Here is a 288,358-nt window from a genome sequence, read left to right on the forward strand (position 1 = left end):
TATTCTTTTACATGTTCAAAGACTGCTATGGGGGCTCACTGATAAATGTATATAACAATTTCTCTCTCATTTCCTGTCAACCCCAAACCTTCTCAATTGGAAACATAGCAGGTTGCCAGGAATTTCTTTATTACTTTATGGCTCAACTTGAATTTAGAGCATCATAACCAAATAGTCTTCTAGTACTATAAAGAGCAATAGTTCAGTAGCCGCTGCATCCTGAATTTCTCTTGTTGGAATGCCCTCTCTCTTCCTGTTCCTTCCCCCCAATAAATTGATTTCTACAGAACCGAAACCTACCCATCTGTCAAGGCCCAACTCAAATGCCATTTCATTCACAAAACCATATCTGATACAAGTTCTCTGATCTCTTATGTCACTAAGTACTTTCTGAATTATGGGAGCTCTGGGAGGTGGTAAGCTTTCTAATTTACTGAAGAATACAGTTGGCCATCCATATCCATGTGTTCCTCATCTGTGAATTCAACCAACTGTGGATTGAAAAATTAGAAAAAAATGTTATGTTATTGTTGATGTACTATATAGATAGACCTATGAGGGCTGCATCTGTACTAAACATGTACAGACATTTTTCTTGTCATTATTTCCTAAACAATACAGTACAACAACTATTTACATAGCATTTCCATTGTATTATGTATTATAAGTAATCTAGAGATAATTTAAAGTCTATGGGAGGATGTGTGTAGGTTATATGCAAATACTATGGCATTTTATGTAAGGTACTTGAGCATCTGTGGATTTTGATACCCATGGAGGGTGGGCACCCTGAAACCAATCCCCCAGGGATACCTAGGGACAACTGCATACATTTCTAAAGGACTACGACAATATTTGAAATATTTATTTCCCCACAATGTGGAGTATCTTGCATTGCACACAGCAGATGATTCATTAGAGTTTAAATCCAAAGAACAAATGGCAGAGATTTACACTGTTATCACTGGAAATATTTCATTCTTTCTTCCCAATTTTGATTTTGTTTCCAACTTAAGGAAGCTGATGCCTTAGCTGATGCAGAAGAAAGGTGTGAGCAACTGATCAAAACCAAAATCCAGCTCGAAGCCAAGATCAAAGAGGTGACTGAGAGAGCTGAGGATGAGGAAGAGATCAATGCTGAGCTGACGGCCAAGAAGAGGAAACTGGAGGATGAATGTTCAGAACTGAAGAAAGACATTGATGACCTTGAGCTGACACTGGCCAAGGTTGAAAAGGAGAAACATGCCACAGAGAACAAGGTATGAAACACATACAAAGAAAGTTTATGTTTTTATTATTATTATTGAGTGCAAGCATAAAATTGACTCCACCAAAATATAACATGTAATGCAAAATATTTTTACTACCTAAGGTGAAAAACCTCACAGAAGAGATGGCAGGCCTGGATGAGACCATAGCTAAGCTGACCAAGGAGAAGAAGGCCCTCCAAGAGGCCCACCAGCAGACCCTGGATGACCTGCAGGCAGAAGAGGACAAAGTCAACACCCTGACCAAAGCTAAAACCAAGCTGGAGCAGCAAGTGGATGATGTAAGTCTACGATTATTAAAAAAAAAATTTTTTTTGAAAGGACGCTAAGCAATCCTTTTGACCCAACGTTATTTATGTTTAGCTTGAAGGGTCATTAGAGCAAGAAAAGAAACTTCGCATGGACCTAGAAAGGGCTAAGAGGAAACTTGAAGGTGACCTCAAGTTGGCCCAAGAGTCCATAATGGACATTGAAAATGAAAAACAACAATTTGATGAAAAGCTCAAAAAGTAAGTATGAAAGAATTACTTATTAACTTGCTTCCAGTGGAGGATATGGACTCAATTGTTATTCTTTGCTACTTTTCAAAAAGGAAAGAGTTTGAAATGAGCAATCTGCAAAGCAAGATTGAAGATGAACAGGCCCTCGGGATGCAGCTGCAGAAGAAGATCAAGGAGTTACAGGTAAGTACATGATTTCCATCTGTCTAATTCAACCTGACAAAATTACTAGCACAGAGAAGCTCAGCAGTGCTTTTCACCACTCCTAGGCCCGCATTGAGGAGCTGGAGGAGGAAATCGAGGCCGAGCGGGCCTCTCGGGCCAAAGCAGAGAAGCAGCGCTCTGACCTCTCCCGGGAACTGGAGGAGATCAGCGAGCGGCTGGAAGAAGCTGGTGGGGCAACTTCAGCCCAGATTGAGATGAACAAGAAGAGGGAGGCTGAGTTCCAGAAAATGCGCAGGGACCTGGAGGAGGCCACCCTGCAGCACGAAGCCACCGCGGCCACCCTGAGGAAGAAGCACGCGGACAGCGTCGCTGAGCTCGGGGAGCAGATAGACAACCTGCAGAGGGTCAAGCAGAAGCTGGAGAAGGAGAAGAGCGAGATGAAGATGGAGATCGATGACCTCGCTAGCAATGTAGAAGTAGTCTCTAAAGCCAAGGTACTATAGAGTCTGGGAAATTGTTCTTAGCAATAGCCCTGTATGTACACATCACAGTTTACACAGAGCACTTTACACACATAATGTCATTTGTTCTATGCAGTAATCCAGGAGGTTAGTAAGAAAGATATTAGTATTTGCATTATTTCCACTTAACATATGAAGAAACGGAAATCAAAAAAGTTAAGTACATCGGCCTCATCATACCATTAATAAATAAAAGCTTTTGAACATAGGTTATTTGTGTTTTCTTGGTCTTCAATTGAAGAACACAGGTCTCCAACATTCTCAATTGTCCAATAAGCAAAGTGTCACTCTATATAAAGGCAAGGAAGTATTTATGAATATGCTTCTAGAAAATATACCATACAAGTCTTACAAAATTTCAAATTTAGAACACAATCTTTATATTTTTTTATATTAATATTAAACAGAGCTTCATGATTAGCTTTTTAAAAATCCCAATGTATATTTTCAACTTAGGACAGCAATCATAAAATATAAAGAAAAAATTTCTGGTATATCGTATTACATATAAAAGAATTCATTTTATATGTCAAAATAAATATTTTTCTGTTTCAAAAGATATTGTAGCTAGAGCAAAATTATATTAAAATATCTTCATTTACTCCTTTTACTTTTTCTCACACAGGGAAACCTAGAGAAAATGTGCCGCACTCTAGAGGACCAATTGAGTGAACTGAAATCCAAGGAAGAAGAGCAACAGCGGCTGATCAACGACCTGACTACCCAGAGGGGCCGCTTGCAGACAGAATCTGGTAACTCTCCTCTTCTATAGGGCCTAAGAGTAAAGATGATGAGATTAAAACAACTGATTTAGTGAAGAGAAAGTCTAATAAAACAACTGAGAACACGGATGATTCACTGAACAGCTCAGACGCTCGACCTACTTGCGAGGTCACTTTGGGGACGATGCTGGAGATACAGACTTCAGTAGGACTGGATCAAACTCTACTCCAGAAAGGTCTTGAGTGTCTGGCTACACTGAGGGCGTGCGTGGGGTTAGGAATCACTCCAACATAGGTCCAGGGCTTCTGTTTGAGACCAAGCTTCTTTTTATCTATGTCCCAGTGAACCAAATTTCTGAGTAGGGCGATGGGTAACCCAGTCTCTCAGAAATCTTATGAAACCGGGACTAGGTAGAATTACACATTTTAGCTCCCTTCTTTGACAGTTATCACCCGGTTTTCACAGTATCATATACCCTGAAGGATTAGTTACAGAGAGAACAATAAGAATCTAAGCTGTATTTATTCATTCAGATTAATATGTAAGTTTCACCACAAAAATCAGAAATTTGACATTAAGCATGAAGATTTCAATAGATAATTCTATCATCTGAGCACTCAATTGAAGGGGATGTTAAAAGTTAAAGTTTATTTCTAATATGGGCTTGCAAGTTTTTTCTTCGCTTAAAAAAACATGGTGCCATTTCTTTTGCCTGTCAGGTGAATTTTCACGTCAGCTAGATGAGAAAGAAGCTCTGGTGTCTCAGTTATCAAGGGGAAAACAAGCATTTACTCAACAGATTGAGGAATTAAAGAGGCAACTTGAAGAGGAGACAAAAGTAACTATTATTATAAGACTCATTTTACCCCCATGACTTGAGCCTAACTGGAGTCCATTGCATCAGCTTTTAAAGGGTTTTGAAACTTAATAATTAAACATTAAATATCCAGTAAAATGAAAGTGTACCTATTTCCGCAGGCCAAGAATGCCCTGGCCCACGCCCTGCAGTCCGCCCGCCACGACTGTGACCTGCTGCGGGAACAGTATGAGGAGGAGCAGGAAGCCAAAGGCGAGATGCAGAGGGCGCTGTCCAAGGCCAACAGCGAGGTTGCCCAGTGGAGGACCAAATACGAGACAGACGCCATCCAGCGCACAGAGGAGCTGGAGGAGGCCAAGTATGTGTACAGATATGACAAAATCTGCAGAAAACTTTGCACATTGAATCAGAAAGATACAACCTTTGAAGATTCCGTGAATTAGCCCACAAACATTCATTAATTAGCTCCTATTTGCCAGGCACTGTCAAGCCCTAAGAAGACGTAAATAAAGCAAACACGATCTCTAACCTTCTCACCTAAAATCTAGTTAAGGAAACAAAGACTAACAAACAATTATACAGATAATTAGGCCTTATTGCTGTTGGTCAAGCACACCAAGCTCAGTGCTACTCCCGGCATTGTACTTGCTGCTCCCTCTGTCTGAAATGCTTTCCCCCACATCTCCCTCTAGTTCATTCTCTGATTTCTTTTAGATAACTCAAATGTGACCTCCTGGGAGTACCTGTTCCCGAATATCTAGAATAGTTGCCCACCTCTTACTCGATTTTATTTTTCCTCATTGCACTTATATCAGCAATATGTTATTATGCATTTTCTCACTTGCTTATTGTTTATCACCCTCACTTGTGTGGAAGGTTCACGAGGCAGGGACCTTTCCTGTCCTCTTCACTGCTGTGTACCCAGTGTTTGGTTCATAAAGAGTTCATCAATATTTGTTGAGTGAATGTATAGATATTTTTAATATAAATATTTTTATATGAAGTTTCCAATACTTTTCAGTGTGATGATAGTTCATAATTCTTGTTTTGGCTCATGTCTCTCTACAAATATATATAATCTTCAAGGAAGAAGCTGGCCCAGCGGTTGCAGGATGCAGAGGAACACGTAGAAGCCGTGAATGCCAAGTGTGCCTCCCTGGAGAAGACCAAGCAGCGGTTACAGAATGAGGTCGAGGACCTCATGCTTGATGTGGAGAGAACAAACGCTGCCTGTGCGGCCCTAGACAAAAAGCAGAGGAACTTCGATAAGGTAATTTCTGCAGCAGCCTCTGCTCTCCATTATTTTCTTCCATCCTTTACAGCAGGTAACCACTCTTGGTTTTTCAGATCCTGTCAGAATGGAAACAGAAGTATGAGGAAACCCATGCTGAGCTCGAGGCCTCCCAGAAGGAGTCCCGCTCTCTTGGCACTGAGCTGTTCAAGATGAAGAATGCCTACGAGGAATCCTTGGATCAGCTAGAAACTTTAAAACGGGAGAACAAAAACTTGCAGCGTGCGTCCCTTTCACTTTCAATAGTATTCATGTTTGAAGGAATTTTTCTCTTCTGTCCTCTGTCTGACCAAATCTCTACCTGTCTTTTACCCAAACAACAGAGGAGATTTCTGACCTCACGGAGCAGATAGCTGAAGGAGGCAAACGTATCCATGAACTGGAGAAAATAAAGAAACAAGTGGAACAAGAAAAGTGTGAACTTCAGGCTGCTTTAGAGGAAGCAGAGGTACAGGTCAAATTGTGCATTATAAATAAATTCAGAAAAGAATTAGGCCCATCCACATGGACTGAATAAAAAGATAAATAGCACAACATTTGTGGAAGGAAAGGTGTGCAGAAAAACTTCCAGATGTTCCCATTCCCTGCTAATGTCACCTCTTGCTGTCATTAAGGCATCTCTTGAACACGAAGAGGGAAAGATCCTGCGCATCCAGCTGGAGCTGAACCAGGTCAAGTCTGAAATTGACAGGAAAATTGCTGAAAAGGATGAGGAAATTGACCAGCTAAAGAGAAACCACATCAGAGTCGTGGAGTCGATGCAGAGCATGCTGGATGCTGAGATCAGGAGCAGGAATGATGCCATCAGGATCAAGAAGAAGATGGAGGGAGACCTGAACGAAATGGAAATCCAGCTGAACCACGCCAACCGCATGGCTGCTGAGGCCCTGAGAAACTACAGAAACACCCAAGGCATTCTCAAGGTCAATGGGTTGCAGAGATGGTCCCAGGGCAGTTGGGGTGACTGCAGCCCTGAGAACAAGACATCTCAATGATCGTTCATTCCACAGGATACCCAGATCCATCTGGATGACGCCCTCCGGGGCCAGGAGGACCTGAAGGAACAACTGGCCATGGTGGAGCGCAGAGCCAACCTGCTTCAGGCTGAGATCGAGGAGCTGAGGGCCACTCTGGAGCAGACGGAGAGGAGCAGGAAGATTGCAGAGCAGGAGCTCCTGGATGCCAGTGAGCGCGTCCAGCTCCTGCACACCCAGGTGGGATTCAGCACAAAGAACTCACCTTTAATAAATGCCTATATGTCCCAGAAAATATAAGCTTAAATTTTTATTTGACAGACAGGTTTTATACTTCTGTCATTTTTTCAGTATATTACTGAGAAATGTTTTGCTCTTTTATTTTGCATAAATTAATTTATTCATTGCCTATGCTATTCTAAGGTTACCCATATTATTTTGTGTTAATATCTTTATTGATGCTAGTTATCAATATTGAAATTTTTATTGTGGAGAAATGGAATGTTTAAACATCTGTTATAATTTTATCCCTGTGAATGGTCTGATTGGTAAATGGCAGTTATAAAATTATAGAGTTATTTGGTCTAATTATGAACCATATTCTTGAAGATGCTGAATATTCTATAACATTTCCATTTTATTTAATTATACTACATAACAAAATAATATTGAAGAGCATTTGACTTGCAAGTTTTCAACTGAATTTTTTTTCCTAAAATGGCTGCCACTAAGTTCTCAGGTAACATGATAAAAAATACTTATAACTTATTTTTAATCAGAACACCAGCCTGATCAACACCAAGAAGAAGCTGGAGACAGACATCTCCCAAATCCAGGGAGAGATGGAGGACATTGTCCAGGAAGCTCGCAATGCAGAAGAGAAAGCCAAGAAGGCCATCACTGACGTGAGCACGCTGAGCACTTGTTTTCCTGCTACGGGTATGCGACCCACCATGACCACGTTTCCTTATTATCTTGATTGATTTGCTAATTAGGCGGCCATGATGGCTGAGGAGCTGAAGAAGGAGCAGGACACCAGCGCCCACCTGGAGCGGATGAAGAAGAACCTGGAGCAGACGGTGAAGGACCTGCAGCACCGTCTGGATGAGGCTGAGCAGCTGGCCCTGAAGGGCGGGAAGAAGCAGATCCAGAAACTGGAGGCCAGGGTGGGTGTCTCAATATCTATCTATTTCCATTTGCTCCCAATGCCTTATTGGATCAAAATTCTTAAGAGCCTATTTATTCGCAGGTACGTGAGCTTGAAGGAGAGGTTGAGAATGAACAAAAGCGTAACGTTGAAGCTGTCAAAGGTCTGCGCAAACATGAGAGGCGAGTGAAGGAACTCACTTACCAGGTACTGCAAAATTTTTTATCAGCTAAGCACTCCTCCATATATATGTGAAATACTCATGTGCAATGACACAACGGTCATGTGCTTTAGAAGTAAAACCCTATGGTTTCTATAATCTTTCAGACAGAAGAAGATCGGAAAAATATTCTCAGACTTCAGGATTTGGTAGATAAACTTCAGGCAAAAGTGAAGTCTTACAAGAGACAAGCTGAGGAGGCTGTAAGTATCCTTAAGATAGAAGGGAAGAGAGAAGACTTCTGTTAAAAAAAGCTAGTAAATAATTAGATTTACTACTCCTGTAGTAAATAAGCCATTTGCTTTATAGAAGACTGTGTACTTCTTACAAACTTTTGTGCATTTTATACTTATTGCTTATTATTTGTAATATTAATAGCTTGATTTTAAAGTAAATTTTCAATTCACAAAGAAACCTCAAAAAATTTCAAAGCAGAAATGATACAGGCCACATTCTCTAGCAAGAGTGTGATAAAATTGTAAAGTGATGAGAACTATAAACAAAAATCCCCAAATACTTAATCATTAAAAAAAACAAAAAAACTTTCCTAAATATTTTTGGATTAAATTAGAAACAAACAGATAATTGCTGAATATTTATCAATTAAAATAAAGTTTCAAGTAAGATGCTTCTTTTATAAAGTACAGTCAATGCTGTCATTGGAGGACAATTAATTGCTTCATATGCTTTCATTATGAATCAAAAATAAATGAATAAACTGACATTTCAATAAAGAAATTATAAATAATAATGAAATAATGGAAGTAAGTACTGTTGAAGACAAAGGTAGAAATTGATGAATTAGAGTATACTATTTTCTAATTTGCTGATTTCAATAATATCTGATAATTTCTGGTGAATTAATAAAACAATAGTAATAAAATAAATACCCTTACATCTAGCTCAATCAAGGAAAAAGAAAATACAAATGCTCATTAGGAATTAGAATATGGGTAAACCCTACAAGCAGGTTTATATTTTTTAAAAGTAAAATATAAATCTGTCAACAAAGTTGAAATCTTAAAGAAACTGGGGATTTTTCTAGGAGAATATTAATTACTAAGTTAGCTGAAAAAGTTATTTCAGAATTACTTCTGAAAATGGACGCAGGTTCAGATAGATCTTTCAGAACTTCAAGGAACAGATAATCCCCATGCTATGTAAGCCATTCCAGAGCATGGGAAAAGATGAAAAGCTTTCCAACTCATTTTAAGAATCTCACATGACCCTCATACCAAAACCCATCCAAGAGAGAATGGGGGGAAAAAACTAAAGACAGTTTTACTCATGAGTGTAATTATAGTAAAGATAAATTACTAAGTCACTGAAACCTTTACTTTATTTGGGGGATTGTGCATCAGTAAGAGTTAAATAGGATTAATTCCTACATTGGAAGGACTCCTGAATATTAGGGAATCTGTTAATAGAATCATTACATACAAAGCAGGAGAAAAAAGTAATTGTTTTGAAATGTGATGAAATGATGTATGATAAAATTCAACATTTTTTTCAATTTAAAGAGATTATTAAGAAATTCATCCTTAATATGAATTAAAGAATATCTAACTCGAGAGAATAATCATCTTATAGCAAACCTTAACAAGCATCATTTTAATATTCTTGCCTTCTTCTCTGCTCTTATGTTTTTTCTTGTTCTACTTGTGGTATATATCTTTTAATATGTTTTGGTTGCAAAAATACAGATATAATTATTTATGAGACACCAAGCCCCAAATAAATCATAAAATTAAGTTCAGTGATAAGCAAGACGGTAAGACAATCATGATTCCTGTCGAGTAGTTTAACTTGTCGGTAGATGCCAAGTCCTTTCTTCCCTTAGGCCTAGAGAGTCTAGAAAGATGCACAGTATGGATTCCTTACAATTTCATTTTTATTCTCAGGAGGAACAATCCAATACAAATCTATCTAAATTCCGCAAGCTCCAGCACGAGCTGGAAGAGGCTGAGGAGCGGGCTGACATCGCTGAGTCCCAGGTCAACAAGCTGCGGGTGAAGAGCAGGGAGGTTCACACAAAAATCATAAGTGAAGAGTGATCATGCCCCGATGCTGTGGAATGACTGAAGAGAGGCACAAAATGTGAAGTCTTTGGTCATGTCTATCTGTAATTACTGTCTATTCCACCCTATTGCAAAGGAAATAAAGAGCATAGGGTACTTTGCAAACAATATCCTTAGACTGGTCTTTTCTCTCACTCCTAAAGCAATGTCAAAGCTTAAATAATCTCAAGGCTATCAAACAATCACATTCACCCTGCCACTAATCACATTCACCTTGCCAATCACATTCACCCTGACATTTTATTTTAGGTCTATAGTAATACTTTAAGACTATAAAGTTGTCTCTTGGTAGGGAAGTTCTGATGAACAGAAATCTGGAAGTCATTTGTATTTCTTTCTAAACTTTCCCTGATACTGGGGTATAGTAAGATCTTAGAAAACTCCTGCTTTCCCTAATATGAATCTCATTTTCCAGGTCTATGCAAAGGATGGCACTAGCTATATTGTTACATGGGGATTCAGACTGAGATATATCATTAATTCTCCTTGCTTTTAATAGCTGTTATCAAGAATACAAATCCAAAGTAGTATTATTAGCACATGAACGCTTTCATCATCAATACCAATATACTGTATATTCACAGTATGTGTATTGGGCAATGGCTATGGCATGAAAGAGTGAGATGTGACCCTTCTCTCTGTGAAAGCTGTAAAGTCTGGAGACAAAAAGAATATTATTCTACATATTATAATGTAATATCAACAAGCTGTTTATTAGCCTATATTTCCAGAGTTTATGGCCTCCTGTATATATAATCATGTAAAGAGCCAGAATAAAAGATTAAAAGCATTGATAAAATATGAATCGCAAAATAGATTATTGAAATGTATATTCAACACACATAATGATGAGTTATGAGTCTGATGCAAAAACCAGATATGGTAACAATCTGAATTACTCAGAGAAGTTTTCCTGGAGGATCAAGAATTTTTAAACTGGATCCAGTTGAGATGCATAGCCAAAAATATAACCTTCCTGGACAGCATAAAGGAAAAGCTAACAGGTAACTACCCATCTGAATAGAAAACAAAGGTATATTGGCTTAAATAGCACTGGGAGACAATAATTTAAATTAGATGTGTGAAAGCAGTTTAACAGGTGATTGGATTTCACACTGTCACACTGGCCTTAGGAAGGGTGTGGAATTGCCCTCCTCGCTGCACTGGCCCCTCTTTCACTTTGTTCCCACATCACCTATAAATTATTACGTGCCTCATAACTTGGCAATAGTGATAAAAATAATTATCTTACTTTCTACTTCTTGGAAAACTATCCAGAGCAAAGGCTGTCTTAATATTCCCATCAAATCTTATTGAGAGCATTATTTCATCGTTTTCTCTTCTTGAGAATCATTGCCCACATTTTCCACATGCCTGATAAAGAAAACAAATGTGCAAAAAATAAAATGATGTACCTATGGTAACAAATCATGTTGAGAGTTGGTTAGGGAAGCCCCTCTCAGAAGCACGTCTCCTGTAAGACCCTTCCTGCTGGCTTTCATCTGTTCCAGGTAGAAGAATGTTACCAGCAAACATGCTGGACTGTAAATCAGGTAACCAGGATCTAGATTACTGTGTGATTAGTGAAGATTCTCTTCTAGTCTTTGGATCTCAGTTGCTTTATTAGTAAAACAAGGAATATGGATTAGATGATAATAAAATCGTGTGACCATTACAATCAGTATCTCCAGACATCAGCTTTCATAAGGCAACCTACTTCCATTAAATTGATTGAAATATAAGTACAATAATACAGGAATGGTTGCAAAAAAGGGCATGTTAAGCAAATTTGATGTCAGTTCCTGACAGTCAGTGCTGACATAGAGAGATGCAAAGCCACAGAAACAATAAAACAAATATTTTTAAAATTAAAAATGGGAATAGAAAACAATGATGAGGTATCATTGTGAAATATATACCATGGGTAGCTGATGGGAGAGAAGTCAGAGCTGCTGCATTTTTAGGCAGAAACATTCCCTGTTTTCTAATATTTTCCTATGCTGAATTTCATAGAAGAAATAGGATTTCTCAAGAGACTTGCATTTAAAATAAGGAGAGAAGCTGGACATTGTTCAACTCCGCAAGGCAATGCAGATTTGGAGCAAATTGAAAGTGGGAGTGGTATGATGGGGCAGTGAATAAGAGGAGACTGACTAGAGAAAACAAAAAAGCTATCTTTGGCTGCTCTTCACGAAGCAAATTTTTAAATTAAATTTCCAGGCATTCTTGAAAAATCACAATAATTTCCAAAAAAAAATTTTTTTTTAATTAAAAAAAAATCACATCTTCTTGGGAGGAACCAACAATCTTTTTATACCTCTCTGGTAAAGAGCAGAAACTTCCTTTCCTAGTATAATATCTGCAATTGTGTGGGCAGTTGACAAGACTTCACACAGGCGACTCTGAAACAGAAGAGCAGCAGGCAACAAAGTCCAGGGATTCCAGAACAGAGTTGCCTTTGAAACAACACCTTACATTATTCCAAAGGCAGATCGCTTACAGATTGCCAACAACTCAAATTATTTATAGGAGATTGATTCATATACTTAACCTAATGTGAGAGGGAATATTTCTAATTATATCCAAACATCTTTAATACGAGGAGAATTATGCTTGGAGACCTTCATTGCCAAAAACATGCTTGGCCAAATGGTTTTTTAAGAAAGAGGAGGAGGCTACGTGTTTTCCATATTTGAGCCTATAAAAGTACCCTTGGAATGAGTATGACTTGTCTTTCCTCATAAAGCTTCAAGGTAAGTGTGTGTGAGGACAGGCTCTGAAGGACGGTAAGGGATGTCTGGCTGCCCGCACGCATGCCACACATCCTGGCTCCCATTGCTCCTGGCTGCCCTTCAGTGAAGCACCAACTCACTCGGGAGCAATTTTAATTTGATGTTTCAGTGTTCCCAGTCATTTCCTGCTTCTCAGTTAAGAATTATGCATGCTATTATTGGGGCCTGTTAGAATTTAATTCAGAAGAAATTTGTTCTTTTTCTTACAGTTCTGACCCACTTCAAGGTTGTGTCTCTAAGGTAAGATACTGATTTTTTTTCTCATTCCTCTCAGGGTGCAAAAAGTCTTCTGCTGTGGTTTGGAGAGTGCCCAGGGGGTTATGAAATAAAAGCTTTTCAATTTCATGGCTGATCATGCTTCCCTTGAAAAATTCAAGGGAAAAATTCAAGGGAATTCGAGAGGGACGTTCGAAATGGGTTCTCATTCATTTATAGCCTTTATAATACATGAAAATGCTTTCTCAGAGTCTTTAGGAGTTCTATACATTTTTTTCAATGTCCAACATTGTAGTTTACTTTCAAGTAATAGAATTATAATATGCAATACAACATTTCAATATTATTGTTCATTTATAGAGAAAATGCAAATTTCCTATACTGCAGCTTCTATTCAGCACTATATAATATAAAATTCCCTGAGATGCTGTCTGAATAGATTGAATCCTTGTCTTGGAAAAGTGGCTTAAATCTGCAGGTTGTTTCACAATCTGTAAAATGGAATTTTAAAAAACATGATATGGAAAATGATTGTGAGCATTTTCCGCAAGACAGACATTTTAATTGTGTTGTCTGGACCCATGTAGTTTGAATGGAAAAGTTTGGCCAAGAACTTTAAGTTTTCCTGGAAAAGATATCTTTATTATTATTATAAAATAGGTTACCTATGATCAATATTGACAGGATTAATGGATGTTAAAGTGGCAAGAGACAAATCTTGAAAAATTTTTGTGAAATTTGTATAACATTAGTAATAAAGCAAGAAAATATAAGTAATAACACTTTATATTAAGTCTTTGAGAAATGCTAAAGATAGGTGAAGAAGCCGAGTTTGTCGAAATTATGATACAGGAGCAAGAGAAATTGATGAATAATAGAATATATTTTAGCAAAACAATGCAAAACAAAGCTCCTCACATTTTCGATTTCCCTTACTAGGCAGTCTTTGAAAATCCAAATCTATAATGAAAAGATTTTCACCACATACAAAATAGTTCCTAGAATTTTGGAAACATATTTCATTTTAGAAACATAATTCACAAAGCCAGCTTTGAGCCATTTGCTGTATCTAGCATGTGTTCTAAGAGGTGTGAGGGATGCCACAGAGGAAAAAGTGCTCCCTGCCTGCAAGATGCTTATAATCCAATTGGAAGATAAGAACTATAAGTGAAAGAGGTGGAGAACATCCTGCCATCATCTTAGCTTTGTGTTCTGCATAAACAATAGTCGGCAGCTTATGAAGATCAATGTACATAAAACAAATGAAACTCAGAGAGCAGGTACAATATCATATGGTAGGTGAGCCAGAAACAACGGTCTCTTTCCAAACACATGACTTGACTAAGTCTGTGTCAGCACTGGCAGGGAACACGGAGACTGACATTTCACCTTCAGCCACGCTAGGGAGGTGGGCATACTGTACAGGTCAGTAAATAAAGAATGTTTGCTTGTTTTTTTTAAAGTGAATCTAGTGGTCCAGTTTTAAAATTTCTATAATATCTTTTCTTCATCTGCCAGGAAGAGTCTTCAACTGGGCTGCCATCAATAAGCTGCAGCCATGAGTGGAGACCAGGAAATGGCTGTTTTTGGGGAGGCTGCTCCTTACCTCCGAAAGTCTGAAAAGGAGCGTATTGAGGCCCAGAACAGGCCCTTTGATGCCAAGACATCTGTCTTTGTGGTGGACCCTAAGGAGTCTTTTGTGAAAGCAACAGTGCAGAGCAGGGAAGGGGGGAAGGTGACAGCCAAGACTGAAGCTGGAGCTGTGAGTAAAACATCTGGAGATGATTCAATTGTCTTTCATTTTGGGTTAGATGTGCTGACATTTTTTGATCTGGCCTCTCTTGTTTGACTTGACAGACTGTAACTGTCAAAGAGGACCAAGTCTATCCCATGAACCCTCCGAAATACGACAAGATCGAGGACATGGCCATGATGACCCATCTCCACGAGCCCGCCGTGCTGTACAACCTCAAAGAGCGTTACGCAGCCTGGATGATCTACGTGAGTTCCATCTCATGGCCTTCTGTTCACTTACTAGTCGTTAATATTTTTGAAAAATAGATTATTAAGTTTCTCATAAAATAATATATATTTTTTCTTTTTGGTGCAGACCTACTCAGGCCTGTTCTGTGTCACCGTCAACCCCTACAAGTGGCTGCCGGTGTACAACCCCGAGGTGGTGACTGCCTACCGAGGCAAAAAGCGTCAGGAGGCCCCGCCCCACATCTTCTCCATCTCTGACAACGCCTATCAGTTCATGCTGACTGGTGAGTGGCTCAACTGTCTTGCATATGAATTATTTTGCCACCTCTAATCACATATGTTAAAGCTAAAATGACCTTTAGAAATAATCTAATCCAACCCCCTGGTTGTACGAAAGAGGTGACTAAACCACAGAGCAGTACATTCTGTGAAAGCAGAGACTAAAATTCAGTTCTACTGATTCCACCTCCATGATTTTACCAGACCATGCTACTGCTCCATCCCTATTAAGTTTTTTGTTTAGTCTCCCTGCTTGAAAAGGCATGATTTATTTTATGTATTTAAGAAACAAGAGTAAGATTAAGTAACAACTGAATCATATTGTCTGAATAAAAATGAAAAATATATGTTCAATCATTTTAGTGCCTAAGTTTCTTGTTGATTATAAATTAGATACTTTTAGAAGTCCTGTTATCTCTTAATTCATCAGAGCCCATTTCAGATATAATACCCTTCCTTTGAATGAAGATGGCATTTGGGGGCTATAAGCATATAAACAAAAGTTGTTGTTTTCCCCCCTTAAAAGGATTTTATTCTGATTGAGGCCTCCTTTTCCACCTGATCTTTCTTGGTCTCAATGTCATACTTTTGGGAAGATTGGTCAGAGTTAGGGTTGTGGTCTGTGGCTATGACACAAAGGTGTGTGTGTGTGTGTGTGTGTGTGTGTGTGTGTGTGTCCTATTGCTCCATTTGGAAAGTAAATCTCAACCTTGTCTCTGCTAATATTATTTTAACCTATTAAACTACAGTCCAAACCCTTAGCATATTACGCATTTTTAAGTTATATGCATTAATCAGCAGACAGCATGACATTGAAATCTACAGATGACAACTAGGGAATGTATCTGCCTTTGGAAAATTCTGCTCTTTATTTTAAACCAGGACACACTTCCTGTGGCAGCTTAAGGAATTTAAGATATGACAATATTTTATGTTTCTCTTCCCCAACTAGAGGCTTGAGAATAATACCATATATAACTTTACAATAATGTATTGAAAAACTCCATTGGAAATGACAGTTATGCTCAATTTCCTACGTGTTTTCCTATACAAAGTTTTGTTTGTGTAACTGGTATGCATGCTGACTGTCCAACTGTTTTTCTTGCAGATCGGGAGAATCAGTCTATCCTAATCACGTATGTATTACTCTTCTGAGTCTTACTAGCATTGTACTCTCACTGGGAAAATGACAAACTGATAGAAGAAATTAGTTAATGCCCATATGGTGTGATCAGCCTGAAACTAGATGTTTTCACTGTATTGTAGGATTTAAATAGCATCAAAATATAAACTAATACCAAAAATTGCATCACTTGCTCGTCCAGTCTTGAAAGTTCCACAGGACTTACCTGAGAGTAGGAGATGTAAAACCCCTTCTCTGGGCATGGCCAGAACCTGGTACAGGGCAGCGAGAAACACACAGCCTTCTGAAGGGTGAGCAGTTTGGGAATGTTACCAGTGATTCATTTTTTAAGGCCTCCTTGAAGATGTCTATTTTTCCAAAGACATAAGTTGGGCCTTGTCGTTGGTCTAAGGAAACTGAAGAACGCTTGCATTGTTTCATAGAGCTCTTTTTATGAATTGTTTCATTTACTACCTAGTTATCGAGTGGCTGCCTTTGGGCACCCTCAAGCCCAGGCCTCACCACCTAGAACAGAGCCTGGCATATTTTAAGCACTGGAGAAATATGTGTTACATGAATAATGAATGAGTTTCTCTACTTCTTGTCAGTGCTAAGCAATAGAAGTTATATGAGCTATATGTAGGTTGCAGAGAAAGACCTAGTAGACTCTGACAAAGACATGTCAAAACAGATACATAGTAGTAAATGCTGACGGGAGCAGGCTCATTTGTCACATAGCTTAATTTCTCATGTATGTCTGCTTACTGTTTGACAGTGGGGAATCTGGGGCAGGGAAGACTGTGAACACCAAGCGTGTCATCCAGTACTTTGCAACAATTGCAGTCACTGGAGAGAAGAAGAAGGAGGAAACTGGCAAAATGCAGGTGAGTCTGACAGCCAGAGTCAGCATCAAGACTGCCAGGGCTCTCAGGAAGTCTGGAGTCCCAGATGTGAGGACGGCTCTTGCCTTTGCAGGGGACTCTGGAAGATCAGATCATCAGCGCCAACCCCCTCCTGGAGGCCTTTGGCAACGCCAAGACCGTGAGGAATGACAACTCCTCTCGCTTTGTAAGTCTCTTGGACACAGAAGGGTTTACTCAGCCCTTAAACGCCAGAGAAAGCATGTCTGAATTATCATTTCAATCTCTTCTTTCTTGTATGCTTCAAGTTATGTATATAATGTCATCTTTTTTCTTACAAGGGTAAATTCATCCGGATTCACTTTGGTACCACAGGGAAACTGGCTTCTGCTGATATTGAAACATGTGAGTAACAGAACCTCCTAAATAGAATCCAAGAATGACAAATGATGGTTTGGAGGAACATTTTGCAGCTTCTGCTGAGCCCGGAGCCTGTGAAACACTAGTCTGCTGCCAAACGTGCCCAGGGTTAATGCCAGTCTTGTCCATAGTCCACAGTGTACTTTAGGCACGTCAGTCATGAGCTTATGATTCTGTAGGAACTGCCAGGAGCTGTTGGGCTTGTCTGATGTATTCCAGCCTCCAAATTAATTTTAAATTTTTCTAAGGAAAAACTAACACTGGGGATAAATGAGTTGCCTATGGTTTGACTATATGCAATTACTTCCTCGTCTGAGCCTGGATGAATGTTATTTTAGTAGCCCCTCTATTATAAAGTGAGAAGAGACCCTGGGGAGGGATGAGTTATCAAGAATCAAATATATTCCAAATGTCAAGGATCTCCTGTATGAGAAATGAACATGCCTTGGGCCAGCGTGCTTTAGTTTCTTTCTAGAGATGGCAAGAACAACTGCCATTGTAGAGATGTAATATTTGATACCTCATGGGGACATTCAACTGAAATCTCAAGGGGCCAATGAGATTTAGCTAAATTATCCTAAGTGCCAAAATCACTCCAGGAACTTTATAATTTCCAGCCCCCCCCGACCCTTCCATTCTATGTCTACTTTGCATTGCAGATCTTCTGGAGAAGTCTAGAGTTACTTTCCAGCTGAAGGCAGAAAGAAGTTACCATATTTTTTATCAGATCATGTCTAATAAGAAACCAGATCTAATTGGTAAGAAAGGACTTAAATTTCTAAGCTAGAAGTTAATCATTTTATTAACATTTTCTGATGTAAAACATACCCCCTGAATTCTACGTACCCAGAAATGCTCCTGATCACCACCAACCCATACGACTATGCCTTTGTCAGTCAAGGGGAGATCACAGTCCCCAGCATCGATGACCAGGAAGAGCTGATGGCCACAGATGTAAGTTACTCATGAAGTTTAAGAAAAAAAAAAAAGCATTATGTATGGGAATGACAATAACAACATGTGTCGTTACAGATACAGTATAAATTCTCCTAAACAAATTTGTGTCTTCTGCCCTAATTTTTGTCCTCTCATCTCTCCTGGTAGAGTGCCATTGACATCCTGGGCTTCACTTCTGACGAAAGAGTGTCCATCTACAAGCTCACAGGGGCAGTGATGCATTATGGGAACATGAAGTTCAAGCAAAAGCAGCGTGAGGAGCAGGCAGAGCCAGACGGCACCGAAGGTACCAAATGAAGCTCCATCTGGGTTTAATAAGAGAATATAGGTCAAAAAAGCCCATTCCAAACGCATGGCTCCTGCACAGCTGAGCTTCTGATGAACATACCCAATTTTACCCCCACACACAGTTTCTATAAAGTGATTCATTAATTACTCTGCTCCTGTGAATTATGGGGTGCACAGTAGGTCATGTTGGGTACCTGAATAGTGTCTCATTAATTACTCTGCCCCTATGGATTATGGAGTGCACAGTAGGTCATGTTGGGTACCTGAATTGTGTCTCTGCAGTTGCTGACAAGGCAGCCTACCTCCAGAGTCTGAACTCTGCTGACCTGCTCAAAGCCCTCTGCTACCCCAGGGTCAAGGTCGGCAACGAGTACGTCACCAAAGGCCAGACTGTACAGCAGGTAAGTGCACAACGTCAATGGATCATGCACAGTCCTGGTCTTCACAACATGCCTTTAATAACACCAAAAACGTTACTCTGTCCATGAAGGTGATCAACTCTGTGGGTGCTCTGGCCAAAGCCATCTATGAGAAGATGTTCCTGTGGATGGTCACCCGTATCAACCAGCAGCTGGACACCAAGCAGCCCCGGCAGTACTTCATCGGGGTCTTGGACATCGCTGGCTTTGAGATCTTTGATGTGAGTTAACAGGACCTTTGTAGCAGGAAAGTTTACAGATCTTGCTGCTACAGTAGTCAATATTGGAAAAGGTCTATGAAAAATAGCTGTACTACAAACCAAATAGACACATGAAACAAGACCAAAAGTCTATGAAAGGTCATCAGCTTTGGAATGAGACGGATCTGGACTCAAACTCCACCTCTGTCAATTCCTTCCTGTGTGAACTTGGGAATGGTATCTGACCAAGCATAGGGCAAGTTCAACAAGGACCTATAGGTAGGTCACCTAGCACTCCAAATAACACATTCACTTCTGAGATCATTCTGCCAATTACAAGAATTCTGAATTGAAAGCCCTAAGCACAGACCCCAAGCATATAGTTAGTACTCAGTAAATGACAAAGAAGGTGATGAGGGTGACACTGACAGCAAAGATGACAGTGGGGAAAACAATGACAAATTCAAAGATAAGTTTCAAGATTCCTATTTGCCCTGCACTATCCAGGTACAGAGGTTGGGAATGGCATTGTTAAAAAACTCAGATTCATCTGGCCTAAGAAGGAATACATCCCCTGTAGCTTAGAAAACGAGGGTATCGAAGTCCTCTACCTGACAACATATCTCAGTGTGCATGACCCACAGGTCGCATTTCTACACTTTTTCTGAGTGAATGGATAGACACAGGAGGAATCTTTCTGAGGTTCAGTGACAAGAGCATTTCCAGAAATTCCCAAGCCCACCTTGGGAACAAAAGAATAATCCGGCACCAAGCAGGAACAAGAAGAGCAATTCACATTTCTTTCAAATAAGAAAAGTAACGACAGTGCATACTTACAACCTCTTTGACATTTTTTTAAATAACAGATTTATTGACATGTAATTCACATACCATAAAAATGTATCTACTGAAAGTACTTAATTCAATGGTTTTTAGTATATTCACGGATGTATGCTATCATCATGACAATTGATTTTAGAACGTTGTCATCACCCCAACAAGAAATCCCATCCGCATTAAGCCATCCGCCACTTCCCTTTCCCCCAGCCGCTGATAACCACTCATCTGCTTTTTGTCTCTATGGATTTGTCTATTCTGGACACTTCCCATAAATGAAATCATACAATACGTAGTCCTTTATGACTGGCTTCTTTCACTTAGCATAATGTTTGCAAGGTTCATCCGTGTGGTAGAACCCCTTTGGCGTTTGTGTATGGCGACACAATTCTTAGACAAGAGCACTCCCACTCGTGTTTAGATCTAGGTGTCCTGAATAGTAAAGCAGAGCAGATCTCTTCAAGGTCTAATACTGGTTACAAACACTGCCTCTGGCGTCAAAGCATCTGAACCCCAGCCATGCTCCTGTTACCCTAACTTACTCTGCGTTTTCTTTTATTTCATAACACTTACACCCTGTAGTACAATATAGAACGTGTCTACTTAATGTGTATTATTTATTTTTATCTTGCCAAAAAAAAAAAAGCATTGGAGCCCTTGCCATGCCTCTTACTAGCAGGGTCTTGCACAGGTTACTTATCCTCTCTAATAGTGTTTCTCACCCATGAAATGGGCAAATAGCACCACCTTAAAAAGATGGCTTTGAGGGTCAAATGCAATAATTTGTGCAAAGCACTTAGCACTGTGTCTAGCATATAGTAAATGTCGGACAAATGTTAGTTGTTGAGTTTTTATTCCTATTATTAGTAACAACATACAGATCACAATGGCTCGGAGGTATCAACTTTAGCTGGTTATGCAACATAACCACAAAGTCACAAATGACTAAGAAACCTTGGATCCACAAAAATAGATATTGCAAAAACCATAAAATTGTTTAACTGCACAGGGAAGCATCACGCAGAGCCTGTTTACTCCTGTTTAAGAGATACTTCCAACAAGTGTGGTAACACTTCCTAGCCCCCAGCAGCAAAACAGACACAGGAGGGAGAGAGGGGCTTGTACAGTCAGGATGACGCCGTTGCATCCTCAGAGGGCAGTTAGGAGAGCCAACTAAGAAAAGCCCCTGTCAAAGAGAAGGTTTTATGATAACATGAATGTTAATTTGTATTTTGTGCTGATTGCAGTTCAACAGCCTGGAGCAGCTGTGCATCAACTTCACCAACGAGAAACTGCAACAGTTTTTCAACCACCACATGTTCGTGCTGGAGCAGGAGGAATACAAGAAGGAAGGCATCGAGTGGGAGTTCATCGACTTCGGGATGGACCTGGCTGCCTGCATCGAGCTCATCGAGAAGGTTCGCTTGCTTTTTTCAGATCACAGATTACACTGCTGATCTACGGCATTTAAAAGAAAGTCGCAAAATCTTAGCATTTACTATAGTGAAAGATTGCCACTTGTAAACAAAATCAGGAACACTCCTTTTGCCATCTCTGAGGTAGGTGTTCTGGTACAGGCAACTGAATGTTTTCTATAGACTCCAGACCTCTACCTTTCCCTGCACTTTGCAGTGCAAAGCCGTATATTTAAAGCCATCTTTCCTTACAAAAGAGCACTGACAAGAGTATCTTTTACTTATTATTTCTTTGTCTTCCTTAGATTCATTATTATTGGCATTTGAAATAAAAATTTCTAGTACTTTAAAGCAGAGGCTCTTGAATTTCAGTTGTGCCAAAGACTCACCATAAGTAATAAAATTATGGATTTCCTTAATCTTACCCCTAGAAATACTTTTTGGTAAGTGTGAGGCAGAACCTTGGAATCTGCATTTTTTTATCGTGTGATTCTGCTGCAACTCATTTGTAAGTCACACTTGGAGAAACATTGCTCTAAAGTCTTTGGGGCAAAGACACAAATTCCACCAGAGCACACCCTTTGTTTCTCTCACTCTCCATCACGTCTCAGAGCCGGACACAGAACCTGGATCTTGATAGATACCTGATAAGTGTTTGTTAAATTAAGGACTCAGGCCAAAGGAATGAGTTTTCACTAACTATCAGGAAATACAGGATACATTTATTCAAAGAGGATCGTAATTTTACCCATGATTTCTACAAGCAGACAAAATTAAAATGGCACTTGTTTCCTTTCACTCTCTTAGCCTATGGGCATTTTCTCCATCCTGGAAGAGGAGTGCATGTTCCCCAAGGCCACAGACACCTCCTTCAAGAACAAGCTTTATGAACAGCATCTTGGAAAGTCCAACAACTTCCAGAAGCCCAAGCCTGCCAAAGGCAAGGTTGAGGCCCACTTCTCACTGGTGCATTACGCGGGCACCGTGGATTACAACATCGCCGGCTGGCTGGAGAAGAACAAGGACCCCCTGAACGATACCGTGGTCGGGCTGTACCAGAAGTCTTCAATGAAGACTCTGGCTTACCTCTTCTCTGGGGCAGCAGCAGCTGCTGAAGCAGGTAATTTTCAATAGAATTCATCTTTTACTTAATGTATAAAATGTAAACAGAGAAAACCTGTGCTATGATTGCTTGTGCTTTCTCTGCCCTCCTTAGAGTCTGGTGGAAAGAAAGGTGGCAAGAAGAAGGGTTCTTCCTTCCAGACGGTGTCTGCTCTCTTCAGGGTACACACTTCCTTTTCTCTAATTAGATTCAGGAAATTAAATTTTACTTTATTGGGTAGAGAAGGGGAAGTAGTCTTGCAAGGATTCTAGAACTGGATGTGCCTCAAGGAAATAGGTCAGCAGATAGTGGTAAAACTGAGTGGCAGGGAAGTTTGCCATAGTTTGGAAGAGATGCTTAGTAGAATATAGGAGACACGGCCTCAGGAGGGACGAGAGTGAATTGCAGAAGTCAGTATCAGATGGTAAAATTCAATCTGGGGCCTGGGAAATAAGGTCCTTTGACACTTAAAAGGTTCTACTGGGATAGGATTAAGCAAAACATGAGATTTGCTTGAGACTTTGGGAGCCTCCCAATAATGTAGGTGCTTAGGTGTATATTGGTATATAACTGAAATGAGTAGATTTTGAAAGTTGAGGATAGAATAGTGGTGGGAATTTGGAAACTGAGCTAAAAGAATAAGTAACCAGATGTGATAAGAACTAGCTCTTTTGGGAAAACTTACTTTTCTTTTGACAATTTCATCTGGGATAACTGACACGACTTAAAAAACCAGGATTTCCTTGGAAAACATCTCACACTTGGAAACATGTCTGTCAGTTTTCTGCCAGTTCCCAGAATGAGGCATTAAAAGGCCACTTTCTATGGAACCAGAGGAAGGCCTAGCTCCCTGACTATGACAAGGAATAAGCCTATAATAGGGAAGTGGATACAATTGAAAGTTGGGTAAAGAAAGAAATGGCGATTTGGAGGAAGACATTGAATTACTTGTAAAACCAGACTACATATCTAGGCAAAAAGTGTGGGTAGAGTATTTCCATATATTTAGAATGTTACTCAAATTTATAACATATGCTTCAAATTCAATAGCACTGAACAACCACTTCAACATCTAGTAGAAAAATATGTAAATAATGCACAAAAATGGGAGCTGGAAGACCACTTTGGGAATGTGGAAATTCCAGTGATGACTCTTTGCATATTCAAATCTGGATTCTATTCATTAGAATTGAACAAATGTCATAAATCATAATGATTATGTCTGTAAATATGACTGTCTGAAAAGAGTCCACTTTTAAACCCAGTACTCATATGGTCCCACAGGAGAATTTGAACAAGCTGATGACCAACTTAAGGAGCACTCACCCTCACTTTGTACGGTGTATCATCCCCAATGAAACCAAGACTCCTGGTAAGACATTTCTCATATCCAGACAAGCTCTGGTGTACTGGCTTTAGACCATGAAATGAGGCATGTGTATTCTCCTGTTTAGGGGCCATGGAGCACGAACTTGTGCTGCACCAGCTGAGGTGCAACGGTGTGCTGGAAGGCATCCGTATCTGTAGGAAAGGCTTCCCCAGCAGAATCCTGTATGCAGACTTCAAACAGAGGTCAGATTTTCTCACATGAATTATTTTAAGAGAGTCTTCTTATTTACTTTATTTTTTTCAATGAAAGAATCCTTTATACCTTCTATTAGAATTGATGAGAAGAAGAGAAACAAAATGAATAGCTTCTGTATTGACATGCCAAAAGTTGGATACCCTTTGAATATACAAAGAATAGATAAAAAGATATAATTTCTTGTTTATGTTTGTTAGATTACTCGACAACTATGTTGTTTCTATAGTAAGGCAGGAAGATTTCTTGTTGATGACAACAGCTACATCATTTATTTGTTTGACTTAAATAGATACAAGGTATTAAACGCCAGTGCTATCCCTGAAGGACAATTCATCGATAGCAAGAAGGCTTCTGAGAAGCTCCTTGGGTCCATTGACATTGACCACACCCAGTATAGATTTGGTCACACCAAGGTAATAATCTCTAAAACCTACCTGATGCTATTTCCATCCCTTTGAAGTTCATGTAAAGTTTCTGATCTGTAACTCTACCCATGCTCAGGTCTTTTTCAAAGCTGGTCTTCTGGGGCTCCTAGAGGAAATGCGAGATGACAAGCTGGCCCAGCTGATTACCCGAACTCAGGCCAGGTGCAGAGGGTTCCTGGCAAGAGTGGAGTACCAGAAGATGGTGGAAAGAAGGTATTCATAGGGACATCTTACTAAACCCCATCAGCCTAGGCTTTTTGGTTCTGAGTGCTGTTATCACCTGACTTTGAACATTTCTGTTCCTATCACAGAGAGTCCATCTTCTGCATCCAGTACAATGTCCGTGCTTTCATGAATGTGAAGCACTGGCCCTGGATGAAGCTGTATTTCAAGATCAAGCCCCTCCTCAAGAGTGCGGAAACCGAGAAGGAGATGGCCAACATGAAGGAAGAATTTGAGAAGACCAAAGAAGAGCTGGCTAAATCAGAGGCAAAAAGGAAAGAACTTGAAGAGAAAATGGTGTCTCTGATGCAAGAGAAAAATGACCTACAACTCCAAGTTCAATCTGTGAGTGTCAGAACCCATTTGTTTTAATCTGATGCTAAAATTTCAGTTCAGCAGTTGCTAAGGAAAAGTGTAGATTCCACCTTACTAAGGGATTTATTATCAATCTTCCCTAATTCAAAACTCCTTAGAATGTTCTATAAAATTTCATACACAACATTACTAAAAAGCACTGTGATAGGATTCCTTGCTGTTGAGAAGGCGAAAATAAAAGAAGAATGTTTTTCCTTTTCCCCTATTGTTTCCCCTAGCAGAATATGGGCAGGAAATAAGGTGATCTGTGCTCCCTAAGATTCTCCCTACTGAAAAATGCAAATAAGAGCAGTGAAAAAAGAATAATATTGACAATGAAGAAGGAGGACACTTTGTGATGAAAATGGATCAACTTGAAACCAATATTCTGAACTTTTATGTCTATGGTCCCCTGGTAACTTTCCTCTCAACTCTATCTTTGGAAACTCTCTAGTACCTGAAAGAATAGGATCATTGCAAGGATAATGGCAAGACTTTCTATAAATAGTATAAATTTTTATGCAAAGCATGAGAGATTGAGTTGATGTTCTTGTTCTCAGGTCCCAATAAATACCCAGAGACTTGGGAACAAAAAATTTGATCAAATGTCACAGTCCAACCCATTTTTGTGATCCAAATGACATGAGAATTTCAGTTGCTACGACTGAAATCAACAACAGGAACATTAAAGTTTACTCTATCAGTTTTGGACACATAACTAGAAAATTTAAAGAAAGATCAACTGTAAATACACTGTGACTTTCCTTGTCGTTTATGTAGACCAGGGTTTTCCAAATTGAAGAGAATCAAAGAATAATTGTAGGGGGTATCTAAGCTTGATCCAAGCATATTCCTCTCCTTTGAGTATAAAATGACTCCTTTTTAACATAATTCTATCAACTATCCATTTAATAAATATTTGGTGAAGTTCCAAGCATCAAGGATACAACTCTGAGCAAGAAATATGGTCCCTGCTCTCATAACGATTATAGTCCAACTCCTATCTCTTCTCATGAGAAACATGCTTGCTACTTCTATTAGCACCACTTCTAACATGTTCAGTTTCCCTTAGTTCTTCCAGGTACCTTTTAATTCTCAGCTACTTTGTCACTGTAGGGCATGTGTTCTCTTTAAGTCACTTTTCTGATATTACCTGTCCCTCCTAGCAACCTGGTAGATACCCAACAACTTTGTTTTTCATATACTAAACTTTTCTGGAAATAAATATTAAATGTAGAAAACTGACTGATCAGAAATTATATACCAACACATTAAATATAGATTACCATGTAGGGGAGGAAAAATTTTTCCTCAACCCTATTAGGGTCCCTGGCTGGGTGTGAAAATTAAATTGGCAAAAGATAGATTAACAGGAGAAAAGTAAACAAATTTATTGAATTTTTACATATAAATGGGAGCCTTCACAAGAAAATTAAGACTTGAAGAAGTGACCAGAACAGTAATCTTTTATAACTTTTAGACAAAGAAACAATAAATTTGTGAAGCACTGGCAAGACGAAGGGGCTTGGGCTAGAGGTAGTTAATGGTGAAGAAGTAACTAGGAAGATAGGGTTAGTTGAACAAAGTTTGTTTATACAGTCTTCTCGGCTCCCAAATTCCCATCTCTGGTAATAAGAAAGTTTTCTTTCCTTGTACAGAGAGGGTACCATTTGCATGCGAACTTTATGACCTGTTTCAGGGGAGAAGGGTGAGGAGAGAAGGTCAGAGTGACTTTCCTGCTTCTGCCATTTTCTCAAGCTCCTTCAGCTTAAGATTCTTAGTATGCCAAAGTGCCATATTTGAGGGAGTGTGTCCTGAACCCCATCATTAAAAATATAATGATATCATAATTTTACTAGAAACCATGACGTAAATTCCCTTTTTAAAAAAATCTTCAGTGCTGTAAGTGTCCAATAAATATTTCCTAAATCATGGAAAGCTAATAAAAATTAACCTAAGGCTTTTTAAAACACAATTTACTTGTTTATCTTCAAAATATTAGTAAAAACCTGAAAATGTCCAGAGCACTACAATATAAAAGTGTCTGTTGTCCCTTCTCAGGAAGCAGATGCTTTGGCTGATGCAGAAGAAAGGTGTGACCAGCTGATCAAAACCAAAATCCAACTCGAGGCCAAAATCAAAGAGGTGACTGAGAGAGCTGAGGATGAGGAAGAGATCAATGCTGAGCTGACAGCCAAGAAGAGGAAACTGGAGGACGAATGTTCAGAACTGAAGAAAGACATCGATGACCTTGAGCTGACACTGGCCAAGGTTGAAAAGGAGAAACATGCCACAGAAAATAAGGTATGAATCATATTCTGCTTTACTAAAATAGAAGTTCTACCGTCCAGTAAGCTGCTTTGTAGTAGAGACAATCCCTTCTTTAACCTTCTAGGTGAAAAACCTCACAGAAGAGATGGCAGGCCTGGATGAGACCATAGCTAAGCTGACCAAGGAGAAGAAGGCCCTCCAAGAGGCCCACCAGCAGACCCTGGATGACCTGCAGGCAGAAGAGGACAAAGTCAACACCCTGACCAAAGCTAAAACCAAGCTGGAACAACAAGTAGATGATGTAAGCCTAACATCATGTAAATTTTTTGTTTTAACTTTGCAACAAACTAAGTAAGCGTGAGTTTGCATTCTTATGGTGTAACGAGTACATTTCAAGTGTTTCCAATGAAGATGGGGTATAGGACAATATCCCTGCTACAAGAATTAAGATGGACACACAAGTCAAAAAATAAACAAAGTTAGTTGTAACAAACAATATGGGTGAAAAGAACTAGGGGGAAGGAAGGTAATGTGTTCACCAAGAAAAGCTGTACAAACAAAATGCATCTTTAGCTGGGCTTGAAAGGTGAGAGGCTGTGGGAAGTTATAGAAGAGAAAGTGTGTTCTGAGCAGGAAGCATAAGAAGAGCAAAGAAGCCATAATGACCCATAAGGTTTTCTCTCACAGGAGCAAGGGGGATTCCAAATAAGGAATGTGGAAGGTAAATTTGGCTTTAAACATGATCTGACTTTGAATCGAGAACCCACTGTAAATGTCTGAGTCAGGGAGGAATTGACAAAGACCATGTTTGGAACTAGTGCTAGTGTCCACCCCTTGTGATAAAGCACTGATCACATGGGTTCCAGTGGGAAGACAGAGGGGATGTGATGTCTCCCCAGTAGTTGACTGTAAAAATATGGTAGTGAGATACATTTCACCTTTTAAATGGTGACTCCTTGGATTAGGTAAATAGCAATGAAAATGGAATAGATGGGACAAATTTACCTGATTCTAAGGAAAATCAAAAGCATTTGCTGATTAGATATGAGTTAAATGTTTACAAGCTCAACATGGGACAAAAGGAGGTAACATCCCAGGAACTATATTCATGAATTATTCACTTTTAGCTTGAAGGATCTTTGGAACAAGAAAAGAAAATCCGGATGGATCTAGAAAGAGCAAAGAGGAAACTGGAGGGTGACCTAAAATTGGCCCAAGAATCCACAATGGATGTAGAAAATGACAAACAGCAGCTTGATGAGAAACTCAAAAAGTAAGCAGCAAGGACAAAGATTTAAATCATGGGGAACTTACTATTAATATTTCTGTGACTGACATAAAACGCTTTTCTGATAGAAAAGAGTTTGAAATGAGCAATCTGCAAAGCAAGATTGAGGATGAACAGGCCCTCGGGATGCAGCTGCAGAAGAAGATCAAGGAGTTACAGGTAAGTACATGATTTCCATCTGTCTAATTCAACCTGACAAAATTACTAGCACAGAGAAGCTCAGCTGTGCTTTTCACCACTCCTAGGCCCGCATTGAGGAGCTGGAGGAGGAAATCGAGGCCGAGCGGGCCTCTCGGGCCAAAGCAGAGAAGCAGCGCTCTGACCTCTCCCGGGAACTGGAGGAGATCAGCGAGCGGCTGGAAGAAGCCGGCGGGGCAACTTCAGCCCAGATTGAGATGAACAAGAAGAGGGAGGCTGAGTTCCAGAAAATGCGCAGGGACCTGGAGGAGGCCACCCTGCAGCACGAAGCCACCGCGGCCACCCTGAGGAAGAAGCACGCGGACAGCGTCGCTGAGCTCGGCGAGCAGATAGACAACCTGCAGAGGGTGAAGCAGAAGCTGGAGAAGGAGAAGAGCGAGATGAAGATGGAGATCGATGACCTGGCCAGCAACATGGAGACTGTCTCCAAAGCCAAGGTACCGTCATGCACTAAGTCTCAAAGAGATTTCTGTAAGACAGGTGTGAGTGAGGCTTTCCAGAACCATTAGTAATTGGCAGGAAGAGGCTATGGCAGGACAAGGTAGGAGACTGGTCAGAGGGAGGAGCAACTCAGGTGCGATGGGGCAAAGCGCTCACTGTTAATGGGAAAAGAGCCATACCCAAATGTGCACAGTGAAAACTTAAGCTCTTTCAAATAAAATTAGTATGATTCAACCATACATTTTAAGATTTTCTTAAAACACCTTACCTTGATTAGGCGTTTTTGTTTTTCTCTTAAGCACAAATACATAATTTGCTTCTCCAGAAAATCTCATGAGCTGAATCAAGTATCATTCTCACATCACAGATAAGTTAATTGAGTAAAGGCAGATACACAAAGTGATTTAATAGCAGCATGTTTAGACTATGTGTCTTGTTACTCTTCCCATCACCATCTAAGACTTCTGTTGTTTTTGTGTATTTGTAAAAGTAGTTTATTCTCAAAATAAATGAGTACTGCAGCTCCTATGGAATACTTGGGACTACTGAAAATTTCTGTGGTCCAAACACTCGTGTGAGATGGCTTCTACCACTTTTTGAATGCAGGGAAACCTTGAAAAGATGTGCCGCACTCTAGAAGATCAACTGAGTGAACTTAAGACAAAGGAAGAAGAGCAGCAGCGGCTGATCAACGACCTGACGGCTCAGAGAGCGCGCCTGCAGACAGAATCAGGTGGGCCATTTACCAGTGTTGACCTTGAATGATAAATTTACCTTGGATGCTCAACTTGCTGAAAAACTGCATTGAGTTACCTGAGATCACATATTATCTTCCTGGGAGGCACCTATTCTTATGAACTCATTCTTGACCACTGACTTTTGTTTTGTTTTGTTTTGTTTTGTTGGTTGGTTGGTTGTTTTCTTTTCTCTTTCTTTTTGTTTTTTGGGGGGTTTTGTTGTTGTTGTTTTTTGGTTTGTTTTTGTTGTTGTTGTTTTTTGTTTTTTGGTAATAAAGTGATCCAAAACATTTTAAAGCAGATTTTATTGTAGTAAAAAAGACAACAGTGTAGTGGCTACAAGAGGGTAAGGGGGGAGGGGTGGTAGAAGAGGAAAAGGGGATCAAATATATAGTGATGGAAGGAGAACTGACTCTGGGTGGTGAACACATAATGCAATATATAGACGGTGTATTATAAAATGTGCCCTTGAAACCTATATAATTTTACTAACCAATGTCGCCCCAATAAATATAATAAAAAATTTTAAAAGTTAACAAATAAAAAGTATATCCTCACAGTATTTATTTCCACTTTTCAAAATGATTCTAGTAATTATTTATTACTTTATCCTCATTAGTCTGTGTAACGTTATCCCCATTTTCAATATGACAAACTGTGGCAGTTGTCCAAAAATGCTTATTCCAGTCTTTTTCCTGAAGTCTTGACAATTGCTGGTAGCTACCACAGTGAAGGAGGGAAATATCCAGGACCGTAGTTCAGCCCAGGAACATCCAAGTGAGGTTCCTATTAATAGTATTTTGATTATCCAAATTGGAGCGTCGCTGCATTGACTCCTCCCTCTCCACTTGTCCAGCTTTCTACCACAGTTCAACCTCCCCAAGGGGGAGGTAACACAATGGAAATTGTTTTATGGGTCATCTGGACTATTAAAGTAATAAGCATATCAAAGGGCTGGAGAACCTCTTTACTCTTTCATATTTGTTCAAATATTGTTCTTTCTAGAACAAAGCTCAAAGTAAGGTTATTATTATTATTGTTATACAGGTGGTAAGCACACTTTGTGATAAAAAAAATGTATCCTCAAAGAATAAAAAATTCCTTGTAGTTTCTCTTTCTCAGTACGTGTTTACTCTTAGTATCTTAGTGGTGTGGGAAAAAAAGTGAAAGTTGATTCTTCTTAAATGTTAGAGATAAGGCTTCCAGGTAACCAGTTCAAATACTGGTACGGAAAGGTTTCCTTCTATTTTTAATATAGTGTATTTTCTGAATTATGGTGCTTAAAGAATTGGAGACAAATTTAACGGCCATTTAGTTTAGAAACTGATTAGTTATCCGTAAACCAACTCATTCTAGGGGTAGAAGGATACTTCATTGTTTCTCAATATAAAATTGCTTCCAGAATTTCTGCTTACAGAGAAAGTTGCTCAAAATCTCCTAAATTCTTTGTTTCAATCAACTTTCAGTGGAAGGTAAACTAGTACAACACTATTGCCTTAGACAAAAAACACTGGAATGTTTTTTTGGTTTGATTTATATTACTTTTCACATGTTTCTTCATCAATTTATATTGTGATCAAGTAATCTTAAATATCTCCCAAAATCATTTGTGCCATTCATAAGGATGTAATCTGCCTTAAATTGTCACATATTTCTCAGTTTTTGCATAGATTTTCTCATTAGGATTGAAGTAGATTTTGGTGGTTTGGTGTAATCCATGCTCTCCATCATGTTTCAGACTCAGTCCTCCTTTCCCTGCTCCAGTTTTTAATTAAGAGCTTTAATTTCCAAAGTAAGGTTGAGTTTTCTGTATCTTCGTCATTATATAGGTGAATATTCACGCCAGCTAGATGAAAAGGACTCATTAGTTTCTCAGCTCTCAAGGGGCAAACAAGCATTCACACAACAGATTGAGGAATTGAAAAGGCAGCTTGAAGAGGAGATAAAGGTAAGTGAGCTCTACCAATTGGTGTTGTTTTTGTCATTATCTTTGTTTTTGAGGTTATTTATGTTTTGCTTGCTTCTACAGATTTTTTTCTGGTGGCCTATAGGAGTTTAGGGACTAAATATCACTTCAAAGATATAAAACTAAGTCACTAATCTCTATGTTCTTAGGCCAAGAGTGCTTTAGCCCACGCCCTACAGTCCGCCCGCCACGACTGTGACCTGCTGCGGGAACAGTATGAGGAGGAGCAGGAAGGTAAAGCCGAGCTGCAGAGGGCAATGTCCAAGGCCAACAGTGAGGTTGCCCAGTGGAGGACCAAATACGAGACAGACGCCATCCAGCGCACAGAGGAGCTGGAGGAGGCCAAGTACGCTCTAGACTTAGTTACAATGGAAATGTCTGCATTAATAATCAAAGTATATCTGCTATAAGCACTAAATGGGCTAATGTCCACTGCTCCCAAAACAAATAAAAAACTAGGGAAAAAAATATGCATGAACATAAACTAAGCAAGGAAAACAAATACTCTAGGTTGTCTAAGGAAAGAAATTAAGCTAGAGGGTGGGGAAAGAAAGGACATAAGGCTCTGGGTGGTGAGCACACAGTGTGATATATGATGATGTATTATAGAATTGTATACTTGAAACCTACGTAATTTTACTAACCATGTCACCCCCAATAAGTTTAATTTTTGAAAAAGGGAAAGGACATAAGGCAACAGGGAGCTGAATAATTATTTTTAAGAAGGGGAACTTTTTACATCATTCTAGCTATACAAGTGTAGATAGAATAAGAGTTAATTGTACCCTCCTATGCCTCTGCTCCCTCTCAGCAACTAACAGAAATATTGGTTCAACGTGATAGGTTTAAGTTAGAGAAAAATAATTAGGCTTAAAGCACAGTTCCTCCTTTTGAGATGTGAAAATGTGGTTATGTGGAAAAGAGGGGGGAATAAGAACTATATTATTAAAGAGTAAAAGTAGACATCAAATTCTGTAATAAGAAGGAAACAAATTGTTTTATAAAGGACTAAATATTCAATGCAATAAAAAGTTCAAGGCTGAACTGTAAGAGGGAAAATCTGGACAGGAAGGGAACTGCTTATTCAACAGATAGTTTAAGGAGAGATCTAGATACTTACTCTGTGGCTGCTGTACAACCATATAGTTGGAATTATAGTATTTTGGTGGAAGAGATTCTGAGTGGCTCACTCAAAGCAAAATTTATATTGATTTGGGAAAGCTTTTTTAAATTAAAGCATTAATGAAAAGCTAGGAAAATAAAGAATACAATTAGACAAAATCAAGTATATTTTATTTGAATTCAGTTAATATAATATTTGAGTACTTAATATGTGTGAGAGCCTATAAGAAAACAAAGATTAGCCAAATACAGACTCTACCCTCTAAAGATCAAAATTCATTGGAGACAAGACATAAAAAGATAGTAATTCAAGCTAGTTACTAATATCCTATAAAGGAGTCATAAACCAGTTACCTTAAAGAGTAAAATGGTGGCTTGGGATGTTCATTATCTTCAAGCCAGTCTATGAAGCATGGCAATACTGAAATTTGGGTTGTTTTCAGTATTTGATTGGTAGGAGAGTGGGAATAAGTTAATACACAACCAGGCCTACAAAACAAGATTGAAAAACAAAGTATTATGGAGTCTGACTGTGGAAATCACTCTCTTTTAGTACCCACTTTGAAACACCCGATTCTGCTGATGGCCATTCACGTCTATTGTCCTTGTTTCACTTTTCAGGAAGAAGCTGGCCCAACGGTTGCAGGATGCAGAAGAACACGTAGAAGCCGTGAACGCCAAGTGTGCCTCCCTGGAGAAGACCAAGCAGCGGTTACAGAATGAGGTCGAGGACCTCATGATTGATGTGGAGAGAACAAACGCTGCCTGTGCGGCCCTAGACAAAAAGCAGAGGAACTTCGATAAGGTATTCTGTGCCAGTTTTTGCCTCAGTGTCCAACGTGATTGAAGATAGCCTGCTACTTTCAGTGTGCCTTATGGTATTCCAACCATCTGAGGACTGTTCTCAGTATCTCCTACTCCATGAGTAGTGGAGGGAGGGGGTGTCCTGTGGTTTCTACTCTTCTCATTCATAATTATTTTTCAATCCAAGATCATCTCAACTCTGTTTGAAAGTTGCCAGAACAGTAGTTTCATTCCATCAAACTTTCTCCATTGAATTTCGTGACCATTCCTTGCCCCTCAGGTCCTGTCAGAATGGAAACAGAAGTATGAAGAAACTCATGCTGAACTTGAAGCTTCCCAGAAGGAGTCCCGCTCACTCAGCACAGAGCTGTTCAAGCTTAAGAATGCTTATGAGGAATCCTTAGACCAACTTGAAACCTTCAAGCGGGAAAACAAGAATCTGCAACGTGAGTATATTTTACCTTTTCTTTAACAGAAGCGTTAAAAGAATGTTTTCCCTTACTGAACTAATGTTCATATTTTTTGTTCACTAACAGAGGAGATTTCTGATCTGACGGAGCAGATTGCGGAAGGAGGGAAACGTATCCATGAACTGGAAAAAATAAAGAAGCAAATCGAGCAAGAAAAAGCTGAACTTCAGGCTGCTTTAGAGGAGGCAGAGGTAGACACTTTATTGTACACTCTAAAACAATTAGGAGAGAAATTAGGGTCTATCGCATGCAAAAAGTGGTGAATCAAGAGAAAGGAAAAATAATTTTTACTCTGTGTACTAAGTATGGGATGAAGAGTTGACCGTGCATACAAGTAACATAAATATATGCCAGGAACTATGTCAGACACTGAGAAAGCAAAGATGAGGCCCCTTCTGTCAGGGGCACAATCTAGCTGGGGAAATAGAAGTGTGTAAAATCAACAACATCACATCGTAGAAATTTCTAAAACAATGGATTAAAGATGTGTTGTGTAGAGGGTGGGGGAAAAAAGGACATAAGGCTCTGGGTGGTGAGCACACAATGTGATATATGATGATGTATTATAGAACTGTACACTTGAAACCTACATAAAAAAAAGTAGGAACTAATTCCTATTTCTAGAATACCACACACTCCTATTCCCTGCTAATGTCACCTCTTGCTGTCATTAAGGCATCTCTTGAACATGAAGAGGGAAAGATCCTGCGCATCCAGCTGGAGCTGAACCAGGTCAAGTCTGAAATTGACAGGAAAATTGCTGAAAAGGATGAGGAAATTGACCAGCTAAAGAGAAACCACATCAGAGTCGTGGAGTCAATGCAGAGCACACTGGATGCTGAGATCAGGAGCAGGAATGATGCCATCAGGATCAAGAAGAAGATGGAGGGAGACCTGAATGAAATGGAAATCCAGCTGAACCATGCCAACCGCATGGCTGCTGAGGCCCTGAAGAACTACAGAAACACCCAAGGCATTCTCAAGGTCAATGGGTTGCAGAGATGGTCCCAGGGCAGTTGGGGTGACTGCAGCCCTGAGAACAAGACATCTCAATGATCGTTCATTCCACAGGATACCCAGATCCATCTGGATGACGCCCTCCGGGGCCAGGAGGACCTGAAGGAGCAGCTGGCCATGGTGGAGCGCAGAGCCAACCTGCTGCAGGCTGAGATCGAGGAGCTGCGGGCCACTCTGGAGCAGACGGAGAGGAGCAGGAAAATGGCAGAACAGGAGCTCCTGGATGCCAGTGAGCGCGTCCAGCTCCTGCACACCCAGGTGAGTAGACGAAGAAGAGAATAGTGAAAAATACAGAGGAAGGAAAATCAAATTCTTGCTCATATCTTAGTACTAAAAATGTATTCATCATGGAGGATAAAGTTTAGAACTAGTGTATTTTGTATTAATGATATTTTTGCGTATTTGGACTGTCACATCCTGACTTGATTGTTTTTAAATTAATTATGTCAACTCAGATAATTTATGGAAGAAGAAGAGGTACCAGTTAATGTAATTAACTAGTTTGTGATTTCATTAGAACATCAGGCATCCTAATTTCGCTCTCATGTACTTACTATATCTAAATTTGATATCATAACCAGAACACCAGCCTAATCAACACCAAGAAGAAGCTGGAGACAGACATCTCCCAAATCCAGGGAGAGATGGAGGACATTGTGCAGGAAGCTCGCAACGCAGAAGAGAAAGCCAAGAAGGCCATCACTGATGTGAGCACACTGAGCACTTGTTTTCCTGATATGGGTATGCGACCCACCATGACCACGTTTCCTTATTATCTTGATTTATTTGCTAATTAGGCAGCCATGATGGCTGAGGAGCTGAAGAAGGAGCAGGACACCAGCGCCCACCTGGAGCGGATGAAGAAGAACCTGGAGCAGACGGTGAAGGACCTGCAGCACCGTCTGGATGAGGCTGAGCAGCTGGCCCTGAAGGGCGGGAAGAAGCAGATCCAGAAACTGGAGGCCAGGGTGGGTCTCTGATCAACATATTTCCATCTCATGACAATACAACACATGATTTTGAATATGCAGCACTGCTAGATGATGTAGGGCATACAGAGATGAGAGCTATTCCTTGCTGCCCGAGCGTTCATAAGAGGGGTGATTAGACTAGGGCATCAAAAACTACATACAAAAAAGTAAAAAAGTAAAAAAAATACTACAGGTCATTTGAAGGGTAGACATCCATTAAATGAATGGATAGCAGTAAATGTCTTTCAAATGCCCATCTTCTTGCAGGTACGTGAACTTGAAGCAGAAGTTGAAAGTGAACAGAAGCGCAATGTTGAAACTGTCAAGGGACTTCGCAAACATGAACGAAGAGTAAAGGAACTCACTTACCAAGTAAGGAAAATGGCCTGTCTAGGTTTTCACCCTAGTCTGCAAGGGATCCAAAGTCAAATGTACAACAAAATATGATGCATTTGTTCTTTCAAGAAACTAACTCTTTAAAATATTATTTCAGACTGAGGAAGACCGCAAGAATGTACTAAGGCTCCAGGATCTGGTAGATAAACTGCAAGGAAAGGTGAAAGCTTACAAGAGACAAGCTGAGGAAGCGGTGAGTTCAGAATCCCTTGGGGTGACGGGGCAACCCCAGTTCTCTGAAATGTCCAAGCCAATTCAGTTAAAGCGATGAAAGAAAAGAAAGGTAAAATGAGGAAAGATGAAAGGGAAATGGTTCAATGAAGTTCTGAAGAATGAGAAGAAACTAACCATCTGATGAGCCAGGGGAAAATGTCATAGGAATGGGGAAGAGTGAATGCAAAGCTTTTGAGTGGGGAGACGTTTGGTTCAAGAAGCAGAAGAACAAAGGAGCTTGAAGTAACATGGGCTGAAGAGCAAGGTAGGAAGAGGATCTCAGGGTCTTCTAGGCCCTGATAAGAAGTCTGGCTTTTATTCTAAGTACAGTGAGACACTGGAAAGCCACGGGAGGGTTTTAAGTTGGGTGAGTCATGCCCTGGTTTATATTTGTTAAACACTATTTGGTCTACTATGTGGAGAATGATTGTCGGATAACACAGGTAGGTACAGCGAAACATTTTAGGAGGTTTTTCAGGTGGTCCTGTGGCTTGGATTAGGACAGTAGTGGAGTATAGAGAGAGAAGCTGAGATATTTTGGAAGTGGAAACTACAAAATATGCTAATAGATTACACTTGGGAGGTGAGAGAAAGGAAATCAAAGGTAATTCATCAAATTATGGTTTGAGTAACCAGGTGGGTGGCATATTACTTACTAAAACAGGGATCTAAGGGAGGAACAGATTTTCAGGGCAATAAGAAAACAGGAATGTTGTTTCAGAAACATTGTTTGAAATACCATTATGTACACAAGTGAAGGTGTGTCAAGTAAGCAGTTAATATTAAGTCTGGAGCTCAGAAGATCTCAGTTATGTTCAAACCATGGATTCTTAGCATTTCACCTTATCTCATTTCCCCAGTCTGTAATTCATCTGAAATAATAATAATAATAAAGTCATATCAATTTCCTAAGTATGGAAGTATGAATATACATACCTGTATATCACAAATTAGTTCTTCTGTTCATTTATGGTTTTTGTTTTTCCCCTGGCCTCTAAGGTGTGTGTGTGGGGGGGAGAGAGAGAGAGAGAGAGAGAGAGAGAGAGAGAGAGAGAGAGACTTAGTTAACGTCTCTCTAGTTACTACTTTGTTTATCTGTAAAAGGAAGATCTGAGGTTCTTTTCACATTCTGTTATTTAGTGATTCTAAGTTTTCTTAACGTTCTAAATTTGAATGCCACATTTTGGACGGTTCGAAATGAGCCTTTTAAAAGAGAATGATTACTAGAGACTAAACCAGAACTGGCCTTCTCAAATTCGCTGCTATGTATTCAAACACAATAAGAGACCACTCAGACTATTTTAGGAAACAATCAATTTCTTGTTTAATTTCTAAACTGCCTTAAGTGGCAATAATTTATACTCAAGGCTATTCGTTTGGTATAATATAGATTGCATATTGGCATTTTTAAAAGGTCTGGTTCCATTCTCAGGATTCTGGGGGGGAAAAAGAGGCTGGAAAACTGGCATATTAGGAGTAGCTTGAAGATGTTTAGAAGTTCTAAAAGCAGAACTTTTAGAACATCTTTAAGACAAATGTCACCTATCCTTGTTATCCATGAATTCAAGATACGTGAGAGGAGTTAATACAAATAATAATAATAATAATAATAATAATAATAATAATAAAGTGTAAGAGAATTTTTCTAGGTTTTTAAAAAAGTTTTACTAGAATGAATCACTTTTAAGTAAAAAGCAAATACAAGAACCACTGACCTAAGAAACTAGAAATTTGGAACCATATTTGCTCCTAAATGTATTTTCATTCATTCTCAGGAGGAACAATCCAACGTCAACCTCTCCAGGTTCCGCAAGCTCCAGCACGAGCTGGAAGAGGCTGAGGAGCGGGCTGACATCGCCGAGTCCCAGGTCAACAAGCTGCGGGTGAAAAGCCGGGAGGTTCACACAAAAGTCATAAGTGAAGAGTAATTCATTCTAATGCTGAAAGGTGACCAAAGAAATGCGCAAAATGTGAAGTTCTTTGTCACTCTGTTTTGTACTTACGGTTTTTGCAGATAAAAAATTTATTTGCAAAAAACTTGTGAGTCTCTTTTTTCCCCCCACTGTGTCAATTTACCTTTTTGTACATCAAATACAGAAACAAACATTTTGCTTGTATCTTCTGGAAAAGGATTTAGTCACCAGAAACATAAAGTGGTAGGAAGCAGCCAGGCCAATTCCGGGTAGGTAGTAAGTGCCCTAAAGCATAACTGCCCCTGTGGGAGCAGGTGAAGCTTAGAGGCTGACACACCTTAGGCATTCTGAGCATAGAGTATTTGGAAACCTCACTTGGCAAAACATCAGCTAGTTATCAGAAAAGCAGATTTGTTAATAAAATGAAAAGTCTTGATCCCAAAACCGAGTAAAAACAAAATAAAGCACTAATTACTGACATAAAAGAAAAGAAAAAGTAAAAAATTTAGATTAGACACTCAAAAGTTTTTAAAAAGCAAAACTCTGTGTAACTCACTATAACAATGTGATTAGGGATTAAATTGGGAGTAGGATCCCTTGAGAGGTAAATGCATCCTACAGACTTTCTGGTCATTTTTAAATAGAGAGGCGATTTTTAGGTTTTTGTTACCTACAGATGTTTAGTTGTCTGTTTTACTGAGCCTCGTCCCTTGTTATTACATTAGAATGATAAATAGAAATTAAGAATGAATATATTTTCAGTAATTATTCTTCTCTCTCTTTGGAAACTTCTGTATCTTTTACAAGGCTTCCTCCCGGGACTTCGGATAGGATAGGTCAATTAATACTTTTAAAAAGTCAGTTCCCTACTCTCATTATTTTATCTTTTGGTTACTACACTGTGCCTTTCTATAGTGCTGAGGCAATTATCATGATTATAATGTTTAATGTAGTAATATTACTACTACAGATTTACATGTGTTGAGGGCTTTCTGTTTATCTCATTTTGTAACAGACAAGGATCAAAGAAAATAGCAAGTATCTTATCTAATCAAATGATACAAAGGTCTTACAAGAATCATATAGAACCTATTAAAGAGAAACAAAACAAAATTAAATGGTTTTCATTATTACCCAGTAGGTTAAATTATTTAGCTGCACACCTCTGGACTTCAGCTCCTGGGGAAGATTCCCTCAGGGTTGTTCACTGATTTTCCCTCACTGATTTTCTACTGATCATTGGACTGATTTCTCTAACACTGCACCTTGAGCTGACTTTAAAGCAATTTATAAAGCAGTTTTTAACAATACTTAATATATCATCCAATTTTCTGCCAGAGGTTACAACGTAATAGTCCAATTCCATATTGCCATTTCATTTGGTTATTCACTTAATGAAGACAATGAATAGATACATAGACAAATGCTAAGCAACGAGGTAGGGTCTGATAACTAACCAATCCCAGTTGTACTCTCACCTAACACTGACCCTCCTGGAAAACATGGGATTTCTTATGCCCCTTGGAACTTCCCCCCACCTCTTGGCTTACACTGAAATCCGCCTCTCCCTGAAAACAATGCTTACCTGAAAGGTCTCTTAAGAGGTAACCATTATTTTCTCATGTTTTAAGAATAGTCCTGAGCTAGAAATGAAATCCACCCCCTGTCGATCCCCATTGCCACTTATCGGCTTATAGAAAGGTCTTCCTTCTTTAAGATTCATGCTATTCGGCTATTCTGCATACCTACTGCTATTGCATATTGACTTTCATTCATTAAGATTTTAGCACCTCTTGCCTTTCCACCCAATTCTTTCCATACATCTGGGAGACTTCAACATTCACGTGGATGATTCATCCAATACATTGTCTCCCACGCTCCACTGCCTTCTCTTCCACTCTGCCCCTTCCACAGCCTCACTCCAGAAAATGCCGTCTTCTAAGCCACCAAATCAAGCATCTCTTTCCTGATTTTCTAGCTTGTTGGACTATCCCCAGCATAATAGTTTTCAACACCATAAGCACCTCCAGTATTCTAGCCTTTTACTTTTTCGGTATTCACCATCCCCTATTTTATCTTTATTTCTCTCCCAACTAAGCAAAAATTCACCATCTATCATTTTGTCTACTCTCTTGACAATACCATAAACATCCTTGCCATCTCCTATGCTCTGTCAGACTGGAGTGTAAAAACACTAAACTTGAATGAATCTGAAAATTCACTGCTCTGAACTCCAGAGAAAATGGTACGACTATAAATTTCCTACCACTAACCCCACGGGGCATTCAGTGCTGGAGTTACACTGTCAACTTGCCCAACCACTCTATTGCTCTCTATTGCAAACCTTCTCCACTTGCCTCAAATCTCCACTTTCCCTTTTGCCCCTAGGAAATGATCTCACATCCTGCTTAAAAGAAAAGGAAATGCCATCGGATGGAAATGGACTTACATTTCTACTGCCAAACCATCTTCTTCCTTTCAATGTGGAGGTCTCTTTTCCAAATAGGGCCACTTCCCCTACCTGGCTCTGAATCTCATTCCCTCCTTCCTTCTTAGACTATTTGTACAATAGACCATCCTTTTTTTTCACTTTCATTCCCAATTTCTTCCACTTTACTGGATTCCCTTCCTTCCTTCCTTCCTTCCTTCCTTCCTTCCTTCCTTCCTTCCTTCCTTTCTTCCTTCCTTCCTTCCTTCCTTCCTTTAGGAGGGCACAGCTCACAGTGGCCCATGTGGGGATTGAACCAGCAAACTTGGTGCTATCAGCACCACATTCTAACCAACTGAGCTAACCAGCCACCCCTGGATCCTTTCTTAAGCTCTCCCTTGATCCTATTTTTTTCCCTCTAGTTATTGTCTCACTTCTCTATTTTCCTTGACAACAAAATTTCTCAGAAGAGTCATAGATATAGTCTGTCTCTGCTTTCTCACCTCTCTCCTTTTCCTCCACTCACTCCAATCTGGCTTTCACTCTGTACTCCACCTAAATGGATCTCACTAGGATCCTGTGAATTCCTTGCTAAATCACATGAACAAGTCTAAATCCTTAACTAAATCGGCCTTCCAACTGCATATTATACATCTGGTCATTCTCTCTTATTGGGAATATTCTCTTCCCTTCATTTCCAAAACTCTGCCGTGCCTTGGCTTTCTTTATAGTTCTGCCTCTCCTGCTTCTCTTTTCCTCTCCTTCATCAGCTCATTGGCCTCTGCCTAACTATCAGATATTTTTGTGAACTCAACGTGACGTGGCTCAAGTTTTCACTTTAGGCCCCTCTCTTCTCACTTTACATTTTCTCCCTGGCTGACGTCATCTGCTCCCTGGGCTTCCATTACCATCTGTAACCTACGAATTCCAAATTTATATCCCAACTCTAGCTCTCTGTTCTGAGCTCCAGACTTCATATCGCTACTAAAAAACACTTCAAACTCAACACAAATGAACTCATGATCTTCCCCTCCACTCCTTAAAACCTCTCTTGTATTCCTGTACTGTTCCTCGTTAGAGTAGATGGCAACAGTAACCACTCACTTGCTCAAGCTAAATATTTAGGAAACAGCCTTGAAATCTACCTGTCCTCCTTCACCCATGACCAATCAATGGTCATGTTTTTTCTTCACTACTTTTAAATACACGTATCTTTGAAGATCATCATCTTCTCTCTCTTTTTCTGCCATAGTCCGCATGCAAACTGCCATCATGTATTGCCTGGTCTCTCACACGTCTCTTCTTTCTTTCCACGTCTAAACCATTCTGGTGAAATCTAAACTACAGCCAGAGAGATCTTTTTAAAAACAATAATCTGAGCACATCATTCTCTAGCTTAAAACCATCCCTTTGCTCGTGGCATAAAGACTGAAATCCTGAAGACGACTCTTGCCCTGCTTTCAAACTTCACCGTATGATACTCTCCTTGTCCCTCCTTATGTTTCAAGCTACACTGAACTCCTTCCAGTTCTGGGAATATATTGTGAGTGTTCTCACATCAGGGACTTAGCATATGCTGTTCCCTTGGCTTCAAAGCATCTTTCTCACCCCTCACATTTATACTTGGACTAGATAAGGCCTGCTCATCCTCTAAATCTCAGCTTAAATTTCACTTACTTAAGAAAACCCTCCTAGACCCTCCAAAATAGGTCAGATTTCCCTATTATACGTTCTCTTCACCGATCACTTACTGAATTATAAATAATGTCCTTCTTCTTCATTAAAATGTAAGCTACATGAGTGTAGGGAAGGGGTCTTCTTCATCCCTGTATCCCTCCATTTGGCGTTGTGCTTGAGTAGAGTACATGCTCAATAATTATATTTTGAAAGAATGAATAAATGATGTTTACATACTTTTGAATTTGCTTCCTGCATGCCCTCCAACTTCTTCCACTTGGCAAATGTTTACACATTCTTTAAGTTTCAGCTTAAATGTTACTCCCTTTAACGTTTTATGAGTCAAAGCATCCATTCTTACATGTTCTATGATACCCATGTAGACTTAAATGTTCCTTTTTCATATTTTACTGTCACTGTCATATTCTTCTTGCTCCTATTGCCTCTGACCATAATGCCCATTCACCCTCTTTGTAAGTTCACCCTACTCATCCTTAAAGGCACCAGGCCAAGAAGACTTCACTAGTAGGAGGGAGACTCTCTCTAGAGCAATTACCTACTACTTTCTCCTGTTCAATTACCCTCTCCTGTCTTATCTCTTCCATTGAGTTATTCCCTCCTGTCTTATCTCTCACATTCAGTTATGGCATCTGGTCCATATCTCCTGCTCAGTTACTGTTTCTTGTCATAACTTGCTGTCTAGTTATGTCATCCTTTATTATCTCTCTTGCACATTTATTGTATCTTATCTTATCTCTGTTTCATTTATTGCAACTCGTCTTATCCTTCTTCAACATTTATTGCAACCTCTCTCATCTCTCCCAGTTATTCCATCTTGTTTTGTCTCTCCATTCATTTTGCACCTTGTATTATCTTTCCTGCTCACTTATTGTATCCTGGCTTACCTCTGCAGGTCAGTTATTCCTTCCTGTCTTATCTCTCATGTTCATTTATTGCATCCTGTCCTCTCTCTTTCTCTCTGTCCCTCCTTCACCCTCTCTCATTTATTGTATGTTGTCTTATCCCTCCTTTTTAGTTATTCCATCCTATCTTATCTCTCTTGTTCAGTTTTTATATCTTGTCTCCTCTCTCTCACTCTTCCTCCTTCCTTGCCTCTCATTTATTGCATTGTTTCTTATCTCTCCTCTTCAATTACTGCATCTTGTCCTATGTCTTCTGTTCAGTTATTCCATCCCGTCTTATGTCTCCTGCTCAGTTAATGCACCCTACCTTCTTTCTCCTTTTCGATTATTGCATCTGTCTTATCTCTCCTGTTCAAGGAAAGTTCAGACTTTAGACTGATAAATCATGCTGTCATCATTGACTTAGTCATTATCAATATCTGTACCTTCACAAAAATCTCAATTTCAAGCATCCCATTTTATCTCTGCACAAATTACCAAAGCACAAAAGGAGAAATAAATGATCCGAATAGGCTTAAAACTATTAAACAAATTGAGTCAATAATTAATAAGCTTCTCAAAGAAGCATGATGTCCAGAGAATTCTATTAGTGAATTCTACCAAACATTTAGGAGAAATTATACCAATTCTCCATAATGTCTTCAAGAAAATAGAAGCAAAGAGAACATTTTCTAACTTATTTTATGAAACCAACATGACCCTAATACCAAAACCAGATAAAGACATTATAAGACAGGAAAACTACAAACCAATATATCTCATGAACATAGATGCAAAACTCCCCAACAAAATATTAGCAAATTGAATCTGACAGTCTATAAAAAGAATTACACACCACAACCAAGCAGGGTTTATTCCATTCGATGTCTATCCAATACTTCCTCTTCTTCCAGCTCACCTCCTCCAGATAGTCCATCCCTGTAATTCTTTGACACCACAAAGACCACCTAACCATTGACCCCCACCACTTTTTCATTGTTCTGATATGTTCCCTCATATTCTCATTTCTTCTTCATCCAAGCTTAATTCTCATGGTCCAATATTATAATCACTCACTTGAAAAGATTCTTAACTCCTTTGCCCCTTTCTCCTTATATTTCACTGTTCATCTTTTCTGTGGCCATATCCAAGCAACTAAATTTACTGGAGAAAAGCATACAGACCTACTGAACTGGTCTCACTTTAACTTCATGATTATAACTCAATAGTTGTTGGCAAACCTAGGACATTTCTCACCCTCCAAAATGAACATTTCACGTCTTCCATCTGGATACCCACTACGTCTCTTCCACCACCCTCACTCTTAGCCAATGACCTTGCCTCACCCTTCATTGAGAAAATAGAAACAAGGAAATAGGAATGCCCTGATCTTCCCACCATCAAATCCACCAACTCACCTGTATCTTGCCCTCATTCTCTGTCCTCTTTCCTAATACATGAGGTGTCATTGCTTCCATCAGTGTCCATCCTTGCACTTGGCCTCTGGACTCCAGCCCCTCCTGCCTGTGACCCTGTATCATCCCCTCCTCTCTTGCATCATCAGTTTCCCTAACTCTACAGGATCCTTCTCATCAACACAAATGTGCTTGGCTTCTCCCATCTTTTAACAAACATACCCTTGGCCCCATGGCTACCTCCAGATACCACTTCGTTTATTAGCTACCCTTCTCAACAATCCTTTTGCTCTCTAATCTTCATTATGAAATATAAAACTTCCCCCTAGCTGTTGGGGTTCTCAGATGTCCAAGATATTGTAGGACAGAGACTGCTATGTCCCTTCTGATTCCAAATTCCTAACCCACAGAATTCATGAGCATAATAAAAAGGTTGTTTGGAATAATTTGTTATGCAGCTATAGTATCTGGAACATGGTCCAAACCACTATTATATTCCATCTGCATTGAAGCAATAGCCTGCTATCTACCCTCGGCTTCCCCTTGCTGCCTATAATATACATTCAACACGGGAGTCTGAGTGGCTCTTTTAAATCTCCAGTCAGATTACATCGCTCCACTTCCTAAATTTCCCCTCTGGTTCTCCATCTCATTCAGGTTAAAAGCCAAGGTCCTTCCATGGTTCCACAAGATCCTGTATTACCTGACCCTCCATACCCATCTGCCAGCCTCCACCTTGCCCGTTTTGCTCAGGACATAAGTCTCCTTGCTGCTCCTTGAACAGGTGTGCTCCTGCCTCAGAGACTTTGTGCTTCCTGTTCCATTGGTCTGAAACACTCTAGATAGTCATACTGCTTGCTCTTTCACTTCCCTCAAACTTCTACCTAAATGTCACCATGTTATAGAGGCTTTCCCAGATCACCCACATTGGTACAATACTCCCTTTGCCCTTTACTCTGCTTTAGCACTGGATACTATCTGGCACACCATGTATTGACTTGTATGCTTGAGTATATCCACCCCCACTCACTGAAATGGCTATGAGGGCATGGGCTTTGCCAGTTTTTATAGTAATACCCTGTGCTAGAACAGTGGCTGACACAGTGAACATTCAATAAATCTGTATTGAATAGACAAATGAGGAAATGACTGTACCACCTGTTAGAATGAGAACTCTATAGAGTGTAACAAACAGTTGACTTAAAAATTAATATGCAACTTCTTTTCAGTAGTGATGACCCAGAAATTTGGAGTCACAGAGAAATTTAAAAGAAGACAAACAATAGTCAGACTTTCCAAATCTCAGGGGGGTTTTTGGAGACCATGCTGTCATGCTGGGTACCACAGAAGCTAGGACACGAATATCTTCTCCAGCCTCATTCCCAACTATATTGTTTGAACACAATTTATATAAGAAAAACATAACAACAAAAATAATCTTGTTCATTGACATCTCCTAACCCCATCTCTCTTAAGCTCTTTGCTGCCACTTTGATTCCAAGTATGTTTGGGAGACGTGTCAGCCAGGTAAAGTGTCACCATTGTGGCATTTACCTCCAATTAGGAAATGTCTGCTTCAACAGACCCTGGTGACACGGTTCTAAGTATTTTATATATGTGTCTGTGTGTGTGTAAATTAAATGACATTACATATAAATTACATACCGTCTCCATTTATGATATAGTAATATAATAATCTATAATACATATGTTACTTATATAAATATTACAACCTTGAGATTACTTATGTAATCTAATTCATACAACTCTATAAGGTGAAGCAAATATAAGGTTTTCACCAGATTTATGTTTTCAATTGATTAAGAAGTACAAGATCACAGATGCCTATAATATTTCCAAATCTTGAGGATAATGAGGGAGAAATGCTAGAGAGAAGCTTTTATCTAGACTGCTTAAATATAATATCCAAAATCACTCTCCTTCCCACCCATATCTAATCATAAAGAACCACACAAATACAAGAAGTCTTAGTATTAATTTCCTGCATTTCCTATTTAGACAGTCCTCGGAGAAACAAGTCTAAAGGAAATGTCTCCTCCTGCATTGGTTCTCTTCTTCTTTATCCAAGCTCTGCAAGGTTTTCTGAGCCACTCCTGGTGGTCCACGCCAATCTCCACTACAATATTATTGTTGTGTTTTAGAGCTTTCAAGCTCTGAATGATCAATCTACCTGCAATAGGTCAAAGCTCTGACTGTTAAGAAAAGTAGGCCGAGTCTCATTAGCTATACCTGTATAACTCAGCCTATGTGTCTTGGTCTCATTCACAGTTTCTCCTTTATCTTTCAGCTCCAAGAGTAGTACATGTGTTTGATAACATTTATTATGCCTATAATTTACATGTTAAGTTGCAAAAGAAGTAAAATAAGTGAGTAATCATGAAAATCTTAAATTAGAGAAAAATCAAGATGTTTCTTCTTTCTGGTTTAGAACATAACATTTTTGGTAAATCATTAGACTTCTATGAATTAGTTCCAAGGAGATTTTTAAAAAAAATCTGACCAACTAGTCCACATTATTGAATCAAAAGAAATAAAAAGTATGAACGATTCAATCTGTTATGTGTTAAAGAGAAATTCTAAGTCAATAGGATGTATAAACACTTTAATCACATTCATCAGTAATTTAAGCTAGCAGATGACAGTCAAAAATATCACACCAGATCTTAGGGACATACTTAGACTAGATAGATTTCCTGTCATATTTAGCAACAGCTGTGTAGGTGGCAAAACCACCAGAGCCCAGATTACAAGTATCATGCACATATGTGATGGCCCACTTATCATCTTAATTCACAAAGAGAGCATTGTGGATCCCGTGCCTTTCCTCCCCCCTTAAGTAAAAATATGTAGTACCCACCTCGTTAGAGCTACAGTTAGTCGTGAGGATGTGCCCATGAGCTAGGAATGCATGTTTGTGTCTCCTTCCATTATGCAGTGGAAACATGCACGGAACATCATGTTGTCCCCCATCCTCATGTTGTCCCCCAACAGCATCCTGTTGTCCCCTCAGGGAAAACATATGAGCTGGAGATATCCATGGCAACTCCTCCAGAGAAGGAACAGAGTGTTTATATCTATTCTAAATCCTTATGATTCCACCACTGGTTCGTCACCACTGCCTAATCTAAGAATTGACTTTCTCCTTCATGTTTAGGCGATCAGACTTTAAAAGAATCGACTGCCAGGGTTTCTAAACTCTGGACCTGAGCTAGGAATTTTCTGCCTTAATATCCATCAGTCACTGCTTCCCATCATAGCATCAGATCTAAAATTCACCCCAGCTTCTTAGTGGCTCTAAACACTAACAAATCAATTCATCCTAAACGTCTCACATCAGGCTGATTCTGTCAGACCAATTTTATAGGCAGGAGAGTAAGTGGGAACCTGGCTTTGAATTCTGTGATGAATGATGCAAAAGCAAACCTGGAGAAACACCCTTAGAAGCTCTGAATCCCCATCCCCTATCAAATGCCTATAAAAAAAAAAAAACAACCCCTAGATCATCCTCTATCAAATTATTTATAGGTGACAACAAATATTTCTAATTATATCCATTCACGGCCACAGTCAGTGAATATTGTGCAAAGAGATTGCCAAAAAAAGGTTTTGCCAAGTAGTTTCCCAGATAGGACAGCTGAGGTGGCTGCTGTGTTGGCAGAATGGTCTCTATAAAAGTGGAGTGGAGATGCCTCTGTCCTGTCCGTCCTCAAAATTCTTTAAGGTATGTATACGTGGAAGAACACTTGGCTAGTTTTACATTCCTGATAATTATTAGTCACTTAAGGGAGATGGCTATTGTTTCCCAAATTCTAATTTTTCTTTCCAACATTCCTAAGAATGATATTGTGCACATAGTTACTATTATTTTGTGATTAAATGAGAAAAATAAGATAAAAGAATATGCATTCCCCTGTTTGTTTTTTCTTTCAACAGTAGTTGTCTGCTTTGAGCCTGCCATCTTCTCCATCTGGTAACACAAGAGGTAAGAGTAATCTATTATTACGCTCCTAAGAACAAAGGCATCTCTAAATGTCCATGTCTTAAAGAGCTACCATGTTATTTCTTAATTCAGTATTGGGAATAAGATACAAGGAGCAGCTGCTCTTTAAACATGGCTTCTCATAAAATTTTGACTTTTGAGATCATTTAAGCACACAAAATTTAATGACTCTTCTCTTTTACATGTTGTTAGACCTTCCAAAAGAATGCAATGATCGCATGCAATATTTAATGTGAACTACTACTGCAACTTAACCAATAAGGATATATCAGAGAGATGGAGTGGGAATATCAACACTATGTGATCTGGAAGTCAAAATTTCTAGATGCCAAGCCAGGCTTTTCACTGACTCTAGTTTCCTGGGTCAAGCCAGTTGACATTTATGCATCTTGAAATAGTGTGTTGCAGTGGAATTAGCACTGACTCTGGACTTAGGAGAACAGGGTTCATGTCCGAGCACCACCCCACCACTTTATACCTCTGTGACACTGAATGACCCTGCCACTCTCCTTAGTTGAAGGAGCCTCAGTTCCCTCATCAGTAAAATGAGGAGGCTGTGTTCTAGGTGACTGTTAGGGTCCCTCCAGCTCCTGCCATCTCTGATGTAAGTCGGGGGCTTCCAAGGACTCCTCCCATAGAACAAAAACATTTAAAGGACCTCGCCCAATTCCACGTGTCAGGACCTATACTTTCTGTATTAAGAATATACATAATATACATACATCCATTTAATAATTATTTCATATGAGTTTATATTTAATATATCAGCTTATGCACTTAGAAAAGAACAGGACACACTGTGTAGGAATGTTGCTTGTTGAACTTGAGGCAATTATCACCGTGCAAATGGATTCAAGGACTTGCCGTAACAAGCCTTGAAACACAGAAACAAAATACAATGTAATTAATTGAATTACATTTCTCCTTTGAAGGAAAAAAAAACCCTAATATTAAATTCTAACATCTGTCCCCTGAAACTGTCTAAAAGACTTTTACAAGTATGAACTACATTGATTTCAGAGATATAGTAAACAGCAAATTCCATATCTAACATTGTGTAAGTTGAGAGGAAGTTTAATGCTGATGATAAAAGACCAAGATTCCTGGAAAGCCTATAAAAGGTTGAGGCAGTTGTCATTGTCAACCAAGACATTGTTTTCCACAAACCAGCCCCTCTTCTGCTCCACAAAGGTCACCTTGTTTAACCCTGGTCACTCATCCTCTCCTTGCCATCAGGGCAAGAGGACTTACTTTCTCACAACTAATTTCTCAGTGGGAAAAAAATTAAGTTTATTTTGGCTTGAAACTTTATATTGGCTACCCATTTCAGAAGAGATTTTTAGAGGATTGGTATTTTTAAGATGAGAGGAGGAGGGAAGGAGAGAGGGCGGGAAGAAGGGATGGAGAGAGAGAGAGAGAGAGAGAGAGAGAGAGAGAGAGAGAGACCTACAACAATAAGAATCATAAAAATGATTGGTATGTTACAATCCAGCTAAAAACAAAGGAAAGTATAGACTAAAAATATACAATCGCTACAAAAATTTTATTAAAAATTCATTTTTTTCTCCAAGAAACTTTTAAAGTTATGTTTCGTTTAGACAATATTTCTGATTTTCACAATTTAAGAATTGATAAAACATACTTAATTTCGACTTAGGACAAAGTCGTTTGTTAGATTTTCAGTTTTTGTTGTACTTATTTTTCCCTTTATTTACCTAACACTTGTCAGTTAACTGGGAATTTATTTGTGCTAATTAGATGTTTTCAACCTGGACTATGTCCTCACTGAACAGATGTACCTTTTCAAAAATCCAATTTTAATAATTTTTATGTCTCGTTTATACATCCAACTTTAATAATTTGGGGCAGGAGGAAAATTTGCCTAAATATTTGAGTTTTTAAAGTAGGTCCATTTAGATTGTAAAGCCACTTTTAACAGTTATTTTCCATTTCTTTGTATCATCACTATGTCAAAAAAAAGGGGGGGTGATGTGGAAAAAAGGAAAGAAAAGAAAAGCAAGCAGAAAAAGAAAAGCTTCTAGACACACTTGGGGCATTACAAACGTTGCTGACTGAAACGTCAATTCCTCCATGTTTCTCAGCTCATAGAGAAGACACAATGGAGGCTTTAAAAAGCCAGAAAAATTAAGCTACTAATATGAGGCTTTCGAAGCAATGAACTACTCGTTCAGAAACTTTACATGGTGTACAGGAGTGAGGCATAAAAGCAAGGGTGAGGAAGTAAACATGGCCAATCCAGCAAAGCACGTTAATGTGAGAGCGACAGGAGACTGTCCACCCACACCCTGGGGCATCGTCCAACTCTGTTTCTTCCCTCTAGGTCCACCTGGTGCTGTGCTGCCATCCATAACCGGCAGCCATGAGTAGCGACGCAGAGATGGCTATTTTTGGGGAGGCTGCTCCTTACCTCCGGAAGCCTGAAAAGGAGCGCATTGAGGCCCAAAACAAGCCCTTTGATGCCAAGAACTCTGTCTTTGTGGTGGACCCTAAGGAATCCTACGTGAAAGCGACAGTGCAGAGCAGGGAAGGAGGGAAGGTGACAGCCAAGACTGAAGGTGGAGCTGTGAGTAAAAAAAAAATAAATAAGTAAAAAGGAGGGGGAGGTGTAATTGACCTTTGAACCCTTTTCTACTACTTAGTTGATACACACAGGCTTCTCCTTTTCTTAACAGACTGTCACAGTTAAGGATGATCAAGTCTTCTCCATGAACCCTCCCAAATACGACAAGATCGAGGACATGGCCATGATGACCCATCTCCACGAGCCCGCGGTGCTGTACAACCTCAAAGAGCGTTACGCAGCCTGGATGATCTACGTGAGTGCCCCCTTGGACCTCACTGTTCCATAACTCCAAGTACTCTGTTAGCTAAAACACACTGGACTTTATTTTCAGACTTTGCTACTGCAGTGTTATCTCAAGACCCATCATTTGGTTAGTGTTGTAAATCCTGATGTATTTGAAAATATGTATGTGGAAAGCCATCTCCCTAATCCTGAATTAGCTGAAAAACTGCAGCATTTTGTGCCACGGTGGGTGTTAGAGGGAGGCAGCAAATGAATGAAACCATGAAGCCTTATGGGAACTAATGCAGTACTTAGGTCTCTCTCTCCATAATTCCAAGGCAGATTAATGAGGTGATTACTGATTGAGCAACCATGTCATTTCCTACAGACCTACTCAGGCCTATTCTGTGTCACCGTCAACCCCTACAAGTGGCTGCCGGTGTACAACCCCGAGGTGGTGTCTGCCTACCGAGGCAAAAAGCGCCAGGAGGCCCCGCCCCACATCTTCTCCATCTCTGACAACGCCTATCAGTTCATGCTAACTGGTGAGTGAGTCCACAGTTACAATTTTTATAGCCACTTATAAAATATGTGTATATTGATAACACAGAAGACATAGGGCCAGTATTTGGAGAATAAAATGTTCAGCACGAACATAATAATAGAACTAATAAAATTGGGGAAATATATTTAGAATGAAATGCACCAGGTCCAAAACTATAAGGAACTTTGCTTAGATTTCTATGCTAAAATCCAAATTAATTAATGCAAATTACAGCTCAAAATCAACTAAATGTAGGCATCAACTATGCATTTTAATTATACCTAACATATCATCTCTCCTAAAAAGTAAACTTTGAAATCTCTTAGAGATAAGTTGCCACAATTACTATATAAAACTTCAGATTGGACATTATTCACATCATGACAGCAGTTTGAACTATGAACTAGGACATGAAACTATTATTCATCCATCTACTATTGATAGTTTATTCTCATGGGCAATATGGTGAAATAATGCATTACATATTCTATCACACTAAAGGTATTGGGAGTTTAGCACACTGATTAATTAGCACATCTTTTTGTTTTTACTTAATTACTTATTTTTAAAAAGTATCTTGTGAAGAAAGCAAAGCACCAATTGATACAGTTATAATTTTGGGGTGAGTGGGGGCTTTTTTCGTGTTTTTTTTTTTAATTTATTTTTTAAATTTATGGGGTGACAATTGTTAGTAAAATTACATAGATTTCAGGTGTACAATTCTGTATTACATCATCTATAAATCCCATTGTGTGTTCACCACCCAGAGTCAGTTCTCCTTCCATCACCATAGAGTGGGGGCTTTTAAAAGACAATTTTGAGTTTACAACATCGGTGTTAATCTATGTGCTAAGGTTCTTTTTTTTTTTTTTAAACATTATCTTCAGCTTCAGTTTCTCATTCACAGATCGTGAGAACCAGTCAATCCTGATTACGTATGTACATTTCACGTCTTCTTTTCTGTTGAGTTTTGATCCTTGCAGTGGTTACTACTACAGCCTTAGATTCTGACTTTTTCTTCTGTCTGGACTTGACAGTGGGGAATCTGGGGCAGGGAAGACTGTGAACACCAAGCGTGTCATCCAGTACTTTGCAACAATTGCAGTCACTGGAGAGAAGAAGAAGGAGGAACCTGGCAAAATGCAGGTGAGTCTGACAGCCAGAGTCAGCATCAAGACTGCCAGGGCTCTCAGGAAGTCTGGAGCCCCAGATGTGAGGACGGCTCTTGCCTTTGCAGGGGACTCTGGAAGATCAGATCATCAGCGCCAACCCCCTCCTGGAGGCCTTTGGCAACGCCAAGACCGTGAGGAATGACAACTCCTCTCGCTTTGTAAGTCTCTTGGTCTTCCCTTTCGTGCGAGAATCAGCACTGCCTCTTCTGTAGCAACATCTTTTCTATTTGTTCCATAACTAGAGAAATAGTGTCTGCCTTTTAATATGTACAATAAGTCCTCCTTTGCCTCTTTAAGGGTAAATTCATCAGGATCCATTTTGGCACCACAGGCAAACTGGCTTCTGCAGATATTGAAACATGTAAGTAATAATAAATATTAGTGATTGAGAATCTTTTTCTTTGGGGTACATATTAAAAATCTTGTTCTTAGCTATGTCATGTGAACTTTCCAAACACCTCATTTTCCACTGGGGCCTTTTCTTTTCATCTCACTTTCTAGATCTGCTAGAAAAGTCCCGCGTCACTTTCCAGCTAAAGGCTGAGAGAAGCTACCACATATTTTATCAAATTATGTCCAACAAAAAACCAGAGCTGATTGGTAAGAAATAGCTGCGATTGATTTCTGCCAAGAAACAATACCAGCCCATCTAAGAAGTTCCCTCTGAAGTGTTGTTGATGACTAAAGTAACTCTGTCTGTATTTACTCTTTTCCATGTGCTCAGAACTGCTTCTGATCAGCACCAACCCATACGACTTTGCCTTTGTCAGTCAAGGTGAGATCACAGTCCCCAGCATTGATGACCAGGAAGAGCTGATGGCCACAGATGTAAGTCACAGATCTTTTCCAGTACACAGCACTCTCCTCTATTAGAGTGGATAATCAGAAAGACTGTAACTAGGCAATACTATCTTTCAGGCTTTCCTACCCCTGGGATGAAATTACAAGATATTGCAATGCGACCCTTCCCCCCACACACACGTATTAGAAACTTTAAATGTCTGTAATAAATGTTAGGTCTCTGTCAGTCCTTGGATAATTGGCTTTTTTTTTCTTATTTCATCAGTCATTTTTGGTCAATTTTTGTACTCCAATAGCGATGCTTCCCTTTCATTTTATGCCAGAGTCTACATCCAAGAATCTGAGAAACAGCTATAATATTTTTACATTTTTTGTAATAGAATATGAAATTCCCACAGTTCCTCTATAATCGAATGTGAATATGAACTTTCTTTTGAATATACCTCCGTGGGCTAATAATATAATTCTCTCCTGCCTATGCAGCATAAGAAGAAATGGATTGTCCATCTGAAAAATACTCTTTTGGGGACTCCATGCAGCCTTTACATTTATTATTGAAACTTTAGATTCTCTCCCCTTCCTCTTTTTAAAAATTTTTAAATTAAATTTATTGGGGTGACATTGGTTAGTAGAATTATATAGGTTTCAAGTGTACATTTCTATAATACTTCATCTATATATTGCACTGTGTTCAGAGTCAGTTCTTCCATCACCATATATTTGACCCCCTTTTCCCTCTTTCATCACCCCTTCTCCCCCTTACCTTCTGTAACCACTAAACTGTTGTCTGTATCTATGAGTTTTTGCTTATTTGTGTATCTTGTTTGTTTGTTGCTTTCAGTTTTATATCTCGCATATGAGTGAAATTATATGGGTCTCGATTTTTTCTGACTTATTTTGCTTAATACTTGGATAGGAGACCCCCTCCTCTTTTTTTTAAGGATTATTACTCTGGTTTATTTTCTTTATACATCTTTTGCATTTTCTTTTAAGGTTCTGAATAGTCAAATTTCTTTGATTATTCTTAACTTTTACACCAGTGGGAATATCTCAACATTCCCAAGATAGGATTGAAACTTGCTTGCAAATATACTTTTAAAGTATTATTTTCAAGAAGTCTACAAACTAGTTGTGTGCCTTTATCTTATAAATATCAGCTCTTACTCTCTATAACTTATTACTATATTCATATGTCCAAACGTGATACGGAGTTGAGAAATGCTCCTAGTGACAGAGGTTAGACAAATGTAGCAGTCTTGCTCCAGGACTTCTGTAATAAGGTCTAGGTTCTGTAAATAGGTAGTCAGTGAGCAGAACTGAACGGCAATAATCTGAGGAAAGCGTCTTAGGAGACAAACATGGTAAATAACCATACCTTCTTCTACCTTCTCTGATGCCTGCCCCCACTGCATAAGCCTTTTCAAAGCTTAGCATGAGCAACTATGAAGATAATCAAAATCTGATAGAGGAAAAAGATGCAAAAGTATTTCAATAAAAGGAGAAAAGTCTTTCCACAAATGTCTCTTACCTACATGAATAATTGTCAGGTAAAGTTCACTGCCAGGAGTCTCATGCTCAGCTGAGCTGTGATCTGGTATCAGAGAGGCAGGTGGAGAAAAACTCAGGCCACTGCTGTTGTCCTCACACCCTCTTCCCAACTGCATCCTTCATGCCCATTAGTGTGGGAAGGTAGACTTTGATTATGTGTTGGGTTAGGACAACATAGGAGAAGGAGGAGCAAATAGAGATTTGTGAGGCTGGAGAAAAGAGCAAGGAAACCCATGAGACAATAAGTATGTGTGGCAAGGCCAGGCTCATGTGGAGAGATGATGAAAGCACTGGCTTTGGTATCCAAAACCATGGCTCCGAGTCCTGGCCGAGTGAGTGTGGACAAGTCATCTAACATCTTTGCTGTCCGCATGACTCAACTTTTACTGTCTAAATACCTCTTGGTGTTGCTACGTGGAGCAAGATGTTGATGAATCTGAGTGTCTTTCGAAAATGACAAAGTGTTAGTCAAATATAAGACAATGCGTGATGAGGAAAAAAGTAGGGAGGAGTATCTTGAGGCTTCCATGGCGATAATTGTGAGGTGAGTTAAATCCAACTCTTCCCACAGAGTGCTGTGGACATCCTGGGTTTCAGCTCTGATGAAAAGGGGGCCATTTACAAGCTGACAGGAGCTGTGATGCATTATGGGAACATGAAATTCAAGCAAAAGCAAAGGGAAGAGCAAGCTGAGCCAGATGGCACTGAAGGTACCACACCCTGTGGATATTTTTCAATTAACAGAATTGACATCATCAGCTCCTCAAAGGCATGGACCATGATTTTACTTTCTTTGACTTATTGAATGAAAGGAAACGGTATCAAGGGAAAGAAATGACACGCACACTCACTGCCTGGTGTTTTACATGACTGAGCAGACTTGTGGAGATATGATTTCTGCCCATTCCATTCTTCATTGGCTTATTGCAAGCTAGTATTTGCTATGTGATTAAAACTTTTTTTATTCCAGTGAATAAACTGTGTGCCCACGTGCACTGTGGGAAAAAAAAAAAAAAAACAGATCTGAATTTTCCTATCACTATTTATCTAGACTAGAGTTTCTCATATCATTTTTATCTGTGGTCCACTTTAGCTGTGTTTCAAATATCACACAGAACATCAATTCCCCAAGTCTCAAATTATCATTTTTTTAAAAATGACTGGAATTAGCAATGCTTTTGAAACAATATTAGCAAATGAGTTGATTTTGCCACATTTGTACATACTACTCTTTGAGCAAAACTTTTTTCCTGTGTCATTGTCATTCACACCTTAACTTGTGTAAGCCAGGACCGGTTTCACCATTCTTACCTTGTTCATGCAGTTGCTGACAAGGCAGCCTACCTCCAGGGCCTGAACTCTGCTGACCTGCTCAAAGCCCTCTGCTACCCCAGGGTCAAGGTCGGCAATGAGTACGTCACCAAAGGCCAGACTGTGCAGCAGGTAAAGATGACTTCACACCCTCTGATTCATTTGAACCACAGAAGACTCAAGGGTCCATCACTGTCTTCAATCCAAAAACTAAACTACCGTTGTTCTTGAAGGTGATCAACTCGGTGGGCGCCCTGGCCAAAGCCATGTACGAGAAGATGTTCCTGTGGATGGTCACCCGTATCAACCAGCAGCTGGACACCAAGCAGCCCCGGCAGTACTTCATCGGGGTCTTGGACATTGCTGGCTTTGAGATCTTTGATGTGAGTTAACAGGAACTTTGTAGCAGGAAAGTTTACAGATCTTGCTGCTGCTGTCAATATTGGAAAATAGCTGTCCTACAAACTAACTAGACACATGAAAGAAGACTAAGTTATTTAGAGCATTCAAAAGTATCTTTACAAAAGTACAAAATGGAATTTATGCTAAAGAAGGGTCTTCGAAGAGATACGAAAACTAGTAAATAGGTATAAATAGGAAAAGAGAGTTTTAGTCTTGCAAGTCTAGAAGTCTCAAAAATGATCATGAAAGGTTAAAATAGTCAACATCTATCCTGGATCCAAGCAGATGAGTATAGAAACACTTCCTTAAATTACTCTGAATATTTAAAAGATGTCCTCATTTAACAGTATTTTGCCTCATATCCGTGATTTCAGGCAGTTACATGGAAAGCAAAGTACTGAGAGTCAATTCTCCCTTGTTTAGAATTATTTCATATGTTAAGAAAACAATCTGAGCCTTCGTAATTTAATAAACCAAAATGCCTTAAATTCAGAAGGAGATATTAGTAGTATACAAGTATTAAGTATACAAATACTTAAGTTATGAGTAATTTCTAATGTTTATATTTTCTCTAGTTTAATAGCCTGGAGCAGCTGTGCATCAACTTCACCAACGAGAAACTGCAACAGTTTTTCAACCACCACATGTTCGTGCTGGAGCAGGAGGAATACAAGAAGGAAGGCATCGAGTGGGAGTTCATCGACTTCGGGATGGACCTGGCTGCCTGCATCGAGCTCATCGAGAAGGTCTGTTTGACGTTTCAAGCCTTCAAAACATGAAAAACAAATAGTCCACCTTCCTATGTTTAACTGCACTCCCCATTTTCACAGAACAAGCAGTGATGCCTTATGACATACTTGTGTACTCCAATCAGTTGTGAGGTGCGTCACAGTGATCTGTTCTTAACGAAGAAAGTAATTTGTAGAAAAATGATTACAGCACACACACATACACAGTCACGTTTATCCCTCACTGTTATTTTCCCTCACTGTTATTCCTACATGATTTCATGCACATATGAGAAAGAAATGAAATCACAGCTAGCCTTCTGCGTATTTTAATTAACTCTGGTGAACTCATGATGGTGTATGGTGTATATATCATCGTTCATGTGTGTTAAGGCAGGATATGTCAAGCTATCTTAAAGGTTGGAAGGTTAACTCTTCAATTGTTACAGTCATTAAAACTTTGATGACTACTGAGTAAACTAATAATGACTACTAAATAAACACCGAACCTCTCTATAGCCTTACCTGGAAATGAGCCCTGACTTCTGCATTATCAAGAGGGTAAAGCAATAGTTATATCAGGTCTGAAGATGTTAAAACTCATCAAACAATCATTAAACACCTTCAAAAGTGTAGTGGAAACTCAGCATATACCTGTTGGTATCAATAAGGCATCTCTGTGAATCCTACCATAAGCAGTGGAAAAAGCAAATGCAACTGCCCTGGAGGAAAACTTCAAAAACTAATGTCAAAATTCATAAAAATATGCAAGATGAGAGCGTAAAAGCAGAGTAGGTGTGCCCAGTTGGAGAGAAAGATATTTTAATTCGATGATATAATATCTCTAGTATTCACCAAAACTATACAGTCCTCAAAAAAAGGCATCTCTGTTTTTTTGTAGTATTTCAGTTTCTGGAACACTGAAAATAGTTGGGGAAGATAATTTGTGACTGAAGCAAAATCATCAGTGTAGAATTTTCTACCAGGCTTTCATATCAATTTTGACACTGAAAAGAGTCAATCTGCTTACAAAGCAAAACCAAATTAGCATCACTTAACTCCACAGTGGTGGAGAATACAGCTTGAAGTACAAAGAGTTTTAATGCTACAACATGAGACGAACTTTTCTACTGGGAATGGATCATTTCTAGTCATTATTCATAATCTCTCTTCTCTTTATATTTTTGTCATGTCTAGATTTGCAGTGAAGGAAGTTACACTGTCAGTAGGAAAGAAAGTATTTAGATATATACACTTATGGAATAAAGAATCCAGCTTTCAAATGGTAGCTTTGGAATTTAATTTTCTACTCTGCACATAAAGTTTGTCAAGTGGCACAGATGGGCTTCTTTTTTTTTAATTGAGTTTTCTAGTTAACATATTTCCCATATGTCCTTGGTACATGATTGCTTCACATTTCAGTAGTAGAGAATAGGCTATAAAGTAGTATCATGCCTATTTAATTTCTTATCATGCCAAGTCTTCTTTTGGAACGTTATATTTTCAGGTTTCCACCAAGTACATAAATTACTGGAGCATATTTTTCTGAGGGACTCATCATTGTCCCATTTTTCCTACTCTTAGCCTATGGGCATCTTCTCCATCCTGGAAGAGGAGTGCATGTTCCCCAAGGCCACAGACACCTCCTTCAAGAACAAGCTGTATGAACAGCACCTGGGCAAGTCCAACAACTTCCAGAAGCCCAAGCCTGCCAAAGGCAAGGCTGAGGCCCACTTCTCGCTGGTGCATTACGCGGGCACCGTGGATTACAACATCGCCGGCTGGCTTGACAAGAACAAGGACCCCCTGAACGAGACCGTGCTTGGGCTGTATCAGAAGTCTTCAATGAAGACTCTGGCCCTCCTCTTCGCTGGGGGAGCAGCTGCTGAAGGTCATTTTTAATATCGTGAATATGTTCCTCGAGTCACAAACCAGAAATATACTATTTATCAGGGACAGATATACTTATAGCAAGACCTAACATGAAAATACCGGCCAATATGGATCTAATGAAATGAAGTATATTTAATAAGTGTGCTACCGTCTTACGATCATAGACTTTCAGAAGTAAAATTGACACTATAGATCATTTAGTCTATGGTTTCCTTTCACCAGTAAAGAAACAGAGACTCAGAGAGCCTAAGTGACTTGCTCAGTATCATACAGTTCATTTCTACCATATTAATAGTATTGATTCCTTCAAGGATCCCACTAAGTTGGAGATGAGGAAATTGTTTGTCAGGGCACTAGTGCTTGAGAAATTGAAGTTCTGTTCTTTTACGTTTCCTAACATCAGTAATAGTACAAGTAATAGCAGAAAAATATAGACAAAGAGGAGACAGGACTTCCCTGCAAGTCAGCAGAGGTTCCCCTACCTGACACCAAGCCGGCAACTTTGCCTGTTCTCTGGCGGATGTGTGCACCAAGGAGGCACCACGACTCTGTCTCCTGGGCACTTCCTCCAGGGGAATAGACTTTGCTGATTTGGATTAGAGGAGTCCCATCCCTTCCCCAAGTATACTCTTTTCATACACAGTTCTTCCGTTGTTGGTGTTGTTTTACCGAATGCTTATAATGTGAGCCAATGCTTATATTTTCCAAATCTAGAGTTGAAGGAGGAGAGATATGGAAAGACGAATAGGAACGATAACAGGAATGAGTGCAAATTTAAATTCCCAAAGGAATTTTGGCAGCCCTGATGTCGATGGCTAGTACTTAAAAAAGGCTGTTGCAAATCATTTTAATTATTTTATTTTATTTTTCAGAAAGTGGTGGTGGTGGAAAGAAAGGTGCCAAGAAGAAGGGTTCTTCTTTCCAGACAGTGTCAGCTCTTTTCAGGGTACAGTATATTCTTGAATTCCAAAGGGTTGCTTATGTAAAAAAATTAAATTATCATAACTGTGCAAGAACTTTTAAAGAAATCTATGGTGAAGCTGAAAAAAGTACTTATGCACTAAACAAAATCTGAAAAATATCTCAGGAAAAACAACAAGAAGCGGACCCACAGTGCGTCTCTTCACATCAAACCTGATGATAAATGAGCCGTATCCTCTCTAAGCCCCAAATCTGAAATATCTGGCATTAAACAAATTTCACATGAAATCAAACCCTCTCTGAAAAGCAACCACTGGTTTCAGTTACATCTATTTTGTATGACCAAAGTCTCTATACAAATTTTCACTGATTGGCAGTGATTGAGAAAAATAAACTAAAGTTGACTGTTTTGTGTAACCCATAATTTTCTATCTATACTTCATGTATATGCTTTCTCTTGGCTGTCATTATTTGTTCTTCATTGAGACAGCTCATTAAAACATGAAATGGGAGCACATTAACCACAGGTCATTCATTGTCAGGGACTCGCAAGTCGATGGAACTAGAAACTATTTTCAAATTTTTCATATGGTTTTATAGGAGAATTTAAATAAGCTGATGACCAACTTGAAGAGCACTCACCCCCACTTTGTACGCTGTCTCATTCCCAATGAAACTAAAACCCCTGGTAAGATATTTCTGATACCCAAATAAGACTTCAATGTGACTTTTCCTTAGACTTTTATACAGAAAAAATATCTTCTTTTTAGGGGCCATGGAGCACGAACTTGTGCTGCACCAGCTCAGGTGCAACGGTGTGCTGGAAGGCATCCGTATCTGCAGGAAGGGCTTCCCCAGCAGAATCCTCTATGCAGACTTCAAACAGAGGTTTGTGTCTCATTATTTATTCCTTTCAATTTGCTAGTCTACATCAACATTGCCATATCACTCAAATATTTTTCAACTTTTCCTTGAACACTGAAATGCAATTATTTAAAATGTGATCATAAAAGAAAGGAGTCTTGGTTTATATTATCATAAATGTTTCATCATATCTTTGCAAGTTCTACACAAAGCACTGATTGATTATTTGAATGCATTTGTCACCAAAAAAATCAATCTATAATTTTTTCAATGATAGCTACCAAGAGTTCCACCTCTTTTTAATTCAGTGAAGAAAAACCACACTTTAATATCCTTTTTATTCTGACAGATACAAGGTTCTAAATGCAAGTGCTATCCCAGAGGGTCAGTTCATTGACAGCAAGAAAGCCTCTGAGAAACTTCTAGGGTCTATTGACATTGACCACACCCAGTACAAATTCGGTCATACCAAGGTACTAACAACGTAAATTGCTATCTATCATAATTTCATCCCCTTTGGACTTTCTCATGAATGGAAATAACGTATTAAATTGGTTCTTTGGCAAGGTTTTCTTTAAAGCTGGCCTGTTGGGAACTCTAGAGGAGATGCGAGATGAAAAGCTGGCCCAACTCATCACACGCACTCAAGCCATGTGCAGAGGGTACCTGATGAGGGTGGAGTTCAAGAAGATGATGGAGAGGAGGTAAGGGACCAAGTACAAGTCCTCTTCCATTTTCACAGTTGAATCCAATGCATTCATTACTTTTGTTGAGGGATGGTCACTTTCCACATTCTTTTTCATTTGCATCTTTTTTTGTTTCTTACAGAGAGTCCATCTTCTGCATCCAGTACAATATCCGTGCTTTCATGAATGTGAAGCACTGGCCCTGGATGAAGCTGTATTTCAAGATCAAGCCCCTCCTCAAGAGTGCGGAGACAGAGAAGGAGATGGCCAACATGAAGGAAGAATTTGAGAAGACCAAAGAAGATTTGGCTAAATCGGAGGCAAAAAGGAAAGAACTTGAAGAGAAAATGGTGTCTCTGATGCAAGAGAAAAATGACTTACAGCTTCAAGTTCAATCTGTGAGTATTAAATATTGCATAGTTTAGCCATATCTTACATCATCCAAACAATATCTGACTTGATATGAGAATTTTTTAAATTTAAGGTGTATAAATAAATGGTTTCCACTGAAACATTTGTTGTAATTGTTTACCTTTCAAAAATACTAAGACACAGACCTAAAGAAGCGATAGATGCAAAGTCACAAATTATGCTGCATATGCTCATATGTACATTCATACATCATTTGGCTGTCAGTGAGCAAAATAATAAAAATATCCATCGACATTTTCCTTTCTTTATAGAATCGTCTCTTGGATTAGAATGTTCTCTCCTCAGTAAATATTTTTTGCATAAAATAGAAGTTATATTTTCTTTATTGGGACAGAAAAATGAAAGAAAGCTGAGTCTTAGCATAAATAAGTGACTTTTCCAACGTAGCAAAGGTGCAAATTTTGCCAAAAGGCTCATTTTCCTGATTTAACTTTCCATGCATGGATATTTGTAGATCTGTTATTATATTTTATCAGAAGATTGAAATTACTAACATTTTGTCCTTTTGATTTTAAAAGCTGGCAAGTTAGTTGGCATATGTGTTGACCAAACTGGTTCAGTCATTGAGGTTTCCACCTTTTAATAAATTTTGTGTATTTGCAGATAGAGCTTAGACAAATGAAAATATTTAATTTCTCCCTTTAGGAAGCAGAAGGTTTGGCTGATGCAGAGGAAAGATGTGACCAGCTGATCAAAACCAAAATCCAGCTCGAAGCCAAGATCAAAGAGGTGACTGAGAGAGCTGAGGATGAGGAAGAGATCAATGCTGAGCTGACGGCCAAGAAGAGGAAACTGGAGGATGAATGTTCAGAACTGAAGAAAGACATTGATGACCTTGAGCTGACACTGGCCAAGGTTGAAAAGGAAAAGCATGCCACAGAGAACAAGGTACAAATCATGATTCCTTTCAGAATATTTACAAATGCTAGCTTATTACTGAAGTATTTTAATTGAAAGTTTATCTTAAAACTATTGAATATGAAAGGAAAGTACCATCATAATTATGTCATCTTTTTAGTCTTTACAATTTCTATTTACCTTGACCTTTATCTCCCATAGGTTTTAGCCACATATGCCTGAGTTAGCTTGTAGTTTCTCTTTTCTATCAGGCTGACGTTGCTCTAAGATTATTACCAGGTTTTTCATCAAGATGACAGGATGTCATTAACATTCCTGATATTTGTCCAAATCTAAAGGTGAAAAACCTCACAGAAGAGATGGCAAGCCTGGATGAGACCATAGCTAAGCTGACCAAGGAGAAGAAGGCCCTCCAAGAGGCCCACCAGCAGACCCTGGATGACCTGCAGGCAGAAGAGGACAAAGTCAACACCCTGACCAAAGCTAAAACCAAGCTGGAGCAGCAAGTGGATGACGTAAGTGTGAAAAACACAGTGTTTCCCCTTAAGAGGAAATAAACAATTGTAACGCGTAACCCTAAGTGATGCTCATTAACTTTTAGCTGCTGTTGGAAGCAATAATTAATGTTTTCAGGCTATTTGGTGTATCTTTTTCAATTGCCCTGTGTATCTTTGAAAGCTACTAATATAGAGTCCAGTGCTTAAGAACCGAAGTAAATAAAACGCATTATAAATTTAGCTTGAAGGATCTCTGGAACAAGAAAAGAAACTTCGTATGGATTTAGAAAGAGCCAAGAGAAAACTGGAGGGTGACCTAAAATTGGCCCAAGAATCCACAATGGATGTAGAAAATGACAAACAGCAGCTTGATGAGAAACTCAAAAAGTGAGTGCGATACAATTTAATTGTAACCTGCTTATTACCTGTCATTTCAGATGAAATATATGCTTTAAAGATCTCTAAAATATTACTTCATGGCATATGTAAAAAAAACAACAACAATGATATCTTTCACTATTTTATTTAATGAAAATAGTAGATTATTGACTTGCAAAACATGTACTGCTCACTTCTTCAACACCAGCAGTATAAAGACATTCGATTATAGACAGAAAAGAAGACTGTTGAGAGAATTGACTGTGAGCTAACGTGATGCTCTTCTAACAGGAAAGAGTTTGAAATGAGCAATCTGCAAAGCAAGATTGAAGACGAACAGGCCCTTGCGATGCAGCTGCAGAAGAAGATCAAGGAGTTACAGGTAAGTATATGACATCCACCTTCTCTGGGCATTACACGAAGCAAGGATGCCATGTATTCAGGTTAATATTGATATGTCACCCCCAGGCCCGCACTGAGGAGCTGGAGGAGGAAATCGAGGCCGAGCGGGCCTCTCGGGCCAAAGCAGAGAAGCAGCGCTCTGACCTCTCCCGGGAACTGGAGGAGATCAGCGAGCGGCTGGAAGAAGCTGGTGGGGCAACTTCAGCCCAGATTGAGATGAACAAGAAGAGGGAGGCTGAGTTCCAGAAAATGCGCAGGGACCTGGAGGAGGCCACCCTGCAGCACGAAGCCACCGCAGCCACCCTGAGGAAGAAGCACGCGGACAGCGTCGCTGAGCTCGGCGAGCAGATAGACAACCTGCAGAGGGTCAAGCAGAAGCTGGAGAAGGAGAAGAGCGAGCTGAAGATGGAGATCGATGACCTGGCCAGCAACATGGAGACTGTCTCCAAAGCCAAGGTCTTTCTTGTCCCCTTTTCATCTTTATTTGCAACAATTCAAAACGATCAAATTTATATACAACTACATCTAATCCAACTGTACAAACTTAAGATATTATCTCAAATATTAAGATTATTTCTAATAGACATCACTATATTGAATTGAACCATTTTGGTTTTCACATCTTATTTGTAGAAATCACTTTAAACGTTGCCACTAACATCGTGAGAGAATGTAAATACAGGAAAAACATAAACAAAGTACCTAAAAACCACACTCTACATGATGCAGAATCTAAATGATGCTTATGCTTCGCAGTCATTTCCAATATCATTTTTACAATAATTTATTTATTAATTCAGACAAAATTATGTACCTCTACATCCAAGGCATGTGTAGGGCTTTGAGGTTGTTAGAAAAGTAAATAAAATGGAACTCCTTTCCACAAATACTCACAGCTCTCCAAATCCCAGACTTATGAATCGAAATGTCTCATCTTTTCTGTTTGTGCTTCTCACCACAGGGAAACTTTGAGAAAATGTGCCGCACACTAGAGGACCAGCTTAATGAAATGAAAACAAAGGAAGAGGAACAACAACGCTTAATAAATGAATTGTCAGCCCAGAGGGCACGTTTACATACAGAATCAGGTCAGTAAATAAATGCGACCAGCCTGTGGAGTGGTAAAGAATGAAAGGCAAGCCTCCACCTGTGTATACCTGTCAAACACAAATTACTTCTTGAGCCACATACACCCATTTACCATTGATTTGTTATTCTTTCATCTTTTTATTGTGAGATGGTAAAAAGAATGATTTATAAGGTATCATTGGGGTGGGGGGAGGAATCAAGCTCCCTGAGCAGAGGAAATTTTTGTTGCCTCAGCATTACTCAAAAAAACCCAAACCCTAAAATACCAAAGAAAACGCACACATTTTTGAAAGAGCAGGAAATAACCTTCCCAACGGCCTCAAAGCTCTTGAGTTAGTCTTTCCATTATATGAAATAAGAGGTCTAACGTTATTTAGTTCTTTCAATTATTCTTCACCTAGGTAACAGAACAAAATCACTTATGTTTTGTCTTTCACAGGTGAGTTTTCACGACAGCTAGATGAGAAAGAATCTATGGTTTCTCAGCTATCCCGAGGCAAACAAGCATTTACACAACAGATTGAGGAATTAAAGAGGCAGCTAGAAGAGGAATCTAAGGTGAGAATTCTCCAGTTGATATTTTTAACCACTTGAATTCTGCATCAAGAAGACACTATTGAACTTCACACAGAGAATATGGATGATCAGAACATAAGCTTACATTGCACACTTTTTGGTTGGTTCAGGCCAAGAACGCCCTGGCCCACGCCCTGCAGTCCGCCCGCCACGACTGTGACCTGCTGCGGGAACAGTATGAGGAGGAGCAGGAAGGTAAAGCCGAGCTGCAGAGGGCAATGTCCAAGGCCAACAGTGAGGTTGCCCAGTGGAGGACCAAATACGAGACAGACGCCATCCAGCGCACAGAGGAGCTGGAGGAGGCCAAGTACGGGCTCTTAGTGGGGAGGGGTCAGAAAGAAGTAAATGTTTAAAAACAGCAAAGGAAAAATGAAAGAAAGAGAATATTCCAGACATGGAGACAAGTGAAGGATTTCAGCCCATTTTATTGCAGAGTGGTGGATTGCACCGTATTCTCCTTAAATCCTAGTGCATGTCCATGGAGCGTGGGCACCCTCTCCCCATTCTGATCCACTACAAAAGGATCTTAAATTTATTTTCAGCAAAATGAGTTAATAATTATCAGCATACCCTTTATGAATCAAGTAGAATTAATTTCCTTTAATATGAAGAGAAATGAAGACATTGAGACTACCTGGTACATTATTATGAACATTATAATTAACAGTAATTAGTTTATCCCCACCTGGAGTATTGGAAATTCAGAATAAGACCCTCATACTCTGTCATTATTTAACTAACCACCAGAAAAATGAACTTCTTCACTAATAACACACAGTTTGTGGAATAAAACTCATGGGAGTTACACCTAGAAGGAAAATAACCATTATGTCCCCAGTGAAGGAAGCTTCTCTAAATTTGATTTATCTTAGTAGTTGTTAGAACTAGACAGAATGAGAGATTTTAGCAGGTGGACTATTCTAGATTAGAGTGTGGGTTGGGAGAGGTGAGCTGGTGAAGGGAGCAGTAAAATTGGAGGATATTTGAGAAGTGTAATAATGGAATAATATTTATTGTCTGGGCTGACTAAACCCAGAAAGTTACTGATTAATTGTATGACCTTGAACATGTTACTCTGGGCCAGTTTCCTCATTTGTAAAGAGGACCATACAAGAAAATGTTTAAGGACCCTATTCAATGCTAACATCCTTTGATGATGTGACTCTTGTTCAAGGTTGTCACATCTTCCTCATCCCCATATCCTCACATTTCTCAGTCAGCTAAATCTTTCTCCACCTCTCCACCTCCTCCTCTTCCTCCATTACCACACATACAAACAAATGGCCTCGTAAATATATCTGACAACCCCTGAGATAAAGATAAAAATTCTCTAGGGAAAACAGAATTCTAGAAGAGATAAAGTGGGTGCTGAGAAGACATTTTAGAAAACCTTAACTTATAGACATACGAGCAAAGAATCTTGGGAAAAAATATGTTTTCTTAGTCAGCAGCTTTATAAAGTTGCCTGCAGTAACTTTGATTCTGCTCTTGGTCACTCACACTGACCAACTTTTCAGGAAGAAGCTGGCCCAGCGTCTGCAGGACGCTGAGGAACATGTGGAAGCTGTGAATTCCAAATGTGCTTCTCTAGAAAAGACCAAGCAGCGGCTCCAGAATGAAGTGGAGGACCTCATGATTGATGTGGAGAGATCTAATGCTGCCTGCGCGGCTCTTGACAAGAAACAAAGGAACTTTGACAAGGTAGACCACAGTGACCAGCTTCCTAGGGGGAAACTGGAGTGATTCTAGGTTACAGAGACTTAGTTCTGATGTACTTCCAGGTCCTATCAGAATGGAAACAGAAGTATGAGGAAACTCAGGCTGAACTTGAGGCCTCCCAGAAGGAGTCCCGGTCTCTCAGCACGGAGCTGTTCAAGGTGAAGAATGCCTACGAGGAATCTCTGGATCACCTTGAAACCATAAAGCGAGAGAATAAGAACTTACAGCGTGAGTCTTTGTAATCATTCTATTCCAAAAATGGCAGGGAAGTATCTTTTCAATGTTTCATTTCTCTCAACTGAATTTGGTATTTTATTATTAAACTATAGAGGAGATTTCTGACCTAACCGAGCAAATTGCAGAGGGAGGAAAGCATATCCATGAATTGGAGAAAATAAAGAAACAAATAGATCAAGAGAAGAGTGAATTACAGGCTGCCCTAGAGGAAGCAGAGGTACATGTATTGTTTGCTCACCTGTGCATTATAAATAAGTTGAAAAATTAATAGCAACTGAGATGAATCATGTTGCAAACTTTTAGGGGATAACTCATATGATTCAGTGAGAAATACTGACTTGTACCTTGGGAATGAAGAAGTAATAGGCTGAATTAAGATGTATGAAAATTTATGAGTTTTTTTAATGCCTTCTTGAAATTATCATAACTGAAAAAAAAAGTTCTTTGAACTTTATGCTTAGGTAAACCTAAATGTTGCTTTTTCTAAAGGCATCCCTGGAACATGAAGAGGGCAAAATCCTTCGCATCCAACTTGAGTTAAATCAGGTGAAATCTGAGATTGACCGGAAAATTGCTGAAAAAGATGAAGAAATTGATCAGCTAAAGAGGAACCATCTCAGAGTTGTGGAATCAATGCAGAGCACCCTAGATGCTGAGATCAGGAGCAGGAATGATGCCCTGAGGATCAAGAAGAAGATGGAGGGAGACCTTAATGAAATGGAAATTCAGCTAAACCATGCCAACCGTCAGGCTGCGGAGGCAATAAAGAACCTTAGAAACACACAAGGAATACTGAAGGTACATTGGGATAAACACACATGGTGTCATACAGTCTGAGTATGATTGGTAACTCAATTTTTAATATTTTAGGAGGACCAAATGCCATACATCACCTAAATAATATGGTGATCAGTTGAAATTTTTATGTATACAGCTAAAGAAGAGCTTAATTCCGGAAAGCACAGGATAGAGTTGACTTTGTTGTCTGAAGAGAAGACAAAGTAGTGAGGGGTGAGGAGACAGAGGAAGTGATGAGAGAGTTTTGTTACATGCCACTGCATAAATCACTTCATTTATCTGGACTTCATTTGTTTAAAATACACAAAATAACACCATTAGACTAGCTGATCTCTAAGGATAATCTCCTGATCCAAAATTTTGTAGCTTAAGCCATAGTATTTTCCTATGATTCGGGATCTAAAATAATATAACATCATGTTCTTTTGAGCAGGACTACTACCCTAGGCTACAAAAGATTTGTCATTAAAGGGACTTGCAGATTTTTCCTGTCTAATCATACTCTAAGATATTAATTTAAGATCAATGTGTGTACATGACATTAGATTTGTATTTGCTTTAATTGGAGCATAAGCAGGAGTCATTTTCTTTCTGTGTAGGACACTCAGCTACATTTGGATGATGCCATCAGATCCCAAGATGACCTTAAGGAACAACTGGCAATGGTTGAGCGCAGAGCTAACCTGATGCAGGCTGAGATTGAAGAGCTAAGGGCATCCCTGGAACAGACTGAGAGAAGCAGGAGGGTGGCAGAGCAAGAGCTGCTGGATGCTAATGAGCGTGTGCAACTATTGCACACCCAGGTAAGATTCAGGACTACGGATAAGCAAATGTATTCCCTAAAGATGAAGATAACTTGAGAGGATAAGCTTGTTTGTATAGTAAGGAGTGGTCTTGGCAAGAATCCCTTCCTGGAATTCTGGAAAATGTACATCAATAAGTACATCCTGGGTCCTAGCTTGTTCACAAGTATATTTATGGGCTGGCATAATCATGTTCATTTGAAATAATTTTGAGTTCTAGAAAATTTGTAAAAAAGCACAGAAGACCCCCTAACAATCACCATACATACAAGATAGGTGGACATTTTGTCTTGCAACTCTAAACTGCATTAGATAGCAAATAAAATAGAGAAAGAATAAGCCACCATGTGTGCACACAAAGCTAAATTCATGGGATATAAAAAGAAGCTGTTAAATTCAAACTCATGGAGGTGATCATTACTGCTAGCTAGCATTTGTTGTTTCTAATGGATTCGTTACATAAAAGGTGGTCTATCCTCACAATAGCTCATATGCAGCCATTGTAGTACGTAGAAAGTTAAAAAAGCAACTTAAAAATAATACATAAATCATGATATTTTTTTTTTGTTGTTAAAAATATCTAGGAAACATCCAGAAGGGTAAACAAAAGGGTTATCAGTGGTTATTTCTGGGTAGTAAGAGGACAATAACTATTCTTTGTCTCTTTTTTTGCTAATTTGTATGTTCTACTATTACAATAAACATTATTGTATACTTTTAAAAGTTACAATATAAGTAAATAGCCATCACAGAAATGTTAAAATCACATACTATAAATAATTTTATATCCAAATTAAAATACACCATTTTTCTTACTCAGTATTAGTACCCTTGAATAGATTGAATATTTCAAATATTATCACTTTTCCAAAACATAAAAGATTCTTGGATCATTTTTGTACCATTAATGATGCTAATCTTAAAATATATACTTAAATATATACTTTATACTTAAAATATAGAACCAACAAATATGAATGAACATCTAAAAGTTAATCATCAATTATTCATGAGCTGTGTGGTGCTACACAGTACAGCACTTTACATTTTTTCCTGGGGAAGGGGTAGCGCTTTATGCTTATAAATAGCCACTGATAATTTTCAAATATCTTTGATATCAAAAATTAAATTCTACCTGGAAGAATTCCAGAGAATTTTTATTAACAGAAATATGAGTAGAAAGAAGAGTAGGCATAAACATAAAATCAACTTTTGATTTGGTTTTTATTCTGAACATTTCTTAGATAAATAGTTTATGCCTATATACACTAATAAAATTGATCATGTAAATATTCATAATTAAATGTGCTTTTCTCCTTTTTTATTAATTTAAAACAGAACACCAGCCTGATCAACACCAAGAAGAAGCTGGAGACAGACATCTCCCAAATCCAGGGAGAGATGGAGGACATTGTCCAGGAAGCTCGCAACGCAGAAGAGAAAGCCAAGAAGGCCATCACTGACGTGAGCACGCTGAGCACTTGTTTTCCTGCTACGGGTATGCGACCCACCATGACCACGTTTCCTTATTATCTTGATTGATTTGCTAATTAGGCGGCCATGATGGCTGAGGAGCTGAAGAAAGAGCAGGACACCAGCGCCCACCTGGAGCGGATGAAGAAGAACCTGGAGCAGACGGTGAAGGACCTGCAGCACCGTCTGGATGAGGCTGAGCAGCTGGCCCTGAAGGGCGGGAAGAAGCAGATCCAGAAACTGGAGGCCAGGGTGGGTCTCCATCACTTCACTCGATTCCCAGACTGTTCATGCAGCTCGTTAGAGCCACTTGTTAAACACCTTTGTTGTCTTCCAGGTAAGGGAGCTTGAAAATGAAGTTGATAATGAACAGAAGCGCAATGTTGAGGCTGTGAAGGGTCTTCGCAAACACGAGAGAAGAGTGAAGGAACTCACTTACCAGGTGACCAGCCTTTCCATGTTTTCCCAATTTTATTTTCAAGAAAAGAAAACAAAAATGAGTTGTTTTCAAATATTGACACTATTTATTTGCTACCTTTTTCATTTCAGACTGAGGAGGACCGCAAGAATGTTCTCAGGCTGCAGGACTTGGTGGACAAACTACAAGCCAAAGTTAAAGCGTATAAGAGACAAGCCGAAGAGGCTGTGAGTATCTTGAAAGGTTCAGGAGCAAGTCCAGGTTTTGTGGAGCTTCAACGTTATAGAATTTAAGAGGCTTTTTTTAAGGCAAAGAATATAAAATTGAGAATACAAAATTAGGTATGAAAATGAGTATTTATTTTTGAGAAGGAGAACATTTTACCATGAATTATTAGAGCCTTAGAGATTCAGGTTCATTTCTTCTGAGACCTCTTTAAGCAATTTTCCAGACTTGTTAACACAGAAATGCTTCCTCGTTACAAAGCAATTCTCTCCCTATTGAGAACACTCTGCAACTCCCATCTGGGGGTGCTATATTCCCAGCCCTCATAAGGGCTATGCAAATGAGGGCTCTGAAGTTTAACTTTTATTTAACTTCATGATAAATCCATCTCAGGACATTTCTTTTTCATTTGGCTGCAGTTACGTTTCTTATCCTGTTAATTCTGAAACCTTCCTTAAGGTTCTCTGTGGCCAATTCTACTACTGTGCCTACTTTTTAAAGTTTGTTTCACAGAAACAAGACTGATTCAGATTCCTGCTATGTTGACCTTCCAGTGGTCATTGTAGCATCTTAAGTTTGCCAGGAAGAAAGTTAAGAGAAAGGGATTGGGCAGGGGGTTGTCAGCCCACTCATTCATTGAGGTGAGTGTGTGGGTACATCACCCAACAACAGAAACTTTATACTGTCTCATTCGTGAAGCAAATCCTGTAGCTACTTCTAGTAATACAGGCACTAAGAATCAGAAAACATCAAATGTTCTTATACTCTCAAATGCATTTCTTTCCTCAGGAGGAACAATCCAACGTCAATCTCGCCAAGTTCCGCAAGATCCAGCACGAGCTGGAAGAGGCTGAGGAGCGGGCTGACATCGCCGAGTCGCAGGTCAACAAGCTGCGGGTGAAGAGCCGGGAGGTTCACACAAAAGTCATAAGTGAAGAGTAATTCATTCTAATGCTGAAAGGTGACCAAAGAAATGCGCAAAATGTGAAGTTCTTTGTCACTGTCACTTGTCACTGTAATATCAAGGAAATAAAATCTGCAGATAATTTTGCAATCTAAAAAGACATGGGTCTCTTAATTACAATCTCTATAGTGCTATTGGAACTAATTCATTTACTCAGCACTTGTTGAGCTCCTATTGGTGCAGTCAGAGATGGTGACAAAAATGAATGTGGGCAATGAATGAACTTTTAATAGAAGGCAAATGAAATGAAGTGCTCTGAGAGGATGTAAAGGTGGTGAATGTACCCTCAATTCCATTCATCCAATTTTAATGAATACCAAGTATGTGTGTGTACAGAATTGCGCACCCAAGATATGACTTCATCCCTGCCTTTGAGGAGCTCAAGCCAGTGGGACAGACAGCAATTCAAACAGATTACAGCACAACATACATACTCTGATTGAAGTATGAAAACAAAACGTGACAATAACATAGTGAGCTGCTAACCTGAGGGATCCAGAAAGACTTTTCAAAGAAGACTGTGAGCTACCTCCTAAAAGATGTATAGTTATTAGGTAAAAGAGAAAAGGAGCTGGTCATTAGAAGAAAAGAAAATGAGCATGAAATTTCATAGTTTAAACATAGGTGCCAGCAGCAAAGGGCAGCAGGTGAGGTCAGAGGTAGAAGGGAAAACCTGACTGAGAAGGGTACAGCCTCACAGGCAGAGCTGAGGAATTATAATGAACATACATCAAACTGGTCAAATTCCATGAAGAGGACAGTTGACTCAATTCTGGCAGCGGTACAGAGGATAGAGTACGATAGGAAAGACCAGAGCCTGGAATGACTATTAAGAAGGCTATGAATATGGAGAAATTAGAGATGATAGTGATGGAAATGAACAAAAATTCAGAGTGAAAGCAGAGTTCTAACACTAGTGTAAAGAAAGGACTGGGAGAACACTGAAGAAGTTCAACAGTTTCACTGCATTCAAACCTACCAGTTACTTCGTGGTTATAGATTTTATTTCCTTTTGGGGGAAATTCTTTTCCTCTGAACCACCTCCCTCTCCAAGAAAAATGACAAAACTTTTCAGATAATTATTGCTGTTAACCTTCTAATTTATATACACAGTTCTGCTTACCAAGTAACCTGATCTTTCTAGTACTGTTCATATTTTAAGGTGGAACCAGAAAGGCAATTTATTTCTTAATAGCAAAAAGAATGTGACTGTATTTTATCAGAGCCATTGCCAGAGTGGTTTTTTCTTTGATACTTTTATAAAGCTTACAATTTGGCTTTATTGTGTGGATCTTTAATATATGAGAGTAGAATACCAATTGATTATTTTATAATGGTGGATATACCTTCCTAATGAGGAGGCTGCTTGAGGGAACCTCCTTCCCCAGTGTGGGAATCCTAATTAGTAATAAGAAGCCTCCTTCATGAGAAGAGAATTTAAAGGGGATAGAAAATAGTTATAAGGAATATTTCACCTGGGTCATGATGGAGACTAATGAAATATCCTGCCTAGAATAAGCATTTATTATCAAATTTTAATTAAACTTTGTAGAGTTAACTTATTGACCTCAAAAGCACTGGGCAATTGCTTTATTATTCTGTGTCCTAACTATTTAAATAATTGTTTATGTAGAAAGTTGAGAGTAGATTTAACTATATATGGGTCAGTTATTCTGGGTCACTGATTAAAACAGGAAGGATTTAGAATCACAGCTATTCTGGTTCATACTCTTCCTCACAGATGAGGTTATTTACAGACTTACTTCCGGATCGCTTACAACAAAACCATGCATGATAATCTAGAAATGCGTGTAATACTCTGTCTTTTCTTTAATTGGTATGAGGGATGGCTGAGAAATGGGAACTATTTCTAACCTATTGATGCTGGATATGAGAACCCAAACAGGGTGCATGCGAGAAGGCAGTACGCTGTCTCCAACAACAGCTCTGCATTAGGAACAATGAAGGTAGTTTAAGCCTGATTCCTCCCTAATAAGTAGCATGAAGACTTACTGTGATGGAAAGAATAAGACTGGAAGAAGATTGGGAAATGTTACAAAGGGCAAGGGACTTTTTCTCTGACTTAAAATTATTTAAAATGTATACATAGGGAACTAGGCAGAGATGACCGTGCCCTAGTATCCAACCAGGCATCGTTACACTCTATAATCCCCTAAGAATTTGTAATAAGGCCAGTTTGTTTACTTCCCTATATTCTGAAGACTTAAAGACCATGCTAACTGAAAGTGAATTCTGGGACCATTGACATACTGATACTTGGAAATATCATGAATCTTTTCCCTCAACTCAACTTATACGTGTTCAAATAACCAGGTATCAAGAAAAGAAGAAATCTTAAGATACCTCTACTCTAAAACATTACCTCCCCTTCTATCTTATATCTAAATATCCTACTATTACAGACTGAATCCTTGGCCTCCTGGAAGATGTTCACTTTATTTAATATCTTATTAAGTTGAAAATATGCTAATTTCAACTAATGCCCTAACTAGAATGATTGGCTAACCAACTAAAAAAGCATCTAAACAAAGAGGTCTCTGACAAGTGCCTGAAGGGGAGGCAACTCTAAGGGAGGGAAAAGGGGGAGATAAGAAAATGCATCTACAAAGGCCATTTACACACAATTTTGCTAAAGGCTGATTCTGGGTATTAAGATAGACAGCATTCTTCCTCCTGAGCCTAGAGATTGTGTGAACCTCCACATCAGTGGTTCTCAAATGCAGCATGCATCAGAATCTTATGGAGGGCTTGTTAAAACAGCAATTGTTGGGCTCCACCTCCAGAGTTTCTAATTCAGTAGGTCTGAGTTAAGGACCAAGAATGTGCATTTCTAACAAGTTCCCGGGTTATGCTAACGCTGCTAGTCCAAGGACTATATTCTGAAAACCACAGCTGTATATTATCACCAAATCTTTCACAAAATTATTACATATAATATTATATAGCCCTGTGTTTACATCCCATGTTTCAGCCAAACCTCTACGGGCTTCAGTTTCTTCATCCATAAAATGAGGAAGTTGACCTAAATTATTGCTAAAATCCAATCTAAATGTCTTTGAGTCCAAGTTGGGCAGCACTGTCAGTCATTATAATACAATTTACTGTCTTACATTTGTAGTACTCCTTGTTTTACTTGCAAAATGCTTCCATGTACAATTTGCCAATCACTGGATACTCACAACAATGTGAGATAGGTAGAATCCTTTTGGAAACTGAGCTTCAAAGCGGACAGTGATTTCTCAAAAGTTGGATAACTAATAAATGACAGACCCAAGCCCAGACTAAGATCTTCTACCTCTTCATCCAGGAAGTAATGCACTGTGTTGGATTTCTAGACTAGCCTGACTAATGAAAGGTTCTGATGACATTCTTCCCCTAGAAACAAGGTCAGTAATCTGTCAATTCACTAGGGGACAGGAAAGATCTCTACTCTCACCTGGATATCCCTATGGCTTGCTCCTTCATATCTGCAGGATTCTGGTCATATTACACCTAAAGAGGCCTTCCCTGGATACTCAGTATCAAAATGCCACCCTTTCTCCCTGCCCTGACAATTATACTTCTTATCCCCTTGATTTGCTTTAAATCTGTTCACACAACTAATCGCCACTTGATTATTAATTTATTTGTTTAATGTCTGTCTCCCTCTGCTAAAATATTAGCTCCACAAGGGCAGGACTTTGTTTTGTTCATTGCTAAACATCCAGGGAGTTGAAAATTGCCTATCATGTAACAATTGCTCAAGAAATATTTGGAGAATGCATAATAATTTAATAAGAACTTAATATACGTGCCATGTACAGTGTTAGGTATTTTACATGTATTACCCAAAACTAAATCCTAATGCAGAGGATATTAAGTAATTGGTAGAACCACAACAACAACAACAAAAATCAGTAAGACTTTTGTTTCTAGGAAAATAAAGTTGACCCACTCTTCCCTATTCCTCCCCTAAGTAGAGCTTTTTAGGACATTATACATAAACCTCATATAAGAGATTCTGAAAGGTGGAGAGAAGATGGACCAGAGAGGTAAGTTCCCTGGGTTTTCTTTTTGCCTCATATGCCCCAGTCTTGGAGCTGACAAAGGAGACAACACAGAAACACCAGTGAGTTCAGGGAAAAAAAAGAAAAAAAAAGTTCTCTAGCCAAAGGACAAAGTAATGGGCAGCCTAGCAAGACAGAAAACTTTCAGATAATAATGACTCTACTGTAGCCAAAAACACAGAAAATAATATGGCCCCACCCCATCACCAGCAAAAGCCGAGTGGAAAGCCAGGACTTCCACCCTCGTGAGGCTGTAATCAGGTGCCTCAACATCCCCACTGGGGTGGTGTCAGGGGAGGGCAAGTAGAAAAATGAGACTTGCATGCCTGCTGGCCAGAAATGAGACTCCACAAATGGTTCCAGTAGAAACAACATGAAGATCCTTGACTCCCAACCACCTGGCGGTAAGAAGACACTTCTTGTTCTCTTCAGAAGAGGCCTAGTGAAAACTCAGCACTTTCACAACTGCCCTACGGTAATGAGACCAACACCCCCCCAACTGTGGTGTCAAAGGAGGCCATATGGGGAGACAGAGCTCCAACCTTCACCCAAGAATAATGAGGATACCACCTGTCAGGTGTCAACAGAAGGAAACCGGGACTTGTACCTCCATGTGGCAGTAATGAAGTGGCTCCATCCCATTTCCCATGACAGAGCAGTGTCACAGGAAGCCAGACCAAAGGTTCAAATAAGATCCAGAATCACAGAACATAATACAAAAGTGTCCAGGCTTCAACTGAAAATCACTCTTCATATCAAGATGATCTCACACTGAATGAAGAAGGATAAATGAATGGAAAAAAGCCAAAACCAAGAAGATAAAAATGTTAGAATGATCTGAAAATGATTTTAAAGCAACTGTAGTAAAAATGCTTCAAGGAACATTTATTAAAATGCTTGAAACAAATGTAAAAATATAAAGTCTCAGCAAAGAAATAGAAGATGTAAAAAAGAACAAATGGAAATTTTAGAAATGAAAAATATAACAACTGAAATAAAAAGCTCAGTAAATGGACTCAATGGAAAAATGGAGGGGACAAAGGAAAGAATCAATGAACTGGAACATAGAACAACAGAAATAACCAAATCTGAAAAACTGAAATAAAATGGATGGGGGGAAAATTGTACTGAGTCCGAAGGCTAACGTGCATGTTATAAGAGTGCTGAGAGAAGAGCAGCAAGAGAGCAAAACTGAAAAAGTACTCAAAGAAAAAATGGCTGAATAAATCTAAGTCAGGCATGTAACATAACCTACAGATTCAAAAAGGAGTTTCTCCAAATAGAATAAACTCAAAGAAATCCACGGCAAGACATATCATAAATTTCTAAATATTAGAGGCAAAATAACATATCTTGAAAGCAGCCAGAGAAAAATGACATCTACCTATAGGATGTCATCATTTAAATGACAGAAGATTTTTCACTGGAAACCATGGAGGTTAGAAAGCTATTTTTCGGGTGCTGGGGAAAAAACTGTCAATCAAGAATCTTGGACCCAGAAAAATATATGCTTCAGGAATGAAAAGGAAATCAAGACATTCTCAGATGAATGAAACCTAAGAAAAAAAATATCAGTAGATCTACCCTAAAAAACATCACCGAAGGAGGTTCTTTAAACAGGAAGAAAACCAGAAAGAAAGGAACCTTGGAACATTAAAAAGGAAAAAAACACAGTAATCAAAAATAGAAAATAGATATAAAAGACTTCTCTTCTTGAGTTTTCTAAATTATGTTTAATGATTGAAACAAAAATGTTATCACTATCTGACGTGTTTCTAAATGTATACAGAGGAAATATTTAAAACAATTAATTGTAAAAGGGGGAGAGAAAAGTACTTAAAGGGAGGTAAGGTTTCCATGCTTCACTTGAACTGGTAACATGACAACAAAAGATTTTATATATGTGTGTGTGTGTGTGTGTGTGTGCATTTCTTTGCACAACTACAAAAAATGACATGCAAAGAAATGCACACACACACACACACACACACACACACACACACACACTATAGGAAGAATTAACTCTGGCAAGACAGCCTGAGAAATGTCACTGATCCTTAAAGCCTCTGGAAATGGTCCTAAGGGAAAACAGAAAATAAAGAAACATCTATCAAGAAAATCTATGAAAATTCTGTAAGGAAGATAAGGGTCTGTGATATTTGAATCAATATTACTTCCTCTCTCCCACTTTCCCAGCTCAGAGAAACAGACTGCACTCCAGATTACTAGGCTAAGAACACAGGGTTCCTTCTTTCCCCTGCTCCCAGCCAGAGGACTTTCTTCTCAGGAAAAGCAAAACATCAGTATTTCTCATTTTGCCCCCAGCTACCTGTTTCTCAGGCTAAGTCCTTGACAACCGTGGTCAAGAGATGGGGGCTATATTCTTCTTCCCAGCCATGATTCATGGAATAGAGGCTCTGTCATGGGTCTAGTGTGCTTAGAATGCTGAAGCCTTGATCAAAACTTCACCTGGCTTGAGGAGTGGAGTTTCTATACCAAGAAGGACAAGCCAAGAGGACCTCAGGCTGTTCCCCTCACCCCCACCAAGTGCTCAGCTCTGAGAGTAAGAGTGTCACTCAAAGAGAAGTTTATAATTGTTCCCACCAACATCTCCAGAGCCCTCACTCAGAGATTTTTGCCTGGTGGGGAGAAGCAGGTCAACATATAGAGACCTTCTGTATTTTTCCCACAGGAACTAATTTCATTTGCAACAGAGGGCAGAGAACTTTAAACCTAAGTTCACTCTCAAGGACAGTAGAGTTGTAGTGAAAGGAAGAGATTCATGATGCAGGCTAACCTGTAGGCCAGGTAACATTCAGGAGAGAATCACGGAATAAGATAGCTGGGAGAAGCCCTCCTAAGATGAGAGCAAATATCAAAGACTGACCTCTGGAACTATTCTTTCAAAGGAGCCAGAATTTGATTGGACCCCTCCGTAGAGCCATTTATGCCCAGGGGAATTACTAAAAACAATAAAACAATCAGCCAGTAATGAGTGGAGTTTAACAGCTGGATGCAGTCAAGGAAAGAGAGTAATAGAGCCTTATCAAAACCACTGTCATCCCAAGGCGACTGCAAGCGAGCCAAAGCTGTACTTCCCAGAAGAGCAACATCAGAGGCTTAGGACTGTGGGTGGGAAATCACTTCACTAAGATGAGCCAGCCAGTTAAAAACAAATAAAACTAACAAGCCCTGATAAGGATGGCAGTCCCCATAGCTGCTACAATATAGTATCTAAAATATCTACTTTCCAACTGAAAATGATGAGGCACACAAAGAAACGCTTTTGGCCCACACGCTGAAAAAAAGCAGGCAACAGAAACTGCCTGTGACAGTAACCAGATGTTGGATTTAACAGAAAAAGACATCAAAGTAGCCAATATAAACATGTTCACAGAAGTAATGGAAATCATGATTAAAGAAGTCAAGTAAGGCATGATGACAATTTCACATCAAATAGAGATGATCAATAAAAATAGAAATTATTTGAAAAGAAACAAATGGGACATCAGAAACATGGTGGCATGAGGGGGTCCCCCTTCATCTCTCCCCTTGAAGTTACAACAAGTTGAACAGCTATAACTCAACAAAGGATTCCCTACACAACACACGAACATGTCTGAGAGATCTGCGAATCAAAACATCTGAAGGTGGGGGAGTTGGGGCAAAGAGGGCAGGAGAAAAGGGAGAAGTGCAGAGACAGGGGCCACGTAAACAATGTGGAGCTCACTGCGTCCCCGGAGAGGAGAGGATTGAGGCTGCAGGTACCCTCTCTGTGGCCCTGAACAAGCCTGCCTGAGTGATTAGCATATGATATTGCTGAACCCAGCGATGGGGACAGAGACCTCAGGGCAAAGACTGAATACAGAAGTGTCACAACTGTGGTCTAACAGCCCTCACTGCCAGGCAGAAAACAAAGTCAAGGAGCCTGGCTACCTCCCCTACACCATCTCAGAACTTGTCTCCCCCACATCCTCCCAGTGCCAGAAGAAACTATAGCAGTGTCAGATTAAAGAGCAGAATATCAACAGTCCTGAGAACTAGAGACACAGTTCCTGAGTGGCAGATGCACACTGCAGTTAATTCCAGTTACAAGGGAGGAGATATAGGGGCAAGGCAACTATGGTGTCTCAGTTGCAATTACTTGTCAGAGAGCAAAGACAAAAACACCCCAGCAGCCTCTCCCGCCCCTGCACCCCCTTTCACAGCTGATCCCAGCAGGGACACCCAGGGCTGCTGAGGCTCACAGCTCTGCATCTGGCTGCAGGGGCAGCACTGGGATTTCAGGGTTTCATCGCTCTCCACATTCTCGCACAGGTAGGTATTCTGATATTGAAATGACGTTGGCACAGAGGAGACTTCCCTCACCCCAGGATATCTGCCACCACGAGAAGCCAGAACAGGGCAAGAGAAAATAAAATGCTCCAGTGCTACCTACTGGAAAACAAAAGAAAGACCTCTTCATATCAACCTGCTGCAGAACTCATTCTCACAGATCCCTAGGAAGAAAAATAATTAATCAATTATCATGAATAACCAAGATAACAAGGCAGCTCAGGAAAAAAAAATGAAAAATCTCCAGAAAATAAACTTAAAGACATGGAAATATGTGACTTAAATGACAGAGAAGTAAAGATTGCTGTTCTGAAAAAACTCAATGAGATGCATGAAAACTCAGATAGGCAGTTTAATGAACTCAGAAATAAAATCAACGAACGAAACGAATACTTTACCAAAGAGATTGAAAGGTTAAAAAAGAACCAAATAGAAATTCTGGAGATTAAGAAGTTAATAAAAGATGAAGAATGAAATAGCCAGCTTAAGAAATAGAGCTGACCAGATGGAGGAAATAATGAGTGATATTGAAGACAGAAATCTGGAAATGACACAGATGGAAGGAGAGACTATAAAGCTAAAAGAAATGAAAGAACTCTACAAGAACTACCTGACTTCAACAGAAAGAGCAATATAAGAATAATGGGTATACTAGAAAGAAAAGAGAGGGCATAGAAAGCCTATTCAAACAAAGAGTCAATGAGAACTTCCCAAACCTATGGAAAGAACTGGATCCTCAAATCCAAGGAGCAAACAGAACACCTAATTACCTCAATCCTAAATGGCTTTCTCTAGGGCACATTATAGTGAAACTGTCGAAAATTAATGACAAGGAAAGAATTCTCAAGGCAGCCAGGAAAACAAGACAGTAACATACAAAGGAAAACCCATTAGATTATTATCAGATTTTTCAGCAGAAACTCTACAAGCTAGGAGGGAGTGGCATCAAATATTCAAACTATTGAAAAAGAGAAATTACCAACCAAGAAAAGTATATCCAACAAAGTTATCCTTTAGATATGAAGGAAGAATAAAGACCTTTCCATATATACAGAAGTTGAGAAAATTTCCCACCACAAGGCCTGCATTATAGGAAATACTGAAGGAAGTTATTATACTTTAAACAAAAAGACAAAATGATAAAAAATAGGAGTAAGATTACTAACAGACAGACAGAAGCAGGAAATGGCAACCCTTACACAGAATAGGGCACTATACACGTAAACATAAAATAAAGGGTAAAGGATATAAAAACATTTAAAAGGAGAAGAAGACAATTTGCTTCTGCAACTCAGAAATGAACTCACAGCATATATAGGGTTAATTTATGACAATAAAAAGGGAGGGAGTAAAGGTCTGAACTTGCAAAGGGGAATGGAGATAATATGTATGCTCAAGATAAAGGACTAACGTATACATGAAACTTTCTTTACATAAATTTAATGGTAACCACTCAAACAAAACAAAACAAAACAAAAAACACAGAACTGAGACACATAACGTTAAAAACAAGAAAAAATTCATAGAATGCCACCAAACGAAAATAACAGACAGAAACACGAAGGCAAAGAAACAATGGAGACACTGAGCCACCAGAAAACAAGATAAAATGGCTATAGGAAATCCTCATGTATCAATAATTATCCTAAATGTAAATGGACTGAACCTACCAATAAAAAGGCATAGAGCAGGAGATTGGATCAAAAAACAAAATTTAACCATATGCTGCCCTCAAGAGACACATCTCAGCTGCAAGGACAAATATAGACTCAAAGTCAAGGGTGGAAAACAATACTCCAAGCAAACGGCATCCAGAGAAAAGGGGGTGTGGCCATACTTGTATCTGACAAAACAGACTTCAGGATGAAAAAGGTAACAAGAGACTAAGATGGACATTTCATAATGATAAAGGGGACACTACAACAAGAAGATATAACACTTAATATATATGCTCCCAGTCAGGGAGCACCAAAATATGTAAAGCAACTACTAACAGAACTAAAGGGAGAAACTGATCACAACACAATTATAGTAGAGGACCTAAATATACCATTGACAGCTGTGGATAAATCACCCAAACAGAAAATCAATAAGGAAATATCAGCCTTAAATGACACATGAAACCAATTGGACATAATTGACATTTACAAAGCCCTTCATCCTATAACATCAAACTTTACATTCTTTTCTAGTGCCCCTGGAACATTCTCAAAGGTAGACCATATGTTGGGATACAAAACTAGCTTCAAGAAATTTAAGAAGATTGAATTCATACCAAACATATTCTCTGACAACAACACTTTGAAATTGGATATCAACTGTGACAAGAAAACACAAATATGTGAAGATTAAACAACATGCTACTAAAGAACAACTGAGTCAGAGAAGAAATAAAAGGAGAGATCAAAAGATACAGAGAAACCAATGAGAATGAAAATATAACACATCAAAATTATTGGGATGCAGTGAAAGCAACAATAAGAGGGAAATTTATATCATCACACACCTATCTCAAGAAACAAGAAAAATCCTAAATAAACAACCTAATATTATACCTTAAAGAACTAGAAAAAGAAGAAGTGAAACCCAAAGTCAGCAGAAGGAAGGATATAATAAAAATTAGAGCCGAAATAAATGAAATAGAGAACAAAAAGAAAATAGAAAAGATTAATGTAACAAAGAGCTGGTTCTTTGAAAAGATTAATAAAATTGGCAAACCCCTGACTAGACTCACTAAGGAAAAATAGAGAAAAGAAACAAATAAACAAAATCAGAAATGAAAGAGGAGAAGTTATGACAGATATCACAGAACTACAAAGGATCATACAAGAATACTATACGAATATAAAGAATATGAAGGTCTATATGCTACCAAATTCAACACCTAGAAGAAATGGGCAAGTTCTTAGAAACATATAACCTTCCTAGACTGAATCATGAACAGCTGGAAAATAGACTGATCAACAGTAAGGAAATTGAATCAATCATCCAAAACCTCCCCAAAAGGAAAAGTCCAGCATCAGATGGCTTCACTAGTGAATTCTACCAAACATTCAAAGGTGATTTAATACCTGTTCGCCTCAAACTCTTCCAAAAAAACTGAAGAAAAGGCAATACTTCCTCACTCATTTATGAGGCCAACATTACTCTGATGCCAAAGCATGGTAAGGATGACACCAAAAAAGAAAACTACAGACCAGCACCTCTATAAATACAGATGCAAAAATTCTAAACAAAATAGTAGCAAATTGAATACAATGATACATTAAAAAGATTATACATCATGATCAAGTAGGATTCATTCCACGGGCATAAGGATGGTTCAACATACGCAAATTGATGAATGTGATACACCATATAAACAAAATAAAAGATAAAATCATACGATTACATCAATAGATGCAGAAAGACAAGATACAGCACTTTTTATGATTAAAACACTTAATAAAATGGGTATAGAAGGAAAGTACCTCAACATAATAAAGTCTACATATGACAAAACTTCAGCTAATATACTTAATGGTGAAAAACTGAAAGCTTTTCCTCTAAGATCAGTTACAAGACAGGGATGCCCCCTATCGCCCCTGTTATCCAACATGGTATTGGAAGTCCTAGCCAGAGCAATCAGGCAAGAGAAAGAAATAAAACGCATCTGAATTAGGAATTAAGAAGTTAAATTGACTTTTTTTGCAGATGACGTGATTCTTTATATAGAAAACTCTAAAGACTCTACTAAAAAAACTATTAGAAACAATAAACAAATACAGTAAAGTTGCTGGCTATAAAAATCAGTGTACAAAAATCCATTGTATTCCTATATACTGACAATGAAATCTCAGAGAAAGAAATTAAAAAAAAATTCATTTTGCAATTGCAACAAAAAGAGTAAAATACCTAGGAATAAACTTAACCAAGGATGTGAAAGACCTACTATACACTGAAAACTATAAGACATTTTTAAAAGAAATTAAAGAACACACAGAGAAATGGAAAGACATTCTATGTTCATGGATTGGAAGAATCAACATAGTTAAAATGGCCATATTACCCAAAGCAATATACAGATTTAATACAATCCCCATCAAAATCCCAATGACATTTTTTTTAAGAAATAGAATTTAAAAATCACCAGATTTGTATAGAACCACAAAAGACTCTGAATAGCCAAAGCAATCCTAGAAAAAAGAATAATGCTGGATGTATCACACTCCATGACTTCAGCTTGTACTACAGAGCAACAATAATCAAAACAGTATGGAATTGGCAGAAAAACAGACACACAGACCAATGGAATAGAATTGAAAACCCAGAAATTTACACACATAGATATGGACAGATAATTTTCGACAAAGGAGCTGAAAACATACAATGGAGGAAAGACAGTCTTTTCAATAAATGGTGCTGGGAGAATTGGATAGCCACGTGCAAAAGAATGAAACTAGACTGTTATCTGTCACCATGTACCAAAATTAACAGAAAATGGATCAAAGATCTAAACATAAGACCTGAAACAACAAACTGTATAGAAGAAAACATAGGTACTAAACTTATGGACCTTGGATTCAAAGAGGATTTTATGAATTTTACCTCAAAGGCAAGAAAAGTAAAAGCTAAATATAAATGAATGGGACTATGCCAAACTAAAATCTTCTGCACAGCAAAAGAAACCATCAACAAAATAAAGAGGCAACCAAGCAAATGGGAGAAGATTTTTGCAAACAATGTCTCTGATAAGAAGCTAATATTCAAAATATATAAAGAACTCATACAACTCAACAACAACAACAACAGAAACAACCCAATTAATAAATAGGCAGAGGACCTGAATAGACATTTCTCCAAAGAGGACACACAGATGGCTAATAGACATATGAAGAGGTGCTCAACATTACTAATCATCAGAGAAATGCAAGTAAAAACCACAATGAGCTATCACCTCACACCTATTAGAATGGCCATTATCATCAAGACAAATAATAACAAGAGTTGGAGAGGCTGTAGAGAAAAAGGAACCCTCATACACTGTTGGTGGGAATGCAGACTGGTGCAGCTACTATGGAAGGCAATGAGGAGATTCCTCAAAAAATTAAGAATAGAATTACCATATGACCCAGCAATCAGTCTCCTGGGTATCTACCCAAAAAGTCTGAAAACATTTATCCATAAAGATATATGTGCTCCAATGTTCATTTTAGCTTTATTTACGGCGGCCAAGAGATGGGAACAACCAAAGTGTCTGATAGATAAATGGATAAAGAAGCTGTGGTACATATACACAATGGAATACTATTCCTCCATGAGAAAAGATGAAATAGTGCCATTTGCGATGATATGGATGGAATTTGAGATTATTATGCTAAGCGAAATAAGTCAGACAGAAAAAGTCGAGAACCATGTTATTTCACAGATATAGGGGATAGAAAACTGAAAACAACAAAGGAACAAGACAAAGAAACAAAAACCCATAGACACAGACAATAATTTAGTGGTTACCAGAGGATAAGGGGAAAGAAGGGTGGTAGATGAGGGTAAAGGGGATCAAACACATGGTGATGGAAGGAGAACAGACTCTGGGTGGTGACCACACAATGTGATATACAGAGGATGTATTATAGAAATGTACACCTGAAACCTATGTAACTTTACTAATCATTGTCACCCCAATAAACTTTAATTAAAAAATAAATAAATAAAATGCATATGAAATATAAAGGACCAAAGCTATCTCAATAGCCAAAGCAATCTTGAAAAAGAAGTACAAATTTGGAGGACTTCACAAATTTTTTAACTTATTTTAAAGTGACAGTAATTAAGACAGTGTGGTATTAACATAAGGGTAGAAAAATATAGATAGATGGAACAGAATGGAAAGGAATAGAGAATTTGAAAGTAAATTCATTATATACACAGTCAAATGACTTTTTACTAAATTCCCAATGCAATTCAATATAGAATGAAAAGTCTCTGCAACAAATGATCCTGGATCAATTAGATATCTGTATGGAAAAAAATAATAATTCATACCATATATAGTAATTAACTGAATAGGTATAACAAACCTAAATGTAAATCCTAAAATTATGAATCTTCTAAAAGAAAACGTAGGAGCATATTTTTGTGATCCTGGGCAAAAATTCTTAAACAGAACACAAACACTAAAACAAAAGAAAAAAATTATAAACTTGTTCTCTTCAAAATTAAAACTATCACTCACCAAGACACTTTTGAGGACACAAAAAAGGCGAACAGCAGGATAGGAGAAAATATATGCAATACATATATATGCAACAAATGACTTTATTGTATATGAAGAACACATACAAAAAAATAATAAAAAGAAAACAATCCAATATAAATGAGCAAAAGACTTTGACAGACATTTTCAAAAAGAAGATGTGTGAAGGTCCAGTTGTGGTCAGAACCTGCAGCTAGGGAAAACAACCTTGAGCCCTGTCCCTCAGTCAAAAATAAAATAAAATAAAATAAATAAGTGGACAGAATCATAATCACAGGTGAGATAATCAAGCCCAGAGAAAGTTCTTAAAGTCGCACATGTGCATTTTTAAAAGAGCTGTCCTGTAGTGACTTTTCCTCACTATCATAGTAGAAAACACACCCCTGGATGGAGATTTAAGATGCCAAGGAGGCATGTAGGTACACTGCGCAGGCACAGTGTAGGACCCACCTCAACATACTTTGGAGACAGAAAAAAGAAAGAGGAAGAGGTGGCCCTTAAGACAGAAAAAAAGAAAGAGGAAGAGGTGGCCCTTACCTCCAAGAGCCCATAAAACCACTGTACCTGTAAACCTCTGGGGGCCACAGCCATTCTTTTCTGGAGTGCGTCAAGCTTTGACTTGAATAAACCTTCCTCATTGCAAAACTGTTTCACCCACTCTTTTGATTTCTACCCTGAAAGGGGCAAGGACCCCTGCACTGGTAACACAATAACCAGATTAGAAGATATTCAATATCACTGATCTAGAGGATACAGATTAAAACCACAGGGAGATTCCACTACACATCTATAAAAATGTCTAAAATCATAAAGATTAACAATTACAAATGTTGGTGAGTATGCTGAGTACCTATGCCTCTCATGTATTGCTAGTAAGGATGTAAAATGGTTCAACTATTATCTTTACATTTTTTGGTCATTTCTTATAAATTAAATACACATTTTTATACCTTTTGATATAGCAATTCCACTCTTTTGATGTTTAACCAAAAGAAATGAAAAACATGTCCACAAAAAGACTATCCATTAGCAAGAGAATAGATGAAACAACATGATATATTCTCACAATGGAATACTACTCACCAACAAGAAGAAGAAATTAACTACGTGTAAGAACAGATGAATCTAACTAACATTCCTCTCTGGCATGAGTCTTAAGAAAAGGAGTGTTGTTTCCTTTGGTTCAAGATGAGATAACCACAGAGTTTCACCTTAGAAAAGGTAGGGATGCCTTAAGTGACTGTTATTCCTCTGCTTTTCCTCACTAGAGAGAGAAAATAGAGAAATTGGTAGGGCAAAGAGAATCTTAGGAATTGGAAGCTAATTTTTGGCAAAGACTCTTAGAGCAGAAGGAACATTAGAACCAGTAACTTAATGCTGGCTCTGGGCTTAACTGTAAGGAGACACTGCTGAGAAGAGCATGGAAAAGGGATATAAGTCAGATGTTGGAAGAGCTTTTACTCTCAGTTAAAAGAAATGAGTTGTCACTCAAGAATTGTGTAACAGATATCTCATTGGAGAAGGTTTGGAATATACCAATAAATAGGCGTTAGCAAAATACATCTCACAATTTAGTTTCCTTATATATATATTGCCCATTAAACAAACTCCGTACTTCGGTGTTGATTGTTACTGTAAATACGGTTTTTCATTTACAAGATTATAGCTCAAAGAAAACAAGTGGGAAATGCATTGCGTTGATCCAAATCTCAGATTAAATTGAGCATCAGGTTTCAACCACTGACCATATAATCAGATCACCACCACTTAACATGTGGTCAGTTAATGAATACAAAGTAACTGAATGGACTTTGTTGTTTCCAAAGTTTTGCTGTTAGGATAAATGCTAAATACACAGCCTTGGCATACCTTCTTGTTCCTCTGTGCTTCTGTAAGAAAGAGAGTAAGTAGGGCAATCACTGAGGTTTTAAATTTCAAAAGATACAACAAATTGTGCTGGAATTTTACACTCTTATCCATGGCATATGAGAGCATCCACTCTCTCACAGTACCGTTTGCTACTGTCAAATTGTTTTTTGTCAACCTGAGGGGTGGGTGAAATATACTGGCTGTTATTTGATCTTGCACCTCCTAAGGCTGAGCATGTTTTCAAATTTATTGGCCCTTTGTATTGCCTCTTCCACAAATTGTATATTTATATCTTTTGGCTATTTTTTCTATTTGCATGTATCTCCTTTTCTTCTTCATTTGAAGGATATATATATATATACACACACACACACACACACACACACACACACACACACACCAGAGGGTATCAAAAAACGTATACACATTTTAAGAAAGGATAAAACTGCATTAAAATTGTAATAATTATACCAATAACAAAAGATGAATACAAGTCATGTTTGACTTCTGCAATTACAAAAGCTGCTCAAAGTGGTTACCATCAGCATAATTCTAATATATTATTTTCCTTTCTTAAAATGTGTATACATTTTTTTGGCACCCTCTGTATGTGTGTGTGTGTGCACGTGCATGCGTGTATCTCTTATTTTATAGTTTTGCTTTGTCTTAATGCTAAGAGTTCAATTCGTTGAGAACTTTTTACAAATGGTGTAAGCCAAGGACCTAATTTAATATTTTTTCAAATAATAACTCTCAACCCCATTCATTGAATAGTCTTTCCTTTCCCCCCAGTGATTTGAAATGCTACCTTTATCATATACCAAATTGCCATATATGTAACAGCCAAATTTTGGACTATATTATGGTCTACTGATCTACTTGTCTTCACCTACACTAATTTTATACTGTTTTAATCCACATATTTCTAAAATATGTTTAATGTCAGGTAGAGTGGCTTGTTACTTCATTGTCTGGTAAAAGCTAATACTTGCATTCTTTTACTAAAAATTCTAACATTGCAATTGTCCATCAAGTTATATATCTAACTTTCTATTACTTCCTTTCTTAAAAAAATTAAAGTTTATTAGGGTGACAATGGTCAGTAAAGTTACATAGGTTTCAGGTGTACAATTCTGTAATATAGCATCTATATATCACATTGTGTGTTCACCACCCAGAGTCAGTTCTTCCATCATCATATATTTGATCCCTTTCACCATCATCTACCACCTCCCTCCCCCCATACCCTCTGGTAACCACTAAACTATTGTCTGTGTCTATGAGTTTTTGTTTCTTTATTTGTTTGTCTTGTTCCTTTGTTTTCAGTTTTATATCCCCCATATCAGTGAAATCATATGGTTCTCAACTTTTTTGTCTGAGTTATTTCACTTAGTATAATAATCTCAAATTCCATCCATGTTGTCGCAAATGGCACTATTTCATCTTTTCTTATGGCAGAATAGTATTCCATTGTGTATATATATCACATCTTCTTTATCCAATCATCTATCAAAGGACACTTTGGTCATACAGATGGCCAATAGACATATGAAAAAATGCTCAACATCACTAATCATCAGAGAAATGCAAGTAAAAACCACAATGAGATATCACCTCACCCCAGTCAGAATGGTTATCATCAACAACACAAATAATAACAAGTGTTGGGGAGGCTGTGGAGAAAAAGGAACCCTCATACACTGTTGGTGGGAATGCAGACTGGTGCAGCTGCTATGGAAGGCAGTGTGGAGGTTCCTCAAAAAATTACAAATAGAATTGCCATATGATCCAGCAATCCCTCTCCTGGGTATCTACCCAAAAAATCTGAAAACATTTATCTGTAAAGATATATGTGCTCCGATGTTCATTACAGCTTTATTTACGGTAGCCAAGACATGGTAACCTTTCCATTACTTCCAAATCTCTTCCCTTCCCATGAAAAAATTACCCCCAACCTCAAGAAATTCAGTTTATTTTTAGCTGTCTTGGGGTAAAATAATTTTAAAAGGTTCTCAAACATCTAAAATTATTTCTATTTCACCAGTGGCAAGCACAATTAAGCCTACCATCTTAATACCTCTTGATTTCCTCCCCCTCTTTTCTTTTCCAAGAGCTGTTGGCTTAGTTCAGGTCCTCAACTCTTTCCTAAAATAGGACAACAACTGCTTAACTGAGTTCTTTATCTCTGTCTCACTCCTCTAATTCATCTTCCATGCTGCTACCGTAATTGTGTTTACAACACAGATCTTATGATGTCAGTTCCTTGTAAAAGACTCCAATGATATCTCATGACTCACGGCGATAGAGCTCTTTTATATAATTTTAAGCAGCCAATATTTAAAAAATATGTTCTACATTGCCAGAAAACTATGCTAGATGCTTTACATATATTTCTTGCTGAATATTCACATTAACCCTGTGAAGTGGTAGAAAATTATTATTATTTTCCTTTAACAGATGAAGAAACTGAGGTTTACAGAGGTTAGGTAACTTGCCTAAAACCATACAAAATAATATCTGGCTAGTTACATTGTTAGTAACTAGTTAAATAGTTACATTTAAAACATTTTACACAACATAAAAAGCATGACAGCCAGTTTCTTGCCTCTAAAATTTATCTACTAAAAAAGAGGCTCTCATGATGGATTTTTAAAGCCACTAGTTGAATTTTAAAAGTTTGGTATAAAATACAATAACTAAGAAAGGTTGAAAATAAAGATATGGGAAAAGATAACCTATATATATGCTATCAAAAAGTAAAAGGAAGTATAGCAAAATATTAGCAAAAATAGAATTCAAGGCAAAATAATACTAAAAAAAGGGACAGATATAGTTCATATTTTATTTTTAAAAGATACAATCTACCAGAAAGATATAATGATCACAATTTTCTATGGTCTTAGCAACCATCTTTGAATTATACAAACAAAAATCTGAAATCTCTGAGAACAATCATAGTAGAGGATTTTAACTTACATCTACTAGAAAAATAACAGATCAACTAGACAAAACTAAGAACACAGACAAATAACACAAATAACAAGCTCAATTACAAAGATAAATATAAAATTTTGTGCTCAACAATGAAAGAATATAAATGCTTTTCAAAGATTTAATACATGCATTTTTAATGGAGGTGACAGCACTCTTTAAGAAGTAAAAATTAGATCTGAGGGTGCAAAAAGTCTGAGATAAGTTAAACATATATAACCTAGCAATTCAACCCCTACTTACCTACTCAAGAGAAATAAAAACAAATGCCCACACAATGCCTTATGTGGAATATTCATAACAGTATTCAAAATAGGCAAAAACTAGAAACAATTCAAACATACTTCAAGTGGTGAATGGAAAAACAAAATGTGACACATCTATACAATGGACTTCTACTAAGAAATAAAAATGAACGAACTACTGATACATGCAATAACACTGATGAACTCCAAAACAGGCTAAGGGAGAGAAGCCAGACAGAAAGGACTGTACATTGTAAGATTCCACTTATATTAAATTTCTATAAAAGGCAAAATTATAGAGACAGAAAGCAGATCAGTCATTGCCTGTTGTTTGGGGTTAGACATGGAATTAATTGATTGCAAACAGGCAGAGGGGAATTTTTCGGTTTATGGAAGTATTATAAAACTGGATGTGATGGTTGTGCAATTGCCTAAATTTAATAAAACTCATTTGACAAATTTTAAGACATATAAAATTCTACCTGAATAAAGCTGTTCAAAGAAGAAGGAAGAGTAGGGAGAGGAACAACAACCACCAACTCATGTACAAAGCCACAAAATAAATATAAACTATTTTTAGAACAAGATAAAATTTAAAACTATAGCAAACACACTGGAAACAACCCCAAATTTTGTCTACAGTAGAATGAATAAATTGTCTTAATACCATACAGTGTAATACTGTACAGTAATGAAAATAAATACAGTTATATGCAACTTCATGGAAAAGTCTCACAATAACATTGGGTAAAAGAAGTGATACTGAAGTGTCACACGGGGTGGTAGGCAGGGTCTCTAGTCCCGCTCCCCACATAGGAACGCAGGATATGGTGAGGCCAAAAAGGAACACCCATGGAGCCATAGATAGGGGAGTCATACCACTATATTCTCGCTGGTGGCTGGGTTGAAGACACAGGAAGCAGGATCCACACGATCTGCAACCTGTCTGCTTCTCTGCCAACCAACCAACCCCACTTGCTATCTGTAATCCACTCTTGCTAGCTCAGCCACCATCCTCTTGCTAGCCCCCATTTTTTGCTAGCGTAGCCACAGCAGTTATATTAGTGGCCAATGGCTCACTGGTTACCGCTGACGGCCAACTAGCCACAGCTGATGGCCATCCAATCACAGTTGATGGCCATCTACTACCTGAGCCAGCACCTTTCCACGTGAGGCCAAGAGCCTGGAAACTGCACTCCTGGGGCTGTCCCCACAGAAGAATAAATAAAGTTGTATTCATATGAAGCTCAAAAACAGGAAAGAAATGATATGCATTGTTTTGGATGCATACATATGAAAAAACTATAAAGAAAAGCATAAAAATTATAAAAATTATAGTTACTTTTGTGGAGTGCTAATAATATTCATATGTGGATGTTATCTAAATTGTTTTATTACACTCACACATACAAACACAGACGCAGGAACCACATTCCTCATTCCTATTGGGCCTGCTAGGAAACAAACTGCACACACACACACACACACACACAGACACACAAAATTAACAGCTAAAAGAGAACTTTCATTCCAATGCCCAAGTCTGGAAATTTAAAAAACAAACATGCTGAGAGATCCAAGATGGTAGAGTAGATAAACACTGTACCTGCATCTTTTCATTAACACATTAAATTACAACTAAATTATAGAACAATCAATCTGGAGAACCATCTGAAGTCTAGCTGAACAGAAGTCCTATAACTAAAAATATAAAGAAGCTGCTACATAGAGACTTGTCGGAGAAGTGGAGACATGGAAAGGCCCCAAACCTCCATGTGTTGGTTGAGAATACAGAGGGATATCTTGCCTGCAGAGGTTCCACCCAAAGGAGCAAGGGACTCCAACACCCCACACCGGGCTCCACAACCCCAAGTATAGGTGCCGAGAAGAGGAGCCACCATAACATCAGGCTGTGAAAAACAGTGGGGATTCCGATGGTTTCAGTGGGATGGAAGGCTGCGGGAAACCCAATCAAACCCTTAAAAGGCCCACACACAGACTCACCCATTTGCAGGCACTCACCTTGGGCTCCAGGGGAGGGTCAGTGACTCATGGGACCTGGGAGACATATGGCAGGAGGACTAAAGGCCGATCAGCATTTTCCTGGTGAGGGGTCCTTCTCCCATGCAGCTGGCAGGCAGGCACCATCTTTCCTATGTTGAGCCCATCCCGACAGGCCAAATCTGAATCTGATTGGCCTGATGAGCTTCGAAGCTCCAACCTGCTGACTCACTGGGACTCCACCCCACCCAACTCGCACAACACTGGAGGCACTTTTCTCCACGAGCAGCCAAGCCCTCCCATATTGCATTCTTTCTTAGAAAACGTTCAGAATCCATGCGCCCCAGGCAGGTGGTGGCTGGGCTAAGTGTGCTCTGCAATTTTTGCTGAGTCACTCCAGGCTCAGTACTGGCACCAAACCAGAGTCTAAATTATCCTGGTGACCACAACTCTTCCCACTCTAGTGACTCCATGAGACCCTGCCTCACCCAACTCATGTATTGCAAGAGGCTTTATCAGGGGCTGAACTTTAAGGGAGCTGGCAGGTGGCAGCAGGCCTCTGGGTGTCCTGGCTTTTTGCAGAGTTACCCCAGGCCTGATATTGGTGGCAGCATCCTCATTTCACAGCATAGCCTCTCCTACAGGCCTCCAGGTTTAGCACAAGCAGCGGACAACTGCAGATTACTTTATAGCTTTTACCAGGACGCCCCCAGCCAGTAACAGGCAGTGTCTCACCTGGACCTGCACTGGAGCCCCTCCCAAGGAGTCACAGAACCAACATACTTGGAGGTTGGCTTCAGACCACAGCAGAGCACCACCCAATTAGCCCTACAAGTGGCACAAAGGGTGGTCTCAACAGGTACCAGTGTCCACTGGGGTGAATTTCACTCAGTAAGGTAAGCCTCCTGCACAACAGCCCATAAGCTGTGGACATGGCCAAACCCCACAGCCAGGCAGCCTGAGGGTCAGTCCCAGCCACTGATGTGCCAACAGCAATCAAGGCTCAACTATAACAAAAGAGTACACAAAACCCACACAAGGGGCACTCCTGGAGCACCCAGAGCAGGTGACCAGAGAGACTGTGCAAGGGCCCCAGAGAACACCTATTACATAATGCCACCTGGCCAGATCTACCTAATACATGCAAACAAACACACAGAGGCAGCTAAAATGAAGAAACAAAGAAATGTGTCCCAAATGAAAGAACAGGAGAAAACTCCAGAAGAAGAACTAAACAAAATGGAGGCAAACAATCTACCAGAGACAGAGTTCAAAACAATCGTTATAAGGATGCTCAAGGAACTTAGTGAGAACTTCAACAAAGAAATAGTGAGCATTACAAAAGATAATAATGGAAATTGTAAAAGTGATTTCAAAAGTGAAGAATACAATAACTAAAATGAAGAATGCACTAGAAGGAATTACTAGTAGGCTAGATGAAGCAGAGGATTGAATCAGCGATTTAGAAGACAAGGTAGCATAAAACACCCAATTGGAATAGGAAAAAGGAAAAAGAACTTAAAAAGTGAGAGTAAGCCTTTGAGCCTCTTCTTTTGCTCGGCCCACTCCAAACTCCTTGGAGTGTACTTTTTCTCCTAATAATGCCACCTTGGGCCCTTGAGCCATTCTCTACTGCTCAGGTTTACGCCTATTTCTTTGAAGTGTACTATCCCTTCTAATAAACTGTTTTTCTGCTGCTTTACCTTGGTATCTCGTTCAATCCTTTGCTTGAGATGCCAAGCACCGGGACACTGCAGAGAGAAGGGCCCTCTCCACAGTAACAATTCCACCTGCCTTCAGAGGTATCAAAACCATGTATTTAGGTAATTTCTAGAGAATATGAATATAATCAATAATTTCAAATTTTGAACAATAATTTATCAGTTCAGCTCGCTATAAGACAGCATGTAGATCAGAGTTGAAAAAAAAATAGCTGTTCTTTTTTTAATGATCAGTTTTAGCAATGATTTTAAAAAGTTATTCTTAAACTTTTTTGAGCATTATTTTACTTATTCTGTTTGAACGAATGAAAAGGTACTAAAGCAGGGCCCGGTTGGGACTCCCAAAAAAGAGGCTTTGCAATATCCCTAGCCTCGCCTCTCCCTGCCCCAGAGCTTAACAATTGATCAACCCACTCCCGGAAGTTTGACCTTAAAACGTCCCCTGTCCCAGTTCCCTGCTTTAAATAATTACCCTGAAACTTATGCTTGCTTACTAGTCACAATGCCCCCTGTGCTTGCCGATTACAATCTTCATGACCTAGAATTCTTTCCAGGTTACTGTCATCCCTGCTCCTGTGTTGATGACCACATTGGAGAGCCACATTGCCACAGGGGAGGCTCCATGCAGACCTCCAGAACCATCATGTAGCCTTTGGAGGAAGGCCCAGATTTTCCCTTAAATATCCAGGCTGGTCTGAGAATGTTAAGGCAGTTTTTGGGGGTGTTAACCCGCTGCCTTCTCAAACCATCAGTACTCTGATAATAAATGCTTATTCTATGACCCTGCATCCCCCCCCCAAAAAAAAATGAGAATAGTTTAAGAGACCTCCGGGACAACATCAAGCATAACAAAATTTTCATCATAGGGGCACCAGAAGGAGAAGAGAGAAAGCAAGGGATTGAGAACCTATTTAAAGAAATAATGACTGAAAGTTTTCTAACCTGGCGCAGGAAATAGACATACAAGTCCAGGAAGTGTAGAGAGTCCCAAACAGGAGGAACCCAACAGGCCCACATGAAGACACATTATAATTAGAATGGCAAAGTTTAAAGACAATGAGAAGATCCTAAAAGCTGCCAGAGAGAGGCAGCTAGTAACTTACAAGGGGACTCCAATAAGACTGTCAGCTGATTTCTCAAAAGTAACTTTGCAGGCCAGAAGGGATTGGCCTGAAATATTCAATGTGTTGAAAAGAAAGGACCTACGACCAAGACAACTCTACCCAGCAAGGTTATCATTTAAAATCGAAGCACAGATAAAAACCTTCCCAGACAAGAAAAAGCTAAAGGAGTTCATCAACACCAAACTAGTATTACAAGGAATATTAGAGGGACTTCTTTAAGATGGAAAATATATATATATGAATAATAAATGGCAGTAGCTACATATTTATCAACAATTACTTTCAATGTAAATGGATTAAATGTTCCAATCAAAAGACATAGGAGGGGTGTCCTCTTCCTGACTGGTTTTGGTGACTTAGAGCTGCTGATAGCAAGATGTCTTCAGGAAATGCTAAAATTGGGCACCTTGCCCCCAACTTCAAAGCTACAACTGTTATGCCAGATGGTCAGTTCAAAGATATCAGTCTATCTGAATACAAAGGAAAATATATTGTGTTCTTCTTTTACCCTCTTGACTTTACCTTTGTGTGCCCCACGGAGATCATTGCTTTCAGTGATAGGGCAGAAGAATTTAAGAAACTCAACTGCCAAGTGATTGGTGCTTCTGTGGATTCTCACTTCTGTCACCTGGCATGGATCAACACACCCAAGAAACAAGGAGGACTGGGACCCATGAACATTCCCTTGGTGTCAGACCCCAAGTGCACCATTGCTCAGGACTATGGGGTCCTAAAGGCTGATGAAGGCATCTCGTTCAGGGGCCTGTTTATCATTGATGATAAAGGTATCCTTCGGCAGATCACTGTAAATGACCTCCCTGTTGGCCGCTCTGTGGATGAGACTGAGACTAGGTCAGGCCTTCCAGTTCACTGACAAACATGGAGAAGTGTGCCCAGCTGGTTGGAAGCCTGGCAGTGATACCATCAAGCCTGATGTCCAGAAGAGCAAAGAATATTTCTCTAAGCAGAAACGAGTGCTGGGCTAGCGGATAGCCATGAGAACAAAACCTCTTGTACTACTGTCATGCTTAAAACACAAGTCCTTAGATTTAGCCCAGATGTGGTATGGGATAGACAGGCCTTTATTCCTGTGGAGGAAATGGCCTGAACTTTGCTGTGAGGCAGACCAACTGATGTGCACAGTAGTGAGGCATCACTTTTGATCTTTTGTAGTTTCTATTAAACTGGAACTGAGGGGGGAAAAAGACATAGGAGGGCTGAATGGATATGAAAACAAAACCCTCACATATGCTGCCTACAAGAGACTCACTTCAGATTGAAAGACACACAGAGACAGAAAGTAAAGGATGGAAAAAGTTATTTCATGAAAATGGAAATGAAAAATAAATTTTAAAAAGCTGGGGTAGCAATACTTATACCACATAAAACAGACTTTAAAACAATGGCTATAAGAAGAGAAAATGAAGGACCCAGTAATCCTACTTCAGGGTATTTATCGGAAGAAAACCCAAATGCTACCTCAAGGGGATGTGTGCATCCATATGTCCATTGCAACATTGTTTGCAATAGCCAAGATGTGGAGGCAGCCTGGGTGTCTCGATGGATGAATGGATAAAGAGGATGTGGTATATACAATATATATAATGGAATATTGCTCAGCCATGGAAGGGAATCGGTTTTTGCCATCTGTGGTGGTATGGAAGGACCTGGAGTGTGTTGTGTTGAGTGGAGTATATCAGACAGAAAAAGACACATGCAATGTGATTTTGCTTATGTGTGGAATCTAAGAACCAAATTAACAAACAAAACAGAAACAAACTCACAAATACAGAAAACATTTTGATGATTGCCAGATGGGAGAGGTGTTGGGGGTGTGGAAAGAAGGATAAGGGATTAAGAAGTATAATTTTGTTGTTACAAAGTAGTTATGAGGGTGTAGGGTATAACATAAGGGATATAGTCAATAATATTGTAATAACTATGCATGGTGTCAGATGGATACTAGATTTGTTGGGTGATAGATGGGAGGGTGTTGGGGGCAGGGTGAAAAAGGTGAAGGGAGTAAGAAGTACAAATTGGTAATTACAAAATAGTTATGAAGATGTAAAGTAAAAGCATTGAGAATATAGTCAATGATACGGTAACAACTATATATAGTGCTAGGTGGGTACAAGATTAGTCAGGGGGATCGCTTCTTAAACTATATAAATGTCTAACCACTATGCTGTACACCTGAAATTAATATAAAATAATATTGAATGTCAACTGTGACTAATAAATTTAAAAAGGGGTGGGGAGGGAAAGGAAAATAAGAGGTCCAAGTTTCCAGGCATAAAACAAATAAGTCATGGAGATGTAATGTACAGCATGGGGAATATAGTCAATAATATTGAAATAACATGGTACGGTGTCAGGTTGTTGCTGGACTTATCACTTTTTTAGGTATATAAATGTTGAATAACTATGGTGAACCCCTGAAACTAATATAATATTGTATGTTAGCTATATTTTTAATAAAAATCTCAATAACAAAAAAAAGAAAAGAAAAAGGAAATAAACTAATATGCTCTAGATACTTCTGGGGTTGAAATTGAAATAGAAATTTTAAAATAATATAATTAAAGGACTATTAGGGTATTACATACCAAACTGTGGGATTCAGCCAAAGTAGTAACCAAAGAAAATTTTATAACCACGAATAACCTTGTAAGAACATAAAATGGAAATAAACGAAGTAAGTTTTTAATTCAAGAATCTAGATACAGACAAATAAACTTAAAGAAATAAAAGAAAGGAATGAGTAAGATTGAAAGTAGAATACAATAAAATAGAAAAAAAGGGTTAGTTGGTAAAACTAAATTAATCATCAACACAAGTGACAAAAATTTGGCAAATATGATTTAAAATAAAAAGAACAAAATTGAATTATATAAAGAATAAAAAGGAATGGATGACTACATAGGAGTTTTTAATTGTAAAAGATATGCACAAAAATGTCAAAAAATCTAAAAACTCACAAGAAATAGGCAATTTTCTAAGAAAATACAAATTTTCCATATGGACCACCCCCCCCAAAAAAAAATCAAGTGGGAACTCTGAATAGACTAATCAACAGTCATGACAAAACTTAAATAAGAGTAAAATATTTATCCTCCAAAGAGGCAATAGGCCAAAAGAGTTCATGAAGGAACACTACCAAACCATAATGGAACAGATTATTCACATCATAAACACATTGTTGCAGAAAATAGACACAAATGGAAAGCTACTCATTTTACACTAGCATGATCCTGATATCAAAACTAGAAAAGAGGGCCGGCCCGGTGGCTCAGGTGGTTGGAGCTCCGTGCTTCTAATGCCTAAGGCTGCCGGTTTGATTCCCATATGGGCCAGTGCCAGATGGGTCAGTTGATTGGAGTGCAGGCTGTCAACCACAAGGTTGCCAGTTCAACTCCTCGATTCCTGCAAAGGATGGTGGGCTGTGCCCCCTGCAACTAAGATTGAACATGGCACTTTGAGCTGAGCTGCCGCTGAGCTCCCAGATGGCTCAGTTGGTTGGAGCACATCCTCTCAACCACAAGGTTGCTGGTTTGACTCCCACAAGGGATGGTGGGTTCCACGCCCTGCAACTAACAATGGCAACTGGACGTGGAGCTGAGCTGCACCCTCCACAACCAAGATTGAAAGGACAACAACCTGACTTGGAAAAAAGTCCTGGAAGTACACACTGTTCCCCAGTAAAGTCCTATTCCCCTTCCCCAAAATAAAAAAAAATTTAAAAACTAGAAAACAATAACAGAAGAAAACAGAAGAAAACTTTGACCCAGTCACATATAAACTCAGATGTAGAAATCCCACACAAAAATTAGTAAACTTAAAGCAGCTGGGAAATAAACAATATTATGTCAATAGGTTTCCAGAATGTTAAAAGTGAGAAAACATACCACAAAATTCACTACATTAACTAGTTAGAGGAGAAAAAAATAATAATAATCTCAATAGATGCAGAAAGAAAAAAAATACACACTGATAAAATCCAATGTGTTTTTAGATATAATTCACATACCATAAAATTCACCATTAAAATATACAATTTGGTGGTTTTAGTAGATTCACAGCTAGGTAACCATAACCACAATTTAATTCCAGAACATATTTATTAGTTTCATAATGCTGCTACAAACATTTGTGTACAAGTTTTTATATAAGCAGATGTTTTCAATTTTGGGGGGCATATACAAGTCACCTTTAAATTGCTCCTCCTCACGTTGAACACACTTATCCCATCATTCTTGCCACTTTCTGAAGCAGTTCTGGAAGTCTTCTTTCGTGAGTGTCTTTAGTTGCACCATAGTGGCTGCCTCGATGTCCTGAATTGAGTCAAAACATTTACCTTTCATGGTCATTTTGACTTTGGGGAAGAGCCAGACATCGCATGGTGCCAGATCTGGTGAATAAGGTGGATGGGGGCACACCGTAATGTTTTTATTTGACAGAAATTGCCGTACCAGAAGCGATGTGCAACACAAGCATTGTCATGATGGAGGATCAAACAGTTTGCCCATTTCATGTTAATGTATTGTTTGTGATCCATGATTTATGGCACACTTTAAAACACACCTTCTCTCAACCGTAGCTCACACCCGACTAACTGCACCAAACAAGTTGAAACTTGTCACACACTGTTACTAAGATTCAACTTGCTGCTTCCCGTATTGAAGATTTCTGCCTTTCTGTTGGATGGCACTCAGCAGCAGCCATCCAATACTCACATATTTTTTATCGTAAGTCAGATGGAAAAGAACAAGAAACATGACTTCTCTCATATAGGGGATATAGAACAAAAAGCAACAAATAAAAAACCCAGCTCACAGATACAGACAACAGAATGGTGGTTACCAGAAGGGAAGGGGGGTGAGGGGAGGATGAAGAGGGTAAAGGATGTCACATACAAGGTGACAGAAGGAGACTTGACTTCAGATGGTAAGGACACAATAGAATATATAAATGTTGTATTACAAAGTTGTACATCAGAAATTTATATAATGTTATTAACAAATGTTACCCCAATAACTTTGATACATTAAAAAACTAGAAAAACATAACTTAAGATTTTTATAAAGACTCGGAATAAACAAAAATATATCGTACTTGAAAGACTCACTATTATAAAGGTATCGAATCTCATCAAATTAATCTATTCATTCAATTTAATCTAAATCAAAATCCCAACAGGATTTTCCATATAATCTGATTCTAAAATTCATACAAGAGAGTGCAACAATTGTCAAGACAACTTTGAAATAAATGAATAATTAGGGAAAATCTGCCCTATCAGATATTAAAACATGTGTTATTGGCACAGAAATATGGTACAAAATATGGAATCCAGAAACTGATTACATTCTCTCTCTGTGTCTGTGTCTCTGTCTCTCTCCCTCTCTCTCATACACATAGCTAGATTATAAATCTCAATATTTTCTTTAAAAACATTAGTTTGAAAATATAGAACACATTTATGACCCTGAGTCCTTGAGTTAGGGAAGGGCGTTTTACAATACACACACACACACACACACAAAGCAAAAATATAAAGAAAATATTTTTATAACTTTGATTAGATAAAAATATAAACTTCTATAAGACTGAGATGTAAAGTTAAGACCTTTATTAAGCCAAGAGAAACCTTTAAAACTTGTATAAAAAAATATATGATTACAATTACAACATACAGAATTCTACACAGAAATTTTTACAGGAGTTAATATCGAAATACCCAGGGATGAAGGGAGTGGTTAGGGGCATATATATGAAACAAGACTGACCATGAACTGGTAATTATTAATGTTGGGCGATATGTACAATGGGTTCATTACACCAGTCTCTTTACTTCTGCATATTTTTGAAAATTTTCCATATTTTTGTTTATATGTTAACATGGAAAATGATCCAAGAGTATAGAATGATAAAAGCAAGGTAAATACATAAACTACTTATACTATATTTTAAGTATCTGTATTATAAATTTTCTATGGGACAGTTTTCTTAGGCCAGTTTCACTAATTTATATTTTCCTAAGTATAAATTTGTAAATGCACAGGAAAGGTCTGAAATATTATAAACCAAACTGAGATCGGTGGTTGACTCTAGAGAGAAGGGAGTTACCTGCTTTGTGAGTGTTCATCAAAGGGGAATTTTAGCCTAATCTATAAGGCTTTCATTTTTCATGTAATTAAAATGTAAGAGGTTACACAACTGCATATATTTATCAAAACTCATAGAAATGTAATTGTTCTGCATCCTGTCTGTGGTGGTAGTTACAAAATCGATGCACATGTAAAAACTTACAGAACGATACAACAAAAGAAGTGAATTTTATTATAAAGTTTACATTTTATTTCATAGAAGCAAAGAAACCTCATACAACTGTTGCCTAAAAAGGATGATTTTTTTACTGTGTATAAATTATACCTCAATGTACCTAACCTTTACAAAAAGAAAGATTTTAATTAAAAAGAATGGTTACGATATAATTTGTTTAAAGAATAGGATATACATTACATTAGTGGTACATTAATTTTGAAAGCAGATTATAAGGCATATATTAATATATACTCTATATGTGTATATAGTATGACTCTACTTATATGTCTACATGTTATTTTATTGCTGCATATTGGGATTATAGACATTTTTTCTTTACTGATTTTCTTCTACAATGAATACATATTATTTTCTAATGAAATAATAATTTTTTTCAATATTGAATATGTAGCACTGGCCCAGTGGTGGAAACCCATTGTGGAATCTCCTTGCAAACTGGCTCTGCTGCCCAAGCCCAGATTCCAAGGGTAAGCCTCGGCAGTGACCCAAGGAATGAACTGGGGGGTCCCTATGGTATCAAATAAGGAAAAGTGGTTAGGGCCCTGACAGCGATGCGTTGCCGAGTATCTGATCACCGACTTACCACAGGCATGCACAAAAGAGTTTGCCAAAACGAATATAGCGCTTAGGAACTTACTTTGAGGCCCCACCAGGCACTGTCAAAGATTACCTTCCTAACATACTAGAAAGCATTCTCTGCCGGCAGAATGGCCCTTGTAAAATTATTTATAGGAGATTGGTTGACATACTCAAAATGATATGAATACTTCTAATTATATCCAAACCTGACAAATGTCAGTACAAATTATGCTGAGGGTTCATGTTGCCAAATGTCTTGCCCTAACAAAGAGAAGATAGCTGCAGCATCAGCACATTAGTTCCTATATAAGCATGAGAGATCGCTCCTGCCTTATTGCCACCAAGAACCCAGAGGTAAGTGATGGGGGCCTTGGGACCTGACGGACCCCAGGGGACAGAAAGAGCTTACCCCATGACCCTTCTCTGAGCCTGAAACTGTTCCTCCCAACTCTGACCTTTATTTTCATAGATTTAAGCTTTGAAGCAGGGGAATTTTAATTCTGTAACTATCTTACTGGAAATTCAGAGCTTTGCTAATAATAAAAAAGAAAATAAAAAACGTGTTGTTTTACAGTGTTAGATACTTCTGAACCTGCATTTTCATCTGGAACTCCAGAGGTAAGACTCAGCTTTATTCATTTGTTGATCTAATGAAGCAGGGAACAACACTTAATTGCACACCACTTCTATGTTTTGCAACTATGCAAGTAGGTGGTGCTTCCGAATAGTCTTATAAATGCTAGCAAGTCATTTTTTCAGAATATCTTATTCTCTGAGACGACCCTCACTTGAGTTCCAGGATTAAAGGACCATTAAGGAGAGGATGAATTTTTATAGTGCGTTCTCAGCTGCACTTAGATCTGTCCAGGGCAAGCTGTTCCATGCCAGCTTCCCTCTACTGCAAAGCGATGAATACTTAAACATTGTACCAATATGTTTTAAACACTCTGGGAAAATTCGTATCTAAAAATCTAACACCAACAAACATCTTGTTTAAAACCATAATATTTCAGCTCCTTTTTGATACTTCACTATTATTTGTTTTTAGAAAGATTCATTTAAATTCATTGTTCATTTAAAAGATCACAAGTATTACACGCACAGAGTGTTAAATATATACCTAACTTGGAAGAGATCCTGGCCCTTCCCCGAGTAATTATACCTGAAAGTAAAGGAAAGACTCCGTCAGTCTAACAGACTAATGTTGCAGGGGCACATCTACCAATCACAGGACAATGGCTTACATGCGTGTGATAAACTCTTAAATTTTTGTCTCTCTTTTCTGGATGGAAAGAAAAGAAGCCTGTGGCATTTATGTGGGAAGAAGGGGCCTTCTCTGTGCTGAAGCTCTCATTTCTCTGTGGTTAGGTCTGTTAGCTGACAGTTGAAATCTCTCATGCCAGAAGAAGATTGTCAAAAGAGATTTTGGAATTAAGGCAATGCTAAGTCTCTTGGTAGCAAGACAAATGACTACTAATCCCGAGTACTGAGAATTTATTATGAGGTTCTTTTAATGACCCACTGAGAGATGCAACACCAAATATTAACATCAAGTAGATGTTAAAAATAATTATGTGGTTTATGAGTTAAAAAATGACCATCTAAAAGGCAAAGATATTTTTGATAGCTTTGAAAATATCAACCTTCATTTGCACAAGACAAGCTTCTCTTCCTAACTCTATGATTGCCCTAGCACATAGCAGTTGCAAACATTATGCAAAAGGAAAAGTAGGGATTAAAGAATGACAGTTGCTATAAAACAATCCAGCAACAGTTTTAGCTATTGATACTGTTACAGTTTAGAGATTAAAACCGGCAAGGATTCCATCCTCATTCAACCGTAGGCACACTAGCCCTAAGGATCAACATACAAGCAATTTGGGAAGGGAATTTTCAAAGTCCTGAAAATGAAGACTGAAATGGCAATCTCATTCCACACCAGTCCTGCGTTAGTGCTTCTGTGTTAAACAGGTAACGGCAGCTTGGAAGGATAGTTACAGCCTAGGCGGTAGAGGTTCAACATTCATTTCAAATCCTAACTCACATGTATGACTTCTGGTTTCCTTTTCTCCAGCTCTCTCATTTCTTCCCCAAGGCAGACTCCTCTGCTCAATAAATCACAGCCATGAGTTCAGATGCAGAGATGGCTATTTTTGGCGTAGCCGCCCCCTACCTTCGAAAATCGGAAAAAGAGAGGATTGAGGCCCAAAACAAGCCCTTTGATGCTAAAACATCAGTCTTTGTCACGGAGCCCAAGGAATCCTACGTAAAGAGCATCATACAAAGCAAGGATGGAGGAAAAGTAACTGTAAAGACAGAAAGTGGAGCAGTAAGTAAAAACATAAGGAGAAAATACTCCCCCCCCCTTTTTTTTATCTCCTCACTTTGAGCTGAAGCCTTATCTATTGCTGATACAAGCACCCTTCTAGTCCATTTATAGACACCAGATTTAGAAGGCAAAAGAATTCTCAGTAGTAACCTCATTTCTCACCTTCCCAGCGACCCACAGGACGTTAGCCCACTAGTATCAGCCTGCACCATTTCTCTTCAATTCCCCAGTTCCCAGTCTAACTGCCCACACCTGGGGAGATCAAAGCTAACTTCTCCTATCAGAAGTACTATTTACTGAGTTAAATAATGTATTAATATCCTCCATTACTTCCCCCCAAATAGAAGTTTCTTGAAAGGAATGGCAAGGACAAATTTTAAAAATAACCTTTTAAAACAAGAGTGAAAGGATATAACCGGATAAACCGGGGACAGAAGAAAAAACTCTTTTTAAAAAGGTAGTGTCCTAGCTCATCATAGGAAACAGATTTGCTTAGCACCAAATTCTGAAATGAATATATTTTCATGACTTTATTTAAAGGAGAGTGTCTGCAAGTGTAGTTTTATAACCCAAACCAACAGGCAAACAGAAACCCTACCTCCAACCGTTAATACAAACTGGTCTCTAACTTTACTTGCCAGACTCTAACTGTCAAAGATGACCAAGTCTACCCCATGAACCCTCCGAAATATGACAAGATCGAGGACATGGCCATGATGACCCATCTCCACGAGCCCGCGGTGCTGTACAACCTCAAAGAGCGTTACGCAGCCTGGATGATCTACGTGAGTGCCCTTCCAACGTCTCTTTATTCCATTTAAAGAGTGAAAACAAGATCCACATGTTGCATTGTCTGATTTTCTCAGACCTACTCGGGCCTCTTCTGTGTCACCGTCAACCCCTACAAGTGGCTGCCGGTGTACAACCCCGAGGTGGTGGCTGCCTACCGAGGCAAAAAGCGCCAGGAGGCCCCGCCCCACATCTTCTCCATCTCTGACAACGCCTATCAGTCCATGCTGACTGGTGAGTGAGCGATGCAGCTATTTACAGAAATGTGGCAATAGAATCTTTAATGAATAAACAGACTTTGTCTGGGCCTCGATGATAATAATACACTGCAGCCACGTGGGGCTTCACTGTTTGCAAAGAACTTCCAGAGCCGCAGTGTCGTATGTGCTTCCCAGCAGCCATCTCCATTTTGTAGATGAATAAAGTGACGCTGAGTTCACTGACCTGCCCAAGCTAACCTAGCTAGTCACTGGAAGCCTCGTTGAAACAATTAACAGAACTCTGTAAACTTATCTGTTACTTTCCCATATTTTTCACTTTCTGTTTTGGATAGAAAAAAGTTCAAATAGATTAATTTTAAATATCCACCTCCACAGCAATCAAGGAAAACAGTTACCAGCTATAGCTGGAAAGCTTTGTAAAGCCTTATCTTGAAATGACACAGCTGATATTGCCAGCTTTTTGGGTAGAACAAGAGTAAAAACAAAAAGAAAAGAAAAAGAAAGAAAGCTATGACTTCTCCCAAAGATGCCTCTTTCTCTGAAAATATATTTCTTAATTATTTCAAAATCTGTTATTACTGCCTTATCAAAGTATAAAAAGCTTTGATATGCATTATAGGCCCAAACTCAGCATTAAAACCTTTTATCTTCACACACCAAATGTATTGCTTTTGGAAATATTCTAAATTCCTGAGTTTCCTGTTGGTCCATGGGATTTTGGAAACTGAGAGTGTTTTGTTGCTTTGTTTTTTGTGTCTGTTTTGTTGCACTTGTTTTTTAAATTGTCCTCTAAAGAAGAAGAAAGAAGAAAAAGGAATAAAATAGGAATCTTTTATTACAAATAGGCCAGTAGTTCTGTAAGGATTTCATGCCAGTAAACTGTTCTTTGGTTGTGAACAGAAGCTAACCACCTTCCAAAAAGTATCCAAATGCTGGCTCACTGCAGAGGTTTTAATACTCAGCAGCTGCATTTACACTGCCTCCACCCCTACCAAGGTCCCCACCTCAGCAGCTTTGGAACTGCTCCAAATTCAAGATTGCTTATGACTTCCAAACATGATTTTCATATAAATCCAGGCAAAACTGTGATATTGGACCTGGTTGATGTTAGTTTGGCATTGCCAGAAGAGACTAGAACATTATTATCTATGCTCTCACTAGATGTGATGTGATCTTCATGATTTTTCTTCTATTGGAAAAAGAAATCAATCTGAATATGTTCCAAAATCTGTATCTACTTCCCTGAATAGAACTTTAAAGTTCTCTAAAATCTATATCTACATCTAACTAACATGTAGATTTGTACCCATTTCTCTGAATAATTTTTAAATTTAAGAATTCTCAAAAATCTATAATCTATCAATATAAAATTAGAGCTTTCACAAATCAGAAAGTTGGTATAAATCCAATACATTGATTATATAACCAGTGACAATTTTTGTTTTTATTATTTAAAAATGTATATAAAGTAAAAAGGAAAACCAAAGTAAATGATAGTGCTTTTTATAAAGCATTTTGGGATCCTTCAGCAGAAGAATTCTCTTAAATCCTGAGTATTTTTATAGTAGCAGTATCCATCATGAACTTGATATGCCCGTGAGTCCCAGTTACAATCATTAGTCTATATGGTTCTCTCTGAAAGATTTAATGAATCCATTAGATAAGTAATGGATAACTAGCCAGACAAAATTTGAGAATGCATAAACTCATCATCATGGAAACATATACAGGATATCTTTTCCTTGATTGGGTGGGATTTTTTCCTTTTTGTGTGAGAGAGTAGTTATTTGTGACCTAAGAATAATTTTAGAATAATTCTACTATCAGCTCTGAAGCTAGTTGTACTAATGTGGGATTTTGCTTGTTCATAATAAAAATGAAGTGAATCTGGAAAACAAATTCCTTCAAAAAAAGGTGAATAAGCACAAACATTTACAATTCCAGATCCCTTCCTTGTTTAGTATCACCAGCATCAAATTAATGATATCAAGAACTAGGAGTCCAGTAGCAGAAAAATATATATATTGGAAGTCAAAAGACCTGAGTATCTTTGACCTTAACCAGCTGTGTAATTATGAGAAAAGTTACTTATTCCTCTTCAGGTCTTAGCTTCTTTATCTTTGAAAACTTCAAAATTCTACGATTCTTTTTTGGGGGGTGTTTTTAATTAAATTTATTGGGGTGACATTGGTTAATAAATTTATATAGGTTTCAAGTGTCCAATTCTATAATACATCACCTGTATATTGCATTGTATGTTCACCACCCAAAGTCAAGTCTTCCATCATCATATATTTGACCCACTTTACCCTCTCCTACCTCCCCCGACCCTCCTCTATGATTCTTTTACAGATGAAATTATACGATGCCTGGGATTTTCTCTAAAATAATACAGTGAGATGGATGGGGGTATAGATTATATAAAATTGACCAAATGAGAGTAACTGCTGACGCTGTATGATGGGTACATGAGGGTCTTTTATTATTGTCTCTACTTCTATGTATGCTTGAAATTTTTCATAACAAAAGTTAAAAATTAATAAAGCACAAAAAATAGATGATTCTTTTCCTCTCATTTTCACAAATTTTACTCCCAAAGGTAAGTGCTATTTGGGGGCTCAATACAAAAACAAAATCATAGGGAACATCTCTAAAATGTTAAAAAAAAAAAAAAAAATGGCTGTGTTTGATCTGAACTGATTAAAAAATCTTCATATTGATTGTGGGGATTTTTTTGCTGTTTGTTTCTTTTTTTAATTGATGGTCTTGATTTTTCTTTCACAGATCGAGAGAACCAGTCCATCCTGATCACGTATGTGGTTTGTTTCTTCTTCTCTCATTTGTGGTGATTGTCTTAAATGTTGGCAATGTGAGCTGTAGTTCTGATCTCTTCTCTGGTTTCTGTTTGACAGTGGAGAATCTGGGGCAGGGAAGACTGTGAACACCAAGCGTGTCATCCAGTACTTTGCAACAATTGCAGTCACTGGAGAGAAGAAGAAGGAGGAAACGAGCAAAATGAAGGTGAGTCTGACAGCCAGAGTCAGCATCAAGACTGCCAGGGCTCTCAGGAAGTCTGGAGCCCCAGATGTGAGGACGGCTCTTGCCTTTGCAGGGGACTCTGGAAGATCAGATCATCAGTGCCAACCCCCTCCTGGAGGCCTTTGGCAACGCCAAGACCGTGAGGAATGATAACTCCTCTCGCTTTGTAAGTCTCAGTCACAGAGGGGTCTTCTCTGCCCTTAAGTGTCAGAGTACCCACATCTGAATTATCATTTCAATTGCATCACTGTGTGCTTCAACTTTTAAATACAAAATAATCTTTCTCTTTCCAAGGGTAAATTCATTAGAATCCACTTCGGTACTACAGGGAAGCTGGCTTCTGCAGATATTGAAACATGTGAGTAATAGGACCAATGAAAATCAAAACAGATACACATGATTTCATTGGCAGGGGTATTTTGCAACAGTTGGTATGCATTGAGCCTGCTGCCAGTGTTGCCCGTGAGCCAATGCCACAGCTCATTCTGGAATTCCTGCCTCAGAAGCAACTATGACATTTTTTTCTAGGACATACACTAGGGCTATTTATGCATTCCTACAAATTACCTATAGGTTTACAATACATCACTGTGATTTGCTCTTGATCTGAGCTTTGGGAGGTGTTTGCAAGGAAGCCCCTGACACAGTTGGAGCTGATCTAAGGAAGGAAGGGATGTTAACGATAAATTATAACACAGAGGCCACGGAGCACCCACAGGAAAAGTTTATTTTTTCTAGCGTAGGTATGCTTCAGTCGCTTTAGTCTTCGTTCTTAGATGGTGAGAACCTTTGGGCAGTTGCCGCATGTATTTGGAATTCATATATGTAGCACCAAGAGGATTCATCACCAAATTGAAATCTCAATGGAGCCTATGTAATGTCCCCAATTGTAGCAGAGACACTAAAGCTCACTTAGTATCTCAGCAGCATGAATATTTTTTCTAATTCAATATTTCCCTTTCCTTCCAGATCTTCTAGAAAAGTCTAGAGTTACTTTCCAGCTAAAGGCGGAAAGAAGTTACCACATTTTTTATCAGATTACTTCCAATAAGAAGCCAGAACTGATTGGTAAGAAAGATCTTAAATTCACAGATGAAAGATAATATTTTTATTAACAACTTCTGATGTAAAACATACCCCCTGAATTCTATGTACCCAGAAATGCTCCTGATCACCACCAACCCATACGACTATGCCTTCATCAGTCAAGGGGAGATCACAGTCCCCAGCATTGATGACCAGGAAGAGCTGATGGCCACAGATGTAAGTCACACACACACACACACACACACACACACACACACACTTTTTAAAAAATCCATTATGAATGGGAGTGACAATAGCAACCCACTGTGTGATTACCTTAGTATATAATATAAATCCTCCTAAATAAGTTAGTCTCTTCTGCCCTAACCTTTGTCCTTTCATTTCTCATGGCAGAGTGCCATTGACATCCTGGGCTTTTCTCCTGAAGAGAAAGTGTCCATCTACAAGCTCACAGGGGCAGTGATGCATTATGGGAACATGAAGTTCAAGCAAAAGCAGCGAGAGGAGCAGGCAGAGCCAGATGGCACCGAAGGTACCAAATGAAGCTCCATCTGGATTTGAATTCGAGAATATGGCAAGACAAAAAGCCTATTCTAAACTCACGTCCCCTTTGCAGCTGGACTTCTGAAGTGCTTATACACATTTATACACATTACATGCTTTTCTCATCCCCTTTCCTTCTTCACATCTCCATAGCTCCATCATTTCTATCCAGCCCAAATATGTTCAAGTGAACCCTAATAGACACTTTTAAGGAGATACCTAAAAAAATACAACCCGGGGCCAGATCATTAGGGAGAGAATGAGATGGAACAGTGCGCCTGCTTTACCTTGGCAATGGCGGGCAGATATATAAGATAACTTGGCCTGGTGGCCTAGTTCGGCACTGCCTAGTGGCTGGTAATACAGGATCTGCCCAAACATAGCTGGGGGTGAAGAACGTCCCTAGATATCTGTGTACATGTGTGTTGTCTATATTTAAGCCTGTAGACAGTCTAGGCAGCAAATAAGATGAAAAAGGAATTGAGAAAGAAGAATCATACTCTACGTATAGAAACCTACCACGTAGGTATAGGACCTACCACGGAAGCTAAAGTTATCTGCTCCTTGAAGCCCTTCCTGCCCTTCTCCTCTACATTTTTCAGCAGTTACTTTTGTACCTGACACGTGGCATTTATATTATAGTCACTGACAGAATTTTAGAAAGGCACTCTGAAGTGAAATTTAATTCCCGCATTTTCAGATAAAGAAACTGATCCAACGAGGTGAAATTGGGAGGTGCAAAACTGAGATAAGGATGCAAATATTCTGACTTTTACGTGTCCCTACCAGTGAATACTAAGATTTATTTATCTTATACTTCCAATGACACCTAAGGTGTTTTAAGATCAGGGACTATGGCTTGTACCTTACATAAAGTATTTCTTTTTTTTATTAGTTTCAGGTCAAACAACATAATGATTAGACATAAAGTATTTCCATAAACAGTGAATGTGTTTATTGTTGATGAATTTCTCAAAAGCAACCTACAATAAATCACCAAAGGCCAGTATAACTGATTGACCATTTATTAGCAAGTACATCCTCGAATGCACAGAGAGTGGTCATCTGATCTTCTATAGAATTATTTAAAGGTTTTATTTAAATAATAAAGAAAATGGATTGGAGAAAAATGGCAAGATTAGGTTAAAAGTATATCCACCCTTAAATAACATTTCTTGAATTGTGTCTCTGCAGTTGCTGACAAGGCAGCCTACCTCCAGAATCTGAACTCCGCTGACCTGCTCAAAGCCGTCTGCTACCCCAGGGTCAAGGTCGGCAATGAGTACGTCACCAAAGGCCAGACTGTGCAGCAGGTAAATTCATGACATCAGTGAATCATACACATCCCAGCCCTGTAATAATGCCAGCAAACATTACTCCTTTCATAATGCCTTTAATAACACCAAAAACATTACTCTGTCCATGAAGGTGTACAATGCAATGGGCGCTCTGGCCAAAGCCGTCTATGAAAAGATGTTCCTGTGGATGGTCACCCGTATCAACCAGCAGCTGGACACCAAGCAGCCCCGGCAGTACTTCATCGGGGTCTTGGACATTGCTGGCTTTGAGATCTTTGATGTAAGTTGTCTTCATATTAATAAAAAGTGGGAGGAAGGTAACTTGGACTTTGATATACTAGGTATTATCATTACTCGTTTAAATTTGTGGTTTCTACATTGCTTTCTCCAGCAATGCACCTAGAGTTACCTCCAAAATATCTGGGAGGTAACAGAATGTAGTAATAATAACAGCTAAGATTTATTGAGAATTCAGTGTATTTCTGGCATTACATGAAGCCCTTCAGAATGTTACTTCATTTAATCTTCAAAACAACTCATGAAGGAGTAATTCATATTATTGCTAATTACATGTGGAGAAACTGAGATCAGGAAAATCAAAACACTTGCTGAAGATCCTACGACCATATAAGGCAAAGCCAGGGCAGGAACCCAGATCTGGGCATTTGGTCCATACACAAGGCATCGCCCATGGAGGAGAAAGGGCCTAAAGGTAGAAGTATAGAGACAGTTCAGAGTCTTTCTCTTCCAGGTTCACGTGACACGTACCATTTCCCCTCTGGGGCATCAGCTTCATCATCTATAAAATGAGGATGTAAATTTTTACAAAGACTCTTCCAGATCTTGAATTGTTACACTACATCAGGTCTCTGCTTTCACAGACCTCACAAGGACGATTTGCCAAATGTTTGATATGCATAGAAGATAAATTAGATAAGCTTTCCTTAACAATGTGACAGCCAAAAGTGACAATGTGAACTTTATCTTGAATTGGAGAGTGGGGGGTAGTAAAAGAAGTGAGGTTGTCCAATAAATTACTTTCACCCTTAAATCTGAACTATAAGTCAAAGGATCATGATTGTGCTTTTCATGTATATTACTGTCCATGCAATCTTAGAGGTGGAAGGCGGTAGATTCTACCAGAACTCCTGGTGTGATTGACATCTATGCCTTTAAATAATGCCCAGAATTCATGAAAAGGGTTCATGTCAGAAACAATCATTTTTTTCCTGGAATTTTTGAAGGAACAACAATTAGTCTAAATTTTATTTCATTAGCGATCTTCCACATTTTTTTCAATAACATATTTTTTTCACTAATGAATTTTGCTGCTATAAAAATCCATTTACTGTTGAAATTTTTGTTTTGTGCAGTTCAACAGCCTGGAGCAGCTGTGCATCAACTTCACCAACGAGAAACTGCAACAGTTTTTCAACCACCACATGTTCGTGCTGGAGCAGGAGGAGTACAAGAAGGAAGGCATCGAGTGGACGTTCATCGATTTTGGGATGGACCTGGCTGCCTGCATTGAGCTCATCGAGAAGGTCTGTTTGACTTCTCAAGAAAGGCTGGACTGGAAGGATAACTTTCCCATGTGTCTTAAGCAACGCTAGGAAGTATGACTTTAATCTTCAATAGATTGATTTCAGAGCAAATTAGAAAATTACCATTTAGAAGTAGTTTTCTCTTTTCAATTTTTACATCAGAGGGATCAGAATGTTTGGTTTCATTTTGTTCTAGAACAGTTTTGTTCAATGCGGATTCAAATCCAATTTTAAAGCCGCAAGGAAGGCTTTATTGAGCTGATCTGCTTCTCAAGAGGAACTATCTCATTGGTTCTAAATCTATCTCCATTATGATACAAGATATCAGCATAGAAATAAGTCTCTTTTTTCTAAATAAAAATTAATGCACAGGTAACACAGCTAGGGCTTATATGAAAGGTCATCTGTTTGGAAGTCAAGAAGTCAAGTTGCTTATGCTTCTTAATCTATCTTTAAGGAGATTAAATACACAGACTGTTTTAAATAAGGTTTGAGTTTTTATACTGCTTAATTATTGCCTATAAAGTAAACATCAAAGTTAGTAAGTCCTTTTCATAGCAAAATAAAACTTTGACAATAGATTAATCCACTCAGTAGGAAAAACAGTGTGATAAATACAGACCCTTTTAACAGATTACCCCCCACACGCTGTGCTGACATCTGGAGTTTGTATCCAGCTATTCTTTTAATGAAAATGATGCTGCGGTTTGAATATGAGAAAGAATGGTGGAAAAGTCATTCTGGTGATAGCACTAGAGCTGTGACCCTGTTTTACTGTATAAATATATTTAATTGGGGAATGATCATTGATCCAATGACAGCCCCTTTATCTATATCTTTTGAGAGAAAATAGATTGACACCAATGTCTACTTTTCTGAATTCAGCCAATGGGCATCTTCTCCATCCTGGAAGAGGAGTGCATGTTCCCCAAGGCCACAGACACCTCCTTCAAGAACAAGCTGTACGACCAGCACCTGGGCAAGTCCAACAACTTCCAGAAGCCCAAGGTGGTCAAAGGCAAGGCTGAGGCCCACTTCTCGCTGGTGCATTATGCGGGCACCGTGGATTACAACATCACCGGCTGGCTTGACAAGAACAAGGACCCCCTGAACGATACCGTGGTCGGGCTGTACCAGAAGTCTTCAATGAAGACTCTGGCCAGTCTCTTTTCCACATATTCTAGTGCTGAAGCAGGTACTTTCTGTAGCGTTAATCTAACTTAAACCTATTCCCACAGAATATTCACACACCTTTCTAGCCTCTGGGATTCTACTTTAATTGATGGGTTTTCTTTTTACCTCAGATGGTAGTACAAAGAAAGCTGCTAAGAAGAAGGGCTCTTCTTTCCAGACTGTGTCAGCTCTTTTCAGGGTAAAGTACAAATTTAATTCGAGAAATCTGTTCAGTTTCTATGAATTATCATAATTATTAGAGTCAGAATAAATTAGGACAGAATGGAATGTTAATAGGAATCACTTCAAATACTCAATCTTGTCAGGGTATAGCTAATGCAATACTTGTCCTGTAGGGTCAGGCGCTTTACCCATTATTCCTTATTATGACCATCTACTGCATTCAGGAATGTCAAAATGTCCTTAGAAGCTTTCTTATTATACAATAAGGCTTGTTTTTAAGGAAGCATAGCTGAACCCCCAGACTATCCCTGTGGAAGGTCATATCTTTATTCTGCTAATGTTGCCCTTTGAGAATGTTCCTGAATTCCTCTTTGACAATGAGCCTGAGATACACCCTTTAGGACATCCTCCCACCAAAACACATCTTTGCCCTGTAAAGTGGATTTAATTTTTAGGTACAAAAAGCACCTAAAGCCAAGGCTAGTGATTCAGATGGATGATTAAGCTAAAAAAAAAAAAAAAAAAATCTTGAGATTAAAAGAACAATAATACCTTTACTACAAATACTGTGATTTTCTTAAGTGGCTTAGAACTGGCTCTTCTAAAGAGGAATATACTAAATGTCCGGCCTAATGACTGCTTTGCTTTGTCTGAATGTAAATGGCTAAGTCTCATTCCTTTTCAAACTAAAATGCAGATATAACCTATGACCGAAACAGGAACACTGCCCTGTTCTTTTTCTTTCTCACTAGCAATCTGCATTCAAACGCTTAATAGTACTCTTGTGAATCACCCAACAGATTCTTGTGACATCAACTTATCCTTGTACATACTTTCAAAATGAAAAATTCATTACTTATTTTGTTTATTTCCTAATGGTTAACTGAGATGTGGGGGTGGGGGAGAAACCAACTCTGCCTCCTCAAAGAGTATACCTAAGAAACACTGAGAAATGTTTATTATATGTGAGTTTTCTATGGTTGAGTAAAACATCATCATCTGCCATAACCAATTACTCTATTTCTGGAATAACTCCCCCTATATGCTTCAGGCTGTGGATCGTTCTCAGGTACCCAAGGATATATGGTCTCATGATTTTAGACTGAAAAAAAAAAAAACAATCAAAACAAGAGGTTACAGTTCCCAGAGAATAATAAACTCAAGGGAGGAATGGCAAAAGTTGGAACAATTGCTAACCTAGGTTACCACTGTAAACCACTGCTGTGAAAAGCATTAGCACTGAGAGAGAGACAAAAGAGACCGTAGAGAGAAACTCAATTATTTTCAGATGAGGCTGAGAGAGACAAAAGAGCTTTCATAGAGTCAAGCAATTCATTACTGGCAGAACAAGGGCATAGTCCTTTGTCTTTTGTTTCCCAGTTAGGAACACTTCTGGGCTACTGAATTTTCAGTTTGTTTATAGGACAGATCCTAAGTGTTACAAATTATTACCTTGGACGGCTGCATTTCTTCTCAGTATTTTGGCCTTTCGGTTACTTGGCAGGCTAGAACTCTTGAGACCTTTAAAATACGGTGCAATTGAAGCCTCACAGACATATCTAGTAGTTAAGAGTGTTCATCGGTTCATTCCATATAATTACCAAAAAGAAATCTGAAACACAACTTTCTCATCGAGTCTCTTCTATCTGGTTTTCAAGGAGAATTTAAATAAACTGATGAGCAACCTGAGGAGCACACACCCTCACTTCGTACGGTGCATCATTCCCAACGAAACCAAAACTCCTGGTAAGACAGAAATAACCATGAGATAATCAGACAGGCACAAGTTTGAAAATGCAGTGCCCCATAGTAAGTACTCTGGTATGTTTTTAGGGTCCATGGAGCATCAACTTGTGCTGCACCAGCTGAGGTGCAACGGTGTGCTGGAAGGCATCCGTATCTGCAGGAAGGGCTTCCCCAGCAGAATCCTCTATGGGGACTTTAAACAAAGGTCAGTCTCTCCTTGTAGTTCACTGAATGCTTTGAAAATGCATCACCTTAACTGCTGTTTTCTGTTCATCATATTTCATGGATCCTGCTTAGTAAATATTGCAAAATTAAGAAGCCAAATAACATAGTCTCGGGGCAGGCCATAATAACCAGTTAGAAGAGGTGGCACTTCTTAAAAATACGAAGGAGGCATGCATGAGACAGTGGGAAAGTCACATTGTTTTATTATCTGCACTTACAGGACAGTTGGATTTTTTTTTTTTAATTTTACTTTTTCTCTGAGACTTTTATTGATGTTTCTTTTGGGTGTCACTTGATTTTCATACATGAGCACACATTCCTAATCTTTCTTTCTTTGACTGAAACAGATACAAAGTTCTAAATGCAAGTGCTATCCCAGAGGGACAGTTCATTGACAGCAAGAAGGCTTCTGAGAAACTTCTAGGGTCTATCGACATTGACCACACCCAATATAAATTTGGACATACCAAGGTATAACTGTTATTTATTTACACCTGATTCAAGTACCTTCTGCCTTCCCTGTGTCTCCTGTAGTATGGGGATGATTTGTGACTCTCCCTTTCTCCAGGTTTTCTTCAAAGCTGGCCTTCTGGGTCTTCTGGAAGAAATGAGAGATGACAAATTGGCCCAGATTATAACAAGAACTCAAGCCGTCTGTAGGGGATTCCTAATGAGGGTAGAATATCAGAAGATGTTGCAAAGGAGGTAACAACCTTGCAAGACATCAAGACTGTGAGGTCCCTTAGGGACTGTCAGTCAGCCTTCCTTGTTCATTAACGTTCATTTTGTGGCCAAGATGTGCTTTACACCCACTTCAGAACTCACTCCGACAACACAGCAGCTTTTGCTTACACTTGGATTCCCTCCAACACTTCTTTTCTCCCTCCAATCTCTCTCTTACAGCTTCTCACATACAGCTGCAGGAATGACTTCAGTGAGCACTATTTTCAGCACACCATATCTCAGTTTGGGGTTCCCCATGGTCTCCCATGTCAAATCCAAGTTACCTTGCGTGACTGTCAAAGTCCTCTCTATCCCCCACCTCATCTATCATTTCCAACCACACAGCCTTTTCCAGCCAGGCTAAATTATTTGCTTATCTCCTATTTTCAGGTTTGTACAAGCTCTCTCTCCTCATCCTAATTTATTTATTTAGGAATTCAGAACTTCCCCCTCCTCCTTTCTCTAATTAACCTCAGCCAGCTCTATCTACACAGCACTACTGAATTTCCTGTCCTCACACACACACATTCTGCATTTATTTTCTTCATTAAGTACTTATTTAGGTCTGCATTATAAGTATTCCCAAGTCTTTTGCCTGTGTCTATGATTTGTGTCATGGTATCTGCCTTCTCAGAGTTTTACGGTTCTTATAAATTGGACCTATAAAAATATAATTTCCATTTCAGCAAGCCTGAAGAGACATACACATTGCTATAAAGCAATCAAATCTTGCTGTCTATTGGCACAGTTTGCTGAAGGGATATCTTTTATTACTATTTTACAATTTTATTTTAATAAAACAAATTTTGGAGCTCAGGCCATGCTAACTCCCCTGTAGATATTAAAAATCTAACTGAGCAGGTAAAAATGAGGCATTTGAAAGAATTTGAAAAAAAGCCAGTATATTCTCTGAAGAAGCTAACAAAGGAATTTTACACGGTGTATAATTCGCTGGTGAGTAAAGTAAGAGGAGAAGCTTCAAGGAAGACATGATAAATCATAAGCTCAATTTAGGTGGGCAATTCAGAAAGCAACCTCTACCATTTCATAGTTCACATCCGTATGCCAACAGCCAAGCAGCACAATCAATTTACAAGTGCCACGTCCATTCTCAAATCACTAAGGTTGTGATATCTCAAATGGTCTTGGAATGGACATGAGGCTCAGCCATGTAAAGCACTCCCCCTCGAAAGTCCACTTCTTTGTTAGTTTGATAGGGACTTAAGAACCCAGAATTGTCCAGTATGAGCAGCACACATTAGTAAAGTGTTTATACTGAGGATACTATGAGTATGAAGGTAAGGGCACATGTGCATGCGTGTGCGTGTATGTATGTGTATGTGTGTACCCTGCATATAACATATAGAGAATTTGACATGTCATTTATATCCATATGTAGGAGGTCATTAAGAGGGGAGTTTGTGTGTAATAAAAAAACAAAACCAATAACATTGTCTCTAATATTAGATCAATCTACACTGATATTTTTATGCCATTTCAGAGAAGCCATTTTCTGCATCCAGTATAATATACGTGCTTTCATGAACGTCAAGCACTGGCCCTGGATGAAACTATTCTTCAAGATCAAGCCCCTGCTGAAGAGTGCAGAGACCGAGAAGGAGATGGCCAACATGAAGGAAGAGTTTCAGAAAACCAAAGAAGAACTTGCCAAGTCAGAGGCAAAAAGAAAGGAACTGGAGGAAAAAATGGTCACTCTCTTGAAAGACAAAAATGACCTGCAACTTCAGGTTCAGTCTGTGAGTACTCTGTATTCTAAATATACCATGTTATTGAATACAGTTTTTCTGGAATGCATACATACATTGGATTTACAAATGGCCTTTTCTTGAAAAAGGAAATCTCAAGGTGTGTTTTTTTCCTTTTTTTTTTTTTTTTTTTTTTGGAATTTCACTTAATCTTCAATATTCTCATGAAGGCACAATTACTTCCAAATTACAAATGGAAAAGGGAAGATCAAAGAATGTATTTAACGGTATCACAATTTTAACATGAAGGAAGCAGCTGATAGGCCAGCCCCCAAATCTCATTGTGTCCATTTGCCTTGCCTGCTTCATCCCAGTCTTAAAATATAGTCCTATTTTCTGAATGCAAATGTATGAACTTGTATGCAAATTCAAGACCGTTATTCTTATTTCTGTCTGTATCTCCTTTCCCCAGCCCCTGAGATTTAGCTCAGAAAATTTATTTGTGGTACTCGAACTGAATTACCAGGGTATATGGTAAATGCCCTCTATGATTCTTCCTTTGACACAGATTTAGAGTTCTTAAGGCCTCTATTTATTGGTTCAGGAAGGAGTTGTAATCAGAGTGGGGTTAGGTTTGGCACCTGCACTCTGGCCAAGCACAACGTCCCATTTCCTTGGTCCAACAAGCCCAAAAATGTCATGAAGAAACCTATGAAAAGGAAAGTTTTCCTAAAATGTTGAAGCTATTTTCAACTTTTCCTTCTGATAACTTTACTTATACTTTGGGAAAGTTTTCCCAAAATCATAGGATCACACCTCTTCATCTTAACCTCTTTCATAGGTATTATCATTAGTTTATTGAGTGTATTCACTGTTTAAAAGAGATGCAAAGGAACCTGGGAAGTCCCCACTATCATCCATTTAAGCATTCAAAAACTTAACATATGAACAAGACAAGCACTGAGATATTCAAGAAATTCCCCAGGCAAGAATAATCTAAAAAATTAGTGGCTGAACTAATTTTTATGTGAGTCCTTTAGTCATTTATAAAAACATTATTGAACTATATAGTTTCACAAAATCACATGTTCTTATATATTCTAAAATTTATTTTAAGACTAATAGGTAATTAGTAAAACGGAAAAGAAAATTGCAGACAATTATAGGTCTGTTATGGACTATCAGGAAGCTTTGACGGTATTAAAACAATGCTGCATGGAAATGTATTCATAGGCATACTTTTTTTTTCTTTTTCTTTTCTGTTTTAAATTCAGTCTAGTAACTAGTTGCTTGAGGTGAGTAGGGAATGCTCAAAACCCAAATTAACCAATTTGACTAAGTCATGATCTTTGAATATTACAGCTGAAATGCTCTTAGCAATCATTTATTCCAACTCCCTTAATTATATATGAGATAATTGGACATAAGGGGAATAAAGCAATAAAGGTCATACATATAGCAAATTTGGGACAAGAAACCAGGCTTCCTTTGGTTCCTCCACTCTTCTACACACTGCTTTTTAAAAGTCAATTGCTCCAACCCAATCATTTTGCAGACTGATTTGCTTCTAAAGCTATAGTCGCACTTCTAATGAGCTTCATTTCCCTAGGCCATATAATAATATTCAATTAAGTTTAATTTATATTCATACTGAAAATTCATCAATATTCAGTGAACATTACTATTTCATACAAAGAACAAGTTCAAATTAAGTAACAAATTCTCTAAATATCTCATTGAATCTCCCCACAGGAAGCTGATGCCTTAGCTGATGCAGAAGAAAGGTGTGAGCAACTGATTAAAACCAAAATCCAGCTCGAGGCCAAAATCAAAGAGGTAAATGAGAGAGCTGAGGATGAGGAAGAGGTCAATGCTGAGCTGACGGCCAAGAAGAGGAAACTGGAGGACGAATGTTCAGAACTGAAGAAAGACATCGATGACCTTGAGCTGACACTGGCCAAGGTTGAAAAGGAGAAACACGCCACAGAAAATAAGGTATGAATCATATTCTGCTTTACTAAAATAGAAGTTCTACCATCCAATATGCTGCTTTATAGTAGAGACAATCCCTCTTTAACCTTCTAGGTGAAAAACCTCACAGAAGAGATGGCAAGCCTGGATGAGATCATAGCTAAGCTGACCAGGGAGAAGAAGGCCCTCCAAGAGGCCCACCAGCAGACCCTGGATGACCTGCAGGCAGAAGAGGACAAAGTCAACACCCTGACCAAAGCTAAAACCAAGCTGGAGCAGCAAGTGGATGACGTAAGTGTATTTTTAATAACCATTTGAAAAAAATTGTAATACACTTTCAGTTTTTAACAAATTTTCCTTTCTTATTAGCTTGAAGGGTCTCTAGAACAAGAAAAGAAACTTCGAATGGATCTAGAAAGAGCAAAGAGGAAACTAGAGGGTGACCTAAAATTGGTCCAAGAATCCACAATGGATGTAGAAAATGACAAACAGCAACTTGATGAAAAGCTTAAAAAGTAGGAACTCCAGAAAAAAAATTCTATGTGACATCATCTTTCAATTCATAGGGGTACTAATGTCTTGTTCTTCTGTATAAAGGAAAGAATTTGAAATCAGCCATCTTCTAAGCAAAGTTGAGGATGAGCAAGCAGTAGGAATTCAACTACAGAAGAAGATCAAAGAGTTGCAGGTGAGTCATCTCGCCTCCATTTTTTATGCACCCTAGAGTAACCTGAAATTGAGATGAGTTTATGTTAATGTGCTTGTGTCACCCCCCAGGCCCGCATTGAGGAGCTGGAGGAGGAAATCGAGGCCGAGCGGGCCTCTCGGGCCAAAGCAGAGAAGCAGCGCTCTGACCTCTCCCGGGAACTGGAGGAGATCAGCGAGCGGCTGGAAGAAGCCGGCGGGGCAACTTCAGTCCAGATTGAGATGATCAAGAAGAGGGAGGCTGAGTTCCAGAAAATGCGCAGGGACCTGGAGGAGGCCACCCTGCAGCACGAAGCCACCGCGGCCACCCTGAGGAAGAAGCACGCGGACAGCGTCGCTGAGCTCGGCGAGCAGATAGACAACCTGCAGAGGGTCAAGCAGAAGCTGGAGAAGGAGAAGAGCGAGATGAAGATGGAGATCGATGACCTTAGCAGTAACGCAGAGACCATTGCCAAGGCCAAGGTACCCAATACCGTCTCTAAATGAGGTCCATTGTTCTCTGTCATTAAACATTGTTTGCAGGCAGTTTATAGCACTCATCTATTGTTTTCTGTTCTAATATACTCCATTCTGTTTCATTGTTTTCAACGCTGGCTCTGACCAACTAAGATTATTTCAAAATCCCCTTTAAACGAGTGTCAGTCTTATTTGGATAAATGGATGGGCTCCAACAGTGACTCTTTAGGGACGTCATGCACTCACCACGCTTGAATCCCAGCATGTCCCATAGAGTTGGTGCCAGAACTTGCTACTCACACAACATCAATTTAGTCAATCTAAAAATATTTTAAGCATCAAGCTTTACCTTTTTTTTACTGCATACAACGTCTCATCCTTCACTGCCACGTGTCTCACAGGGAAACCTTGAAAAGATGTGCCGCACTCTAGAAGATCAACTGAGTGAACTTAAGACAAAGGAAGAAGAGCAGCAGCGGCTGATCAACGATCTGACGGCTCAGAGAGCGCGCCTGCAGACGGAAGCAGGTGAAGCCCTTGCTCTGAGTCCTGAAACTTTGTACCAGATAAAAGCAATTCCAGGGGTTCTTAATAAATAGCAATACTCTCATTTTAGAGGAAGATAAACAAACTATCTGAACGTGCTAAGCAGGTCAAAAAGAAAAAGAAAATTAGCAAGAATCAGCAAGCAAATTTACTTGTTACACTCCTATGGCAATTCTGCTCTTTAATCTCCAGTTCTAACTAGTTCTATAATATTTAGAAGTATATATTTCATTCATATATATATATGTATATATATGTATATATATATATATATATATATATATATATATATATATATATATATATATATATATATATATATATACACACATATATATAAAAACTTTAGGATAATTTTTTTAAGGTCATTAACAAAGTTCTTTACTTCTATTATTCTTAGGTGAATATTCCCGACATTTAGATGAGAAAGATGCTTTAGTCTCTCAGCTTTCGAGGAATAAACAAGCATCTACTCAGCAGATTGAGGAGTTGAAACGTCAGCTAGAAGAAGAAACTAAAGTGAGTTTTACCAAATATCTTCTCGGCTAATCAAACCTAAAGCATGTCCACTTAGGTTTCACTTCGGATGTGTAAATTAAATATCACTGAGTAAATGAACTTAAGTCACTGAACTGGTCTTTCCGCAGGCCAAGAATGCCCTGGCCCACGCCCTGCAGTCCTCCCGCCACGACTGTGACCTGCTGCGGGAACAGTATGAGGAGGAGCAGGAAGGTAAAGCCGAGCTGCAGAGGGCGCTGTCCAAGGCCAACAGCGAGGTTGCCCAGTGGAGGACCAAATACGAGACAGACGCCATCCAGCGCACGGAGGAGCTGGAGGAGGCCAAGTATGTACTGTGAACTCTGGGGGAGGAACATGACATGGTTTCTGAGCTGCCCACTCTGTGATGATGTTGGTAACAATAATAGAAGCTAACACTTACTGAGTGCCTACTATGTGTCAAGTACTATATATACTGGTACATTAGTTCATTTAGCTTTCATACCAACATTATTTTGGTATTGTTATTCTTATTCCTATTTACAAATGAGGAAATTGAGGCTGTGAGAGATTAACGAACTAACCCAAGGGCAAATGATTAAAAAATGGGACAGCTGGGATTAGAACCAGACATTCTGACTCCAGAGCCCACCTTAAGTATTGCAGTATAAAGAGATGGCTCTTAAAACTCATGTTAGAGGCCACGTAACATTCAGGATTGGTCTGAAACAAGTAAAGCCTTAGCCTGTACACAGACTAAAGGGGACCTTCAAGTAGATCTTCTCGGGCCTCAGAGCTAAAGACTGTTCTGTACCTTAAGGATGTATAGTTGGTACACAATTAGGAATGAAGAATGTAGGTAATTCACAAGGGAAAAAAACACCTGTTTTTGCTTAAACTGCATGAATCGTCCTGATTTACCCATCATTTTCTTTCTCTGGTGAGACTGTCCAAATATATATGATTAGAAGAAACTGGCTACTTTTCCTTGAGAAAAAATACATTCAATGAAATGGAAAGTCTGCAAAAGCAAATATATATGCTCGATATATTTTTGTTCCATAAAATACCTAGTTAGCCTCGAATCTTTTTTGAAATGAGCTGAGATATATAAACAAATCAATTAAATTGTTCTGGCCACACATTCTCCCCAATCATACTCAATCAGAAGTCCTAAAGATTCTGACTTACTTACACAGTAAGACCCAAATAATGGAGCACTATCAACAGTGGCCTCTAAGAATTCAGTAGCATACCAAGGACCTAAATCCAGTTGTTCACCACTTTGAACCTTTTCATACAGAAAGCAGTTCTGGCTACCAGTTTTGAAAACCACATTACTTGCCATTATGGAAACAGGACTGTAAAGGGGATGAAGAAGGTGAACGTTTGCCCCTGTCCTTGACCGCTCTTATTAACTGCCTAGCTAACTTTTCAGGAGGAAGTTGGCCCAGCGGTTGCAGGATGCAGAGGAACACGTAGAAGCCGTGAACGCCAAGTGTGCCTCCCTGGAGAAGACCAAGCAGCGGCTCCAGAATGAAGTGGAGGACCTCATGCTTGATGTGGAGAGATCTAATGCTGCCTGCGCGGCTCTTGATAAGAAGCAAAGGAACTTTGACAAGGTAGCCCAGCCTACTTAAACTTTATCATTGTTTTACCTAGTCTCCCTTTCTCCTCGCTTCGGCTGATGATTTACTGCTTCTCAGATCCTATCAGAATGGAAACAGAAGTATGAGGAAACTCAGGCTGAACTTGAGGCCTCCCAGAAGGAGTCCCGGTCTCTCAGCACGGAGCTGTTCAAGGTGAAGAATGCCTACGAGGAATCTCTGGATCACCTTGAAACCATAAAGCGAGAGAATAAGAACTTACAGCGTGAGTCCTCTTGAACTTTCCTGCCCCACATGGCCCTGGCTGCACCTTCCCATGTTGCCATCAGCTGACCACTTCCCCCTTGTCTGTTCACTCACAGAGGAGATTTCTGACCTCACTGAGCAGATTGCTGCGGGTGGGAAGCAAATCCATGAACTGGAGAAAATAAAGAAGCAATTGGACCAAGAGAAATGTGACATTCAGACTGCCTTAGAGGAAGCAGAGGTACATGTTGTTAGGTACTGGGGCAGAAAAATCAAAGACAAACATCAGTGAAACACTCAAAGTAGGCAATGATACTGTAAAATAGATATATTATTACAGAACTATTGAGAAGTTGAACTCATATAACCTTTAGGAAGGGTAATTTGGCAACAGTAATCAAAAGCCTTAAAAATGTAAATACTATGACCCATCAATTTTTCTAAGAAACAATCCTGACAAAATAATCTTAAATGGAAGTAAAGCTATTAAGCACAAAGATGTCCGATACAAGAACAAGATTAAAAAAATTATAGAACACCCACATGATGCAATTTTATACAGAGATTAAATATAATTAGTATGGGGAAATATCTATGGTAGACAGTAACTTTTAAAGCAACATACACATTTGAATAAACAATATAACTGTATTATGTATAAATATATATAAGTAGAGAAAAAAACTAGGCAAAAATGGTTCTCTCTGAGTGGGGGCACAACACAAGTTTTTTCTTTGCTTTTATATATCTCCCCATATTCTACAGTGAACATGTATTATGAAATCAGAAAAAATATATCTTTTAAAACTGAAACTTTCTACAACAGGACTTAGAATATCACATATGAGCATTTTAATTTATAAAACAGGTTAAGAGTTCATGTTTACTACACATACGTTTAATCATATAATTTTTGTTAGTACTTATATGAATAATATTTGCATAGCACTTTACAAAGCACCTTTATTACAGAGCTGCCCTATATAATTCATGACTAAATAAACAAAAGAATGATTTACCTAGCAGACTCCTGGAACCATTGCACTGTACTTTGTGAAATTACATAAACTAGTATTAATAAAAGTTTGGCTCACAAGGGAATGTAGTCTAAAGATTCACATTATTTTCCATTATTAATTGATCACTGTGTTGTTAAGGCATCTCTTGAACATGAAGAGGGAAAGATCCTGCGCATCCAGCTGGAGCTGAACCAGGTCAAGTCTGAAATTGACAGGAAAATTGCTGAAAAGGATGAGGAAATTGACCAGCTGAAAAGAAACCACGTTCGAGTTGTGGACTCCATGCAGAGCATGCTGGATGCTGAGATCAGGAGCAGGAATGATGCTCTGAGAGTCAAGAAGAAGATGGAAGGAGATCTGAATGAAATGGAAATCCAGCTGAACCACGCCAACCGCATGGCTGCTGAGGCCCTGAGAAACTACAGAAACACCCAAGGGATCCTGAAGGTAAATGAGTCCACATTTAACCATTCGGATAAGTCAGGTAAGCTACCTGTTTTCTATTCCTCAAAACCATCCATGAAACCACGCTTTTTTTTTTTTTAACGAATTATACAGCTCATAGTATGGAGGTAGCTAAATTAAATACACATAGAACATAATATTATTAAAGAAATGTTATGTGAAAGAACAAACAGAAGCCCAGATTAAGGTATGATATGAGAGGAAATGTAAGACTGGCACCAACAGGCGTTGAGTTTGAGTCTTAGTTTTGACACTTACTAGCTGCCTGATTTTAGGTGGGTTATTTAACCTCTTAGAATCTGTTTCTTCCTCTACAAAATAAGAATGAAACTACCCACCCTCATAGGGTTATTGTGAGGATCAAATGAGACCACGGATATCAAGTCCTGGGTAAAGCATATGGAAAATGCTCCATAAATAATAGCCATTAGTGACTCACACATGAAAAAATAACCAGTTAATGGAATAAACAGAAGAATCTGTCTCCTGGTCATTCTTTCTTACCTGAGCTGGTGACATCACCACTTTCATGATCTTTCAAATGACAGTCCTGTCATTTCCTGTCCTGGCACCAGTACATTCTTCCAGTTCATCTCCAGAGATGTTCATATCCTCTTAAGAGTGTCTAAGGCCATTTTTCTTATTTAACAGGACACCCAGCTCCACCTGGATGACGCCCTCCGGTGCCAGGAGGACCTGAAGGAGCAGCTGGCCATGGTGGAGCGCAGAGCCAACCTGATGCAAGCGGAGGTGGAGGAGCTGCGGGCATCTCTGGAGCAGACGGAGAGGGGCAGGAAGATTGCAGAGCAGGAGCTCCTGGATGCCAGTGAGCGCGTCCAGCTCCTGCACACCCAGGTGAGACCCTCACATCAAATAAATGCTGGTGTATTAGTAAGTGATGAATCGGAATTATAGTGTAAAAGTACTCCATGTTTATAAACATATGTGTATGAAAAAGGATGGGGGATATGCTCTAAAATATTAATTGCAGTTATCTTGAGATGTGGGGTTAAAAGTGTTTTTATGTGTGTGTTCCTATTTGTCTTTTTTAGATTTTCTACCCCTTTCCTCCCAAAAAAGAGGGTATTATCTTTTTGTTTAAAAACAAGGTTTGGTTGTTTATTTTTCAAAGCATCATGTGGACCAAACCTGAATAAAGATATCTGTTGACTCCAGAATCTGAAAAGGCTTCATGCAGTGTTTCCCATGAGGGGCTCTTCAGCATTTGGCCCTTTGTATTTACTGACCCAATGCTTTGCAGGACATTTCGCACCCCTGACTTGTCCAAATATTAAAAGCAGTTGCATTCCCTCATCACTTTGACAATGAAACATATCCACCCCACACATTTCCAAATACCCACTGGGGCAGTAGTGCTTCCTTCTGAAGACCACTGGGTTGACATTTTAAGAAAATGCTTCAATAGGACTTTCAGCAGCCTGAACTAAGGGGCCAAAGCATGAAAGTTCACAGAGAACAGATTGCTTCTCATTGAGAAAATCCCAGTGCCAGGCACTCACAAAAAGAATTTATTCTTTTCAATTGTTACCCCAATAAATTTAATAAAATAAAATTAAAAAAAAAAAGAATTTATTCTTTTCTAATATTTCCAACCTTTTAAGGATAGAATACTAGTGATGTCCAGTTGAAATATAATTGAAAGAGCAATTAATTAATATAGGCATTCTTAAACCTCAGAAGTCATTATGCATAAAGTAGATGGAATTTAGGGCAATTGGTGGGGGGGAGGGGTTCCAGCATTGTAAATAATGATTTTGCACTACAAAATATTTACAGTTTAGTGAAATGTTCCCCTTAGTCCCTTGCATGAGCCAACAAGTCAGATATTTGTAAAACCTCAAGAGGGCAAACTGCAAATCTTACAAATTTCCACTATTTTTAACAGAACACCAGCCTGATCAACACCAAGAAGAAGCTGGAGACAGACATCTCCCAAATCCAGGGAGAGATGGAGGACATTGTCCAGGAAGCTCGCAACGCAGAAGAGAAAGCCAAGAAGGCCATCACTGACGTGAGCACGCTGAGCACTTGTTTTCCTGCTACGGGTATGCGACCCACCATGACCACGTTTCCTTATTATCTTGATTGATTTGCTAATTAGGCGGCCATGATGGCTGAGGAGCTGAAGAAGGAGCAGGACACCAGCGCCCACCTGGAGCGGATGAAGAAGAACCTGGAGCAGACGGTGAAGGACCTGCAGCACCGTCTGGATGAGGCTGAGCAGCTGGCCCTGAAGGGCGGGAAGAAGCAGATCCAGAAACTGGAGGCCAGGGTGGGTGTCTCAATCTCTCTGACTCTGAGAGCAGAAAAGGGGCACTCTCTCTACCTTTCTCTCTTCCTACATATCAGCTCCCATCTTTGTCCTGGGGCTGAGGACATCCATCCAGTATCTTCCAGTAGATCCTGAGCTAATTAATACCCTCCAAGACTGCCTCTATAAGTAAATATCTTTCTTGGATGCAGGTACGTGAGCTGGAAGGAGAGGTTGAAAATGAACAGAAACGCAATGCGGATGCTGTTAAAGGTTTGCGGAAACATGAGAGAAGAATAAAGGAACTCACCTACCAGGTAAGGAAACAGCTTTCTAGACTATCCAGACTTCCTGCCCAGTGGGAAAACCTGGTGGTGATTTATGTGGCATTCACAAAGACACGTGAACTTGACACATACAAGGGGCAAATGACAGAGATGCTGAGCACACACCTACACTAGGCTTGGAAAAATCAGAAAGGCCTTTAGATAATAGCATAAGAGAGGAAAGAATACAGGTTTTAAAGCCAGATAAACTAGGTATAAGCGCTGATTTGGCCTCTCTTATTTTTTGAACTGGGGTAAGTTACTTAACACTCTGAACCTTAGTTTCATCACCTATAAAATAAAATAACAACATCTACTCTCCATGGTAGGAAGATAAGGGTTAGAGAAGTTGTGTATAATTACCTAATACAGTGCCTGCACACACTGGATACAGAACAAGAGTGGTGACTGTCATTACTAGGAAGGAAGCCTCAGAATTGACCAAGTTTACCCCAGGCCCACTGCCGTCATACCAAAGGGACTTATTTTACCACCTATAGTAGGCTTATTTCATTGGGTTGAATGCAGATCGTTTTTTCCAACTTTCAGACTGAGGAGGACCGCAAAAATGTTCTCAGGCTGCAGGACTTGGTGGACAAACTACAGGCAAAGGTGAAATCATACAAGAGACAAGCTGAGGAGGCTGTAAGTATCTTTATGCCTTTGAGGGAAGAAAACTTCTTTTGGGGTAGAAAATGGATAAAGAAAATATGTTAATGAGAAAGAAGGAGACAAAGTAAGAATAGACAACTCACAGGTTGAGATGATTTTATAAATACAAATCTACCCCCAAATCCTAATTACAGAATAAAACTTCAAGAGAAGACATTTTTATTATTGCACAATTTGTAAAGTTTGGAGGGGGGGAGAAAGAAAATTCTACATAACCCACCTTACTTGATAGCTGCAAAGAAGACACAGTAGAAACTCTAAATAACACCATGATAAATACTATTTTCCCTCTAGAAATGCACAAACTCAAGTGTTTTCAAAAGCCAAATATAATGCTTTCACCCCAACTGATTTATTCACTCACTACCAGTATCATCATCGGGGATCATCTCTCCACTTAAGCCATAGCAAATAAGGACATGCTCGTTAGAAGATTCTCCAGCTTTACTTTCCCCTCATTCTTCCAAGTACAATGTAGTAGGCAGGAAGTAAGTAGGAAGTAAAGAAAGGAAAGAAGAGAGAGGCACGAATGGTAATAAGTTCAGCCGATAGAGGCCTACTTTCTTCCTAGCCCCACTTTTTCCTTTCTCTGTATACCAGAGTTAAAATATATGGCAAAAAAAATTTAAAGTGGGATTTCCCCAAAGTTATAATTTGACCTTACATTTTCTCACTAAACTTTTAAGGGAGGGTACCTCGGTCTCTGCTTCCACTCCATACATTAAAAATGGATTTCAAGTATATATAGATTTGATATCATAAGGTTGTCCCTTCCATTTTGAAATGGCTTCTCTCATTCTTTAAAGTAAAAAATGTAATTAAACTTATAAGTTCTGTCCAGATTTGAAGTCAGATATGGTAAACTGACCATAACAAGGAAATATGTGAGTTGAAAAAATAATCCTGTTTGGTGACAAGTGCAAGGAGTACCATAAAACCTAATTCTCACATTTTTATCTCTGTTCTTAGGAGGAACAATCCAACACTAATCTCACGAAATTCCGCAAGATCCAGCACGAGCTGGAAGAGGCTGAGGAGCGGGCTGACATCGCCGAGTCCCAGGTCAACAAGCTGCGGGCGAAGAGCCGTGAAGTTCACACAAAATTCAGCGCAGAGTGAACACATTTGCCCGATGCCGCCAAGTGGCTGACGAAATGCACAAAATGTGCTCTTTTTGGTCACTTGCTTTATGATGTTTACTTTTCTCTTACTGTTGAATAAAAACTACAGTAAACTTCTACATTAAACCAAACTGTCGCTTTTTTATTTCCAAAATTATTGACTGTCAAATACAGTTCTCACCTAGCTATTTTTTTATTTAAAATATTGTATATGGTTTTGCAGAGCATTCAATATTTTGTACCTCCATCACCATCCAGCATCCCCTTTCCCATCCTCCCACGCACACAATTATCTTATGCTGGATGTGATTTTATTAAATCTCTTTAAATTGTTAAAAATCACTGAAGAAAACACCCTTTCAGACAGGACCCATTCATTTAACTACTCCACAAATAGTTACTGAGTGTGTACTATGTGCCAGGCACTGTTCTAAGTTCTGTGGGTATAGCAGTGAACAAAGCATAGTTCCTACTCTCTGGGTGCTTATATTCTATAAGGAGAGAAAGGCAATCAACAAATAAGAAGCTGTAATGTATAAGATGGTAAGTTCTAATGGGAAATATAAAACTTTGGGGGAGGCAGTTACTATTTAGTAGGATAGTCAAGGACGACCTCTCTAATAAGAAAAGACATTTGAGCAGAGACCTAAAGGAAGCAAGAGGGTAAGCCAAAGGAGTATATGAAGGTAGAGCATTTCCAGGCAGAGGGAAGAACAGAAAAAGCAAGGGCCATGAGGCAGGGGCAGGTTGGCATATCAGGGGGACAGAGAGAGGCCAGCAGAACAGGAGAATGAACAAAGTAGTTATAAGTGAGGAACCAGGGGTCCCAGAGCTCATGTAGGGCCTGGGGGCCACATAAAGATTTTTATGTTTACTCTGAGTGACATGCAAAAGCTTTGAGCAGGGGAGTGATATTAACATGCATTTTAAAAGAATTACTTTGGCTGCTGTATTGAAAATAGACTGAAGGAGGCAAAGGTAGAAACGGGGGACCAGTTAGGAGACTACAGTAAAATAAAAGATGAAAAAATGACAGTGACTGAGACCAGAGAAATAGCACTGGGAGATGATGAGAAGTGGATGAATCCTAGATATACAGTGAAGGTCGTATGCATAGGATTTTCTGATAGATTGGATGGGTGGGTGGGAAAGGGAGAGGGAGAAAGGGAGGGAGAGGGGGAGAGAGAGAGAGAGAGAGAGAGATTATGAAAAGAAGAATAGAACAAGAAAGATGATTTGGTGGAATATGAACATGAGGAGTTTGGTCTCCAGAAAGAGAGGAGGCAGTAGAACAAAAATGCAACGTAGACAAAAATTGTGTATTATGCACCCCTCTCCCTCTTTCACTTTCTAGCATCTACTCTCCCCCACTTCCCAACCCTGATCAGTCTCAATTATTTACAGGATAAATTGTACAGGCCACAATCTCCAATATGAATAACAAAGCTTAAAACAAAAATATTTCAAAATACTCTCCGAAATAAAATTTTGGATCAAAGAAGAAACCAAAACTGTAATCACCAAAACTTCTACATGTAAATATAAGAGTAAATTTTTGTGACCTTGGCTTACAGAAAGATTTCTTAGCTACACCAAAAGCACAAACCATGAAAGAAAAAAATTGATAAATTGAACTTCATCAAAATGTAAAGTTTCTGCTCTTTGAAAAACACGGTTAAAGAGAATGAAAAGATAAGTCACAGACTGAAAAGTATTTGCAAATTATATCCCTGATAAAGAATGTTTCTCCAGAATACATAAATAAATGTAACAATTAAAAAATAAAGCAAATCATCCAAATTTTAAAGAGGCAGAAGATGTAAACAAACATTTCACTAAAAGAGATAGACAGATGGCAAATAAACACATTAAAAATGCCCAACACCATGAGTCATTATGAAAACAACAAAACATAATGAGAGAGTTCTGATCAAGATGGTGGAGTAGGTAAACACTGGGCTCACCTTGTCCCATAACCACATCAAAATTACAACTAAACTATGAACAACCATCATTGAGAACTGCCTGAAGTCTAGATGAACAGAAGTCCTATAACTAAGAATATACAAAAGCTGCGTCAAGAATGGTAGGAGGAGCTGATCCAACACCTACATGTGGAGGTTAAAAATCAGGAGAGGTATTTTGGCTGCAGAGGTTCCCTCTGAGGAGCAAGGGGTCCCAGCCCCACACCAGCCTCCCCAACCCAGGGTTCCAGTGCCGAGAAGAGAAGTTCCTGCAACTTCTGACTGTGAAAACCAGTGGAGATTGTGGCTGAGTGAGACAGCTGAAATCCTAAGCATTCCTTTTAAAGGGCCCACACAAGGACTTACTTACTGACAGACTCATTCTCTCTGAGTTCCAGTGCTGGGACCATATGGGGAGGAAGTGAATTGTCTGGCTTCAGGACAAAGGCTGAAGGGGCAGCTTTTTCTCAGACAAAAGTGCTAGCAGAAGCCATTGTTCCTTTGTTGAGCCCTCCCCCCGCCCAGCCTGCATATGCAAGTGGGCACAATATCTGTGTCTCCATTCACCTGGCTAACACTATTCGATTGCCCTGGTGATTCCCTGAGACCCTGTCCCATGCAACATGTAGGCCCATCTAAACCACTTCCAATGACTTTTCCATATAAACAGTCCATCTTGGCTCATACTGCAGACTTTCCTAAAATCTCTCAAAAGTTCACAAACCCCACCTGGCCTCACCAGGCCCTGTACCTCTTGCTACGTAGCCCCAAGACCAGAACTAGAAGCAGCCAGGCTCAGTTGGCAGCTTAGTTTCTCCCAGGCACCTTCAAGCCCAGCACAAGTAACAACCATCTGCAGATCACTTTATAGCTCATACCAAGTGGCCCCAGGCAGGGCACAGGCAGCAGACTGACCTTTACCTGCACCAGAGCCCCTCCCAAGAGGCCCCAGAACTAACACACCTGGTGGTCAGCTTCACACCATACCACAGCACCACCCAACTACTTCCACAAACAACCCACCCAAAAGGCAGACTCAGCAGGCATCAGAGCCCTGCTAAATCAAATCCTGCTCTGTAGGGTCAGCCCCTGCACAATAGCTCCTCCACTGTAGTCAAAGCCAGTCCTCACAACCAGTCAGCATGAGGGTCAATCCCTCCCACTGACATGGCAACAGCAATTAAGGCTCAACTACAATAGGAGGGCACACACAACCCACAAAAGGGGCACACCTGGAGCACCCCACTCAGGTGACCATGAATACTGTGCCATTGGGACACACAGGATAACTACTACATCGGCCACTCTACTAAGACCAGGAAATATAGCAGCTCTAACTAATGCATAGAAACAAACACAGGGATGCAGCCAAAATGAGGAGACAAAGAAGCATGTCCCAAATGAAAGAACAAAGCTCCAAAAAAGAACTAAATAAAATGGAGACAAGCAATCCACCAGATGCAGAGTTCAGAACACTGGTTATAAGGATATGTAATGATCTCAGTGAAAATTTCAACAAAGAAATAGGAAATGCAAAAATGGAGATAGAAAACATAAATAGAACCAGTCAGAAATAAAGAATACAATAACTGAAATAAAGAATAAATTGAAATCAACAGTAGATTAGAGGAAGCAGAGGATTGGCCTAGTGATGTGGAAGATAAAGTAGCAGAAAATACCAAATCAGAATGGCAAAAAAATAAAAACCTGAAATAATGAGGATAGTTTAAGGGGCCTCTGGGACAACATCAAGCATACCCACACTGACATCATAGAGTCACCAGAAGGAGAAAAGAGAGAGCAAGGAATTGAAAACATATTTGAAGGACTAATGATGGATAATAATAATAATTCCCTAAACTGGTGAAGGAAACAGATATATTATACAAGTCCACAAAGCACAGAGAGTCTCAAACAAGATGAACCCAAACAGGCCCACACCAAGACACATCATAATTAAAATGCCAAAGGTTAAAGATAAAGAGAGATGGGGGCGGCCGGATGGCTCATTTGGTTAGAGCACGAACTCTCAACAACAAGGTTGCTGGTTCAATTCCCACCATGGGATGGTGGGCTGCGCCCCCTGCAACTAAAGATTGAAAATGGCAACTGGACTTGGAGCTAAGCTGTGCCCTCCACAACTAGATTGAAGGACAACTACTTGGAACTGATGGGCTCTGGAGAAACACACTGTCCCCCAATATTCCCCAATAAAATTTATTTTTAAAAAAAGATAAAGAAAGAATCTTAAAAGCAGCAAGAGAAAAGCAGTTAGTTACCTACAAGAGAGCTCCCAATTTAAACTGATTTCTCAACAGAAACTTTTCAAGCCAGAAAGGATTGGCTCAAAATATTCAAAGTGATGAAAAGCAAGGACATACAACCAAGATTACTCTTCCCAGCAAAACTATAATTTAGAATCGAAGGACAGACAAAGAGCTTCCAAGACAAGAAAAAGCTAAAGGAGCTCATCGCAACCAAACCAGTATTACAAGAAATGTTACAAGGACTTCTTTAAGAAGAAGAAAAAAGATAAAAAATATGAATAATAAAATGGAAATAAATACATATCTATCAATAATTACTTTAAATGTAAATGGATTAAATGTTCCAATCAAAAGACATAGGGTGGATGAATGGATAAGAAATCAAGATTCTCACATATGCTACCTACAAGAGACTTACATCAGATCAAAAGACACACAAAGACTGAAAATAACGGGACAGAAAAAGATATTTCATGAAAATGGAAATGAAGAAAAAAGCTGGGTAGCAATACTTATACCAGACAAAACAGACTTTAAAACAAAGACTATAGCAAAGAAGGACCCAGTAATTCCATTCTGGGAATTTATCTGAAGAAACCCAAAACACTAATTCAAAAAGACATATGCATCCATAAGTTCACTGCAGCATTATTTACAATAGCCAAGATATGGAAGCAACCTAAGTGTCCATTAATAGATGAAAGGATGAAGAAGAAGTGGTACATATGTACAATGGAATATTACTCAGCCATAAATAATGAAATCTTGCCTTCTGCAACAACATGGATGGACTTAGACACTCAACTACACTAGAAGGGCACACAAAACCCACACAAGAGGCACACACCTGGATACCCAGCTCAGGTGACCATGAAGAGTGTGCCACTGCGACCGACAGGATAACTAAGTATTATGCTAAGTGAAATAAGTCAGACAGAGAAAGACAAATACCGTATGATTTCACTTATATGTGGAATCTAAAAAACAAAATATACAAACAAAACAGAAACAAACTCATAGATACAGAGAACATTTTGATGGTTGCCAGATGGGAGGGGGGTTTAGGGGGTAGGTGTTAAAGGGGAAGGTATTAAGAACTCCAAATTGGTATTATAAAATAGTCATGGGGATATAAAGTACAGCGTAAGGAATATAGTCAATAATATGTTTAATAACTATGTACGGTATCACATGGATGCTAGGTTTATTGGGGTGATCACTTCATAAGTTATATAAATGTCTAGTCACTATGTTGTACACCTGAAATTAATATAATATTGTATGTCAACTGTAATTAAAAAATAAAACAATATTTTAAAATAAAAAAAGCATAATGCGATATCACTATGCACTAATCATAATAGCTAACAGTCCAAGTGTTGACCAAGAGGCGGAGGAACTAGACCTCTCACATCTGCTAGTGACAATGTGAAATGGCACAACCACTTGGAAAGAAGTTGCATCTTCTTAAAAAGTTATGAAATTGTCAATTTGTTCCAGTCATTTCACAAAGAATTGTACACAAATATTCACAGAATATTTATTTATAATAGCCAAAAACTGGAAACAACTCAAAGGTTCATCAACAAGTGAATGAATAAACACAGTATGGTAAATCCATACAGTGGAATGCCACTCAGTGATAAAAAAGAAACTATTAACACACAAAATAAAGATGGGACAAATCTCAAAATAATTATGTTGAGTGAAAGCAGCCGGACCAAAAATTAAAAATAAAAATAAGTGTAGACTCTATTATTCCATTTATATAGAATTTTAGAAAATAAAAATTAATCTATAGTGACAAAACTGACCAGTGGTTGCCTAGGGATGGGGAGGTATAATTTATGGGAGGCACAAAGGGACAGCAGGGGGTGTTACAAAGAAGCAGAAGGAAACTTTGGGGGATGATGGACATGTTTATTATTTTGATTCAGATGATGGTGTCACAGTGTATACACATGTCAGTGCACTTTAAATATGTGTAGTTTATTATATGTCAGTTATACCTCCATAAAGCTGTTTAAAATTTTTCAGTGGAAGAAATACTGCAATTGCAGTGCTTTAGGAAAATAGCAATTAGAATACTGTATGTCAGACTTTAAAGCTGGCATTATAATTTTTTACAGAATTAGATTAATTTTATTATCAGATATTAAGATATTTACTATGTTGATTCTTCCAACTTATGAATATGGTATGTTTCTCCATTATTTAAATCTTTGATTTCTTTCAGCAGTGTTTTGTCGTTTTCAGTATACAAGTCCTATATAGGTTTTGTTAGATTTAAACCTAATTTTTCTTTTTCTTTCTTTCTTTTTGTTTTTATGTGATTGTAAATGGTATTTTATTTATAATTTTGGTGTCCACATGTTCATTGCTAGGATATAGAAATATAAATGATTTTTGTATGTTTATCTTATATCCTGAAACCTTACTGAACTCACTTAATAGTTTTGAGTTTTTTGTAAATTCTTTGGGATTTTCTACATAGACAAAATGTAATCTAGGAAAGCAGCCATTTAAAGTGAATCAAAATTAAAATGAGGTCCAAAATTACATACTAAGTAATGGGGGGGAAGTCTGATTGAGATTTTTATCTTAAAAATGCAGCAAAAGTATTAAAATAACTTTATTCCATTTCACAACATTTAAGTAACTCTGCTAATTGCAGCTCTGCTAATTCTTCGAAAAATGAATGAATCAATAGTGGAGTTGGGAGGAAAGAGACAGTTCCCACAATCTTGTATGATGTGACATCTTTTATTTTTAATTGTTTGCAATGCAATCATAAAGAATGTCCTTCTTTGCAAAAAAAAAAAAAATGTATGATGGTTTCATCGATATTTTTAAGGGTCTTCCTAATCCTTTGATCCTGAACTCATTCTCTTGAAACACTTATTGCATCATCGTCTTTATCAATTTTCAGTTCTTCAGTATTGCTGTATCCACACTGCGCAATGGCTTTGCAAAATTCAAGCAGATTTCTAATACCACTTTCATCAACTTCATTACATTCTGCAACTTATGCAAGATCTGTCATTTTATTTTGCAGTCATGTTGCATTGATTATTGCATATTTACAACATCTGACTATCAGAACAATCATCAGTGAATACTTTATGTTTTCATATGCAACACCATTACTGTGGGGACTCCAAAAACAGGAATTCCACTACTGCAAACCTTAAAACATTCATAGCCTTTGCCCAGAAATTCTATTCTATAAATTTCATAATTAAAGATATGCATAAACATATCTATGCACATGTTTACTAGAATATTTAAAAGAAAAAAATTAGGGCACCCTAAGCGCCCAACAATAGAAAACTGGTTAAATAAATCCTGGTACATTTATAGGATGGAATACTATGTAACTATTAAAAATCATGATGTAAAAGAAGAGTTAATACCATGAGAAAATTTTCATAATTTGTTAAGTTTTAAAGGCAGAACACAAAACCATGCTTAGAGACTGACATCCCAATTGTGTATGTGTTTAGAAACCTGTGTTTTAAAAAATTGTGTATGCATTTATGGAAACACAGGGGAAAAAGGTGTGAAAGGGCTTAAACCAAATTTGGTAGCTAAGAACCTCTAAGCTAAAATATTAGGAGTGATTTTAAAAATTCCTTCAGTATGTTTGATTACATTTTTAATCTCTACAATGTGTATATCACCTTTGGAATTTTTTTAAAGGCTCATATTTTTCCAATAAATAAAAGTAAGCTGCTTCTTAAGAAGATTTCATATCCACTTCTCATCATAGACATGGATATAACTGACAACAGAAAAGTGAAGAGGAGAGGGTCATTTGATGGATGAGACCATTAGCACAGCTGCTAAAAGCTGTTGCCTTTCATCCAAGCTTTCAGTAAGGATTAACATTCCAGAGCTAACACAGCAGCTGTCAGTGAGCAAACAAATTCTGCCTCCTGGCTGTGGCAGAGATTTGGGCACATGTTATACATACCAGTGTCCCCAGGCACCTTCACAGCAGACTTCATAGGTCACATTTTCTTAAGTGGGAAGCAGAAGAATCAGCTGTGGGCAGAGGGAAAGAACCTTACTTAAGGATGGAATTTACCGGCCTGATGCCTCCCAGGGCACCCACGCTGCTGCTTCCGGAACCCACAAGGAAAAAGAAAGCCTCTCCTGTGATGAAGGAGAAAATCATTCTCCTTGGAAAACACACCCAAAACAGGGCTTTTCTTAGATTAGTAAGAAGGTGAACTATTTTCTCAGCTCCTCACAGGAACTGTGGCTCAGCTCTCTCTTGGGGGAACTGAGGTACTACACAGTGCAAGGGCTCAAATTATGAGAAATTTTGTTAAGAGCATGAATGAGAAAGGTAGTAGTACCTTTTGAACAAATGAAGCATAAATTTTTCCAGTAATCTGAAAAATAATTCAATTGATACAGATTTTAGTACTTAAAGTGGATTTAGCATGATATATATGTATATGCAATGTAATAACATGCCTACATATGCATTGAAAATTTTCAAGTGGAATTGGTGACTGAAGAAATTTTTCAAAAATTTCTTTCTGCCCCAGTCACATCAAGAGCCCTGCATTCCAATTCCCTCTCCATGTCCAGTTTCAGCCACCCCATCACAGTTTCACGCAGTTACTCTATGGAATCGCAGAGCTGTAAAAAGTCCTGAGGACCATCAAGGCCTTCCTCACTCACAAACTGGCAAATGCACTTACCAGCCAAGTCCTACCATCGCCTCCAGGCTGACTGGTCCCGCTTTTCTGTCCCTTGGTCTTGCTCCTCCCATGATGCCCTGGGGCACACCAGGAGTGACTCCTCCCCCGCTGGAAAATTGAAACCTTGTTTGTTTCCAGTAGTCAAAGCTCAAGGCTGCTGTCTTTTCCTGCGTGGTCCGCACTGTGATCCACCCACTCACCCCCAACTAAATCCTAAAATGTTTGAGAGACCCACATTTTTATCCCCAATACCTAGAACAGTGTCTTTACAAGTTACTTGTTGAATGGAGAGCAGACACTCAATAAATTCTTTTTTCCTTTTTTGACAGAATGAAGCAAAGCTGAATAGAAACACTGCATAATAGGGCCACCACTCAACACACAATAGAGAAGAATAAAGAAGATGACTTTATAATAACAGCTAACATTTAAAACCCGAAATCCTTACCTTAGTTTGCGAGGTTCCAACCAGCTGGCACCTGGCCACCTCTGCTGCTTCATTCCCTGTTACAGTTTCCCTCACTCCCTCCAGCCCTGCCCTACTGGCCTTTTTCTGTTCCTCTGCAGGTACACTCACCTCCCAAAGCCTTTGCATTTGTTTCCTTTGCCTGGGACACTGATATTCTCTCACTGATATTCTCATGGTTTGCTCCCTCACTTCACTCAGTGCCAGTTCAAATATCACCGCTTCAGAGAAATTTTCCCTGGTTAACCTATTTAGACACCACACAGCCAGTATTTCCTTATCCTGTTTCCTGTTTTTCCTTTCCTTCAGAGCATTTATCACTAATTGACATTAGATATCTGTTTGTTGTCTGTCCCACATAGTCACTAGACTAGAATTTCCATGAGGGCAGAGACTTTGCCTGTTTTGTCTCCCAGCACTTAAAATCCTCCCAGCAGCACTCAGTGAATGTGTGGTGAATTAACAATTGAATGAGGGTTTGCTCATTATGTTGCTGGCTCTGTGCATTACAGCTTCTAAATTAGCACTAGGGCTGAGTTTTGTCACCGTCTTGGCTTGGTGGGAGATCTCTAGCTGTTCCATCTAGCCTCCTCTTGGTCAGATTTGAGAATTTTGCCATCCTATCCCCAACAACATTTCAGGTAGGGTGATGAACTTACCTAGGTTTGCCCAGGGCTCTCCTGATTTTAAAACCGCAAGCCCAAGCAAACTAGGATGATTTCAGGTATCCAGGTTCTATCTTCCTTGTTCTCTTTTATTGTTGTGTGTGGTGGAGGAAGGGGATTGGGGAGTTGATTTAAGAGTGTTCTGAGCCATCTGAACAGGAAAGTGGTCATATGCAGTGAGGACTGGATGGACAGTGGTCAGACTGTTGTCAGCGGGCAGGTCTCACCAAACAGCAACGTAGAACACATGGAAGAACAACATACCATGTGTCCCCGAAAATAAGACCTAGCCGGACCATCAGCTCTAATATGTCTTTTGGATCAAAACTTAATATAAGAACCGGTGTTATTTCAATATAATATAAGACTGGGTATAATATAATATAATACCGGGTCTTATATTAATTATTTCTCCACAAGACACATTAGAGCTGATGGGCCAGTTAGCTCTTATTTTTGGGGAAACACAGTAAAAGATGTTGTCCTGCCTTCCAGGGCCCTCTGGCACTGGCAGCGGTTGGTGCTTTCTCTAGAGAAAGCTCCTGGTTTCTAAATTTCAGACTCTCGACATGGCCCCACCACTCTCCCTTCTCCGAAACTATCATGTCCCTTCCAAATAGAACCCTGCCATGAGTTCATTAACTCAGTTGTCACAAGGACCCATGAGTGAGGTATTGTTATGATCCCCATTTTACCAATGAAGAAACTGAGGCTCCAAAAAGTTAAATAATTTGCCCAAATGCACATAGTTTAAATGGTGAAGTCAGGATTTGAACCCCAGCAGTCTGATTCTCAAGGTCCATTTTCCGTTATTACACTATCATGCAAATTTTAACAATATAAATGTATGTTTTGGCTATGTCCGGTAAAGAAAATGTGTGCGTGTGTGTATATGTGTGTGTCTGTAGGATACATCATTTAAGACCCCAATAGTAGTAACTAAAAGTAATTAGTCATGTTTTTCTTAGTTCTAATGAGGCTGTAAGCAACCAAAGTAACTAAAACACAGCTAATAGAAAAAGGCAACTGACAGAGACCCTAACTCTCAAAGGAATCAGTTAAGGTTATGAGGGCAGGCAGGGAAGTACTCAGTTTACCGAGCAGACCTAGCTGATAGGATTTCTTCTCTGAACGCAATGTTCCCAGGCCATCCACACAACCTCTCCGTGTTGTTTTGGAGAAGGATGCCTGGTTTGTGTGTAACTCTGAGAAGTGTGTATAATTCTGAGAACATTAGTGTCTTACAGGATCTTGCAAAGCCAGAAGCAGCTGTCTTGTAGTGAAAAGACAAACCGGACTTGGAGTCAAAGATGTTTATTCTAGTTCCCACTCTGCCACTTACTGGTTGTATGGCTTGTCACTTAACCATGCCAAACCTCAGTTTTCCCACATGTAGGACTGGTAAATCTATCTCCTCATTGAGATTTAAGAAGAATCAATTTAAATAACTCTCTTGATGATTGATTATCAACTGTTTGCTTTGCAAAATTTCAGTTTATAAATGCCAGCAGTGAAGGAGATTATGTATTGCATTTGAAAAAGTTCTGAACTAGCTCCTTTAGGTTTGAGAATAGAATGGGAAGGGGTCTGTTTCTACCTTTAACGTTATTAGGCAACCTTTCCAGAACCTCAATTTCTGATTCTGTAAAGTTAGATAAAATTCAAGGCCCCCCCCCGTTCCAAAATCTAGTATTCTCACTTAAATCTTTAATTCAATTCAAATATGAATTAGTGTCACCTGAAACTAATTATATATATATATGTGTGTGTGTGTGTCTGTGTATTATATATATACATGTATGTAGAATATATATAGAATATATATAGAATGTATATATATAAAATGAATTAGTGGTTGTAACTATCCTATGACTTTCACCCAGAAATGTCCGTTCCTGGCTAGGGAACTTCCCGCTGCATTTTAAAATTTAATCTGTTATATAAGCTCATAGATAGGTGTAAGGGGTAAGGTATGATCTGCTACCAGCACAATTAATTGCCCTTTCTTTTCAAGTGGCCCTCTGATCACCTTGATCACACTTGTTTCCTAGACCTCTGTTTGGTCCTGCTACTTCCTTCTCTTTCCTGCACCATCCAAGACTACATTTCCTCTGAGTACATCTGATGTAATGATCGGTGGAGAAATTTGCTCCTAGGAAAATCAGGAAAACTTTTCCTCCTCTTTAACATCGGCTCACTGCTTAATCCCTCCCCTTTAAAGCTTCCACCGCCACCATCCTGCTAACGTTAATGTCAGGATCACCTCCCTGACCAATCTATGCCCTGTTCATCGTCCTCTGTTTCTTCATCTTCTGCATAGTGCTCTTCATTGTATCCTCTCTCTTGGAAATATGACCTCACTTGACTTCTTTTGACACTAATGATAAAGTTCCCTTCACTTTAGAATTCACAAAATTATTTTGTAACAAGAATGGAGAAAACCTTCATTCACAGAACTCCTTTCAGGTTTGGGAGAGATGGGATGATGGTAAGAGCATAGTGTTGGGATAAAGATGAGACCCCCCCCCCCCAAAAGGGCAGAGGTGAGTAAAAATAGGTGGTTACTGGACTGTGTAAGGATGCAAATGATCTTCTTTACTTGAGGTCTTATATTTTATTATGTAACCAGATGTGTAGGAATACGGGTCTATGGCAAAGCTATATGGCTCCCCGTTATAGAGGAACAACTGAGTTGCAGTAGGTGTGGGGAAGACAACTTGGGGGAAGAAAGGCAATAAACCATCAGCATCAGTGTGAAGGAAAATGGACTTTGTAGAACTGACATTTCTGATGGAAACTTTCCATACTTTACTCTAACGGATGTGATATAATCCTCTTCTATGTCTCCCCCACAAAATCCTCAGTAAAGTCCACATTGCTCTCTTATGTTTTGGTGCCGATAAGTTATTTGCTGAGGTCTGTGTCCAGGTTGATACAGATCAAAACATACTGTTTGGCACAATCTGGAAACAGCTGCGTGCAGAGACAACCACATCTAGATGGTGTAGATAGTGTCTCATTTGATCCCCACACCATCCTCATGACAGGCAGAAACAGAATTATTTTTCTGATTTTTCAGCTGACAGAAAAATCACCACAGTTGCTGAGAGAGGTGACGTGACTTGCCACAGTTGGTAAATGGCAGAAGTAAAATATGGACCCATTTGGCTCTTCTGGCTCCAACAAGATCTCACACAGGTATTTGCTTACTGGAAAATGACCTTCTTTTTTTCTTCCTTTCTTTGCATCTTCATTTTCTCTTCCCGCTTCCTAAACATACAGCCTTCCTCTGAGAATTCGTCCTTCTTAATGATTTCAAGTGACGCCACTCCCCCCAACACAACCGTCTCTAGCCTTGACTTCGGCTTTAAATTTTTGAACCCTTACCTCTCCCTTCCAGGTGATCATCACCATCCTCTCAACCTCAACATGTCTAAAATCTAAGCTCGCCTTCCCCGGCTTCAGTATTTCCTCTGAGCTGGTTTCATGCTCCTAGTTTCCCAGACTAAAATGAGGGCTGGATGAAAGGCAGGATTCTCTGATTCCTGCTCCCCCTCAAACACAGCAGTCATCAAAGTCCTGTGGATCCTGCCTTTGGGGTGTACCTTGGGTTTTCTCTTTCCTTTTAAATCTCATTTCTATCCTACTTAATCAAGGCCTTCTTTGTCTTATGCCATGATTATTTTTTATACTCAATCCAAGTAGATTTTAATATGTAAATATATATTGAGTGAATTTTAATATATTAATATAATGTGGGATAGGGCCTCAAAAAAATAAAGCTGTAGTTCACAGAGGTCTTTTCACCTCCTGGGATTTAAAGGTTTTCTTTTATTGCTGTGCCTAAATGGGACAATGAGACAGAAAACTTTGAGCCCACACAACACGCTTCTCTTTGAATCTGCAGGATGAATTCAGAGACACCAGGGCACAACCACTGTGAAAGCCAGTCCTCTGATGCTCTGGAGAGTTATAACACAGATTTGAATTCATAGAAGCATCTAGAGATTAATTCTAACCGTCTGTCCATAACTCATCAGAGCCTGTGTAATCATATTGGAAAGTTTTACACCAAGATTTTTTTAAAGTTTTTTTTTATCTTTTATTTATTATTTAAGTGTGTTTTCCCAGGACCCATCAGCTCCAAGTCACGTAGTTGTTTCAGTCTAGTTGTGGAGGGCGCAGCTCACAGTGGCCCATGTGGGGATCGAACCGGCAAGCTTGTTGATAAAGCACCGCACTCTAACCAACTGAGCTAACCGACCGCCCCTACACCAAGATTTTTTAAATAGTTGATAAATGATTCTAAGCCCCCAGGTTCTCCCTTTCCAGTATATCCTATCATGGATATCATATTCCATGATATATATATATATATATATATATATATTCCATGATATATATATATTCCAAGTGACAAGTGTGTGTGTGTGTGTGTATATATGTGTGTGTGTGTGTATGTGTATATATATACACATACACACACACACACTTTTCTGCTCAAAAACCTCAAAAAGTTCCCGATGACCTTAGAATAATGTCCTGTCTCCTTCACTGGGCATTGGAAGCCCCTCACAAACAAGCCTGGCCCATTTCTCCAGCCTTTACCTCTGTACTATCCCCTACCCCACCTCAAACCTTAACTCCAGGCTTGCCCGGTGAACCTTCCTGAAACACACCCTGGGAAGCCTTGTTTCCAAGTGACAATCCCTCATTTCTCTAAGCTTAGAACCTCCTCCGTGTTCCTCTTACCCATGTAAAAGTCTGCCTCCTTTAAGAGAAAGTGGAGGATAGAGGAAAAAGGGAGGCTTTAGAATCAAAAACCCTAGATTTCAATTCTGGCTCTGTTGCTTACCAGCTGTGGGGCCTTTGGCCAACTACTTAACCCTCTTAGGCCTCAGTTTCCCCATTTGGACAATGGGAATAATAATAGTATAAAGCCCTGAGGCTTGTACAAACATAATGAAATATACAAAAATTCTACATAAACTGAAAGGTATTTTTAAAAGGCCATTATTATCTCCACACTAACCTCTTCTCTCCTCCAAAGCAGTATAATCATCATTAATAACAATTCTGATAATATTTTACCCAAACAGCATACTTTATGAGTTTCAAATACCTTGTACTCACATTTAATCCAGTGCATCCCACTCATCTTGGAACTTAGCTTAACCTTGAAAAAGTGAATTATCCTTTTCTTGCCTATATCCTCTCTTTCCTTGTTCATCGTCAGCTCCTTTGGGGCAGTGACCCCATTTCATATTCCCATCCCCCTTCCTCAGCACAGAGCCCTATACCAAGTAGGCACTCAAAAGTGATGTGCTCGCAAAAGTGAAAGGTTATAGGCATAAGATTTAGAGCCAGAGAGTGTTTGCCACTCTGCCACTTACTAGTTTGTGTGGCCCTGGGCAGGTTATGTAAACTCTCAGTGATCCAGTTTCCTCAACTGTCAAATGGGAATGATATTAGCACCTACCTCACAGAACTGTCATGAAACTTCATGTGGCCAATATGGATAAAGCCTGGCAAGTAGTGAGTTCTTAATAAATGTAAACTATTACTATTAAGTGAGACTGCATCTGATTCCACTCTTTTCTGCCTTATCACTTCAGCCCTCTGTCAACACAGATTCCCCATGGCTCATCTTGATTCATTTATTCACCAAGCAAACATTTACTGAGTATCTGCTACATACAAAAAGCTTTTGAATAAAAGCAGTCGTGTTTATGCCTGATATCTCTCTGGTGCTAAGGAACAGAGGCAATGTCTATACGGATTACAGCCTTCAGCTTCCCATCTTGGTTCCTGAAGCAGAGAATGAGATGGTATTCCAACATCAAATCACCAGGTACAAAAAGAAAGGGATCTCCTCAGATCCCTTAATATGCTAATATTTGTGGTGAATCTCTAACATCAGGGGATAAAATTTTCCACTTTCCTAAACTCATTTAACCACAGGACCATTTATTTCATACTTTCTCTCAAAATCAGCATTCTGTGAAATCTACTTTGGAAAATGCTACATGGAAGTCCTATTCCTATCTATTCCTCCGCTGCCCATATTTCATTTTGATCAATGCAACCTTTGGAAATACCTCACTTACATGAGACTATCCCCTGGAGGACTCGATAGAGAATCTTGTTTCAGCAATCATTGATTATGTACGATTTGAACAGGTCAGACTGTATTGCTTAAATGGCTCTAACTTGTACATGTATGGTTGTTCTTACATCAAATATATTTATGTTTTAGAGGGAAAAAAAGTGCCCCACATAACCATATGAATTGTCACAAAGACAATGTATTTAGAACACTCTAGAACTTCACTTGGAACTTACTGATTCTTACTTTAGCCTCATCTTAACTTTGTAATCTGTTTCCCAGTCTACAGCAGATTAGAAAAAAACAAAATCAGGCTATTAGAGGCAACATACTAACTACAGAAAGAATCGCACCGGAGAGGCTAGCCATGAAGGTGAATATATAAAAATTAAATAGTAGACACAAAAATTCATAGCATCTAGGAGCAATTAGTACAGGGCGAAACCCACTAAAAACTAATATTCCTAATGACTTCATTACATCACCTCCCAGATCCTGGAATGATCAAGAAAAAGTTCTATTCGAGATACTAGAGTAAATGAAACAAGATAACGTGTAATACATTTTTAGAAAACTTTCTTTCATCAATGGATTTTTTGACATTGAATCAGTCAATAACACTGGTTATGTTAAACGGTCAATCTTTAATTTTCCGTAAATTTCTGAGAAGAGGCAACACCATCCCATCTCCCACATCAATGTCGGGTAGATGAGATATAGGTACTATCCATGCTATTGATCACTCATTGCTTGACAATTCGTCCTGTGGCTCTGCCCTTTACTGACCTTCTTAGCACACTCTGCCCCAGTTCCACTTAGCCCCTAGGACTCTCTAAGTCTCAAAGATCTGTGTCCAGCATCAAAATCCCTACACAGCTGACTTGGCATTATACAGCCTCTGCTGGTCATTTATCCAAGTAACTTAACAAGAGTGACAGATCAGGACAACGACACATTTGCATCTAAGGAGTAAATGGTGATCCCCAAAATACAGCCAAGTAAGAGTGCTGGGCTGGCAGATTTGGGAGTATAAAGAGCACTGGGGGGTAACACTCTTGAAACTGCTCTGACCACAGCATCTCAAGGTAAGTGAGGTGCTCACAGGTGCCCACTTTTTTGTTCCATGTAGTTGTGATTAAACCTGATCAAGTTATCAGTCAAGGAGGGAAGGCAACACAGTAGCTTTTACTGAAGGCCTACTAAGCATAAGGTCCTATGTTAAAAGCAATATGGGGGACAAGAAAGCAAGACAGATAATTACCTTTCAATAAGCTTTTACAAGGAGTAAAAAGACAAGAATACAAGCAATCATGAGACAAAAATAACTAACCTGCAGAATAAAACTGAATATGATCATAATCCCCACTAATTGTTTAGGTCGGTGTTAAACCAGGCAGTTAGCAATAAACATGCTAATTTGTGATATCTTTTCTGTAATTGCCTTCAACTATTATTTGAAATTTTTATGTTACTTAATTTTTTTTTCCCATGTCAGGATTTCTGGGAGATGATTGAGAGAAGAAATTCTCCCATGCACTTTATCCATCCTATCCGTCATAGTCTGCTTGTTATTGACTAGTTTCCAGACTGGTCTTGCACGGCTTTGCGCTGGGTCATCTCTGATACGTCAGTAGCATCCCTCAGAGGGACTCCAGCTTTGGAAGATTTGTGACTCTTTGATTTCAGGCTGTTTCAACCAGAGTACTGTCCATCATAGATTGACAGGGCTAAGAGGAATCTTGGAGATATCTTCTGGTCCGTCTGTCTCATTTTACAGAAGGAAACCAAAGCCCAAAGAAATTACAACAGCTACTTAACAAAACTGGTATTAGAACACTGAGGGTCTGCCTCCAAGTCTGATTTCTTTTGAGCTAAAGATTCAGAATATAATATGTAATCATTTCATTTTTTCCTGAGAAATTTGTGAGAATTTTAGGGTAAAGCTGGAGACTATTAGAGAGTCAGAAATCTAAGACAGAAGGAGGCAACCAAAATAGTAAACCAAGTGTTCAAATGTGTCCTCCTGCCTAAATGGTATTTCATGACATGTTCTCTGGGTTCCATAAAGTTGGCGCATAGTAAATGGGAAGTTTATTTAAATTAAATTTGATATTGAAAATTTTCAGATTCTCATGGTCCCTTGAGATCATCACATAGGTTATAAACTCCTAAACCTAAGATTCCTTAGTGCTGGATGAGTGTTCAGCTGCCCTACCTGCCTTCATCTTCTCCAGGAAATTTGAGGATATTTAAGTGTCCTCTTCCTCGTCCCCTTAAAGAATGTCTTACCCACAATTCACAGCTTTTCTTCTTTTGCCTACAATTCACAACTATTGGCTCTGAGCATCCAGGTTACAATCTGGCTCATTCTCCTTCCTCCTTTCGTTTTTCCCTGACCCCTCCTAGCCCCCTACTCTCAGCCAGTAACGTCATCTCTCTAAGTCCTCACAGCACTTCATTTAGACACTTACAGAACTTGTCTTATTCTTCTTTGTTCAAAGACTTATTTGAGTATTTCTCTTAACCCTTACTAAATTCAGCATTCCTGTAAGGCAGAGACTGTTTTTTTCCTACTCTGTTCCCCCTTAGGGAGCTGCCATGGTACTTTGCATACACAGAAGATACTCCAAACAAAAAGCATTAATCAAATGTTGTAATTAACCAATTATTTAAAGAATGATGATTTACCCAAAGGGAAAAATGGTAAATTTATTTCCATCCCACACAATCTATGGTGTACCTATTTAAATGTAGCTAAACTTGGAAGAATCACAGTTTTTATTTTTATTTAAACTCTTTGTAGGTCATTTGTTCTTTGCTTTTTATTTCTGAAATAACCCCCAAGAAGACACTTCATTCCTGAAGGACACGGAGCATCACTTTTGGGAAGTAAGAAGGTAAGAGTTACTTTCAGCCTGATTGGGAACGAAATCAGTGAAATTAGCAAATATTGTTTTACACATCCTCATTCTTGCTGCATTCATAAGGAGCTGAAAATGAATTATTGAAGTATTCTTAAGGGAAGATTACAAAATATGCAGATTTTACCAAGAGAGGAATGGTTCCCCAACTTTGCTCATTATGCTGATAAGTATAAAATACAGGGGGCGGCCAGTTAGCTCAGTTGGTTAGAGCATGGTGCTGATAACATCAAGGATGCTGGTTCGATCCCCGCATGGGCCACTGTGAGCTGCGCCCTCCTTAAAAAATACAATGCAGAGCTCTCACATGCAAGCCCAGGTCTTAGTTGGCTCCGAACATGACCTTCAGAAGGTCAAGATTCAGTCTGCACACACAGGTGAACGTTGCTTTTCCTCAAGCAGAGTCTGCACCTCCAAATCCACCCAGCTGTGCCTTTACTCACAAGTAATGCTGAGAGAATAAAGAGAAATCTATTCAAACTTATTCCTAGTGTGGTAATAAAATCCCTTTCCTGATACTACCCTTTCCACTGCAAAATTTGTGTTTGTTAAAGGCAATTCCAGGTGAATTAGGACAAAGAAAACCAGTTAATTGAGTCATGACCACACCATTGTTGACAAGATACAGTTGCTGAGAAATTCCCAGGAGAGGGATGAAAGTCAAGAGCAGTGTCATGCATGGTGCACGGACAGCAACTGGGGGCAGTAAAGGGGGAAGCACTGAGAAGGTGGTGATGGAGGTTAGGTGGACTAGTATGGCCATCTCAATTAGAAGACCCACCAAAGACAGGAGCAGAGTTGATGGTTGAAGGGACACTGCCATGGAGGGTTTGAAGCAAGTCAAGCTCTCAGAACAGAGAAGAGGCTAATGAGGGGACTTTCAGAGGGCACCATGGGTCACACCTAGAGAGTTGGATCAGACCTAACAAGGTGAAGTTTATCAGCCAAGAATAAATAATTTTACCGTTGGGTCCCAGAACACAGTTGCCTAAATCTGAGGAGAAGATTTGACTTAGCAACTGCACGTATGCAGGGGATTGAGGGGCTTTGGTCGACAGTGAGCGGTGAGTCAGCAGTGTGATGAGGCTGCCAAAAGGCAGTCACCACCTCAGTCATTACACCTGGGTCAAGAGAGGTGAGGGCAGATGATGATGGAAGATGACATATGGTTTGGATGTCACACTTTAAGAGATTAACAGGAGTGGGTTCACCATGATGACAGAGGAGATTCAGAAGCACATCATGGAAGAAGCAGATGAAAATGGAGCAGGGGCTATTTAGCATGGAGAACATAAAGCAATGAAAAATGCTGAACAGCCATCAAGTGGGTGAAGAGGTTTACATGTAGGAAAAAGGTTTGAACTCTTCCTGCTGACACCAAAACTGGAATAAGAATCAGTCATGCTGAAATTACAGAAAGCCAGATTTTAGTTTAAAGCAAGACGAACATTTGGCTGTGAAACCTGCCCCAGATGAAGAAGAATTGTCCCTGAAGGTGTTGAGTAGGCTGGACAACTCCTTTGCAAGACTATTGCTGAGACAACTCTTGCATCATCTAAGCAGTAAAGTTAGGAGAGACAGGGTTCTGAGTCATGGTTAGGGCAGTGGACGAAAAGAGAAAAATCTCCACCTCAAAGCTGGTAGCGACTTGAAATCCAGATGGAAAGTCTTGTTTTTCTAAGATGCCTAAAAATATAGTTTGATCATGAGCTACTGTAGTTTTTCCACAATGTTTCTTCTTTTGCCTACAATTCATAACTTGTGGTATATATTCTTATACTACAATCACATATTTTGCAATATCCATTTAACAATAGTACTATTAATTCATTTAATATTTTCACTTACATTGAATTGATTCCTTTTTTTTTTCTTAGCTTTTTTTTTTTTTAAGTTACCCCCTATGCCGTCTATGAAAGTATGGGCCATCAGCATCTGCTAAGACGTTTGTTAGATATTTGGAATCTCAAACCCCACCCCAGACCTGCTGAATCAGAATATATTTTCAACAATACTCCCAGTTGGAGATGACAGTTGAATTAAATGCACACTAAAGTTGAATTAAAATTAAGAAATATTTGCCTAAATCCATTTTGTGTATGACCAATAGGATCATGCCATAGTTTTGGAAAAAGTGGCTGTAGGAAACAAAATAATGCTTTAAACCAGTGGTTCCCACACATCACTGTGTTTAAAGCCCTTGAGAAAAATTCAGATTCCCTGGTCCCAACCCCAGAGATTCTGTTGATTTTGATGTGAATCATTTTCCAACACTTTGGGTACCATGCTTAATACTAAGCCAAGTTAAATAATGTGAGATCGTAACTGTGTCACCTGACAAGATTCCCTCATATTATATAGTGCAACCATTCTCAAAACGTGGCCCTGAGAACTTTTCAGGAAGTCAAAACAGTTTTCATAATAACACCCAAGTGCTAATCCCCTTTTTCACTGTGTTGACCTAATCATGTAAAAGCAAGGATAGATAAAACTTCTGGTGCCTTATTACAAATCAAGGCATGGCACCAAATTGTACCAGTAGTCATTGTAGTCTTCATGTTATACACTGGAAAAACATGTTTGTTTGCCTGTTTGTTTTAATTTAAAAAGATAGCTTCCTTTAAAAATGATTTAAAATTTGCAGCAAGCTATAAAAGTTATTAATTTTATTACAGTTGATCTTTGAACAACATGGGTTTGAACTGTAAGTGTATTTTCTCTTATGATTTCTTTAATAACATTTTCTTTTCTCTAGCTTACTTTATTGTAAGAATACAGTATATAATATATATAATATGTGTTAATTGACTGTTTATCAGTAAGACTTCTGGTCAACAGTAGGTTATGAGTAGTTAAGTTTTGGGGGAGTCAAAATTTATATGCAGATATTTTACTGCATGGGGGTTCAGTACTCTTGACCCCCTCGTTGTTCAAGGGTCAACTCTATATTTTAATTCTTATATACATATCTTTATAATATTCTAGGTGATGAAATGGGAAGTTCGCATAAGGCACTCCAATTGCAAACCAGAGTTGGATAGTTATCTTGAGGAAAAGCACATGTACAGTTGTTTGAGTTGCAATATGAACTAGCCACTTTATTCACAAAGCATCAGTTTTACTTGGAAGAACAACTAGTGGACAAACTATGGTTATTCAGATTTGGGTATTTGGCAGACATTTTCTCAAAACAGAATGAAGTGTTCTTGTCATTTCAAGGAAAACAACTGACAGTATTTGTGACTAGCAATATACTAGAGCTTTCAAGCAAAAATTTGAATTTTGGAAAACTTTTATCTGTCACCACTAGCTTGACAACTTCCTAAAACTTAAAGAATTTTTAAATGAGATCAGTGGTGATATTAATGGTTATGACAGTTTTATATTCTATAATGAAATGTGTCAACATTTGGAAGTTCTGTACAATTCAGTGACCCAATATTTTCCAAATGACTAACATACAATGTTCATACATAAGAAAAAGATCCACTCAAAGTTCAAATGCCGACCAATGGATTTTAATGTAATAGAGTACAAAATAGTTGTGGATATAGTTCCAGATTTCACATTGCAACCAACCTTTATGAAACTCTCACTTGTCAAGTTTTGGTATGATATCTAAGAAGAATATCCACAATTATTTGAAAAGGTGATTAAAATACTATTTTCTTTAACAAATTACATAACTGTGTAAAGCCAATTTTCTATATTTACTTTAACAACAACAAAAAACTTACAGCAACAGACTGAATACAGAAGTAGACATGAAAATCCAGCTGTCTTTTATACCGCAGACATTAAAGAAAGTTGCAAAAATGAAAAACAATGTTACTCTTCTGGTTACTTTTTTTTTTTTGGTTTTGGAAAATATAGTCATTTTCATAAAAAACTTTATGTTAACATGTAATGGATTAGATAGTAGTTTTAAATAAATTGATAAATATTTTTAAATTTTCTCCATTATAATTTAGAATATAGAAAGTATCAGTAGGTATGATTTACATAAAGCAAGTATGGTTAGATTCTCAATTTAAGAATATGAAGGGGTTCTGAGAACACAAACTTTGAGAACTGCTGCTACAATAAAACTCACTTAAACCACAACGCAAGGGACCCCCTTCAGAGAAGGGAGAAGGGGCAGGCCGTATGGATGAATTTTTCCTCATCACCCAGGAGGAAGAAATTTAAACCTGCATTATGGCCACAGGCCAGGGGACCTCTTTGTAGGTGCTATATTGAATTCCAACCTGTCACTATGAAAACTTAACCACGAGACACTGATGGTTCAGCAGACCCAGTGGCCAAAGTAAAATTAAAACACAACTTATCAAAATAGAGCACAGAGGGAAGCGGATGCTTCTCTTTCTGTAAGAACAGAACCCCACAAAATCGCAGGAAGGGATATTGAAGCAGCAGGTCCCAGTGAAGAGCCATTTCACAAAGGGTAAGGTGGGGAAGGGTGACTGCCAAGAGAGAACTGTAAAACGTTCAACTTTCTCACTTTTAATAGGGAATATAAAAGGCGTTGTTAAAAAATATAGACTCTTCTTAAGAAAGGTATGGGAATACATGTGTGTAAAATTAACTCCATCTTATGGTTAATTATAGGAGAAGAAAAGGAAAAGAAAAAAGAGAGAAAGAAAGGGAGCGGGAAGAGATGTGGGGTAAGAAGTATAGGAGTCGGGAAGGGTGGGAAAAGAGGGAACGGGAGAAGCAAAAGCAGATGAGAAGGAATCACAAAACCATACAACCTGCAGGGAACTTTAGAAATGAGCTAGGCTTGCTTCTTCATTTTAAGTGGAAATAGACAGGGGCCCAGAAAAGTTAACTGGTTTGACCAAGTTTCGTGCACTGATTTTAAGCCAGATTTTCCGGCTTTAAGCAGGGAAAATACATAAAGAGGAGGGAGGTGGTTTGAAGAGAGAGTGACAAGAAGGATAAGAGGGAAGGTTGGGGAGGGACGGAGGGAGAGAAAGAGAGAGAGAGAGAGAGAGAGAGAGAGAGAGAGAGAGAGAGAGGCAGAAAGACACCTACCTATACACACCACACTACACACACCACATACACACACACACACGCACACACACACACACTATCCAGGCAGTGAGTTTTAAGGCATGCGTTAATCTAATTAAACACTGCTTGTCACACCCTGACACTGCTACACACAACGAAAGTCTAGAGACCGCTGCACTAGACCCAATACGTTTTAACTCTACTGTACATAGAAGTCACTTGAAGATCTTGTTAAAATGCAGCTTCTGATTCTGTAACCTGGCGGGTCTGAGATTCTGAATTTCTAACAAACTGCTGGGTGATGCTGATGCAACAGGTTCCAGGACCACCCTTGCGGTAGGAAGGCTCTATGCCTGCAGTGTTCAGAGTGTGTTCCCTGGACTAGCAGCATCGCCTAGGAACATGCTAGAAATGTAAATTCTCAGGCCCCACCCCAGACCTACTGAATCAAAAACTCTGATATTGGGCCCTACTGATATGTGTTTTAACAAACGTCCAGGTAATTCTGGTGCATGTTAAGGTTGGGAGGCATTGCACTAGGCCGTGATGCTTCCCATCACTGTTACCGATAATTAGCTAAACAAGTGTGGCAATACTTTCTGCGCAACCCATTACCTTTCACTGTGCTGTCTGAAATTTCTACTAGTAATTATCAACACTTCTGTAATTCTTCTCAGACACCCTTAAGATTTGGTGAGGACACCAAGGTTATGGGGCTCAAACATGCTGTGTAATTAAGGAAAGCCTCCTTTATTGGGCTCACCCTTGACTTCCTCTAATCGGGACTTCCACGCATGGGACTGAACTAAGAGAGATTCCCAAAACCAACACCAGAGATGAAAACAACCCTTCAAACGTGTTTCCTAGAGTAAAATATTCCCTTGAGCTCGTTCCATTTGCCCACTCTAAGTCCCTAGACCTGATCCTAGATTCCCCAGGACCTAGGTAAATCCCAGGACCTCTTGAATCTGGCCCCCTGTCTGAATGGAAATAACCAGGTGGGGCCCTTTAGATTCAGCTCATCCCCAGACTCCAGACTCAGCAGTCCCTCTCTGGTCTTCCCAGCCCACTGCAGTCATGAGCTCTGATGCAGAGATGGCCATTTTTGGAGAAGCAGCTCCCTACCTGCGGAAACCAGAGAAGGAGAGAATCGAAGCTCAAAATCGCCCATTCGATTCTAAGAGAGCCTGCTTTGCAGTGGATGATAAGGAATTATATGTGAAAGGTATGATTCAGAGCAGGGAAGATGACAAAGTCACAGTCAAGACCCTCGATGACCGGGTAAGTGTTGATCTCAGATGTCCTTGATAATAAGGGCATCCTCATTTTCCTTTGGCGTAGAATATTAGAAATTGCATGAGCCGCTAGGAATCTGAAGACACCACAACATTTTTATCTATTCTGTAATGAAGTAGCAGGTGAAAAGTACTATTGCATGCACCTTTGCTCCTGACTTTTTCCTTCTCTAAAGATGCGGGCTTTGAGAGTTTTTGTGATGTTTGCTTTGGAGAAAGGCCAAGGTGAGGGTGGAAGACTTGGACTATTTAAGGGAGAGATTCGTGCTGATCACCACTGGGTAGGATGATTAAATATAGCTCTCCAGGCTGCAGAGAGACTTACAGAGGAAGTTCCGAAGACAATGCCTCGTTTAATGTAGAGAATTACAGTGCACTGTTCAATTCAATATTTACTGGACACCTACCACGTCTAGGTCACAGTGTCTGTCACTTGGCAAATATAAGCAAATCTCAGCATACCTGTTTTCCCAAACTTTACCATCGAGTTAGGAATCAAGATGTGCATGGTAGGTATGACTCTCAGTTCACAAACTCAGGCATACAGAATAGATCTTTCTTTTTTTCTTTTTTTAATTATTGAACTTAATCTCTGATTTCAGCCTCTTTTCACTGGGAAATTATAAATTTAAAAAGTAATTTTTTTTCAACCGTTCTTGAGGTTCCACCCCCCAGGATTGTGCCACATTTTTGAAACCCTACACAGAACCCCACTAGGGTCTCCCTGCCTCCCTGAAAGGTCTGCTAAGAAACAAGTCCCAGTGCCTGAAGCTTCAGGATTCACAAATTTTCCACCTCTCCTGTGCTACCTTGGGTGTTTCTTTCTAATGTAGGGTAGTAAGGCAGAAGAGTCTCCTTTCCTCAAGAGATGTGATATGTACCAACAAATCCCCTTCCTTTTATCTCTTCGGTAAAACTCTCAAAGTTTTCCTAAGGCCTTAGGCTTTGGGAAATCAAAAGCCAGAAAGACTTACAGGCTCTTTCTCTTTTCTGCCCTACTTTCTACTTCTCCTGATTAGTGGAGTGCAGAGCCAGTGGTATGCTTGAATGGGGGAGGAAAGTGGGGAAAACACAGAGAGGGGAAAATTAAGTAATAGTCTCAAAATATTGTTCCGCCATGGACTCTAATGCAAGTGCAAGTGTTTTAACTACGAGAGCAGAGGAGCACAAAATTATGCAAGCCCTGAAAAGACAGGGGAGAGAGGACACAGGTCATGGAAGAGATGGCAGTTGAGCTGAATTTTGAAGATTTCTAGACATCATTTCAATAAAGATATTCCAGAGAAAGGAACCCATGTGAGCTGAGGTATTGAGGTGGAGATGCACAGAATACACTGGAGTAGTTCTTTCCAACCTTCCAACCTTTGTCTCATCTCAGCACTCACAGGAAATGGGGTAAATAGAGGCAATCATGGCCATCCTGAGTCCTAGCTGGCCCCCCTGAGGGCTGGAGAGCTCTAGCACTCGGCACACCTGTGATGCATTCCTGGTGCGCAGAATGGCTGCTGACTGGGGGCATCGGACCTGAATGGGTTATGCAGACTGACCAGAATTAGCCTAATCAAGGATAGTTATTTGTGGATCATCTCTGCGCATGGAAATGATCCATAAATGTATCCATCGTAATGGTGTAAATGTACCACCATCTCTCACTGCCTCCATCACACCAGTAGAGTGCGGTAGGGACCATCAGCTCTCCCACTCATCATGTGCTCTTCCTGTCAATATGCAGACACTCACTCTGAACAGTGACCAGGTGTTCCCCATGAACCCTCCCAAATTTGACAAGATCGAGGACATGGCCATGATGACCCATCTCCACGAGCCCGCGGTGCTGTACAACCTCAAAGAGCGTTATGCAGCCTGGATGATCTATGTGAGTGCCCTTCAGCGTGTCTGTATTCCGTTTATCTCTCTGAGTGAAAACAAGAAGCACATGTTGCATTTTCTGATTTTCTCAGACCTACTCAGGCCTGTTCTGTGTCACTGTCAACCCCTACAAGTGGCTGCCGGTGTACAACCCCGAGGTGGTGTCTGCCTACCGAGGCAAAAAGCGCCAGGAGGCCCCGCCCCACATCTTCTCCATCTCTGACAACGCCTATCAGTTCATGCTGACTGGTGAGTAATTTCTTCAATCCATATTTTTAAAATAGTTTTTAGTTAATTATTCAATTCCTTTAACTGGACTGGTTCTTAGCTAATTATTCGAGCCTTTCACAGGCCTTGGTCATCTGAATGGTGCAATGATCAAAGTAACCTTGGGAGATTCAGATGCTTTCATGATGGAAAGCCAGGGATGCAATATCTTTCATTACCAGTCATGGTACATAGGCCATAGGACACTAAGCACATCTTATTTGGGAGAATGTGGAATACAAGGAGATGCCCTGCCCTCACATTGAAAGAACTCCCAACATGGGCACACTTGGAAGAGAGTCTATATTAGTAGCCATGTAAGAATGCAAAGTTGGAGAAAGGGACGTAGCAGTTTGCCTTCACCTGTTTTCCTTCCCAAATTCGGGCTTCTCTTTCTTCCCACTAAATTTCCAGAATGGCACAGGAAATAGAGATGTGGTAATATTGTCACACCATCATGCCTGATATCACTTCTGTCTGTTTAACTTTCACCTGACATGACTTGGGCCCGATATAAGTAGAAGCACCTGGTGTTCCTTGGATTGTAGATGCATCACCCTGACCTCTACTTTCACCTTCATATGGTGTATTCCCTGTGTGCATCTCTCTCCAAATTTCCCCTTTTGATGAGGACACCTGTCATATTGGATTAGGGGTCTACCTATTCTAGTATGACCTTATCTTAACTAGTTACATCTACAATGGCCCTATTTCCAAATAAGGTCACATCTTTTCATAGAGGGTGTTAGAACTTCAATATAAGAGTTGGGGCTGGATCCTAGATGGTGGAGTAGATAAACACTGTGCCTGAGTTCTTCCATGAACACATTAAAATTACAACTAAATTACAGAAAAATCATCTAAAGTCTAGCCAAACAGAAGTTCTATAATTAAAAATATAAAGAAGAAAAGTTACATCAAAACTGGTAGAAGGGGTGGAGACACAGAATGGGTCCAAATCTCTATGTGGCCATTGAGAATCAGAAGGGATATCTCACCCATGGATTCCCCCCCACCCAAAATAGCAAGGGAACCCCAGCTGCAAACTGACTTCCCCAGCCCAGAGTACTGGTGCTGGGAAGAAGAGCACCCTACAACATCAGACTCTGAAAAATAGGATTCTGACCATCTGGGTGGGATGGAAGCCTGCAGATGTCCTCTTAAAAGGCCCTTGCACAGACTCACTCACTCACAGGCAGGGACAGTAACACAGGGGGTGTCAGAGGCATGCCGAGGGCAGACTGAAGTGTGTAAGACCTGGAGGACAGTTGCCATTTTCCCTGTGAAGGGTCCTCTTCCTATGCAGCCAGCAGATGGGCACTATTTTTCCTGTGCTGAGCCCACAGGGCCAAATGTGGTCTGGTGAGCTACGCTGCTCCACCCTGCTGACTCACTGGGAACCTGACCTATGTGACTCCCACCCCAATGCCTGAAGCATTTTGTTAGGGAGCAGCCAACCAGCCCCACCTGCACTGCACTCTTTCTTGGAAAACTATCAAAGTCCGTGGATGCCAAGCAGGTGGATACTGGCCTCAGTGTGCTCTCAGATTTTTGGTTGAGTAGCTCTAGGCTCAGCACTGGCACCAAACCAGAATCTACATTAACTTGGTGAACGTTACTCCTCCCACTCTAATCAATCCCTGAGACCCTGACTCACCCAACATGTATACCACAACAGGGTTTATCAGTGTCTGAACTTCAAGGGAGCCAGCAGGTGGCAGCAGGCCTCAAAGTGTCTTGGCTTTTTGTGGAGCTACCCCAGGCCCAATACTGGTAGCAGATGTACTCGGCTCACAGCATAGTCTCTTCCACGTGCCTCCAGGTTTAGCACAGGAAGTGAACAACTGCAGATCACTTTGTAGCTCCTACCAGCTAGCCCCCAGCTGGTCACAGACAGTGGGTGACCTGGCCTGCACTGGAGCCCTTCCTAAAGGCCTCAGAACCAACATACTTGGAGATTGGCTCAGATCACAGCAGAGCACCGACCAATTAGCCCCACAAGTGGCATACACAAAAGGTGGCCTCAACAGGCACCAGAGTCCTCTAAGGCAAATCCCACTTAGTGGGGTAAGCCTCCCACACAGCAGCACGTAAGCTGTGGATGTGGCCAAACCCCACAGCCAATCAGCCTGAAAGTGAATCCCACCCACTGATGTGCCAATAGTAATCAAGGCTCAGCTATAGCAGGAGGACACACACAACCCACACAAGAGACACTCCTGGAGCACCCAGAGCCTGTGACCAGGGAGACTGTGCCAAGGCCCACAGGGCACCTACTACATAAGGCCATCCAGCCAAGCCTAGAAAACATAGCAGAACTCTCTAATACGTAGAAACAAACACAGAGACCCAGCCAAAATGAGAAAACAAAGACAAGCATCCCAAATAAAAACAAGAGAAGACTCCAGAAAAGGAACTAAACAAAATGCAGGCAAGGAACTTACTAAAGACAGAGTTCAGAACAATGGTTATAAGGATGCTCAAGGAATTAGTGAGAACTTCAACAAAGAGATAGCAAGTATAAAAAAGGACATAGAAACCGTAAAAAAAGAACCAGTCAGAAGTGAAGAATACAATAACTGAAATGAAGAATGCACTAGAAGGAATCACCAGCAGACTAGATGAAGCAGAGGATCTAATCAATGATTTGGAAGACAAAGTAGCAGAAACCACCCAATTGGAACAGAAAAAAGAATCAAAGCAAAAAAAGTGGGAGAGTTTAAGAGACCTCTGGGACAACATCAAGCATAACAACATTTGCATGATAGGGGTACCAGGAGAAGAGAGAACACAAGAGAGAAATGAATTTGAAGAAATAATGACTGTAAAATTCCCTAACCTGGCAAAAGAAATAGGCATACAAGTCCAGGAAGTGCAGAGAGTTTCAAACAAGATGAATCCAAACAGGGCCACACCAAGGCACATTATAATTAGGTTAAAAGCAAAGAAAGAACCCTTAAAGCAGCAAGAGAAAGGCAACTAGTAACTTACAAGAGAGCTCCCATAAGATTGTCAGATGATTTCTCAACAGAAACTTTGCAGACCAGAGGGGTTGGCACAAAATATTCAACGTGATGAATAGCAAAGACCTACAACCAAGATTACTCCACACAGCAAGGCTCTCATTTAGAATCAAAGGACAGAAAAAGAGTTTCCCAGACAAGAAAAAGCTAAAGGATTTAATCACCACCAAACCAGCATTACAAAGAATCTTACAGAGACTTCTTTAAGACAGAAAAAAAATCAAAATTATGAATAATAAAATGGCAATAGCTACATATTTGTCAACAATTAATTTCAATGTCAATGGATTAAATGCTCCATTCGAAAGACATTGGAGGGCTGAATTTATAAGAAAACAAAACCCTTACATTTGCTGACTACAAGAGACTCACTTCAAATTGAAAGACACACACAGACATAAAGTAAAGGGATGGAAAAAGATATTTCATTAAAATGGAAACAAAACAAAACAAAAGCTGGGGTGCACTACTTATACCAGACAAAATAGACTTTAAAACAAAGGCTATCACAAGAGACAATGAAGGACCCAGTTATCCTACTTCAGGGTATTTATCCAAAGAAATCCAAACACTACTTCAAGGGAACGTGTGCATCCATATATTCATGCAGCATTATTTATAATGGTCAAGATGTGGAGGCAGCCTCGGTGTCTGTTAATGGAAGAATGGATAAAGAGGAGGTGGTACATATGTACAATGGAGTATTGCTTGGCTAGGGAAGGGAATGGGTTCTTGCCATCTGTGGTGGCATGGACGGACCTGGAGGGTATTTTGCTGAGTGAAGTATGTTAGACAGCGAAAGACAGGTGCAATGTGACTTCACTTGTATGTTGAATCTAAAGAACAAAATAAACAAACAAGCAGAACAGAAACAAACTCATTGATACAGAGAACATTTTGATAGTTGCCAAATGGGAGGAGGGTTGGGCAGGTGGGGGAAATAGGGGAAGGGATTAAGAAGTACATATTGCTTGTTACACCGGAGTCATGGGGATGTAGGTTATAGCACAAGGAATACAGTCAATAATATTGCAGTAACTATGTATGATGTCAGATGGGTACTAGATTTATTGGGGTGATAGTTGGGAGGGAGGCTGGGGGACAGAGTGAAAAAGATGAAGGGATTAAGAAATACAAACTGGTAGTTGCAAAATAGTCATGAGGATGTAAATTAAAGCATAGGGAATATAGTCAATGATATGGTAATATCTATGTATAGTGCCACATGGGTACTAGACTAGTCAGGGGGATCATTTCTTAAATTATACAAATGCCTAACCACTATGCTATACACCTGAAATTAATATAAAATAATATTAAATGTCAACTAATTGAAAAATTTTTAAAGGGCAGAAAGGGGAAGGGGAATAAGAGGTTCAAGTCTCCAGGTATAAAACAAATAAGTCATGGGATGTAATGTACAGCATAGGGAATACAGTCAACAATATTGTGATAGTGTGGTACAGTGTCAGATGGTTGCTGCACTTATGGTGATCACGTCTTTAGGTATATAAATGTTGAATAACTATGGTGTATCCCTGAAACTTATATAATATTGTATGTTAACTATATTTTTAATAAAAATCTAAAAAATATACTTAAAAACATATGAGTTGGGGAGAGGGGGAGAGACACAATTCAACCCATAACACTATTGTAAATGGAAAACCATCACTTTCCACAATTAGAAGATAAAGGTAAAAGAAAAATGCAATGAAACAGATCAGTATTCCCAAATTCTAATCAGAAGATGTGACTTTTCACAAGCTCTGAGTCTGAGACTTACTTTCTTCATTAAAAGGAGAAATGGGAAAGTGCTACAGAGAAGTAAAAGATCTATGAACACGAATAACTTTCACACTGTGGGATTCACTGTTCATGTCCCATGCTGCCCACGTTACACATCCCACACTTGGGAAATCTGCACAAATGGTCTCAGAGAAGATTAGACATGCCCAAATCATTGCATTGCTAGTGCAAGGCAAAGCCAGAGCTAGAACTCAGGGACCCTCACCAACCCCAACATTGCCCAGTTTTTATATCCTGTTTTTATTGTTTATTTATTTGGTTTTGCTTCCTTCTGCATTTCTAGATCGAGACAACCAGTCCATCCTCATCACGTGAGTCACCGGTGTTTGCACTGTTATGACTCGGAAGCTCGTGCTGCCCCTTCTACCCTCCTTTACCTCACTTACTTTTAAATCAACAGCGGAGAATCCGGGGCTGGGAAGACGGTGAACACCAAGCGTGTCATCCAGTACTTTGCAACAATTGCCGTCACTGGAGACAAGAAGAAGGAGCAGCAGCCAGGCAAAATGCAGGTGAGACGCAACCTGTACCCAGAGGCTTGCTGGGAGAGGGCAATGCAGGGCTTGTGCTCAGCAGAGATACACTGCAAGAGGTTATGGTCCAAGGGTGCTTATGGGATTCCACCTAGTGGACTCAGGCTCTAGCACCGGCTCCATCAGTAACAGCCGAGTGACCTTGAGCAACTCCACATCCTCCTCTGGAGAAGGAATGGTTTAGGCCCGTGGTTCTCACACTGGAGTGCACATCAGAATCATAAGGAGGGCTTGTATCAACTCCATGGCTGGAACCCAGGCCCAGAATCTCTGACTGAAATTCCTATTCCACATTCACAATCCTGCTATTTTGCATTTCCAACATGTTCCCACTGTTCATGCTCTTGGTCCAGGGATCACACATTGAGAACCACTGGGCTGGGACAGCAGTTTCCAAACTGCTCTGGAGCCACAGGAAAGCAATTATGCAGGGACATGAGGGTGAAAACTCTGTTTTCTATAAGCAGACTTCTGAACAATCATTCTCATAAAATATATTTTGCTACTTAAAACTTTTTTTGAGAATCATTGTTTCTATCCTATGATCTCTTGGGTCACTTTCACTACTCACATTCTATTTATATTTCTGAATCCAATGTCTATATTAGATGGGTCATAATACGTTACATTCTAAAAATCCATGATTTATAATGAAATGTTATCAGACAAGAAAGTCAGTCTGAGAAATCAAAATGGAGCTTGGCATCTGGTGTAGCAGAAAACATTTTCACGCTGTGCTAACAAGACCATCTCTAGGATGGGACTTTGAAGACTCCTCGGGTGGGGTGGGGCTGTGGGTACCTCCAAGCCTCTAACGGTCTACACTGGCCACCAGGCTGGGCTGGTCTACATCTCTCCCTGGACCCTGCCCAGAGCAGCCATACTTTTGAGTCACCATGGGGCTACTTCAGAAGGTATCCAACGTCTTCTCTTTTTTTCTTCTTGTTTATTATTAGGGGACCCTGGAGGATCAGATCATCCAGGCCAACCCCCTGCTGGAGGCTTTTGGCAACGCCAAGACCGTGAGGAATGACAACTCCTCAAGATTTGTAAGTCCCAGTCCAATTTTCAACTATCCCCCCAAACCAAATCTTCTCCTCTAATGCTGGACATGAAAAATTGCCACATAAACTAGAATGTATTTGGCCTTATTCTATCTAAGTGATTCAGCTCAATCTACCCAACTGGGGTATTCTGATACACTTTGAAGACCATGTTGGCTTGTTCGCAGCAGAGGAAGGATTGAGCTGTCCTTCTCTAACTAGTCAACATCACCTCAGAGCATCTGGAAGTCATAGTGATTCAAATTCCACAAGTAGAGAACAATCCCTTTCTGCTAAAATCAGTCTCCCCAGGTGGAAACATTTTAACATGCAGAAGTCCATTGAGCAATATCCATTGACTTCTTAACCACGGAAACCTTAGTGTGAATTAAGTTAGCAGATTTGAACTCCTCACGTCAGGAGGCATTAGGATTTAGGGAAAAGCTGATGAAGGCAGAAGGGCCTACAAATTGGGAATAAGTTGATATTTGAAGATATTGAAGGATATGTTTCGTCCTTCAACATTTCACATAGGATTAGCTCAACCAAAAAGACATTTAGTTTCACATTGGCAAATAAACAAACATCAGCCGGTGGAGCAAGAACCCCAAGGTGAAGCCTTCATGCATGCCTGTAACGCAAAAGTACATCAAAACTTCACACATCACAATATCTGGATGATCTCAAGCTTGCATTCTATTGTTACCTCTCAAATTTAAAATGGTCTTTGATGAAAGCAGATGCATCAATCAAAGACTGCGGCAACACGCCCTGACGTTTCTTTCTTTCCCTTGCTCTTCTGCGCATTGCACATCTGTCTTCCCAGGGCACAACTAAACTCTTCCTTGTAGGGGATCTGGGTGTGTGTTAAACAGCAGAGATGTATTACACGTACTTGGACCAAGTTAGTTACTGCTCTAATCGGGCACCAGCCTATTTTCAGGTACTCCCTATTTTCACTCCCATTTGTTTAGACCATAGGCCTCTCCTCTTGGTCCTGACCCAGATGTCACAATAATTCTGGTCATTCTGTCCACTTTTCACCCTCCAAACAAACGTGTGCGGGCTAAAACTTCCATTGTCTTGCATTAAGCAGATAAAAATACTGACGATGCAATGCTTACAATTCACACATACCTCCATGAACCCTTTGCTAACTCTTTGTAAGCTTCATTCATAAAATATTCAGCATATTTTTGAGTTCTGACTACATGCCAGACTGTGGGTGAATAAGTAAGGCAACATTTTTGCCCTCAAATTTGTTCACAGTGTAGTAGAGACCACGTAAGTAGATAAGGTAAGAAGGGAATGCACACACACACACACACACACACACACACACAGTTTTACCTCTTGCACCCCAAAAAGGGGGTAATCAGACTCTGAGTGGGTCATTTCGGAGCCAGAGAGCCTAGCCTGAACCTGGGAGATAGGTTTGCCTGTAGTAAGCAGTAAGGGAAACAGAGGCAAGAAACCTCCGAAGTAACACCCAGGGGCAAAAAAGAAGTCAGACAGATGGTCCGACCAGGCTATCAAAGGATGTTATGGAGAGTTAGAGAATCCAACTACATGAGAGGAAGATACAAATTAAAGAGAAAGTCAGGAGTGAGGCGGCCCCAAGCAGAGAGCTAGAGAGGGAGCGCGGGGGCATCCCCAGAGCTGCAGGAACAGGGCCTAGCACTTTGGGCACAGCTACCTGAGTGTTGGCTGACCAAGCTTGAGGACTCTGGGTGCCAGGTGAATGGAGAGGAAGGAAGTCCTCACACTTCTGGCATCACTTCCTCCCTGACCCTACACTTCCCACCATCTGTGGTAGCACCTCGCAGAGGCTAGCCACAGTACCATCTAAAGAAAATAACTGGTGTTTGTCAACCTGCCATTGGACAGGGGAAGTTCATTCGAATTCATTTTGGAGCTACAGGAAAACTGGCATCGGCAGACATTGAAACCTGTGAGTCCGAACACTTTATTTGGTACCTTGGTATTTGTCCACAAAGGCATGCATCTCTTTGGAACCTGAAATCACATTATTTTTTTTTTTTTGTTACCTTAGATCTCTTAGAAAAATCCAGAGTGACATTTCAGTTATCCAGTGAAAGAAGCTACCACATTTTTTACCAAATCATGTCAAACAAGAAGCCAGAACTAATTGGTAAGTTCTTAGAACATTGTTCTTATCTTCCGAAGCAGTCACATTGGGAAAAAAACGACGAAGTTGTGCCTATGGCACTAAACGGCTCTTCGTGTTTCACAGACCTGCTTCTGATTTCCACCAATCCCTTTGACTTTCCCTTTGTGAGCCAAGGAGAGGTCACCGTGGCCGGCATTGATGACAGTGAAGAACTGCTGGCAACTGATGTAAGCATTGTGTTTACTTGTTTATTTAAGCATAGAATTATCACGTTTATGAACTGAGAGGCCCCTTAGCGATCTAATGAGAAAACTAGGATCCAGGGCTCTGCAGGATGAGACCCAGGCTCTCAGAGAATTAGCAGATTACACCGCTCCCCGAGTTCTCCCAAACAAGCCTTCTGTTCTCTAGCATTTTAGAGCAAATGTTTGTATGTATAAGGTTTTTAAAGGTTTTGTTGGAAGTTTTCAGCTTACAAAACCATCTGCACGATTCTTTAAGAAAATGTAGAAAACGTGGAAAAGTATAAAGGGGGGAAAACAACCCTGCTATGTGTAGCAGCTACACATTCTTCCTGCTGCCTACCACCTAAGGCTCATATCAGACTCCCAGCTCGGCAGGCCTGGCAGGCCTCTGGCCTTTAGCTCTGGGGAGTGTCAATAATAATAACAATAATAACAATAACAATAACTCAGTTCATTGAGTTATTACACTAACACGTGCTAGGAGCTGAGATAGGTGCCTTCAACTGCACTGTCTCATTTTAGCCTCAAAGACCCTTCTGGGACAGGTACCATTATGGCCCCCACTTCACGAAAGTGGAAATGGTATGTAAGAAAAAATACTTAACTTGCTTGAAGAGTTTGTAAATGACAGAGAGAGTGTTTGAATCCAGGTCTTCCCAACCGCAGAGTGTGCATTTTTAGCTAAAATACATCATCTCTGAGCAATTAATCTCCACCCCTGCTAGCTCCGCCCTCACAGAAGCTGCAAGACCTTCTGGAAAGGGGTCTCTTCCAACATCCAAGGGGCATTGCCCAGTGCCCAGCTTCTTGGCCTTCACTTTGTGACATTTCCAGGTGATGCTGTTTTAAAGCAGGTAGAAAACGTTCATGATCAAATAAACTTCAGTCAACTTCAGTCTAGCATTATACATTTTAACAGATTTCCCCAGCCTTTACTGACTGATGAGTGCAGAAAGCGCAGGTAACGACCGATGCACGGCTGCAGCCCTTGAGGAGTCCCTCCTGCATAATTCTCAACATCTCAGAGTTGTCTCAGGTCCTCCCTGTAGATCCTCTGCTGTCAGGCTCTGCTGTTGTTCCTCCCTCCCATGGGGCCTCTTCTGAGCGATGGGTGAAGGTTAAGTCGAAAGGGATTGCTCCCTCCAAGAGGCTCCCCAGGCAGTAACACTTCTGCCCGGTTCTTTTCAGAGAAAAGTTCTTTCTCTTTTAACTTACAGCGACCCCTCCCTAGTACACAGATATGCATCTACGGGGATGGGATTTGGATTCCGGGGGAGCCATCCTGGCCTCAGAATCTCTCCTCCCTTTGGTCACTTCCTGGCATGAACTCTTCCCCTCACCCCCAAAGGGGGCACCATGCCAAGAGTGCCTCACTCTTCAATACCATCCTGCTGATCCTGACCTACTGGGTCTACCCCACCAGCTCACTAGACATGTCCAGATAGGTTTCAACTCCACCGATGGACATTGCTTAGGCTCAGGCTGCAAACCATGCACATAATCAATATATATACTCCAGAGAAGGATTTTCTAGTTGAAATCTTTGTAGTAGAAGATGGGCCAAGTGGTTATAAAATCAAATCAGCAACTGCTGTAATCTTTGAACACACCAGTGCTAGCAAAAGCCCCAGTCTTATCACATCCTGCCTGTATGATTTTGGGCAGGTTACTTACTCTCTTAGAACCCCAGTTCTTCACCTGGAAATTTGGACAAATCTGTACACCTATAATGTCTTCATAGGGACTTAATGAGATAATACATGGATGGTGCCTAACCCCAAGCCTAACACACAGAGTGGGTCTGCAAAATTTTGTTTCTTTTAGGTTCCTCAAAAAATTAAAAATAGAATTACTATATGACCCAGCAATTCCACTTCTAGGTATTTATGCAAGGAAACCAAGACACTAATTTAAAAAGACATATATACCCCTATTGTCCATTGCAGCATTATTTACAATAGCTAATGTATGGAGGCAATTAAGTGTCCATCAATAGACAAATGGATAAAGAAGTCTTGCATATATACAGTAGAATATTACTTGGAAATAAAAGAAAATGGAATCTTGCCATTTATGACAACATGGATGGACCTAGAGGGTATTATGCTAAGTGAAATAAGTCAGACAGAGAAAGACAAACACCCCATGATTTCACTTATATGTGGAATCTGAAAAACAAAATTATTGAACAAAACAGAAACAAACTCATAGATACAGAGTACATTTTGATGGGAGGGGGTTTGGGAGGATGGGTGAAAAAGGGGAAGGGATTAAGGTGTACAAACTGCCAGTTATAAAAACAGTCCTGGGGATGTAAAATACAGCATAGGGAATAGAGTCAATAATATTAGGATAACTCTGTATGGTGTCAGATGGATACTAGACCTATCGGGGTGATCACTATATAAGTTATATAAATATCTAATCATTATGTTGTATACCTGAAACTAATATAACATTGTATGTCATCTGTAATTGAAAAATTTTTTTAATATATTTTAAGAAAGGAAGCTGGTAAGAGAGTAGATCTTAAAAGCCCTCATCACAGGAAATAAAATTTGTAATTACCGTACAAGTGATGACAGATGTTAACCAAACTTACTGTGATAGTCATTTCATAGTGTATACATCTATCAAATCATTATGTTACACACCTGAAATGAATACAGTGCTATATGTCAATTATATCTCATTAAAAACTGGGGGGGGAAGAAAAGAGGGGAAAAGTTTGCTCCTTTCTCGTTTGAAAAATGGTGGTATTCTCTTCCATGATCTTTCCTTTCAGTTCTAATATTCTACGATGCCATATGGTCTCGATTCTGAACACCACTAAAATTCCTGGATTACGGCGCCAACCTGTCAAGCTGTAGGACACTATTTCTCAGACGCTACCCATGAGATTTTCTTCTCCCAGTATCACACAATGAATGGCTCCCAATGGCCTCATCCAGGAAACAGCCCCCAAATCTACAGACAGTGGGGAAGGATTAAAATCAGTTCTTATCAGATGGAAGAAAACAGATTATTCCCATTTTCTTCCCATAACCTCCACCCACCCACACAAGCACATTAAAGAAATAGTTTTTAACCCCTATCTTACCATACCCCACCAGTCATCCACTTATTTGGACAACCGCTATCCCCCGTGAGACACAAAAATGATGAGGTCTTTGCCAGGGAAAGCTGCATTTGGATCCCTGAGTCCTGCTGTGATACCTGTCCTTTTTTAAATTCTCAGAATGCCATTGACATCCTGGGCTTCAGCTCTGAGGAGAAAGTTGGCATCTACAAGCTCACAGGAGCCGTGATGCATTATGGCAACATGAAGTTCAAGCAGAAGCAGCGAGAGGAGCAGGCAGAGCCAGACGGCACTGAAGGCAAGCACGTTGGGAAGGGGACTGGGTGTTAACTTTCCACCTGTGCTCATGCGTGAGATAAACTTGGTGTTCCTCTCAAGCGCTGCTCTTTGAAAATTGTACAAACGGAATTTGGTTTGTCCAAAGCTCATTGTGCGTGCTCTGGGGAAGTTTAGTCACTCTGCCAAGGAATCCTATATTGGTGAATCCTTGAAAAATAAAAGGCCTAGTTCTCATAAATGAATGATCACCACCCACACTCCTGTCTCTCAACCATCACAGTTTACCTGTTATTTTAAGGTGGACTTTTATGTGAGGATACGGGTAAGTGAGTTTCACTTTCTCTCTGTGCCTATCGTTATTAATATCCATCATACGTGCCTCATCACCCAGACCTAAGATGAAGCCTCTGGTACAGTGGCAGCTACATTTCTTCCTCCCAATGCTTTCCCGTTCACTCTGATATCTGTTGAACTTGACCCTGAACCAAGGCCTGGGATACAAATCTTCCTCCCCATAAGTCTCCTCTGGATGATCTCACCGTCCACCTCTGCCTCATCCCCAAGAGGCCTGGAAACGAGGCAGAGGGCAGTGGGAGGGGTTTACAACAGCAGGACACACCCACCACATGCCCTGCTCCTCAGGCTTCCAGTCTCTCACACTGCATTTTACAAGCTCCATCAGTAAAGTGGGATTTAACTTTCATAGGGCTGGCTTGTCCCCAATAATTCTACCGTTTATAATATCCCCACACTGTGTGAAGCAGTGTGTCTTGAACCCCATATGGTAAAAGGAAACCAGAGCCTTGAATTTAAGGTCTGGAAAACATGTATGACTCTATCACTGTCTGTAACAGCTCACCTGATTAGGTTAGGTTTGCCCAGAATAATCTCTTTTTATTAAGTCAAAGTCAACTGAATAGTAACCTCTTTACAGGAGTAATATCCCATCACATTGATAGGTTACACACGTGCGTGCATAGGAAGGATTATACAGGGTACGTACACCAGGAGGTGCAAATATTGGGGACTGTCTGGGAATCCTGCCTATCCCGGTGGTGCATGCTCTGTGACAGGAGAGAAACTAGTGTCAGAGCAGGAAGCACTTCCGATTGGGGTAATCAGGGAAGGCTTCCTGGGGAGAGGGGGCACTGACGTGGACTTTGATGGATGGGTAGGATTCTGAAAAGTGTGGGTGACAGGGCAGTCTAGCCAGAAGAAACGTCATGAACAAGGGGGCAGAGGAAGGAATGTGATGGGGATTGAGGCGCAGAGAGTTGTCCACGGGCTACAGAAGACGATACGTATAATGGATTTGTAAAAGATGAGAATAAAAAGTGATTATTTGGGCATCAGTTCGGGAAGGCCTCGAGTGCCAGGATAAATGGTTTAGAATGTCTGTGGTAGGCACCAAAAGCCACAGACACTCCAAGTAGCAGGAGAAGTACGTGGGACAGCCTGGAATTAATCCATAAGCAGTCAGGCTCACCAGAGCGTGGAACCTTGAAAAACAATGTGTCAGGCTCCTCAGCAAGAGCAGACCACACTGATCTATATCACAGTGGGGTCCCAGGCTCTCTTCCAGACCTGGCAGCCTTATGCTCAGGGTTTAGGAGCAGGAAGAGCCTGGAAAAGGGGAAGTAGAGGGCTGGGAACCAGGCCTGAGCTCCTCCGATGATGATACCAATCCAAGTTAATATTCTCTGAGCCCTCTCTCTGCACCAGGCCCACTTCACAACAACCCACGCAATGGGGTACTGCCACTACCCCCCAGTTTACAAATGACAAAACTGAGGCATAAGGAAGTGAAACCAAAGTTTGAATCCAGGCACTCTGACTCCAGCGTCCAGGCTCTCTGCCCCTATACTATTCTACAACTCTTGGGAACATTAGAGATGCCAGCTGTTTAGAAGGTGAAATGAGCAGGATCTGGTGCCTGACTGAATGCAGGCATGTCAGAGGTGAGAAGAACGATGTAATCACACCACACTTTCAGGTTTAAGTGAGGAGAAGAATAATGGTACCATCCACCAAAATGAATATAGCAAGAAAAAGGGATTAATTTGAGCAAAGAGTAAAGTACTCATTTGGCCTCTTATTAAGTATTTAATAAATGCTGCCTTGGATTTTTATTAAGTTGTCTCCCTAACCAACAATAAGGTGATGCTCCCAACCAATGAGGAGCTGCCCTGGGAGCAGCATTTCTCTACCTTTTAATGAACTCAATGCAGGGAGCCAGGTTCATCCCAAAGTCAACTGAACTCCCAGGGAACTATAGATTGCTATCATTCAACGACTTTTGACCATCTCCAAACACTGGAGGGCTGAGTCAAGGTTTTGTATTTCTCTCTGCTGAATATCCGACTATTAGCACAGTCTTGCATAAATTAGGAAGGTGCTAACATATATTAATTGTCCAAGTGATGCCGCTTTTACTTATCCACCATTTTGCTATAGAATTAGACCACAATATGACTGTGTAAGTGTATTTTTGAACAAAACATCTGTAGGTCAACCTATAATTAAAGATTGCATCAAGAAGGTAAATTAAAGTTCTTGAACACCTGGATTCCCCAGACTATGTTACAGAAGCTTCATTGGCCAAGTCCAAGCCTGCTACACAAAAGGATTATAGAAAACAATCCTGGGAGAACATAGGGGCCTGACTGGACACTTTAGCAACTGCTGGTTTTGTGTGATGCCATTTCTCTTCTTCCTTTAGTGGCTGACAAAGCTGGATACCTGATGGGTCTGAATTCTGCAGAAATGCTCAAAGGCCTGTGCTGTCCGAGGGTGAAGGTTGGGAATGAATATGTCACTAAAGGGCAAAATGTCCAGCAGGTAATGGAGATGGTCTGAATCCAGTCAACTCAGGTGTTTTGTTGTTTTCACCATCATCTTAAAGCTCTTTGGGTTGCAGGTGTCAGAGCTACAAATGAAACTGGCTTCAGCATTAAGAGGGAATTCATTCTTAGGCCTCAAGGGTAAACCAAGGGGTGCAAAGCACAGAGTGCCACTGGGGGTCATGAGGGCCTGGAGCCAGGAACTGAGGAGCCCTTGGAGCCAGGCAGCCTCTCTCTTGTTCCTTCTCTAGGGCTTCATAGGACATCGTCGCTCTTTTTCTCTGTGTGTCCTCCCTAGCTAGATAAACGTTCTCCACCTCTTCTGCCCACAGCCACCCCATAGCTCCCAAGTTTATATCTCTATGGCTCCAGCCTTACCCTGTGACTGAGGCCAGTGTCTTTTGAGCCCAATTCCAACTTGTTAGGAGAGACACTCTCTTGAACCCAACTTGGATCAAACGTCCACCTCTGGTTCAACTAAGTGTGGCCAGGGGCTAGAGTCATGTGCTATAACCATGGTTCTTAGAAAACTATCTTTGTAAATGGGATAGTTCTCAGAGAAAGGGGAACATCACGAGCTGGGTGAATGCCTCAAGAAATACTTAACGTGAGGTTGTGCTATGTGAAATTGTCAATTTCCAACTACTTTGAACCTTCAAGATGTCGACTTGTATGTCTCAACTTACTACAACCATAAAAACACTAATTTGAGAGTTCAAATTCGAGGTGACCAACTCAGTGGGTGCTCTGGCCAAGTCCATCTACGAGAAGATGTTCCTGTGGATGGTCACCCGTATCAACCAGCAGCTGGACACCAAGCAGCCCCGGCAGTACTTCATCGGGGTCTTGGACATCGCTGGCTTTGAGATCTTTGATGTGAGTTGTTTGGCTAAATGTCTGGCCTAAAAAGACCGCTTCCACTGTGTATCTGCTTTGCTGAATCCCCACTGCATTTTCCAAACCCACTCAAACTGTTTGGTACTTAAAACTCCCAGTTCAACAGCCTGGAGCAGCTGTGCATCAACTTCACCAACGAGAAACTGCAACAGTTTTTCAACCACCACATGTTCGTGCTGGAGCAGGAGGAGTACAAGAAGGAAGGCATCCAGTGGGAGTTCATCGACTTCGGGATGGACCTGGCTGCCTGCATCGAGCTCATCGAGAAGGTAGAGAAATAAATGCCACTCCCAGGTACAGCTCCTTGGTTGGAACCATCATTGCTGCCTCTAACCCCGCTTCCAGGCTGTGAGCCTTTAGATAGCGAGATCCCCTTGTGCATACAGGGTAAGTGTCTGGAAAACACCCAGAATCTGTTCGGTCACCTAAAAAGGTGTATGGGTGGTTAAGATCAGTTTTCCCAAGAATGTGATGAGAACAGAGCAGGTACTGTGGCATTTCATACCTTTCTGACTTGTCCAAAGACCCAAGGAGGAGGGATTATGGAGCAGTAGGGGTGTTGGGGAAATGTTACTATAAAAACAACAGATGACATTAACTTTTTAAAAAGGAATTCCAATAATGTTTTGAGCACTGGTCATGTTGGAATGAGCGTATCTTCCTCAGGTGACTACTGAGAAATCCAGACATTATTGTTTAAAATTTTACTTTATGTCTATGTACATACCTTTACATTTTTGTAAACCTGTTGCTCAAAGTGAGCCACATTTATATGTACATAATTTCATTCCATGTTCTTTTGTTCAACAAATGTGAATTAAGCACATATTATATGTAGCACTGTTCTGTCATCACACCAAACATACCAGGAGCCTTGCTCTCACAGCACTTGCATTCCAGTGTTCCTAGTAACCGAGCAATAGCACCAAGGAGGTTGTCTTTGGTTCCTGCAGATAATGGAGTCGTTGGAATGTTCTGGTATTAAATGCTGAGGTGTAGTCTGTTATCCTCCTTCTAGCCTATGGGCATCTTCTCCATCCTGGAAGAGGAGTGCATGTTTCCCAAGGCCACAGACACTTCCTTCAAGAACAAGCTGTACGACCAGCACCTGGGCAAGTCCAACAACTTCCAGAAGCCCAAGCCTGCCAAAGGCAAGGCTGAGGCCCACTTCTCGCTGGTGCATTACGCGGGCACCGTGGATTACAACATCGCCGGCTGGCTTGACAAGAACAAAGACCCCTTGAATGAGACCGTGGTCGGGCTGTACCAGAAGTCTTCACTGAAACTGCTGTCCTTCCTTTTTTCCAACTATGCTGGTGCAGAAGCAGGTGAAAGTCTTTTTTTTTTTCTCTTAACCTGTGGAAATCTTTGTGGAATTACCCATAACCCAAAGCTGCTTATAAAGAACCAGTAGTCAAACGCAAGCTTTGGGTTGAGCTTGATTTGTTTGTCTGTCTCTGAGCTCCATTTTTGTTTCTCCCAGTCTCCCTTTTCCTTAGACATTGAGGTCTTTGGAGTTAACGAGATTTCTCAGTAGACATGATAACCAATACCACATTCTTTAATAGCTTTTTTAAATTGAGATATAATTCATATGCCATAAACTTCATCTTTTAGAAAATTCAATGGTTTTTATATACAACCATCATCATTATCTAATTCAGGAACATTTTCATTCACATTTGTGAATTAGCAGTCACTTCTCCCTCTCCCATCCCTCAGCCTGACAATGACTAATCTGCTTTCTGTCTCTACGGATTTGCCTATTCTGGACATTTCATATAAATGAAATCATACACTGTAAGGTTTTTTGTGTCTGTCTTCTTTTGCTTACCCTAATGTTTTCAAGGTCTGTCTGTGTTGTGGTACGTATCAGTCCTTCACTTCCTTTTATATATGAGTACGATTCCATTGTATGGATTTTACACATTTTGTCCATCTACTCATTAGTTGATGGAAATTTGGATTGTTTCCATGTCTTGACTATTGTGAATAACGCTGCTATGACCATTTGTATACAAGTTTCTATGTGGAAATACATTGTCAGTTCTCCTGGGTATGTACGTAGGTGTAGAATTGCTGAGTCATATGGTAACTCTGTTTAACTTTTGAGGAACTTCTAGATTGTTTTCCAAGGTGATGGCATAAGCCAGTATCACTTTTTAAGGTTATTTACATACATATTTTTAAATAATTACCAAATAGGGTTTAAAAATCATGGACTATCTTAAACACGTAAATTTAATAAATGTATCTTTAATTTGAAAATACATGCAATGTAATCATTCATTCTATAATTAGATCATTTTAAAAAATTAATACCTAGTGTACTCTGAGCAGTGAAATGTAAAAACTGGGCACAAGTTTAAACTTGAATGTTGAATACCATCCTGTTTGAATCTAATCAATGTTTTTTTGAAAGTGTATTGCATAAATTCACTTAGGGATAACACCAAGACTCTAAATACAAGTCCCTATGTTGGTGTGGATCTGGGGAAGTGGCTTTCCTGCCTCTCTTCCCTACCCCCACCCCCAAACATACATTCATGCTAGATCCTGGGAATAGGAGAGTGGAAAGAGGGGAGTATAGGGGAAACTGAGACATGACATTTCCCCCAGGAGTGAATCTTGATTATGTATCAGAGCCTAAATCTGAAACGGAGCCATTCAGAAAAAGTAGACCCAATATCACTGACTCCAAATTAAGCTGGCAAATTCAGTTGTTTCTTTTGGAAAAGAAAAAAACAAAAAACTCATACAATATTCTTGATAAACTTCAGTTGTATTACTTTTAGTCACTTCCTTATTAAGAGATAAAGGGACTCGGGCCTAAAAGGAGATAACCTCATGAAAGAAGCTACAGTCGTCAGGAGGAATGTCTCAATCTTGTCAACTATTCAGTGGGACTTCATGTCTGATTTCTAAAGGAAAAGATTCTCCTTGGAATCTAACTTATACTCCCAGTTAAATGCCACCCACATCCCACCCCACCCCATTTCCACAGTGACAAAGATGAGTGTTGCTAAATCTGAGTAGTTTGGAGGCATTTAGAACCAAAAGCAAACAACCCTAAGGTCTCTTATGTCAAAAGCAAACCAAAACTTTCGGGGCTGGGAAGAGGTGGTTTAGGAAGCTACCGCTTGTGTCCTCGGGGCTGCATCTGACACCCCCTCTCTGTCTGTCTCCAGGTGACTCTGGGGGAAGCAAGAAGGGCGGGAAGAAGAAGGGCTCCTCTTTCCAGACCGTGTCAGCGGTGTTCAGGGTTCGTATTTTGGCAGCTTCTGTGTTCAGTTGTGTTTTTGCCCAGTGAGATAGCATTTGCTAAGGTAAATGTGCCTGTTCTGGTTTGTGTCCCAGGAAAATTTAAACAAATTGATGACCAACTTAAGGAGCACTCACCCTCACTTTGTACGATGTCTGATTCCCAACGAAACCAAGACTCCTGGTGAGTAAGAATCCGTCAGAACAGGATTCCCTGAAATGTATGCAAAATTCTGTGGGTGCGCATACACTCATGCGTGTGTATGTGCGTGTGTGTTTATACGCCCATGTGTTTCCCCGAGGAAAGCATTATAGTCTTTCTCATTTCTCTAAGAAGTCTATGAAATAGGGCTGCCAGATTTAGCAAATAAAAATACCAGACACCCCATTAAATTTGAAGTCAGATAAACAATGAAACAGGTTCTCGGTGTGACTTGTGCAATATTTAGGATATACTTAGACTAAAAAATTATTCACTGTTAATCTGAAATTCAAATTTGTCTGGGCATCTTTTATTTTATTTGGCACCCCTAATATGAAATCATATCCGAAATATTGTATGTACGTGTGTAGACATGTTAGATGCATAACTCTTATGAGGTTCTTAAAGGGCTCTGTGGTTCCCTTGCCCCCAAGAACCACTAGATTTGGCAAATAATTGTCTCAGGTATTCTATAAGAAAAACAACATCAATAACAACTGTTTTCTGAGCCTATACTGTATGTCAGTCACTTTATCATATTAGCTCTACTGCCTACAACAGTTCTCTGCAAGTTAAGAGCAATGATCTCCATTTTATAGATGAGAAAACCGAGAATGAGACCACGCAGAGAGAACACTGTGTAGTATAGTAGAACTTTAACCACCACCCAGTCCTGGATTCACAAGTATTCTTAGAGCACAGCTGTGTTTCAGGGTCTTTTGTCATAACTAGAAGGACAAACTGTCACACAGAGCTGCAGCTACAAAGTAGCTCACTCCCCGGCCAAGCTGTTCTCTCCCAATCCTGGGGTTCTGGCCCATGAGTCAACGTCCTGCCTCGGCAACACTACAAGTGAGCAGAGCAGTTAGGTGGTCAAGGAAAGAAATCCCAGCTCTACTTGTTCCTACTCATGGAACCTAAGCCAAGTACTTCAGGTTTCTGCTCTATAAACACAAGCAAAAACCTCGTATTCATTCATTCATTTAGTTATTCATTTATTTATTTAATGAGTGCTTATAAAGTGTTTACTCACTTTGTAAATATTAACTCATTTAACCCGCCTTAGAGGGTTGTGAAGATTAAATGAATGAGTGCATATCAAGCATTTAAAACAAGGCAATTATGTGAACAACAGTGAATGTTGGCTGTCAGTTGTAATAATAATAATTATTATTATAAGAATAATATTATATATAATAATAATGAAAATAATCATATGGGAATTATTATTATTGTTACTATTACTTGAAACCAGAAACTTTCATTCTCCAAACAACCTGGTCTACTTTACTTATCGGAATTTATTCTCTGTGGAAGTTAGGTTCTAAAGCCTAAGTTAAAGACAAAAACCAGCTGCGCTGTGTTGACCCCCAATGTCTGGGGCAGGCTGCACTTTCTCTCGGTGATACCAGCACAGCCAATTTCTCCTTCGGTGTAGGAATAGAGGTGTTTCTTTGGTGAGGCATCAGACAACATCGATGGCTTGTATGGCAGTGTTTTGTCATAAAGAAAAGCAATTTCCATTACTGTTGTTGAGTATATATTTGCACAAATCAAATGTGCATGCAACATGACTCTTCTACGAATATAAGGTACATAGCCTGTGAGTATCAGGTAACAGGAGGATAAATTGAACCTCTGTGGGTTCAAACTGTGCCTCCAGGGGCCTCAGCATTTTTGGTCATCCACTGGTGTGCTTTTCCTTTTGGAAGGTACGTTTCGGTGACATCTCTGCCCCTTCCTCTCTGTTTGTGTCTTCTTTGCTCTGGCTTCTCTCAATTTTCTTTTCCATTTCTGGGAATAGACTAACACACTGATACAGGAGCCTGGGTGACTCTTTGGAAGGCACCTAGTAGGACCTCCTCATTTTCTAGAAGACAGAATTGGGACTATGGAGACTCCAGTGCCTCACCCCAGAGCACCCAGAGCTGGGACTGGAATCATGGCCCCTTGATCAGATTGCAAAGCCCCCTGTCCCACCCACCGGCACATGTGGTGCTTTGTAGCTGTTCTCCCGCTCTCCCCCAGGGTTCACAGGTACAGGTTCTCTTCCTGCCAGCTGGAGCCCCTCAGGAACAGGGCTCAGGCTCCAGTCCTCTCACCTCCTCTGTGGCAACCTGGGTCCTGCCAAATGCATGCTGTTGACTGGCCAATGGTTGACTCACTGCTGCCTTAAAATATAAGTTTTCTTATTATTCAGGTATGGTGAGGCCAACAGATCAGGAGATGACTGAAAAGATAGTTATCCATCATGCCCAAAAGGAAAAGGCCCATCATACCACACAGGGCCACGTGGGGAAGCACCAGTGTCGGTCAGAAGGCTGGGGGAATGAGGAGAACCGTGGACAAGAGCCTTTATTGTAGTTTCCATAGGATGGATGGGCAAGGCAGTGTGAGCAGGTTTAAGATCGGCTAGTGTGAATAATTTCAGTGGGTTCTGGGGAGCAGCGGCTCTTCTTATTGTCGGGCACCTGGCCCTGTTGTGATCAGGGCATAGGGATATTGACCCTGAGTGTGAGATTGTGATACAGGTAGTGGTTGGCAGACATGAGCTCTGGGTTGTTTGGTTTGCGTATAAATACTGTGTGTTTGCAGAGAAGTAGTTTATTTCTAGGCATTGGCTAGCTCTGGGAAGGGCAGTCTGTCCCAGGCCAGCAAGGTCCCAAGATGTCAAAGCATCATAAAATACAGGAAATAAAAAACATCATTAGTATAACTGCCCGTGAAGGCCGAGATGACTGGAAAAAGGAGTGGGATGGAAATGATGAATAATTGGGCAATAAAGAGGGAAAAAATCCTGCAGCAAACGTAACATGAGAAAGAGGAGGCAATAGCTCAGGGAACTTTTTAGACGTTTTGCATGTTGGTACAAAGGCAAAGGAGAATTTTTTATGAACCTTCTAGAAACCATCTCAGCCTGAGTTGGTTTGGAGGGACGTAGGGAGAGCACTAAGAGAACTCAACCCAGAATTCTGCAGAACAGGAAGAACGCTGGGAGGGAAGAATGTCCAGCCTCAGCTCTGCTACTCCTTGCAAGGCACTTCACCTGTCTAGTCTCAGCCTCCTTCAGTGTCCTTCCATGTTGTAGGGTGGCTTTGTGGGAACTAGAAAAATTCTCCCCTCTGAGTGTACAAATTGGGCAAGCAGAATGGCAGCGCTAATCTCCCCATCATAAAATGATAGTCTTTAAGTTTTCTTCTGTCTCTAAAATGGTCAATTTTCCTCTAATTACACCTTTTTCTCTCTGCTCCTGGCCCTTGTGGAGCTAGAGGCCTCTGCCGTGTCTGTAACCATGCCTGGTACATCAAACAAAGAACAACAGTAGGACAACAATCTAATACATTTTGTACTGCATGTCAGGGGCTAAGTTCTTTACTCATATTGACCCAGTTAATCCTCAACAGTCTTGTGAAGTAGGTACTGTCGTTATCCTTATTTTACAAATGAGGAAACTGAGGCATAGAAAGTGCGAGTTCACACGACTAGTAAATGGCACAGCTGGGGTCTGAACCCCTCATAATCCTCATCCGAGAAATAATGGGAGCTGGACTAGATGAATTTTAAAGTTCTCTCACATCAGTGATTCTCTGAATTTCTGATGCATTTTCCCCCTTGCTTTTAATCATTTCTTCCTCTAGAGAATCGCTGTCCACTAGAACTTTCAGAAATGATGGGAATGTTCTATATCTGCACTGTCCAGTATGGTAGCCACTAGCCATATGACATGTGGCTAGTGCAACTAAGAAAACAAATCTATCATTTTAATGAATTCAAATTTAAATAGCCATATGTGGTCAACACCCACTGGATCAGACAGTAGTGCAGCTTTAGCAGAATCTTGAAAAACATATAAACATATAATCATCTCTCCTCACAGTAGCCAGGGGAACTTGTGAGCATTCTAGAAGTTTCCATGAGGTTAAATCAAAGCCAGGGTTAGCCCCTCCCCAGCAACTGAAGAAACCCCAAATGAGAAGTCATTCTGTAGCCACAGACCTCTCCTCCAACCCCTCACACAGCCACGAGACAGAATTTTCTCAGTCTGCTTTTGATGTGTGCCCGATCCACGATGGTTACTAAGAGTGACCATGTTGCTTCCCCCACGGAGGTTTGTCTCTCTGGCTTCTCTTCTTCCACCCCAGCTGCAGTGCTCCCTCCGTGCTTTCCACAGCTGGTATTCAACGGTCAGCAGATGATTGCCCTGCATTCAGCCCCCTCCACCCCCGACCACAGCCCTCCTTATTCCCTCTGTGTCTCCTCTACCACGAAAGGCACAGCCTGCAGATTTCATGTCCCTATCCTTGAGTAGAGGCAGAGGGCATCTCAAATTATTAGCGCTAATGGGAAGCCCAAAGGGGACTTCACACTCATTCTGCCCTCCCTTGGCACCTAGCTACAGAGTCGAGGATAAAGATCAATATTTTGGATTTTATTCCCATGGTGATGGGGTGTTAGAGTCGCCTCAAGAGGTTGTGATTGTGTGTACTGTGAGACTGGAGGCAGGCTCCGGCCATTCCCAACCATGGAGTTGGCATTAACCCTTTCCACGCTCCTCTGGGTGTGTCAGAGTGTCTCCGGGTGCCCTGACCATCAAAGAAAACAGTGAAAGAGCCACCGACACACCCCGGGACACTCTCTTCCCAGGCGTGATGGACCACTCGTTGGTCATGCATCAACTGCGCTGTAATGGGGTCCTTGAGGGCATCCGTATCTGCAGGAAAGGATTCCCCAGCCGGATCCTCTATGCGGACTTCAAACAGCGGTAGGTCACCTGTCTTTGTCAGTCTCTCCTTTTCAGGGCACGTCTCGCGTTCCCCACAGGAGCTCCTTGGGCTAGGTGTGTGGTGGGTCCACAGACCCTGCAGGGTGTCACGGGCTTCATCTTTTGCTGTGGGAGGGGGAGATCCCCTGCCCAGAGCGAGTGCTAAGCCTGCCGAAGTGGCTCCAAGGTCACAGCCCAAACCCTCTAACCTGACTGAGACCCTAGACCAGAGGTTCTCAACCTCGGCACTATGGACGTTGGGGGCTAGAGAGTCCTTTATTGTGGAGCTGTGTAGGATTGGGGCAGCATCCCTGACCTCTACCCACAGATGCCAGTAGCAAATCATACTCCTCCCCCTCACCCCTCACGCCCACAAAGGCTGTGAAAATCAAAAATGTCTCCAGACATTGTCAAATGTCCCCTTGGGGGATAAATCACCCCTCTTCCCCCATGAAGACCCACTGTTCTAGACCACGTCTCCTCCCACCTGCTATCTGGGTCCACAAATTCAGGCTTTGTCTGGAGTGGAGGAGGCGAGAGGACCCTCCAAAGGCAGGAGGACTAGAGGTCTGCAGGTCACAACTGATTTCAAGGCTCTGCTGAGTCAGACAGGAACCATTTCCTCTGAAAGCAAAATTCCAGCTGTGCACTCAGCTGGACTTCCTTCTATTATGTTTCTCTCTCTCTCATGCCACAACCTGCTTGTCTAGAAGCAATCCCTAGATTCCCCTTCTGTCCGACTAGCTGCACAATATGCCACTTCCTCCTAAGGATAGAGAGGGAGAATTTCTAGAAGGCCTGGCCTCGGGTATGGGTATTTTCTCAGGGTGAATCCATTCGGGGAATTGAGTCCCTTAACTGAAACCACCAGCCTAGCCTGCACTGCGGCCGATGATGGGGATAATGTAGATGTGAGGCCTGACGCAGCTTCCCAGGGCAGGGCTCTCATGAAGGTGACATCTCAGCTTCCTCTGTGCCAGACCAATTGTCGGTAGACTCGTCACCTAAGCCACAGTGGCTCTCTGGAGTCTGCCTTCCTTCAGCTTCCCACTCCCGCCCCAAGTACAATGACACCACACCTCCTGCCGGAGCCTTTCCCGTGGGAAAAGGGAGGACATGGCCTTTCTGGCCTGGGTCGTTGCAGGATGGCTGGGCTGGGCTCTCTCAGGGCTCTGAGACCCTGGGTCTGAGCAGTGAGAAGCAGGGTGCAGCCCTCAGGAGAGGGTTGTGCAGCCAGAGGCCCTTCTCCCCCTCACACCCAGCTGCCCGCAGGCCCCGGAAGTGACCCACCATGCTCCCTCCTCAGGTACCGGATCCTCAATGCCAGTGCCGTTCCAGAGGGGCAGTTTATTGATAGTAAAAATGCTTCTGAGAAGCTTCTGAACTCCATCGATGTGGACCGGGAGCAGTACAGGTTTGGCAACACCAAGGTGAGAACAGGTGAAGCAGGGACACCCCCAACCCCACGTAACCACAGCCCTGTGCTGCTTTTTAGCTGACTGGAGGAAATGGGTCTCTCTCTCTCTCCCCCGGTCTGGTCGACCTGGCTACCGCTTGCCTAGTAGCCCAGGTAGAGGAATCCCTATATCTGGGTACAGAGAGCTCCATCTCCATGTTGGTTTTCAAGAGTCTAGAGGCTTAACTGGAAGGCGGAGCCTCACCAGCCGTAAAAGAGAGTAATGGGACACATGGTGTCCTGGAGGGAGCAAAGGAAAGACACACTAAAGGAGATGAAAGAGCTGAAGAGAGAGAACACAGAATTCCGTGGACAGTGAGGACTTGAGAAGAATAATGATAACCCATAAAAGTGTCTACCATGTATTGAGCATGTGTGCATTTAAGCTCTGTGACCTGCCCTCTCTACACATTTCACTGATCCTGGCAATAACTTGATGGTGATAAAGGTGGTACTGACCTCAGGAGTTTGTTGGGAGGGTGGGGAAATGGAGGCTCCCAGGAGACAAGAAACTTGCTCATGGTCACATGGATGGTGAGTGGCAAAGGCCGGTTTCTAATCCTGTTCTGATTCCAAAGCTCCACGTCCCAGAAAGGGACAGGCTGGGGCTGGGGGCATCCACCTCTCCAGGGAGGAGCCTGCTGCCACCAAGGGTACCCTGTTTCTTTGGAACATCAAGGGAGCCGAGGACGCTCCCCCAGTGTGGACATGGGTGAATAGGCCTGAGGTGGGACCAGCCTTCTCAGGGGGCAGAGAAGGAGGAGGACACGAAGGCAGATGTCTGAGAATCTGTCCTAATGTGGGCACAATTGAGTCTGAGGTCACTTTCTGGACTCACTTTCTTCCTGCATGTGAGCTCTGTCAGACTATGTCCGTGTGGGTTGGTAGGGCCTGGAACATACTTTGCAACAAGACGTAAGAGGGGCTGCTGCAGAGACCAGAACACTGAGAAGCAGGTCCCGGGAGCCAGAGGGCTGCCAGTCCCAACCCAAGGCTCAAAGGTCAAGGGTTGGGCTTGGGCAGAAACAGGCTCTCGCGAGAGCCCAGTGTTGCACACCTGCTGAGAACACAGCAGGGCTGTCTCTCCTTTAACACAGGTGTTTTTCAAAGCTGGGCTCCTGGGACTGTTGGAGGAGATGAGGGACGAGAAGCTGGTGACTTTGATGACGCGCACGCAGGCCCTGTGCCGGGGGTACCTGATGCGGGTGGAGTTCAAGAAGATGATGGAGAGAAGGTGATGCAGACCCTCACCTCCACCCTACCCTGCCCTTCCTACTTAGGAGCTAACTGTCACTTCCTGATTTTCGTCTTGGGATATTAATGTCCTTGTTCAGCCATTTAACCAACATTTACGGAGCAGGAATTCCATGCTGGGGACTCTGCTCAGCACTGGGGATATAGTGGAAATGAACCTTGCCCTCCAGGAGCTCACAATGAGTGGGACGCAGACAAGTACATGGTGCATTTTAATGCCTGTGACCAGTACAATGTCCGAGTTACATTCAGGGCAGTGGAGGACAATTGAGAATCAGTTCCCAACCTGGCTGGCGGTTGGAGTTGGCATGAAGGGGTCAGCAAGAAAAAAGAACTTTCTGAAATAAGCTTTGCATGGCCTGAGAGAGGGAGAACGGCAAGCAGGTCATAGTGTTTGGAGCAAGGATCGAGAGGCAGGCCGTGAAGGCAGCCCTGTCCCACGTTAATGAGCCCGTATTGGATCGTCTGGTTGATGGGGGAGCTGTGCAAGGTGTACAAGGAGACGACTGAGAGTGTCAGGCTTGCAGCTCAGAGAAGTCACCCGGGCTATCAGGAGAGCAGAACCGAGAGGACGAGAGGCCAAGACCAAGTGGCTGCAAAAGTCCAAATAAAAGATGACAAGGACCTAAATTAGGAAACAGTCAATGGGTAAGAGAGGAAGGGATGGGTTGAAGGAATATTTAAGAGTTTTATTCCTTCAATAATTCGGCAGCATGACTAGCAGCATTGATGGCTGGTTATGTGTGGGAGTTTCAAGGAGAAGGGAATTTGGATGGAAACCCATTCTCCACAGTGTCCTGATACCCTGTGTAGCTCTAACATTGTCGTTGCCGTAACGGGCCGCCAATACGTATTAGTCAAGACCATCTCCCAGGCAACTAGCTTGGTGGGGCGAATGGAAGCCAGCGCAGAAATAAAAAATATCCCAACGAAGGGGCCAGTTTAAAGAAAAGAAAAGTAAGTTTTCTGGTACACATTACTTATGTGATATGAAGCTACAGAGGATGATGAGTTGGGAAACCATGTATGGGTGTCACTGGGACATAGACAACAGTCAAAATGAAGAAAATAGATCAGTTCTACTAGGGCAAGAGTCTGGGAGATGACCAGTGGGCTGAAGACACGTTCCGGTACACAGCTACACTTAAGCAGAAAGAGGGAGATCATGTAGCAAAATACTGTGAAACATAAAAACTGCTTTGTCATGGAAGCTAGGTAAGTGGGAGGTCCACACATGGCCCATGCCTCGCTCACCTCCCAACCTTTGCACGTGCTGTTTCCTCTGCCCCCATTGCAGAACCTGCTCTGGAGCCCATAGGATCTGCACAGCTTAGCTGTACCCCCCTCCCACCCACCTGGGAAAGGTGTAGGTCCATGGGGAGGTGAGGGTGGAAACGAGACCTTGCTGTGGTTCATTAATCCCAGTCCTAATGGATGTACAGGGAGTCCATTTTCTGTATCCAGTACAACATCCGTTCTTTTATGAACGTCAAGCACTGGCCCTGGATGAACCTATTCTTCAAAATCAAACCCCTGCTGAAGAGCGCAGAGGCGGAGAAGGAGATGGCCACCATGAAGGAAGACTTCGAGAAGGCCAAAGATGAACTGGCCAAGTCTGAGACTCGTCGGAAGGAGATGGAGGAGAAAATGGTGTCCCTGCTGCAGGAAAAGAATGACCTCCAGCTGCAGGTCCAGTCTGTAAGTACCTTCTTCTTGAGACTAGAAAAGGAGGAGCAACCTTGAGGCCCCATCAGGTGTCTATTCAAGGGACATTGGTGCCACCCAGTGGTCATACAGAGTATTGCCTCACCACCTTACCAGTAAAAGGAAGACCTGGCCGTGGCTTAGGGGAAGCAGAGCATGTGTCTTCAAAGTCAATTTCTGTTAGCCCTGATTTCTCCCTGTCTTTCATAGCAGAGTTAGATCTATTTTGCTGTAGGTATGAGTGGTATGTGTCATGATAATAAAAGCTGTCAGGAATGCACCAAGTATTTTAAAAATCACGTAAATAAAAATAAACCATAAAATTAAATGATTCAAAGTAGAAGAGTAATTTTCTATACATGATTTTCAGTAACATGCTTATAGTCAAAAGTGCTTTAAAGATATGCATTTTCAATCAAAGAAAGAGAGGAAACAAAGCCATATATACAGTGTGTAACACTCTGGCTGTGTAATAGTATTATTTCAGAGAGTTAAGGCATTTATCATTTGCCCTTTTTAATAAACTCCCTAATACCTTTACCTTTTGCCTGATATGCAAAGCATTTTATCCTCCCCTTTCCACTATCCCAATCAGTATAGTGTGCTTATTAGGAGCACTTTCCCAAGCATAGCGGGCAGCAGAACAACTTTTAGAACCAGATCACTGGGCTTAGATCCCAGATCCTCCATTTGATAGCTGTGTGACCTCGGGCAAGTTACTTATCTTCTTTGTGCCTCCGTTTTCTCATCTGTAAAACGGGCATAATAATTGAACCCACCTCATAGCATTGCTGAAAGGATCAGAGGAGTCCATGCATGTAAAATGCCCAGCACACAGCACATGATCAGTACACACATGCCTAGTCTTGCCAGTATCTTTTCATCCATAACCGTGAAATGTGTGTCCAGTTCTTATGATACTCTTGTATGAGAAGCGATAACCCAATTAAGTTTCAGAACTAATCTCAGTCTGTCCTAAAGACTCATTACAGAGTCTCCTGGGATATGTATTTATTTAATCCCTTATTCCTGTTGACTTGGAATTTTCTGTTCTGTGGCTCAAGGAGGCAGGGCTAAGGAGATGAAGGCAGCACGTTTCTGTTGAAAGTTAGAAGGTAGTAATGTTTTGAAGATGTTAGTTAGCTTTTGATAACATAGAGGAGATGGGTCACTTTTCAGCTGGTGGTGGTAGAAAGAGTGAGACGGCCGGATGTCCAGAATTCCCAGATTGCGGAGGCTTTATAAACTTCATGAATGCCTTTGCTTGAAATTATTTTGGGTGAATTTTTATTAAGTGGATGATGTCCTTCATGGTTAAAAAAAAAAAAGTATGTGGATGATATATAAGCATATGTGCATACTAGACCACTCCTTAAGTCTAGTTCATGGGCTTTTGGGGAGTAAAACTCTGCCCTCCTAGACAACGTTGATCAAAAGGCTGATCAAAACATAATGCTCTGCTTCTTTCAGGAAATGGAAAACCTGATGGATGCTGAGGAGCGGTGTGAGGGGCTCATCAAATGCAAGATTCAACTGGAAGCAAAAGTCAAGGAGCTGAATGAGAGATTGGAAGAGGAGGAAGAAGTAAATTCTGAACTGGTTGCCAAGAAGAGGAACCTGGAAGATAAATGCTCTTCTCTCAAAAGAGACATTGACGACCTGGAGCTGACCCTAGCGAAAGTGGAAAAGGAGAAGCACGCCACAGAGAACAAGGTGGGCAAACCCAAGGGATCCCCACCGTTTCTTGAATGATCCTGACTCCCTCTCCGTAAGGAGGAGACAGCCATGGCAGGACCCCCATTAACCCAACATTGCCATGAAGTAAGAGGCAAGAGTGGGTAGATGGGTGCTTAGGCCACATCAGGTTCTGTCCTCTGCTTTCCTCTCTACCACGCAGGTTTGCTCCATCCTTCTCCTGCCTGCCTGGTACCACAAATTTCCAGTCCCAGCCCTTCCTCCACAAAGCAGGAAGGAAGTCCTATTCATCTTTGTTTCTCACCACACTTGACACAGGAAGAGTAAACAAGAATGCCTACAGGGGCCAGACAGATGAGGGAGGTGGGTGGTGAAGGAGGCAGAAAGCTAGATAGTGGTAAGGACTGCCAGGGAGCTGGGGGTAAAGGGACCCTCCTGCGGTGTTGGTAGACTATAAACTGATGCAGCCTTCGGGAAAGCCATCTGAAAATACTTAGTCGAATTAAGAACCCATATATCCTTCAACTCAGTGTTTCTGCTCCTTGGCATAGACCAGGGAATTTCCCCACCAGGCCGTAAGGGGACATATACAAAGGTGTTCATGGCAGCATTCCTTGTGGCAAGGGAGAGCTGGAGGCAGTACGGGGGTCCACACTGGGAATGGAGAGGTGAGATGTGGATACACACCAGGGAGTACTACACAGCCATCAAGAGCAACAGGTTTGTGCACGCCAAGCAACAAGATAGATATAAAAGACCTAGTGCTGAGTGGGGGGGCGTAGTAAGAAAATGAAATATACAGCATGATACTATATGTAGACTAAAATGACGTGCACACAAAATAGTCAATATTTTACAAAACTAAATGAAGGACACAATAGATGATTCATTTTATAATGGTTGCCAATGAGGTGGAGCAAAAGGTGAGGTTGGCCAGGTGTGAGATGACTCAGTCAGTGTTGGATGGACAACTGGGAGGGGTGGAGCCTGTGGCAACTGTAGAGCTTTCACCCTGTCCACAGTGGCAGCCAGGACTCAGCTCCAGCCAACTGTCGCCAGGTGGGAATGGCAGCTCGAGGTGCTGTGTTCAATCTTAGTTGCAGGGGGCGGAGCCCACCATCCCATTGCCAGAACTTCCAACTTTATCCAAGCCAGAAATCCAGATTTTATGTGAAATCTCATGTGTTTCAAGGTTGATAACTTCTTCTAAAGTTGTAAACCATTATGAGGACTAAAGACAAGGTGTCTGTGGCCAGATTCAGCCTATGGGTAAGGAGTTAGCAATCCCTGATCTGGAAGGATGTTGTACACGGGGAAAGTTCAATTTAAGGCTTTAAAGCTCCGTGTCTGATGCCCTTATCCTGCTTCCTGACAACACAGGACTCCTATTCTGGATTTTCTTGAGAGTATCTCATGCTTCTCCTTCTCCTTCCTGCCTCATTCTAAACCCCAATCAGCCAACCCAATAAACAATGCCCGTGGATGTGTTATGATGAGTATAGATGGATGTGTTGTTCTTCAGAGCCAGCAACTTTGCATTCAACAGTGTCCTTCAATAAAATAAACAACAGCCTTTGCTGGAAACTTCCGGTTTAATTGTTTCAACATCCCATGTATTTTCCCAGGTAAAGAATCTTTCTGAAGAAATGACAGCCCTTGAAGAAAACATTTCCAAATTAAGCAAGGAGAAGAAATCTCTGCAGGATGCCCATCAGCAAACACTGGATGATCTTCAAGTGGAAGAAGACAAAGTCAATGGTCTCATCAAAATAAATGTCAAGCTGGAGCAGCAAGTAGATGACGTGAGGATATTTGACTGCTATGCTCTAACACATGTTGCTTACGGGAGCTCAGGCAAGGCAGAGTCTATACAAGACTCAGGGGTGGAGCGTTCAGACTCTGGAGTCAGAATCACTCCCTTGGCCTCTCAGCCCACTCCAAATACATCTGGAACGCTGAGCGAGCCACCTAAACTCTGAAACCTCAGTTTCCACCTTGTGAAATGGGGATACAGCCAGCTCTGCCTTGGAAGTTCCCCTGGAAAGCTCAGCACGTAGAGAGTGTTAGTAAAACTGTTAGCAGCTAATGTCATCACCATCACCCACATTAGCATCCATCTCTAGGTCCTTTGGGTTCCAAAAGCTCCAGGCCTGTTCTAACATTGTTCAACATGAGTTCCATTTGTGACCGTGAAAATTATCATCCCTTCCCCCTTCACGTTGCATTTTGTTCTTGAGGTAAGAGGCAGGTTCGAAGTGTTCAGGTGTCACTGCCAACTGTGGCTAGAACTTTACCAAGTCGCCTTAATTTTCCTGAGGTCAGAGCAGGTGTGCTCCACCCCTACACCCATCCCCCCTCCATGTGTGCCCAAGCATGTGCCCGCGCATACACACACACACATTCACTGCCTAAGTCTCCCCACAGTTGCTTGGGGAAAATAGGAAAGGAGTGCTCACGTGCTGTCTGGACCTTCACAGGCACAACTGTAGCAGCGCCTGTCCCGAGAAGCCCAAGAGCATGCACCTATGGGCACCATGTTTCTACAGGGAATATGGCCCAGGACAGATCAAGTGGGAATCAGCTGAAAGAGGCACCATAAAGCCCCTGAGGGCTCCAGCCCCCTATGGTAGCCTTTGCTAGAAGACAGTAGAATGAAGAGACAGGGGAGAACTTGCTTGCTCCCTCCCGGGGCCAGAGATGTGCAGTCACACCTTAAGGGAACCCAAGAAAGCAATGGGCTGACAGGCTAGCTCATTTCACCAACAGGGTCTCAACCTTCCCACCCATGTCTTCCCAGCTTGAGGGCTGCTTGGAGCAGGAGAAGAAACTGCGGGCTGACCTGGAGAGAGTGAAGAGGAAGCTGGAAGGAGATCTGAAAATGTCTCAGGAATCCATTATGGATCTAGAAAACGACAAGCAGCAAGTAGAGGAGAAGCTGAAGAAGTAGATATTTCATTTTCATTTTCACCTCTGTGTTTGAGCCCCAAAACCAACTTTCCCCTTGAAAAGGCTTGTATTTCATATTATTTTAAATACACACGTCTATATCTGTTTGCAGGAAGGAGTTTGAAATTAGTCAATTACAAACCAAAATTGACAACGAACAAGTTCACAGTCTGCAGTTACAAAAGAAGATTAAAGAACTGCAGGTGAAAGCGTGGAACCTTCCCGACCCTGGAAGCCCTTTCGCCAGCCCTCCTTTCCCTGTTCCCCTCTATTGTTTCTTTAGCTTCTTCCTTTCCACCTCCCCTTGGAGCTCGAGAGAATGCCATGGCCTTCCTTTTGTTTTTTCAAATTAATAACTTAATTTTCTACATAACACATAAATAGATTTCCTTAAAAATAATTAAAATATTATCAGTAAGTCTGAATATTATTGATAAAGGTGTTTTGATCACCCCCCCTAAGCCCAGTGCCCTCACCATTATCTCAAAAGTCACTACCAGTTTCAGTCGGATGTGAATTCTTCTGGATATTTTGCTATGGATTTATGTATCCAATTAACACCCCAAAAATATATGATATATACTGGGGGTGCCAAAAAAATGTGTACACATTTTAAGATGGTCAACATTACTCAAGCAGTAGTTCATCATGATCAGAAGTGTATGGACGTTAATGGTAACCACTTTGAACACCTCTTGTAATTGCAGAAGTCAAATGTGACTTGTATTCATCTTTTGTTATTAGTATATATTGAGTGTTACAATTTTAATATAGAGTTTTCCTTTCCTTATGTATACATTTTTGGGTCACATATCTATGTTACACACAGGTATGTTTATATATATACATAAAAATATAAAGGAACAAAAACAAAGTATATAAGTATACAGATATAAAAATATTATCACACTGAGACTGTCATTCTGCCGCTTGCTCCTTTCATGTAGCATTGTGTCCTGCAAAGCTGTCCATGGCAGACATGGGTTGACATCTAACTGCTTCATGGACTCCTAGATAGCATGGCTCCCTCACAGTTAATTTGACCATTCCCCTATTGATGGACATCTAGATTGCTGCCAAGTTTTTTTCACCAATTTAATGTTACAATGTATTCTTTACTTTATGATACCTGCATCCTATCCCTCACCACCCTCCCCTACCCAAGGTGAGCTGTTGTCCCCATAACATTCCTGATACAATGACCCTTTCAGGCCCGCACAGAGGAGCTGGAGGAAGAGATTGAAGCAGAACACACACTCAGAGCCAAGATTGAGAAGCAGCGCTCAGATCTGGCCAGAGAACTGGAGGAGATCAGCGAGCGGCTGGAAGAAGCTGGTGGGGCAACTTCAGTCCAGATTGAGATGAACAAGAAGAGGGAGGCTGAGTTCCAGAAACTGCGCAGGGACCTGGAGGAGGCCACCCTGCAGCACGAAGCCACCGCGGCCACCCTGAGGAAGAAGCACGCGGACAGCGTCGCTGAGCTCGGGGAGCAGATAGACAACCTGCAGAGGGTCAAGCAGAAGCTGGAGAAGGAGAAGAGCGAGATGAAGATGGAGATCGATGACCTGGCCAGCAACATCGAAACCATCTCCAAATCGAAGGTACCTGACCCTTTGCATTTGGCAAATGCGAGGCCACCGTATCCACCTGCCCAGTGGGCATGTGTCATTCAATGCCCCAAACTCACTGCATGTTCCAACCTGAAACTTTCCCCACTCCCAGTTCCCCGAATTCAGGCAAGTCAGTCAAGCTTGATGTAATGATCTGCTACGATTCGAGGTCTCGTCATCCTTCCAGAGGCTTTCAGAAAGCTTCCAATCCATCTGGCATTTTCTAGAACTAAACCTGTGGGTGGATTGTACCAACAGGCCTTGCTGGGTATGGTTATCTACACGGAACCGTCTTAGTCCACAATATTAGTCCCTGCGAGGCATAGCCGATAAGAGGTTATAGCTGACAGTGGGGTGGACCCAGGTTTTGTGGCACTTGAAACACATAAAACTTAGGAGGGGAGGGTCTCTTTAAGAAAATATACATAAAATATGAATACAAAGTTAAGCATGTAAGTAAATATTTATTTAGAAGGAGAAAAATAAGTCACAAATTACTGGCACCTCGGAGACTGTGGTTCCTGTCTTCTGAGACCTCTTTAGGCCATTTGTCAGAAATGCCCACCTGGAAATAAATTCTTTCTGTGACTGGCTTCCCCTCCCCACCTGGAACCTACAGTTCCCAGCATAGTGGGGCCCATGCAAATGAGGGCACAGAAGATTCAACTTCACGAGCTTCTGGGTAAACGGGCCTCCGTGCGTGACTTCTAAGCAAAGATTGTACTGTATGCTCCTAGATTCAAGCATTGCCTTTGTTCTGGGGAGCTCAGAGTTGTACTTTGGGCTGCTTAGCTGGGCTGCAGAAAGTGGAGACCCCAGATGTGGGGCCGTGCACTTCCTACAGAAGGTTGCCCAGAAGGTCAGGGTGTCCATGGAGAAAAGGAATGAGAGACATGGATCAGAGAATTAAGTTGGTCTCCGTGGACCCTCTTTCTGTCTTTATTTAGCGTCTGGGTTCACACTGCTCCTTCATTCTTCTGATTTCTTCCTCGCTCCCTGGCTACAAAATCCTTTCTCTTTCTTTATAGTTTATTTTTCTGGCTGTCTCATTTTTTCCTTCCCCTAAGAAGTATGTCTGTATATATTCTTACTCTCCCTCCTTCCTTTTCCCCTCCCTCCCTCCCTTTTTTCCTTTCTCTTTCCCTCTCCCTCTCTCCCTCCCTCCCTCCTTCCTTCCCTCTCTCCTCCCTTTCCCCAACCCCTTTCCCCACTGTAGCAAGCCAAGCCAAAACAGGCTGTAGGTTTGGCTGAGTTACAAGACACCCAGCATCCCCCACGTGCTGCGCCTATAACCCAGCCTCCCTACAACCTCCCCATCTGCACCATCGGTTCATGCTCTCGGGTCTCACTTTTAAATTCCCACAGAAGAAGTACTTTATATTGCTCTATATTTTTTAAGTCATTGTATCCTTTGATTTTTCTCTTTGTTGAGTCCCCCCATCCCTTTTGCAACTCGCCCCAATTTAATTATTTCTTTTTTAAAATTAAAGCTTATTGGGGTGACAATGGTTAGTAAACTTACATAGGTTTCAAGTGTACAATTCTGTAATACATCCTCTATATATCACATTGTGTGTTTACCACCCAGAGTCAGTTCTCCTTCCATCACCATATATTTCATGTCCATAGATTATCTTCTCAAAGATATCCTAAGCTCCTTGAGGACTTGCTTTCAATCTAGTATCCCTGTCTCTTCTGCTACCATCTCACTTTGCAGCCTAAGGACAAATAAGCCTAATATATTTACTTTATGGGATGTGGGGTGGGAGGGAGAGGGAAAAGGTCTATAACATATACAAGATTTTTAAACAAACTTCACAAAAATACAGACCAACTATAGGTCACAGTGGGTGACGCTACATGCCACCATCACCACAGGGAACTTTTGTGTAACTAAATGAAATGCTCACCTGAATCTATTTTTTGCAAACAGACACATCAGAAGGTAATATTATTCACATGGCACTAGAATTACTTGTATTACAAGAAGATCCTGGGGCTCCTTTGAGTGGCATCATCTCAAAGGTTTGTTTACCAATCATCAAATACTTATCTACCAAAAGCTGAGGTTCCAAGCTATGGGGGATTAAGGAGCAATCACAAATAAAAATAAAGCAAACCTGAAATGAGTCTTTTTCTAAACTGACCTTTATGTGTTTCGTATTTTTGTTTTTATTTTATCTGACAAGAAGCTAACCTATCAAACTGTCCAGTTCAATACTGGACACCAGGAACCTATTTTTCTCATAAATGTTGACTTTCTTTTGAAAGAGTAACATGGAAAGAATGTGCCGGACTGTGGAAGACCAATTTAATGAACTCAAAGCCAAGGAAGACCAACAGACACAGTTAATCCAAGATCTGAACATGCAGAAGGCAAGACTGCAGACCCAAAATGGTGAGGATGGGCAGGGCGCTGTGGTCAGGGGCCGTGGGACAGGGCAAGCTGCAGCCTGACGTGGGGGCCACCCTGTTTGGTAGGGGAGCTGAGCCACCACGTGGAAGAGAAAGAGGCTCTGGTCTCACAGCTGACCAAAGGCAAGCAGGCCCTCACCCAGCAGCTGGAGGAGCTTAAGAGGCAACTGGAAGAAGAAACCAAGGTAGGGACACTTCTTCTTGGTATGGCAAAGTCACAGTACCCAAGAAGCTGCTTGGAGGCAGTGCTGCATCCCAAAGTCGGATGCTTCTCTCGGCTTTGGAGTGTGTAGGAACCTAGTCTGGAGGTTAGAAGACCTTGGTATTGGATGTCCTTCCTCAGAGAAGGAAAATTCTTTCAGGGTGCTCCTCCTTCTGGGCTCCTCTGTCCCCCACAGGGTGGTCTGACAAACTCCCCACTCCGGACACGGGCGTCCCCACCCCCATCGCTGCACCAGTTTGCCCATCTCTGGCCCCTGTGTATTCTATCACTCTGCCCAGAAATTCATCCCAGCCCCTAAAAAAGTCCTCCTCTTTCTTCGTCATCACACTTTGTGTGTCACCTGCTACAACACCCAATTGTAGGCTCCCTCCCTCCAAAAAGGCCTCCTGGTTTTAGGGGCACCCTTGGGACATCTGCATAAACATGAACTTTGGGAATATCTAGATATTTATGTTTATTGTCCAGGTCTCCCCACTGATCTGTAAGCTCCTACAGGGCAAGAATAACTTTTCCCCACTGTAGTTGTAAACAGGTAGTACAGTGCACAGTACAGCAGTCCCCACAGTGGGGGCTTAGTGAATGCTGCCGGCGTGTGTTCAAGCAATAGAATGAGAATCCAGGAGTCCACAAAAGTGTGTTTAATTGTAATTTTGAGGCTGGCATGCACTAGCTAAGACTTACAGGGCAATCTTTTGGACTTCTCCCAAGCTCCATGTAAAAAAGAGCCAGTGCTATGTTTCTCTCCCATCTTTCTATTACGTGGTAAGGTTCTTTGGTGGACATGGAGAGCAGGGAGGCGAGGAGAGTGGTGAGGACCAGATCCTCATCAAGTAATGAGGAGGCCATTATAGGAGCCGGGGTGTCCTCGGCCAGGATACAGTAGTGGCTAAGTTTTCCTTCTTGGGCAAAGTTTGTTGTTTATTTGTGTCTTTAAAAAGTATGAAATGTATGAATTACTGCATTTAATTGACAAAACTCTTTATTTGATGGTGGCACCAGAGAGTGTTTTTTGACCATAATGATGAGAGCTAAGCTAAACTGTCTGTCCTGACCAGATAAGAGTGTGTGATGGAGGCCTCTGGGCACGTCCTGCCCTGCTCAGGAAGAGGAGGCAGAGCCGTGGAAATGGCACAGCTCACGTAGAGTTTGCTGGTGTGGGGACACAGCCCACTGTTGACACCAAAAGATGCTTCTGGGTTTTTCATAATCACAGCATTCCATAACATTGCATCAAATAGTGAGAGAATTATTCCCTTTCTAATTTTGTTTCAATTCTTCTGACTACATAAGGACACAGTCTCGATTTGGATACCATCTCTCTAGCACTTTCTTATTTTCCTTGTTAAGACATAGAGAGTAGGTCTCGGGCACAGAGCCACAGCAGCAAAGCACCTAGTTAGAAAGGTGATAACGTTGCTCTTTCCATTGCATTTCTTCTTTTTTTTTTTTTTTTAAGATTTTTATTATTATTGGGGCAGGGGAACAGGACTTTATTGGGGAACAGTGTGTACTTTCAGGACTTTTTCCAAGTCAAGTTGTCCTTTCAATCTTGGTTGTGGAGGGTGCAGCTCAGCTCCAGGTCCAGTAGTTGTTGCTAGTTGCAGGGGGCGCAGCCCACCATCCCTTGCGGGACTCGAGGAAGCGAACCAGCAACCCTGTGATTGAGAGCCCACTGGCCCATGTGGGAATCGAACCGGCAGCCTTCGGAGTTAGGGGCACAGAGCTCCAACCACCTGAGCCATGGGGCCAGCCCCATTGCATTTATTCTTATGCTTACCTGTGTTTGTGGCAAATGTTAATGGTTTCCCATCTACTATAATGTAATAGTTTACTTTTTAAATAAATATATTTAAATACAATAAAGGAGTCAACTTTTAAAAAATTAAGTAAAGAAAACAGGTGATATGCTGTATAGCAATAGCAAAATTTGTGAAGGCAGCGTGGGAATGATACAATTTGGGAAATGCTGGTTTAAGTGAAAATACCTTAACTTGGAAAATGGCCAAACATTTTTGCAATTTGTCACCACTGTAATTCCACAGGCCAAAAACGCCCTGGCCCACGCCCTGCAGTCCTCCCGCCACGACTGTGACCTGCTGCGGGAACAGTATGAGGAGGAGCAGGAAGCCAAAGCCGAGCTGCAGAGGGCGCTGTCCAAGGCCAACAGCGAGGTTGCCCAGTGGAGGACCAAATACGAGTCAGACGCCATCCAGCGCACGGAGGAGCTGGAGGAGGCCAAGTACGGACTCCCAGGTTACAGTAGGAGAGGTGACCCTAACACACAAGCGAAGGAACAGAGACTTCTTCCTAGAGCATCTCTCTTCCCAGGTTTTTGGGGGTTTTAAGCATTCAGATAGGGGGGTCCCTGTCCTTCCTGTGTGGTACTGTCCATTCACCTGGTTTCCTTGGTGCCTCCTTGGTGGCCTGCTTTGCCACTAAGCACTTTGGGATTCTTCAGATGCTACTTAAATCCTCTCCACTCATCAAACCCTAGGTCTTGGTCTTATCAAGTTCCAATCCCTTGTAGACTGTTTGTTTCTCTTCTCATCTGACCCTTCTGAAATAGTCCACCTTTGCCAAGAAAAATAAATCTGGTTCCCTTAGGAAAAAACTGGCCCAGAGGCTCCAGGAAGCAGAGGAAACAACGGAGGCGGTGACCTCCAAGTGTGCTTCCTTGGAGAAAACCAAGCAGAGGCTTCAAGGAGAGGTGGATGACCTGATGCTGGATTTGGAACGGTCCCACACAGCCTGTGCCTCCCTGGACAAGAAGCAGAGGAACTTTGACAAGGTTCTTTCCTAAAGAGCGATTGATCGTAGTGGAAATGAAAGTGACAGTCTTTCACGCCCACATACATGTGTGAAATGCACACACAGTCAGAGCCTCAAGTCGCAGTTTGGGGAGGTTTTGGGATTTGCAATGTCTCTTTACTTTTGTGACAGTCCCTACAAAGGGAATTTTAATTTTGGCTAAAGTTAATTCAGCTTACATTGAGACTAAAACATCTTTAATAAGACAGCAGATCGCTGTAGGGATATCTGAGTTTAGAGCCCCTGGTCTAGAATGAGGCCTCATCTTGTCCCTAAGGATAGAAGGGTAAAACCTTGGCATTCCTGACCATCCCCTGGCCCTGTCTGCTTCTCACATATCCCTTTGTCATCTCCTAGGTCGTTGCAGAATGGAAGCAAAAGCTGGATGAGAGTCAAGCTGAACTGGAAGCAGCTCAGAAAGAGTCCAGGTCACTTAGTACTGAAATCTTCAAGATGCGAAATGCCTACGAGGAGGTAGTGGATCAGTTAGAGACGCTGAAGCGGGAGAATAAAAATCTGCAAGGTGAGTTCTCTCCCCATCACAGGTGTGGGATATTCCCCTTCTCTTCCGGCCACCCCTCCCCCATGTGACCACAGCCACCTCCAAACCCCTCCTCCTTCCCACCGCCCCACAAAATCCTCACATCTACTCAGTTTACCCTGAGCCTGAACCCTCCTGATAGAAGGCACAGTAGCAGCAAAGTCCCATTGTTGAAAATGGAGGGCACAATGGGTTGCAAAGTTCACTGTTAAAGAAAAAAGATTTCCATGGATTGTCTCTATGTGGCTTTGTGTCCTTGGGCATGTCAGTAAATCCCTTAGGACCCCAGACTCCTGACCTTCAAAACTAAACCAGACCCGATGCCCCCTAAAGCCCCTAAAGTCTAGTTCCAAAAGACTGATTCTATGTATTTTCTCCACAGTTCTTTTCTCTGGTCCTCTCTGGACCATTTTGTATATTTTCTGAAGTTTTGGGGCTATAAGTGCTCTTGTCACCTGTCTCTCTGCATAGTTCAGGTGAAGCAACCCACTTGTGTATTGCTGACACCTCACCCAATGGACTTCCCACACTGCACTGTCTCCTATAGAAATGTCATGAATGAATCACCAGTCCTTAAACTGCCTGGCAAATGTCTGTGCTATCAAACGAAACCCACTGCGATAGCCTAATCCAAGCCTGTCCTTTGCAGAAGAGATTTCTGACCTAACCGAGCAGATTGCAGAAGCTGGCAAGAATCTTCAGGAATTGGAGAAGACCAAGAAGCAAGTAGAGCAAGAAAAGTCAGATCTCCAGGCTGCCCTAGAAGAGGCGGAGGCAAGTGTCTTAGATGTGACACGCAGAAGCTCAGGAGGGCAGGACCCTGAAGGCGGGGGAACCAGAACACTCGTTTGGGGGCCCTCCCTTCCAGGGGGCACTGAGGCCCCACCGGGAAGAATATCCAGCCTTCCTGGGGCAAACAGCTGTGTTTCTGCTGCTTCATTTCCTGGTGTCCTCTAGTCAACCATATTTCCCCTTTTAAAAATAAATTTGTTCATTATGTCCTCAATGTCCTCTCAGAAAGCAAGAAATCACTCATCAAAGATCCCAAGAGCTGGCTCAGAAGCCCTCAATTGCACACAATCCTCTTTGGCTACTGGGAATTCTGCATAGTCAAAATAGTGCAGTGTCCTGATGTCACAATCAGCTGTGGCCAGTGCAGGGCGGGTGACTGAGATGGTTCTGGGGAAATTTGCATAAGTCAGGATAACGGAAGAGCAATTGCCCTGTCATTTTAGAGAAGAGATTGGCTCCTGACTTATGGCTCCATATAAACAGACACACTCAATAAAATTTTCATTAATTCTCAAAGATGCTCTATCCCTCTCAAGACATTATTGTTAATAATAAAGTTTTGATTCCACTTTCATTACTTGTAGGGACATTTGGAAGCAAATGGTTTGACCTCTTTGAGTATTGTTCTACTCATCTGTAAAATGGGTATTATTGTCATACACCTGTTATCATAATGGAAATGAAAATACCTGTTCAAGAAGATGGCTATCCTCAGCACTTTCAATCTCTCCTTTGCTTTTATTAGGGTTCCCTGGAACATGAAGAAAGCAAGACTTTGCGTGTCCAACTAGAGCTGAGCCAGGCAAAATCCGAGCTTGACCGCAAGGTCGCTGAGAAGGATGAAGAAATGGAGCAGCTGAAAAGAAACAGCCAGCGAGCAGCGGAGGCCATGCAAAGCATGCTGGATGCTGAGATCCGGAGCCGGAATGACGCGCTGAGGCTGAAGAAGAAGATGGAGGGAGATCTGAATGAGATGGAGGTACAGCTGGGCCACTCCAGCCGCCAGTTGGCAGAGACCCAGAAACACCTGCGCGCCGTCCAGGGTCAGCTCAAGGTGAGGCGTGGCCTCCAGCGGGTCTGGAGGGGCCCTCTGCCTGCCCTGGGTTCGGGCCTCACTGCTGGTTTTCCCTGAAGGACTCCCAGCTGCACCTGGACGACACCCTGAGGAACAATGACGACCTCAAGGAGCAGCTGGCCATTACGGAGCGCAGAAATGGGCTCCTGTTGGAGGAGCTGGAGGAGATGAAGGCGGCCCTGGAGCAGACGGAGCGGACCCGCAGGATGTCCGAGCAGGAGCTGCTGGATGCCAGCGACCGCGTGCAGCTCCTGCACGCCCAGGTGCGCCTGTCCTCCCTGCACCTGAGGTCCACCTGGGGGCAGGGAGGACAGCGGCACGATGGAAAAGAGCACCCGCTGTTCCTCCCACACTCGCGGTCAGGACAGTTCCGTTTAGTTTAGTACTTGGAATAAGTTTGACTCCAGACGGACAGGTTTCTGAGCTTTCTTTCATCTGAAGATAAAAGGTCACGTATGTTGTGGGGAAATCAGAGCAAGGAAGGGTGGGTTGTTGCACAAAGCGGCTGGAAAAGGCTTCATGGAGGAAGTAACATTTAAGCCACAATCTTAGAAAATTAGGATTGTCTTTCCAAAGAATTATTTTTATCCAAGTTTTTAAAAAATTCCTTGTTATGAAAAATGGAGAATATAAGCAAACGAATAGAAGAAAAATACCAAACCTATTGTTAACATTTTGAGATCTTTCGTTCTAAGCCCTTGTCTCTGTGCATAAATATATTTTTTGTAAAAATGTGATCAAAGTGTTTGCAACTTATTTTCATTGAACTGTGTGTCATGAACATATTTCTACATCTTTAATCTTCTATGACTATTTTTAATGACAGAAAAGTAGTCCGTTACTGTTGTGTATTATGGCACTTTTATTTAATCAATTCTTTCTGGTTGGATATTTTACATTGTTTCCCCCCACAATTAAATAGATTGCTATGATGAACTTCTTTATAACTAAGTTTTCACATATATCCATTATTATTTTCCTAATATTCCTGTAAGTGAATAAATTCCTAGAAGTAAAACTTCACGGTCAAAACAGCAAAGACATTTGTAATATATTGTAAACTGATCTTTAATTAGGTTGTCCCAATAATTGATCCCATTGGGAAAGTATGTAAGAGCGCTTTCCTATAAATGCTCAAAGACCTGAGCTATTATTATTTTAATCTTCACCAATTTTATTGTTGAAAATACATCTTAAAAATTTTTATTTCTTTGATTACTAATGAGGCAGAATATTTCATCATATTTTTTTTTTTTTGCCACTTGTATTTCTTCTAGTGTGTCTTATCTATTTGTACTTTTTGCCCTGTTTTCTTATTGATTTGTCTTATGTGTTAAGGAAGGGAATATTTTTTTCAGTGATATACACTGCAAATGTATTTCAGTTTGTCCTCACTCTTGCCATTCCGTTTATGGTATATTTTGATCGTTAGAATTATTTTTCATTTGATATAGTTATATCTATCAATCATTTTCTTGTTCCAATACCTTTCGTTGAATGATCTATTCTTCCTCAAATATTTGAAAGCCTACCTTGATCATTTATTCAATTATTTTATGTGCAATTTTGGGGTCTGTCTCAGGACTTTCAATTTGGTCAAAAAAGAAATGATATCTATAATAGCAAATCCCCCCATGTGAAAAATAAGAAATGAAACATGATTGTGATTTATATCCTTCCCCACCCAACTCTCTCCCTTCCAAGTGTTTTAAGGGTCCAAATATAACTTACACTTCTGGTCTCTAATTTTTCTTGTAGAACACAACCCTGATAAATATCAAGAAAAAACTGGAAGCTGACATAGCCCAGTGCCAAGCAGAGGTGGAGAACTCTGTCCAAGAATCTAAAAATGCAGAGGAGAAGGCCAAGAAAGCTATCACGGACGTGAGCTCTGTTCTTTCTTTTCAGAGATGCCATTGGGAGATATGAAAGGGGCTTCTAAACCAGGGCATGGCAAGTAGGTTTTCTCTCCACAAGACCCACAGGCAGTCTGTTGTGGCTTCCTGGAGAGGTGAAATGAGCAGAGGCAAAGTGGGGAGGAGGGCTAGGCGTGCTCAGTGAGGGCTGAGGGAGGGAGGCGCATGTCAGCATGCACAGTGCCAACCTTAAGAGCATCTCCTGTATGGTCTGGGTAGGGAGGGGCGGATGGCCCACTGACATTTTTTGTGAACTTTACCAGGCGGCCATGATGGCTGAGGAGCTGAAGAAGGAGCAGGACACCAGCGCCCACCTGGAGCGGATGAAGAAGAACCTGGAGCAGACGGTGAAGGACCTGCAGCACCGTCTGGATGAGGCTGAGCAGCTGGCCCTGAAGGGCGGGAAGAAGCAGATCCAGAAACTGGAGAACAGGGTAGAGTGGCTACAGAGGACTCTTACTCTGAAAGTGATATCCAGTTCAGCAGCTTCAGGCAGAATCACAATCCGGAAAGTTAGATGGTGGGAAAGTGGCCACTGACTGAGTGGACTGCAAACTTAGTTTGAGGACTACTTGCAAAACTCCCTGGGAGCAAAATTTCCCACCCATTTCAGTTTTGCTGGCCCTTACTCTCCAACACACACAAATCCACAGATGTGAAATCTGTAGTCTCCCTCCGTCTCCCGCTCCTGGGTCTTATTCCCTTCCCAGGTCTCCTAATCTCTAAACACAATCTGCAATGCAGTATATTTCTCACTGCATCCTAAATGGAGAGTGATTGGCACTTCCTCCAGGCTAGTGCAATTCACCAGGAAAGTCAATGCGTCACACAGGACTGTCCTGCTTTTGCTTCACCTGGGAAGGTATTTTGTAGTTGTTTAGTTTCTTTCCTGATCGTTCCCTTTGTTTTCTGTTACCCTTGTTTTTTCCCTTTAGACCTGTGATGGTTTACTTCATTTGTTGTCAGAATGGGCTCTACTACCAGTTAACATTTTGGAGAAGGGCTCTGCAGAGGGGATTGTCAGAATGTCTCTGTTATAACTGGGAGAGAGGAAATGAAAGAGTGGGAGGGAAAGAGGAGGCAAAGAGAAGGAAACCACTTTTCCCATCAGGAAAGACCCAAATACAGTCATTCTTTATGCCAGTCTCCCAAGGACTGGTCACCAGTACTTATACACTTTAAATGTGAAAGGCTAAAAACTACAAGGCATGAGTAATAAGCAAACACCAGGGAAGTAAGAGCTCACAAAAAAAATTTATTTAAATGCTTATTTTTAATTATTCCCAGCTATTCTATTAAAATGAGCTTAGGCCTGTCCTTCTCATGGATCTCACCCTCAAGGGAGGGCTAGACCCCATGCCACCCTCTGTGATTTCTGGGTTGGCGGGAGCCCTCAGCCAGCCTCCCCCTTGCATGGTGAGGAACCTCGAAAGTCCTCAAATTCCCAGCTGCCCAGTTACTTTGGTTTCATAAACTTTACAGAGGCCTAGAGAGCACTCCCAGGGAAACAGGTGTCTTGTAGAACCTGATGGAAGAAAGCTTCCCAGGACCCATGAGGCAGGGGGTGAGGGATGGGAGTCTCATTTGAAAGAGTGCCCAGAGTTAGCCTGTCCCACTAGTAGATTTCAAAGTTGATCTGGTGAGTCTGCAAGTGCCGAGCCATGCCCTCTCTGTGGTGGCTGGGATTCTGGGTGGCTGGCCGCCACCCCCATTTCTTGGCTCTCTCTGGATTATGGAGTTGGGGCCAGAGTTGGTGAGCTGAGTTCTCGGTAGTATCCTCTCCCTTCAAGACTTCAGGAAAGGTGGCAGCAGCTATGAAATTAACACCTGTGTAGCACTTTATCACTTAAAAAATACTTCCACATCCTTTGTCTAGTTTGATCCCCACATTGGGGTAGCTTGGGCAGGAATGATAATCTCCAGCCTAACTATACAAAAAGTCATGCCCAGGTTCTCTCCATGACCCCTGCTGCCTTACTTGATCAGGAACCAAGGCCACCGTGAAGAGTTGTGCAAGTTTCACTTGTGGGGAGAAGTCGGGGCTGCAGCACAGCCTCGCCATGCTGTGTAACCTGAGAGGAAGGGACATCTTTTGCAAAGCCCGACCCGATAGCCAAGCTGTGTGCGCCTGGGGCTGCCCCTGCCCAAAGAAGGCACCTTGTTCTCATTTGTGCAAAGCCACTATTAAGAAGTCTTGTGAATAAAATGTGGTTTCTGAGCCCTAGGAGGAGACACTTTTGCAAACTATAATTAGAGGATATTGAGTTCACCCTAAAATGACGAACACATGAGTCCGTGAGAGAAGCCTGGGAGATCTGACTTGAATTCTGCATTCTCTTCACCACATCCAGGTGCGGGAGTTGGAAAATGAGCTTGATGCTGAGCAGAAGAGAGGAGCTGAAGCTCTGAAAGGGGCCCACAAATACGAGAGAAAAGTCAAGGAAATGATGTACCAGGTAGAGGTCTCAAAACCTCAGTGAACACTTTGTCTGTCGATCAGACCTTGTCAGACTCAGCGGTGGGTTTGGGGGCCCCTGGCATTGCTGTTCTGTTTGCAGGCTGAAGAAGACCGCAAGAATATCCTTAGGCTCCAGGATCTGGTGGACAAGCTTCAGGCCAAAGTGAAGTCTTACAAGAGACAGGCTGAGGAGGCCGTGAGTACTGGAAATCCCAGAAGCCCACGCCGGCCTGGGTGTCCCCACGCCCTGAGCAGGAGTGCATTCCTGTTTCCTGGAGTCCACAAAACCTGAGGCCTGAGTTTTCACAGGCTATAAACACAAGGATGCTTGCCCTCCTCTCTCCCCTGGTCTGTGTTACACAATCCTGCCTCATCTCCACCTCCTCTGTGCCGCTTGCCTCATCCCACATGGCCTGACCCCCTCGCTCCCTTCACTCTCCTGCAGCCCACCTCTATCTCACCTCACCCACCCCAAAGCATCTTAGCCCACCTGCCAGCCTCGCTTCACCCTGACTCAGATCACCTCAGCACACCCCGCCAGCCCTCCCTGCCCCATGACCTGACCTTAGACACCCCATCCCAGTTCACATCATCCCGCCCACCCCCTCCTCCCTGGTCCCCACCACCTCATCCTTCCCCAGCTCTCCCTAACTCCCACCACTCTAGTCCATCCTTTTTCATCTGCCCTTGATCAAATAGGGGAAACCAACAGGGAGAAAATGGAATCAGCTAAAACCAGCATTTCCCAAAGAATCTTCTGGACACACTAGGTCTGAGGTTATGTTAGCAGGAAACCAGGGCTGGGAGTTGGTGGGGAGGCGTGGGGGGGAGGGGGGCGGTGTTTTCTTTTACAGAAAAGAAATAGTTTGGGAAATGCTGGGTTAAACAAAGCTGAAGTGACTGCTTTCCTTCAAGGATTTCTCAGATTTTGTAGGGCATATGTAATTGACTCTTCAAAGTGGAAGAGGCATTCTAGAATGTAGTATTTCCTACCCTTAATGGACCTGGGAACCTTTTTATTACATGCAGAGCATCCCATAGGACTAGTGTTCTGAAGAACAAAACTGGGGGACTCTGCCCTAGATAAGTGACAGCACATGGCTTCTCTCCTTGTCCTTTTTCTTCCCTGCCCAGGAGGCTGGTTGGTTCCATCCTGATTTCAGGGAGGCAGACCTAAACTGGTTACATGTCGGGAAAGATTCATGTCCCTCGCATTAGTACAGTCACAGTAGGACTGGCCAGCCTGGAAGGTGCCTAGGAGGCCACCGTTGTCAGGAACCCTTGGTTCATGCTGAAATAGACCCATACGATGCCCTGGTCACAGGCAGATGGTGCTGGTGCAAAAATAAGGCAAAGGGGACCTGGGCCATATGTCCTGACACCTCCAAGTGCCTTGGGAAGACTCTGGACTTGAGTCTCATTCAAAGAGCTCCAGTGGGAAAGACAGCATAGAGGAGGTGTGTAAGGGAACAGGGGTGAGGTGCAGAGAGCTCAGCTTTCTGTCCTCTACAGTCAGATCTGGGGCCCAAGCTCTCCTTGTTCTCCAGTTCCCCAGAGGCCTGCAGGGACTGAGGGCCTCAGAGACAGAATAGAGGTTCCTCAGCCTCCTACCCCTCATCTTCTGTTCAGGAGGAGCAGGCCAACACGCAGCTGTCCAGGTGCCGGAAAGTCCAGCACGAGCTAGAGGAGGCTGAGGAGCGGGCCGACATTGCTGAGTCCCAGGTCAACAAGCTGAGAGTCAAGAACCGAGATGTGGGAGGCCAGGTGAGAGCAGACTACTTCTCCAGAAGTCCTGAGCCCAGGACCAAGGGAGGGTGTCTGTGGTGCCTCTTCCCTGATGCTGGTCATCCACTCACAAATGCCACTACTTTAGCCAGGACCCTGTGGTTCTAGGCTCACAGGAGAACAAACAGAGAGGGACCAGAAGCCACACAGCTTATCATTTCATCCCTCCCTGTTGCAGGAGGCTCTGCCCAATAACTAAGGCCAGCCTGCTTTCCAGGGGCTTACCTGCTTTGTTTTTACAATGCCATTCCTTAATATTTGTTTGACGTTGCAGCCTTTCCTGCTGCCCACTTGAAGATGATATTCAGCCTCGCCTTTGTTTGACTCATATCCTGTGTACAAATTTTTTTCTCCCACAGAAGATGGAAGAGTGAGGCCCTCCTGATGCCCGTTGCCATGGGCACCTCCGGGAGAGTGGAGGGAAGATGTTGTGAGAAATAAATTCCTCTAACTACTCAGATACTCAGCTCTACTGTGTTTATTATTGTGGTCCATTTCCCCTTCCATGGGGTGGTTTTTACATCCTTGCCTGACCTCTTATTCCTGTAAAGAAAGTAAGGAATATGAAAGTGGAGACTCCTGGCCGCATGCAGAAAGGTGGAAATCCAGCCAATTGTCAGATAAAGTACCAGCTTCCAAAGCATTTAAAAATAAAGAACCTTTCAGATAACTATAGCACATTTTCTTCCTAGGAACTCACGATTCTTTCAAATTCAGTTACCCATTTTCTCCCTAAATTTTCAGATAGGGAAACTGGGCTCAGATAGACTAAGTACTCTGGCTGTAGTTGTCCATGGCAGGGTGGAGAATAGACCCCAATATCCCAGACTCCCAGACAGGGCTCTTTCCACCAAACATCTCTGATTTTCCACCCCACCCCTCTTGCAGACCATGTCTGCACTGAGACCCACCCACAGCACCCATAACATCTGAGCAGGTGGTAGGTACTCTCAAATGCAGGCACTCCTCGGAGGGCAAGTGTTTTGGGAAAGACTGGATTATGGCTTGCCTATCTTGCAAGCCTTGCTTTTCCTTCTGGCTGGGATCGCTCCTCTCTTCCTACATGGACCCATCCCATGGTGCTCAGGGCCAAAAGGTGAAGGGAACAGTTGGACCTGGGGAGCCATTCACTTCAAAAGTCTGGACTGAGGCTGGGCCCAGGCACTCAAAAAGAACTTGCTAGTTTTAGGGCTCACTCCTGGCCCCTACGATCCCATTGATACTCATTATGTTGATTCACTTACCCTGAAGGGGTGGGAATGTAGCAGGTTGGAATAAGGACAGGGTTGGGAGGCAAGACTAAATTTAAGTCCCAGGCTGATCACTTAATAGCTGTAGCTGTGTGGCCTTGGGTTGGTTACACATATTCTCTGAACCTGAGGTGCCTCAAACGGACCTGTGTGGTCAGGAGCATGGACTGTGGGTTCTAGAAACCTGAATGGAATCCTGATGTCACATGCCAACTGTGTGGCCTTGGGCAAGTTAGTCTCTTCTCTGAGCCCAATTTTCTTGTTCTGTAAAGCAGAAATAACAATAAAAATTACAGCTTCAGTGGAACAGATGGGGGATTTGGGTGACAAGGGTGCAGGGTTTCTTTTGGGGGTAATGAAGATGCTTTAAAATTGATTATGGTGATGGATATATGACTGTGTATAAACTCAAAGCCATCAAATTATATGGTATGTGAATTATATCTCAATAAAATCATTGACTGGTAGTAAGTACTGGCTTACAATGTACTAGGCAACGAGATAAGTACACTATCCTCTAACATCTTGGATCATCCCTTCTCTCTGGCCTTCTAGATTGCCTTTTCCATCTCATCACCAGCCCACACCAAGTGCCTTTGACATGGTGGGGCTGAAAGTTGAGGAGGGCTGGCAGCAGTGATGGTGGCAGGAAATGATTCTGAGGTCAGGTGACCTCAGATGTCTGATGTCACCATTATCATCATCACCACCATCATCACCACCATGGGCACCACCACCACCACCACCATCATCATCATCACCATTGCTAAACTTTAGGAATGAAAAAGTCTATTAACAATGATCTTATTCTCCTCAGTTTCACAGGCAAGGAAACTGAAGCCATTCTCAAAGTCCCCAGATACCAATCCCTAGTCCAACCCTCTTGCCACTCCGCATTGCTCTCCCAAGAAGAGTGATAATGCCACTTCGTATACAAAGAACAATTGTGTACGATGTTAAGCAGTCCCATGTCTGTTTTTCTCCTTTCCATTTCGGTCCCCCAACAAATCCACCAGGAGATCAGACAGGTATTAATACCTTCGTTTTCCAGACGTGTTGCAGACAGGGTACAGCTTACCCAATGCTGAGCAGGGAATTAGAGGGCAGTTCTTCAGAGTTGCCATATAGCACAGAGTCTCACAGCAGTGGGTTTTCCTTCCGTGTGGTGTGTGCTGTACTGGTGAAATCCCTGGGTGCCAACCTGCCTGGGTCCCAGTCCTGCCCCATCACTCACTAGCTTTGTGATTTGAGGCAAATTACTTCACAACTTTAAGTTTCAGCTTCCTCGCATGTGAAATGGTGTATAACAATGTAATTTATAGGGTTGTTTTGAGAGGTAAATAAGAATATGCAAGAAGTGCCCTTGATCTAGAGCCTGGCATATAGTTAGCACTCTGGCAACCTGTTATCATAATGGGGAGGGGGAGACATGACCTCAGGACATAGGTAGAGTGTAAGACAGGGGTCCAGATGGACAACAGTCTGGGGCTTTGGCTGTGTCTCTAAGGGACTTCCTCTGTTTGAGGAGTTAATACACCAGGCAATTGAAGGTTATAAAAAAAAAAAAACACAAAAATTCCTATGGAATCACTCCTCCCTGACAAAAACAGATCTGAATTCCATCGGCTCAAGTACCCCCCAATTTACCTATGGACCCCGAGGAAGAAGCCACCCCCAAGTATCTCTGCACTTACCTGGCCCTCCACATCCCAGCCCTGAGCCCCCAGATCTCTGAGTTAAAAGAGAAAAAAACATTCCTGTACCCTTCACGGTTCATAACAATGTCTTATACCGCATCAAAATCCCAATTATTGGAGGAGGCCGGATGGCTCAGCTGGTTAGAGCGGGAGCTCTGAACAACAAGGTTGCGTGTTCAATTCCCGCATGGGATGGTGGGCTGTGCCCCCCGCAACTAAGGATTGAAAACAGCGACTGGACTTGGAGCTGAGCTGGGCCCTCCACAACTAGATTGAAGGACAACAACTTGGACCCTGGAGAAACACACTGTTCCCCAATAAAATTTTAAAAATAAATAAATAAATAAACAGAAGGCAGAAGCCAGAATTCCATTAAACGTTAGTTTGTAACAGCTGAAGAATAGTGAGAGGAAACAAATATATTATGTTTTCCTATTAAATTAGAAAATAAATTTTAAAAAAAAGAATCTCAATTATTGAATGGAGATGATGAATGAATGAATGAATGAGAACCTTTCACACCTAGACATCAAGTTTGCCCTGATGAGAATAAAATTGGTTTTTCCTGAGGACTGGAAGAAAGAGAAGGGAGTGAACGTGAGATTCCTGTCCTGCGTGTTCTTCCCCAGCATCTGCAAGCCAAATTCCAGCTGGCAGCTGGAAGCCAAATTCAAGCCCTTAGGTCTTTGGTGGGGTACCCCTGGCCCCTCTAAATTGAAGAGGGAGGTAGAGAGGATCTTGCCTGGGATCTCCCACGCCCTGAGATAGAGAGTACACAGGACCAAAGCTCGGGTTCCTGCCTTGGCACATCATACTCCCCAGGAGGCCTAGGTAAGTCAGAGAATGTCTCAGGTTCAGCATGGGGCTGAGAGCTGACTATCTGTCTATACAATGGGGTTGTTGAAAGATTCCTGTGATACTGTGCAGGTTTCCTCAACTATGCAGTACTGCCCAAACTGGAGATGGCATTTTGGTTGTTTTACTAACAATAGTGATAAGAAAACTGATGATGATATTATTGTTGTTGTTATTCAGCAGTGAAACCTAGGCACAAAACTGGACTCTGAGTTCTGGGGACTTGGAGAGCAGAGCCTACCCTGGCCTGCAGGCCCCTTCAAAGCGGAGCTTTGCTGCCACCTCCTGGCTGTGGAAAGACATGCTTTTCATTATGCAAATGACCTAGAGATTACACTCCTAAAGTCTTGACATTAGACAGAGATGTTTGGGAATCATAATCGTCAGGCCCAGGCCCCTGGTTTTGCAGAGGAGAAAATTCAGGTTAGTGATAGGATCGGGTAACCCTCAGGATATAGTGTCAGAACTAGACACCCAGGTCTCCTGGCTCCCAGGCCAGGGTTCCCCCAACTGAATGTCCATAGAAGAAAGAGGGCCCTGCATAATCTCGAGATGGTGGGCTAGGACCAACTGGGCAGATAGAATGGCCCTGGTAACGGAAGGTGGGACCATGGTCAAGGGTCTCCTCCCCAGACCTCATTCTCCTCATCCTAGGATTTTTCTGCCAGGATGGAAGAGAAGGCAGAGCACCTCCACAAACTGCCTCTTGCCCCTAGCAGTGAAAGTGGCCAGAACTAAATGTCTCTGAGATGAAGGTGGCCTATGGCAGCTCCAACAAGCTCAAGATAAAGGATCAGGGTGTCCATTCCACAGAGAGATTCCCAAGGTCAGGACCTGTACCATTTGACCATTCAGACCCCTTCCACCTTTTTTCAGTGCCCCAAGAGATTGACAGCAGTAGGTCTCCTTGCCCTCTGCCTTTTGGTTGGGTCCAGCCAGTGGGGAGTTGAGATAGAAGAACAGAGGGAAGGAGAGTGAGGTCAAGGGTGTTTATTCCCTGTGTCCCTCCCTGCAGTCAAAGGTTCCATTTCCTAGCAGGCATCCCACTTCCCCAGGCCTCTCCACCTCCAGTAACTGGTCCCCTCACCCCATGCCCACGCCTTTGTAGAGTCCCTTCTTTAAACACTCATATGATGCTAATCTAGGTGTGCCATCTATTTCCTGCTGACACCCTAACTTATATGGGACCTCGGCCCCGCACACCTATTTCACTGTTCCATGTCCCCTCCCATGGAGCAGGACCAGACAACCATGCAAAGTAAGAGTGCTACCTCACTGTAGCATGCGAACAATTCCATGTCATAAATCCCATTCAGATAGTTAATGACACATTCAGTTTCATTGTACATTTCAGTTTGGCACAGACCTTCATCAAAATCAAGATTTTACGATTGCTTCCAAGTCCCTTATTTTGTTGAAACCAGAGTCCACACTCATAGCTTTTGAGCCCATGAAGAAGCAGTCATTTCCTCTGAGATCTGCGTAGCTTCAGTGGTGTACTGGAATCAGCTCATACCAGTTCACAAAAGCCAATTGTAATTTTTATGAAATGTTGTGATCTTTTGTGTTTATGAGCACATGAAGAGGGCATGAAGCTCAGAGCCCTTTCTCCACACCTTGCCTACGCATCTCTTCCATCTGGATGTTCCTGAATTAGATCCTTTTATAATAAACTGGTGATCTAGGAGAGGTTGTTTGACATAGGTCCTTATTGACCCTACAGATCATTCATTTAACATGGTAACTGGATCTACAGATACAAGATGGTGCAGTAGATAAACACTGTGCCTGCCTCCTTCCCTGAACACATTAAAATTACAACTAAATTATAGAACAATCAACCTGGAGAACCATTTGAAGTCTAGCAGAACAGAAGTTCTATCAACAAGGATATGTTTTTGTTTTGTTTTTTAAAGCCACATTGAGGCTGGTAGAAGGGGCAGAGACACGGAATGGGCTGGCCCCAAACTTGTGTATGGTGGTGAGCATGGGACAGATATCTCAGTAGCAGAGGTCCACCTCCAGAGGAGCAAGGTACTCCAGCCCCACACCAGGCTCCCCAACCCAGAGTACGGGTTCTGGCAAGAGGAGCTCTCACAACATCTGGCTGTGAAAAACAGTGGGAATTCTGACCATGTAGGTGGGGAGGTAGGTTGCGGGAAACCCAGACATACTCTTAAAGGCCCACACAGAGACTCACTCACTCGCAGGCACTCATCCTGGGCTCCTGTGGAGGGACTGTGACTCAGGGGGCATCTGAGACATACTGGGAGAGACTGAGTTGTGTGGCTTTGAGGCGAGGACTGGAGGGACTGTCACCATTTTCCCTGTGTGAGGTCCTTCCATGCAGCTGACAGGCAGGCGCCATCTTTCCTGTGTTGAATCTGGCCAAATGACCAAATATGAATCTGAATTGATCTGGTGAGCTCTGCTGGGACCCTGACCCACCAAATTCCCCCAACAACAGTGGCACTTTCTTGGGGAGCAGCGAGCCCTGCCCATGTTGAACTCTCTTGGAAAACTATTGGAATCCATGGACCCCAGGTGAGTGGCAACTGGCCTTAGTGTGCTCTGAGACTTTTCCTGAGTAACTCCAGACTCAGCACTGGTGCCACACCAGAGTCTACATTAACCTGGTAAGCATGACTCTTCCCACTCTAGTGAGTCCCTGAAACTTTGCCTCACCCAACTCGTGTACCACATGAGGCTTTATCAGCAGTTGAACCTTAAGGGAGCTGGCAGGTGGCAGCAGGTCTCCAGGTGCCCTGGCTTTTTGTGGAGTTCCCCCAGGTCCGGTACTGGTGGCAGCCATTCTCAGTTCGCGGCATGGCATCTCCCACCATCTTTCAGGTACAGCACAGGCAGTGACTAACCATGGGTTGCTCTGCAGCTTCTACCACGTAGTCCCTGGCTAGTCACAGGCAGTGGCTGACCTGCGTCTGCACCAGAACCTCTCTCAAGAGGCCCCAGAACCAACACACTTGGAGATTAACTTCAGACCACAGAAGAGCACCATCCAATTAGTCCCACAAGTGTCATGTCCAAAGGGCAGTCTCAACAGCACCAGAGCCCCCTGGGACAAATCCCACTCAGTGGAGTAAGCCCTTCACACAGCAGCCCATAAGCTGTGGATATGACAAAACCCCACAGCCAATCAACCAGAGGGTCAATCCCACCCACTGACATGCCAAAGCAAGCAAGTCTCAACTATAACAGGAGGGCACACACAAACCATACAAGGGACACTCCAGCAGCACCTAGCTCAGGTGACCAGGAAGATTGTGCCAGGGCCCCACAGGGCACATAATACATAAGGAGGGGAGACATAGCAGACCTACCTAAACATAGAAATAAACATAGAGATGCAGCCAAAATGAGGAAACAAAGAAACACATCCCAAATGAAAAAAATGTGAAAAACTCCAGAAAAAGAACTAAATGAAATAGAGGCAAGCAAACTACCAGATACAGAGTAGAAAACAATGGTTATAAGGATGCTCAAGGAATTTAGTGGGAACTTCAACAAAGAGATAGTAAGCATAAAAAAGGACATGGAAACCATAAAAGAAGAACCAGTCAGAAATGAATACAATAACTAAAATAAAGAATGCACTAGAAGGAATCACCAACAGATTATATGAAACAGAGGATTGAATCAATGATTTGGAAGACAAGGTGGCAGAAAATACCCCATCAGAAAAGAACAACAACAAAAAAAAAGACAAAAGAAATAAGGAAAGTTTAAGATACCTCTAGGACAACATCAAGTAAAACAACATTTGCATCATAGGGAGGAGAAGAAAGAAAGCAAAGGATTAAGAACATATTTGAAGAAATGATGACTGAAAACTTTTCTAACCTGGCAAAGGAAAAGACATACAAGTCCAGGAAGTGCAGAGGGTCCCAAACAAGATGAACCCAAACAGGCACACACAGAGACATATTGTAATTAAAAGGGCAAAGGTTAAAGACAAAGACAGAATCCTAAAAGCAGCAAGAGAAGAGCAGTTAGAGATCCTACAAGGGATCTCCCATAAGATTGTCAGCTGATTTCTCAACAGAAACTGCAGGCCAGAAGGGATTGGCACGAAATAGTCAATGTGATGAAAAGTAAGGACCTACAACCAAGATTATTCTATCTAGCAAGGCTATCTTTTAAAATTGAAGGACAGATAAAGAGCTTCCCAGACAAGAAAGAGTTCATCACCACCAAATCAGTATTACAAGGAATTTTAGAGGGACTTCTCTAAGATGAAAATAAAAAATAAAAAAATATGAATAATAAATGGCAATAGCTACATGTCTATCACCAATTACTTTCAACGTAAATACATTAAATGCTTCAATTGAAAGACATAGGAGGGCTGACTGGATAAGAAAACAAAACCCTTATATATGGTGCCTACAAGGGACTCACTTCAGATTGAAAGGCACACACAGACTGAAAGTAAAGGGATGAAAAAAAGATATATCATGAAAAAAAAGCTGGGGTGGCAATACCTATACCAGACAAAACAGACTTTAAAACAAAGGCTACAACAAGAGCAAAGAAAGGACCCAGTAATCCCACTTCTGGTTATTTATCTGAAGAAAACCCAAAACACTACTTCAAGGGGACATGTGCATCCATATGTTCATTGCAGCATTGTTTACAGTGGTGAAGATGTGGAGGCAGCCGGGGTGTCTCGATGGATGAATGGATAAAGACGAGGTGTTACAGATATACGAGATATGACAATTAAGTTTGCAAACTCGTCCCAGAAAAAGTTCCACATATCTCATTGCTGAATATCACTATGGTCACCTTCAAAGCACTCCCCTTGGGAAGCTATGCACCGATGCCAGCACCTAGTCTGCCCTTCAAAGCAATTTTGGAATTCTTTTTCTGGAAAGGCCATCAGAGCTGTCATCGTATTACGCTTGATGTCCTGAATGTCATCAAAATGTCTTCCTTTCAATATTTCCTTTATCTTTGAGTAAAGAAAGAAGTCACTGGGGGCCAGATCAGGTGAGTAGGGAGGGTGTTCCAATACAGTTATTTGTTTACTGGCTAAAAACTCCCTCACAGACAGTGCCATGTGAGCTGGTGCATTGTCGTGATGCAAGAGCCATGAATTGTTGGTGAAAAGTTCAGGTCGTCTAAGTTTTTCACACAGCCTTTTCAGTACTTCCAAATGGTAAACTTGGTTAACTGTCCATTTGGTACAAATTCTTAATGAATAATCCCTCTGACATCAATAAAAGGCTAGCAACATCGTTGCAACAAGTTTGTGAACTTAATTGTCAGACCTGGTACAATGGAATATTGCTCAGCCATGGAAGGAAATGGGTTCTTGCCATCTGTGGTGGCATGGATGGACCTGGAGGGTATTATGCTGAGTAGAGTATGTCAGCTAGGGAAAGACAGATGCAATGTGATTTTGCTTATATGTGGAATCTAAAGAACAAAAGAAACAAAACAGAAAAAAAGCTCATAGATATATAGAGAAGATTTTGATAGTTGCCAGATGGGAGGAGGGTTGGGGGTTTAAAAAGTGAAAGGGGTTAATTGTTACAAATTGGCTGTTATGAAGTAGTCATAGGGATGTAGGGTATCGCATAATAAATACAGTCAATAACATTGTAGTAAGTATGTATGGTGTCAGGTGGGCACTAGATTCATTGGCGTGATAGATGGACAGGACTTGCGAGGGCAGGGTGAAAAGGGTGAAGGATGAACTACAAATTGGTAGTTACAAAATGTCATGGGGTTGTAAAGTAAAGCATTGAGAATATAGTCAATAATATGGTAATAACTATGTATAGTGCCAGGTGAGTACTAGACTAGTCAGGGGGGTCATTTCTTAAATTATATAAATGTCTAACCACTATCCTGAACACCTTAAATTAATTAAATTATTGTAAAATAACATTGAATGTCAACTGTAATTGAAAATTTTAAAAGGTGTGGGTAAAGGTGAAGGGGAATAAGAGGTCCAAATTTCCAGGTATAAAATAAATAAGTCACGGGGATGTGATGTACAGCATAGGGAATATAGTTAATAATATTGTGATAATATGGTACAGTGTCAGATGGTTGCTGGACTTATCATGGTGATCACTTCTTTAGGTATAGAAATGTTGTATAACTGTAGTCTATGCATGAAACTAATATAATATTGTATATTAGCTATCTTTTTAATAAAAATCTTTTTTAAAAAAGAAGTTTTGTAAGCCAGTTGTTATACACAAACATTATTAAAAGCTAATTTATATAAACTTACAATGAGATAAATTATATTAAAAACAAAGGGAATAATAATTCAAAACTCATACCTTCCTAATTATTTACTACATTTTGTTATTATTTCTGCTCTTGAGATTGTTTACAAGTAATAAATATGTATGGTGGAAATACCATCTAATGGTCTGCCACTCTCATTCTTGTCCCATCTCCCCATTCAGTGATGTCATGTTGATAGCTTGAAATACACCATGATGAAAATATTCACACCAGAGAAATTGGCAAACACTATGAAACAAGGCTTTTTATTTGTTTGCTCATTAAACATTTACCAGAACACAGCACTAAGTGAAACCAATGAAATCCAAGTAAAAACAAATCTGCAATTCTGTATATAGGGGTATTGGGGCGTGCAGGGCCAAGCCCACCCCCAACCTCCTACCAGTCCTACTAGATCAGCTTATTCAAGGCAACAAGTTAGGAGGACTTCTCAGGGGATTTACACCCTGCAGAGTGCCGGGAAGTGGCAAGGATAGGAAGGAAAGTGCCATCCAAGTCACAATTCCACTGCTATACCCTGGTTATAAGAACTCACTTAGGGCCGGCCTGGTGGCTCAGGCAGTTGGAGCTCCGTGCTCCTAATGCCGAAGTCTGCCGGTTCTATTCCCACATGGGCCAGTGGGCTCTCAACCACAAGGTTGCCGGTTCAATTCCTTGACTCCGCAAGGGATGGTGGGCTCTGCCCCCTGCAACTAACAATGGCAACTTGATCTGGAGCTGAGCTGCACCCTCCACAACTAAGATTGAAAGGACAACAACTTGACTTGGAAAAAAATCCTGGAAGTACACACTGTTCCCCAGTAAAGTCCTGTCCTCCTTCCCCAATAAAAAATAAAATCTTAAAAAAAAAATAAAAAAGAACTCACTTAGCTGTGGTAGAAAGTCAGCTTCACGTGTCTAAGATGATTTATTGGTTCACCCAAATGAAAATTGCAGTGTAGTCAATCTTGAGGCTGACTGGACCCATGGATATGTGGTTGATTCCTTTTCTTTTCTTTTTTTCCCAAGTCAAGTTTCAGTCTTAGTTGTGGAGGGCGCAGCTCAGCTCCAGGTCCAGTTGCCGTTTTCTAGTTGCAGGGGGCACAGCCCACCATCCCTTGCAGGACTCAAGGAGTTGAACCAGCAACCTTGTGGTTGAGAGACCACTGGCCCATGTGGGAATCGAACCGGCAGCCTTCGGAGTTAGGAGCATGGAGCTCCAACCACCTGAGCCACCGGGCCAGCCCGGTTGATCTCTTTTTTCTCTCTTTCTTTCCTCCACAGTTCTTTCTTTCCTCTATTAACTTTATTCCCAGGAAGCCTGCCCCTTTGGGATTATAAAATGGCCAGTTTAGGTCCCATATCTTACCGTCAAATGCTGGCAGCCTGAACAAAAGAGTTTCTCTGTCGTAGGAGTTCCAGCAAAAGTCCCAGGGCTGGTTTTCATTGGCTCTGATTGCCTGGGATGGTTGGGCCCATGGTCAGGAAATGGTAGGAGAGTTTGGATCTTTAATAGGTCAGGTCTGAGTCATGAGGGACCAACCCCACCCAAACTCCAGGAACTGAGAGTTCGAAGGGATGTTTCCACTTCCTCGCACTAGGTCAAGTTTCTCTTCCCAGAACAAGTGGGGGGGGGGGGGTAGGGGGACAGGGAAGCACCAACTATTCACTATGGGGGTTCACTAGCATGTTTCTGTGGGCTTGCTGAGTCGGCTTCTCACTTTGGGAATTGGGCTGGCCTTGCATTCCCAGAGTCAGAGTGTGGACAAATCCACACAACGTCTGTAAACTCCCCGGCACAAAGTGGGCTATCTTGGAATGCCAGTTGGCATTTCCCTTCTTTCCATACTTATTCTCACTTGCCTCTTTCCCACAAAAGAGAAACCATTGTGAATAAAAGATTCTAAAATATAGGATTATGTATGGTATAGCTTTCTTCACTCTCTGTTGAACCAGCTGGCACTCAGACCCAGCAGACACCCCTCATCCTTCAACAAGTCCTAAGAGTCTTACTTCTCGTAACATAACATCATTTCCTCCCCCACAATGACCTGAATTCCATGTAGGGCCTCTCACTGCTGACAGGAGCAGGGAGAAATCATTGCTCAGAAGCACTGCCCTCCCGTCAGAATTTTCCTGTCCCATGAGTCAGGAAGGAGAGGTCTGGGTGGGGCCAGACAAAACATCTGGACCCAGATCAGGACAAGGCTGGGATCTGAACCCAGGGCCAGCCCACAGCAGGCTGGCGGTCCTGCTGAGGCATTGCTCCCTCTGAGGAGCAAGCAGACAACTCATCCTTTGAACAATGAATTCACTGAGGGCCTGTGACATGCCACGAGCAGTTCTAAGCACTCGGAACGCAGGAGTGAAGTAAATAACAAATGTCAGCCGTGCCTTTCTCTCAAAGATATTCCAAATTCACCTCAAATGTCAACTGCTCCTCCAAGTGGTTCCTGATTCTCACCTCCCTTGCTTGCTCTCTCCCATCCCTGTGCAGACACACAACATTTCCTACCCAGGCCCGTTCATTCCCTGGTTTCTCTCCACCACTCAACTGCCAACTCCATCAAGGGACAGTCTCTTCATCACCTTAGAATCCTCTAGCATTGATGAGGCAGTCCCTAGAGGTTTCTGGAAAGAAAGAACATTCATAATGGCATTTTGAAAATAAAATAATTCAAGTGACTCAAGTGCTTAGTACTAGAGGACTGCCTGAGTGCCTTCTGGTAATAACTATAATAACAGCAGCCTTAACTGAGCACTTCTTATGTGCCAGGTATCGTTTCAAGAACTTTACATGATCATCTCATTTAATTCTCACAAAACCTCTATGCTGGAAGGTCTTATTTTATCTCATTTCACAGGTATAGCTGTTAAGAGAGGTTAGGAATTTACCTAATGTCACACAGCTAGTAAGTGTTGGGGCCCGAACCTGCAACCACCATACTAGTCTGGGATTACTTGGAGGGTTTGTATACTTCGAGAGTTATGTATATACTTTAAGAGGCAAAAGCACAAACAACATTTGGCTACATCGAGATGTATATATTAATGTGTTTACTACATAAAGTCAAATGAAAAAAGCCTAAGTTAATATATACATACTGATCATAGCCATATGAAAATCTATGGATGTGTCAGACAAGCCCACAATCCGGGTAATGAAATGGAGTTTCTAATCTCTTTGAGTGTTCATTTCCCTGTAAAGCTCTGTATAAGTTTTTAAACGTATCTAGTCCTGAGTTTTATGCCCTTGAGGCTGGGCACACTACTCACTAATTTGATAGATGAATCCCTGCTGAGATGTGAAGGCCTGCAGCTGGCTTACCTCTACTCCTTCCCAGCAAATGCATCTTACAGGGATCTTCTGAAACAAAGCCTTGGATGAAGGCTGGCTTTGCGGGAGTAGGATGGGCTCTGGGAAGTCCTGTGAGATGGAGGAGGAGAGTTTGGGATGGTGGGGATGGGGGGTCCTTGTGAAGAATGTCACAAAAGTGTCAACTTTGTCATAAAAGCTACTTCCTCTTGGCCTGCTGAGAGAGACAATTCCCCCCAGCCGAGGAAGAACACCTCTCTGCTCTGTGCTATCCTCCCAGGCCCTCCAATACCTGAGGGTGGCTTTAAGGGGCAATGGAGATAGGAAAGCCCAGCTTACTGAGGTTGGATTCAGGTGACGCCAGATGGGCAGGCAGGAGGTTTTGGAGAGGGGAGGTGGGAACAGGAGGCTCACCAAGACATGAGTACAGGTTGAGCAGATACACAGCTCTCGCGTGATACTCCTCCAACCTGAAGAGCTCTCCAGAAGCAGGACTGATCTGAAAATGCCCCTGAGACTGGAGCCAGCCCAGGAAACACTGAAAGAAATAGTTCCAAATGGCAGGAGGAGGTGAAAGAGGTAAAGAGAGAAGAGAAGGTCTGAACTGAGAGGCGGGGAGTGGGTGGTATGCATAGGGGCAGGCTGGATTGGAGGGTAAGGGTGTGGAAACATTGCTACCTAAAGAACAGTTGGGGGAACTGGTCATGTTTAGCCTTGAGAAGAGGCCTGGAAATGCAAGTACAATTCCTAGCTTCAAATATTTAGGTAGACACTCAAGAGGAAAGAGATATTATAGAATGTGCTATGCATTGCTCTAGTCTAGAGCCTTGCTATCCTACATACACACCAGCAACAGAAACCCCTGGGCAGAATCTCAGGCCCCTCCCAGATGTCTTGAATCCAAATGCGCAGCTTAACAAGATCTCCAGGTGACTCGTGAGCACATCACATTTGAGGAGCCCAGATCCGGAGCAATTCTATTCACGATGAGGTCCAGGGTCCAGTGCCCACCTCTAAACTGTTTGTTAATGGTCTCCCATGGGATAAGTACAGAAGTAAGAGTGTTTGGGAGCTTTTCACATAATGTGATACTGCTGTGAATCCAGTGGATCCATACCAGTGAATAGGACACATGGTCAGTATTGCAGAAGTGCTGTTGGGAGTCTGGTATACAGTGTGAGATGGCTACTACGTAGTCCTGCCCAGTAGATCCACATGGGTTGGAGAAAAAAAAATCTCTCACCGCAGTTTGAGAAACTGTATTCCAGATCAGCAGTCCTCAAACTTCAGTGTGTCTCAGAATGACCAGGAGGGCTTGTTAAAGTACAGGCAGCTGAGCCCCACCTCCAGAGGTCTTGATTCACTAGTTCTGGGGAGGAGACTGAGAATCTGCATTTCTAACAAGCTTCCAGATCACGCTGATGCTGCTGGTCTTGGGAACATACAGTGAGAACCACTGCTGTAGAGTAGAAGACGGGTACTGACCGGTGGGTAAGAGTTACAGGACCCAGATTCCTGCTCAATGTAAAGAAGAATGTTCTAACATTATCTAGCACAGGAACAGGTGAGCTCACTATTTACAAAATGATTTAATCCTCCCAATCTCCCTTCGGCCTCCCAATACTCCTGTGAAGTGAATTGTTATATTATTATTTCTATTTTAAAGATGAGGAAACTGACTTGCCCAACGTCAAACAGCAAAGCAAGTCCACATGACCTAGCAGTTCAGATGAAACGTGAAGGGCCTCTCTTCAAGTGATGCTGAAGGGATGCTGGCATTAGGCAGCTTGGGTCTGGGGCTTTTAAGACCTCTCTTACCTTGAAGAAACTGGAATCTCCTCTTCCATGAATTCCAGCCAGCTGCCTTTACTGGAGCTCACATAGATCTGTCATCACAGTTATCTTTCTTCCCCAGAAGTGAATCCCTTAATTGAAAGCCAGCCTCTTGACTACATCTTGAGCCTCAGGCCCTATAGTGGGTGCTGTGGCACACCTCCAAGCCCTCCTTTGAGATAACCAGGCACTTATTACTACCATTGTTGGAACTGTTGATGGCTGATAGCTCTCAGCTAAGTCCTTCCTCAGGAATTGCCCTCCACCCCAGAAAACCACCTCACCCAGGATCATACCCCCTTACCCAGGGCGGTCTGTATCCAATGACTGGACAAAGAGGAGATAAATGACAATCCCCTTGCTCAAAGCTAAAAACCATACCAACTCCAGAGTCCCACCCCTATCACCCCACGCCCATGGAATCAGCTGGGACCTCTGCTGTGACTGCCTCTCAGTTCACTTCTCCCATGACCAACCCTCCTGCCTTCATTTCCCCACGGGTTGTTCAGAAGAACCAATGACATAAAGTTCACAGGTCCCCAACTTACTAGCTATGGTCTTGGGTATAGCAAACCTGTTTTCCCATCTGTGAAATAAAAATAATAAAGTCCATCTCACAGGTCTGTTGTGGGAATTAAAAGAGACAATTCATATGGAGTGATTAAACAAGACCAGGCATACAGTCAGCATTAATAAATGGCAGATATCATCATCATCATCATGACCATCATCACCACCATCACCATCATCTTGAAGGCTTATTGTACTTTGGGAATTATCAAATATTTTTAGGTCCAGTTGAGTTGATATCATACTGTATCAGTTCTCAAAGTGTGTTCCATGGACCTCTGGAAGTCTTGAAGTCCCTTTCAGGGGGTCTGCAAGGTCAAAACCATTTTCATTATAATTTCAAGACATCATTTCCGTTTTTCACTGTGTTGACATTGGTACTGATGGCACAAAAGCAGTGGTAAATTATTGATGCCATAGCCCAAATCAAGGCAGTAGCAACAAACTGTACTACCAAACAATGAGTGGCATCATTGTACTCGTATTCCTCTCTGCCAGGTAGTCTCGGAAAACACGAAATTCAGTTTCACTTAAGTATGTCCTTAAAGAAGCAGTACAAATAATTAATTTTATTAAACCACAATCCTTGAATACATTTTTTAAATATTCTGTGGGATTAAATTGAAAGAATACAAAAGGACTTCTGCAAACTAAAGTATGATGATTTTCTTGAGGAAAAGCACTTGTGCAATTGAGTTACAAGCTACACAAGACACTTTTTTCATGAAACACCATTTTTACTTTATTATAAAGCTGGATTTTACAAACTGCATATTTGGCAGACCATGTCTTGAAAGTGAATGAAGCATGTTTATCACTTAAGGAAAAAAATGATATTTAATAAAAATAATAATAATAATATTTGTGGCCAATGACACAATTTGAGCTTTCAAATGAAAAAATGGAATTTTTGAAAAACTTGTATCTTCTACCATGATAGCGGTTGATAGCTTCCCAATACTTAAAGACATTTCTGATGAGAATGGTGGTGATATTAATAAATGATTTTTATATTATACTGTATATTAAAATGTGTTACCATTTGAAATACCTGCAAAGTCAGTGAACCAATATTTTCCCAATGACCAATGCATGATGTTACAAAATCATCCGTGAGTGAAAGATCCATACAAAGTGCAAGATAGTCCAGTCAACATGGCTGAGTAAATGCTGTGCTTAGCTTCTCTCATGACCACATCAAAATTACAACTAAACTACAGAACAACCATCATTGAGAATTGCCTGAAGTCCAGCTGAAACAAAAGCCTATAACTAAGGACATACAAGGAAGCCACCTCAAGACTGGTAGGAGGAGCAGACATGCGGAATGGGCTGGTCTTGCACCCATGTGTGACCATTAATAATTGGGAGGGGTATCTCAGCTGTGAAGGTCCCCACCCCTGAGGAGCAAGGGGTTCGAGCCTAACACCAGACTCCCCAGCCCAGGGTTTCAGTCCTGGGGAGGGAAGTCCCCATAACTTCTGGTTGTGCAAACCAGCATAGATTGTGGCTGAGTGAGTCAAGGGGCAGCTGCAGTCCTAGGCACTCCTCTTAAAGGACCCGTTCATGGACTTACTTGCTAATGGACTAACTCACTCTGTGCTCCAGCACTAGGGCAGCAGCTGGAAAGGTGCCAGGGACATATGGGGAGAAACTAAGTTGTCTGGCTCCAGAGTAATGTCTGGAGGAGAAGCTTTCTCCTGGATGGAGGAGCTGGCAGAAGCCATTGTTTCTATGTTGAGCCCTCCCCCATCCCAGAGTGCAGATGCAGGTGGCCACCATATCTGAGTCTCCATCAACCAAGCTAACATTGTTTGTTCATCCCACCCTGGTAATTTCCTGAGACCCTGCCCGACCCAACTTTAGACACACCCATGCCACTTCTGGTGGCTTTCCCATATAAACAACCTGTCTTGGCTCATGCTGCAGATTTTCCGAAAATCTCTCAAAGGTTCACAAAACCCAAACAAACAGCATCTGGCTTCAGCATGTCCCACACCTCTGACTGAACATCCCTAAGCCTGGCACTAGTGAAAACCAGCCTGTTTGTGGCTTGGCCTCTTGAGGCACCTCCAAGCCCAGTGTGGGCAGTGACCATCTTCAAATTGCTTTGTGGTTCACACCGGGTGGCCCTGGGCAGGTCACTGGCTGTGGCTGAACTTGACCTGCAGCAGGTTCCCTCTCAGGAGGTCCCAGTGCTGGGACACCTGGTGGCCAGCTTCAAACCCAGCCAGAGCATCATCCAGCTGCCTCCAAGGATGGCACACCCAAAGGACAGGGTGTACAGGCACCAGAGTCCTGCTAAAGCAAACCCTGCTCTGTAGGATCAGCCCCTGCACAGCAGCTCCTCCACTGTAGTCACAGCCAGTCCTCACAACCAATCAGCCTGAAAGTCAATCCCTCTCACCAAGGTTCAACACACAAGGGACACAACTGGAGCACTCAGCCCTGGTGACCAGAGAGACTAAACCACTGGGCCCCATAGGACACCTAATACATAAGGCCATTCTACTAAGACAAGGAGGCATAGCAGCCCTACCTAATACATAGAAAGAAACACAGGGAAGCAGCCAAAATGGGAAGACAAAGAAACATTTCTCAAATAAAGGAACAGAACAAAGCTCCAAAAAAGAACTAAATAAAATGGAGACAAGAAACCTACCAGACACTGAGTTCCAAACACTGGTTATAAGGCTGCTCAGTGATCTCAGGGAGAATTTCAACAAATAGATAGGAAACATAAAAATGAAGATAGAAAACATAAAATAGAACCAATCAGGAATAATCACTACAATAATTGAAATGAAGAATACATAAGAGAAAATCAACAGTAGATTACATGCAGCAGAGGATCAAATCAGTAATTTAGAAGATAAAGTAGCAGGAAACACCCAAACAGAACAACAAAAAGAAGAAATAATCCAAAAAGAAAAAAAACGAAGACAGTTTAAGGGGCCTTTGGGACAATATTAAGCATAACAACATTCACATCATAGGGGTACCAGAGGAGAAGAGAGAGGAGCAAGGAATTGAAAACCTATTTGAAGAAATAATGACTAAAAAGTTTTCTAATCTGGCAAAGGAAATAGACATACAAGCCCAGGAAGTGCAGAGAGTCTCAAGGAGAACCCAGATAGGCCTACACCAAGACACATCATAATTAAAATGCCAAGGTTAAAGATAAAATCTTAAAAACAACAAGAGGAAAATAGTCAGTTACCTACAAGGGAGCTCCCATAAGACTGTCAACTGATTTCTCAACAAAAATTTTGCAGGTCCGAAGGGACTGGTACCAAGTATTGAAAGTGATGAAAAGCAAGGGCCTACAACCAAGATTACTCTACCCAGCAAATCTTTCATTTAGAATCAAAGGACAGATAAAGAGCTTCCCAGACAAGAAAAAGCTAAAGGAAGGAGTTCATTACCACCAAATCAGTATTACAAGGGATGTTAGAGGGACTTAAGATAAAAAATATAAACAAAAGCAGAGGCAGCAGGGGGAGATGGCGGCTGCCATCCCACAGTGGGCCTGGACCTTGGAGCAGCTGCGCCGAGAGCAGCTACCCCAGAAGGACATTATCAAGTTTCTACAGGACCACGGTTCAGATTCGTTTCTTGCAGAATATGAGTTATCAGGAAACATTAAAAATGTGGCCAAGACAGCTAACAAGGTTACATCCTATTTGGTTACAGCCTACAACCATCTTTTTTAAAATACGCATTTCAAGGGTACTGAAAGTATAAGTAAAGTGTCCAAGCAGGTGAAAAATGTGAAGCTTAATGAAGATAAACCCAAAGAAACCAAGTCTGAAGAGACTCTGGATGAGGGTCCACCAAAATACACAAAATCTTTTCTTAAAAAAGGGGATAAAACCAACTACCCCAAAAAGGGAGATGTTGTTCACTGCTGGTATACAGGAACACTACAGAACAGAACTGCTTTTGATACCAATATTCAAACGAGTTGAAAGAAGAATAAAAATGCCAAGCCTTTAAGTTTTAAGGTTGGAATAGACAAAGTTATCAGAGGATGGGATGAAGCACTCTTGACAATGAGGAAAGGAGAAAAGGCTCGACTAGAGATTGAACCAGAATGGGCTTATGGAAAGAAAGGACAGCCTGATGCCAAAATTCCACCAAATGCAAAACTTATTTTTGAAGTGGAATTGGTGGATATTGATTGAAATAACAATGCTTCAGAGCTAAAGACATCAGAAATGGCCTTGAAGAAACTTATGTAAATAATTATACCTGGTTACTGTTGTAAGGGAAAAGTCAACTGAAAGATTCAAGGAGCTAAGTTAGAACTTGTTTACTTGATCCCTCAACTTTTAAAAACCGTAATCCATTCTAAATCCCTGAAGTTTAAAATGTTTTACTACAACTATGTAAAATACTGGTTAAGGAGAACTCATTTTCCTTTTACCTCATGTTGTAAACTAAAAGGCTCAATAAAAATTTATCCAGCATCAAAAAAAAAAAAAAAAAAAAGAACAATAACATGGCAATAACCACATATCTATCAACAATTACTTTCAATGTAAATGGATTAAATACTTCAATCAAAAGACATAGGAGGGCTGAATGGATAAGTAAACAAAACCTGTACATATGCCGCCTACAAGAGACTCACTTCAGATTGAAAGATACACACAGACAGAAAGTAAAGAAATGGAAAAAGATATTTCATGAAAATTGAAATGAAAAAAAAAAAAGCTGGGGTAGCAATACTTATACCAAACAAAATAGACTTTAAAACAAAGGCTATAACAAGAGCCAAAGAAGAACCCGGTAATCTCACCTCTGGGTATTTATCTGAAGAGAACCCAAAACACTACTTCAAGGGGATGTGTGCATCCATATGTTCATTGCAACATTGTTTACAATGACCAAGATGTGGAGGGAACCTGGGTGTCTGTCGGTGGATAAATGGATAAAGAGGAGATGGTACAATGGAATATTGCTCAATCATGAAAGGGAATGGATTCTTATCATCTGTGGTGTCATAGATGGACCTGGGGGTATTGTGCTTAGGAGAGTATGTCAGACAAAGACAGATGCAATGTGATTTCATTTATATGTGGAATCTAAAGAACAAAATAAACAAACACAATAGAAAAAAACTCATAGATACAGAGAACATTTTGATGGTTGCCAGATGAGAGGGGACTTGAGGGTGGATGAAAAGGGGAAGGGGATTAAGAAGTACAAATTGGTTGTTATACAGTAGTCATGGGGATGCAGAGTATAGCATAAGGAATACAGTCAATAATATTTTAATAGCTATGTGTGGTATCAGACACGGGTGCTAGATTTCTTAGGGTGATAAATAGGAGGGACTTGTGGGCAGGTTGAAAAATGTGAAGCGATTAAGAAATACAAATTGGTAGTTACAAAATAGTCATGGAGATGTAAAGTAAAACATAGGGAATATAGTCACTAATATGATAATAACTGTGTATAGTGCCAGATGGGTACTAGACTAGTCAGAGGGATCACTTTTTAAATTATGTAAATGTCTAGCCACTAAGCTGTCCCTCTGAAATTAATATAAAATAATATTCAGTGTAAAAAAAAAAAGCGAAGTACAAGACAGACCAATGGACTTTAATATATCAGAGTCTGAAAAGTTTAATGATATGGTTTTAGATTTTACATTGCAACTAACTTTTAGAAATTTATCAGTTTTCATTTTAGTGAATAGTCAAAAAAGAAATCCACAATTATCTAAAAAGCTACTAAAATATTCCTTCTTTTCCAACCACATATATGTGTAAACCTGAATTTCTTTTAACATAGTTTAGCCAAAAAAAAAGAAAAGAAAAGAAAGAAAAGCTTATTTCAGCAGATTTAATACTGAAGCAGACATGAGAATCAGCTATATTAAGCCAGAAATTAAAGAGATTTACAGACTTGTAAAACAATGCCAATTATTAATTTTTTTATTTTGGAAAATATATTCTAAATAAATTTTTCATAAAAGTAGATTATGTTAATTTGGGGGGTTAATTATTGTTACTCTGAATAAGTTAAATATTTTTAAATTTCTCAGTTTTGTTTCCTAGAACAGTAAATATGAATAGATAGGATCCACATAAATAAAAGTCCTTTGAGGTCCTCATTTTTAATGTATAAAGAGATCTGGAGAACAAAACTTATGAAAATCACTAACATGGAATTTTAACTAAACTTCGAAGGGACCTGTTGTGGCCAAAGCTTTGGAAAGGAAAGGAGATAGCTCCTTCCACTCCTGTCCTAGAACAACCTCAACCTGCCCCCAGTGAGGCAGACACCCCCAGGGCATAATATAGGAAGAGGGAAGAGGAAACCTTCTCTCATTTCCTTTCCTGGAATGTGCCCTGACCAGCCTCGCTGTGAATGTCACACCCTGTCCTCCCAAACAAATGGCTGTGGAGGTTTCCCTATCACGGAAAATGCTGAGAACATCTCAGCCAGCCAGTCAGGAAAAGGAGGCCGCGGAGCTGGAGAACAAGGAGCACTGCTTGTCGTCCACACTTCTGTGTTGATTCTCCTTCTAGCCGACACTCCAATGAACAGCTTTGGATGTTTGAGCTCCCATCCTGGGTGCTTGGGGCTCTATACCTGGGCTTTGTATGTCCTCCATCTCCTCCCCGCCCCCAAGAAACAAGCTCATGGGGCACCTCTCCCAACCACCACTTATCCCACAAGCTTACAAAAATTCCTTTTCCACCCAGGAAATACTGGAGTAAATCACCGGGGGTCACCCCCACTGCCTCAGCATTGCAGAGCCAGGAGAGACCAGACAAACATGTGCTCTACCGGTGACTGTGAATGATTAGTGCAATTCACGAGAGGTGCTCTGAGACTCTGAAAAGAAATAGTGTGGTCAAGATGGTTGTGAGACACTCAGGATCTCATATTTCTTGGCTATGGACACACATGAGAATGAAACATTTAATGAAGAAATGATTCCAAACTTATCCAAATTCTTCCAGAAAACAAAAAAAAGAAGGTATACCACCACCACCACCCCGCTGATTTTATGAGGCCAGAGCAACCTTTGATATAAATAAATACATACTTCATATATATGTATATATGTATATGTCAATCTCAACCATGAACGTGAACATAAATGCAAAAAATTCTAAAAATTATACTAGGAAACTGAATATACAGTATAAGAAAGATTATATATCCTGGGATAAACTTGGGTTTATTCCAGGGTTGTAAATTTGATTTAACATTAGAAAATGAATACTCTACATAAACAAATAATACTCTACATAAACAGATTAAAAAAGAAAAATCATATGATCATTGCAGAAAAAAGACTGATAAAATTCAACATCCATTCACCATTTTTAAAAATGCTCCCTCTTAAACTAGGAGTAAAGGGGAATTTCCATGATCTGATAAAGAGTCTCTAACACAAAGGCTTACAAAAACATCAGGCTTGTTGACAGCTTTTCCTTTGAGATGAGGAATAAGACATGAATACCCACCATCATTATTTCTATTAATCAGAGTCCTACCTAATATAATACAGCAGGAAAAAGAAATTAAAAGTACCAGGATCGGGAAGGAGGAAACAAAATTGCATTTATTTGCTGATGTACATAAAATTTTCCAAGGAATCGATAAATTAAAATCAATAAGAGGGTTTAGCAAGATAGCTATTTTCAAAAACTCAAAATACACTAAATACAATGAGATATCCTTGCTTGTATCCTGTAACAACAACAACCACAACAAAAACACTGTTGGAAAAACTAGTGAAAGCCAAATAAAATCTGGAGTTTATTTATTAATAATGTCTCAATATTAATTTCTTAGTTTTGATAGATGTGCCACAGTTATGCAAGATGTTGACATCAGGGAAAATTGGTGTATACAGGAGCTATCTGTAGTATCTTTGCAGCTTTTCTGTAAATCTAAAATTAATCCAAAACAAAAATATTATTTATAAAAATTTTTTAAATCAAAATACAAAAGTCAATTGTACTTGTGTATACCAGCACTAAACAGGCAGAAAATGATTTTTTTTAAATTATACTACTTATCATTGAATATAAAAAATTCAAGTTCCTAGCAGCAAATAAAACAAAGCATATATAAGACCTGTACAGATAAAATAACTTTATCATTAGAGCTATTTAAAAAGACCTAAAACAAAGATATAGTATGTTTATTGATCACAAGACTCAATAGTATAAAGGTATCAATTCCTCCCAAATTTCTACAGCCTTTTAAATGTCTTCCTTACTCCCTCCCTCCCACCTTCCTTCTATCTCTCTCTCCCTACCCGCCCATCCTCCTGGCCTTTCTTTATTTTGGCAGAAGTTAACAAATTGTTAGTTCTAAATTTTATAAGGCAATGCAAAAAAAATCAAGAATAACACTAGGCAGCCTCAAAGAATAAAGTGGAAAGATTTGTTCTTCCAAAAGGGATCCATGGGGCACTGGGAAGAATGTGTTTTTACAAAGATGTGTTTACTTTTAACGAAAGTAAAAAGAAAATAACTAATATCTATTAAGTGCTAATATGTGCCAGGCACTGGTGCTACGCCTGTTTTGCATATATACTCATTCAATCCTCACAACATTGCAAAGACATAGCCACCATTAGTGCCTCATTTAACATCTTCAGGGAGTAGCAGGCAAAGCCAAGGAATATCAATGAGAACAAGGCCACGGCGAGGCCCACAGTGGAATGCCTGGTCCCCAAAGGGCTCTGGCTGCCAACACATTCCAAGAGATTAAGACACACGCTGAGCTCCCCATCTGAACTCACCTGCTCTACAAAAGTTATCTCCTGAGGTGAACCCAAAGGAACTAACTATTGGAACCACTTGGGGCTTGTTTCAGGTTAAAATCATCAGCCCCAAGCACTTGCAATGTTCAGGAAGTATTAGGAGGAAGGGGGCGGGTGGGTGGAGGGGATGGGGGTGCAGAGAGAAACTTCCTAGTACATTAGGATTGCTCCTGATGCCAAGAACAAATTGGGAATTCCCAGAATATTTCCTTTTGTTTTTTCCTCTTTAGCATTGTGCCCTTCACAGGACCCTTGGCATCTAACAAAAGCTGCCCAAATTCTGTTTTCAAATGTTATGCAAATCAACCCCCCTGCCCATGCCTCCTCTGTAGGACCAGGAAAAAACTAAGCAGTGAGCAGAGAAAGAGAAGGGCTGCTCTGGCTGGGCAGAGCCTTGAAGGCAGCACGTCCTGGGGTCAGGGACTTGGAGAACTATTAGTTTCTCCTCATAGTACAGTGCCTGGGGTGGGGCAGGGAGGCGGGGGGGGGGGGGGGGGAGGCACTGAAGCCCAGATCACCCAACTAATGTCACTCACCTATTCGAATTCCCGAAAGGAGTGGCAAATTAGTTTTGTTTATATACAGGCACACCTCCTGGCACTTATTAACCCAGGGTTACACCACCCGAAGAGACTAACTACTACTACCCAGGACAAAGGAGGAAGGAAGTGACAGCTGGGAGCTCTGGGACTTCATTTTAAGGTCTGTCCTTAGACTTCATCATGTACTGAAAAACTTTGATTGCCCTTGAAACTAAGGAACAAGGGGGAATGGTATATTCCAAAGAATGCGTGTCTTTTCCTTGACAAACAACCCCCACGGGCAATAATAATAATAACAACAACTATTATTTATATTTATTAAGTGCTTACTATATTTTGTAAGATTTTCACTCCCCCTAGAATCCCATGAGGGGGCACGACTGTGCCCATTTTGTAGATGCAGAAATAGAGGTTACATTTTGCCCAAAGCCAGTGTGGAAAAAGGGAGGGAGCCTGCATTTGATCATTTGATCGTGGAAGGGACTCCAGAGCCCAGATTCTTCAACACCTCCTTACGCTGCCTCTCTCATAGCAGGGATGCAAGAGAGGCTGAATATCCCAGCCTCATGTTCTCTGCAGCCCTCAGGTCACTCCCCAGAAGTCACTTAAGCCAGACCATAGGACCCACATGGCCTTTGGGGTCACAAGGGGCTCCCTAAGGGCAGCGGGGGTACCATGTTCACTAGTTCTCTGTCTTACCCAGAGGCCCTTGGGACAGGATATAAGGGCTGCAGTCAGTCCCTGCTTCTCGCTGTTGCATCCACACTCCCACTTGGTGAGCTCTGGGACCCCAAAGCAGGGGCTCAGTGCCCAGAGGCTGGTCCAGCAGAGTTGTGCTTGCGCACAGAAAGCTGTGTGCTGCGATTCAGGCACACCGTGACCTCCCCACCTTCCTACCCCTGGGCCTGGCTTCATCATGGATGTCTCATGGGGACAGTCCCAGCTCCTTCACTCAGGCAGGTGCAAGATACAGAATAGACACTGAAAATCATCCTGCATTTGGGGTGAAAGAATGCTCCCCACCCCTCAATCTCTGTCTCTGTCTGTCTGTCTGTCTGTCTCTCTCTGGGTGTCTCTCTCTTTGTCTCTCTGTCTCTCTCTCTGTCACACACACACACACACACACACACACACACACACACACACACACACACAGGCACACACGCAGAGCTCCCTATTTCCTGCGGACCACAGTGACTTTCCTTATCAGACAGAAGAACAAAGCCTTTTTAAACCTTCGCCTGTACAATCATCTCCAGCCTATTTCCAGGCACTTGTAAGAGTCCCTTTCATTACCACTGGCCCTCTTTCTGTCCTGACAGTGTTTTAAGGCTTTTCTTTTACCACCCTTTTCTCTCTCCACAGCTTGGACACATGCTACTCAGACCCCTGTCGTTCTTTTCTGCTTTGCTCTCCCCTCTTTCTTTCTTCCTTTCATGGTTAAGATTGATCTCTGCCTAGTAGGTTTTGTGAAATTTCCTACTATGATTCTTTCATCTTCAGCCTGCCTCATCTACGGTATTTTAATAGTAGCACCCTGTGGTAGGATCTGTCCCCTTCTCACTCCCCAGATCTGGAAAGTTCCTTTCTGATGCACAGACCTGCCCAATTTCTATGAATATTGGTCCATCAATTTATTTACTTCTTTGTTGACTTTACGCTCCCTGGGACCAGACTGTTAACTCCATGAGGACAGGTTCTCTTCCTGTCACTATACCCCTGAGACCTAGGACAGCACCAAGCACATAGTATGGCTCAGTAAAATCTGCAGAATTGGTTAAATCCACCAATCGAACACCCTTAACTATTCAATTTCATGCCAACATAAATGCATTCACAGAGGCAAGTATAATGGAGTGATTAAGAGAACAGGATGTAATAATGCTGGCTCTGCCACCCACTAGCTGGATGACCTCAGGCAAGACATTTAGACCTCCGTGCCTTAATTTCTTCATCTGTAAAATGGGGTTATCCATAGTACCTACCTCAGGGTTATTGGGAAGAGTAAATGAATCACTATATGTAACACACCTAGAACTGTATCCAGCATGAGATGCGTTTCAGTAAACATAAGCTGGGACCATCATTATGCACTCTGCTCCCAGTGTGTACTAAGGGCCAAAAGATGGGAAGGACCTAATCTGGCACATGAGGCAGCCAGACAAGCTGCTATCAGAGAGGCAGGAATGAGGGGTTATAGGACCTTCGGGATCAGAGCAGTTATCACTACTTGGAGGGATTGGGAAAGAACACAGTGGGTCTTGAGGGTTGACTAGGAGATGGTCAGATTAAAGGTGGAAAAGGGCCTTGCACCATTTGATTGAGGTGTAAAGAGGGAAGCAGAGATAAGGCTGGAAGGATAGCTTAGGACCAAACTGAGACTAGATATAATACATTATACATAGAGTACAATTAAAATAGTATAAAAGAAGCCTTCCACATGTGTTGTTCAGAACTCTGTCCTCAAAATATCCGTAAACCAGAATTTTCCTTTTCTAGACTATTCTCAAGGTCCAGTAGAATTTCCTCTTTTCAAAAGCATAATGGAAGAACACAAGAAAATAGTCTCTTTTTGTGGGCCATTCTCCAAAACTTGTGCCTTTTGAAATTTTTTTTTGATTGGGAAATATTGGGGAACAGTGTGTTTTTCCAGGATGTCGAGTCGTTGTTTTTCAATCTAGTTGTGGTGGGTGCAGCTCACTGGCCCATGTGGGACTCGAACTGGCGACCTTGGTGTTATGAGCATTGCACTCTAACCACTGAGAAAACTGGCCGCCCCTTTTGAACTATTTTTAAGGTATCTATTGACATGACAGGCCTTAAGACTATTATGAAAAAGACCTTAGAAGAAGCAAAGTAAAATATACAGTCAAACCATACGATCAGATCATAAGCCTCATCATTTTTAATTTGCCAAACTTTCTTTCTTTCAAACTAACAACAGCCTCTTAAGGCAAAGTCTCAACAATTCTCTGATTCAATAAATATTTAACGAGTAACTACTATGTTTGTAGGCACTGTTTTGAACCTTGGGAACAAAACACTGAACCAAACATCCAGAAATCTATGTCCTGGTGGAGCTTGACTCTAGGGGAAGATAAATTTTCACTCACTACTGCTATAGTTGTTGTTTTGCAACAACATTCTGGAGTTCTTATAAAGGGATTTAATGCATTAAAACTCAAACCAAGAGGTATTTGGGGTAGGAGAAATTGGGAAAACTCAAGTAGGAAGATAGCCAGAGGAATCCTTTCATCAACCCATTCCCCAAGTTTCTGGCTTCCCACACCCCTGGTTCTTTCCAAAGTCAGTCTCTAAGATTCATAGTCCCTCCTTCTTGTGCCTTACCACCATCCTTCAGCCAAGAACTGGCAGACCATACCAGTTCAGGAATGTGTTCAGCTACAAGTATCAGAGAGCTCGACAACAAAGCTTTAAACAATGCAACATGTTTTGGAAGTGGCCTTCCAAACCACTTCTGGCAGCTCAACTGTGTCATCCTGGCTCTTTCTATCTTCCTCGTCTTCCATTCTTAGTGTATTGGCTTTTCTTCCACATACTTGTAGCATCATGGTCCCAGGATGGCTACCCCTGTTCTAGACATCACTTATACATTCAAGAATGGGAAAAGGAGGGAAAGGTGACATCAGTGAGCTCTCAATTTGTCTCTTTTATTAAAAAGGAAAAATTTCCCAGAAACCCCAAGTAGACTTCCTCTTCTTATCATTGCCCCAAGCCAAGGCACATGGCCACATCTAGCTCAAGGGAGACTGGGAAATTTTGTAATCGGATTTCCTTCTTCCATAATTGGAGGCAATAAGAGAAAAAGAAGGGGGCCAGGAATGGCTTGTGTAGGCAAACAACAATGTCTTCCAGAAAGGTCTTCACAGAGAAACCACAAGACATCAGACTGAGAGCTGCTCAAGCCATATTAGGCTGGAAAATTTTTTCAAGCTGAGAAAAGGGGACACATTTCAGGCTCACCTCAAATATTGTGAGTTAGGCCAGAACGAGGCACATCTTAGGGAAAACCCTAAGCTGAAAAGACCCTCTGCTGGAGGAAAAGCCCTTGTATTCAGATGCGTGGCTCCCACTTCTGCAGCATAGCGAGAATTCCATACCATCTGTATGAAATACAGATAGTGGGTTATATTGTAGAGGAGGCAAAAATTAAAGATATGTTATTAATATGGCTTTATCAGTTGTTGGGATTAAAAGCTAGAGGAGGGGGCAACTCCCACCTCATCGTGATAACATAAGCTCATCAATTTAGGACAAGATTTTTGTCAGGAATAAAGATGGGACTGAGGAGTCAAGTCCACTTTCCCATCAAGAATATCCTTTCTCTAGCCAGCTGAATTGTATCCTTTACCCAAGTTATGTAAACACTTGCTACTACCATTACAATGGGTCCAAATATCTCATTTATACTGACTCATTGGGGTTTTGGGCTCCGACACACAGGAAGCTGGAAAATGACAATTCAGTCAAAACAGAAGTTTGGCATGATACAGTAAAAGAGAAAATAAAAAAACCCAAAGTTTTGTGTATGTCTCTGCACACGTGTTTGTGAGAAAACACATCCACATGTAATGTTAAAAGGCTACACTGGGAGATCAAAGATGGCGGAGTAGATAAACACTGTGTCTGCTTCATTCCATGAACAAATTAAAATTACAACTAAATTATAGAACAATCAACCTGGAGAACCAGCAGAAGTCTGGTGGAACAGAAATTTTGTAACTAAGGATATGAAATAGTCACATTGAGACTGGTAGGAGAGGCAAAGACACAGAACTGGCTAACCCCAAACCTCCCTGTGGTGGTTGAGAACCAGGAGGGATATCTCAGCCACAGAAGTTCACCCTAGAAGAGTGAGGGACCCCGGCCCCACACCAACCTCTCCAGCCCAGAGTACTGATGCCAGGAAGAGGAGCCCCCGCAACATCTAGCTGTGAAAAACAGTGAGGTTTCCAACCTTCCAGGTAGGATGAAGGTGGTAGGAAACTCAGGCGTCCTCTTAAAGGACCCACACACATTCTCTCACTTCCAGGCACTCACCCTGGGCTCCAGCGGAGGGACAGTCATTCAGGGGGTGCAGAGACATACGGGGGACAGACTGAGTTGTGTGGCTTTGAGATGAGGGCTGGAAGACAGTTAGCATTTTCCCTATGAGAGGTCCTTCTCCCATGCAGCCAGCAGGCTGGCCCCATCTTTCCTTTGTTGAGCCCTACCCCTACGCTTATGCCCAAATAAGAATAAGATTGGTCTGGTGAGCTCTGCAGCGCCACCCTTTTGACTCACTGGGCCCCTGCCCCAAACTCCCAACACTGAAGGCATTTTCTCCAAGAGCAGCAAGGCCCAGTTGCATGGCATTCTTTCTTGAAAACCTATCAGAGTCTGAGAGACCCAGGCAGGATACAACTGGCCCTTGTGTGCTCTGAGACTTTTGCTGAGTAATTTCAGGCTCAGTACTGGCACCAAACCAAGTCTATGTTAACATGTTAACCACAACTCTTCCCACTCTAGTGATTCCCTGAGACCGTGCATCACCCAACTTGCATACAACACAACTTGCTTTATCAGGGGCTGAACCTTAAAGCAGCTGGCAGGGGCAGCAGGCCTCAGGGTGTCCTGGCAATTTGTGCACAACCCCAGGCCTGGTATTGGTGGCAGACTCTTCCACCAGGTTCACAGTGTGGCCTAACCTATGCACCTGCAGGGTTAGCACAGGCAGCAAAAAAACATAGATCACTTTGTAGCTCTTACCAGCTAGTTCCAGCTGGTCAAAGGCAGTGGGTGACCTGGGCCTGCACTGGAGCCCCTCCTAAGAGACCCCAGAACCAACATACTTGGAGGTTGGCTTCAGACCACAGCAGAGCACTGCCCAATTAGCCCCACAAGTGGTACACTCAAAGGGCAGTCTGAACAGGCACCAGAGTCTACCAGGGTGAATCCCACCCAGTGGGATAAACCCCCACACAGCAGCCTATAAGTTGTGGATGTAGCAAAACTCCACAACCAGTCAGCCTGAGGGTCAATTCCACCCACTGATGTGCCATAGCAGCCAAGGCTCAACTATAACAGGATGGCACACACAACCCACACAAGGGCACTCCTGGAGCACCCAGAGCAGGTGACCAGCGAGACAGTGCCACTAGGCCCCACAGGATACCTATGACATAAGGCCACCTGACCAAGACTGGGGAATGTAGCAGATCTACCTAATACATAGAAATAAGCACAGAGATACAGCCAAAATGAGGAAACAAAAACATACGTACCAAATGAAAACATAGGAGAAAACTCCAGAAAAAGAACTAAATGAAAAGGAGGCAAGCAACCTACCAGATAGAGTTCAAAACAATGGTTATAAGGATGCTCAAGGAACTTAGTGAAAACTTCAACAAAGAAATAACAAGCATAAAAATGGACATAGAAACCATAAAAAAAATCAGAAGTGAAGAATACAATGACTGAAATGAAAAATGTACTAGAAAGAATCACCAGCAAACGAGATGAAGCAGAGGATTGAATCAATGATTTGGAAGACAAGGTAGCAGAAAACACCCAATTGGAACAGCAAAAAGAAAAAGAATCTTAAAACATGAAGAGAATTTAAGAGACCTCTGGGACAACATCAAGAGTAACAACATTCACATCATGGGGTACCAGAAGGAGAAGAGAGAAAGTAAGGAGAACCTATTAGAAGAAATAATGACTGAAAACTTTCCTAACCTGGTGAAGGAAACAGACATACAAGTCCAGGGAGCACGGAGAATCCCAAACAAGATGAACCCAAACAGACCCACACCTAGACACATTCTAATTAAAATGGCAAAAGTTAAAGTCAGAGAGAATCCTAAAAGCAGCAAGAGAAAGGCAACTAGCAACTTACAAGGGAGCTCCCATAAGACTGTCATCTGATTTTTCAACAGAAACTTTGCAAGCCAGAAGGGATTGGTACAACATATTTAACATGATGAAAACTGAGACATACAACCAAGATTACCCATCAAAGTTATCATTTATAATCAAAGGACAGATAAAGAGCTTTCCAAACAAGAAAAAGCTAAAGGAGTTCATCACCACCCAACCAGTATTATGAGGAATGTTAGATGGACTTCTTTAAGATTGGGGGAAGAAATCAAAATTATGAATAATTAAATGGCAATAGCTACATATCTATCAACAATTACTTTCAATGTAAATGAATTAAATGCTCCAAACAAAAGATATAGGAGGGCTGAATGGATTTAAAAAAAAAAAAAAAAAAAGACCCTTACATATGCTGCCTACAAGAAACTCACTTCAGATTGAAAGACACACACAGACTGAAAGGAATGGAAAAAGATATTTCATGAAAATGGAAGTGAAAAAAAACAAACACACAAACAAACAAAATAAGCTATGGTAGTGATACTTATACCAGACAAAACAGACCTCATAACAAAGGCTATAACAAGAGACAAACAAGGACTCAGTAATCCCACTTCAGGGTATTTATCTGAAGAAATCCAAATGCTACTTTGAGAAGATGTGTGCATCCATATGTTCATTGCAACATTGTTTGCAATGGCCAAGATGTGGAGGCAGTGTATCCAATGGATGAATGGATAAAGAGGAGGTGGTACATATATACCATATATACAATGGAGTATTGCTCAACCATGGAGGAGAATGGGTTCTTGTCTCCTGTGGCATCATGGATGGACCTGGAGGGTATTGTGCTGAGTGGAGTATGTCAGACAGAGAAAGACAGATGCAATGAAATATTGCTTATATGTGGAATCTGAGAAACAAAATTAACAGATAAAACAGAAACAAACTCGTAGATAAGGACAACATCTTGATGGCTGCCAGATGGGAGGGGGGTTAGAGATGAGTTTAAAAAGGGGACAGGATTAAGAAGTACAAACTGGTTGTTACACAGTAATGATGGGGATGTAGGGTATAGCATAAGGAATATAATCAATGATATTTTAATAAGTATGTATGGTGTCAGATGGGTACTAGATTTGTTGGGGTGATAGATGGGAGGGAGTTGGGGGCATGGTGAAAATGGTGAAGGGAGTACGAAGGACAAACTGATAGTTACAAAATAGTCATGGTGATGTAAGATAAAATAAAGGGAATATAGTCAATAATATGGTAATAACTATGTATAGTGCCAGGTGAGAACTAGTCAGGGAGATCATTTCTTAGATTATACAAATGTCTCACCACTATGCTGTGCACCTGAAATTAACATAAAATAATATTCAATGTCAACTGTAATTGAAAAATTCAAAAAGGGGGGAAAAGGTGAAAGGGAATAAGATGCTCAAATCTCCAGGTATGAAACAAATCATTCATGGGGATATAACGTACAGCATAGGGAACATAGTCAATAATATAATGATAGCATTATATGATATCAGATGGTTGCTGGACTTATCACGATGATCACCTCTTTAGACATATAAATGTTGAATAACTATAGTGTACACCTGAAACTAATATAATTTTGTATGTTAGCTATATTTTAATAAAAATCTTTAAAAAAAAATAAAAGGCCACACTGGACTGATTACATCTTAAGCCAAGGTCTGTCCTTGTATCTCTTACCACATTCAAATGTTTTAATTCAGCAAGTGATTTTGCATATCACAGTGTTTTTCTCTCATGTTGGCAAGTTAAACCAAGTTGTTTTGTGAAGAGAACACAACTCATCATTACACTGCTGTTTGGGGATGTTCTCAGTAAAATGAGCCCCAGCCTCTATTCACCCATCCACCTATCTATTCATCTGTTCATCTATCTATTCATCTACCTACCCATTCACCCATTCATTCATCCAACACTCCTTCATTTCCTTGGGGCTTTCACTATCATCCTTTCTTCTTTGCCTAGCAGAGATGCACTTTCACCCTATTAAGACTTCATTTTTCTTTTTTTTTTTTTTTAATTAAAGTTTATTGGGGTGACGATTGTTAGTAAAGTTACGTAGATTTCAGGTGTACGATTCTGTATTACATCATCTATGTATCACATTGTGTGCTCACCACCCAGAGTCAGTTCTCTTTCTATCACCATATATTTCATCCCCTTTACCCTCATCTACCACCTTGCTCCCTGCTTAACCTCTGGTTACCACTAAACTATTGTCTGTAAGACTTCATTTTTCACAGGAATGCCTTTCTTCTCCCTTCTCCATTTTAGGAAATCCCACTGATCTTTCAAATCCAGGGTCAATTCTGTTTTATAAGCTCTTTCATGGACGTCCACTGTAAGCCCTCGATCTTATCTTCCATCTTAATTGTTATGGTACTTATGTTTTGTATCTCTCTTTCTTTATGTAATAAATTACTGCCTTCAATATCTCTTTACTGTTGTAGTGCATTGCTCTTGTCTCTTGCGACTGAACTATTCTGCATTTTTTATCTCCCCAAGTAAATTGTACACTCTGTGAAGAGAGACTGTGGTTTTTATGTCTTTGCAAGCTCCCTCCACAGCTGGCCTTTTGTATAACATTATGCAAATTGCAGGCACTTAAAAAACGTACTTTGATTGGGTGTGCAGTTCCCTAGTCTGTGAAGTGGGGATAATATTGGTGTTAAAGGAATACCGTGAGGATTCATTGAGATGGTATATATCCAAGAACTTCTTAAACTAAGACCTAAAGACGTTATTATTGATGGTAATATTGCTTTATGTTTAATGAAAATGAATAAAAGTAATAGCCATATGCTAGGTTCTTGTTCATCTAAATGAAATAAGAATACATTCAATAAACATTTCATTAGTACTCACAGAAAGATTAGGTCCTGTGCAAAACGGATAGAACATAGTCCCTGCCTTCAAGGAGCTCTTATTTTAGCCAAGGAGCAGAAACAAGAGTGCCTGTCACTGTGTGTGAGGGTGCAGAGAGCACCATAACACAGATACAAAGTACTCAGAGACTGAAGGAACTCTTTCATTTTGCCTGGAGGATTAGGAGAAATTTTAAAGAAGAGTTGTCGCTTGAGCTGACCCGGAAAGGTGAGTAGACATCCCATAGATGGAGAAAGAGGAACAGAACATTCTAGGGAGGAAACAGCATAGAAGTGCAGGGTGTGTTGGAGAAGAGGAAGCAGGATTGTCTGATTGCAACCTAAGGATTTTGTGAACCCCCTTAGGGAATGTGGACTTGATTGCAAAGGCAATGCAAAACCACAGAGGACGGAAATTATTAGATTTGTATTTCAGCTAAATGGCTATCAGTGACAATGCTTTCCATGGCAAATAACAGAAACCCAATTAAAAGTGCCTTGAACAATAAGGGCATTTATTATCTCACCTAACTGGAAATTTAGGGGTAGGCAGGCTGCAGGCATAGTAGAATCAGCTCCCCAAAGGCCTATGATCATTCCATGTCTCCACTCTGCAAACACAAATTACTTTATTCTTGGGGTGGTTGCACATTCAGGCACGACCAGATCCTAAAACATCCTTCCAGCAGATACCCCTCTCCACGTCTTATTGGTCACATGGCCCTGTCAGAGGATAGGGGCAGTTGACATGGCTGGCCTAGACCAATCATCTGAGATGAAATGACATTGGAGAGTCAAACATGCTGTGCACCACAAAGACACTGGCTACCCGCATGCAGATGGGCCCACAGGGGAGACTGAAGACATGGAGACCAATTGAAAAAATAGTGCAAGATTACTGGCATACGGTAGTGAGACTTGGACCAGAGATGTGGCTGTGGGCATGAAGGAGGAGGATAAAGTGAAGACACATCTTGCATGTGAAAAAGAACTTGGCAACTCATCGTAAGTGAAGTGACAAACCAGGAGGTGAGAACGCTCTAAGCTTTGAATCTTTGGTGACAGTGTGAATCTTAGGTGACAGGTCCTGTTGCCTGAGCTGGGTGTCTGGGTGGTAGCTTGGCATGGCCCCACAAGACCTGCCTGACAAAGACTGAAAGCATGAGAGAGGACTCACCCAACTTCTCTCTTTTCCCAAGAATTGGCACTGCGTAGCAGTTGAAGGGCTGACGCTAATGTCATGCTACCTGTTTCCCATCACTTATGAGCTGAGAACTTGAGTAAGCCTCTATTTCCTCATCTGCAAAATGGGTATAATAATGCATAGCTCATAGGGTTGTTGTGTCAAGGGCTAAATATAGTACCCAGCATATAAAAGACATCGTGGTATAATACATAAGGGTTCTAGCCCTAGTTAGGTCACTCACTGTATGACCTCAGTTCAATTACTGCACCTCTCTGAACCTCAATTTACTCATCCGTGAGGTGGGGGTAATACCAGCTTATGGAGTTTCTAAGAGAATTGGATTAGAAAAATACGTCAGGTGCTAACATGCAGCGTTGGTGGGTTTTGACTGCCCAAATGAGAGGAAGAGTCCTGTTGTAATTAGTAAAGTAGAAAATCCTGACCCTCCTCTCCTAGCCTCCCCCAAAGCTCAGGCATGGCCGGCGATCCAGATTTCATCAGTCAGATGCACACGCTCCTATGTTTTGAACAAGGGTGGGGAGGGCAATGGAAGCTAGGAAAGAATAGGGTGGGGTTAGGGGTGACAGTGAAGTGCAAATGGCAATGGTGCCAGCATTGGTGCCCAGTGTCCAAACCAGAGCAGTCAACCATGCAAGCTCTGGCCCTCTGGAATTAAATGGTGCTGGCAGCAGGTTTTTGTTTTGTTTGTTTTGTTTTGTTTTTTACTGAACTAGTTCTGTGGTATGCTTTTTGCTGTTCTCTGACTGCAAAGCCCCATTTTGTTCCTACTTATTTGTTCCATCTGGTTATCTAATCTTTCTGAGACTTCTGTGAACTACCTAATAGCTTCAATTTTTTCTTTTCTGCTTTAATCTGCTTCAGTAATTTTCTGTGATTATAAGTAGGAGTCCTGACTCCACATGGAGTAGGAAGGTCATACTGGTGCCTTCCCCCTTTTGACTCCCTTATTCTCAGCTTCTTTCTGTCCACCCGGGTTTTGTTCTGATTACATCATGTTCTGATGGGGGGAAGAAAACCTCTCCCATGCAAAGAAAACATGGAGTCACTCCATTCTATAATCATTTGCTTCACTATTTCCCGTGGAAGCTCATTCCACAGGAAAGCAAACCTGGGGGGGGGGGGTGGAGAGGGAGTGAGCAGCAGAGCAATTTTTTAAATTGCCCTCAATTTTTAAAACAAAAGGTGTCTTGAGGGCAAACATAAACTTGTTCACCAAACCCCAAAACGTGACCCTAGGGAACATCTGTGAATGCTTAGAAGTAGAATTCGAGGGACAAAGAAACAGAAGTACTCATTTACATGGTAATGGTCTTTTGGATTTCACAAACTGATGGGCCTAATTAAGTACCCAGAAGACGCAGAGCATAACAAAATATATGGGTTCATGAAAGCTTTGCTTAATTCATGGGTAATAAAATCATATCAGATGGTCAAGAGGACCCTGAGGAGTCTAAGAAGTACATCCTTAACATTCTTGAATGAAAATTGCCGCTGGCTGCCGCAAAGCACTCTAAGTATGGCTCTGAGATAGAGTATTGGGCTGACTGGTTACTGAGGGGCCACAGAACTCAGCCTACAGTGCCCCCCAGTCCAATGTAGGAATCCCCCCACAGCAGCATAAGCAGGTAGTTATCAGTCACCGGCCATTCAGCCTCTGCTTAAAATCCTTCAGTGATGAAGCAAATGGTTGGCCCAGTAGAATGATGTATTGGCTTTGGTTGTCTTCATCCCTCGGATTCAGGATTCATTCTCCCTTCTTATGGAAGCATCTCTCTCTCTCTCTCTCTCTCTCGCTCTCGCTCTCGCTCTCGCTCTCGCTCTCGCTCTCGCTCTCGCTCTTGCTCTCGCTCTCTCTCCCCCCCCCTTCTCTCTCTCTGAAATGATCTCTTGTCCATTGTATGAGACCTTAGGGGGACTGTCACTGAAAATGTCCTGCCTTCCCTTGGCCAAGCCAGGCTTATTCGATTCTCACTCCATGAACTTTAGATCTTGAATGTAGTGGTGCTGCCAAGACCTTTAAAAAGAAGGGGGTGCAATTTATTCCAACAGTATTATCTTGATGAGTTGTCCCTTCTATCTAGAATCCTAGACATCTCTTGCTTCCTTCATTTTTCCGAGTCTGTTTTCCCAGGCTTATCTCTATAAGATGCCCCAAAACCTCAAATAATTTTTTCCTGTTTGTGTTCATTGACTCTATTTTTTGCAACCAAAGAACCACAACTGGTCTAACTCATTATAGCAATAGTAACAATCCCTAGTTATTAGAAAGTTCTTCCTTATAGCAAACCCAATTCTTCTTCCATGTAACTTCTAGCTGTTTCTGTTTTCTGGAGCAACTTTGAACCAATGTTCTACATACGATGGGCATTCAAACTTTGGAGGACAGTATGTTTTCCTTCAGTCATCTGTTTTCTGGGATAAATAGCTGTGATTTCTCAACAATTACTTGTAGAACATAATTCCAAATCCATCAACATCATGGGTCCTCTGAACACTTAAAATGTGACCTCCGTCAGGGGAACATGAAGGCTATAATGGGGTCATTTCTCTCAACGTCTTCACTCATTACATAAATGGACACTTTCTTTTTTTAGCACCAACATGACATTGTTGGATTATATTAGATGTATTTTCAACTAAAACTAATTTTTAAAACTCTTTCTTCTTCATCATGTGAGCAGCACATAATCTTTGAACATTAGAAAATACAAAATAAACAACAGCTAAGTTTTTAAAAACTCTCACAACCCACCACCCATAAATATATTCTTATAAAATCTTCCAAACTATTTTCTATGTTTATTATACTGTCTCTTCTATTGGTTGTGTAATAGTCCAATGTATGTTATATGCTTAACTAGTACTCTCTGGATGGATTCCTTACAGTTTTGCTTTGTTCTTGCTATGATAAACAATGCTTTTATAAATATTGCTATACATCCATCTTTGTATGTTTCTCTGAGGATTTCTTATTTTTCCAGCTTTATTGAGATGTAAGTGACATATAACATTGTATAAGTTTAAGGTGTACACCATGCTGATTGGATACATTTACATGCTGCAATATGATTACTGCCTTAGATAACACTTCACATAACTATTATCTCTTTTTTGTGGGGAGAACACTTAAAATCTTCTTTCAGCAACTTTCAAGTATGTAATATAGTATTATGAGCTATAACCATGGTGCTCTACATTAGATCCCCAGAACTTGTTAATCTTATAACTGGAAGTTTGTACCCTTTGACCAATATCTCCCCATTTTCTCCACGCTCAGTCCCTGGTAACCACCATTCTATGTTTCTCTGAATTTGACTTTTTTAGATTCCACATATAAGTGAGATCAAACGGTATTTGTCTTTCTCTGTCTGATTTATTTCACTTAGCATACTTCTTAATATTTTCTACAAGTTGAATTGCTAGGTCAAAGGATATGTATTTTCTTTGCGGCTTTTAATTATCTATCACCTAATTGCCATCCAGAAACCAATTTAAATTCCCAATGGCAGATTATAAACGGTTTTAAGACTCCTGGAATTTTCACATGAAAACCTGCCTAGCCAGGTGGCTCCCATCCTATAGTAGTAATTGACTCTTAGTTAAATGAAATACTGTATTTATACTTCCTTAATTTTTTTAAATTGGCTGTAGTGTCTCTTTTCCACCTGTTGAGATTATTACATTAGAGACTCAGCCTTGATCCTGAGAGTCTTGAGATTCAGTCAAGTGTGGGATTATTCATTCATTCTGGTTTTGCATCACCTGCAAGTCTGACTAATGTCTCTGCTATGTTTTCATCCAAATTACAAATAACATTGTTTAGTAGAATAGAGCCAAGAGCTGGGCCCCATGGCAATCTACTAGGTGTGTCTTCAGCCGGAGAGATAATCATCTACACACCTACCTCTCAGCTCTGGCGGCAGTTTACATCTCACCCTGTCTTTCTCAGACCCACCCACAATCCAGCAACTAATGAGGTGATGGTTGACAGAAGGATGGGGCTTCAAATTACAATCAGTGTTTGTTCTGGCTGGTCAATACCCAGGGTGTGTCAGTAGTTAAATATTACTAGTATCATCCTGGCATCCACGTACCCACGTCCAACATGAAACAGAGGTTAATGGTTTGTCGTATTTGTCTCAGATATCTTTTTTTTAGGAAATAAGATATCTCAAATATAGCTAAAGCCCCACTCCCATCCCCCTCTCACCCCCAAAAGAAGTACTATGCAATTCCTTTGCATTTTGTACTTTTAGTCCACTTACATGTATCCATGAACAATGCATATCTGATCTTTTTATGTGAAAATTTTGCATAAGTAGTATTACATGTATGTGTCTTCCTAAGACTCCTCAATATTGTTTTTGAAGTGTATCCACCTTGATATATATAGATACAATTCATTTATTTTAACTGCTTTATAATATCCATTTTTTAAAGCAAATCCCCTGCTAAAGGACTATTGGACTATTTCCACAAAGGCCATTGCAATGGATAACCTTGAGCACAAGCCCTGTGTACATACCCCAGAGTTCCCCGAAGACGGTCACGTAGTGGAATTGCTGGGTCATGGGGTATGAGCATCTTCAACTCTGGGTTACCCACTTGCTCTGCAAGGCAGTCTACCAGTTAGTTCCATCGTTTCTTCCTAGCAGCACTGCATGAGTTCCTTTTTCCCACATCCTCACTAACATTTGGTATTGTCAGACGAACAGTTGCCAAACTCTGGGGTATGAAATAGTTCTTCGATATTTTAATTTGTATTTCCCTGGATATCAGTCACAGTGGGCATCTTTTCATAAGTTTATTGGTGATTTTGTTTCTTCACCTATGAGTTGTGTGTTCCCACCTGGAAACCAGCTTCCAAGATGGCCCCAGTGATCACATCCTTGTACTGTCCCCTTCCACATTGTACAGGGGGTCGTCTATGAAACTCTGGCAGCAGAGATGGCATGTCACTTCTGAGATTATGTTATACGAGACACTGCAGCTTCTATCTCGGTTATTCTCTTTCTTTTGGATCACTCAGTTTGGGAGAAACCAACTACCATATTGTGAGCAGCCGTATCCCACATGGCAAGGAACTGAGGAGTCCTGCCAACAGCCAGTAAGAAACCGAAGCCCCCAGAAAACAGCTGCATGAATGAATTTGGAAGTGAATACAGGTGACTGAAGCCTCAGGGACATCATCAGCTAGAGCCACCGAGCTAAAATAATCCTGAATTCCTGACTCTCTGAAGATAATAAATATTTGTTATTTTAAACTGCTAAGTTTGGGGTAATTTTTATGTAGCAACAAATAACTAAAACATTTTTGAGACATTTTTCTATTGGGTTGTTTTTCTCTTTCTTACTGATCTAAAGAAATTGTTTTAAATATTCTAGGCAAGGGCGGCCGGGCGGCTCAGTGGTTAGAGTGCAGTGTTCATAACACCAAGGTCGCCGGTTCGATTCCTGCAGGGGCCAGGGAGCTGTGCCCTCCACAACTAGATTGAAAACAACAACTTGACTTGGAGCTGATGGGTCCTGGAAAAACACACTGTTGCCCAATATTCCCCAATTTAAAATATATATATATTCTTGACACTAATCTTTTGTTAGTGATATAGGTACAAATGTCTTCTCCCAAACTTTGGTTTGTCTTTTCACTTTATTTAGGGTGCTTTTTGATAACAAAGGTTTAACATTTAATATAACAAAGTCACCATTTCTTTTCCATTACAGTTTAAGCTCTTCGTGTTCGACTTAAAAAATCCTTTACTGCCTCAGTGATAAAAAGACAGTCTTCTATGTTTTTATTTAAATGTTTTAAAATTTATCTTTGTACTTTTAGTTCTTTAATCAGCTTGGAAATAGTTGTTGAATTGAATCGGCCAAAACTGCTCTCCTAATACTTTTTGTTTATAATTTATTGTTAAAGAAGTTTGTTATGCATTTTTCAGTTTGAAGACTGGTTCTTGGTTCTGACAAAGACCAGAGCAAAATAATTATCAAGCAATGCTGCTGTCTCTGCAGTCATCTGACACAGTGACCTTATCCCACCTTGCTTCTCTGATTGCTCCAAACATTGGGATAGTTTGTAGACACCAGCCACACCTTTCTGTGGGTCAGCATCCGAACCCCTTCTCTATGTCTTGAGCCCTCCTCATCCCCATAAGTCTTGGTACAGAGCAGAGCTGATCATGGCTGACACAGTTTCTCAGCTCTCTGGCATCAAGGATGCGCACACATCACCCAGGATCTGCCAGACAAATTCGTCTTGGACTTTGAATGCAAAGGTTTATCAGCAGTAATGGAGCAGTGCTTTTCCAACCTTCATGACCTTAAGAATCACCTTGAGGTCCTGTTGAAATGCAGATGGCTAAGTCCAACCCCAGAGCATCTGATTCTGTAGGTCTGAGGTGGTGTACGATAATTTGCATTTGTAACACCTCCCAAGTGGTGCTGAAGCTGCTGATTCCAGGACCACACTTTGAGTAGCACTAGAGCAGCCTCTCTGGAGATGATGGTGGTTCCTAGGAGAGAGATTGGGTTACCAGGGTTGCAAGCACCCCATGTCAGCAGGGGAAGCTGGGCCAGTTCTGTGCTGGGATTTGGAGCATCGTTTCTCACTAGGTAGCTGCTGACATTGGTTCTCCAGCCCTCCTGGCGATTCTGTGAGCTACCCTGTATCCTATAACTAGATTGTCTTACTGCTTAAATGAGCCAGAGTTCATTTCTATTGCTTGCAACTGAGAATGCAGACTGATCCAGCACCCACTCTGTTGTCTTTAAAACTATACATGCTTATTATAAACATATTTGGAAAATACAGGAAGCTCAAAGAAACAAATTCACAATCGTCTTTAATCCCACCTCCAGAGACAACTACTATGAACGTTTTGTTTTATCACTTTCAGTCTTTCTCTATACACACACACTTTTTATATATTTGAGATTATACTGAACATACTATTGTGTAACTCCCCTTTTTTCATTCCAACAATATAACTAAACATTTCTCCCATCAAAAAGTATTGCACAATATGTTTTGCAATAGGGATAGGGCATTCCAACATATGATATACTGTAATTTATTCAACTAACCCCAGCTATTTGACATGTAGGTAGATTCAAATTATTTGCTATTGTAAATAACACTGCCAACTTCTGATTCACAATGGCATGTGGTGAGTAATTCCTACTACAGCCTCTCTAAATTCCCCAAAATTCATTCATTCGACAAATATTTCTTGTGTGTCTACCATATGGCATGCACTGGTCTAGCTGCTAAGGATAAAGAAATGAACAAAATAGACAAAAATACCTGCCTTCATTGTAGCTTACATTTCAGTGGGGTGAATAGTAATAATACCACATGTCCCTAATATATACACAACATACAATATATAAGTAATATACCAATAATAAAATAATAATGATGGCAGCAACTACTTATTAAATGTTTGCCATCTGTCAAGCATTATGCTAAGCCTGTTCTGTGCAATAAATCCTCAGATGCTATTGTCATCTCCGTTTTTCAGAAAAGGATACCGACACTCATTTTCTCCTGCCTCACCATTAATTATGGCAGATCTAGTGCTGAATTGGTTAAATCTGACCCCTCCCCAAAGCCTATGATGGGAGCAAGAGGAAGATGCCACGTCATAGAGCAGTGCAATCCCAAGTGAGAGCCTATTTTATTCAAGGCAGTGGACCAGGACCTATGTTTATCAAGCCTCGCTTCAGTTTTAGACTGGGAAGGAAATGGGACCCAGCCCCCATGAGACCACAGGGAATTTGCTTTCTACCTGTTGACAAGCATCAGATCATATTTTGTTCAAGAGCAAATTAAGAGAACAAAACCAGTGTGGGGTTTATGAAAAAATACAGGAGGGGGAAAAAAGCAGCGGCACGATAAGAAGACCCAGAACAAGAGCAAACCGCTGATAACCAACCATCCATTGCTGGATCAATAAGATGTCGAAAAACTTTTTTGCATCCACCATAGGGTTGAGGAAGACATGGCCTTTCTGAAATATGAAGTCTTAGAGAGAAAACAAACTCAGATGAAAAAGCAATAAACTGAGATAAATAAGGGTAGTATTAAAAGGGTGATAAAGGAGGAATGTAGGGAGACTAAAAACAAAAGCAAGTTAGAATTCACAACTCCCTTCACAAGTGGTAAAATGGACATTACAAAAACATCTGAATCAGCTGGAACCATGTATCATTGAAAACCTGAAGCAGTAAGCAACTGGAACTCTTGCACATTCCTTACTGGAAACAATTTGACAATATCTAGTAGTACAGAACATGTACATGCAGACTCCCAGGCAGATACTCTTGGACAATGGTTCCAAAGCTTGTTCAACATCAGAACTAGCTGCTTTCTAAAGTCCAGATGCCCAAGTCAGATTCCGTACCGATTAAATCCGAATTTCTTGGGGCTGTGAGCCACCCATTGGTAGTTTTTAAAGATCCCTGCCTGATTCAATTTGTAACCAAGTTTGGGAATGACTGCTCTAGAGAAATCCTTGTGTGTGTGCACTGGATGACATCTACTAGAATGTTCACAGCAGCATTGTTTATAATTGCAAGAATCCAAAAATTTCCCATTGTCCAAGGGCAGAATTGATGCAATGTGATGTATTCGCACAATGAAATACTACAGCACAGTGAAAATTAATTGCAGACACACCCATCGATATGAATAAATTTCACAAACATAATGTTGGGGAGGGAAGGGAAACAATTCACAGAAGATCATATGCAACTTGCTTGCATTCACATAAGGGGGAAATTGCATAACTAGACAATACACTGTAGAAGGATACATAGTTTGTTGTAAACTATAAAGAAATGCAAGGGAATAAGAACCACAAACTACAGGATAGTGATTAGCAGAGAGGAGGATGAAGCTACTAAGATACTGGTGTTGTTTTGTTTCTTAAACCAATGGTGGTAGTTTATATCTTATACATACGCTATGGATATTGTTTCATATTGTCAATGTAAGAATGTCCAAACCTGTAGAGAATTTTTATAAGAGTTTATTTGAGCCAAACTGATGACATATGCCAGAGAGCACAATTTCAAATGCTCTGGAGAATAACAGTTTTGCAGCTTCTTTGATGCATTTGAAATTAAGGTAGAGATTTAGGAAGATTGGAGAAAGCAAGGTGAGGATTGGGTTACAGGACAGTTAATGAGATTACTGCTCTCTGGAGGGTTAATATCCTTTGAGGGGTATTACTTCTGGTATTTCAAAGGTGTGTTAACCTGGATGCACAAGAACAATGGGCAGGGTTGGCTTAAAAACTCTCATTAAAGAAGTTATATGCCTGGGGCATGACTACCCACCATGACTTGCCAGTTAGGAATTTATGACCAATCAGCCTGTGAAGTTACTTTCCATAGAACCCTTTTTTGTTATCCACAACATGCTTTAATTATCTAATTAAATGTTTTAAAGGAATTTTAAAATAAAAAAGTGAAGAGTTAGTTGTAGGGATCAGTTTTAAGAATTTTTCCAAAATTCAGAGGAAAAGAACAAAGAAACAAAAAATGATGAAATAAAAGTGTCGCTATCGAGGACACTGTATGGCCGGCCATAACTATACCTTTTCTGATTATAATGCAAAAAAATTGGAAACAGTTTTTTTTTTTTAATTCCACGGCTTAAATATTAATGTATGTCATCTCAGATGAGGATAAGAACTTCTGGAACCAGAAAGCATAAATAAAAAGATTTCTAGATCTGAAATACCAACAAATGTAAAACAACATCAAGATTATATGTATTGGATCAAATTCATTGATTCTTTGCTGCTGGCCTTGAATATTTCCTTAAGCAAATTCTTGGAAGTAGAATTACTGACACATAATAGATGTTCAAAAAATAGTTGTTAAAATCATGAATGGGGCTGGCCCTGTGGCTCAGGCGGTTGGAACTCCTTGCTCCTAACCCCAAAAGCTGCCGGTTCGCCAGTGGGCTCTGAACAACAAGGTTGCCGGTTCGACTCCTCAAATTCCGCAAGGGCACCTCGAACTGGGATGGCACTGAGCTCCCAGATGTCTCAGTCAGTTGGAGTGTGTCCTCTCAACCAGAGGGTTGCCAGTTCGACTCCCGCAAGGGATGGTGGGCTGTGCCCCCTGCAACTGAAAACGGCAACTGGACCTGGGGATGGGCTGCGCCCTCCACAACTAAGATTGAAAGGACAACAACTTGACTTGGAAAAAGTCTTGGAAGTACACACTTTTCTCCAATAAAGTCCTGTTAAAAAAAATAATTTTTTTAAAAAAAGCATGAACGTACAGAGAAAATTCTGTAAGAGTAAACATTCATACAGAAGAAAATTCTTAAAACCATATGTCAGAGTTTACTTTTTATCTTTTTTCTTTTTGTGTTATTTTGTTTTTTAAATTTATCTTTTGCTTTTTTATTTTCTTGTTTTTGGTCGGAAGTTATATTTGAGGGCGGATGGATGGCTCAGTTGGTTAGAGCGTGAGCTCTGGGCAACAGGGCTGCCGGTCCGATTCCCACATGGGCCATTGAGCTGCGCTCTCCGCAACTAGAATGAAGTCAATGAGCTGCCGCTCAGCTCCTGGGGGGACAGATGGCTCAGTTGGTTGGAGCGCGGGCTCTCAACCACAGGGTTGCCTATTGGACACCCATTCAAGGGATGGTGGGCTGCACCCCCTGCAACTAAGACTGAAAGGACAACAACTTGACTTGGAAAAGTCCTGGAAGTACACACTGTTCCCAATAAAATATTTAAAATAAAAAAAAAAGAACTTACTTTTGAATGAAGGACTAAAAGGGGATTTTTATCTCCCTTTTTACTTGTCTATTTTTTTTCCTTTTCTACAATTAATACATGTTACTTGAGTAATGAAAACAAAATGTAATTTTATAAGTAGATGTATAAGGGTAATTGCAGCAAAGACACTTCCTGGATCTTTCCTGGAAAATTTAATGCATGATGAAAACAACTTGGCTAAATTCTAAAAGATGAAATTAAAAGAGCTTGAGTCCCAGCCAGATCCTCACAACCCATGACCTCATCATGGGAGCCAGCCTCCATCAACACCTACCTCCTGGTAGTCTCACCCTTATGTAGCTCCCCTCCTACATCGTGTAAGAGTTGGACTGTGAGACCACAGAATATCACAGAAGAGATGGTATGTCACTGCTGAGATTAGGTTATAAAAGACACTTCCATCTTGGTCATTCTCCCTTTTTTGGATCAGTTGCTCTGAGGAAAGCCATGTCCATATTGTGAGCAGCCCTATGGAGAGGCCTGTGTGGCAAGGAACTAAAGCCTCTTGCCAACGGGCATGAGCCATCTTGGAAGGAGCTCCTCCAGCCCCAGTCAAACCTTCAGATGATGCAGCCCCAGATGCAGCTTCAGATGATGAGATCCTGAGTGAAACTACATGACAGAACTTAAACCAGAACCTACCAGTTAAGCCACACATGGATTCCAGACTATCAGAAACTGTGTGAGATAATATTCGTTTTGTTTTAAGCTGCTGAGTTCTGGGGTAATTTGATCTGCAGCAATAGATGACTAACTAATAAACCTTTCTAAACTAGTTTAGTGGCTTTAGCACCAGGAAGAGATAAGGAAAAGGGTAAAGGGACAAAAGGGGACAAGAGAACATCTTTCGGAGGGAGCAGATTTCCTAATGAAGTAATTATATCTTCAACCATTCCCCACATCCCATGTAGTATGGAGACTCTTGACCTGTCTTCCCAAGTTGGGAGACTGCACAGAAGTGCCCGTGAGGTAGACGAGTGACTCTAGAACCTGGAGCGTGTACTCCCTCCTTTTCTGGAGTTAACTTACTGGCATTTGGCAACTCACAGAGAGGCCCAGCATAGTGCTATTACAAAGTGTTGTGGGGTGACACACCTGGGCACAGAGGGGATGGTGGCTCCTCCTCTTGGATTTCATAAAAGGAGACCCAGGAAAGTCCCACCCTCCTGGATAAAGGTAGACTGACTCAGGAGAGCGATCCCAGTTGACCAAGTGTTCTGCTGTGTTTGAAATGGCTGAGGCTCCGAGAGCTTGACCACCTGTCTTCAAGGGTCCACCCAGCCTAGGACCTTGGACAGAGACAGACTGCCTGGGCCTTCACCTATATACCAAGCATGGCATAGCAGCTGAATCCTACCTAGAACCCCACATAGGTGGATCCAGCCAACCATGCAGCTACCGACAGACCCTAAGAGCCTAGTCAAACAGAGAAGCATGGCCTGGCAGAGAAAGGAAAGGTCTGACTTCTCCACTTCCCACAAGGGGGCTCTTGGAACAGGCATGGAGGGCTGCGAGGAGGAAAGGAATGGGTACCAACAGACAACATTGTCTTCTGTTTCCCAAGCCCAGGGCAAGGGCTCTGAACTGGATGGTGGTAGAAAATAACAATATGTGAATGTGAGAGAATGTTTCCTCGAAATGAAACTATTTTAAGTTGGAAGTGGCCAAACACAGCTGATATTTATAAGATTGGGCTAACTTCAGTCTTTCCACGGCTGAGCATAAACAGGGGATTTTTAGAGACAAGGACGTAAGTTATAAAAATAAAGCCGACCTCTTGTTGGTACATGGCTAAGTGGTGTCTAGTCAATTAAATCTTCTAAATAAATGAGCAATGAGACCTGAGGCATATATTCTACTTCCTCTTGAATGTTAAGCTGGTCAAGTCCCCTGTCAGGCACACTGCACTCTTTCAAGACCTTCCATAATTATAAATACAGTTATTTTTTAATTGTTTAGAATCTCCTGCTCCTTGTAAATACTATTCCTTCTTCGACTCTAGACCAGCTGTCCGATGGAAATTCCTGTGACGATGGAAACGTCCTGTATCTGCACTGTCCAATATAATAGCCACTCACCACACTGAACTACTTCTAAACTGCCTACTGAGCACTTGAAAAGTAACCAGTGCAACGGTGGGAATGACTTTTACGTTTTATTTCGTTTTAATTAGTTTACATGTAAATGGCCATATGTAGTTAGTGTTAGCACATTGGACAATGCAGTTTGAGATGGAGTTGTACCTATTTCTTTCTACTGAACTTTTGGAAATCTGGTTTCCTAAACTTGGGGCACATCTTGGTTTGGTTGTTTTCTACAGCAAACTCCCAAAAGGCAGGTTCAAGCTTTCTGACTCTTCCATACCACCCACCAATTCTTTCTGATGTGTTCTCAGAACCAAATTTAGAATAGCATTTATAATCATGTTCACAGCGGGAAAATTTGACACAGACTGGATATCGGATCATTTTAAGGAATTACTAAAATTGCATGCTGAAATATTTACAGACAGAAGGATGTGATGTTTGTGCTTTGCTTTAGTTAATGGACTGGGGGAGTGGATGGAGGGAAGAAGACTGGTTGATAACTGTTGAAGCTGTGTGAGGGGTTCATGGGCAGCCTTTACATTAGTCTCTCCACTTTACATGCTTGTAAAGTTTTTTAACAAAAAAATTAAGAGTCTTTAACAACATGGGAAAGTACTCATATTATCAAGTGGAATGGGGAAAAAGCAAGATACAAAATGATAAATATACAATAAAATGAGGAATTTATAGGACTAGAAGGAAATATGGAATGAATGTAGTGCAGTGGTTAGAATCCAGATGGCTGAGTTCGAATTCTAGCTGTAACACCGACTTGGCTTGGGGAAATTTTTCAGCTTTACTAAACCTCAGTCTCCTCATCTACAAAATGAGGATCTTACTAGAATGCACATCTTAAAATTGCTGTGGTGATTAAACGAGCCTATTTATGAAATACTTAGCCAGCACCTGGCACACAATATGAGTCCCAACTTATATCTGGGCAAGTGGTTGTTGTTGCACCACCATATTATCCAATTTTCCACAAAAGAGATGTCTTCTTTTTCTGATTCAAGGAGGAAAACGATTTTTTAAAAAAATAAAGAAACAGCTTGTTCCATTGTTACTTTTGTGTTCCGAGAAAATGTTAACAAAGTAAGTTAATAGTTTATCAGATGTTCTAAATTTTAGCAAAAGGAGAATTTCCGCTTATGTCTGGGTATGTGGAATTCCCCATGAAAACCCAGTTTCATGCTTTGTGATACGTATTAGGAAAGCACCCTCTGGACGGTTCCTCTGGTCTGGGGGACGGGGGGTGGGTAGAGTGGGGTCTTGCTTCTGTGATTCTCCTCATTATTTCTGGCCCAAAAGCTCTCCACCGTCCCCTGATGGACAGACCTTCTTTGCAGATGATGCTACATAATTTTCCCTTTCTTCAGATTTGCATCTTTAAATAACATATATCAATCCATCGTCACTTTCTAGTTATGAATCTTCTTCAACTGGTGCTTATGAAATTATATTTTTCTTCTTCCAATAGCATGAAAATTTTTCCTCATCCATTCCCTATACCCTTTGCCTTTGGAAATAGACAATGTAAGACCATAAATAAGGCTCTGGTCCAGTTGTCTTTATTTTTCACTCAAGAATAATAGCGTTATCTCTGTCATCCTGTTTCTGTCTTTATCACAGATGCTGTTTTCCATTTTCTTCTCAACTATCAGTGGTAGTAAGTCAACTGAAACTACAATAAACAAGAGAGATAACAAGGGAAGGAGGGAGGATATTGGCTCACAGAATGAAAAGTTGAAGGGGTAGGGTTAGCTTCAGACATGGCTAACTCCAGGTGTTCTCATATTTTCAGGAATTTGTCTCTCTCCATCATTAGGCTCTGCTTTCTGCTGTGTTGATTTCATTGTCAGTCTCATCAAGGCAGGGTGGCATTCAGCAGCTCCAAGCTTATAAACTATCACTTAGCCACTCTGATAAAGAAAGAAAGCATACCTTTTCCCCAATCATTTGAACAAAGTCCTAGACACAGTTCTCCTCAGTCCAGATTGGGTCATGCGGTCACCTCTGAACCAGTCATTGAGATTTTGATAGACCTTCTGGAGCCAAAGGATGGCGTCAACGCTCTTTGGTCACATAGAGTGTGAGTAGAAGATGGATGGTTTCCCTTCAAAGATAAGGAGGCTGTTAAAAGAAGATAGCAAATGGATGCTGAGCAAACAAAAAGAACAGCTGTCCACTCTGCATCCCATTACAATCTTTTTAATGCCCTTTGATGCCATTCGGAAATCTCCTGCCAAACACATTCTTCCTTGTCTTTGTGGCACTCTGTCCTTTGTCGTTTCCTCATATTCTGGTATCTTGGGCTCTTTCCCAGGAAATGAAATCCTCTTCAACACCATCAACATCACCAGCTGTTCACTCCCAGTGTTCTCTCCTTTCTCTTCCAAAGTCACAGCCGTTAGATGGGTGAAAAGATGGAATGCCACCTGTATTTTCAAATCCTTCAAAGTCCTTATCAGAACTTTAAAACTTCCAGAGATATATCTCAGATTTCTTTTGATGGCACCATTTATCTGCACGTGAATCAGAAGAAGCAGGCGATGGCTGGAGATTCCATGCAAATATTCCATCACATGGTATTTCTGGGCTCCAGTAACACAGTACCCCTCCAAGAACACAGCTGGTCTCAGAAGGGAGTCACCTCATTCAGGGAATGCACCAGGATTTTTTTTTCCCACCCAGTTGTGGTCATTTCTTCAATGTGTATACACTAAAGTACCTGGCATGGTGCTGAGGACACTCTAAGATATTTAATGATGCATGTCCTGTTTGCATTCTTGCTCTATAAGTATCCTTAAAAAGTATCCTTAAAAAGTATTCTTGGTCCGGCCCCGTGGCTCGGGCGGTTAGAGCTCCGTGCTCCTAACTCCGAAGGCTGCCAGTTCGATTCCCACATTGGGCCAGTGGGCTCTCAACCACAAGGTTGCCAGTTCAATTCTTCGAGTCCCGCAAGGGATGGCGGGCTGCGCCCCCTACAACTAGCAACGGCAACTGGACCTGGAACTGAGCTGCGCCCTCCACAACTAAGATTGAAAGGACAACAACTTGACTTAGAAAGAAGTCCTGGAAGTACACACTGTTCCCCAATAAAGTCCTGTTCCCCTTCCCCAATAAAATCTTTTAACAAACAAACAAAAGTATTCTTTTGGGGGCACCTGGTTAGATCAGTTGGTTACAGCGCGGTGCTCTTAACAACAAGGTTGCTGGTTTGATCCCCACTTGGGCCACTGTGAGCTGTGCCCTCCACAACTAGATTGAAACAACTACTTGACTTGAATCTGATGGGTCCTGGAAAAACACACTTAAATAAATAAAAGGGTTTTTTTTAAGTTTTTTTTTTTTTTAAGTTTTTTTTTTTTTTTAAATAAAAGTAACTAAGCTGAAGATGCAATCTAGAAGGGAATAAATACTGGGGACTTTGTAATGTGTTTTTCAAACTCACTGGTGGGTATGTGAGTGTTCATTGTATTTATTACTCAATAGTCTTGTGAAATACTTTATAAGTTAAAAAGTTTGCTGGTTGCAAATGAAGTTGACAAACCAAAAAGCTAATCTGATCATGTGACTCCCCACCTTGGTTCCCCACAGCCAACAAGATGACATGCAAGCTCCTTGCCTGTCACACAAGGCCCACGATATGGCCCCGTCGTCCTCCTTCCCACTTGTTATGGAATGAATGTGGGTGTCTCCCAGCCCTTTAGAATTTATATGTTGAAGCTCTTCACTCCCAATGAGACTATTTTTGGAGGTGGGGACTTTGGCAGCTGATTAAGGGTCAACGAGTTCATGAAGGGGGGGCCCCCATGACTGGTAGTACTGTCCCTGGGAGAAGCGGAAGAGAAAACAGAGCTTTCTCTCTGTCATGTGAGGACACAGTGAGACTCTGCAAGCCAGCAAGAGAGGTCTCACCAGCAACTGAATCTACAGGCACCTGGGTGTTAGACTTCCTACCCAGCCTCCTGAACTGTGAGAAATAAGTGTCTATTGTTGAAACCACCCAATCTGAGGTATTTTATTATAGCAGCCTGAGCTAAGACACCACCCTCCCTCCCACAGCCATCACTTCAGGCATCTTGAATTACTCCCAATTCCCTGAATGTGTCATCTTCTATCTCAGCTGGGTGCTTTGGAGTCTGTCTTCTCTCCCTTTTGTCACATGGCGAAATCCTATTTATTCATTGTATTGGGTAGAGCAGGCTAACAAAGAGATCCCAGAATGCAGTGGATTAAAAAATAGAAGTTTCTTTTTGCTCACATGGCAGTTCTGAGATGAGCAGTCCAGGTGACTGGGAAGCTCTGCTCTAGCGGTCCTTAAGAAACCCAGATTCCTTTCAGTCATTGCTCTGCCAGCCTCCATGCCCTCATGGTCATCTGTAGGACTGCAGCTGGTTCACCACCACATGCAGATACCACGTGCAAGAAGGAGAATGCACACTGGGTTGTTTCGAAGTCCAGACCCAGAAGTGGTCCACATCATTTCCACTCATTCTACTGGTAATAACTTAGTCACATGATCACAACTAACTGCTGGGAATGCTGGGAAATGTAGTCTCTAGTTAAGCATCCAGGTGGCTGCCTATACTTCTCTTATAATGGAAGAATGAATTTCAACAAATTGAAGTTCAGACCTTGGGTCTTCTGGATAGCCTTCTCTGTCCCCTAATCTCTCTGTCTAGGTTAGATCTCCCTCTTGCAAACACTTAGTGCATTATATAGCAGTTATCGCAGTGGTTGTTTCTCTCTCGACTTTACCCAACCCCCTGCCCACAACTAGACTATGAGCACATTGGGTGTGGCCCTGTATCCTCAATGCCTGGCACTTACTAGACATTGAATACAGTTTGAGTAAAAGTAGGGAGGACCCGTTACTTAATTTGCAGGGCCCAATACAAACAAAAATGTAGGACTTCTTTTTTTTTTTTTTTTAAGATTTTATTGGGGAAGGGAACAGGACTTTTATTGGGGAAGAGTGTGTACTTCCAGGCCTTTTTTCCAAGTCAAGTTGTTCTATCAATCTTAGTTGTGGAGGGTGCCGTTCAGCTTCAAGTTGTTGTCCTTTCAGTCTTAGTTGTGGAGGGCACAGCTTAGCTCCAGGTCCAGTTGCTGTTGCTAGTTGCAGGGGGCACAGCCCACCATCCATTGCGGGAGTTGAACCGGCAATCTTGTGGTTGAGAGGATGCACTTCAACTAACTGAGCCATCTGGGAGCTCAGCGGCAGCTCAGCTCAAGGTGCCGTGTTCAATCTTAGTTGCAGGAGGCAGAGCCCACCATCCCTTGCGGGACTCGAGGAGTTGGACTGGCAACCTTGTGGTTGAGAGCCCACTGGCCCATGTGGGAATCGAACCGGCAGCCTTCGCAGTTAGGAGCGTGGAGCTCCAACCGCCTGAGCCATCGGGCTGGCCCAATGTAGGACTTCTTGTTCAAAAATGAGTAAGACTTTTAAGAAGACGACAGAAGGGCATTAAACCAAACATGGGTCCTTCTGAATGCAGATCCCTTGCACCGGCACAGCTCACACCCCCATGAAGCCAGCCCTGAAAGTGAATAAATAAATGAATTGAATAGCCTAAATCATCCTTCATAAGAAAAGCCACATATCTGGCATGTACTCTTATGCCATTAAGTAGAGAGAAATCAAATCATGCTTGTGAATATGTAAGAAGTAAATCTTTGCTGTCCCTAAAGGCTAAACTTAATAGAGGTCATGTTGATGCTGAGGGCATATCCCGTTTCCCACTGCCTTGTCACTTGGGGGGAGGGAACGGGGGACACAGCAGCAGCTGGTGGGCTGCGAGCTCCCTAACAATCCAGATGCATAGCATCTCGCCTTCCTCTCACCTCCTACAGGGTCTCCTTTCAGCAAGTCATCGCAGCAGCAGCGGTAGTCACATGGTAATTTTTTTTACAGCCTCAGAGACTCCTGGGGTTGGGGAGACCTTAGAAGTCATTGCCAAACAGTTCTCTAGCATCTGCTCAAACACCTCCAGTGACAGGGAACTTCCTACCTCCCCGGCCAGCTCCTTCTGTTTTTGACAGCTCCGTGGATGGAGTTCTTCCTCAAGTTGAGCCAAAACCTCCTTCCTCCTGACTTCCACCCGCTGGCTTGGAGCCACACAGAGGAATTGTAATATGGCTCCCATGCCCTTCAGGTGTTTAAAGGGCTCTGATGTTCACCTGAAAGCAGAGATGGCCAACAAGCAGCACAGGTGGAATACAGGCCACAGATGTATTGTGCTTGGCCTAGGAAAGGTCGAATATTTTTTTTGGTTGGTTGCCAACAATGAAAAATCTGGAGGGCTCATGTAAAATGTGAAATCCAAGCCTCTAAAACTTGGAAGCTCTGGCAACATGATCCCACAGTCCTACTTGTCACTAAGGATGCTAAAGAATGGATATTGGGTAGGCAACTGCCACTCTCCAGCACAGCCTGCTGCTTTGGTACTTGCTATCCACGCATACGCATTTCACTTACTGTCACAACCCTGACATTGACAAAAATGTTAATGTGCCCCATCTCCCTACCATAGGCATAGCCTGCATTGCAACCCCAAGTTTTTAAATTAGTTTCAGGGAAAGTTATTTAAAGAGGGATGAGTCCCTCTTCACCTTGTTTTCTTCCTGCTCAGAATGTAGAGGTGTTAACTGGTTCTCCAGTACCTACCTTGTGACCATGACACAACCTTGAGGATAGATGCCACATGTAGAGATGTTGAAACAGATAGCAATATCCTGGTTCTTAAATATCACTCAAAAAGCATAAGCAATAAAATAAAAAAATCAATTAGACTTGAGCAAAATTAAAAACTTTTGTGCTTCAAAAAAACTCTCAAGAAAGTGAAAAGACAACCCACAGAATGGGGGAAATATTGCAAATCATTTTCCTGATAAAGGACTTCTACCCAGAATATATGAAAAAGTATTACAACGCAATTAAAAATATTTTTTAAAACCCAATTTTAAAAATGTGAATTGACGTTTCCCCAAAGAAGATATACCGATGGCCAATAACCACATGAAAAGATGTTCAACATCATTAGCCAACAGGGAAATGCAAATCAAAACCATAAAAAGATACCACTTCATACCCACTAGAATGGCTAGAATAAAAAATAACAAGTGTTGGCAAGTATGCGGAAAAATTGGAACCCTTGTGCATTGCTGGTGGAAATGTAAAATGGTGCAGCTGCTGTGGCAACCAGTTTGACTATTCCTTAAAAAGTTAAACATAGAATTACCATATGATCCAGCAATTCCACTCCTAGGTGTATATCCAAAAGAAAGAAAGGCAGAGACTCAAACAGATACTTTTATACCAATGTTCATAGAAGTATTATTCACAACAACCGAAAGGTAGAAGATGAATGGATAAATAACATGTGGTATATACGTACAATGGAATATTATTCAACAATGAAAAAAGATGACATACTGATACATGCTACAACATGGATAAAACTAGAAAACATTATATTAAGTGAAAGAAGCCAGTCATGAAAGACCACATATTGTATGATTCCATTTACATAAAATGTCCAGAATAGGCAAATCTATAGAAACATAATGGAGATTACTGGTTGCCAGGGAATGGGAAAAGAGACGTCAAAGGGAGTAACTGCTAATGGACACAGGATTTCTTTAGGTATTGATAAAAATGTTCTAAATTTAGACTGTGGTGATGGTTACTCAACTCTGTAAATATACTAAAAATCATTAGATTGCATACTTTAAGTGGGTGAATTTTATGATATGTAAATTATATCTCAATAAATCTGTTTTTAAAATAGACAGGCTGGTGAAAAGAACACGCATCTATCTGCACCAATTTCAACAATTATTAATTTGAGGCCAGTTTCTTGGAGCTACTCTCACGTGCTCTTCCCCCACTCCCATATTATCTTGAAGCAGATCCCAGACATCTCGTAAGCCAGAATTTAAAGCCAGAAAAATCCCATGGTGTGGTTAGCTGGTTGCATTGTTCCTAGCTGTGTGGCATCCAAACTTGGCTCTTCAGACTTCTTGGGCATGTTGCAAATGGTATAATACCTCATAATAAATCCTTTTCTGCTTAAATTTTTCTGCAACTAAGAATCTCAACTGTTGTATCCACAATTGAGATTGACCTTTAGTGCGTAGTCATCCACAGAAGGTGTTTTGATGGAGCTGTGGTATCTAAAAAATAGTGTCAGAGAATTTTCCATCCTAATGAAAACCTCCTGGGAAGCCCAGAAGCCTTCTGGAGACCATGTGTAAATTTAAGGCTGTTCATAGGTGAGGATGGATTGGAGGAGGGGGCATTCCGTCCTAGGGGAAACCCCAGTAATAAAGAACAGATGCCTATTCATAAGATTGAACATGGTTCTCTATTGTCTTGGATTCTGACTCCCTTGGATTCTGAGTCCCTGAAGAGGAACCTGCCTCCTTCCCTGAATAGTCGTGGGTGAAATCATCATCCCTCCTGCCCTTGGGAGTTGGCTGTCTCATCATCTCTTGTCATATCCTCAGCAATGGACTGACCTACCAGCTCCTCCTGGTACCTTGAATAAGCTAGGTAGGCTCTCGTTCACATCTTCACCCTGCCAGGTTCTTAATGTAAACTAGGATCAGCAGTCTTAGGAAGCCCTGGGCTTGGGTCCCAAGGGGCCTGTGTTCAATTCCCAGTTCTGACTCTTGTGAACTGCAGCAACCGTCAGCAGCATACTTGGCCTTTCTCTCTCTCTTCTCTCTCTCTATCTCTTACACACACACACACACACACACACACACACAGAGTGATGAAGCAAGTTCCCATGTTAAAAGCTATCGTATGGAAAGGCCCATATGGCAAGGAACTGAGGCGGGGTGGGGGGGTTCCCTCCAGCCAGCAGTCATCGAGGAACTCAGTCTTGAGTCCAACAGGCTGTAAAGAACAGAATCTCCTGCCAATGATCAGTGACTGGGCTTCGAAGCAGACCTTTTCCCAACTGCACCTAAGGTGACGTTGGCCCTGGCCAACATTTTGGTTGAAGCCCGTGGGACACCCTGAGCCAGAGGATCCAGCCAAGCCTCACTGGGATGCCTGACTTCACAGCAACTGGAGTCACAAAATTTCAGAGCACTTGTGACGCTCAGTAGGTAACTGATGCAACCTCTGCCTTGCCGTCTCCCCGAGGTGTAACCTTCGTCTGTGCCTTACCCTGCCAGCACCAGATTGAAGGTCTCTACTAAAAGCTCCTCAGGAAAGATTGAACATCTTTACACAAAGATACATTAGAGCATAGCCCAGGGCGATTATGCTGCCAATAGTGGGAAATGGGCTTATTCTTTTAGAAAGTACATTGTCAACCAGGGGCAATTTTGCCAACAAGGCGGTAACAACTGGGTCATGGGAGGTAAAAGAATTGCATCCTTTTTATGTAGAAAGCACAGATATGTGTACAATACTCAAACAGATACACAATATATCTGCTATTAAAATTGCATGGGATAGGGAAGGGGTGATAAAGAAACAAAGGTTGAGCAAACATTGTGTCAGGATGACAAATCTGGCCGCCCCGTGCTGGTTGGAGTGCTGTGGGAGAGAATGAGAGCAGAAGCATTTGAAAGCAGTACAATAAATAAAGAAGGAACTATTAAAAAAGCTTCCAGAAGCCCCGTTAGGGGTCTGCTTCTCCTGGGGGTGCTTTGGCCCCCTGCATTTCCACCGTCATGGAACTTAGCGCACTGATTTTAATTTCCTTGTCAGTGAATGTGTGGAGGGCACGGACTGAGCCACCACAGCCTTGACACACAAAAGGAAGTCAGAGAAAGTCCTTTGTCCACAGTGTGCCTTGGGCTGTCTCTCTCCAGGCTCCAGGATACTCAGTCGGTACAAGTGGCCCTGCCCCACTCCAGGCGCCACCCTGGACAGCTCCGCTCTGCTCTGCCCTGGTACACAGGCGGTTGCTTCTCAGCTCCAGACTGGTTTGGGAAAGAGCTTCTCCTCCTCACCGTTCTGGGGTCATGCAAAGTTAAAGATGCTTCTTTGCGGTTCACATATGACCTTCCTCAGGGAAGAGCCACTGTGCTGCACCCAGAAACTTCAGGCCCTATCGCTGAGCCCAGCTCCTCAGGCCAGACTCCGATTCTCTTTCCACAGCCCCCTGGTCTGTGCCGAGGGTCTTCCTTCCGGTGGCCTGCCCGCCCAGTTCACTAGACTCTCCTGGGTAGAACTAAACCCCAGTTGTCCCATAGCTTGTTGTCCTGTCTCAAGATAATTTCTCAGCCCCTGTGTTAAGTGATGGGTGCAAATCAACCCTAGGATGAGTCAGGGACTCTGATCTCAGTCCTGGTGACTCTGACCGTGAAGCTTCCATTCCCCAATGACCACCACAATTTGAACATGTAATTCTGGACAATCTAAAAGAGCTGATTACTTCTGGGTACTGCTTCATGGACAGGTTCATCACTGAGACAGATAAGTATAGGTAGACAATCAAACAACCGCATGACAACTAACGCACGGGAGCTTGAGGTGGGAATCAGGACAAATAAGACCTTAGAGGTGAGCGAGCATCCACCTTTGTCCTTGTCTGAAGACTCAGTCTGCCCTGACTCAGATCAAATAGCTTGGCCCCGGCACTCACTGGTTGTGTAGCCTTGGGCAAGTGTATTCATTTCTCTGTGCCTCAATTTCCACATCAATAAAACAAGGATAATAGTGGTACCTCTTCAAAAGGTGGTTGAGAGGATAGACTAGGTGATTACATGTAAAACACTTAAAACATGTTTAGCCAACAAAGGAACAAGACAAACAAATAAAGAAACCGTAACTCATAGACACAGACAACAGTTTAGTGATTCCCAGAGGGTAAGGGGGGAAGGGGATGGTAGAAGAGGGTAAAAGGGGATCCAATATATGGTAATGGAAGAATGGATTCTGGGTGCAATATATAGATGATGTATTATAGAATTATATACTTGAAACCTATGTAGTTTTGTTGACCATTGTAACCCCAATAGATTTTAATTAAAAAAAAAAATGCTGCCTATCATACAGTAAGTGCTCAATAAATGGGTCCTATCATGTCAAGCACTCTCACACATCCCGAAGTCATTCTTCTCACCCTTCTTCCTTGCTGTTAGAAGTGGCTTCCCATGTTAGCTTTCAGAAATGCTGGAAATTCATTTCCCAGCAAAAGATAGCCATGGGCCAGTTCTGGCCAATGAGAAGGAAAGAGAAATCTGTGGGAGTCGTCTAAGAAATGTTTCCTCCTTGATAAGAGAGACGTGCCAAAAGATTCCTCTCTTTCCATGCTTTCGGTGCTTTGGGGTAAAGATGTGATGCTTGGAGCTGAAGCAGCCTTGTTGCCACTGTGAGGGAAGAGTCACATGGATTGCAGAGACTTATACTCAATGCCTTGATATCACTGATAACTGATATCAGTAATCCTACCCTTCTTTCTGCCTTCTGTTTACCTAGGACAAATTCAACACCTCTCATTTTAAAGCTATTATAAGTTTTAGTTTCTGTTACTTATAACCAAAGTATTGTATGTGTTTAAAAAGTAGCTTAAGTAATATTCTAAGCTAAGAAATCCTTACAACATAACACAGCCTGTGGCAGAAGTATTGTTCCCGCTTCACAGGTGAAGAAGCTGAAAGCAATGTGACAGGAGTTTTGAAGATATGTAACCTAATTTAATCCTCATAAAAAGCCCTTAAGGTAGGTTTTATCTCTATGTACAGATTTCGTCACAAGTGTAAAAAGTTAAATAATGCCAATTTGACACAATTAATAAACAGAAGAGTCAGGACTTGAATCCAGGTCTCCCAAATCTAAATACAATGTTCTTCCCAAAGTTCTTTGGTGGTATTGCTCAGCACCAAAACCCTTATGGGCATTTTACTCCACTGCCAATGTTGAACGAGTAAAAATTTGGTAACCCTAATTCAGGTCATGTCAACCTGAACATAATTATGTTCATTGCTTAGAACGTGCACTTGCTAACTAAATATTAGCCATAATAAAAAAGAATGGAGGTGACAGCTGGATGAAATTCACAGTCCAAGACCCACGTGCCAATGTATATTTTTGTCTTTAGGCTCTCAGAGAATTTATAGTCCCGATCCACACTTCAATTGGTAATTGCCCAGCGTCTGTTCTTTTTAAATCTGTATTATTTTTTATTCTCTCCCAGATGTTGGGTTGAGCCCCATTGATTTCAGGATTTCAGTGAGAGGTTCAGCTGCCGGGTTTGGGAAGTGTCCATGTTTTGTATCTTTCCAGTCCTTCAACTTGAATTTATGATGAGGTTTTGATGAATAGTACCCTCTCCCCGCCCTGCCCTCTTTGCATGTGTCTGAGTCTGCGATATCTTTGGTCTAATTATGCGGATGTGTCTCTTGTTGGAAAATTTATGTGATAACTGTTGCCAAGAACTAGGACCAGGGGTGTGTAGTCTAAACATCCTTGACTCCACTCTCTGCAGTGTATCCATAATGCAGCCGGGGAGACCAGGTAGCTTGTTAATTTAGGGCTCTAGCAGGTTGAGAAATTGAGAAAGTGTCAGCCCTGCAGTGAATTGCAGACATATCAGGGGAATCAGAGATGTGGAAAGCCAATCAAGATTATGATTGGCAGAGGGAGGGGACAGGTATAGGAATAGATGGGTGAGAAAAGATGGGACCTTACAGCCTGAGCCTTTGTCACTGTCTAATAAACTTGGTTAAGTTCACTCACTTCTTGGCTTTCCAACTTGATTTTAAGTTCCCTGAAGTCAAGAGCTATTCTAGTGAGATCTCTTACTGTATAACAAATCACTCCAATATTCAGTGGCTTAAAGTAAAAATCATCATTTTATTATCTCTCATCATTTCTGCGGGTCGGGAATTCAGGAAGCTTTCAGGTGGGCAGTGCTGGCCTTGGTCTCATGCGATTGCAATCAGACAGTGGCAGGAGCAGCTGGGGGCTGGCTGGGCATCTTGCTTCCAAGAGCTTCAGGGCCTCTCCATGTTGGGGACATTGGCCTTTCTCACAGCGTGGCGGCCTCAGGGCAGTGGCACCTCTCATATCTGAACACTTCGGAAGCGAGTTTTCCATACAGATGGCAGCTGTATGGTTTGTTCTTCCATCCTCTGTTGATCAAAACAGGTACAAATCCCACCTAATTTCAAGAAAAGGAGACATAGACGCACCTTTTGATGGAAGGAATGTCAAGGTTACATTGTAAGAAGAGCTCCTGGGATGAGAGAGAGGCCGATTGGAGCAAGTGCCATCACAGTACCCTAGCCTTTCATATCTGCTTATTGAGTATTTCTTTTCTCCCTCTCCCACAGGGCCTGTCACTGAGCTGACATTACCGTAAGTGCTCAATGGATGCTGACGACTTCATGCAATTCCATGCAACAAACTATTTATGCAGTACCTGCTCTTCATTCATTTTGCAGATTGCTCACTGAGCACAACCTAGCCCTGGTCGCTGTGTCAGGCATAGGACACTGGAGTAGGCACAATTACCTGCTCTCATGGACACTATTGCTTACAGAGAGAGGCCAGCGGTTACTGAATTATCAAAGAAATACAATGGGATAAATTGTGAAGGGGGGATTGAAGGCATGGAGTTAGAAGTTGACTATTTACCAGGGCAGAAAGTGAATGGCTCACATTTCAGGGTGGGCATGGCCAGAGAGGGCTTCCCTGAGGAATCTGCTTGAGGAGGGAGATTAAGAGCCATGTGCCCGGTGCAGCCACTCAAGGAAAGCCAGGGAGGCCTGGCCTTGGTGGGCAGAGTGCACAGGCCTGGCAGGCTGGGGCTCGTGGAGGTGACTCATGAGAATGTTACCGTCTTCCTCATGGGGGACTGTGGGGTCCGTCAGGGCTCAGCCTGGAAAGTGGAAGCCACTCAAGGTATTTAGGGGACCAAACAGTTTATTAGAGGGAAATAGATGTGTGGGAAGGAAGGTCCTTTAGGAAATGCCCAAGTGTGAGGGTTACAGGGGATGGCGTCACCAACCTTCTCAGCAGCTGGCAGCACGGGAAGTGGGTAAGCTCAGGAAGGTGAAGGGAAAAAGGAACGTCGCTGCGGGATGAGTCCAGTGCTGCTGGTCAGTGATGCTTCCTGTTGCTCTTTTCTCTTCCAAATCTCACGCCAATGCCTCTCACTGGCACATCCTGGAAAGGGAACCATACTGACCAGGGATTCCGGGACAGGATGGACCAGGCAGAAGCTCCCTCTCTGTGTCCCCACAAGTAGAACTGTGCCCAGAGCCCGCACTACGGTGAGGTGAGGGAGGATCCTAGCCTGCAGAATTTAAGGAGGAGCCCTCAAGCCTCCCCTGCATTTGCACAACCCGGAGAGCACTGCCTCCCAAAAGTTTGTTCCCCAGTCCCAGTCCTGTGTCAGGTGGATTTGGAACTACATCCTGATTTGGAGAAGCAACTGTAGCAAAAGCCTCTGGGTCAAGGAAGCTCTCTGGAGAGAGCGATGTCTGAGAGAGGTCTGGCCAGGTGGAGGGAGGAAGTCTTCTGAGGAAAGAGAATAGAATGCAGAACCTCCCAGAGACCTGACAGGGCCTGGCTCATTAGCAGGACTGAATGATTGCTGACTGTTCCCTTAGTCTCACTGGGGTCTGGCATTTGCTCATGCCTTCTAACTGATATGATACAGAACTGGTATTCTCCTGGGTGGTGAGTGACTCACTGGAACCATAGAAACATGAAGAACAGGGGTGGGGACTACCCCTCTGTGGAAAAGTGGAGGGAGACCTATCAGTTCCAGTGGATAATGGCTCAGGCAACAGCTGGTGAGGCTGCACCCAGGGTCCCTCTGTCTGTGTGGAAAATTGGGAGAAATGAAGAAGGAAACAGGCTTCTGTACACAGTTGCGGGACATTAATTCTCTATGGTAGCAACCACTTCCAATCTCCTCTGCTAACACCACCCCAGTCTAAGGCACCCTAAACTGCCACCTGAATTGTAACAACAGCCTCCTAATGGGACCTCCTGCTTCTGTCCCCGTGCCCTACAACCTACACAGCAGCCAGAACAATCTAGTTAAATGTAGATAAGATTATGTCCCTAGCCTCCTTCCTATTTACTCGGAATAAAAGCCAATGTCCTGTAAGTTGCCTGTAAGTCCTGCATGGTCTGACCTCCCTGTCTTCATAGGCATCATAATTGACTTTATTAAGTAGCTGTTTCGCCCCACCCCCTCTAGACTGGAAACTCCACAAGGGCAGGGATGTTTGCTTGTTTTGTAAACTGCTCTTTTTCTTTAACATGATGCTGGTCAAGTAAATTAGAGCCATGGATCTCTAATTTATAGTCTCTGCCTTTGTGTAAAGAGCAGTGGCCAGGTTTTGAATGCACCCTAAGAGAAGACAAGGCCCTGAGAAGGGGTGTGGAGTGGGCATCTAGATGGGGACACCAACCGCCCTTGTTGACATCCTCGGTGACGGCCACTAGGCGGCGCTCACGGACTCCTTCCCTCTGATCGCACGTGGTCACTCCATTCCTATGGAGGAAACGCATTGAAGTCAGGCGCAGACAGGAGGCATATCTGGTGTGACAAGCAAAGTGGTCCAAGGCTCTTGGATTCATGTGGCCAGGTCGCTTCAGACTTCTCTTGGGATTTCTCTTGCACCCTCCCTATGGTGGGATTTCTCTGGTTGGATTCCTGCCTCTCAAACCCTAGGTGCCCCAATGCACCGGGGCAGTGACCACCTGCAAAAGCAAAGCAGAAGCAGAGCGAGACCAGGAATGGGAGGAAAGGACAGGAAGGCTCAAGCTGGAATTATGACCAGGAGCTTCCGTGTACACATCGGAGTGATGGAATATCTGCTCTGTGGACCAATATCAGGGGACGAGCCAATTGTCAAGAATAGCTAGACTTGGGAGCCTAGCCCTTCTGTCTCATGAGGAAGTTGGTATCTCCATTTCTGTCTATGAGGACAAGAGACCCAGAGAAGTGACAAACCCAAGACCACACAGTTATGAGTTGTGGGATTTGATTCAAACCAGGGCTATCTAATGCAAGGGCCCACGTTCTGTCCACCCTGTGGTTCCATCCCCAAAGAATGTGTAAGTGAATCATAAAAGAATCAGATTTGGAGGACCAGAAGGGCCCTTTAGAGTCACATTTAAGCTTCTCTCTCTCTCTTTTCTTTTTTTGGTTTTATTTTTGACACCTTTCTTTATTGCTTCTGACTATCGGTCACCAGTGAAACGTCCTGTGAACAAAACCAGCAAGGTGTCCCTCCCCTCAAGTCTCTGACCAGCTCTGACTGGAACTCCATCTCTCTGAAACCTATGACCCCGGCCTCTGTCTGACTTCATTCTCTTTCCTTGAGGAGGTCTGTGCTGCGTTTGACTAAAGACTTCATCTTCTCTAGCAATGCGTGCATCTTTTATTTAAAAGGACTTCATTTAGGGAAAAGACACTATACTGAGATTTGAATCAGGATCAGTAAGAAACAAGAGCAAAACTAATGGGAATCCATTCTTGTGAACCCGACGCAACATTTCTCATTCACCCTAGTGAGCCCTAAGAAGAGCAGTGTCAAAGAAGGGTTGTCAGGCCACACCTTTGGGTGTGCTTTGAACAAGCTTCCCTGCCCAGGTTCCGAGGGCTTTGCTCTGAGAATGAGCTAAACACGCCTCTGGCTTCCTCTTCTCGCCAGCTGCAGGCTCGCACGCCTCTCTCTCAGAGCTTTCCAGCTCCTTTGGTCTGCTCTTGTCTGCTAGGCCAAAGGAGACATCACGTGCTGGTGACACTGGAATCAGAGCAATTACAGGCCAGTGCAGATGTGCAGAGGGTGGGTGGTGGGCGTGGGGGTGGGGAGCAGGCCTGGTCTGATCAAAGCTCTCCCACTCGCCTCATTGGCACACTTTAACTCAACTTGCTGCATTACATGAGTTGATAAACCCTCCTTCCAGAAAAAGTCCCCAGAGAAAGCGCTGGCTGTGAATATAATAATCATATTGAGCGAGAAGTTGTTACAGCACCTTTCCTTGAAACGCGATAATCCCATTTCTAATTTACTGATTATGCAATAAGAAAATGTCTTCGGTAATTTCATAAGAAGAGCACATTAGCCTACTTATAGATTGCATGCTTCCTCATGAAACCATGAATAATATCGGTTTCCTTTGATAAATGGAACCCATAAGAAAATCAAGAATAATTACTTTGTTTATTAACATGCGGTGATTAACATTTCAAAAGCAATTTAAATAAATACAGTGCAAATCTGAGATGGGGCCCCAAGGTAGCGATCTGTTTGAAGTAAAGCAACGCTCATTGGAACCTGGGCAATTTTAAATCGTGTTTTCTAAGGTGCTGTCTGTCGCCAACTTATGTACTCGTTAATCAAACCATATCTAAGAATCTCAGGTTATGCTGAATGAGTGGGTCCAGGGTTGCTCCCACAAGTATTTCTTCTCCAAAGGCAGCAGAAAGGGGGCGACAATTGTCCTTCCCCCTGTACATCCTATTCCTCCAGTGACTTCAGTAAGAAAGGTGGGAGCAGAGGGCAAAATCTATTCCACAACAAGGGGTGGATGCCCCTGGGTATTATTCTTAACCTGCTCTGTGCTTTCCAAATTTCCTGTGCTGTGGTGATAGGCTGAATAATAGCCCCACCACCGAAAAATAAAAAAGATATCTACATCTTAATCCCTGGTCTTTGTGAATATGTTACCTTGTTTGGCAAAAAAAAAAGAAGAGGAAGAAGAAGGAGGAGGAGGATGAGGGATGAGAAAAAAGGGGAAAAAAAAAAAGACTTTGCAGATGTGATTAAATGAAGGATCTTGAGATGGGGAGAGTATTCTGGGTTATCCTAGTAGGCCCTAAATGCCATCACATGTATTCTTATCAATAGGAAGCAGAGGGAGATTTCACTACACACAGATGAGGAAGACACAATGTGACCAGAGATGCAGAGATCGGAGGGATACAGCCATAGCCGGGGAACATGCACAGCCAGCAGGGAAGCGGGAAGAGGCAAGGAACAGATTCTCCCCTACAGCCTTTGGAGGAAGCACAGCCCTGATAACACACTGACTTCAGCCCAGTAAAACTGACTTCGGACTTCTGACCTTCCTATCTGTCAGACAATAAATGTGTGTTTTTGTTAGCCACCAAGCTTGTAGTAATTTGTTACAGCAGCCACAGGAGACTTTCATGACTTTTGTCAAGTCTGCATACCAGTAGCATAATTGTCTACTAACATTTTTCTTTTAAATCAATTCTGAGCTAACATAGCTATCTACTTTCACTTTGTGCTAGTACTATGATTCATGAAATCACAAGCATGATACACCCGAAAAATAGTCAGCTTATCATTTTAAATTCTCATCTCTGTGTCCCCTATAATTATCTAATGAAACACCAGACCACCAGGGAAAGTGACCCTCACTTTGTGACACGCTGACCCAGCGTCACACAGCTTGGGAAGAATCCATGGTACATGTGGGCTTTCAAAACTGCTCTGTTAAGTTCAAACTTCACTTGAAAATGATAAGAAAAAGAAAGAATCAGCCCCTTTAAAAATAGAAACCATTTCTCCTGCAAATTTCCACAGAACCAGATTTCAAAATGCAGAATTTAGCAGAATCTTAAATGATCTTGGTAGAGTTACTAACATATTGATAAGGACCCTTAAAGGGGAAGGAGGGAGCAATAGAGTGCACTAGCAGAGAGCAGGATCCAATCGCAGAATCTAGCTAACAATAGTCTTGTTTTCCCTGCCTGAGCCAGACTTGCAGGTCTCCATGTTTTTGTCTCTCTTCTCTGCCTCAGGACAGAGGGACACATGCATAAAGCAGGAATGACTATGAAAGAGAAAGTGCAAGGATTTTTTAATGCTGAGGAATAATGAGGTGGTAGAATTGATAAAGCCTCCAATTGGAGAAGAATAAGTATTAATAAGTTTCCCATGACTCCAACAGGGGAATGGGCAAAGCAGCAAACTTTCATCCCAAAAGTTGGAACTGCCAAAATGGGCACAGATGTGGAGGTCTCTAGCTCCAAAAAGAAAGCCAGGCGAGTCCTGACAAGCAATGGGTACTAACAATTAAATTCTAGAAGGAGCCAGTCCTAGATTCGCACTTACAGTTCCCATTTCTTTAAATATTGTTTTTATCACATGGCATCGGGCATGTAGGAAGTGCTTCAAACATGTTTGATGGAAAAACTGATAAATGAATAGATTCTCTCTTTTAGTTTGTACCTTGCTTCTACTGTTGAGACAAGTAATTTGATAACAAAATTTTACTTTTTAATTCCAACAGGTGTCTAGTTTGGATCATAAGCCTATGATCTAAGGCTCCACCAGCCAAACCTGGAGAAAATCAAAGCCTCTGACCTTACCTAAGTCAGTGGTCACATGTGCCGTCCTGTACCTCTGTGCCTCAGCACGAATCTGTCCCATCTTCTGATTGCCAGTATCACCCCAAGGCTCCAAGAGGAACTCTCTCCCTCCAGATTCACTCAAATGCGGACTCAGGGCTGTGGTAGACTCCTGTGATTTGTACCTTCCCAGCATCGTTCTTCATTTTTCTGGAACTAGTATCCAGGATCTCTCTTTTGGAAGACTTATTTGAAATTGTTCTGTGGAGCCAAGCCAATCCTCTTTGGTTCTAGGAGTGGCCATATATCATGCATTTGGCCAATCAACACATCCCATCTCCTTGGACAAAGTGAATATTGGCGGGGAGGGAGAGGAGTTCAAAGACAGTCAGGCTCAGAACATTTTTTTCAAATGCTGGAAGAAAGAATCTCCATACCTGGGCTAAAGTTGAGTCAATAAGACTGAAGCTGCTGGGTGCCATGGTAATGACAGAGCTTTATGAGATAAAGTTGATACTGAGTTATATCAAAGCAGAAGAAAGCAGAGCTAAGATATAGAGAGATGTCATGACATTGTTGGAAACCCTGGATCCAGCCATGCCTGAACCTCATGTTCCTGTACCATTTATTTATATCAGTCGATATATTATTGTTTTTTCTTTTTTCAGTTGGATTTTCTGTTACTTACACTTAAAAGTATCCTGATAAATTGAGACTGAGATACAAGCTGCACTTTTGTAGGAACAGTACATGTACCTCTGTTAGAGAGGCACATTACAAAAAGGTATGTCTGCCTGCTTTGGCTGGAGCATGGTCAGACTATCAGAGTTCAGCCTAGATTGCTATCCCCACTTGCCCTGTCTGCTGGGTTTCCTGTACAGGTATTAACCTGCACAAGCATACTTGGCAATCCTATGACTCAGAAAGGATTTTCTCCTTGTTGCACCCAGCCTCCAAGATGGCCTCCTATCTTCAACTCCTGGTATTCACAGCCTTTTATTGTCCATTCCAACCCCGCATGGAGCTGACTGTGTAACCAGTAAGATAGTATAGAAATAAGTTGAGTAACTTCGGAAGCTGGTCATAAAAGATACTGCAGGTCTTGGATCACTCTCTCTGGGGGAAGACAGCTGCCATGTCGTGAGGACACTCAAGCAGCCCTACAGAGAGGGACCACAAGTTGAAGAACTGAAGGCCCCTGCCAACAGCCACCACTAGCTCTCCAGCCACATGAGTGCACCATCTTGGAAGTGGTTCCTTCAGCCCCAGTCAAACCTTCAGATGATGTAGCCCATACTGACACCTTGACTGCAACCTCCTGAGAGACACCAAGCCAGAAGAGCCAAGCTCAGCTGCTCTCTATTTCCTGACCTACAGAAACCCTGAGATAATAATTATTGTTGTTGGGGAGATCCAAGATGGCAGAGTAGATAAACACTGTGCCTGCTTCCTTCTGTGAACACATTATAATTACAACTAAACTATAGAACAGTCAAGCTGAAGAATCATCTGAAGTCTAGCTGAACAGAAGTTTTGTAACTAGGGACATAAAGAAGAAGCCATGTCGAGACTGGTAGGAGGGGTGGAGATGTGAAACGCGCTAGCCCCAAACCACCATGTGGTGGTTGAGAACAAGGAGGGATATCTCGGCTGTAGAGTTTCCCCCACAGAGGAGTAAGGGACCCCAGCCACAAACCAGACTCCCCAGTCCAGAGCACTGGTACAGGAAAAGGAGCCCCTCACATCTAGTTGCAAAAACCAATGGGGGGCCAGCCCGGTGGCTCAGGCGGTTAGATTCCCACATGGGCCAGTGGGCTCTCAACCACAAGGTTGCCGGTTCAACTCCTTGAGTCCCACAAGGGATGGTGGGCAGCAGCCCCTGCAACTAAGATTGAACATAGCACCTTGAGCTGAGCTGCCGCTGAGCTCCCGGATGGCTCAGTTGGTTGGAGCGCATCCTCTCAACCACAAAGTTGCCGGTTCAACTCCTGCAAGGGATGGTGGGCTGCGCCCCTCACAACTAGCAACGGCAGCTGGACCTGGAACTGAGCTGCGCCCTCCACAACTAAGACTGAAAGGACAACAACTTGAAGCTAAACGGCACCCTCCACAACTAAGATTGAAAGGACAATAACTTGACTTGGAAAAGAAAAAAAGTCCTGGAAGTACACACTGTTCCCCAATAAAGTCCTGTTCCCCTTCCCCAATAAAATCTTAAAAAAAAAAAAAAAAAGAGAGAGAAGAGAAGAAAAGAAAACACACACACACATTGAAAGTAAAGGGAAGGAAAAAGACATTTCATGAAAATGGAAACAAAAAAAAATAGTTATGGTAGCAATACTTATACCAGACAAAAATCAACTTTGACATGAAGACTATAAGAAGAGACAAAGAAGGACCCAGTAATCCCACTTCAGGGTATTTAGCTGAAGAAACCCAAACGTTACTTCAGGGGGATGTGCGCATCCATATGTTCATTGCAGTGTTGTTTACAATGGCCAAGATGTGGAGGCAATCTAAGTGTCTGTCGATGGACGAATGGATAAGAGGAGATGGTACAGATATACAATGGAATATTGCTAGCCATGAAAGGGAGTGGGTTCTTGTCATCTGTGGCATCATGGATGGACCTGGAGGGTATTGTGCTGAGTGGAGTGTCAGACAAAGACAGATGCAATGAGATTTTTGCTTATATGTGGAATCTGAAGAACAAAATAAACAACCCTCCCCCCCACAAAAAAAAAAAAAAAACAGAAACAAACTCATAGATAGAGAAAACATTTTGGTGGTTGCCAGATGGGAGTGGGGTTGGGAGTGAGTGAAAATGGGGAATGGATTAAGAAGTACAAATTGGGGCTGGCCAGGTGGCTCAGGTGGTTGGAGCACAGTGCTCCTAACGCGAAGGTCACTGGTTCGATTCCCACATGTACCAGTGAGCTGCGCCCTCTATAGCTAAGATTGTGAACAACAGTTCTCCCTGGAGCTGGGCTGCCTTGGGCTACCATGAGCAGCCCGCAGCGGGCATGAGCTTCTATGAAGGGAGGCGACCCCGAAGGGGTGGCGCAAGGCCCGTAATACTAGCATGGCTCAGGGAGCTGTGTCCTACACAACTAGACTGAGAAACAACGGCTTGAACCGGAGTGGCGGGGGAGGGGAGGCGGAAGAAGGGAAAAAAAGAAATTATTAAAAAAAAAAAAAAAAAAAAAAAGTACAAATTGATTGTTACAAAGTAGTCATGGGAGTGTAAGATATAGCATAAGAAATATAGTCAATAATATTGTGATAACTACGTATGGTGTCAAGTAGATACTAGATTTTTGGGGATGATAGATATGGTAGAGGGTTAGGGGCATGGTGAAAAGGGTGAAGGGAGTAAGAAGTACAAACTGGTAGTTACAGAATAGTCATGAGGATGTAAATTAAAGCACAGGGAATATAGTCAATAATAGGGTAATAACTATGTTTAGTGCCACGTGGGTACTAGACTAGTCAGGGGGATCATTTCTTAAATTATACAAATGTCTAACCACTATGTTATACACCTGAAATTAATATAAAATAATACTGAATGTCAACTGTAATTGAAAAATTAAAAAGGGGGGAACGGTGAAGGGGTATAGTAAATCTAATTTCTAGGTATTAAACAAATAAGTCATGGGGATGTAATGTCCAGCATAGGGAATACAGTCAATAATATTATGATAGCGTGGTACAGTGTCAGATGGTTGCTGGACTTATCATGGTGATCACTTCTTTAGGTATAAAAATGCTGAACAACTATGGTGTACACCTGAAATTAATATAATACTGTATGTTAACTATATTTTAGTAAAAGTCTTTTAAAAAACGTAAGTATAATATAAAGAAAAAACTAATGGAAAAGCAGTGGGGGAATTTGTATCATAAATCTTCTCATCGTACATTAAATCTTTAATATAAAATAAATAAATAAAATGTCTAGTAGCTACATTTAAAAAAAGTAGAAAGAAAGGTGAAAGCAATTTTAATGGTATATTGTATTTAATGTAGTATATTAAATACTTCATCATTTCAGAATAAAAATTATTAAGGAGAAAGAAAATAATTATTGTTGTGTTAAGCCCCTACATTTTGCAGTAATTTGTTCCACAACAATAGACAGCGAGTGCACTCTTCCTCATTAGTCTTCTCTTCCCAGATACATCTCTTTTCATGGCTAGCTTCCCTGATTTCTTTATGACCCACTCCCTGCTCCACACAGACCTTCAATCTCATCCTCTTTCTTCAGTTGCAGTTTCCTCTGTAAAAGTCATCCTTTAGTGCCGCCCTCACACTTCCTCTCCGTTCTCTCTATTCCTGCCATCCTCCTCCACCTGAAGAAATAGTTATTTCTTCTTCATATGTCCCCAGTCATTTTCCTCTCAAGGAACATCATGACAACAATTATGGTTGATAATCCTTGCTGTAAGAAAGTAGATTTCTTTATGTATCCCAATAGACTGGGAAATTCTCGGTTTCTTTTGAGGCTGCTGGCCTCTCCTTTGCCCCATCTTCCCAAAGCACAGAGAGGGAAAATCTCCCACATCCAGTTCCTGTGGAGCAGTCCAGGCAGTTTGAAAAGCCCAGTGAATTCTGATTTTTCACAGGGCTTTTGCAGCGGCAGAAGGGGCCTGGGGAGCAGTGTGCCCTGATGGATCGTCATGGTAACACACTCCCTGGTGGGTCCTGGGCTGCACTCCCAGGCAGGGGAAGTGGCTCCCAAGTGTGTGTCCCTCACAGCGTGGGCATCCGAAGGCAAAGCTGCCCAGGAAACAGAAGAGGCTGAGGCACCAAGGCTTAGCAGGGGTCCCATCCTGAGAGGCAGGCAGCCAGGTGGGTAAAAGCCAGCGAGTCCAGCACTAGAGAACGGGTAAGCTTGACCCAGGGCCTAATGAGAACGACCCACATGGGCAGATCTTTACCCTCCCTGTGCTGTTTTTACTCCCTGATGATGTGGTCAGTTAGGGGCTGCAGGCAACACCTGCCTCTGAAAATGAAGGTTAGCAAACCCCGTCATTCACTATGTCAGTGGTTCCCAAACTTGGCTGCATACTGGCCTCACTTGGAGAGCTTTAAAAAATGCTGATGCCTGGCTCCCACTCCCAGACAGTCTCATTTAACGGGTAAGGAGTATAACCTGGCCATCAGGATTTTTAAAATCTCTAGGTGATTCTAATGTGTAGCAAAGAGTGGGAAACATTACACTATGCCAAGGGTCTCAGCCAGGGCTGTGCATGAGAACCCTCCTGGAGAATTTAAGAATACACCACCTCAAGCAAAATCTCCTGAGTTGATCCCATGTGTCTGAATTTGTCACAAGCTCCCAGTGATTCTGGTGAGCTGCTGGCATTTCGTATCATGAATCCAGCATAACACAGACAAAGCTTAGCTTTGTAGAGTGAATGGCCAATAAGAAATGCGGGAGGAAGGGGGTGGATTGGTGGCTTCCATAGGTCTCACTTTACCTCTTGGGAGTAGGTCTGGATGGGGGGGGGTGTTACATTCTAACTGATGTTAAAATTGTTATTTGTATACACCAAAAATGATCTGGCATTGTTATTGTTGTATGGTTCAATCTAACACTAACTCGTTAGAAGACAATGATTTCAAGAAGCTTCTGTATAATTTCCAAGGTGGGGCTGGTGGGAGTGGGAGGGTCTGAGTCCAAAATCCTAAGTAGCACCAAAGGGATATCTGTATGTGATATACATGAAATTATAGCACCTGCTAGAGTTATCTTCCTGATGTTAATTCTTGATCCTGTCCCGTGACCTGCATACGAGTAGAACTGGATTCCCCATCGTAGCAGGCACAGCCTTTTGCTCAGAGCTTCAGCACCCGACTCCCTGCTCAGGAGGCCAGCACGTCCTGCACCATAAGAAGAGCTATGAGGAGTGCGTTGGTGGAAAGTAGAACTCATCATGGGCTAAAGTGTCTGGATCCCCTACCTAACCTGATGATGGGCCACAGGTACAAAATCTGTGCTCATTGTTCCTTTGCTTATTATGAATATCTAATTTCCTTTATTAATCTTTTTAAAATTTAGATTACAGAACTAATGTGAGCTCATTGTAACTAATGAAACCATGCCAAGATTTATAACGAAAGGGCAATCTCCTCCCACCGTACCCCCAAGTGACTGATGTTAACAGCCACCTCACTTAATAGTTTGCCCACTAATCAAAACAGTTCCTTTTGCTTGTAGATACTTGAAATAACTTGAAGTAACTGAACTGCTGTGGATGAAGATGGCCATAGACTGAATATGTCCCCCCCCCCCCAAATTCATGTGTTGAAACCTAAAGCCTAACGTGATTGTATTAGGAGGTATGGCCTTTTGGAGGTGATTAGGTCATGCGGGTAGACCCTTCTTGAAGGGAACTAGTGCCCTTATGAAAGAGACCCCAGAGAGCTCTCTTGTCCCTTCTGCCATGTGAAGCCATAGAGAGAAGGCAGCCATCTATGAATCAGGAAGCGGGTCCTCACCAGACACAGAATCTGCTAACACCTTGATCTTGGACCTTAGCCTCCAGAACTATAAGAAATAAATTTCTGTGTCCAAGCCACTCAGTCTATAGTATTCTATTATAGCGAATGGAATAAGACAACCATCATTCAAAAAAGGGTAACACAGTGTCTTGACTTTTAAAATGGAAGGACTCAGGGTCACTGCCCTTCTTACAATACTTTACATTTGTTTTATAGTTCAGAAGCCGCCTTTCAATGCATGCCTACTGTGGCTTCTCCGACAGGCCTGTAAGATTAGTAGAGCAGACAACTGTGTTTCCTGTTGCACGGACAGGAACCGGAGGCTCTTGCTAGGAGGGGCAGAGCCCAGCTGGCATCCACGTCACCTGTTTTTTTAAGCTTAGGTTGAATTTACTCACTCAACTCTGTCTCCACTGTCTACACTGCTGCTCGGTATTCAATGACCGTTCATTACCATTGTCTTAGGGGCTCTTGAGGTGTGTGTGCAAAATAGCTCTGGGCTAAGATTCTTTTAATTTTCTTGAGTCTTTTTTAGTGATTCTCCCTGAGCCTTACCCAGTGTCAAATTGTCAGCTGGTGCTTCCTTCTGCTTTCAAGATACCTTGGTCTACATACCATGAACTGAAAAACTAGATAGGAAAAACTAGTTTTCTTAGAATTGTTTGAAAACTGGGAGTGAGTAGGCTCAAACTGAGACTCTAAAGGACTTTCATAACAGTTAAGTGTCTGGAGTAGGCTCAGGTGCATATATTTCCTTTATTCATTATGGAAAATTTCAAACTGTTAACCTAAAACTAGGCCCTTCAAAGTGAGAGGCAACACGCATTTGTTTGAGATCAAAATACAGCTATTCAGGACCCACTGATTCAGGCAGAAGCCCATGTAGTGTTCTGATTTGGAGACAGCGGAAAGGGGTATTTATGAGAAAGGGAACAGGAACAGTTATATCGAAAGAAGGAAGGCATTTCTATAGGTGCAGATAAGCTAACATAGCCACGCTAATTCTAAAGAATGTTTTAATTTTTGGTCTGGTAGCCATAATATCTGCCTTCTTGTTATCTTCACAAACAGTTCTTTGGGGCACAATGTTGCTTAAGGCCCAGTCTAAAGGTTATTTGCCCTGTTTCAACATTCCAACAATTTGAAGCATTAGACATGCAAGGCAGTTCCTCTGGGACAGCAGCTCTGGCTCCATTTTAAAGTGGCTCCGTTATTTATTTATCTTGACAAAACCTATACAAAAGTAAAATAGTATAATGAACCTCCATTATAATTTGGGCAATTAACAACATGGTACACATTTCTTGCTTTGCTTGTTCAAAATCCCTTTTGCTGAGTTCTCGATTCCAGAAATATCTGGATATCCCTGTGCCATTACCGCCAACGGTGGATACTCAGAGAGGACCCCCGTCACGAGATGCTCGTTAGCACCGGCCACTTTGAAGGGCAGTTTGCTACAAGGCTCTCATGAAGCCTTTCTGCCCACTCTTCGGGCTGCCCCACAGGTCCACACTGACTAGTTCATGCTCCTCGGGCTCTGACCTCCTGGTGACAGGAAGGGAAGTCTGACAGGGCAATCCTGCTGGGTAGGTCAAGAGGAATGTAAACCCACGTGCATGCTACTTCCTCTCGGAAGTTGTTATGGGAGGCTCTGGAAGGACTTTTTATTAGTCTAGAGAGTAAATAAGCATTACTTCCACCTCCTTAGCATATGGGGCCTGGAAGTTTCCATAGTCCACTCTCTGGCTTCTTAAATCCCCAGAGTGAGTTCTCTTTTGGTCTGTGATTAGCCCTGTGAGCACTGGATAGAGTTGGACCCTTGACCGAGAACATTCCCCAAATGGCCTTGGTGGATCCTTTCTGTGGTATCATGGAAAAGGTGCCATGGCCCCTATCCTGCGGCTGAGGAAACAGAGGTTTAGAGAGGTGAAGCCGCATGTCCTAGACGTGTAATTAGTAAGCAGGAAAGTTGGGACTCAGATGAGCCTGATAATTCGAGGCTTCATTAATAAATGGAGAGCTAATTATAGTCATTGAAGAAATTGTTCCTTTTCTGCTGTGATTAATTCCGATTTTATTTTTAGTCTTTAAAAGAATGGAGACTCGTGGTGAGGTTTTGTTCAGAGCAAGAAACGTGCTATCCTGACCGTCTTCCTTGGGCTGTCCCTTTTCCCAGGAGAAAGCCAACAACCGGCAGCCAGCTCATCAGTGCGCATTTTCTCAAAGCTCAAGAGTCGCCAGGGATTTGTGGCAGCCTAAACTACTTTGAATGAGCCCTGGAGAACTATTTTCACACCTTGATAAGAGGGGCACCACCGACAAATGAAAACCCCAGCTTCAGCCACAATTTTGGGGAAAGAAATTAGAGTCAGGTTTGTTTTGGGGGCAAACGAAGTAGGCTGAGATACTAAACAAAAGGCAGTCCTGGGAGGGAGAGAGGGAGGGAGGGAGGGAGGGAGGGAGGGAGGAGGAGGAGGGAGGGAGGAGGGAGGAGGAGGGAGGGAGGGAAGGGGCAGAGGAGGCGGGGGGGGGGGGCGGGGGGGGCAGGGAGAGAGAGAGAGAGAGAGAGAGAGAGAGAGAGAGAGAGAATCTTAAACTTCTTTTCTAAGCTTCCAGAGAGCCGAGCCCACTTTGGGCAGATTTTTCCATGCTTTAGATATGTTAATAGGGTCATCAAGTTGGAGGTAGTTTCTGGCCCTGGAGACTTTCTGTCTCTTTAAGGTGGCTTTGCATATCTCTGCTTGGCTCCTAGGGGGACATTTTGTTATTTACTCCCAAAAGGCATTCTCAGTTCCATACTTTACTGCTGCAGCTGGGGACAAGTGGGGAAAAAGGCAGAAACTCCTTTCGCCACCCAACCGGCAAGTCTAAGGAAAAGACGGACTTTGGTCTCTAAGTGTTATTTTTGGTCCCACAACTCATTTCATTTCTCTGAGGCCCTCCTTTTCTTCTCTCTTCCCCCGTCTCTTTTCTTCCCTCCGTGTTTCTTTTGCAAATGAAACCTCTAGGTTTCATGAGTGAAGCAAAGTTGGATTGGGGTCTCTGGCTGCACAGAGAGTGTGTGAGGAGATGAGGGCTTGGCTGGGAGAAAGATGGGCTTGCTTTCCTCTTCTCTCTTTCCTCTCTCATCCCTTCCCATCTCTCTTCTATTCCATTCCCTTTTTCTTCTTCTATATTCTCTGTCTGCCCTATTTCCTCTCCTCATTTATCTATTAGGAGCTCTGCCTCCCAATATTCTGTCT

At 41.2% G+C, this 288,358-nt stretch overlaps 5 protein-coding genes, 1 long non-coding RNA gene and 2 pseudogenes across 8 annotated transcripts in view; 7 read left to right on the forward strand and 1 right to left on the reverse strand.

Moving 5' to 3' along the window:
- LOC109460128 (myosin-2) overlaps positions 1-9,812 on the forward strand; it is a 24,453-nt gene extending 14,641 nt beyond the window's left edge. Inside the window, 18 exon segments of the mRNA XM_074319655.1 lie at positions 1,017-1,259; positions 1,373-1,549; positions 1,632-1,777; positions 1,861-1,951; positions 2,038-2,427; positions 3,080-3,206; positions 3,897-4,015; positions 4,156-4,352; positions 5,081-5,264; positions 5,342-5,507; positions 5,609-5,733; positions 5,900-6,208; positions 6,296-6,499; positions 7,039-7,164; positions 7,255-7,425; positions 7,509-7,613; positions 7,734-7,829; positions 9,528-9,812. Coding sequence (XP_074175756.1) covers positions 1,017-1,259; positions 1,373-1,549; positions 1,632-1,777; positions 1,861-1,951; positions 2,038-2,427; positions 3,080-3,206; positions 3,897-4,015; positions 4,156-4,352; positions 5,081-5,264; positions 5,342-5,507; positions 5,609-5,733; positions 5,900-6,208; positions 6,296-6,499; positions 7,039-7,164; positions 7,255-7,425; positions 7,509-7,613; positions 7,734-7,829; positions 9,528-9,680 — 3,129 coding nt within the window. The 3' untranslated portion in view covers positions 9,681-9,812.
- Positions 9,813-12,287: 2,475 nt separating this feature from the next.
- Positions 12,288-40,101, forward strand: LOC109460129 (myosin-4). The gene is made up of 40 exons (XM_074319850.1): positions 12,288-12,457; positions 12,706-12,736; positions 14,231-14,474; positions 14,570-14,713; positions 14,823-14,979; positions 16,083-16,110; positions 16,873-16,981; positions 17,073-17,165; positions 17,299-17,362; positions 18,037-18,135; positions 18,228-18,331; positions 18,482-18,620; positions 18,905-19,023; positions 19,113-19,262; positions 21,326-21,496; positions 22,301-22,613; positions 22,710-22,777; positions 23,880-23,967; positions 24,050-24,167; positions 24,470-24,593; positions 24,682-24,818; positions 24,917-25,172; positions 27,243-27,485; positions 27,577-27,753; positions 28,580-28,725; positions 28,809-28,899; positions 28,986-29,375; positions 29,986-30,112; positions 31,946-32,064; positions 32,232-32,428; positions 33,826-34,009; positions 34,289-34,454; positions 34,545-34,669; positions 35,154-35,462; positions 35,550-35,753; positions 36,077-36,202; positions 36,293-36,463; positions 36,734-36,838; positions 36,960-37,055; positions 38,851-40,101. The coding sequence occupies exons 3-40, from the start codon at positions 14,271-14,273 to the stop codon at positions 39,001-39,003; spliced, it is 5,814 nt and encodes a 1,937-aa protein (XP_074175951.1). The 5' UTR covers positions 12,288-12,457; positions 12,706-12,736; positions 14,231-14,270; the 3' UTR covers positions 39,004-40,101.
- Positions 40,102-49,096: 8,995 nt separating this feature from the next.
- Positions 49,097-74,074, forward strand: LOC109460130 (myosin-4). Its single transcript, XM_074319851.1, has 40 exons — positions 49,097-49,152; positions 49,365-49,413; positions 51,773-52,015; positions 52,125-52,268; positions 52,626-52,782; positions 53,689-53,716; positions 53,819-53,927; positions 54,019-54,111; positions 54,251-54,314; positions 54,455-54,553; positions 54,678-54,781; positions 56,874-57,012; positions 57,627-57,745; positions 57,847-57,996; positions 58,591-58,761; positions 60,328-60,634; positions 61,509-61,582; positions 62,158-62,245; positions 62,328-62,445; positions 62,771-62,894; positions 62,989-63,125; positions 63,250-63,505; positions 64,185-64,427; positions 64,736-64,912; positions 65,136-65,281; positions 65,564-65,654; positions 65,741-66,130; positions 66,636-66,762; positions 67,203-67,321; positions 67,450-67,646; positions 68,857-69,040; positions 69,121-69,286; positions 69,388-69,512; positions 69,785-70,093; positions 70,693-70,896; positions 72,235-72,360; positions 72,451-72,621; positions 72,707-72,811; positions 72,919-73,014; positions 73,802-74,074. Exons 3-40 carry the CDS (start codon positions 51,812-51,814, stop codon positions 73,952-73,954), a joined length of 5,814 nt encoding a protein of 1,937 aa, XP_074175952.1. The 5' UTR covers positions 49,097-49,152; positions 49,365-49,413; positions 51,773-51,811; the 3' UTR covers positions 73,955-74,074.
- Positions 74,075-98,932: 24,858 nt separating this feature from the next.
- Positions 98,933-99,681, forward strand: LOC109460144 (peroxiredoxin-1; annotated as a pseudogene).
- A 7,881-nt stretch (positions 99,682-107,562) lies between these two features.
- On the forward strand, positions 107,563-133,984 carry LOC109460131 (myosin-8). The gene is made up of 38 exons (XM_019755219.2): positions 107,563-107,817; positions 108,459-108,602; positions 108,684-108,840; positions 111,612-111,639; positions 111,740-111,848; positions 111,940-112,032; positions 112,161-112,224; positions 112,836-112,934; positions 113,026-113,129; positions 113,307-113,445; positions 114,651-114,769; positions 114,885-115,034; positions 116,128-116,298; positions 117,184-117,493; positions 117,603-117,670; positions 119,313-119,400; positions 119,488-119,605; positions 119,973-120,096; positions 120,194-120,330; positions 121,850-122,105; positions 123,807-124,049; positions 124,140-124,316; positions 124,395-124,540; positions 124,623-124,713; positions 124,803-125,192; positions 125,588-125,714; positions 126,133-126,251; positions 126,380-126,576; positions 127,669-127,852; positions 127,937-128,102; positions 128,200-128,324; positions 129,241-129,549; positions 130,219-130,422; positions 131,474-131,599; positions 131,690-131,860; positions 132,052-132,156; positions 132,715-132,810; positions 133,807-133,984. The coding sequence occupies exons 1-38, from the start codon at positions 107,614-107,616 to the stop codon at positions 133,954-133,956; spliced, it is 5,808 nt and encodes a 1,935-aa protein (XP_019610778.2). The 5' UTR covers positions 107,563-107,613; the 3' UTR covers positions 133,957-133,984.
- Positions 120,095-221,838, reverse strand: LOC141568875 (uncharacterized). Of its 3 annotated transcripts, none has more exons than XR_012492120.1 (4): positions 221,721-221,838; positions 142,902-143,009; positions 142,163-142,233; positions 120,095-120,223 (listed from the first exon to the last, which is right to left on the reverse strand). It is a non-coding gene; the product is annotated as an uncharacterized LOC141568875 (long non-coding RNA). The 3 variants fall into 3 exon arrangements; XR_012492122.1 differs by lacking the exon at positions 221,721-221,838 and adding an exon at positions 143,479-143,605; XR_012492121.1 differs by lacking the exon at positions 221,721-221,838 and adding an exon at positions 143,350-143,446.
- MYH13 (myosin heavy chain 13) lies at positions 159,153-210,754 on the forward strand. The gene is made up of 40 exons (XM_074320341.1): positions 159,153-159,356; positions 159,547-159,651; positions 161,103-161,246; positions 161,332-161,488; positions 166,622-166,649; positions 166,739-166,850; positions 167,828-167,920; positions 169,802-169,865; positions 169,968-170,066; positions 170,169-170,272; positions 173,529-173,667; positions 176,368-176,486; positions 177,215-177,364; positions 177,484-177,654; positions 178,404-178,713; positions 180,574-180,647; positions 180,743-180,830; positions 185,493-185,610; positions 186,917-187,040; positions 188,164-188,300; positions 189,763-190,018; positions 191,495-191,737; positions 193,345-193,521; positions 194,517-194,662; positions 194,778-194,868; positions 195,877-196,266; positions 198,547-198,673; positions 198,757-198,875; positions 200,956-201,152; positions 201,518-201,701; positions 202,079-202,244; positions 202,912-203,036; positions 203,800-204,108; positions 204,189-204,392; positions 205,888-206,013; positions 206,309-206,479; positions 208,397-208,501; positions 208,604-208,699; positions 210,133-210,267; positions 210,648-210,754. Exons 1-40 carry the CDS (start codon positions 159,153-159,155, stop codon positions 210,660-210,662), a joined length of 5,922 nt encoding a protein of 1,973 aa, XP_074176442.1. The 3' UTR covers positions 210,663-210,754.
- A 7,729-nt stretch (positions 221,839-229,567) lies between the features above and the next one.
- LOC109460145 (peptidyl-prolyl cis-trans isomerase FKBP3) lies at positions 229,568-230,256 on the forward strand (annotated as a pseudogene).
- The last annotated feature ends 58,102 nt before the right edge of the window (positions 230,257-288,358 follow it).

The sequence above is a fragment of the Rhinolophus sinicus genome, linkage group LG15, assembly GCF_036562045.2.
Source record: "Rhinolophus sinicus isolate RSC01 linkage group LG15, ASM3656204v1, whole genome shotgun sequence".
Lineage (NCBI taxonomy): Eukaryota > Metazoa > Chordata > Mammalia > Chiroptera > Rhinolophidae > Rhinolophus > Rhinolophus sinicus.

What these genes read in the sequence shown, in the direction of transcription:
- LOC109460129 (XM_074319850.1), top strand. Translation starts at nt 14,271, where the DNA reads ATGAGTGGAGACCAGGAAATGGCTGTTTTTGGGGAGGCTGCTCCTTAC. An exon ending in AGCAGCAGCTGCTGAAGCAG is followed by an intron (nt 22,614 to 22,709) that starts GTAATTTTCAAT and finishes TGCCCTCCTTAG; the next exon opens with AGTCTGGTGGAAAGAAAGGT. An exon ending in TAAAGGAACTCACTTACCAA is followed by an intron (nt 36,839 to 36,959) that starts GTAAGGAAAATG and finishes ATATTATTTCAG; the next exon opens with ACTGAGGAAGACCGCAAGAA.
- LOC109460130 (XM_074319851.1), top strand. Translation starts at nt 51,812, where the DNA reads ATGAGTAGCGACGCAGAGATGGCTATTTTTGGGGAGGCTGCTCCTTAC. An exon ending in AGCTAGAAGAGGAATCTAAG is followed by an intron (nt 67,322 to 67,449) that starts GTGAGAATTCTC and finishes TGGTTGGTTCAG; the next exon opens with GCCAAGAACGCCCTGGCCCA. An exon ending in GAGGAGCTGGAGGAGGCCAA is followed by an intron (nt 67,647 to 68,856) that starts GTACGGGCTCTT and finishes CCAACTTTTCAG; the next exon opens with GAAGAAGCTGGCCCAGCGTC.
- LOC109460131 (XM_019755219.2), top strand. Translation starts at nt 107,614, where the DNA reads ATGAGTTCAGATGCAGAGATGGCTATTTTTGGCGTAGCCGCCCCCTAC. An exon ending in AAGAGCTGATGGCCACAGAT is followed by an intron (nt 113,130 to 113,306) that starts GTAAGTCACACA and finishes TTCTCATGGCAG; the next exon opens with AGTGCCATTGACATCCTGGG. An exon ending in AGACCATTGCCAAGGCCAAG is followed by an intron (nt 125,193 to 125,587) that starts GTACCCAATACC and finishes CGTGTCTCACAG; the next exon opens with GGAAACCTTGAAAAGATGTG.
- MYH13 (XM_074320341.1), top strand. Translation starts at nt 159,153, where the DNA reads ATGAGCTCTGATGCAGAGATGGCCATTTTTGGAGAAGCAGCTCCCTAC. An exon ending in TATGCGGACTTCAAACAGCG is followed by an intron (nt 185,611 to 186,916) that starts GTAGGTCACCTG and finishes CTCCCTCCTCAG; the next exon opens with GTACCGGATCCTCAATGCCA. An exon ending in AACTGGAAGAAGAAACCAAG is followed by an intron (nt 198,876 to 200,955) that starts GTAGGGACACTT and finishes GTAATTCCACAG; the next exon opens with GCCAAAAACGCCCTGGCCCA.